Below are 222,258 nucleotides of genomic sequence, written 5' to 3'. Positions count from 1 at the left end.
TTTCGCCTGGGTGACAGAGCGAGACACCATCTCAAAGAGTAGTGGCTATCAACCTACACTGTACAGGAGCCCTTGGGAATTACATTTCTAAAAAAGACACATGGTGGACCCTCATGCCCCTCATCAACGAAACAGAACTGGGTACTTTCCCAGATGAGGCCCATGTGCAGCCGTGATTTACCTTGAAACCCCATTCGGCCTTGAAGTTTGGGAGGAAAGAATTCCACTTGTAGCTCCAGGAGAGATTTATGATTAAATTTACGGTGTTTAGCCCAACTCCCTGGCCAAGGAGACTTAAGGAGACACTGGCTGAGGGTTTCCAGAAAATGTTATTCATTCTTCTGCAAAAACTGCAGCCAGGACTACCTCTGGTTAATCCCATCAGTTTGGACGGGTTACCTTTCACTAGCAACATTAAAGGCCCCAAATTAGAAAGCAACACATAGGCATGATGAAGTCAAGAAAAGGGTGGACTTGAATGTTTATTTACAGGATGCTGCAAGATAGGAAATTCCACATAGAAATTAGAAACCTAGCCAAAGGACAAGCTTCATACAGTATGTATGTACAGTTGGAACTGTTCAAGTATAGTTTCAGTGTAAAAAGTGCTACAGTAACAAACCACATTTAAAAAAGAGTTCTTAGTAGAGAAACAATAAGACAAAATACCAAACATAGTACACGACAAATGTATGTCTCAGCTGTATGATCTAAAAGTTAAAGGTCCCAGGAGCCCCATCCTGAACTTGGAAAGTGTAGCCTTCAGAGGTAGTTTCTGGTACAACGTTTTGATCTTCCTCTTCCTGGAAATATATTAAAAAATAAGTATAAAAATGATATAAGTATTCCAAGCAGCAGCCTACCTGAAGTCTGTATTTAATCTCTAGGTCTTGATCTGCATTTTACACCTTTAATCCTGTATGATATTATAGTATTTGACATAGGGGAGGGAGGGTCTCTGAAACTTTGCCAATTCATAAATGCTAGCTACTACAGTAACAGAAACAGGCCGAGATTTTTTTCTTCCCCAACCGTCACTTTTCAATAGGAAAAGACTGTATTAGGCCCAGAGCATGGTGATGGGTTTGGCCTACTTCTCTATCACCTCCTACAATGACACCCGTTAACTTACCCTCAAGATATTCTAAGATTCTCAAGGCTGTTCATTTGAAACTAATCTGGTGGCTTTTAAAATCTCAGTTTAAAAAGATTTTATTACCATCAAGCCAAACTAGAGGGGCAAATAAGTACATTATGTCCTATGCACACTGATATTTTACTATATTTAACAAAGATATGACACTTATTTTTAAAAGGGAAAAAAAGGCTTATGGCCTTGACTTTATGTTTCCAAGTTGTTATTAATATTACCATCCATTACTCACCTCTACAGAGAAATACTTCTCAATTAAGCTTAACGAAGCCTTATACACAGACTCATTTTCATGGTTTTGTAGAGCTTCAATTTTGTCTAAGCCTCCACATTCTTCAATCATTATACTAAGTTTCTCAATTTCACCTAGTTTCTCAGCAGCCTAAAAAAAAAAAAATCCAAGTTTACTGGCATATACTCTGGTTTTATTTTAATGAAGAAAACATCAATAATTTGAATACTGATACGTCAGGCAGAAATAAGCACCTAACAATTCCTTCATCAACCCTATCACAGTTTTATGTCCATTTTATATTTTGTTGACACTCAATGTGATTGGATCTGTACCTGCTTTTAGCACTACTTCAACTGGAGCCAAAGATCTTACAATCAGTAGCTCCCAACCTTTTCTATGTATCAAAATCATGCGGGCAACTTTTAAAACAACACTACATTCCAGTTCAACTGGTCTGCTATGGGAACAGGGGTGTATTGTTTTGTAAAGCATCCTATGTCATCACAAGGTGTAGTCAAGGTGTCTAAGGGCAAAGATGGCCTATGGTGTGCTAAACTAAATGTCCCCAAACAGAATGTGTGTTGGTATTAAGGATTTACTGGACATATGGAATGGTATGTAGGTTAGTTTTCCTTTAAATTTTCAACCTTAAAGAGATACATAAATATCTATAGATGAAAAAAACAGATTTGCTTCAAAATAACTTAGGGGATTAGATGAGGGGAAGAAGAAATACTGGCCACATACTGACAAATTATTTATACACAGTAACAGATACGCTAGCATCCATTATTGAAGGCTCAACTTTTTTTTTTTAAGACAGTTTCACTCTTGCCCAAGCTGGAGTGCAATAACACAAACTTGGCTCACTGCAACTTCCGCTTCCCGGGTTCAAGCGATTCTCCTGCCTCAGCCTTCTGAGTAGCTGGGATTATAGGCGCCCACCACCACACATGGCTAATTCTTGCATTTTTAGCAGAGACAGGGTTTCGCCATGTTGGCCAGGCTGGTCTCGAACTCTTGACCTCAGGTGATCCACCCACCTCGGACTTCCAAAGTGCTGTGATTACAGGCATGAGCCACCGTGCCTGGCCAAGTCATTCAAATTTAATGTCACCAAAAATCGGTATGAAATTGGGAAATTAAATCAACCAAGTAAACAGGTGTGATGAGTCCACATAAGCGCCTGACTCCGATTCAGGTCACACCATCCACTTGTCGTCTCTTTTGTATCTTTTATAATGCCTGCCTCATTTTTAATTAAAGGGGTGGCCACATAAACAGGCTTTCTGATTCTGTGGCTTACTAGTGAGTAAACTTACAGCTGCCCTCCCAAGTCTAAATAGTAAACTGATTATTATCAAGTCCAAATTCAAACAAAGCCACCTTGATAGGACTTACCTGAAAGATATTTGAAATGGCATCCAGGATAACCAGAATAATCTTGGTATCTTTTGCAGATAACAGGTTCATCAACGGTTCTATTATGCCACAGTGAACAAGGTACACAATCTGTTCAACTGTTCCACCACTGGTATAGTTGGTCACGGCCCACACAGCCTCCTTTTGTGTCTTAAAATCTGCCTATTAAACATAAGGACATGGTTTTATTTCAGAACAGTTGCACAAATAAGATTCCAAGAGTAGTTTTTCACAAAAACAATGACTGAAAGTACCAAGGTTCTATCCAACCTTAAGTAAAAGGGGTTACTGGGTACTGTTCAGCAAAGGACTCCTAGTAGAACCCAAGATTCTTGCACATGAAGAAGCTTATCAAGCACAGCTTTCTATAAATACTAAAAATGACTTGATTAAATCCTAAGACTTCGTTACCTTAGAGAGAACACTGACAAGGAATGGGACTAATCCATGATTCACAACTTGCTGTATCTGGTCCTGGCGGCCGGCTGTGATGTTTGACATTGTCCACGTAGCTTCCTTCTGAATGTTAGTTTTGGGGTTGGTGAGCAGGCTGGGAAAGACGGCGAGTGCTCCTGCATCAATCACAACCTGAGTCTGTTCATCTGTACCAGTGACAATATTCCCTATGGCTCTTAGGGCAGGAGTCTGAAAAAAAAAAAATATGTTGATGCTGGTTATTTTTTCCCCAGCACTTTAGAAATTCTATACCCTAAAAGTTTTAACAAGAGGCCCACCATGGCCTGAAATAGGCAATATTTCAATATTACTATCAACTGATTATGCTTTTTTTTTTTTTGAGAGACTGGAGTATAATGGCACGATTTCAGGTCACTGCAGCCTCTGCCTCCCAGATTCAAGCAATTCTCCTGCCTTAGCCTCCCGAGTAGTTGAGATTACAGACACGTGCCACCATGTCCAGATAATTTCTTTGTATTTTTAGTAGAGATGGGCTTTCACCATGTTGGCCAGGCTGGTCTCGAACTCCTGACCTCAGGTGATCCACCCGCCTTGGTCTCCCAAAGTGCTGGGATTATACAGGTGTGAGCCACCACTACCACGCCCAGCCCTGATCATGCTTCTTATACTTATGTCCTAATCTACAAGTAAATAACTTACCACAATTGGCAATTCAGAAGCTCCTAGAAGCTTCACAAGTTGGGGCACAACTCCTGTTTTCACGACCATGCCAATTCGTTCATTTGGACCATCAGTAAGGTAGGAAATAGCCCAGCAGGTATCTGCTAATACTTCTGGATCATCATGATGCAGGAGCCGAACTAAGGTAGGAAGAATCTGCTCAACAGCATCTCTCGGGGGTGCAGGATTCTTGTTGCGGCAAAGATTAGAAAGTGTCCAGGTAAGATTACGTAAGTAGCCACACTGGGGGAAAAAAAATAGGCAATGAGAGGTTCTGTCTTTTGAGAAGATGGGGGAAATTAGAATGAAGAAGTGAGTAACTTTACTCATGTTAGTAACTTACTGCTAAAGATGACATATCAGGAACTGCAAGGAGAGCCAACAGTGGGTCAACTGCACCGTACTTAATAACCAAGTCTCGGAACACTGAGCCATCACCTGAAAAAAAAAGGCAAGATTAATTTTTTTTTTTTTTTGAGACGGAGTTTCTCTCTGTCGCCCAGGCTGGAGTGCAGTGGCGCGATCTCGGCTCACTGCAAGCTCCGCCTCCTGGGTTCAAGCCATTCTCCTGCCTCAGCCTCCCGAGTAGCTGGGACTACACGCGCCCGCCACCACGCCCGGCTAATTTTTTGTATTTTTAGTAGAGGCGGGGTTTCACTGTGTTAGCCAGGATGGTCTCGATCTCCTGACCTCATGATCCACCCGCCTCTGCCTCCCAAAGTGCTGGGATTACAGGCGTGAGCCACCGTGCCCGGCCGAGGCAAGATTAATTTTATTACCTTGTCCAACACCATCAATTTTCAGTGACTGAATGCACCAGCAAAAACTCCCAAACTTACTTAGATGCCCCTCTGCTGCCTTTGTAAAGATGACACTTTCATTCCTAATAAGGGCTTGAAAGCAAGCTCAAAACTTGACAAAGTCGCTATTACTTATAACAAGGCCTTTCTTCCAACTAATTACGCTTAGATACATTCAGTCAAAAGAACTTCAAGTCCAAGTACCTGCAATGTTTCCTAGAGCCCAGACAGCTTGTTCACTGATGTGAGCATGGGGAGATGCCAACAGAGAAATGAATGCTGGGATGGCACCTCCATCTACCACAGCCTTGGTTTGTTCTGATGTCCCAGAAGCAATGTTAGTGAGTGCCCAAGCAGATTCAAACTGAATGGGACTACAATCAGTTCTGCCCAAGAAGGACACAAATTTCGGAATCAAACCAGCCCGGATTATGTTGTCTATGGGGGGCTGTTTTTCTCTGGAAAGTAGTTTCCTAAAGGGGAACAAAAAGAGAAATAAAAGTTGACAGTGATTAACAAAAGGAGTTTGTGTAAAAACCAATATAAAATGCAATTCAAGAGTTTAGAACTTCAGACAACCTTTTAAGTAAATCACTAAATGCTGAGACATTCTGGAACCTAAGAGAAGCTGAACAGATTACTTGTATGGTGCTATGTATGCGGTATAATTAACTACCATTTTTCCAGAAATTAATGTAGATTACCCTCCTTTCCATCCCTGCAGAAATCTACTCCAGATCTTGTCACTTTTTAAAAAAACTTCACATTCTGACAGGGTTATACTCTCACTGAATTTGTTCTGATAGTTGTGGTTAAGCACATTTTGTTTTTTTGAAATAGGATCTCACTCCACTCAGGCTAGAGTGCAGTGCCACGATCACAGCTCACTGCAGCCTCGACCTCCTGGGCTCAAGTGATCCTCCCACCTCAGCCTCCTTAGTAGCTGGGACGACAAGTGCGCACCGCCACACCCAGGTGATTTTATTTATTTATTTTTTGAGACAGAGTCTTGCTCTGTCGCCATGCTGGAATGCAGTGGCAAGATCTCAGCTCACTGCAACCTCCGCCTCCTGGGTTCAAGTGATTATTGTGCCTGAGCCTCCCAAACACCTGAGATTACAGGCATGTGCCACCACACCCAGCTAATAATTTCTTTTGTAGAAACTGGGTCTCACCATGTTGCCCAGGCTGGTCTCAAACTCCTGGGCTCAAGTAACCGACCCCTTGGCCTCCCAAAGTGCTGGGATTACAGGCATGAGCCACAGCTCCCAGTCTAGAACTTTTTAATAATTTACCATTGAAATTTTTCTTCTGCACACTGTCAAGCTATAGAACTTATTAATCCTTTCTATTATATCATAAATATCCACGTATAGTGGGAGGTAAAGGTCAAATTATACTTATCTCCTAAATGGATCTATCATTCTAAATGCATGTCTCAATCCCACTTACTATTTATTTCCTCCTTCCCCTGCCAGTGACTTGAAACATTACTTTGGTAAAAACTTTATGGGCAGGTGCAATGGCACACACCTGTGATCCCAGCACTTCAGGAGGCTGAGGTCAGAGGACTGCTTGAACCCAGGCATTCCAGGCCAGCCTGGGCAAAATAGCAAGGCCTCCCCTCTCAAAAAAATAAATAAAAAATACTATTTGGCTTATGGCTGGCTGGCCTAATCTTTCCTTGTACTATCTGTCTGTCCCTTCCTGCCCCACCGCCCAAAAAAAAATCTAAAAACACGAATTTCTTAGGCTACCCATGCTATCGCAGACAAGACTTACCTGGCAGCTTGAGTAGCTTGGAGCTGATTTTCCACATTGCTGCTATTTATGCCTTTGACAATGTCATCAACAGACCAATTTACAGTGCCCTAGAAGAAAAGTGAAAGTTTGCACATTATCATTAAGATTAAATACAAACAATAAAATCCACACTTACTTGTGAAGGCAAGTGTCAACATCGTTAGCCTTATAGCCAGCTACTAAATATTTAGCCCTACATTTAATTTTGCCTGTTAAATATTCATTATTTTATACGTAGAACAGTTTGCAAACTTGTTGTCATGACTCACTGGAGTCTCAAGTTGTGGAGTATCCAAGTGTTTTGTCGCTAAAAAAGGCAGCTTTGAACAATTTTAAAAAATGAATGAGAAGGACAGGCATGGTGGCTCACACCTGTAAGCCTAGCACTTTGGGAGGCTCAGGAGGGAGGATGGCTTGAGCTCAGGTGAGACCAGCCTGAGCAACACAGTGAGACCTCCCAAAAAAAAAAAAAAAAAAAAAAAATTATCCAGGCATGGTGGTGTTTGCCTGTCGCCATACAAGACCTTGTCTCAAAAATCAAGAATCAGAGCAGACTGAAGATTATTTCTACGTTAGTCTCAATCACTTGCATTCAGATATACTTTGAGGGAGAAAGACATGAAGTCACAGGCAACATTCTGAGGATTTTCTTTTCTTTTTTTGAGACGGAGTTTCACTCAATCCCCAGGCTGGAGTGCAGTGGCATGATCTTGGCTCACCACCACCTCCGCCTCCTGGGTTCAAGCGATTCTCCTGCCTCAGCCTCCCAAGTACCTGAGATTATAGGCATGCGCCACCATGCCTGGCTAATTTTTTTTTTGTATTTTTAGTAGAGACGGGGTTTCTCCATGTTGGTCAGGCTGGTCTCGAACTGCCAACCTCAGGTGATCCACCTGCCTCAGCCTCCCAAAGTGCTGGAATTACAGGCATGAGCTACCATGCCCGACTTTTTTTTTTTGGAGACAGAGTTTTGCTCTTCTTGCCCAGGCTGGAGTGCAATGGCGTGATCTCGGCTCACCACCGCCTCCACCTCCCGGGTTCAAGCGATTCTCCTGCCACAGCCTCCTGAGTAGCTGGGATTACAGGCATGCGCCACGATGCCCAGCTAATTTTGTATTTTTAGTAGAGATGGAGTTTCTCCATGTTGGTCAGGCTGGTCTCAAACTCCCGACCTCAGGTGATCCACCCGCCTCGGCCTCCCAAAGTAATGGGATTACAGGTGTGAGCCACCACACCCGGCCGAGGATTTTCATATCTAATTTTATAATCTACATATTTCCACGGTTAAGTGTTGCTGCAAATATAAATGGTTTATGTTTGGAGGGACGAAGTGGCTCACGCCTATAATCCCAGCACTTTGGGAGGCTGAGGCGGGTGGATCACCTGAGGTCAGGAGTTCGAGACCAGACTGGGAAACACGGTGAGTCCCCATGTCTACTAAAAATGCAAAAATTAGCTAGACATCGTGGTGATCCCCTGTGATCCCAGCTACTTGGGAGGCTGAGGCAGGAGAGTCACTTGAACCCAGGAGACGGAGGCTACAGTCAGCCAAGATCGTACCACTGCACTCCAGCCTGGGCAACAAACCAAGGTTTTGTCTCAAAACAAAAAAAAAGGAAGCATATTGTGAGAAAAACATGTAGGAAAGGGCCCAGATGAAAGATAAATTTGAAAATCTAAGTTAAGTCTACTTTATGGAAGGCCTTCATAGAGTAGGGATTTCTTAGAGACAGGGTCTCACTGTCACCCAGCATGGGGTGCAGTGGTGCAATCACAGCTCACTGCAGCCTCAAAATCCCGGGCTCAAGTGATTCTTCTGTCTCAGCCCCCTGAATACCTAGGACTAAAGGCCGGCGCCACCACACCCAGCTAACTTTACTTTTTATAGAGACGAGGTCTTCCTATGTTGCCTAGGCTGGGCTCAAACTCCTGGCCTCCAGTGATCCTCCCATTTCAGCTTCCCAAAGTGTTGGAATTACAGGCATGAACCACCATGCCCAGCTGGAGTATGGATTTATTTTTATTTTTATTTTTTTCCTTGAGACGGAGTTTCACTCTTGTTGCCCAGGCTGGAGTGCAATGGCATGATCTTGGCTCACTGCAACCTCCACCTCCCAGGTTCAAGCAATTTGGAGTATGGATTTTAAGGAGCGAAAACACAGGTCTAAAGCAGTACTTTAGGAACATTTTCAGGAAAATAGTATATGGCATAAAGAAGGATATGATAAATTAGGAGGCTACTGTAAATATTTCAGAAGGAAAGTCCTGAACAAAGCTGGTGACAAATACAAAAACATAGAGAATACCAAAAAAGGCAGAAATAAACCAAAAACGGGAAGGGCCTGGTGGCTCACGCTTGTAATCCCAGCACTTTTGGAGGCCAAGGCAGGCATATCACGAGGTCATGAGTTCAAGACTAGCCTGGCCAACATGGTGAAACCCCGCCTCTACTAAAAATACAAAAACAGGCCGGGCAGTGGCTCACACCTGTAATCCCAGCACTTTGGGAGGCTGAGGCGGGTGGATCACGAGGTCAGGAGATCGAGACCATCCTGGCTAACATGTTGAAACACCGTCTCTACTAAAAATACAAAAAATTAGCCGGACAGGGTGCGGGCGCCTGTAGTCCCAGCTACTTAGGAGGCTGAGGCAGGAGAATGGCGTGAACCCGGGAGATGGAGCTTGCAGTGAGCGGAGATCGCACCACTGCACGCTAGCCTGGGCGACAGAGCAAAACTCTGTCTCAAAGAAACAAAAACAAAAAAATACAAAAACTAGCCAAGCGTGGTGATGCGCACCCATAATCCCAGCTACTCAGGAGGCTGTGGCAGGAGAATTGCTTGAACCCATGAGGCAGAGGTTGCAGTGAGCCGATTGTGCTGCTGCACTCCAGCCTGAGCAACAGAGCAAGACCATCTCGGGGGGAAAAAAAAAAAAAGAAGAAATAAACCAGAAACTGGCTGGCTCTGGACACGCTGGTCAGGCCAAGGTACCCAGCTAGTAGCTAGAAATGCAGGGAAGTCTGAAGGAAGGTCAGAGCTAAAGGAAGATCCTAAATCAGCTTCAGTGGATTATAGAAGGTAGGAAAGAAGACAATTACTAATTGCAAACAGAGAAAAAGATGTTCACAGATAGTTAAAACCGTAAGACTAGAAATGTTAAGTTTACTTGAATTTCTAAGAAAAGTCCCTACTGATTTTCTGGATTTCACGTAACTCATAAACTAAAATACATTTTTTACCTGGTTGTTGCGGTTTTCCTGCAGCGGAGAAGTAGCATCATCAGGAAATGAGCTTACATTTCTCCTCTTCAGCATCTGGTCATCCTTCTTAGCTTTCCTCAGCTCCACATTGACCTCTATTCTGCGACGCCTCATTTCCTTGATAAAAGATAACATGCCGTTTCACCTATCATACCAGTTTTTGTTGCTAAGTGAGGGCATTTTTTTTTTAAATCCCTCAGTTTTCACCCCTTTCCAAATGTCTTCCCATTTAAATACCACCACAGGAAAGCAACAGAAGGTACTCACTGTACTGTCTTTTCCCTTGTTCTTGAATCTGTGAAGACGGGCAGCTGGTGTATTAGCATTCTCGTTGGTGGACATGGTTATGAGACAAAGGGAGAAAGCTAAAAGATGGGGGAAGAGAAAAATATTTCCTTTATCGTTTTCCTTTGTCAATAATAGTACCAAATAAGAACTGAATTATCAAGCATCTACTGAATCCACACCTGTATACTAGAGGGGGGATCATCATGTTTTCGGCACTATGAAATAGCTTTACCCAAAGGGGAAGTGTCCCCCTTCCCTCTAAAGGGCTGAGACTTCCTGGAGAGGGCTCTCCATCAGAAATAGAATGCAAGCTATATAAATTGAAACTTCCTAGTAGCCATATTTTTAAAAAGGAGAAAAGAAACAAGTGAAACTAATTTTAATAATGTATTTTACTTAACCCAACATATCCAAATAGTATTTCAACGTGTTATCAATATATAAAATAACTGACATCTTTTACATTCTTTTTCCATACTCCATCTTTGAAATCTTTTGTGTACTTTAAGCTTACAGCGTATTTCAATTTGGACTAGCCACATGTGTCCACCGTTTCTGACAGCCTAGTTCGATACTCCAGAGTCCCTAATAGTTAATTCAAGACAAAGTAGGGGAACCAAGTCAACTTACAGCTAAAAATTATGTGCCAGGGCAATAAATTCAGATCCTCAGGAGGCTCTCCCTATTTTACTGTCTTTACTTGACCAAAATAGGTGCAGACTCGAAAATTAAATAAAAATTTGCTTCATCATTACATTATGGTCAACATTAAAAATGCAGTGCCGCATCTCGCATATTTGATTTGCATTTCCAGAGACTAGAAGTGAATGCGCTTAATTAGGATGACATCAGCTGTGCGTCATTCAGAAGATGACAAAAGTCAAAGCCCTCCTTACAATTTGCTATCTTTGCTTTCATTACGCTCGCCTACGACTTGGTGGCAGAGCCACCCCGGGGCCTAGGTGTCAGAGACGGTGCTCCCAACTGCCACCCCCAGCCCCTGCCCCCAGGCCGGGGAAGATGCAACGAGAAAGGAGGAGGCGAGGCCAGGGCCGCCACAAGTCCTCCCGGGACATTCGCCCTCAAGCCTGGCTCGCTCCGATTCTCCCGGCCGCGACGCGTTAAGGCCTCCGCTGCCGTTTGCAGAGCGTCGGCGCCCTAAACCCGCAGACCCCGCGAAACTCAGCCGCCTGGTCAATGAACGTCGCCCCCGAGGCCTAGTCAACGCGGGAGGCAGAGCCAGGCTCGGCGTGGACCCGGGGCCTCCCTCCCCCAACCCAAAAGGCGAACGCCGCCCACGGGCAAGCCGTTAGCGCTCGGGCCGGGCCGCCGCCTGAGTCTGTACCTGCGAAGCGGGCCTGGGCTTCCACGGGAGGCGATGCGGGGGGAATCAGCGGCTGTGGGGCGACTGCGTTCGAAGCGTCCACCTCGACTCAGCTCAAAGACCGTGTGGCTCGTGCAGCCGGCCGGCGCGATTTAAATTTCCCGGTGACTCCGCATTCCGATTGGCTGGTTCAAGCCTAAGCTGTGTGCCCATTGGTGGATTTGAAAAACACGTTGGGAGGGGAGGGAGTCATAGGGCTTGGGGGCGAGTGGGAGGGGGGAAAGAAAAAAAAAAAAAAGAGGATGGCATCGCGAGATGAGGGAGCGGCCGGGCGGTGAGGGAGCGGCCGGGCGGTGAGGGAGCGGCCGGGCGGTCCCTGAGCGCCTGGCGGGGCGGAGCGGGAGGACTCCAGATCCCGTCAAGCAGCGCGAAGGGGCGGTTCCCTGGGCCGTTCGTGTTTCCATAGGGTTGAAGCGTGCATGGTCCTTGGGCGTTTTCCTGGGCGACAGCCTTAAACAAATACCACAAAATGATTCTCAAAGTCATTATTTTAAAAAACTTTGTTGTTGATCTTCATGAAAATAAAAAAATTCTAATTAGTAAATAAGTAATCTTTATAGAAAAACATATTGCTTTGCATTTTTTTCCTATTATGACACCCAAAGTACTCGGCGGGGGTTTCTGGCTACTACGGGAGGGAAGATTTGTGTTATATTTTTTAGTTTAGTTTTTTTTTTAATTGCGTCATAAAAGACTGTATAGAAGCCGTAAATATGGTAACAAAAGGTTTCTTATGCCTGTTTCTCCAAAAACTCAAGTTTTTTATTTTTAAATAATTTCAAATGCAGCAGAATTGCAAATCCTTATCCAGATTTGCCAAATCTTAACATTTTGCCACATTTGCTATTGCTTTCTCTATACATATATATGTATACATATGCACGCGTGTACATATGTGTGATTTTAATATGTTACTTTTTGAAACATTTAAGAGTAAGTTTCAGAATCATGTCCTTTTTCCTCTGTTTCACGGTGTCTCTCCTAAGAAAAGACATTCTCTTATATAACCACACTGCAATCATCAAATTCAGAAAAACTGAAATTTCATGCTGTTGTTTAGTATGTAGTGTGTGTTCAAGTTTTTTCAATTGTTATAGTAACATTCTATGCTCATTACACATTTCTGAATTTTGCATTTTTTGCCATATGCTCAAACGAACAAACAAAACAAAGATGGTCAACAGAGCATCAGGATTCTGGGCCATTTTTGTTTCTGCAATTTTTTTGTGTTCTAAAAGACTACATTTTAGAAAAGTTTTCATGGTTTATTTCTTATTATAAATAAATTCAAACAGCAACTTTGTCCATTCTTGCAGGCATTAATGCCAGCCTCATTCATCGTATAGCAGCCAGAGTTCATAAAGGGTTGGACCTACTCTTAATCAGCATAATCCCATCCCCCTAAATGCAAGAATGTGGAAGGAATTCACCCCTAAACCAATCACTGTGGGGCATTCTCTCAGCTACTGAGAATGGTTCAGGGGCAGGCACATGACCTAAATTCATCCAGTTGGACAGCCTCTGCCTTTTATTTACTGGTTGGAGGTAGGAAAGCAGCCTCTGTTCTTCTGAACTAAGGGATGTGAGTCCTAGAAATCTGAATAAGAAAACTGTAGGGAAACCTTGAGAGGTCTGACCTGCTCTATCTCTGAAGGTTTGCAGTTAGGAGATCCGATACACATTTCTTTTGTATTGTCAAGTTGAGTTTCTTCTCTTTTTTTTTTCTTTTTTTTCTTTTCTTTGAGACAGGGTCTAGCTCTGTCGCCCAGGCTGGAGTGGAGTGGCACGATCTCAGCTCACTGCGACCTCTGCCTCCTGGGCTGAAGCCATCCTCCCACCTCAGCCTCCCAAATAGCTGGGACTATAGGTACACATCACCACGTCCAGCTAATTTTTGCATTTTTTGTAAAGACAGGGTTTCACTATTTTGCCCAAGCTGGTCTCGAAGTCCTGAGCTCAAGCAATCCACCCACCTCAGCCTCCCAAAGTGCTGGAATTATAGGCCTGAGCCACCATACCAAGCCAAGTTGAGTTTCTTTTGCTTGAAAATACTGACTACTATGTGCCCAGAAGTGTTCTGAGTGTTTACCATATATTAATACACTTGATCTTCACAACTGTGAGGTAGTACTGTTATTTGCTCTATTTCACAAAAGAGAGCACTGAATCACAAGTGTTTATGTAACTTGTACCAGGGTCACACAGCCAGTAAATGGCAAAGACAGGATTCAGCCATAAGCAGTCTGGTTCCAGGATCTGTGTTCTGAACCACTATTCTGTACTTGCACCTAAAAACAACCTGAAACAGAAGTATAATGCCCAAAATTGCCTTTGAAAGATACGATATAGTCGGGCACAGTGGCTCACACCTGTAATCCTAGCACTTTGGGAGGCCGAGGTGGGCAGACCACCTGAGGTCAGGAGTTCAAGACCAGCCTGGCCAACACAGGGAAACCCTGTCTCTACTAAAACATACAAAAAGTTAGCTGGGCGTGGTGGCAAGCACCTGTAACCCCAGCTACTTGGGAGGCTGAGGCAGGAGAATTGCTTGAATCTGGGAGGCAGAGGTTGCAGTGAGCCGAGATCACACCATTGCACTCCAGCCTGGACAACAAGAGCGAAACTCCATTTCAAAAAAAAAAAGACTAGCCCGTCCAACATGGCAAAACCCTGTCTCTACTAAAAATATAAAAAATTAGGCAGGTGTGGTGATACACACCTGTGGTCCCAGCTACTCAGGAGGCTAAGATACAAGCATCACTTACACCTGGGAGGTAGAGGTTGCAGTAAGCTGAGATGGTGCCACTGCACTACAGCCCAGGCAACAATGCAAGACGCCATCTCAAAAAAAAACAAAAAGTCCTATCATTTATGACCAAGTTTTAGCTGATGTATTAGTCCACTAGCATAGTCCGCTTAGGTTACCATAACAAAGTACTACAGGCTGGGAGGCTTAGATAACAAACATTTATTTTTCTCACATTTCTGGATCACAAAATCTGAAATAAGGGTGCCAGAGTGGTCAGTTTCCAGAAAGGGCCCCCCTCTTTGGCGTCCAGATGACCATTGCCTAATTGTGTGCTAGCATGATCTCTTCATTTTAGCACAGAGAAGGGAGAGTGAAAGCTCTCTGGTGTCTCTTTTTTTTTTTTTTTTTTAGATGGAGTCTCACCCTGTCACTCAGGCTGGAGTGCAATGGCGCGATCTCAGCTCACTACAACCTCCGCTTCCTGGTTTCCAGTGATTCTCCTGCCTCAGCCTCCCAAGTAACTGGGATTACAAGTGCATGCCACCACACCCGGCTCATTTTTGTATTTTTAGTAGAGACGGGGTTTCACCATGTTGGCCAGGCTGGTCTTGAACTCCTGACCTCGTGATCCGCCCATCTCAGCCTCCCAAAGTGCTTGGATTACAGGCGTGAGCCACTGCACCCAGCCTGATGGCTCTTTTTATAAGGACACTAATCTCATCATGAGGGCCCCACCCTCATGAATTCATCTCAACCTCCCAGAGGCCCCATTTCCAAATACTATCATACTGGGAGTTAGGTTTTCAACATATGAATTTTTGAGGGGGATGCAAACATTCAGTTCTTAATATCCATTCATCAGCCTGGGCAACATAGCGAGATGCCCTCCTCCAAACCATCTATACAAAAATTAAAAAAAAAAAAAAAATTAGCAGAGGCTGGGAGCAGTGGCTAACGCCTGTAATCCCAACACTTTGGGAGGCCAAGGCAGGTGGATCACTTGAGGTCAGGAGTTCGAGACCAGCCCAGCCAACATGGTAAAACCCTGTCTCTACTGAAAATACAAAAATTAGCCAAGCGCGTGCCTATAGTCCCAGCTACTCAGGAGGCTGAGGCACAAGAATCACTCGAACGCAGGGGCAGAGGTTGCAGTGAGCTGAGATTGTGCCACTGCACTCCACCTTGAGCAACAGAGTGACACTCTGTCTAAAAAAATAAATAAGTAAAAATAAAAAATTAGCCAAGCATGGTGGTGTATGCCTGTAGTCCCTGCTACTCGAGAGGCTGAGGTGGGAGGATGGCTTGAGCCTGGGAGGTGGAGGCTGCATTGAGCCGAGATTGCACCACTGCATTCTAGCCTGGGTGGCAGAGTGAGATGCTGTCTCAAAAAAAAAAAAAAAAAAATCCATTCAGATTATCTTCCTTCAAAATATGAATGTTGAGTTAAAACATGCAAAGAAAGAAAGAAAGGGGCCTGGAGCTGAGCTGGCTGAAAGACATAGGACCACCAGCTACTGAGGCTGAGGCCCTTCAGTTACTGTCTTTCTAGGCCGTCTTGTAAACTCATGTTTCAGTTCTGTGAACTATACAACATCCCTCAAACACACCACTTTCTCACTTTTGTCTTCTTTTTGAGACAGGGTCTTGCTCTGTCATCCAGGCTGGAGTGCAGTGGCACGATCAGAGCTCCCTGCAGCCTCAACCTCCTGGGCTGAAGTGATTCTCGTACATCGGCCTCCCAAGTAGCTGAGACTACAAGCATATGCTACCACGTCCAGCTAATTTTTGTTTTTTTTGTAGAGATGGGATTTTGCCATGTTGCCCAAGCTGGTCTAGAACTCCTGGGCTCAAGAGATCTGCCCACCCCAGCCTCCCAAAGTGCTGAGATTACAGGTGTGAGCCACCGTGCTCAGCCAAATACAGCCCTTTCTGATTTGAGTGTGGCAGCAATCCCTAATTCTCCACCAAAACTCATGTTTCACCTTCCATTTGGTCTACTTGTTGCTGGTAGATGGGTGGATGGGTGCCTAGCCAGTGACTCTACTTTTCAGTTTCCTTGGATCCAGGTGAGGCCATAAGTCTAGTTCAAGTGAAAGTAATGTATTTGTCTAATGGGTTAGCGCTTACAAAATGGTGTCTCTCTCTCTCTCTCCTTTCCCTGGCTTGAAGCAGACAAGCCTGGCCACACTGGGAGCCCTATGAGGAAGGTGTTAGAGCTGCAACACGGAAGGAACCTGGGTCCCTGTGTCAGCCGAAGAGTCTCCAAACCCATCCTAGGTTTACTTGCCTGTTCCTGAGTCTGCGGGTGGGACGGATGTTCCCAGCTGCTGGCAGAACCCCCACGCTGGCTTTCTTACCCTCTGCGTCAGGGCTACTGTGGCAGGCTTGCCTAAATGAAAGCCATTGGTGCTCCCTTCCCCACAAAAACAGTAACTCAGAAGCAAAACTGCATCCTTGGGGAAACTGCAGAGATTAGTGCCACATATGGAGGCTCTTCAGTAAGGAACTATCCTCGTTTTGAGAAAGAGCTCTTGATCACCTACTGAACTCCAAATAAAAATGTAACCTGCCAGGTGGGGTGGCTCATGCCTGTAATCCCAGTACTTTGGGAGGCCGAGATGGGTGGATTGCTTGAGCCCAAGAGTTCGAGACCAGCCTGGGGAACATGGCAAAACCCCATCTCTACAAAACATAGCTGGGTGTGGTGGCATGCACCTGTAGTCCCAGCTACTCAAGAGGCTGAGACGGGACGATCGCTTGAACCCAGGAGGTGGAGGTTGCAGTGAGCAGAGATCATACCACCACACTCCAGCCTAGGTGACAGAACAAGACCCTGTCTCAAAAAAAAAAAAAAAAAAAATTAACCAGGCTTGGTGTGTAGCCAGCCCTGGTGGCACGTGTCTGTAGTCCCAGACACTCAGGAGGCTAAAGTGGGAGAATCACCTGAGCCCAGGAGGTTGAGGCTGCAGTGAACCATGTGATCATGCCACTGCGCCATAGCCTGGGTAACAGATCAAGACCCTGTCTCAAAAACAAATAAAATAAAACCAATGTAATATGAGCTACTCATGACGAATTGGGGGTTATCTGATCCCATGAAGTTGGGTGGGCACAGCAGCACTCCATAACGAAGTAGAAGTGGGATGGGAGGGACCTGGACCAAAAGGACCCAGAAGGTAGAAGAAAACTGCATGAACAAGTGACTTATGTTCCCAGCTGCTGACTCCTGCCAGCGGATTACATCTGTGGCCTCATGGGACAATCAATGACCACCAAGATGAAGGTCAAGCTAGGTGCTCTGCATACTATGTTGACATTAGCTGAAGTGGATTGCTCCTGACCGATGGCCTCACATGTAGGCAACCTAATATAGTTCGGCTATTTGTTTCCTCCAAATCTCATGTTGAAATTTGACTCCCAGTATTGGAGGTGGGGCCTAGTGGGAGGCGTTTGGGTCATGAGAACAGATCTCTTAGTAATGGCTGGTGCCCTCCCCATGGTAACAAGGGAGTTCTGACTGTCAGTTACTGTGAGATCTGACTCTTTTTCTTTCTTTTTCTTTTTCTTTCTTTCTTTTTTTTTTTTTTTGAGATGGAGTCTCGCTCTGTCGCCCAGGCTGGAGTGCAGTGGCGCCATCTCCGCTCAATGCAAGCTCTGCCTCCTGAGTTTACGCCATTCTCCTGCTTCAGCCTCCCGAGTAGCTGGGACTACAGGCGCCCGCCACCACGCCCGGCTAATTTTTTTTTGTATTTTTAGTAGAGATGGGATTTCACCGTGTTAGCCAGGATGGTCTTGATCTCCTGACCTCGTGATCCACCCGCCTCCGCCTCCCAAAGTGCTGGGATTACAGGCGTGAGCCACCGCGCCCGGCCCTTTCTTTTTCTTTTTAAAATGGAGACGGGGTCTCACTATGTTGCCCAGGCTAGTCTCATACTCTTGGGCTCAAGCAATCTCCCCACCTCGGCCTCCCAGAGTGCTCACAGGTGTGAGCCACTGTGCCTGGCTGAAGTCTGATTGTTAAAAAGAGCCTGGGCCGGGAATAGTGACTCATGCCTGTAACCCCAACACTTTGGGAGGCCAAGGTGGGTGGATCACTTGAGGTCAGGAGTTAGAGACCAGCCTGGCCAACGCGGTGAAACCCCGCCTCTACTAAAAACACAAAAATTAGCTGGGAATGGTGGCGTATGATTGTAATCCCAGCTACTCAGGAGGCTGAGGCAGAAGAATCACTTGAACCTGGGAGGAAGAGGTTGCAGTGAGCCAAGATCGTGCCACTGCACTCTAGCCTGGGTGACAGAGTGAGACTCCATCTCGAAGCTTCCTGAAGCCCTCACCAGAAACAGATACTGGCATCATACTTCTTGTACAGCCTACAGAACCATGAGCCACTAAACCTCCCCTTTTTAAAAAAATATAAATTACCTAGCCTCAGGTATTCCTTTATAACAATACAAAATGGACTAACACACAGCTCTAAAGGAAAGTAAGTAGTCAAACTCCCTAGTGGGTAGAACCTTGAAGCATGCAGCTGGTACACATTTTTCTGAAAGAGCAGATATCCTGAGGTGAGATCCACACTGATTCCCAAACAGTGAAAACCAGTTTAGCTGGCTGGTTGGTATAAGGGTCATTAATTTTGTTTATGTTGCCCAGCAGATATGCACACTTCTATTAAAAGAGTAATTCCTAACTTTCCTGCAGGAACCAGCGCTCACCCCCACCAGTCCATGTGGTTGGATGAGGTTGACTCCCTACCCTGGATGGACTCTAACTGGCATAAGCCAAGGAGGAAACCCTTCCCCTAGGTCACAGGTATGGTTTCATGGAGAGCATATAACTCAATAGGGACCGGTAAGAATCAGGCCTGGGACTTTGACTAATAGGGGTGAGATGTACTTCCTCTACACTTGGAATTATGATAATGGATGTAAAGTCTGGAGCTGTTGTAAATATTTTACCACTGTAAGGAAAGAGCCTGGAGCCTGTCTGAAAATAGAGTGACAATAGAACAAAGCAGAACAGGTTCAAGAGAGACACCAGATTCTGATTTATTTTATTGTATTTATTTATTTATTTATTTATTTATTTATTTTTGAGACAGAGTCTCACTCTGTTGCTCAGGCTGGAGTGCAGTGGTGCGATCTCGGCTCACTACAAGATCTGCCTCCCGGGTTCATGCCATTCTCCTGCCTCAGCCTCCCGAGTAGTTGGGATTACGGGCACCCGCCACCACACCCGACTAATTTTTTTTTTTTTTTTTTTTTTTGTATTTTTAGTAGAGATGGGGTTTCACTATGTTAGCCAGGATGGTCTTGATCTCCTGACCTCGTGATCCGCCCGCCTCGGCCTCCCTGATTTCTTTTAAACCCCTAATCAAGACACATCTGAAAGGCAGACCTATCTCTGGACTTTTTTTTTTTTTTTTGAGACAGAGTTTTACTCCGTCTCCCCAGGCTGGAGTGCAGTGGCGTGATCTTGCAACCGCCATTTCCTGGGTTCAAGCGATTTTCCTGCCTCAGCCTCCCTAGTAGCTGGGATTACAGGTGCATGCCACTCCGTCTGGCTAATTTTTGTATTTTTTTGTAGAGACAGGGTTTCACTGGGCTGGTCCTAAACTCCTGACCTCAGGTGATCCGCCCGCCTCGGGCTCCCAAAGTGCTGGTATTACAGGCGTGAGCCACCGTGCCTGGCCCAGCCTTCTTTTTTATCATTGAATAATGTTCCATTGTATGTTTGTATACCAAGGTAGGAGGATCGCTTGAGCCCAGGAGTTTCGAGACTAGCCTGGGCAAAATGACAAGATGCCATCTCTACAAAAAATAAAAAATATATTAGCTGGGCATGATGGTGCATTCCTGTACACAGCTACCTGGGAGATTGAGGCAGAGGATCACTGGAGCCCAGGAGTTTGAGGTTAGCAGTGATCACGCCACTGCACTCCAGTCTGGGCAACAAAGCAAGATCCTGTCTCAAAAAAAAAAGGAAAGAAAAGAAAAAAAATCTGAAAAAGAAATTCCATTATATGGATGTACCACAGTTTGTTTATCCATTCACCTATGGAAGCACATCTTGGTTGGTTCAAATTTTGGCAACTACGAATACAGCTGCTATAAACAGTTGTGTTCAGGTGGAGGTTTTTGTGTAGACATACGTTTTCAACTCACTTGGATAAATACCATGGATTGCGATTGCTGGATGGTATGGTAAGACTATGTTTACCTTTGTAAGAAACTGCCAAACTATCTTTTGAAGTTGCTGTACCATTTTGCATTCCCACTAGCAATGAATGAGAGTTCCTCTTGTTCCATATCCTCACCAGAATTTGGTGTTGTCAGTGTTTTGCATTTTAGCCATTACAATAGATGTGTAGCGGTATCTCATTATTTTGATTTGCAATTCCATAATTTCACTGTGAGGTGAGTTTCTTGGTTGGAGCAGTGTTGTCTGTCTGGGAATCCATGACAGCATAAAAGACTTGCAAAGTGAAAGGAGGGGCCGGGCGCGGTGGCTCATGTCTGTAATCCCAGCACTTTGGGAGGCCGAGGTGGGCGGATCATGAGATCAGGAGTTCGAGACCAGGCTGGTCAACATCGTGGCCCCATTTCTACTAAAGATACAAAAATTTAGCTGGGCGTAGTGGCACGCGACTGTAATCCCAGCTACTCGGGAGGCTGGGGGAGGAGAATCGCTTGAACCTGGAAGGCTCAGGTTGCAGTGAGCCGAGATCATGCCACTGTACGCCAGCCTGGGCGACAGGGCAAGACTCCGTCTCAAAAAAAAAAGAAAGTGAATGGATGGTGGTGCTGGCAGCAGAGTGACACATTGGAAAGTAAATATGGCCCAATCCAGATAAAATGTCTCTTCCTCCTGATCTATTATGGAAAGGGTCCAATGTTATTGTCATGATCACCAGGTAATTGAATGGTCCCTTCAGGGTGTGAAGCCAACATCAGGGCTGGTTGGGCCCCCAACAGAAATAGTAGCCAGACCAGACTCAGTAGTAGGAAGTGAATGATACTGAGCGTATGCATAGCCTCTGTCTCTGCTGCCTTGGCCATGTGGTTCATGATCCCATTAAGCAAGCACTAGCCTGGCAGGGGAAGGAGGATGATGGACATCTACAGAGCAGGCCATCATGGCCACCTGAATATTAATAGCCTATTCCACAGTGGAGGCCTTTGGGTGAACATCCATATAACTCAAATCCACACCTTCTAAGTTCATTCCAAAAGATCCATACATCTACCCCTTCTCCAAACCACCTTTGTTGTCAATCCTATCTTCCTCTCACAAATTCCTGAGTGTATTGTTTATGACTCTTTTGGTTGCAAGAGGCAGAAGACCCAATCCTAAGTTGGCTTATGAGTAAAGGAATTTGCCACCTCAAATAAGAAGGCTGGGTGCAGTGGCTCATGCATGTAATCCCCGCATTTTGGTAGGTTGAGGTAGGAGGATCACTTGAAGCCAGGGGTTTGTGTAACCAACAGAGGGAGACCCCCTTTTTCTAAAAAAAAAAAAAAAAATTAATTATCCAGGTGTGGTGGTGTGCACCTGTAGTATCAGGTACTTGGGATGCTGCGGCAGGACAATTGCTTGAACCCAGGAGTTTGGGGCTGCAGTGAGCTATGATTGAGCCACTGCACTCCAGCCTGGGTGACTGAGCAAGACCCTGTCTCTAAAAAAAATAATAATAATAACAAAAGTCCAGACCGGGCGCGGGGATCGTGCCTGTCATCCCAGCGCTTTGGGAGGCCAAAGCCGGTGGATCACCTAAGGTCAGGAGTTCGAGACCAGCCTGGCCAACTCCAGTAGAGATGGCAAAACTCTGTCTCTACTAAAAATACAAAAATTAGCTAGCCATGATGTGATTCAGGAGAATCACTTGAACTTGGGAAGCAGAAGTTGCAGTGAGCTGAGATTGAGCCACTGCACTCCTGCCTGGGTAATAGAGCAAGACTGTCTCAAAAAAAAAAAAAAAGAAAGAAAAGAAAAGAAGGCTGGGCATGGTGGCTCATGCCTAGAATCCCAGCAGTCTGGGAGGCTGAGGTGGGCAGATTGCTTGAGTCCAGGAGTTTGAGACCAGCCTGGGCAACATGGTGAAACCTGGTTTCTACAAAAAATATAAAAATTAGCCAGGCATGGTGGTGCACGCCTGTCATCCCAGCTACTTGGGAGGCTGAGGCGGAAGGATCATTTGAGCCTAGGAGTTGGAAGCTGCAGTAAGACGTGATTGCATCACTGCACTCCAGCCTGGGCAACAGAGTGAGAACCAGTCTCAAAAAAACAAGCAGACCGGGCATGGTGGCTCACACCTGTAATCCCAGCACTTTGGGAGGCCGAGGCAGATAGATCACTTGAGGTCAGGAGTTTGAGTTTGAGACCAGCCTGGCCAAAACAGTGAAACCCCGTCTCTACTGAAAATACAAAATATAGGCTGGGTGTGGTGGCTCACACCTGTAATCCCAGCACTTTGGGAGGCCGAGGTGGGTGGATCACCTGAGGTCAGGAGTTTGAGACCAGCCTGGCCAACATGGAGAAACCCCATCTCTACTAAAAATACAAAAATTAGCCAGGTGTGGTGGCATGTGCCTGTAATCCCAGCTACTCCAGAGGTTGAGGCAGGAGAATTGCTTGAACCCAGGAGTGGAGGTTGCAGTGAGCCGAGCTCATAGCCACTGCACTCCAGCTTGGGTGACAGAGTGAGACTCCATCTCAAAAAAAAAAAAAAAAAAAAAAAAAATTCAGCCAGGCATGGTGGCACACACCTATAGTCCCTGCTACTTGGGAGTCTGAGGCAGGAGACAGAATTGCTTGAACCCAGAAGGTGGAGGTTGCAGTGAGCCGAGATCGTGCCACTGCACTCCAGTCTGGACAACACAGCAAGACTCCATCTCAAAAACAAACTTACAAAGAAACAAACAAGCAAGCAAAAATTGAGCTATCAATCCATGAGAAAAACATGCAGAAACCTTAAATGCATATTGCCAAATGAAGGAAGCCAGTCTGAAAAGGCCACACATTGTATGATTCCAACTACAGTAAATGACATTCTAGAAAAGATAAAACTATGGAGACAAAAAAGATTAGTGGTTGGGGCCAGGTGCGGTGGCTCACACCTGTAATACTAGCGCTTTGGGAGACCGAGGCGGGCGGATCACGAGGTCAGGAGTTCGAGACCAGCCTGGCCAATATGGTAAAACCCCGTCTCTACTAAAAAATACAAAAATTAGCCGGCCATGGTGGCTTGTGCCTGTAGTCCCAGCTACTTGGGAGGCTGAGGCAGGAGAATCGCTTGAACCTGGAAGGCGGAGGTTGCAGAGAGCCGAGATCGCGCCACTGCACTCTAGCAAGGGTGACAGAACGAGACTCCATTTCAAAAAAAAAAAAAAAAAAAACGATTAGTGGTTGGAAAGGGTTTCAGGGGAGGAAGGGGAGAATGAATAGGTGGAATAAGGCATTTTAAAGGCAGTGAAACTATTCTGTGTGATACTGTAACTGTGGATATATGACATTATACCTTTGTCAAAAGCCATAGAATGCACAATACAAAGAGTGAACCCTGCAAGTGTCAACTATGGACTTTAATAATAATGTATATTAAATATTATTATTAATATTAATTATTATATTGTTAATGAAGTTAATTATAATGTATCAGTATTAGTTTATCAATTGTAACAAATATACCATACTAATACAAGCTGTTAATAACGGGAAATTGGTGAGGGAAAGTGAAGGAATATACAGGTACCCTCTGTACTTTCCACTCAATATTTCTGCAAACCTAAAACTGATAAAAAATAATAAAGTCAATTAATTAAGAAAATATGCTGCAATGTGAAAACTAGAGCATATCACCAAACTTTCTGTATTCTGTTACATTAAAATCCATTAGTCTGGCCGTGCGGTGGTGGCTCATTAGTCTGTACTCCACTTGGATGCATATTTTACCTTTACCCATGCAGGAATATCGAACATTATGCACTGGTCATTTGAAACACGTTACACTAAGAGGTATGCAGATCTTCCAAGTGTTGACACATTGAATTGTACAACACCAAAACATTGCACTCATTAAACAGAAATGTCTTTAAGTATTTGAAAGCTATCAAGCTTACAGTGGTGAATACAAGGTTTCAAGCTTTTAAATGTTCCCTTGACGGTTTTTTTGTTTTTTTGTTTTTTGTTTTTTTGAGACGGAGTCTCGCTCTGTCGCCAGGCTGGAGTGCACTGGCGCCATCTAGGCTCATTACAACCCCCGCCTCCCAGGTTCAAGCGGTTCTCCTGCCTCAGCCTCCCGAATAGCTGGGACTACAGGCGCGTGCCACCACGCCCAGCTAATTTTCGTGTTTTTAGTAGAGATGGGGTTTCAACATGTTGGCCAGGATGGTCTTGATCTCTTGACCTCGTGATCTGCCCTCCTCGGCCTCCCAAAGTGCTGGGATTACAGGCCTGAGCCACCGCACCCGGCCTTCCCTTGAAAATGTAGGTTATTTCATTAGCCACAAACAGTGCATATTGTTTTCCTTGAAGCGACATGCTCACTTTGTTCATTTTCTAAAAAATATCTGCAAAATGCCCAACTCTGAATAATCTAGTTTGTCGGTCAGTTGTTCCTTCAATGAAAATTCGGTACGACTGAAAAGCAGCTAGTTCGGAGTGCAACTCCAACATCCCACAAGTGCTTTACTCAAGCAAAAACCATTGTATTTTGGTATGCGTAGAGGTGATTTATTCGTACTTCCCATTGTCAAAGAAAATATTAAAAAGCTGTGCACTCAAGCGTTGAAACTTAATACACTTAATTATTCTTACAGCGTCACCAAGGATATGCTTCAGTAAACCTGGCTTTTTCCCTCTGCCAGTGCACGAAGGTAAAGAATATGACTGTTATTAGTTTAGTTCAAATGCCTTAAATTTGCTGTTTCACCCGCTATTGCTTCTGCACCATCGGTGCAAATGTCAACGCAATAAATAACCTGTTTTCATGAAAAGCATTTCCTGAATGCCTCAGAGTTCACAGGCCAAGGATAACAAAAGAGTTAAGTGACACATCACACGCAGACTAAATTAGAAAGATATGCACCAAAATGTTAATACATTTTGTAGGAGTGGTTAACTCCGACTTACAGAATTTCGATTTTCTTTTTTTTTTCCCCCTAGACAGAGTCTTGCTCTATCGCCCAGAGTGGAGTGCAGTAGTGCAATCCCGCTTCGCTGCAACCTCTGCCTCCCAGGTTCAAGCGATTCTCCTGCCTCAGCCTCCCCAGTACCTGGGATTACAGGCACGCGCCACCACGGCCCGCTAATTTTTGTATTCTTGGTAGAGACGGGGTTTCACCATGTTGGCCGGGCTGGTCTCGAACTCTTGACCTCATAATCCGCCCGCCTCGGCTTCCCAAAGTGCTGGGATTACAGGCGTGAGTCACCGCGCACGGCCCCCCCTTTTTTTTTTTTTTGAAAGAGTCTTGCTCTATCACCCAGGCTGCAGTGCAATGGCGAGATCTCGGCTCACTGCAGCCTCCGCCTCCCCGGTTCAAGCGATTCTCCTGCCTCACCCTCCGAAGCAGCTGGGACTACAGGCGCTCGCCACCACGCCCCGGTAATTTTTGCATTTTTAGTAGAGATTAGGTTTCACCTTTTGGGCCAGGCTGGTCTCGAACTTCTGACCTAAAGGGAACCGCCCGTTTGGGCATCTCAAAATGCTGGGATTACAGGCGTGAGCCACCGAGCCCGGCCCAATTTCGATTTTCTTTACCTGGCTTATTTTTTTTTTTTTTTTTTTTTTTTGAGACCTTCTTGCTCTGTCGCCCAGGCTGGAGTGCAGTGGCACAATCTCGGTTTACAGCAACCTCCGCCTCCCAGGTTCAAGCGATTCTCCTGCCTCAGTTTCCCTGGTAGCTGGAATTACAGGCGCACGCCACCAAACGCCTGGCTAATTTTTTTGTATTTTTGGTAGAGACAGGGTTTCACCACGTTGGCCAGGCTGGTCTCCAACTCCTGACCTCAAGTGATCCGCCAGCCTCAGCCTCCCAAAGTGCTGGGATTACAGGCAGGAGCCACCACGCCCGGCCGGCTTAGCCATATTTTAAACAGACTTGTGAAGAACAAGTGTTACGTGTCTAAGAAAACGAAATTGTGTATTTGTAAAAATCACAAATGCAGCATCTTTACATGCAACAAGCATACAGATAGTGTGCATGGCACCAGAAAGTCTCCAAGTCTTTACTCAAAACTTAACTTCAGGATGTTGGTTGAGGGAAGGGGGAAGCCAAACCCGTACTATTTTGCACTTAGGGACTTTGTTATGTTCATTTTCCCTTTACTCCAGAGGGAAAGAAGAGTCAGGGGGAGGAAAACGGCTGAAGGTGAATGGCCGTAGGGACAGAGGTCAGATTTGAAGTTCTCGTGGGGTGGAAAAGCCTGTTCACCCAGGAGCCCAACAGTTCCCAGCACATAACAGGTTATCACATTAATCTCTGCTGAATAAACGCGGGAAAGAAAGAGAAGACAGGGACAAGAAGGTTGGCGGGACAGGGAAGCTACGGGAGGATTTCGCGATCTGCAGTGGCTCCCAACGCCGCCTGCCCTGCAGAGGGTCCCGGGGAACTTTGTAAAATGAAGACGCCCAGGTCCGCCCAAGTCAACTGAACTAGAATGGGATGGGGCAGGCACTGGAACCTTGTTTAAAATTCCCCAGGTGAGCCCAATGGACAACTGGAGTTAAGAACGCTTGAAGAACCCGACAGGAAGGATAGCACCCAAACCCGGCGGGGTGGATGCCATGCAGTTACCGGGCAGGAGAGCTCGGAGGGTCACGCGCAGGCCCTCCGGGGCCCTTGCGGCCGCTCCGGGCCCATGGCGCAGCGCGCGGGAAGTCCAGGCGGCCGACAGGGACGCAGAAAAGCGCAGGCGCGCGCCGCCGCCGCTGGGGGCGGCTGCCAAATCACTTGCCTCTCGGCGCGAGACCGCGATGCGCGGGGGCGGGAGCGTGATGATGGCATCGCGTAAGGAGAGGGTGTGAGAAGCTGGATCCTGTGGTGACCCAGTGGCCTAATGGATAAGGCATCAGCCTCCGGAGCTGGGGATTGTGGGTTCGAGTCCCATCTGGGTCGCGTGAGATTAGTTTTGGTGGAAGAGAGGGCGATCATTGGACAGTTGATTGAGAGATGGTTCTTGGCAGCTATCGTCATCACAAATAAAGAGGTGCTTTTGAGAGTTTTAAAAACACTGTCAGCGAATGAGTACTAAAATACGGTCAGACCTAGTGTTCGGTAGCACAGTAGGGTAATTATAGCTAGCGGTAATTTACTGTATATTTCAAAGTAGCTAGAAGAAAATATTTGAAATGCTCCTAACACAAAGAAATGATCAGTGTTTGAGGTGACAGCTATCCCAGTTACCCTGATTTGATCATTACACATTATACGAATGTAACACAATATCACTTGTTATTCGGGGTGGGGTGGCTCACGCCTGTAATTCCAGCTCTTTAGGAGGCCAAGGCGAGAGAATCACTTGAGTCCGGGAGTTTGAGACCAGCCTGGGCGACATAAGGAGACGACACCACCCCCAACCCCAACCTCCCCAGAAAAAAATTTTTAAATTAGCAGTAAGTTATAATATGATTGGGCCACTGCACTCCAGCCTGGGTAACGGAGCGAGACCCTGTCTCAAAAAACAAAAACAAAAAAATTCAAAATCAATATGAAGTATCAATCTTTAAAAAGAATTTAAAAACCAGGCCATGGCTCATTCCTGTAATCCCAGCACTTCGGGAGGCCGAGGCGTCACCTGAGGTCAGGAGTTCGAGAACAGACTGACCAACTGTTGAAATACTAAATAGAAAAAATTAGCCGGGCGTGGTGGCGCATGCCTGTAGTCCCAGCTACTTGGGAGGCTGAGGCAGGAGAATCGCTTGAACCCGCAAGATGGAGGTTGCAGTGAGCCAAGATTGCGCCATTGCACTCAAGCCTGGGCAACAAGAGCAAAACTCTGTCTCAAAAAGAAAAAAAAAAAAAATTAAAAAACCAAAATGGCCAGGCACGGTGGCTCACGCCTGTAATCCCAGCACTTTCGGAGGCCGAGGCAAAAAACACTGTCATTGAGAGCTTGCAAGTGAACACGAAATCTGCCCCCATAAAAGAAATATTTACTTAAAAAAAAAAATTCTTGGCTGGGCACGGTGGCTCACACCTGTAATCCCAGCACTCTGGAAGGCCGAGGCAGGCGGATCACCCGAGGTCAGAAGTTCAAGACCAGCCTGGCCATGGTGAAACCCCGTCTTTACTAAAAACACAAAAAATTAGCCAGGCGTGGTGGTGCGCGCCTGTAATCCCAGCTACTCGGGAGGCTGAGGCAAGAGAATCCCTTGAACCGGCGAGGCGGAGGTTGCAGTGAGCCGAGATCACGCCATTGCGCTCCAGCCTGGGCAACAAGAACGAAACTCCGTCTCAAAAAAAAAATTCTTTTAGGCCGGCCGCGATGGCTCACAACTGCAATCCCAGCCCTTTGGGAGGCCAAGGCGGGCGGATCACCTGAGGTCAGGAGTTCAAGACCAACCTGGCCAACATGGTGAAATCCTGTCTCTACTAAAAATACAAAAATTAGCCGGGCGTGGTGGCGCATGCCTCTAATCCTAGCAACTCTGGAAGCTGAGGCAGGAGAATCGCTTGAACCCAGAAGCTGGAAGTTGCAGTGAGCCGAGAGCTGAGATGGTGCCATTGCACTCTAGCCTGGGTGAGAGAGCCAGACTCCCTCTTAAAAAAATAATAATAATAAAAATAAAAATTTTAAAAAGTGTTTTTCCCCAGCATTATTGAGATATAATTGACAAATAAAAATTGCACACATTGAGGAAGCATTTATTCTTGCTTAACTTATACTGATTTTTAAAAGAAAAAGACCTTAGCAAACACAAACTGGCGACTAGACATGTGGCATCATCTCTTTTTCTGTCTACTTTTTTGTGTGTGTGTGAGACGGAGTCTCGATATTGTAGCCCAGGCTGCAGTGCAATGGCGCGATCTTGGCTCACTGCAACCTCTGTCCCACAGGTTCAAGCGATTCTGCTGCCTCAGCCTTCTGAGTTCTGTCTACTTTTTCAAGCTAAGATTAGCAATGGGCAGCCACACTTACAAAACTTTCTACCTATTGTTATCCCAAGGGATGTGTGAGCAGGTCCAACTGTGCTGGCCTCAGATTTCCAGGACGGTACCAAGGAAAGTTTACAGCAGAGTAACTGTGGAGTTACCCCATACAACTATGATAAACATAATTTATTGCTGCTGTCTTCAAAATATTATGAACAACAAATTGTAATTAGAACAGTTCGTGTGTTTGTGCATATGTGTGTGTGAGAGAGATCTGCAAATTAGTGAAATAAAAACACACACACAATAATCAGAGTTTAAGCTTTTCAGACCAGTTCAGTTGACTAGCTTGAAAATTTTATTTATTTATGTATTTTTGAGACAGAGTCTTGCTCTTTTGCCTAGGATGGAGTGCAGTGCCATGATGGGGGCTCACTTCAACTCCACCTCCCAGGTTCAAGCGATTCTCATGCCTCAGCCTCCAGAGTAGCCTGAATTACAGGAGTGCGCCACGACGCCTGGCTAATTTTTATATTTTTAGTGGAGATGGGGTTTCACCATGTTGCCCAGGCTGGTCTTGCACTCCTGACGTCAGGTGATCCATCCGCCTCAATCTACCAAAGTGCTGAGATTACAGGCATGACCCACTGCACCTGGCCTAGCCTGGAAAGTTTAAACTCTTCTTGCACACTTGTACAAAAGGAACATCCACTGAGTTCACCACTACTCTTTAAAAACAACTAAACACTAAATGCAGTTTGGTATCCTGGGTTGAAGTCTGAAACAGAAAAGGATATTAGTGGAAAAAAATCAGTGGACTCAAATACTGTACAGTGTGGAATTTCATTACTAGTAATGTACCAGTGTTGATTTCTTAGTTTTGACAAATATACATAGTGACGTAAGATGTTAACATTAGGGTTAAGGGATACACCAGAACCCTGCCCTACATTTGCAGCTTTTCTGTAAATCTGAATTTATTCCAAAATAAAAAGTGTATTAAAAGAAAACCCAACTACTAATAACCAGTGGAGAATTTTAACGGACACCTTTGTCCCTTAAGATTAGAAATTAGGCCAGGCGCGGTGGCTCACGCCTGTAATCCCAGCACTTTGAGAGGCCAAGGCGAGCGGATCACGAGGTCAAGAGATCGAGACCGAGCACTTAGTGCTGAATGTTTAAACCAGAAAGCATTAATAAATACAGAAGACCAAGAATAATTTCTAGTTCAATTTCTGGTAGGTATCTCAGAGTTGAATATTGGTGGCCACATTAGGTCCTTGGATGCAGTAGGTATTCAAAAAATCTGAACTGAGGCCAGGTGAAGTGGCTCATGCCTGTAATTCCAACACTTGGGGAAGCCGAGGCGAGAGGATCACTTGAGCCCAGGAGTTCAAGACCAGCCTGGGAAACACGGTGAAATCCCCATCTCAACAACAAAATTAAAAAAAAAAATTAGCCTGGTGTGCAGTAGCACACACCTGTGGTCCCAGCTACTCAGGATGCTGAGGTCAGAGGATCCCTTTAGCCCAGGAGATTCAGGCTGCAGTGAGCTGTGTTCATGCCACTGCACTCCAGCCTGAGTAACAGAGCGAGACGCTATCTCAAAACAAACAAAACGGCCAGATGCAGTAGCTCACGCCTGTAATCCCAGCACTTTGGGAGGTCGAGGCAGGCAGATCACAAGGTAAGGAGTTCGAGACCAGCCTGGTCAATATGGTGAAAGCCCGTGTCTAATAATAATACAAAAATTAGCCGGGCATAGTGGCACGGTCCTGTAGTCCCAGCTACTCAGGAGACTGAGGCAAAAGAATCGCTTGAACCCGGGAGGCGAAGATTACAGTGAGCAGAGATTGCGCCACTGCACTCCAGCCTGGGCAACAGAGTGAGACTCTGTCTCAAAAAAACAAACAAACAAACAAAAAAAACTAAACTGCATGGTCTCCTGTCCCCCACCTGCAGGCAGCGTCTGGAAATTACAGACAGTGACAATGTATCCTTGGTCCCCCAAATGCACAGATATTGGAATGTGCAGCCCCCAAGGCTGGGCACAACAAACTCATCCTGGGTTCTCTGCCCTTTGAGCTTCTGACAGCGGCTCAGTCCTCCACAGTGCTCATCTGCCTCTCCCACCTCCTTCCCCTCCTTTAGCCTCCTTGTGAGCCCAGCTCCTTCTCTCTGGAAGATGTTTCTAGCCTCACTCACCATAGTCCATTGAGCTGGAGTCAGCAAACAGTGATTGGGTGCCTTTACTTTGTCCCTCTGCTGGCTCTTGCCTCTGAGTCCAAAAACATTCTGCAAGGCTGGGCGTAGTGGCTCAAGCCTGTAATCCCAGCGTTTTGTGAGGCCGAGGTGGGCAGATCACCTGAGGTCAGGAGTTCAAGACCAGCCTGGCCAACATGGTGAAACCTGTCTCTACTAAAAATACAAAAAGTAGCCAGGTGTGGTCACACATGCCTGTAATCCCAGACACTCAGGAGGCTGAGGCAGGAGAATCGCTTGAACCCATGAGGCAGAGGTTTCAGTGAGCTGAGATCGCACCATTGCACTCCAGCCTGGGTGACAGAGCAAGATTCCAACACAAAAAAACAAAAACATTCTGCAGGTTGCAGGTTCTCCACCCATTCCAAGCTCAGCCCCAGGCCTATGGCGCTTCTCACAAGTCCTGTTTGCCCTCTCTCCGAGCAGTCAGGCTGCATCATGAGTGTTGTCTACGTGTCCAGAGTCTCCTCTTCACTTGCTGTCCTCCCTCCACTGCCACCTGACACACTCCTCCCCAGCAGTGGCCTCTTCATAGACAAATTTAAGGAACACCTTTCAGTCCTTGTCTTGTTTAACTTGGCCCTGACATTTGAAACTCCTAACGAATCTTTCTTCTGGAAACACACTTTTTCTAGGCTTCCAGGAAATCTTTTTCTTGGTTCTCCAGACAACTCCTTAGACTCCTTGACCAATTCCCTCTTGTTGCCAATGATGGAAACAAACCAGCCCTACCTAAACAAAGCACATTATAACTCACTGGAAAGATAGAGGGGAGGGGGTGCCCACTAAACCACTAAAGAGACAGGAGGTGGGGAGCTGTAGGACCAGGTTTGGGAACCTGCAAGAATCAAGACCAGAGCCCCTGAAATAGCAAGAAGCTGGAAGCACAGCAAATGTCAGAGCCAGATGGCCGTCACTGTAGTCAGCGCCTCTGATTGTTTGTTTGTTTGTTTGTTTGTTTGTTTGTTTGAGATGGACTCTTGCTCTGTTGCCCAGGCTGGAGTGCAGTGGCAGGATCTCAGCTCACTGCAACCTCCACCTCCTGGGTTCAAGCAATTCTCCTGCCTCAGCCTCCTAAGTAACTGAGACTACAGGCTCTCGCCATCATGCCCAACTAATTTTTTATATTTTTAGTAGAGACGGGGTTTTACCATGTTGGTCAGGCTGGTCTCGAACTCCTGACTTCAGCTGATCCACTTACCTTGGCCTCCCAAAGTGCTGGGATTACAGGTGTGAGCCACCATGCCTGGCCAATTTTTGTATTTTTAGTAGAGATGGGGTTTCACCATGTTGGCCAGGCTGGTCTGAAACTCCTGACCTCAAATGACCCACCCATCTCAGCCTCCCAAAGTGCTGGGATTATAGGCATGAGCCACCATGCCTGGCCACGTCTGATGGTTTTCATCATCCTCGGGCCACTTGCTCCTGAGTCAAGGTTCCAGACAAAATCTTACAATTAGTCCAGCTTTGGCCAGGCTCAGTGTGTTGGTTAATACTGAGTGTCAACTTGATTGGATTGAAGGATACAAAGTGTTGATCCTGGGTGTGTCTGTGAGGGTGTTGCCAAAGGAGATTAGCATTTGAGTCAGTGGGCTGGGAAAGGCAGACCCACCCTTAACCTGAGTGGACACAAGCTAATTAGCTGCCAGCAGAGCTAGAATATAAACAAGCAGAAATATGTGAAAAGAGAGACTAGCCTAGTCTCCCAGCCGACTTTCTCCCATGCTGGATGCTTCCTGCCCTCGAATATCTGACTCCAAGTTCTTCAGTTTTGGAACTTGGACTGGCTCTCCTTGCTCCTCAGCCTGCAGACCGCCTTTTGTAGGACCTTGTGATCATGTGAGTTAATACTTAATAAACTCCTATAATACTTAATATACTTAATACTTAATAAACTCCTATATATAGTTCTGTCCCTCTAGAGAAACCTAACACACTCAGTGACTCACACCTGTAATCCCAGTACTTTGGGAGGTTCAGGAAGGAGAATGCCTTGAGCCCCAGAGTCTCCATCTCCTTCTCCCTCTCCTTCCCCCTCCCTCTCCCCTTCCTCTTCTTCCTCTTCCTCTTCTTGTTTGAGACAAGATCATTGCCAAGGCTGCAGTATAGTGGCACAATTGTAGTGGCACTGCTTCTCAACCTCCTGAGCGAGGATCACACCACCACACTCCTGCCTGGGTGACAGAGCAAGACCCTGTCTCTGAAAACAAACAATAAACAAACAAAAAACTCTGCTGTGATAGAGGTGAATTGTCTGTTTTATCCTGATAATTCTGCTTCCTTTATTCCCGTGGTTCTCAACTGGGCCAATTTTGCTCCCCAAGTAACATTTGGCAGTATCTGGAGATTTGCAATTGTCACAGTGGAACTGGAAGGGGTTGCTATTAACATCTAGTGGGCAGAGGTCGGGGATGCTGCTTAACATCTTAAACCACACAGGACAGTCCCCCACAAAAAAATGATGATCCAGGCCGAGCGTGGTGGCTCACGCCTGTAATCCCAGCACTCTGGGAGGCCGAGGTGGGTGGATCACCTGAGATCAGGAGTTCAAGACCAGCCTGAGCAACATGATGAAACCCCGTCTCTACTAAAAATACAAAAAGTAGCCAGGTGTGGTGGTGGGTGCCTGTAATCCCAGCTACTTGGGAGGCTGAGGCAGGAGGATCGCTTGAACCCAGGAGGCAGAAGTTGCAGTGAGCCGAGATCATGTCATTGCACTCTAACCTAGGTGACAGAGCAAGACAATGTCTCAGAAAAAAAAAAGATGATCCAGCCCAAAATGTCAACTGTGTCAAGGGGAAGAAACTGCCGTAAAGGCTTGGCAAACAGGGATGGTATGATGAATTATTGATAGGCCACATTAAAATATTTAGGGCCACATTGATTGTCCCTGTTTTAACGATTTCTTCTTTCTCCCCATGCACTTTCAGGGGCAAAGTAAGGACATAAGTCAAAGGTGGTTCCAAATAGACATCTGGGAATCTTAGGGTGTAATATGGCCCTCGTGGAGGCCCTTGCTGAGTTTAGGGCCTGATTCTGGAACCCTAGCATTGCCAAGAGAGGCAGGCTGCCAGGTGAGAAGACAAATAATGGGAGAGCCCAAATATGTTGGAATTCATTTGATAGTATCTAAGCTGGGGCGATTTTCCCCACTAGCATTACATGACTATGGATCCAGTTATTTGGAGAAATCCATTTCCTCCACAGGGAATATACATTACATTAGAACCAAAGATGGAATCCTTAGGAAATGGAATCATTTGGCAAAATTCAGTGGTCCGAAATGTTTGCATAAAATTCTCTTTTTTATTTTAATTGAGCCAGATAAATAAAGTATCAGGTGTTTGCTAGGGTCACCATTCATTGATTGGGTTGACTTTTTTTTTTCCCAGACACGGTCTTGCTCTGTTGCCCACACTGGAGTGCAGTGGCATGATCTCAGTTCACTGCAACCTCCACCTCCTGGGCTTACCTCCCATCTCAGCCTCTCAAGTAGCTGGTACTACAGGTGTGCGCCACCATGCCCAGCTAATTTTTGTATTTTTTTGTAGAGATGGAATTTCATCATGTTTCCCAGGCTGGTTTTGAACTCCTGAGCTCAAACGATCCGCGCGCCTCGGCCTCCCAAAGTGCTGGGATTACAGGCATGAGCCAACGATGCCTGCCCCTTAACACAGTATTTGAAATTGTAATACTATAATGCTTTTAACATTTGCCAGGTTCCAGCATTAAAATGACAGTGAAGATGCAATTTTTTTTTTCTACTCTTCTAGGAAATCCCACAAAAGCAACAAGGGGGATGAGAATCAGAATCACAAAGACCACTTCAGTGAAACTGGGGGATATCAGAAACTTCAAATAAAAGGAGAAAAAGGCTACAAAAACAGTGAAGAGGCTGGGCGCGGTGGCTCAACGCCTGTAATCCCAGCACTTTGGGAGGCCGACGCGGGCGGATTGCTTGAGGTCAGGAGTTCGAGACCAGCCTGGCCCACATTGTGAACCCTGTTTCTCCTAAAAATACAAAAATTATCCGGGCATGGTGGCGGGTGCCTGTAATCCCAGCTACTTGGGAGGCTAAGGCAGGAGAATCGCTTGAACCTCGGAGGCGGAGGTTGCAGTGAGCAGATTGAGCTACTGCACTTCAGCTTGGGCGACAGAGCGAGACTCCGTCTCAAAACAAACAAACAAACAAACAAAACAACAACAACAACAACAAAACACCAATCCCTACCTCTGTTGGTGAGGATTGGAAGGGAGATGCGCGTGGCCACAGATCTTAGGGGTGACCAGCAGAGGGCGCTGCTCCAAGGTGAAGGTCGCGCCCTGAGAGGCCATCCTTTTTTGTAGTGACCAGACTGGGGTGTGCGGACAGTGCCTGTCACAGCGACAGACCCGTGTTCTGGGTGTGGATTTTCCTCCCTTGCCTGCGGGGCTTCTGCTAGCACTGCCGTTCCTAGACTTAGACAATGTTAGAATGAGTCCAGGAAGCGAGGAGAGGAGGTGGGAGTGGCTCCTCCCACTGTGGCCCCTAAGAATTCACATGAAGAATTTTTGTTTTCCTTGCCAGGGACCCGGGACTGAGTGGGTCCAGAGGTCCTAGTGCCAAAAGAAGGAATGTGTAGATCAGGAAACATTATTGTGGTTTTATTCAACTGGAAGCCGAGGCTGGCCATTTATTTTATTGTTTGTTTGTTTATTTATTTATTTAGAGACAGAATCTCACTCTGTTTCCCAGGCTGGAATGCAATGGTGCAATCATGGCTCACTGCAGCCTCAACCTCCGAGGCTTAAGTGATCCTCCTACCTTAGCCTCCTGAGTAGCTGGGACTACAGGCACATGCCACCATGCCTTTTTTTTTTTTTTAGACAGAGTCTTGCTCTGTCACCCAGGCTGGAGTACAGTGGTATGATCATGGCTCACTGCAACCTCTGCCTCCGGGTTCAAGCGATTCTCCTGCCTCAGCCTCCCGAGTAGCTGGGATTACAGGCACGCTCCACTACACCCAGCTAATTTTTGTATTTTTAGTAGAGACAGGGTTTCACCGTGTCAGCCAGGCTGTTCTTATGATCCTGACCTCAGGTGATCCGCCCACCTTGGCGTCTCAAAGTGCGGGGATTACAGGTGTGAGCCATCGTGCCCAGCCCTGTCCAGCTAATTTTTAAACTATGGGCAAGTATGTTGCCCAAGGCTGCTTTGGAACTTCTGGGCTCAACTGATTGTCTTTCCTCGGCCTCCCAATGTGCTTGGATTAGAAGCATGAGCCACCTTGCCCAGCCGAGGCTGTCCATTTAAAGTTCCTCATGCTGCTGAATCAATAAGGAGAGAAGGCGGCCACTATTATGGGCTAAGTGTTTGCATCCCTCCGAAATTCTTAAGTTGAAGCCCTAACCCCGGCGTGATGGTATTAGAAGGTGGGGCCTGGCCAGGCACAGTGGTTCACGCCTTTAATCCCAGCACTTTGGGAGGCCGAGGTGGGTGGATCATGAGGTCAGGAGTTCAAGACCAGCCTGGCCAACATGGTGAAACCCCATCTCTACTAAAAATACAAAAGCTAGCTGGGTGTGGTGACGTGTACCTGTAATCCCAGCTACTTGGGAGCCAGAGGCAGGAGAATTGCTTGAACCCAGGAGGGGGAGGTTGCAGTGAGCCAAGACTGCACCACTACACTCCAGCCTGGCAACAGAGCAACACTCCATCTCAAAAAAAAAAAAAAAAAAGAAGAAGAAGAAGAAGGTGGGGCCTTTGGGAAGTAATTAAGCTTAGAGGAGATCATGCAGACAGTGCTCCACGATGGGATGAGTGTCTTTATAAGAAGAGACCAGATGACTGGGCACAGTGGCTCATGCCTGTAATCTCAGTACATTGGGAGGCCAAGGCGGGTGAATCACTTGAAGACAGACGTTTGAGACCAGCTGGGGCTACGTGGTGAAACACCGTCTCTACTAAAAATACAAAAATTAGCTGGGCATGGTGGCACACATCTCTAATCCCAGCTATTTGGGAAGGTGAGGCAGGAGAATGGCTTGAACCCAGCAGATAGAGGTTGCAGTGAGCCCAGATCAAGCCATTGCACTCCAGCCTCCAGCCTTGACAGGCAGAGCATCTGAGATTCTCCATCTCAAAAAAAAAAAAAAAAAGAAGAAGATGCTAGAGAGCCTTTCTTCTCTTTGTCCACCAAGTGAGGAAAGAAGGCAGCCGTCTTCAAACTAGGAAAAGAGCCCTCACCAGCACCCAATCATGCTATCAACCTGATATTGGACTTCCTAGCCACCAGAACTGTGAGAAATCATTATCTGTTGTTTAAGCCACCCAGTATGTGGTATTTTGTAATAGCAGCCTGAGCTGACTAAAACCATCACTGAATTAGCCTCTGTATATATGATTAGCAAGAGGAAAATGGCTCTGTTACTTAAAAGAGGAAGGAGGCTATGTCTGGAAACCAAAAATTCACTGGGGACACATCTTAGCAGGCTCTTGACCCTAAGACCTGGTTAATGGAAAAGTAGAGCAACCCAGTAAAAACAAGACCACCAAGAAGTCAGGTCTTATGGGAATAAAGTATTGGGTGTCCCTGTGAGGCATCCTTCAAAAGGGGACTGGAAGAAGTGGTGGAAGAAGGCAGCTATGATTATCGGCTGGGTGTGGTGGTTTACGCCTGTAATCCCAGCACTTTGGGAGGGTGAGGCGAGTGGATCACCTGAGGTTAGGAGTTCGAGACCAGCCTGACTAACATGGTGAAACCCTGTCTCTACTAAAAATACAAAAATTAGCCAAGCATGGTGGTGCATGCTTATAGTCCCAGTTACTCTGGAGGCTAAGGCAGCAGAATCGCTCAAACCTGGGAGGTGGAGGTTGCAGTGAGCCGAGATCACGCCACTGCACCCCAGCCTGAGCAACAGAGCAAGACTCTGTCTCAAAAAAGGAAAAAAAAAAAAAAAAGAAAGCAGATATAATTATCGACTTAGACTTCATGGCCATTTGTAGAAGGAGGCTTCTAACAGCTATGTTTTATGTTAATTGGCTCTTTTCTTTTTTCCTTCAACCTTATTATTATTATTATTATTATTATTATTATTATTATTATTATTTTTTCTGAGACAAGAGTTTCGCTCTGTCGCCCAGGCTGGAGTGCAGTGGCGCCATCTCGGCTCACTGCAAGCTCTGCCTCCCGGGTTCACGTCATTCTCCTGCCTCAGCCTCCTGAGTAGCTGGGACTACAGGCGCCCGCCACCAAGCCCAGCTAATTTTTTGTATTTTTAGTAGAGACGGGGTTTCATCGTGTTAGCCAGGATGGTCTCGATCTCCTGACCTCGTGATCTGCCCGCCTCGGCCTCCCAAAGTGCTGGGATTACAGGTGTGAGCCACCGCGCCTGGCCTCTTTCAACCTTATATTAAGAGCACTGGCAGAAGCTATCGGTTTTTGTATCATGTAATTACTAGCTGTATAACCTTGGCCAAATTACTGAACCTTACTGTGCCCCAGTTACTCATCTGTAAAACAGGGTAATAGAAGTCTCAAGCTTGTAATTATGTTGTTATAAAGATTTAATACTAGGCCAGGTATGGTGGATCACGCCTGTAATCCCAGCACTTTAGGAGCCCGAGGCCGGTGGATCACCTGAGGTCAGGAGTTCAAGACCAGCCTGGCCAACATGGTAAAACCCTGTCTTTACTAAAAATACAAAAAATTAGCCAGGTGTGGTGGCATGGGATTGTAATCCCAGTTACTCAGGAGGCTGAGGCAGGAGAATCACTTGAAACTGGGAGGTGGAGGATGCAGTGAGCTGAGATTGTGCCACTGCACTCCAGCCTGGGCAACAGAGCGAGACTCCATCTCAAAAAAAAAAAAAAAAGACTTAACATTTTGAACAAAAGAAAAACATGATAATAAAAATAAGATTAAAAAAAGCCTTTAACACTTGGGCCAGGCATGGTGGCTCATGCCTGTAATGCCAGCACTTTGGGAGGCTGAAGAGGGAGGATTACTTGAGCCCAGGAATTCCAGACCAGCCTGGGCAACATAGCAAGACTTTGTTTCTCCTTTAAAAAAAAAAAAAAAAGTCAGGTGTGGTGGTACACACTTGTGATCCCAGCTATTTGGGAGGCTGAGATGGGAGGATCCCATGAGCCTGGGAGGTTGAGGCTGCAATAAGCCATGATCATACCACTGCACTCCAGCCTGGGCGACACAGTGAGACCCATCTCAAAAAAAAAATTATTCCCAACACTTAGCAGCTTAAAACAAAAAATATTTATTATTATTATTATTTGAGATGAAGTCTCACTCTTGTCCCCCAGGCTGGAGTGCAAATGGTGCAATCTCGGCTCACTGCAACCTCCACCTCCCAGGTTCAAGTGATTCTTCTGCCTCAGCCTCCCAAGTAGCTGGGATTACAGGCACCTGCCACCACGCCTGGCTAATTTTTGTATTTTTAGTAGAGATGGGGTTTCACCATGCTGTCCAGGCTGGTCTTCAACCCTTGACCTCAGGCGATCTGCCCGCCTTGGCTTCCCAAAGTGCTGGGATTACAGGCAGGAGCCATCACGCCCGGCCAAAAACCATTTATTATATCACACTTTCTGTGGGCCAGGAATCTGGGAGGGACTTAGCTGGGTGGTTCTGCTCAGGTCTCTCGGGATGTTTCAGTCAAGCAGTGGCCTGGAGCTGCACTCTTATCTGAAGACTCAACTGGCAGGAAATATGTATGCAAGGTCACTCATTGGTCGTTGGCAGGCTGCAGTTTCTTACTGAATGTTGGCTGAAGACATCACTGGCTTGCTACATGGACGTCTCCATAGACTGCTTGAATGTCCTCCCCACATAGCCAGAGTGAATGAGCTAAAAGAGAGACAGCAAGAACACACACACCCCAGATAAGAGTTCAGTCTTTCTAAGTCATATGAAAAAGATACTTGGACATGCATGTTTATAGCAGCACAATTCACAATTGCAAAAATGTGGAACCAGCCCAAATGCCCATCAATCAATGAGTGGATAAAGAAACCGCGGTGTGTGTGTGTGTGTGTGTATATATATATATATATACACAATGGAATACTATTCAGCCATAAAAAGAAATGAATTAATGGCATTTGCAGCAACCTGGATGGGATTGGAGTCTTATCATTCCAAGTGAAGTAAGTCAGGAATGGAAAACCAAACATCCTACGTTCTCACTCATAAGTGGGAGCTAAGCTATGAGGATGCAAAGGCATAAGAATGACACAATGGAATTTGGGGACTCAGAGGGAAAGTGTGGGAAGGGGTTGACAGATAAAAGGCTATTAATTAGGTGCAGTGTATACTGCTCGGGTGATGGGTGCACCACAATTTCACAAATCACCACTAAAGAACTGACTCATGTAACCAAACACCAGCTGTTCTTCAATAACCTATGGAAATAAAAAATTTAAAAAAAAAAGAGTTCAGTCTTTCTGTAATCTAATCTTGGAAGTGTATATTATCCTATCCTATCAGTCTTCCAGACCAACCCTGCTACAGGGTAGGTGGGGACTATATGGGATGTGAATACCAAAAAGTGGGCACACTGGGGGCTGGCTACTTGGAGGATGGTTACTACAAACTATATTTGTAATTTTTTTTTTCTCGAGATGGAGTCTTGCTCTGTCGCCCAGGCTGGAGTGCAATGGCGTGATCTCGGCTCACTGCGACCTCCACCTCCTGGGTTCAAGTGATTCTCCTGCCTCAGCCTCCCTAATAGCTGGGATTACGGGCGCGCACCACCACACCCAGCTAATTTTTTGTATTTTTAGTAGAGATAAGGTTTCACCATGTTGACCAGGCCTGACCTCGCTCATGATCCGCTCGCCCTGGCCTCCCAAAGTGCTGGAATTACAGGCATGAGCCACTGTGCCCGGCCTTATTTATTTATTTATTTATTTAGAGACAGAGTTTCCTGCCGGGCGTGGTGGCTCACGCCTGTAATCCCAGCACTTTGGGAGGCCAAGGTGGGCCGATCACCTGAGGTCGGGAGTTCGAGACCAGCCTGACCAACATGGAGAAACCCCGTCTTTCCTAAAAATACAAAATTATCCGGGCGTGGTGGCACGCGCCTGTAATCCCATCTACTATGGAGGCTGAGGCAGGAGAATCACTTGAACCCAGGAGGCAGAGGTTGGGGTGAGTGAAGATCGTGCCATTGCACTCCAGCTTGGGTGACAAGAGGGAAACTCCGTCTCAAAACAACAACAACAACAAAAGATAGAGACAGAGTTTCCCTCTTGTTGCCCAGGCTGGAGTGCAATGGTGCGATCTCAGCTCACCACAATCTCTGCCTCCTGGGTTCAAGCGATTCTCCTGCCTCAGCCTCCCAAGCAGCTGGGATTATAGGCATGCGCCAGCATGCCTGGCTAATTTTGTATTTTTAGTAGAGACGGGGTTTCTCCATGTTGGTCAGGCTGGTCTACAACTCCTGACCTCAAGTGATCCCCCTGCCTTGGCCTCCCAAAGCGCTGGGATTACAGGCCTGAGCCACCACGCCCGACTATATTTGTAATTTTTTAACCACTGGAAAAAAAAAAAAAAGAAACAAGTATGGGAAAATACTAAGATCTGATAAAACTGGGTTATATTTGTGCAGCTGTTGATTACACTATTCTCTATAACTTTGAATGTTTTATAATAAAAATAAAAATATTTTATCCTTAAAAATGTGCAGAGCATACCTCACATAATGTTGACAAATAATCCTAGAGACAATTTTTTTTTTTTTTTTGAGACAGGGTCTCACTCTGTTGCCCTGGCTGGAGTGCAGTGGCACCATCTCAGCTCACTGCAACCTCTGTCTCCCAAGTTCAAGCAATTCTCCTGCCTCAGCCTCCTGAGCAGCTGGGACTACAGGCGAGCACCATGATGTCCGGCTAATTTTTGTATTTTCAGTAGAGACAGAGTTTCATCATGTTGCCCAGCTGGTCTCAAACTCCTGGCCGCAAGCGATCCACCCACCTTGGCCTCCCAAAGTGCTAGGATTACAGGCGTGAGCCACAGTGCCGGGCCAAATACATACATACATACATACATATATATATATATATATATTTTTTTTTTTTTTTTTTTTTTTTTTTTGAGACAGAGTCTTGCTCTGTTGCCCAGGCTGGAGTGCAGTAGTGCAATTTCGGCTCACTGCAGCCTCTGCCTCGTGGGCTCAAGTAATTTTCATGCCTCAGCACCCGGAGTAGCTAGGACTACAGGTGCCCACCATCAGGCCCGGCTGATTTTTGTATTTTGAGTAGAGACGGATTTCACCATGTTGGCCAGGCTGGTCTCAAACTCCTGACCTCAGGTGATCCACCTGCCTCGGCCTCTCAAAGTGCTGGAATTACCGGTGTGAGCCACTGTACCTGGCCAAGACAATTTTAAGAAACAGGCACTCTCGGCTGGGCGCGGTGGCTCACGCCTGTAATCCCATCACTTTAGGAGGCTGAGGAGGGCGGATCACAAGGTCAAGAGATCAAGACCATTTTGGCCAACATGGTGAAACCCCATCTCTACTAAAAATACAAAAAATTGGCTGGGTGTGGTGGCTTGCACTTGTAGTCCTAGCTACTTGGGCAGCTAACGCAAGAGAATCGCTTGAACCCAGGAGGCAGAGGTTGCAGTGAGCCGAGATCATGCCATTGCACTCCAGCCTGGGTGACAGAGTGAGGCTCCATCTCAAAAAAAAAAAAAAAAAAAAACAAGGAGAAATAGTCCTTGTAAAGAAGGAAATTATAAGAAGGCAATAGACTGAAATGAACAAACAACAGGATGAACAAAAAAGGAAGCTGACTATTAATTCCTGAGCTTTCAACCCCTTACTGGGGCCAGGTGCAGTGGCTTACTCCCTTAATCCCTGGGCTTTGGGAGGCCCAGATGGGCAGATAGCTTGAGCCCAGGAGTTTGAGACCAGCCTGGGCAACAGGGTGAAATCCCATCTCTATTAATAAAGAAAAAAAAAAAGCAGGGGCGGAGGGAGGGGAGGGGAGAAAGGAAAGAAGATCCTTATTGGAAAGAGCAAAAGGCAGAACTGATGCTCCTGAAAATGAAATCAGCAACAAATGTACAAATTCCGGAATGTCTCCTAGAATAACGAGGAAAACCGAGTGTGGTAGGTTATGCCTATAATCCCAGCACTTTGGGAGGCCAAGGAGGTTGGATAGCTTGAGCCCAGGAGTTGGAGACCAGCCTGGCCAACATGATGAAACCCCATGTCTACAAAAAATACAAAAATTAGCTGGGTGTGGTGGTGCGTGCCTGTAGTCCCAGCTACTCTGGAGGCGAAGGTAGGAGAATCACCTGAGCCCCGGGAGGTCAAGGCCACAGTGAGCCTTGATCGAGTTTTGCCACTGTACTCCAGCCTAAGCAACAGTGAGACCCTGTCTCAATAAATAAATAAATAAATAAATAAATAAATAAATAAATAAATAAACAAGCAAATAAATAATAGTAGAGATAGAAGATAAAATGGAAGGCCGAAAGTAGAATATCAACACTGATAACATAACAAGAAAATAGGAATATTTGTCAGATTCCTAAGGCAAAAACAACAGCCCAGGAGTGCGGATAAAAATAACTCTATATAGGCCGGGCGCGGTGGCTCACGCCTGTAATCCCAGCACTTTGGGAGGCCGAGGGGGGTGGATCACGAGGTCAGGAGATCGAGACCATCCTGGCTAACACGGTGAAACCCTGTCTCTACTATAAAAAAAATACAAAAAAATTAGCCGGGCGTGGTGGCAGGTGCCTGTAGTCCCAGCTACGCGGGAGGCTGAGGCAGGAGAATGGCGTGAACCCAAGAGGCAGAGCTGGCAGTGAGCCGAGATCGTGCCACTGCACTCCAGCCTGGGGGACAGAGCGAGACTCCATCTCAAAAAAAAAAAAAAAAAATAGCTCTATATAATCGGTGTAAAATCAAATTTTTAGTTACTTGAAAGTGAAATATTTGAAATGCTCTCTAAAAATGAGGAATATTAATAAAACAAAGATGATGGCTATGATTAGTATTATTAACAAAGCTTAGAAAGCTTTTATTAAGGCCGGGCGCAGTGGCTCACAGCTGTAATCCCAACACTTTGGGAGGCCGGGGCGGGCGGATCACGAGGTCAGGAGATTGAGAACATCCTGGCTAACACAGTAAAACCCCGTCGCTACTAAAAATACAAAAAAATTAGCCAGGCGTGGTGGCGGGCACCTGTAGTCCTAGCTACTCAGGAGGCTGAGGCGGGAGAATGGCGTGAACCTGGGAGGTGGAGCTTGCAGTGAGCTGAGATCGTGCCACTGCACTCCAGCCTGGGCAACAGAGCAAAACTCTGTCTAAAAGAAAAAAAAAGAAAAGAAAAAAGAAACCTCTTATTAATGCATGGCTGGGCGTGGTGGCTCACACCTGTGATCCCAGCACTTTGGGAGACCGAGGCAGGCGGATCACCTAAGGTTGGGAGTTCAAGACCAGGCTGACCAACATGGAGAAACCCCATCTCTACTAAAAATACAAAATTAGCTGGGCGTGGTGGCTGTCTGCAGTCCCAGCTACTAGGGAGGCTGAGGCAGGAGAATTGCTGGAACCTAGGAGGTGGAGGTTGTGGTAAGCCGAGATCGCGCCATTGCACTCCAGCCTGAGCAACAAGAGCGAAACTCCGTCTAAAAAAAAAAAGAGCTCTTATTAATGCAATAAAAAAGCTAAATGAATATTTGAGCTGGGCGCAGTGGCTCATGCCTGTAATCCCAGCACTTTGGTAGGCCAAGGCAGGTGGATCACGAGGTCAGGAGTTCGAGACCAGCCTGGCCAATATGGGGAAACCCCCATCTCTACAAAAAATACAAAAAATTAGCCAGGCGTGGTGGCGTGAACCTGTAGTCCCAGCTACTCTGGAGGCTGAGGCAGAAGAACCCCTTGAACCCAGGAGACAGAGGTTGCAGCTAGCTGAGATCGCGTCATTGCACTCCAGCCTGGGCGACAGAACGAAACTCCGTCTCAAAAAAAAAAAAAAAAAAACAAAAACAAAAAACAGGCTGGCGCGGTGGCTCACGCCTGTAATCCCAGCACTTTGGTAGGCCGAGGCAGGTGGATCACAAGATCAGGAGAGCGAGACCATCCTGGCTAACACGGTGAAACCCCGTCTCTTCCAAAAATACAAAAAATTAGCCTGGCGTGGTGGCGGGCGCCTGTAGTCCCAGCTACTCTGGAGGCTGAGGCAGGAGAATGGCATGAACCTGGGAGGCCCAGCTTGCGGTGAGCTGAGACCGCGCCACTGCACTCCAGCCTGGGCGACAGAGCAAGACTCTATCTCAAAAAAAAAAAAAAAAAAAAAAAAGTTCAGGCGCGGTGGCTCACGCCTGTGATCCCAGCACTTTGGGAGGCCGAGGCGGGCAGATCACGAGGTCAGGACATCAAGACCATCCTGGCTAACACGGTGAAACCCCGTCTCTACTAAAAAAATACAAAATAAATTAGGCGGGCGTGGTGGCGGGCGCCTGTAGTCCCAGCTACTCGGGAGGCTGAGGCAGGAGAATGGCGTGAACCCGGGAGGCGGAGCTTGCAGTGAACCGAGATCGCGCCACTGCACTCCAGCCTGAGCGACAGAGCGAGACTCCGTCTCAAAAAAAAAAAAAAGAAAAAGAGCTTAGTAGTTTTTCTAGACACCTACTAAAACCAGTCCGAAAATACAAAAGAAAAAATATGCTATCCACATTACATCAAAAATATAAAATACCCAGGAATTAAATCTAAGAAGAAATGTTTAGAGCTTAGACGAAGAAAATGATAATACCCTAGCCGGGCACGGTGGCTCACGCCTGTAATCCCAGCATTTTGGGAGGCCAAGGCGGGGGGATCACTTTAGGCCAGGAATTTGAGAGCAGCCTGTCCAACATGTCGAAACCGGGTCTCTACTAAAAATATACAAATTAGCCAGGCATGCTGGTGCGTGCCTATGATCCCAGCTACTCAGGAGGCTGAGACAGGAGAGTCGATTGAACCTGGGAGGTGGAGGTTGCAGTGAGCCGAGGTTGCAGTGAGCCAAGGTTGCAGTGAGCCAAGATCGCACTACTGTACTCCAGCCTGGGCTACAGAGCCAGACTCCATCTCAAAAAAATTAAAAAAATAAAAAAATATACTGTCTATGTTAAAGATGATAGCTCAGATTTCAGATTTAGGAAGGGATGGATTTATCTGTCAATTGGATTAGACAACTTTCTGTTACTCAAGAAAAAATTAAAATTAGATTCTTACATCAGACTACAATACCAAAATAAATTCCAGATGGAATCAAGATTTAACTATAAGCATTATAAAAATATAGGGAGATTTTATATATATATATATGTGTGTGTGTGTGTATATATATATATATATAAAATTTTGATTTCAAGAAAGTCTTTCTCGGCCGGGTGCAGTGGCTCACACCTGTAATCCCAGCACTTTGGGAGGCTAAGTAGGGTGGATCACAAGGTCAGGAGTTCAAGATCAGCCTGGCCAACATGGTGAAATCCCGTCTCTACTAAAAATACAAAATTAGCCGGGTGTGGTGGAGCATGCCTGTAATCCCAGCTACTGGGGAGGCTGAGGCAGGAGAATTGCTTGAACCCAGGAGGCGGAGGTTGCAGTCAGCCAAGATGACGCCATTGCATCCAGCCTGGGCAACAAGAGCGAAAATCCGCCTCAAAAAAAAAAAATTTTGATGGATTTTATGATACATAATTTTAAAGTTCTATGGCAAAAATCACTAAAAGGTTTTAACAAACAAAATTTTGACAGGAAATATTTGGAACATATATAGACAAACCATATGAACAGGCAATTAACAAAAGAAGAAATGCAAATGGCCAATAAATCTATGAAAAAAATGTAAAATTTCACCTGCCATTAAAGAAATGTGCATTAAAACGAAGAGAATTTTTTTTTTTTTTTTTTTTTTTTTCTGAGACGGAGTCTCGCTCTGTCACCCAGGCTGGAGTGCAGTGGCATGATCTCGGCTCACTGCAACCTCTGCCTCCCGGGTTCAAGTGAGTCTCCTGCCTCAGCCTCTTGAATAGCTGGGATTACAGGTGCATACCACCACACCCAACTAATTTTTGTATTTTCAGTAAGAGATGGGGTTTCACCATGTTGGCCAGGCTGGTCTTGGACTCCTGACCTCAAATGATCTGCCTTCCTCAGCCTCCCAAACTGTTGGGATTACAGGCGTGAGCCACTGCACCTGGCCCCCACCCCCATCTCTATTAAAATAAGAGAAAAGAAACATAAAATAACCAACCAACAAAATAATAATACAACTCATTGTAAGTAAAATGCTATCCTGAGTTCTGTGAGTCACTCTAGAGAATTCAAATTCTCTAGAATTACCACCTCAGCTGGCTATTTTATTTTTATTTTTATTTTTATTTTGTAGAGACAGTTTCACCATGTTGCCCAGGCTGGTCTTGAATTCCTAAACTCAAGTGATCCGCCCGCCTCAACCTTCCAAAGTGCCAGGATTACATGTGTGAGCCACTGCGCCTGGACTTCAAATTCTTTATTATACAACACAGAGTAGATGCTCAATAAATATCTGCTAAGCAGAAACACACCTCAAAATACCAGAAATTATCAAGGAAGGGAATGCCAGTTGGTCTCTTGGGTTCTTCCTCCTGACAGGTATACACACCTATTGCAGAGACAAACACTTAGGCTGTGAGAAACCAATACTGTTAAACATTCCAATCAGGTGACAAACTCCCCAGGCTCTGGTTTATATTACCAAGCACCCGGAGGATAACTTGGCTTCCTCTGTGGCTTGTTTATAGAAAGAGAATGCTACCCAGGCTGACATGAGTTTGCATTTCTGATTTGATTTCTCATTGTAAATTAATAAACTGGCATTCTGGCTACATAGATCAGTCTCTTTGAACTCTTTGTACCTTCCACCATTAGTGTGGTTTCTTTTTTCTTCTTCTTCTTTTTTTTTTGAGACGAAGTCTCGCTCTTGTCCCCTAGGCTGGAGTGCGATGGTGCGATCTCGGCTCACTGCAACCTCCGCCTCCCGGGCTCAAGCGATTCTCCTGCCTCAGCCTTCCAAGTAGCTGGGATTACAGGCACCTGCCACCATGCCTGGCTATTTTTGTATTTTTAGTAGAGACAGGGTTTCACCATGTTGGTGAGGCTGGTCTCAAACTCCTGACCTCAGGTGATCCGCCCACCTCGGCCTCCCAAAGGGCTGAGATTACAGGCGTGAGCCACCGCGCCTGGCCCATTAGTGTGATTTCTAAGGCTCAAGGCAGACACTGTCCAAGACCCAGGACTGGACTCTGGCAAGTTCTTCCAGCTGGTGCCACCCCAGGAGCCTCTGGGAGCCCCTGGGAGCCATCCAGCCTGCTCCCTGCCTCTGCATTTCAGGGTGTGGGTTTCAGGGCATTCACAACATTCCTGCAACAGAAGAGTTTCGGGAACACCCCCAATAGGTTCTGGGTGATTTGAATGTAATGGTAAGAAGGTATGTCAGAGATGTGGTTGTAACTGAGAAATCTTAAGCCTAGTGAATTTTATTCCACTTGACTTAAAGAAAGAGCACGTGAAAGAAGGGGATCTGAGGACATCTATAAACAGGGCCCCGAGGGCATGAATTTACTAGTGTTTATCTGGTCTTGTCTAGGGTCTGGAGACCCTGACTCTGGTGTACCCAAGCTTTGCAGGGGCTGTAGAGGTTTACTCTTTTGGATGGAGAATATAATTCACTCCTCTAACACCGGAATGAGGGAAGATTAGCTCATCTCCTTAGCTGCAATTTGATTTAATGCTCAACAGGCAAATTTCTTTTCTTTTTTTTCTTTTTTCTTTCTTTCTTTCTTTTTTTTTTGAGACGGAGTCCTGTGCTGTTGCCCAGGCTGGAGTGTAGTGGCGCAGTCTTGGCTCACTGCAACTTCTGCCTCCTGGGTTCAAGCGATTCTCCTCCCTCAGCCTCCCAAGTAGCTGGGATTACAGGTGCCTGCCACCATGCCTGGCTAATTTTTGTATTTTTAGTAGATATGGGGTTTTACTATGTTGGCCAGGCTGGTCTCGAACTCCTGACCTCGTGATCTGCCCACCTTGGCCTCCCAAAGTGTTGGGATTACAGGTTGAGCCACCGCACCCAGCCAGCAAATTTATCTTCTTTGATTTAATGCTCAACAGGCAAACTTCTTTCCTCCTCCTCCTCCTCTTCCTCCTCTCCTTCTTTTTTTTTTTTTTTTTTTTGAGACAGAGTCTCACTCTGTCACCCAGGCTGGAGGGCAGGGCAGTGGCGCCACACTGCAAGCTCCGCCTCCCAGGTTCACGCCAGTCTCCTGCCTCAGCCTCCCGAGTAGCTGGGACTACAGGCGCCCGCCACCACGCCCGGCTAATTTTTTGTATTTTCAGTAGAGACGGGGTTTCACTGTGTCAGCCAGGATGGTCTGGATCTCCTGGCCTCGTGATCGACCCACCTCGGCCTCCCAAAGTGCTGGGATTACAGGCGTGAGCCACCACACCCGGCCCTGCTCTCCTCCTTCTTCTTCTTCCTTCTCCTCCTCCTCCTCTTTTTTTTTTCTTTTTGAGACCAAAGTCTCACTCTATCACCCAGGCTGGAGTGCAATGGCATAGTCTCGGCTCACTGCAACCTTTGCCTCCCAGGTTCAAGCGATTCTCCTGCCTCAGCCTCCTGAGTAGCTGGGACTACAGGCGTGTGCCACCACACCCTGCTAACTTTTTTGTAATTTTAGTAGAGACAGGGTTGCACTATTTTGGCCAGGCTGGTCTTGAACTCCTGACCTCGTGATCCGCCTGCCTTGGCCTCCCAAAATGCTGGGATTACAGGGGTGAGCCACTGTGCCTGGCTCCTCCTCTTTCTTTCTTTTCTTTCTTCTTCTTCTTTTTTTTTTTTTTTTTTTTTTTTTTTTTTTTTGAGACAGGGCCTCTCTCTGTCACTCAGGCTGGACTGCAGTGGCACAATCTCGGCTCACTGCAACCTCCACCTCCTAGGCTCAAGTGATCCTCTCACCTCAGCCTCCCAAGTGGCTGGGACCACAGATGCGAGCCACCATGCCTGGCTAATTTTTGTATTTTTTGTAGAGACAGGTTCTCTCCATGTTGCTCAGGCTGGTCTTGAACTCCTGAGCTCAAGAGATCCTCCTGTCTCGGGCTCCCAAAGTACTGGGATTACAGGCATGAAACACCCTGCCTGGCCTCAACAGGCAACATTCTGATTAATAATTAGACCTCTGGGCCCGGCGTGGTGGCTCACGCTGTAATCCCAGCACTTTGGGAGGCCAAGGTGGGTGGATCACTTGAGGTCAGGAGTTTGAGACCAGCCTGGCCAACACGGTGAAATCCCGTCTCTGCTAAAAATACAAAAATTAGCCTCGCATGGTGGCGTATGCCTGTAATCCCAGCTACTTGAGAGGCTGAGGCACGAGAATCGCTTTAGTCCGGGAGGCAGAGGTTACAATGAGCTGTGATATATAATGAAACAGTTTTACTAAACTTAGGAAGCAGTGACTTGGTTTCTCTAGAAATTGCCTAACACACACATTCCAGGATACATTCTCTGTCATCTGGAATCTCCCTTCCACAAACCCACGCTGTCTTAAGCACTATTTTCCTATTTGTTGTTGACCTAATCTAGAAAAAAGCTCCCGTCACTCGTTCTCCCCCACCCAGTCCCTCAGTCCCGAAACACGCTTATTCTCTGCACTTGTCACCCCACCCTTTGCTGCCCCCACCCCAGCGCGCAAACGCACACAGGTTTAAAGTTTAGGCTGTGATGCTCTCCTCGCCCGCAGATCACAGGACAGACATTCCCGGGGACAACTTTGCAAGGCCATGTGCTCGTCCCCCTTAGGAAGGAAGAGGGAGAAATCCCTGCGGCTCGGTTTTGTTCCAATGGTCTGCTCAGCGAGTGATTCCCGTTTCCCCAAAGGCTGCCCCTCATTAGCATGAACGGGGGTGGGGGTGTGGAGAAGGGGTTGGGGGAGAGAAAGCAAGCAAAAGACCAGGCTCACTTTTAGAGCCTGGGAACCCTGTCTGCAAAAATGACAGCTAGAGCTTTCTGGCTCCTCTGTTTGATCGTCGGATCATCCCCCGAAGCACCGGTGGCGGAGAGAAAAAGTAAGATCGGTGTAGTGCGGAGCCCTGGGAGCGGAGCGGGATCTGGGGGGGGGGAAGCTGGGAAGGAGGCTCAGTGAAACGTGGGACGAGGAGGGGGGTCAGAGCTCGCAAGAGAGGACACCCCGGGTCTGCGTTCGTCTTATAAAGGAGCAAAGTGTGTCCCCAAGGTTTCGTGTCTCTTGGCCGCCTTTTCGGAAAGAAGCCAATTTAGCTACTGAAATGATCCCGAGCAAGCCGGGCAGGCTGGGGAAAACTTTGCATGTTAAGTAGTTGCTCCATCACAGAGGAGGGAAAGTGTCAAAAGGGGTCGTGGCGCGCCTTTCGGGAGCCGTGCCCGGGCCGGGCTCGCAGGACGCCGCGGGGTCCGCCCCCCTCGACTGGGTGAGCAGGGGCTGCGGGGGGCGCTGTGGAGGGCTGGGGGGAAGCGGGGCCGAAATCCGGCAGCCCCGGGCACTTTGCTCTCCCCGCAGCCCCAGCGCACAACCTTGGGACACCTGAGCCGGGGTTTAACTAACACGCACACACTCTTATACTTCATGCACGAAATGAAATTAAGTTACTCAGCCCGTGAAGAAATGAGGGGTTCTCTGGGGGATCGTGTTTTTGTTTTGCTTTTATTTGGATGTTCTGTCGGCTTCGCTATCTCTGGGAAAAACAGTTTCCGTACCTCACAGGGCAATTTACTCTGGGTTATTTTTCCACATGGAAATTGAATGACTTCAGTGGCATTTAACCCAAATATCAGACAATCTTTCCCATGACAACAGATGGTGATATCAATGGGGAAGCAGTTGTGAGGTCAACAGTTGACAGTCAGGAATTGGATATCCACCAGAACTTTATTCAGCTGTGCATGGCACAACCGTTTAACAACATAATGAGTCAGAATCAACCTCTTTGCAAAAACATGAACTCTAACCAGCTATTATTGCTGGGTGAAAGCTGATTTTAAAGCAGATTATCGATTTGGCAAGACTGATCAACTTTAAATGAAGTGTTGCCAGAGCTGCAAATGGGCAGATCCATCTCTTTAATGCAAGGGGAGAGAAAAATAAAGGCTAGTTCTTGACTGTTTGGAGGGCACTGGGACCCAGGCAAGCAAGGAGGTGAAATTGTGTAACTGGTATGGAAAGGTGCCCAGCTCCCAAGCTGGCTGAGGTTTACTCACCAACCTGTCTGCAGAACTAGGGAAAATCACTAATAATTTTAAAAATTTGTTTTCATGCCATACCATTTTAGGAGTCTTTCCTCCATCATCTAATGGGGAAAAAAATGTAAGCGATGTGTGCTTTTATACTTAACCAGGGGCCTCTCTGCCTCCCAGCCAAGCTTTTAAAACCTTCCTTAGCTGTGGTTTACCAGTAAGTGGTGTCCAAGAAGCCAGATAAAAATCCACTTACAAATGCTGGATTCTGCAGAGACCGGGATGACAGTGTAAACATGGATGGGAAAACCAAATAGTTCTGTTGTCAGGGGCGCTTAAACAATTAGGAGAACCTGTAATATGAGACCTTTCCCCCTGGGGTTTGCTCTTGGTACTTTCTCAAAAACCGTAAATAGCAAAGAGGCGGATGTTTATATGTTTTATATATATATATATATATATATATATATATATATACACACACACACACACACGCACACATACACACATATACGTATATATTAAAGGAAGGGCAAAAAAGTTTATCTAACCAGTGTTGTAAGACATGTTTAGTCTTAGAGTAAATAGGGGGTTGTAATTTTAAAAGCTATAATCTTAGAGGGCAAGACCCTCGTATCCTTCTTCCTTTGGGGCCTGGGAAGCGCGTGCCCCGCTTGGCCGCGACGCTGCGTCCGGGTTCTCCCTGCTTCACTTCCAGGCCTCCGGGCCTCCCTCCCATCTCTCCTCTTGCAGGTGCCTGCGAAGCCTCCCTTGTCCTCTATCTCCTCTCCCCCTCCCAGAGCCCTTCTTCTGCAGCGCCCCTGCCCCACTAGCGGCCTCCTCCCCTCCTGGCTTCCCTTCCCCTCTCGGCCTCCCGTCTCAGCCTCCCCTACCCTCTTCTTCCTTCTCGGCTTCTTCGGCTTTCCCCGACGGCCTCCCCTCACTGCTTCTCCTCCCCCACCGCCTTCCCGCCTCTCCTCTTCTCTCCCCACAGCCTCGCCGCCGCACAGCAGAAAGCCGGACTCCCGCGGCTGCCCGAGCGCGGAGGAGACACCGGGGCCCCGCGCGCAGCCGCTCCTTGAGGCCCCGCAGCGGCCGCGCGCGGCCGAGGCCGCTCCCGCCGCCCGCGCCTGGCCTGACCCGCGCCGCCGGAAGCCCCCCGCGCCGGCCGACAACCAGGCCAGCTTCCGGGAGGCCGCACGCGCGCCCGCTGGCCCGCCGGGCCCGCGCCTGGCGCAAGCCGAGAACCGCGCGTCGCCGCGCCGCGAGCCCGCGTCGGAGGACGCCCCGCGACGCGCGCGCTCACGGGCCCTGCGCTTCCCCGCCGCCCGGCCGCCCGCGCTCGCCACCGAGGGCTCCGCCGGCCACGCCCACCCCAACCGGCCGCGCGCCGCCGCGCTGGCCCCGGGACCCGCGCCCGCGCCCGCGCCGCCGCCGCGCTTCAGCCTCAGCTTCGGCCTCAGCCCGCCGCAGAGGGACGCGGAGCCCGGCGCTGAGCCCTGCGCGCGCGCCTGCCTGTCCGATCTGGACGAACGCGAGGCGTTCTGCGAGAGCGAATTCGGTGAGCCCGGCCGCCGCGCCGCCGCCCCGCGAGCCTTTCCGAGCCCCGGAGAAGCCCGCCCGCGAGATCCCAGGGCGCCTGACCCGTGCGGGCCGTTTCGCGGTTGCTAAAAACCACCTCCTGGGGGACTGGGAGAGGAACTCGGGGTAATGCTCTTCTCCAAACTGTTTTTCGGAAGCAGCGGTGAACGGGATCGTGCACGATGTGGACGTGCTGGGCGCGGGCATCCGGCTGGTGACCCTGCTGGTGGATCGGGACGGGCTGTACAAGATGAACCGCCTGTACCTCACCCCCGACGGCTTCTTCTTCCGAGTCCACATGTTAGCCCTGGACTCCTCCAGCTGCAATAAGCCGTGTCCAGAGTTTAAACCTGGTATTGAAACTGACCTGAATGACGCTGCATATGTACTTTATACCACCGTTTGTAACGTGGGTGCCACAGCCCGCGCTGTAGGTCGCCCAGCCTTTTTTTGGGAGCGATGGGGGACAATGACATGAATGGGATTTAGACGACAGGTATTATTTCGGCCACTCTGTGATTTAAGCCCTGTCAGCCCCCACCCTCAAGGGTGAGAACAGCAAGGGTTGGCACAAAGCGGGCTGTCAATAAATAGATGTTGACAAATGGGGTGGACGACCAAACACCATTGCCAGAAGGGACTGTACAGAACTGAGTTTAGAAAAGCTGCTTTTTTGGGTGTGTATGTGGGGTTGGTAGCGGGGAATACCCACTCCCACATCTTTCTAGACATGTGCTCTGGGAAATCCTGATAGATTGTGATAAGGACCTTTGTTCTGTAATGTGGTCTGGTTACATACAGCTTTTTTTTTTTTTTTTTGAGATTGAGTCTTGCCCTGTCGCCCAGGCTGGAGTGCAGTGGTTCGATCTCGGCTCACTGCAACCTCCACCTGCCGGGTTCAAGCGATTATCCTGCCTCAGCCTCCCAAGGAGCTGGGGTTACAGGCATGCGCCACCACGCCCTGCCAATTTTTGTATTTTTAGTAGAGACGGGGTTTCACCATGTTGGCCAGGCTGGTCTCAAACTCCTGACCTCAAGTGAGCTGCCCACCTCGGCCTCCCAAAGTGCTGGGATTAAAGGCGTGAGCCACCACACCGGCCGGGTTGGTTATCTTCTAAGGGTCGCTAGGCTGTTTCCACCAGATGCCTGTAGACTCAATATCAGTTTCAACTTGTGCAGCAAGATAATAGATTGCAGCTTAGGCGTTTCTTAAAGGCCTTACATTTTCTGTTTCATGGCATTTAAAAGACACTATGAATTAATGTTCTGGTTATTTTGTCCAGGCAGCAGGTATATTGTGATGGGCCACATCTACCATAAGAGACGGCAGCTCCCTACAGCTCTGCTCCAGGTCCTGAGAGGCCGCCTCCGTCCAGGGGATGGACTGCTAAGGAGCAGCAGCAGCTATGTGAAAAGGTTTAATCGAAAAAGGGAAGGGCAGATTCAAGGTGCAATTCATACCCAATGCATTTGAAACAACCATCCTGGCATTTCTGGACCGCAAGAGACTTGGACGTCGGCAACAAGACATGAAAGGTCTACCTTCATGTAATGGGTCCTCCTTCAGAAGAGAGCCCTCAGCTACTCTATGAATGACTTGCATAGTTGCAACTGTAATCTCGAAGGTGTCACTTTGTTATTTACAAGATGCTTCTTAAATGGGCTGCTCCTGAGCTCAGTGTCAAGGTGATTCAACTGTAGTGCCAGACAATGATTTACACAGCTCAGATAATTGACCTGTCCAGTTAACAGATCACTGCTTCATAAGTTTTTAAATTATTTTAATTTAATATTCTTTAGTAGAAATAGTCCACAAAAACATTTTCTTGAATTTAAATATACAACTTTTATATCATGTATCAAACCAGATTTTATATTCAAACGATCACATTTTAAATTCTGTACATAACAGTAAGCGCACTAGTCAAAAGACACTTATGTTTGAAATGTCATTTAGATCAAACACAAGGGTCAAAGCCCAGGACAAGTATTAAAGTTTTATACTTAAAGAGTACTAAAGGGCCAGTGTGCAGATGGGTGGATTAAAAAAATAAATAAAATAAAAAATAGTACTAAAGGGCTTCAGGCAAAAGTGTTCCTGATGTACCAAAAAGTAAGATATAGTTTATTTTCATGCCTCCCTGCTCCTAATAATGTATGTTTTGTGCTGAACTGGCAGCTATCCCAATGTGAAATGTATTTTGGATGTATCTGGTGTCATTTTTCTATTAAGACCAAGTATAATGTTTGTTTGTAAAGCAATAAATCTTGCCTTGAAATCAGATCTTGGATGCACCTGTTTGTTTTTGTTTTAGCCTTACTGAGCCCTAAAGGTTTGAGAGAAAGGCTTTCTCAAATTCATTCCCCAAACCTTAGAACCAATATTCACCAATGACAGCTCACAAGCAAGTGAATTTCAAACATTTTTCAGTTGGTTTTAAAAAGGTTTAATTGGCCGGGTGTGGTGGCTCATGCTGGTAATCCCAGCACTTTGGGAGGCCGAGGCCGGCGGATCACCTGAGGGTGGGAGTTCGAGACCAGCCTGACCAACATGGAGAAACACCATATCTACTAAAAATATAAAATTAGCCGGGCGTGGTGGTGGGTGCCTGTAGTCCCAGCTACTTGGGAGGCTGAGACAGGAGAATCGCTTGAACCCGGGAGGTGGAGGTTGCAGTGAGCCGAGATCACACCACTGCATGCCAGCCTGGGCAACAAAAGCGAAACTCCATCTCAAAAAACAAACAACAACAACAAAAAAATGGTTTAATCACTAGCTAAATTAAATATTGATTTTATACTTGAGTCCACAAAAGAGAGTATTTTTTTGGAAGATCAGGCTGTACTTTAGTTTATATGAAGCATGGTGAACAGAGACACCACTAATGTATAGATGAAGATGACTGCCTAAAGACAGAAAGGAATCTTCACTGGAGAGAGAACAGCCTATTTGGCCTCACAGTGATGCACTCAGGAAGCTCAGAATGTGTCCTGACACTGTCCATGGCACACAGTAGTAGCACTGTGCACCTAAAGGACATCCAGGATGGGACGCTAGGGAATCACAGGAGCCAAGAAGCAATAGCCCAACATTACAATATCTGATACTATTATTTGTTCCAATTATGGGGCATACAGGTAATAAAGGGTTGAGAGGTTCTGAGTGTTCTATGGTAAAGCACTACTGAGGGATTTTTCAAGTATTTTTCAAAAATGAGTTTTGTCCAAACTTATAAATTTTACTAGAATCGCTTTTTGGGAGTCAGCAGCATTATTACATGAACTATTGGTGATAGAGTACATAGCTAATGAAGACCTCCTGAGTTAGTTTTCTTTAAGATAAAAAACTAACTCAGGCATAACTCAGGCCAGTCAAATCAAAGTTGAATTTTTAAATGTCTAAAGGCTAGGCCAGGTGCAGTGGCTCACTCCTGTAATCCCAGCACTTTGGGAGACCGAGGTGGGTGGATCTCAAGGTCAGGAGTTCGAGACCAGCCTGGACAACATGGTGAAACCACATCTCTACTAAAAATAGAAAAATTAGCTGGGCATGGTGGCGGATGCCTGTAATCCCAGCTCCTCGGGAGGCTGAGGCAGGAACATCGCTTGAATCCGGGAGGCAGAGGTAGCAGTGAGTCGCGATTGTGCCATTGCACTCCAGCCTGGGAAACAGAGCAAGACTTCATCTCAAAAACAAACAAACAAACAAAGGCTAAGTGGTTATCTCGAATAATGTGGTGGAGACAACTACAAGATGACCAAATAGATAAATTATTGGTTGGATGCTCAGATGTTAAAACAAAGAGAAAAGTTATAAATAGTTCTGGAATATTTTTTCGAGACGGAGTCTTGCTCTGTCACCCAGGCTGAAGTGCAGTGGTGTGTGATCTCAGCTCAATGCAACCTTCACCTCCCAGGTTTAAGAGATTCTTCTGCCTCAGACTCCTTAGTAGCTGGGGATTACAGGTGCCCAGCACCATGCCTGGCTAACTTTTGTATTTTTAGTAGAGACAGCATTTCACCATGGTGGCCAGGCTGGTCTTGAACTACTGACCTCAAGTGATCCAACCCCCTCGGCCTGCGTGTGTTGGAATTACAGGCGTGAACCACTGCGCTGGGCTGATTTTTAAAATTTTAGTCTGTATCCTGCTGAAATAACTCTAGTTTAAAAAAGGTCCAGGTGTAATGGCTCATGCCTGTAATCCCAGCACTTTGGGAGGCCGAGGCAGATCACTTGAGGCCAGAAGTTTGAGTCCAGACTGGGCAACATAGCAAGACCTCATCGCTACAAATAATAAAAAAAATTAGCCAGGCGTGCTAGCGTGTGCCTTTGGTCCCAGCTACTTGGGAGGCTGAAGTAGGAGGATGGCTTGTGCCCAGGAGGTCAAGGCTGCTGTGAGCTGTGCCACTGCACTCCAGCCTGGGCAACAGAGCGAGTCCCAGTTTCCAAAAAAAAAAAAAAAGAAAGAAAGAAAAAGGAAAAAAATAACTTTTACATAATCCTGAAGCTTAAGTTTAGGGTTTGACTTAGATTGGTTTGATAATAGTCCGTTTCTGGGTAATTTTGGAAACAAAAAAAGTGCCAGAGCTGTGATACCTGTGATACTTGGAGGTCACATAGTTAACTTGCACACCTTGGCAAACACATGCAGGCCAGATTCTTAGAAACTTCCTGGCTAAACATTAAGGTCTTCATTCAAAACCAGGTCTGTGTCGGGCGCGGTGGCTCACGCCTGTAATCCCAGCACTTTGGGAGGCCGAGGCGGGCAGATCACGAGGTCAGGAGATCGAGACCATCCTGGCCAACATGGTGAAACCCCGTCTCTACTAAAAACACAAAAAATTAGCCAGGCGTGGTGGCGGGCACCTGTAGTCCCAGCTACTCGGGAGGCTGAGGCAGGAGAATGTCATGAACCTGGGAGGCGGAGCTTGCAGCTTGCAGTGAGCCAAGATCTCGCCACTGCGCTCCAGCCTGGGTGACCACGCCCGGCCAATTTTTTTGTATTTTTAGTAGAGACGGGGTTTCACTGTGTTAGCCAAGATGGTCTCGATCTCCTGACCTTGTGATCCGCCCACCTCGGCCTCCCAAAGTGTTGGGATTACATGCGTGAGCCACCGTGCCCGGCCTCAATGCCCGGCTAACTTTTGTCCTTTTTTTTTTTTGAGATGGAATCTCACTCTGTCACCCAGGCTGGAGTACAGTGGCGTGATCCCGGCTCACTGCAACCTCTGCCTCGCAGGTTCAAGCGATTCTCCTGCCTCAGCCTACCGAGTAGATGGGATTACAGGCGCCCACCACCACGCCCGGTTAATTTTTGTATTTTTAGTAGAGATGGGGTTTCACCATGTTGGCCAGGCTGGTCTAGAACTCCTGATCTCAAGTGATTCACCTGCCTCGGCCTCCCAAAGTGTTAGGATTACAGTTGTGAGCCACCATGCCTGGCCTTTTGTACTTTTAGTAGAGACGGGGTTTGGCCGTGTTGCCCAGGTTGGTCTTGAGCTTGTGGCCCCAAGTGAATCACTCACTTCAGCCTCCCAAAGTGCTGGGATTACAGGCATTAACCACTGCGCCCTGCCAATTTGATGGAAAATTTTAATTAGCAAATGCACTATAGTTTCTTATAATCTAGTCCCATTGATAGATTTTTCTTAGCAAATGGGTTTGTGCCTATGTGCACACATTAATAGTCCCTAAATGGAATACTCTCTTGCCTTCAGTAGTAATTCAATAGCATCCCTCCTTCAAATGAAGCTATTATTTTACAATTCAAGGGGAAAACGTACTTGTTTTTCTTTTTTTCTTTTTCTTTTTTTTTTTTTTTTTTTTTTTTTTTTTGAGACGGAGTCTCGCACTGCGGAGTGCAGTGGCACAATCTCAGCTCACTGCAAGGTCTGCCTCCCGGGTTCACGGCATTCTCCTGCCTCAGCCTCCCGAGTAGCTGGGACTACAGGCGCCCGCCATCACGCCAGGCTAATTTTTTTTGTATGTTTAGTAGAGACGGGGTTTCACCGTGTTAGCCAGGATGGTCTCAATCTCCTGACCTCACGATCCGCCCGCCTCAGCCTCCCGAAGTGCTGGGATTACAGGTGTGAGCCACCGCGCCCAGCCAAGCACTTTTCTTTGGGTAGGAAAACGTCTATAAAACACATACACTGTTTATTTATTTATTTGAGACTGAGTCTTGCTCTTGTCACCCAGGCTGGAGTGCAGTGGCACAATCTTGGCTCCCTGCAACCTCCACCTCCTGGGTTTAAGCGATTCTCCTGCCTCAGCCTCCCAAGTAGCTGGGATTACAGGCACCCACCACCACGCCCGGCTACTTTTTGTATTTTTAGTAGAGACAGGGTTTTGCCACATTGGCCAGGCTGGTCTCGAACTCCCGACCTTGTGATCCACCTACCTTGGCCTCCCAAAGTGCTGGGATTACAGGCGTGAGCCACCACGCCCGACCCATAGCTCTTTACAACTGCCTTGTAAAGAAAGTATCATTTGGCACTGTTAGTATTTCTCTTGAATTTTTTTTTTTTTTTTTTTTTTTTAGACAGAATCTCGCTCTATCGGCCAGGCTGGAGTGCAGTGGCACCATCTTGGCTCACTGCAACCTCCGCCTCCCGGGCTCAAGCAATTTTCCTGCCTCAGCCTCCCGAGTAGTGGGATTACAGGCATGTGCCACCACGGCCTGCTAATTTTTGTATTTTTAGTAGAGACGGGGTTTTCACCATGTTGACCAGGCTGGTCTCGGACTCCTGACCTCAGGTGATCCGCCCGCCTCGGCCTCCCAAAGTGCTGGGATCACAGGCATAAGCCACCGCCCCCGGACAAAATCATTTTTAAGGTTGACCATTCACACATAGAAACAAACTCATAAAAACTGACCCGCCACCTATAATGCATCACCTCAATTTCAGGAAATATTTGAGCAAGCAATAAATAAATTAGATAAAGCAGGACATTAACATTTTAAAAATATAGCTAATTTTAGTTGAAAATATAGCTAATTTCTTAGTTGAATTTGGTTCAAATTGGATCAAGCGGTATGATCTTCTGAGAAAATCTTTTAGTATCTCGCTCCAAGTATCTAGAAATACCTCAGAATGTTTCAAATTATTAAAAATACTTCTCAGCTGGTTCTTACCCCCACCTCCTCAAGTACTTCATTACTTTATCCATGAAATATCACCATTCTCACATTAAGGACAAGAAGTCTGAGACCTATGGTAATAGCTTCAATCATGAAGAGCGAAAGCTGTAATAACCATGTAGCTTTGTCTAAGTGTGCAGAGATCTGAAAGGCCACCAGGTTGGCTCTTTAACATAAAGAAGCAGAGAGTTTGCCTAAAGGAATTAACAGAAATAGGGAAGTAACTTTTATTTGCAGATCCTAGGAAGGTAGATTACAAACAACAGCAAATCTTAGTGTCTCTAAATAACACTCTAGGCCATTTGAAATATAAAAAGGTAATTATTTTACTTCAGAAAATATCTCCAAAAGCTCACTTTTTTTGAGACGGAGTCTCGCTCTGTCACCCAGGCTGGAGTGTAGTGGCACAATCTCAGCTCACTGCAACCTCTGCCTCCCGGGTTCAAGCCGTCCTCCCACCTCAGCCTCCTGAGTAGCTGGAACTACCGGCGTGTGCCTCTTGTCCAGCTAAATTGTTGTATTTTTAGTAGAGACAGGGTTTCACCATGTTGGCCAGGCAGGTCTCTCCAACTCCTGACCTCAAGTGACCCATTGCTTCAGTCTCCCAAAGTGCTGGGATTATAGGCGTGAGCCACCATGCCCAGCCACAATTTTATTTAAACTTCCTGCAGAATTTGGATAGGAGAATAAAAGCTTTACCAATAGGAAAATACTTTTCATGAAATGGTTTCAAGGATTGTGAACTTGGCAGGTAAAGTATAACAGGTACTGAAAATACTTTTAGCCAAGGAAATCTATTGATGCAAATTAAATGTATTTATAAGCCCAAGGCCTGGGGTAGAAACATCCTAAGAGTATCACAAATGTACAGTTTACTGCCTGAATTATTGGAAGCAAAATAGCTGTATTATGTAGATCTTTCTGAATAGCAGAAGCTTGTCAAAGATTTCTGCTTGTCACAGAAAAGCAGCTTTTGGAATTCATTATGTTCTATAAGAATGTATGGTTTTCAGGCCGGGCGTGGTGGCTCATGTCTATAATCCCAGCACTTTGGGAGGCTGAGGCAGGCGGATCACCTGGGATCGGGAGTTCGAGACCAGCCTGACCAACATGGAGAAACCCTGTCTCTACTAAAAATACAAAATTAGCCAGGCGTGGTGGCGCATGCCTGTAATCCCAGTTACTTGGGAGGCTGAGGCAGGAGAATTGCTTGAACCCGGGAGGCAGAGGTTGTGGTGAGCCGAGATGGCATCATTGCACTCCAGACTGGGCAACAAGAGTGAAACTCCATCTCAAAAAAAAAAAAAAAAAAAAAAAAAAAAAGTATGTTTTTCAAAAATTACTTCTGAAGGACTAAAGCTCTGTAGTTGATGAAACTATAAAATGTCTATGTATTTGTATGGTGATAGAAACTATACAACACTTTATACCGTTAAATACACATATGAAATTAACATCTTCCTGGTTTCAGATTTCCATAAAATTTATCCTTTTTGTACAATTTGGCAAGGCTAACAGCTATAGAAAACATATTAACCAACCAACCATTGCTTCATTAGAAACTGCACCAAATCCAATGTCAAAAACATTACTTTATTTTTCTAGGATGAAATGTCCTATTACGTACAAAAGAATTGCTGTTTAGAATTTGCCACAATTTGTTAAAAACATAGCAATCTATTGCCTACAGGTAGGAAAGTTCTTGCTGCAACAAATTTTAAATGATTAAGCCCATATATATTTATATATATATGAATAAATAGTACAGAAATACTGTGACGTGATGAGATGCAGAATAATTTTATAATTCATTAAAATGTAGAATTCTTGCATCAGCACAGTGCATACAATATGTAACATTTTTAAAAAAAGTAAAAGGACAAAATAACCCATATTTAACTACTTCCATCTTAATACTTTAAGCAAAAATTTTTTCATGTTTTCATATTGAGCGATTAGTCTCTTTAGTTTGTAAGCATAAGTTTAAGTGACATCTTTATGTACAAAAAGGAATGGGCTTCATTAGATAAAATTAACCCAGAATAACCTGTACACCTGAGCCTGTAATAAGAAAGAATCGGGAACTGTAGCAACATCTTTCTTTTAAGAAACTGAGGTCTGGGAAAGGTTTTGCATAGCAGGGAAACATTAAAAGGAAAGAAACTTTGAAAAACAATAATTAGATAAATTCCAGAAGTTGGTAGGACAAAGCTAATATGAGTTAGTGCAAAATCTAGTAAAAATTTTTGCAAAGCTGCATAATCCAACTATGGCAGATTTTATAGAAGCTATTACCACAATGCAGTGATACAACGTGTAAGAACACTGAAAGGAAAAACATGCAAAATACATCTTCCTCTGTGGTTTCCATTTTCTCGCTACTGTTTACACTACTTTTCCTTACGTGGAAGAAACAAACAAACCAACAAACAGAAAACAAACCCAATCAACAAATAACACAGAGGATGAGGTCATCTAAAAAATGCCCTTCATAAAATGTAAGTAGCTGTGTGTAATTGGTAATTTGCCTGGTATCACAGAATGTACAGATGAAGGCAATGTGTATCTTGTCGCATTACCGTTCTCGTTAGTATGATCAACTGATGCAACAGGATTAGCACCCCTGAAGATTTTTCTCTGACGTGATGACAATGGACTGGGAATGATAAAACGAGGGGCCTCTGCTGTCCTGGAGAAATCCAGGCACAATTAGACTCTTCTGCCTTTCATGACCTTGCAGGCCTCCCTCCCCACAAAGGCTTACAGATAATCATTAGCGCACATTCAAAGACACCTCTGTCTGTGGGAGAAAAATTATCTCCATTTATTTTGTTTCATATACATCCATAGTTGAATTTTAATACAAAAGAAAAAAATTAGAATCTGACAAATGTTTACAAACAAGATACCTTCAAATAGATTTTACTCATTTTAGCCTGGTGCGGAGTAATTGACAAATTGTACTGTTATATTCAAGGCAACAGAGTCTGTAGTCCAGGACCACTTAGCCCAACCTTTATGCAAGCTTAATTTTAATCTACCATGAACAATAAACTCATTGTTGATTCCCAGTTGTGTGTGTGTGCACATGTGTACATAGCAGCTCCTTTCATAGAAAGAAAAGACATCTAGAGGTCGTCTTGTACTTTTACCTACAGGAATCATGATAAGATACAGATGATTATATGTAACCGGGGCTGGATTTTATAAGAAAAAATAATTAGCTGACAAATGAGGGCAGCAATAAAAAAGCGTCTTTTTTGCAACAATAAATAAATACAGTCAAAAGTTTTCTGTGAGACTCTAAACCAGCTTCTTCACTGAAGAGCAGACGTGGCATTTCCATGGAGTTACACTTGACCCCATAGTATCTTTTTTTCTTGCTTTCTTTTTCTTTTTTTTTTCAATAAACAAAGTTTTCTCGCTTCTGCCACAATAGTAAAACCATTTGATCTTGACAAGATAATGGTGTCGTTGACTTTGCTTTTTTCTTGTCCGTTGGACAAAATTGGCCAAGAATATAATTGGACTGTTATGACCAATAAAAACGAAGTTTAGGTCAAGTCTTGTCAGGATAGCCTGACTAAAAACATCTGGCTCCTTAATTTAAAATAGTTCAGACAACCAGATTCTTGCTGTGTTTTATGTTAGGTTAACACGCTGAACTTTAAGAAGCTGTAGACTGCAGTTTGTTGTTATGAGACCTACAGAATATAGAAAAAAGGGAACAATTAAGCACCCTTCATTTTTGAAAACAATGATGCTTTATGCGGATGCCAAGGTCAGTCAGTCTGGGAGAAGCAGCCATGTTCTTTCATTCACCCTTGGCAAGCGAATAGAAAAGAACGATTAAGAAATTTTTAACCTATAATATTAAAACTTTTCACTGTACACTAAACATAATAGCTCACTGGAAAAAGCCAATATTTAAATATATATATATATATATATTTGTCTAATAAAGATTACAACATTTTCAGCCAACTGGACAAATAGAGGCATTTACAGAAGCATTACCATTGTGGTGAAAGATGTGTGTGTGTGTGTGTGTGTGTGTGTGTTTATTTACATTGATGAGGGGAATATAAAGGGAAAAATTACGCTAAAACAAAAGAAAAAGCAATCTTAAAATCACATTTTTCTATTAAAGTCCAGAAAGTCTCCCTTCTAGTTTCACAGTTTTATTCACAACTTTCATTAGTAAACCAAATTACTGTACAGTTACCAGGACTAAGTCAAAGGACTTTATATGGAAATAGCAGATAAATACAGTATTCCAAGAGTTTACAATTTTTAAATACATTGTTCAACATGGCTGCTAGAGTAAATTTTTTACCACGATACATCTTTAACATTAAAAAATTATATTAACTAATCTGACTTTTTGGGGGGCAATTTTGAATTAGGTAATCACGAGGTACAATAAAACAAAGAGTGACCCCAACATCCAGTTCTGATTCCAGTTAAAAATTCAGACTAAAGATATCACAATCTGTAAGAAAAGAAAGAATATGGATGGTATAAATGATGAATTATAACAAAGTGCAGTAATGAAAACAATGTGCAAACAATGCTGGAGATCATAAAATGGGAAAATATGGCAAAGGAAATTCTGAAAATCCATAAATAAATCAATTTTCAATAACTGGCTAGTTATGTTTCATTCTGCCTTAAATCTGGAAAACAATAGAAATTCCCTAAAAAGGCAACAGCAAGTTGCCCTTATACAACTCTTTACATTGTAATTTTGTTTTGTTTTGTTTTGTTTTGAAACAAGGTCTCACTCTGTAACCCAGTCTGGAGTGCAGTGGCGCAATCACAGCTCACTGCAGCCTCAACCTCCAGGGCTCAGGTGATCCTCCTACCTCAGCCTCCTGGGTAGCTGGGACTACAGGCACATGCCACCATGCCCGGCTAATTTTTTGTATTTTTTGTAGAGATGGGGTTTCCCCATGTTGCCCAGGCTGGTCTCAAACTCCTGGGCTCAAGCGAACTGCCTGCTTTGGCTTCTCAAAGTGTTGGTATCACAGGCACCATTGCACACAGCCTAATTTGTTTATTTAAGCAGAATTGAGCAAACTTCTCAATTCAGCTCCCATGTGCTTTAATGAAAATTATATCAACTTGAGTATATTAAAAAGCTACATAAAATAACCACGTGGCAAGAAGACATCCTAAGTGGCCCCTTCACTGTGCAGGCCCAGCCTAGGCCTCCATCTCTCCTTTACCAATTCCCTTTGTCTTGCCTACAGGCCCCAGGACCTCCAGGCAATTTCCTCTCCTTCATCAGCAGTTGCCAGCAGTCATCCTGTGGGCTCTGCCGGCAAGCTGGCAGCAGGGTAGGATTCACACTCCTTGGCTTCTACCTCACAGTTACCACCAAAGGCCTTCCCAATTTAAAAAAGCAATTTTAGAAACTGAACCAGAGGAATAACCACGATGTACAAATGAAAAAGCATAGAGGGGCTTATAATGAGAAGTTGTGCTCCTCTGTCCTACCTTAACTCCATCTGAAATCCAGGCTCCCTATGATCAATCCCTTTGACTTTTCAGTTCTCTGGGTAGATGTATTTTTCTTTTTGAGATGGAGCCTCAGTGTTGCCCAGGCTGGAGTGCAGTGGCGGGATCTCAGCTCACTGCAACCTCCTCCTCCCAGGTTCAAATGATTCTCCTGCCTCAGCCTCCCCAGTAGCTGGAATTACAGGTGCCTGCCCCCAGGCCCAGCTAATTTTTGTATTTTTAGTAGAGACGAGGTTTTACCATGTTGGCCAGGCTGGTCTTGAACCCCTGACCTCAAGTGATTCACCCACCTCAGCCTCCCACAGTGTTAGGATTACAGGCATAAGCCACCACACCCGGCCTGGGTAGGTTTTTTTTTGTTTGTTTTCAGACGGAGTCTCACTCTTGTTGCCCAGGCTAGAGTGTAGTGGTGTGATCTGCAACCTCCGCCTCCAAGGTTCAAGTGATTCTCCTGTCTCAGCCTCCCGAGTAGCTGAGACTTATAAGCGTGCACCACCACACCTAGCTAATTTTTTTATTTTAGTGTAGACGGGGTTTCACGATGTTGGCCAGGCTGGTCTTGAACTCCTGACCTTAGGTGATCCGCCCGCCTCGGGCTTCCAAAGGGCTGGGATTACAGGCATGAGCCACTGCGCCCGGCCAGGGTAATTTCTTATACTGCTATTTCTTGTTTTATCAAATTTTGTTTAAGCCCTGCTATGGCAAGGAGAACCAAGCTCACTTAACCATTTCCCAACCTCCCTTTTTTGAGTCCAAGTTTTATTTCCCTATAATTTAAAAATTATATCATTCTATGCTTTGTCTATAGGGTGATTCTAAAAGTTGAAAATCAATGTCATTATTTTTATTATCTTTGAGACGGAGTTTTGCTCTTGTGGCCCAGGCTGGAGTGCAGTGGCGCGGTCTTGGTGCACTGCAACCTCCGTCTCCCAGGTTCAAGTGATTCTGTCTCAGCCTCCTGAGTAGCTGGGATTACAGGCATGTGCAACCACACCTGGCTAATTTTTGTACTTTTAGTAGAGACAGGGTTTCATCATGTTGGCCAGGCTGGTCTCGACTCCTGATCTCAGATGATCCACGTGCCTTGGCCTTCCAAAGTGTTGGGATTACAGATGTAAACCACCGTGCCCGGCCCAATGTCATTATTTACGTTACTACGAAAATGTAAATATTTTTCTCTGTAGCACCTAGTCCTTTGCTAACAGGGCCTTTTTTTTTTTTTTTTTGAGACACGGTCTTGTGTCTTCCAGGCTGGAGTGCAGTGGCATGAAGATGGCTCACTGCAGTGTCTACCTCATGGGCTCAATCCTCCCACCTCAGCCTCTGAAGCAGCTGGGACCACAGGTGTACATCACCATGCCTGGCTAATTTTTGTGTTTTGTAAAGATGGGGTTTCCTCATGTTGCCCAGGCTGGTCTAGAATTCCTGGGCTCAAGCATCCTCTTGCCTCAGCCTCTCAATGTGTTGGGATTACAGGCATGAGCCACCGTGCCCAGCTAACAGGGTACACTTACACAACTTTCTGTTTTTAGTGGCGTTTCTAATTGCCTTTCATTTTTATCCCTGACATTCTTTGATTTAATCATAGCCTTATGTTTTTCTGTCTTAAACAAATTATCTAATGTATGAGTCATTTTCTTGCTCTACTGAGCCTCTGGGGAGTGCTCCATTCTCCTGCTAGGATTTGGTCTGCTGACATTTTACAGCCTGCTGTATAAATGTCATCTTGGGTCAGAGTAATTCTCATTGCTTTCCTGAACCTCTTGTTTTCTGAACTCAAATAAACAAAAATTTCTGGCCGGGCACGGTGGCTCACATCTGTAATCCCAGCACTTTGGGAGGCTGAGGCAGGCGGATCACGAGGTCTGCAGTTTGAGACCGGCTTGGTCAACATGGTGAAACCCCGTCTCTACTAAAAATACAAAAATCAGCTGGGCATGGTGGTGGCTGCCTGTAATCCCAGCTACTAGGGAGGCTGAGGCAAGAGAATCACTTGAATCCGGGAGGTGGAGCTTGCGGTGAGCCGAGATCGCGCCATTGCACTCCAGCCTGGGCAACAAGAGTGAAACTCCGTCTCAAAAAAAAAAAAAGATACTTTTTTTTTTTTGAGATGGAATCTCCCTCTGTCGCCCAAGCTGGAGTGCAGTGGCGCCTTCTCGGCTCACAGCAAGCTCCGCCTCCCGGATTCAAGTGATTCTCTTGCCTCAGCCTCCCTAGTAGCTGGGATTACAGGCATGTGCCACCACGCCCGGCTAATTTTTTTGTATTTTTAGTAGAGACGGGGTTTCACCGTGTTAGCCAGGATGGTCTCCATCTCCTGACCTCGTGATCCGCCCGCCTCGGCCTCCCAAAGTGCTGGGATTACAGGAAGATACATTATTAAAAGGAAAAAATTTGTTTCCTTATTTTTGACAGCACACTTTTTTTTTTTCTTCTGAGATGGAGTCTCACTCTGACACCAAGGCTGGAATGCAGTGGCGCAATCTCAGCTCACTGCAGCCTGTGCCTCCCGGGTTCAAGCGATTCTCATGCCTCAGCCTCCTGTGTAGCTGAGACTACAGGCGTGCACCATTATGCCTGCCTAATTTTTGTATTTTAAGGAGAGATGGGGTTTTGCCATGTTGGTCAGGATGGTCTTGAACTGCTGACCTCAAGTGATCCACCCACCTTGGCCTCCCAAAGTTCTGGGATTACAGGCGTGAGCCACCATACCTGGCCAATAGCACACACTTTTAAAAAATACCTGCCAAGAAAGGATGCCCTGAGTCCTCACATGACTGAAAATATATTTATTCTGCCTCTAAACTTGACTGGCTGCACAGACTTCTAGGCTGACAATCATTTTTTCTTAAACTTTTAGATTTATTCTTCCATAATCTTCTAGCACTAAATGTCACAGCAGAAAAATCTGACACCAATCTAATTCTTGTTTTATAGATTGTCGGTTTTATCTAAGAGTTTCTTTTATTCGTAGCATTTGGAAATTTTATAGCGATGTATGTAGGGGTGAGTCTTTTTCCATTTGTCTACCTGGTTTATGATGTTTATCAACTGTCCCCCTTGCTCCACCCACCCCTCATAGAGTGCAGGGGCCTTAATTTATTCATTGCTAAATTCCCAGTATCAGGCACACATCAGGTTCTCAAAAGTCATTTGCTGAGTGAAGGACTTTATTCTGCTAGAATTTAAAGTCCTGTGACAATCATCAGCTCAGGAAATTTTTCTTCATTTCTTGTTTTTTTTTTTTTTTTTTTTTTTTTTTGAGACAGGGTCTCACTCTGTCACTCAGGTTGGAGAGCAGTAGTGTAATCACAGCTCACGGCAGCCTTGAACTCCTGGGCACAAGTGATCGTCCTGTCACAGCCTCCTGAGTAGCTAGGACTACAGGTGCATGCCACTATGCCTGGTTAATTTTTTAAATTTTTGTAGAGACATGGTCTCATTATGTTGACAAGGCTGGGATGTTCCCCCCACCTCCTGTGAAAGTCTCATTGTCACCCAGGCTGGAATGCAGTGGTGTGACCTTGGCTCACTGCAACCTCCGCCTCCCAAGTTCAAGTGATTCTTGTGCCTCAGCCTCCCAAGTAGCTGAGATTACATGCGTGCGTCACCACACCTGGCTAATTTTTGTATTTTTGGTAGAGACGGGGTTTCCCCATGTTGGCCAGTCTGGGCTCGAACTCCTGACCTCAGGTGATCTGCCTGCCTTGGCCTCCCAAAGTGTTGGGATTACAGGCGTGAGCCACTATGCCCGGCCACTTCTTGAATTTTCAAAAAAAGACTTTAAGTAGATCAACAACAAACCCAGCAATTTGTCCACTTCTCCTTGGCAGTAGATCATAACCCTGGAGTCTTGATTTTTTTATTTTTTTTAAAGATATTTAAGGTTAAATTTACCATAAACTGCACTGGTTGAATCGTTAGACAGAATAGTATAAAGAGTGTGAAGAGTTGAATTAATTCAGAATACCGAACCCATCTACTCACCTGCTAGCTTTGAAGCCTTTCAATTTCTGTACAAAGAATGATTCGAGAACTTCTGCACACTGGTAAAATGGGGAGTCACTTGGATTGTAGTAACGACAGTTATCAAAAATTTTGGTCATATCTGCCACAAATTCCGTCAGCTTTTCATAATATCGTCTTTGTACTCTTTCTTCCATGGTGGCAAGGTCTTAAAAACACAAAATGTAAAACATTTTCAGAGCTTTAAGGTTTTTCCAATGTGAATATTCTCCGAAGTTCTAACAAGTATATATGTTTACTGTGCAAGCAGTCCTGGAGTCAGGCTGGTTCACCCTGGAGGTTATTTTGCAATTCATGAAGAACAAAAGAGTACTTTTCCAATTTTGTTTCTGATTGAGGTTCTAAAATATAAATCCGGGTTGCTGTTAAGGTTCTTTTACTTTCAGGTAACTGCACAGAACCGTTCTTCATTCAAATGGTTTGAGATCAAGGAAACACACCGACATGCTCTATGCATATCTAAGTATAATACATTTTTACGTGCAAACCATTTAGTGTATGTATAAAGATGGGAATCCAGAATTAAGAACAAAATCTCTGTACTAGTGGCTTTATGATCCTGGTATTAGACTTTAATAACATCATTTTGCTTTATTTTTATTGTTACCTTATATTTGTGACAAAGTGATACTGTCTTACCATTCGTGACTGCAATGGTAAGTGTCCACTTAAATGTAAGGGAAAAATATCAGCTGATACGAATATTAGTATGTAATAGTACAGGCAATATGCAGAAAGGAGAAAATCATTATGGTGATAGATGGGTGTGATATTGTGAAATATATATTTGGTTTTTGTCCCCATTTCCTGACACTTAGCTCCTAACACGGTTGGAATCTCCGGAGTGATAAGAGTTTCTTTTATATGTTAATGACTGGTGGTTGGAATTCCCTAGATAGCTTCAGGATTGGGGCTGGTCACCGGAAAGACCTAGTCAGGATTAGAGGGTTGGGACTTTTAGTCCCATCCCCCAACCTCCGGAAGGGGAGAGGGGCTGAAGGTTAAGCTGATCACCAATGGCCAATGATGTAATCACTCATGCCTAAGTAATGAAGCTTTCCTAAAAACCCAAAAGGACCGGGTTCGGAGAGCTTCCTGATACAGCTGAACATGTGGAGGCAACTGTCAGGTGGTGTGCCCAGAGAGGGCATGGAGACTCCACGCCCCTCCCCACAGCGTTGCCCCGTGCATCTTCTCCACCTGGTGTTCATCGGAATCCTTTGCAGTGTCCTTGAGAAACCGGTAAGCCTAAGTAGGTGTTTCCCTGAGTTCTGTGAGCTGCTCCTGCAAATTACTGAACCTTAGGAGAGGTTTGTGGGAACCCTGATTTATAGCCAGATGGTCAGACGTGCAGGTAAAACCACCTGGGGCTGGCGACCGGCATCTGAAGAGGGGGTAATCTTGGGGACTGAGTCCCCAACCTGTGGGATCTGACCCTATCTTCAGGTAGATAGTGTCAGAATTGAATTGAATTGAATTAGAAGACACTCAGTTGGGGTCTGAGGCTGGATTGGTTGTTCATGGGGAGAAATCCCCACCCACTTCTTGGTGACCAGAGGCCGCCAAACAGAATTCTCCCATGTTGACCTTAGCGTGAGAGCACAGGAAAACAAGTTTTTTTTTTTTTTTTTTTGCTGTAGAGCAGGCAACTGCTTTGGAATGTACTGACTGAAATAAATCTATCTGAAACAACATTGATCCTAGGAGAACGACGTGTTTGAAATAAAATTCTGTATACAATTTGACATAAATATCTGAGAGAGTGAAAGGCCAGTAATCTCCAATCAATCTAGAGTAGACAGACAACACATTTCAAACTAAAGGTTAGTGAATATTTTAGAATTTGAAAGTGATTTGAAAGTTCAACCAATAAATAAAAGTACTAGAATACCTAAGAAATATCTGAAAAGTAATGAGAGATAATCTTATCTGTCAGACATTAAAAAATATTCTAAAGCTGTGGTAATGAAAAGTGTGGCAGCATGCAGAACAACACAAACACTAACGCAGACAAGTTCAAAACAGGAACAGATTTAACTGCATCTAGTATAAGAATTTCACATATATTAAGGGTGTCCCTTCAAGTCAGTAGGGAAAGGAGTTCATTCATAAATGAGGTTGCGGCCGGGGTGGCTCACGTCTGTAATCCTAGCAGTTTGGGAGGCCGAGGTGGGCGTATCATCCAAGGTCATGAGTTCCGAGACCACCCTGGCCAACACAGCGAAACCCTGTCTCTACTAAAAATGCAAAAATAAGCCAGGCATGGTGGCACATGCCTTTAATCCCAGCTACTAGGGAGGCTGAGGGGAGAATCCCTTGAACCCAGGAGGTGGAGGCTGCAGTGAGCCAAGATCGCACCACTGCACTCACCACTGCTTGTGCAACAGAGCCAGACAATGTCTCAAAAAACAAAAACAAAAAAAGGGTTTGGAGCAACTGCCTACAAATCTGGAACAAAAAATACTCTCTCATTATATGCCAAGATAATTGTGGGTTTATTAAAATGATTAAAATGGCAAATTTTGTTATATATATATTTTATTTTATTTTTCTTGAGACAGTCTCGCTCTGTCGCCCAGGCTGGAGTGCAGTGGCGGGATCTTAGCTCACTGCAAGCTCCACCTCCCGGGTTCAGGCCATTCTCCTGCCTCAGCCTCTGGAGTAGCTGGGACTACAGGCATCTGCCACCATGCCTTGCTAATTTTTTGTATTTTTAGTAGAGACGGGGTTTCACCGTGTTAGCCAGGATGGTCTCGATCTCCTGACCTCGTGATCCTCCTGCCTCGGCCTCCCAAAGTGCTGGGATTACAGGCGTGAGCCACCGTGCCTGGCCATATATATATATATTTTAGTACACACACAGACACACAAACACACTACTCTTTGAAAGCTCCAGTTTATGCAGTTAAAGAAAAAAATGTGTAAATGTGAAGAACTGTGAAAACACACAGAGCTTGATTCCAAGACTTGGCACATCCATGCTGTAGGTTCATGTAAGGTGTTCAGGAAAGAGCGCACACATCACACTAGGACATTCTTGGTTCATACTTATATTATGTTCTGGTTACTTACTGCTTGACTAATTTTCATTTTAATAAAGTATGTGAATAATGCTTGGACATTGTATGGTTCCAAGTTAATTAGGTATCCCTTAAGGTCCTAGGAGAACACATAGGTGAGTATATATTATGGAGGAGGAAAAAGACTCCAAGCATGACACCAAAGGCTGAATTTATAATGATTAATAGATATGACTCCAAAAAATGTTAAAAACTACCATATGCCAAAAAAACTATAAAACTTTTACTTGTCTTTAGTATATAAATAGCCCTTAAATAGCCAGACGCAGTGGCTCACATCTGTAATCCCAGCACTTTGGGAGGCAGAGGTGGACGGATTACCTGGGGTCAAGAGTTCGAGACCAGCCTGGTCAACCAACATGGTGAAACCCCGTCTCTACTAAAAATACAGAAATTAGCTGGGTAGGTATGGTGGTGGGCGCCTGTAATCCCAGCTACTTGGGAGGCTGAGGTGGAAGAATCGGTTGAACCCGGGTGGCAGAGGTTGCAGTGATTCAAGATCACGACACTGCACTCCAGCCTGGGTGACAGAGTGAGATTCCTTCTCAAAAAAAATAAAATAATAAAATAAAAGCCCTAAATAATACTGATAACAATACAAATATCTCGAGAGAAAAATAGAAGAAATATGTGAATAGGAAACTCTTACATAAAAACACTTTCTTTGCCAAATTAGCAGAAATTAAAAATGGTAACACTGGCCTATTAACAGAGGTTAACTATAGGGGACACTATAGGAGTAGTGGTAAATATTACATTTTACATCTCTGTAACATCTGCATTTGTACACCATAAAACACACTACTTTTGAAATAAATATTCTCAAAGACAAAAAATATACCCCTCAAAAGAGTGATAATACTCAGTGTTTTCCAGTAGTGCAGACAGAATGCTATAGATATACACTATTAGTGGAAGCTGGTTCAATTTGCTAACGTGTAATTTTTTTCTTTTCTTTTTTTTTTTTTTTTTTGAGATGGAGTCTCACTCTATTGCCCAGGCTGAAGTGCAGTGGCATGATCTCGGATCACTGCAACGCAACGATCTTGGCTCACTGCAACCTCCGCCTCTTGGGTTCAAGCAATTCTCCTGACTCAGCTTCCTGAGTAGCTGGGATTACAGGCACACACCACCATGCCTGACTAATTTTGGTATTTTTAGTAGAGACGGGGTTTCACCATGTTGGCCAGGCTGGTCTTGAACTCTTGAACTCGTGATCCGCCTGCCTCAGCCTCCCAAAGGGCTGAGATTACAGGCATGAGCCACCGTGCCCGGCCCTAAAGTGTAATTTAAAAATAATTTTTTTTTTTTTTTTTTTTTTTAAAGACAGCGTCTCACTTTGTAGCCCATGCTGAAGTGTGGAGGTGTCACAGTGATGAGCCACCTTGCCTGGCCTGGACATTGTTTTATAAAAAAAAAAAAGCCTAAAATGGGCCAGGTGCGGTGGCTCACGCCTATAATCCCAGCACTTTGGGAGGGCAAGGCAGGTGGATCCCTTGAGGTCAGGAGTTCGAGATCAGCCTGGCCAACATGGTGAAACCCTGATTCTACCAAAAATACAAAAATTAGCTGGGTGTGGTGGCGCATGCCTGCAATCCCAGATACTCAGAAGGCTGAGGCAGGAGAATCGCTTGAACCCGGGAGGCTGAGGTTGCAGTGAGCCGAGATAGCGCCACTGCACTCCAGCCTGGGCAGTCCATCTCAAAAAACAAACAAACAAAAAAAGTATACTACATCCCTGCTACTCAGAAGGCTGAGGTGGGAGAATCAGCTGTGCCTGGGAGGACGAGGATGCAGTCAGCTGGTGATGGCGCCACTGCACTCCAGCCTGGGCAGAACAACAACAGCAAAGCCTAAAATGTACTTAGACCCTTTCACCTGGAGACTGTTTTCTTAGAACAAACAAGTACAGGCAGATGTATAAACAAAGATGTCCAGTGGCATGTTGTTTATACTAGCAAAAACTACACACAATAAAAAAATCTATTGATGGGGGCTGTTAATTTTAATTTCATATAATTTAAAATGATGTAGGTCTATAACAGCTGATGTGAAAAAGTATTAAGTTTACAAAATACATTAGCAAACATAATTCATTTAAACCTATTTCTATTTAAGAATATAAAAGTTGCTGATTTTGTTGGTTCCCTTATATCCTCAAAGAAAATTACTATTTTCAATTTAGTCTATATTGTTCCAGACATTTTTTATGCATTTCTAAACACATTTAGGTACTCTTAGAAAATAAATGTTTACTGCTTAAAATCTGGGTACTGCTCTGTAACTTTCACTTCTTTTCCCAACAATACGTTTTAGAGATCTATATTACTATCTTTATGTACCTACTTAGGAGATATAGGAGATTATGTTTAACTTAGTATGTATGTATATATGTATTTTATTATTATGTTTCTGGGACAAGGTCTTGCTTGTTGCCTAGGCTGGAGTACAGTAGTGCGATTATGGCTCGCTGCAGCCTCCACCTCCCAGCTGAAGTGATCCTCCTGCCTCAGTCTCTCGGGCTGGGACCACAGGCATGAGGCACCATGCCTGGCTAAATTTTTTTTTTTTTTTTTGAGATGGAGTTCCACTCTTGCTGCCCAGGCTGGAGTGCAATGGCGTGATCTCAGCTCACCGCAACCTCCACCTCCCAGGTTCAAGCAATTCTCCTGTCTCAGCCTCCTAAGTAGCTGGGATTACAGGCATGTGCCACCACGCCTGGCTACTTTTGCATTTTTAGTAGAGACAGGGTTTCGCCATGTTGGTCAGGCTGGTCTTGAACTCCCAACCTCAGGTGATCTGCCTGCCTCGGCCTCCCAAAGTGCTATGATTACAGGCGTGAGCCACTGCGCCCAGCCATTTTTTGTTTTTATTTATTTATTTGACACGGAGTTTCACTCTTGTTCCACAGGCTGGAGTGCAATGGTGCAATCTTGGCTTACCACAACCTCTGCCTCCTGGGTTCAAGCGATTCTCCTGCCTCAGCCTCCTGAGCATTTTTTGTTTTTTTGTAAAGACAGGATCTCACTATGTTGCCCAGGCTGGTATTAAAATCCTGGGCTCAAGCTATCCACCTGCCTTGGCCAAAGTGCTGGGTGAACCACCATTTGGGGCTTATCTTGGTATTAAAAAAAACAAAAACAAACAGGAAAACCAGGTCTTCAAGAAAATAATTTTGGTTAAATAAGCTAAGGTATATTCAAGTAATGGACCATAAAAACCCATTAAAATTATGGGTTTTCGAAGAAGATTTACATAGGAAAATGTATTCACTGTATGATATGAATTTTAACACCCATGCATACAAGAACACACCAAAAGTAATGGCTATCTCTTTTTTTTTTTTTTTTTTTTGAGACAGAGTTTTTCTCTGTTGCCCAGGCTGGAGTGCAGTGGCACGATCTTGTCTCACAGCAACCTCTGCCTCTCAGGTTCAAGTGATTTTTGTGCCTCAGCCTCCTTAGTAGCTGGGTACAGGCACCCGCCACCACACCCAGCTAATTTTTGTATTTTTTTTTTTGTAGTAGAGATGAGGTTTCACCATGTTGGTCAGGCTGGTCTTGAACTCCTGATCTCAAGCAATCTGCCTGCCTCAGCCTCCCAAAGTGCTGGGATTATAGGCATGAGCCACTGCGCCTGGCCTTGGCTGATTCAAAAAAATTTTTTTTGGAGAGACAGGGTTTTGCCATGTTGTCCAGGCTGGTCTTGAACTCCTGGGCTCAAGCCATCTGCTTGTCTCGGCCTGTGAAAGTGCTGGGGTTACAGGCATGAGCCACTGTGCCTGGCCTATCTTCTTTATTTATTTTATTTTTTATTTTTTTGAGATGGAGTTTCGCTTTTGTTACCCAGGCTGGAGTGCAATGGCGCGATCTCGGCTCAATGCAACCTCTGCCTTCCAGGTTCAAGCAATTCTCCGCCTCAGCCTCCTGAGCAGCTAGGATTACAGGCATGTGCCACCACGCCGGGCTAATTTTGTATAGTATTTATTTTCTAAATTTTCTTTCTTTCTTTTTTTTTTTTTGAGACGTGTCTCGCTCTGTCAGCCAGGCTGGAGTGCAGTGGCACAATCTTGGCTCACTGCAAGCTCCGCCTCCCGGGTTCACGTCATTCTCCTGCCTCAGCCTCCTGAGTAGCTGGGACTACAGGTGCCCGCCACCACACCCGGCTAATTTTTTGTATTTTTAGTAGAGACGGGCTAACACGGGGTTTCACCGTGTTAGCCAGGATGGTCTCGATCTCCTGACCTCGTGATCCACCCACCTCGGCCTCCCAAAGTGCTGGTATAAAAGGCGTAAGCCATCCCACCTGACCTTATTTTATGAATTTTCTACCATTAACTTGTATTTATTACTTCTATTACCAGCATAATTAACTTATTATTTTAGTAAACATCCCAGGTACTTTCTCAAAGGCGACTACCCAAATTTGAAATATGTACAATGATTAACTCCTTCCATTTTCAACATCAGGAGAACAGAGGTAATAACTACTTCATTACATTTATTTTTCAGAGATAGTTTTCATTTATTTCCACTTCATGTTTCCCCCTCTTTCATGCTGCCATGAAACACAAACTCTTCTCATTAAAAAAAATGCTTAGCTGGCTTTTGGAACATAATTCTTTCATTAGTGGTAAGTGATCCTTTGGAAGGTTTTAGCTATGTTTTAATTTTTCTAATTTCTTTTGCAGATAAATTATTTTTTAGTAAAATCATTTGTAGCCATTCGTGTTGATACGATTACTCGTGGCTCCTATTACCATTTTTTTTTCTGGGAAATGAGGGTATTCTCTCTAGTTCATAAAATTTACTCTCCTTCAGAAAAAGAAGAAGAAGTAAATGGAGAAGGATGAGAGGATCAAAGAGACCCCAACCCATTCATTAATTTCACTCATTCTTTTATAAGGCTGCATAATACTCCACTCAGACACCATTTGATATAGCTACTCCTCTATTGATGGCTACTTATTTCATTTCCAATCTTTTTTTTTTTTTTTTTTTGACGGAGTCTCGCTCTGTCGTCCAGGCTGGAATGCAGTGGCGTGATCTCAGCTCACTGCAACCTCTGCCTCCCGGGTTCAAGTGATTCTTGTGCCTCAGCCTCCTTAGCAGCTGGGATTACAAATGCCTGCCACCACAACTGGCTAATTTTTCTATTTTTGTAGAGACGTATTTCGCCATGTTGGCCAGGCTGGTCTCGAACTCCTGACCTCAGGTGATCCATCCACCTTGGCCTCCGGAAGTGCTGGGATTCCAGCGTGAGCCACCCCGCCATTTCCAATGTTTTTGTAATTATAAACACTGCCACAATGAACATACTTGTGCACATGTAAATCCTAAGAAATGAAACTGCCGGGTTCAAGAATATGCACAATTGGCCGGGTGTGGTGGCTCACACTTGTAATCCCAGCACTTTGGGGAGGCCGAGGGGGGGCGGATCACAAGGTCAGGAGATTGAGACCATCCTGGCCAACATGGTGAAACCCTGTCTCTACAAAAAATATAAAAATTAGCCGGGTATGGTGGTGCATGCCTGTAGTCCCAGCTACTCGGGAGGCTGAGGCAGGAGAATTGCTTGAACCTGGGAGGCGGAGGTTGTAGTGATGTGAGATCGCGCTAGTACACTCCAGCCTGGCGACAGAGCAAGACATCGTCTCATTAAAAAAAGAAAAAAAAAAGTATGCACAATTAAACTTTATTTTATTTATTTATTTATTAGTTTATTTATTTTTTGAGACAGTCTCATTTTCTTGCCAGGTTAGAGTGCAGTGGCGCGATCTCTGTTCACTGCAACCTCCGCCTCCCTGGTTCAAGCGATTCTCCTGCCTCAGCCTCCTGAGTAGCTGGGAATACAGGCATGCACCACCATGCCCAGCTAATTTTTGTATTTTTAGTAGAGATGGGGTTTCACCATGTTGGCCAGGATAGTCTCGATCTCCTGACCTCATGATCCGCCTGTCTCGGCCTCCCAAAGTGCTGGGATTACAGGCATGAGCCACCGCACCCAGCCACAATTAAACTTTGATACTAACAATTTACCCTCCAAAGTGACCATACCAATTTATACCCCCACCAGCCTTGCTAAAAATATTCTAAGATATTAATTTTATGGATAATAAAACATCCACTGAGACTTCTGAAAAACTTCATATTCAACTCATGTACTTACCCATAGGTTCCTTAATAACACCATAATAATCTGGTGCATCATTAGGGTCTACTGGTTCAAGGAAAGGCCAGGCCATCTTATGGGCCTATAATGAAAAAGTAGCATCATTATTGTCAGTGAAAACACTAATTCCATTTAAGTTTCCCGGTTGAGTTACTACATCAATGAACCCAAAAGTGAGTTTTAAATTTGATACATGAAATATTTTATATTAAGTGATTTCTGCTCTAGTAATAGTTACCTAAGATGAGCTTCCTCTACAATAATGGTACTCAAAGGCTGGTCAGAAGACTTTGTGTTGGGAATGGAGCACAAGCTTAGAAGTCACAAAATCAGTATTCTGGGCCCTACATGATGAGCTGTCACTGAGTGATGCTGGCATTGCGATCGCTTCTGTCAACAGGTGGGATGGGTTCGAAGTGTGGAATCATTACCACAGCTGGTTAATGATGAGGTAGCAGAGACGTGATGTTAAATAACATTCAAGCACACATTGAGACTATGATTCTCTTTTTAGTTACTTCAATTCTTGTGATTATGATAACGACAGGAGAAAGTTTCAATCCAGTGCACTATATCCTTTTATTTCCCCCCACTTTTTTGAGACAGGGTCTCGCTCTGTCATTCAGGCTGGAGTCGAGTGGCGTGATCATAGCTCACTGTAATCTCCTGTGCTCAAGTGATCCTCTCACCTCAGCCTCCCAAGTAGCTGGGATTACAAGTGCGTGCCAACATGTGCAGCTCATTTTTTTTTAATGTTTTGTAGAGGTGGGGGTCTCACTTTGTTGCCCAGGTTGGTCTCTAACTCTTCAACTCAAGTGATCCTCCTGCCCTGGCCTCCCAAAGTGTTGGGATTATAGATGTGAGCAACCACACTGGCTTTCTATGTCTTCAGTACATCTGTATCACTTGATAATCCTGCAAACCATCCCTATCCTGTTATTCTTTTTGTTCTGAGATGGAGTCTCACACTGTCACCTGGGCTAGAGTGCCGTGGCTCAATCTTGGCTCACTGCAACCTCTGCCTCCTGGGTTCAAGAGATTCTCCTGCCTCAGCCTCCTTAGTAGCTGGGATTACAGGTGTGCACCACCGCACCTGGCTGATTTTTTAAAAATTTTTTTGTAGAGATGGGGTCTCACTTTGCTGCCCAGGTTGGTCTCTAACTCATCGACTCAAGTGATCCTCCTGCCTTGGCCTCCCACAGTGCTGGGATTATAGGTGTGAGCAACCACACTGGCTTTCTATGTCTTCAATATATCTCTATCACTTGCTAATCCTGCAAACCATCTCGATCCTGTTTTTCTTTTTTTTCTGAGACAGAGTCTCACACTGTCACCTGGGCTAGAGTGCCGTGGCTCGATCTTGGCTCACTGCAACCTCCGCCTCCCGGGTTCAAGCTATTCTCCTACCTCAGCCTCCCTAGTAGCTGGGATTACTGGTGCGCCCCACCGCACCTGGCTAACTTTTTGTATTTTTAGTAGAGAGATGCGGTTTCATCCTTTTGGCCAGTCTGGTCTCGAACTCCTGACCTTGTGATCCGCCCGCCTCAGCCTCCCCAAGTGCTGGGATTACAGGTGTTAGCCACCACGCCCAGTCCCCTTTTTGTTTTTCATAAGGAAAAGAATAACTATAATCTTTTTTTTTTTTTTTTTTGAGATGGAGTCTCACATTCTCGCCCAGGTTGGAGTGCAGTGGCGCCATCTCGGCTCACTGCAAGCTCTGCCTCCCGGGTTCATGCCATTCTCCTGCCTCAACCTCCGGAGTAGCTAGGACTACAGGCGCCCGCCACCACGCCCAGCTAATTTTTTGTATTTTTAGTAGAGACGGGGTTTCACCGTGTTAGCCAGGATGGTCTGATCTCCTGACCTTGTGATCCGCCCACCTTGGCCTCCCAAAGTGCTGGGATTACAGGCATGAGCCACCATGCCCGGCCAAGAATAACTATAATCTAATCATACTGCTTCTCAATCCATGGGGGTGAGAGGAAGTCTCCTTAAAAATAAAATGTATAAAGAAGTGAGTCATGTTAACACTCTTGTGAGTGTGAGATAAGCTGACGTGATGTGGGGATATGGTAAAGCTCATGGCACTGGTACGGAAGGACTGCAGTTTGTTAGGCACTTCACTAGACTAGCTGGGAGTCAGTAAATAATCATTCTGAGATTGGAAACTTGAAATCCTAGAAATGCTTCCAAAATTATGCTGGCTGATTTCATTTTGAAATGCTGCACACAGAGGGGTCTCACCTGTAAGGAACGGAGCACCCTCTTCAACCCCTCATAATCCTTCTCTGTTAGTGGCGTGAGCACTGTCATGGCATCCTCTGTTGACTGGCACTGTGGACAGACATACTCATCAATGAGCTCTGCCTCACTTTGCAAGATGCCAACGCAGCGCCCATGGTACCAATTCTGACACCGATCACAGCCAATATAAAATCTGCAAGATCCGAAATGGAAATGTGAGTTCAAAACAGATGGGATGATGTTACTTATAATAATGCATGCACCTGAAAATTTGCTAAACCCTGGGATATAAAATAGTTTTAGTATTATGGTTTTAATACTTTCAAGATTGACATTCCAGTTCATTAATTTAGTATTTTTGATGTTAAGAACAAGCAGTAAAAAAATTTATAAGAACACTGTGTAATACTGGAGAACCAATTTAAAGATAAATATGAAACATTCAATTGATTTTAAAGCTGAAAACAAAGCCAAAAATCTTTCAACTAGTACTGTACCATATGGGTGTTCAAAATCCTATAAGCTAATAACAGAGTCTCAGAGCTTGTACCCAAATTAGTGTTTTTCTAACCTACAATAAAGCACCATTTCAAACACTGATAAAGTCCAAACAAGTCAGGCTATTTTAATCTCATTAATTTCTATGTTACATATTGAAGAATCAAATCTACCATTAAACCACATTTTCCCCAATGTGTCTCAAACATTCACTATGAAGCAAGATAAATTTTGAAGGGTAGGTAAAAAGGGAAAAAGAGAAAAATGAAAAGGAATTTGTAATGTAAGTGTATAATAAATGTAGAAAAAAAATCTGCTTTTTATTTTAAAATAAATAAGTAACCAGTCAGAGCAATTTGGCTTCCTAAATTATTAAATATGATGCTCTTATCAGAACTCACTGTGACTCATCATAAGGTGTTCTGCAGATACAGTACAATTCCTCACTGCTGCCCTCTTGTGCCCGTTTACAATCATTACAGATGTACACATCCATTTTCTTAGCCTCCTTTTCTGTGATGCCAACACATTCTCCATGATACCAGTTAGTACAAAGATCACAGCCAATATAGAACCTAAAAGTATTCACAATGAAAATGACAATGTAATTGTCATTTTGAGCTGCATGGTACTTAAATCTGTCTTCCCTGCCTTGATTCACTTTTTTACAGTGTAACTTCCTGCAATGAGTCAGCTAAACATTTCTGAATCCAACCATTCTACCCCTGGCAAACTCCAGTATCTGATGCTCTATCACATGTGGAAACATAAAGTCACTCACATCAGTTTCAACAAGTACACTGCTTAGTGAAATATGGGTCTTTAAAAACATACTGGAATTTGAAAAAAGAAACAACACATTGATGGTAATGTCTTCCTCTGAATGAATGTGTGTAAAACTGTAACAGGCACAAAAACCAAAGCCAAAGAATCAAAGACTTACATCTGTCAAACCTATTCCACAGAAGCCATTTCAATATCAGGGCTATTTCTTAGATAGGTTTGAAAATGTATCTCACAATTTAAATTTGAAAACAAAGCAAAGCGCAAACACCAAGTAGAAGTTACACTACAAGGAACATGCAGGTCAGCCAGGTGTAGAAGATAAATGGTCAAAATATGATATGAAGAAGAAAACTAAGAAAGTACATAGAGCAATTCAATCTCTACCAGGTTTTCTGAATAAACATTGGAATTTAATCGAATTAAAAATAACCTCTCATAATGGAATATGGCACGGGCCAGTTTTCCTGTTAAAATAATGTTTGTGACAATGTGGGCAGTGGCCTGGCTAACTAACGGGCAGGGAACGTGGAAGGAGATGCTTCAGTTCAACACCGGGGACAAGGTGTGGAGAATGATGCAAGGATAGTTATCCAAAGCCTGTGAGGGTCTACACTGCTTGGCAAGGGGGAGCTGTGTAAATGTGTGATTGTGGAGAGCAGAGTGGCCTCTGTAACAAAAGACCTAATGACAAAAGGAAAAGTAAATGTAACAAACGCTTACACAGTGTGTCTATAAGTGTTGATAGGCACTGTGTAGGAACACCATGTCAAAGTCATAGTGAGAATTACCATGAATCACAGGGAACCAGACTGGCCTTGCTGATACCATTGGCACTCCTAGCTCTACCAAGGCATTTCTTGGTAGATTCACCTAGAGGAATGGAAGTCGTCCTCAAGCTTCAAATTGACCTGCTTCATGAATGTGAAGGAATAATATATGGTTATGTAGTTTATCCTGTTACCACTAACTTTTTTCTTTTTTTCTTTTGTCTCGCTGTATAGCCCAGGCTGCAGAGCAGGGGCAGGATCACGGCCCCCTGCAGCCTGGACCTCCCAGGCTCATGTGATCCTCCCACCTCAGCCTCCCGAGTAGCTGGGGCTATAGGCATGCGCCACCAGGCCCGGCTTTTTTTCTTTTTTTCTTTTTTTGACAGAGCTTTGCTCTGTCTCCCAGGCTGGAGTACAGTGGCATGATCTCGGCTCACTGCAACCTCAGTCTCCCGGGTTCAAGCGATTCTCCTGACTCGGCCTCCCGAGTAGCTGGGATTACAGGTGTGTGCCACCACATCTGGCTAATTTTTGCATTTTTAGTAGAGACGGGGTTTTGCCATGTTGGCCAGGCTGATCTCGAACTCCTCACCTCAGCTGATCCATCCACCTCGGCCTCCCAAAGTGTTGGGATTACAGGCATTAGCCACCACGCCTGGCCAATTTTTTGTACAGACGGGGTCTCCCTATGTTGCCCAGACTGGTCTCAAACACCTGGGCTCAAGTGATCCTCCCACTTCGGCCTCCCAAAGTGCTGAGATTACAGGTATGAGCCACGGTGCCCAGCACTTTTTTCTTTTGAACTATGACTCTCACATGATTTTCACTGCCACAGGTGGGGGTCCTCTGAGATAGTTTGTGTGTTATCTCCACAGGGTGATAGGCTGTGTTCTGGAAGGATGTTCAGGACTTGAATTTCAGTTTTCAGTCACTCTCACTGGATTCCCAAACCAGCCTAGTTTGGGACAAGAGATTACGAAACACTCCTTAGAAACACTAACTCATCTCAACTATAATAGGGAGTGAATGAACCTGGTATACTAAAGTATTAATAATGACAAAATGAAAAATATAAAATAACACAAAATAATGAGGCAATCTCGATGGAATGGGCACATGTATCTGTGTGCCTCATTTTATGCAATGTAGGTATTTCAAAGAAGTTGTGTGTGAAATCAATTTCTGTGATCTGAATACTCTAAACAGGCCAAAGAAGCCTTGTTATTTAAAGAAATTCTGTAAACAAATCTTTTTAACTGAAAAAGTAAGGAAACTCCTGTTTCAGAAATCATTTAGTATATTTTGCTTAAAGTGAGGCACACTTGTATTAAACTAAAGTAAAAAAAAATCAGTGAATCACGTTCTACTGTTTACATTATGTATAATTTCCAATGAGATAAGATAATAAAAAGTGAAGATGCCTAAATTGATTTCTGTTTAATTCAGCACACAGCTCAATCTGCCAACAAAGAGTTTTCATTTGGCATTTGCAAACAGATTATCATTTAGATAGCACCACCAAAGCAGCTTCAATGTTGCAATTTGAACATCATTAAAGGGACCACAATTTTATTTTAGGAATCAATTAGGTATCCACTTAAGGTAGGCATTGAGCATTCCTAATTCTAATTAATTGATTCTAAATGATCAGTTTTTAAAGCACAATCAGACTTTTTGGTCCTGTAAAAAGTATGGTGGTTAACTGTGGCTTTAAAAAGCTGGACTACATTTTAATGTTCAAAGTAGAAGTTAAATATTTTGTAAAATGATAGTAATGACCAAAAAAATGAAACTACATTTACGGTTTAGTGCCTCTATAATCTTGTTTATATCACCAAATACAAGTCACAACTGTCAAAAACAGCTTCCAGCTGCCAAACTGTTGGACGTTATGCTTGAGGAATGGGGGAAAGGAACACTTTTTGTATTTTTCTGGCTTTTGTCTCTGATAAGAAAGTGGAAACTTTGACAAAAATATGAGTTGCAGTATTTTAATACAAAAAAACAACTGCTTAAAATAAAACAATTAAGAAACCGAACCACTCAAATTCAAAACCTCTGACCATTCATGTTCAAATGGTTTCCAGGATTTCATGTATTCGCAGGGCTTTGAACAGATCCCAGAAAGGATGGCTCTCCATTTTGGGCAACAGTAATACACCTCCTTCTCCAGACATCAATTACTCACTGATTTGGAGTTAATTCAGAGGGAAGAAGAGAAAGCAAAGGAGCAACAGAAAGCTTGTTTTTGACAGAAAAGAATATAACAAAGGACAATCACAAACACGTGAAATAGCAAATTTTACTTTACTAGCGTCAATGGTAAGAATATCACATGCAAGACCATGGATGAAACATTACTCTTAAATTTAATATTTTCATGTATATCACTCCCAAAATATTCATTTTCTTCAAAATCCAATTTAATAGCTAAACTTTCAAGACAAAAAACTAGAGCTCAAAAAGATCTACTCACTTAGATTCATCATAAGGCGTTTTACAGATACAGTAAAGCTTTGTGTCCTTCTTAGTTTCCTTTGAGGTAGTAGAGATCATTTTCTTTTTCTTGGACTTTGAGCTGGAGTCTTTTTCCTCTTCCCGCTTCCTCTTCTGGGAAGCAGCAGGTAAGGTGGGCGTGGACAGAAGGCCTGTGTGTTGCACAGCAGGTGGAGGGGGAGGTGAAGGTGGAGGGGCTGGAGGGGCTGGTGTCACTGGGGGGCAGGGTGCAGCCACTGCTGTGGCCTGAGCCACCTGCATCAGGTCTTTTTCTTTCTTAATTTTCAGGTCTCTCTTCAGCTCTTCCTGTTGTCAATTAAAGACAATACAAGACTATCATTAGAGTCATGTAAATGTGTGATCTGGCCAGAAGATGGTACACTACCCACTCTTGTCAAAGTAGCTCCACAGTTCAGCCTAACGTGAGAGTTTTAGTTAGTTGCAAACAAGAGTTTTCTTATATCTTAAACCCAACTAAGACAACTAGAAACAAAATGAAGACTATGTAAGAACAACTAGAAAGCTGCTAGTTATCTTCAAAGGAGAGCTGACTGAAAGATGAGCCAAGTGGCTAGGAAGAGCGTCCCTCCCGGCTTGCCCCTGTCCCATCTGGGCTCTTTCTGTGGTTGCTCAGAAGGTGATTTCAAGCATCCTCTCTCACTGGCTGCTTTCTTCTAGTTGCTCTTGCTCTCTGTCCTTACAGTGAGACTGGACACGAACTGGCCTTGAGACTCAAAATGTGGTCTGACCAGCATAAAGCAGAAAAGAGGCAGATTTGCCTTATTTATTATGATGCTCCTATGTCTAGAATTTCAGACTGCAGGGAGAGTAGTGCAACATAATGCACTATTTTCTTTTTTTAAAAGATAACTTTCTTTTCATATATATATTTTTTGAGATGCAGTTTCGCTCTTGTCAATGGTGCAATCTCAGCTCACTGCAACTTATGTCTCCTGGGTTCAGGCGATTCTCCTGCCTCAGCCTCCCAAGTAGCTGGGATTACAGGCATGCAACACCACACCCAGCTAATTTTTTTGTATTTTTAGTAGAAACGGGGTTTCGCCATGTTGGCCAGGCTGGTCTCAAACTCCTGACCTCAGGTGATCCACCCGCCTCGGCCTCCCAAAGTGCTTTGTTGCCCAGGCTGGAGTGCAGTGGCACAATCTCAGCTCACTCCAACCTCTCCACCTCCTGGGTTCAAGTGATTCTCCTGCCTCAGCCTCCCAACTAGCTAGGATTACAGGCACCCGCCACCACACCCAGCTAATTTTTTGTATTTTTAGTAGGGACAGAGTTTCATTATGTTGGCTAGGCTGGTGTTGAACTCCTGACCTCAGGCAATCCACCCACCTTAGACTTCCAAAGTCCTGGGATTACAGGTGTGAGCCACACTGCCTGGCCCCTTTTCATATATTTTTTAAAAAGTTTTAATGAGCAGTGAGGACAACCAGAGGTCACTTTCATCGCCATCTTGGTTTTGGCCGGCTTCTTTACTGTACTCTGTTTTTTCTTTTTGAGAGTGGGTCTCACTCTGTCACCCAGGCTAGAGTGCAGTGGCACAGTCTGGGCTCACTGTACCCTTCACCTCCCAGGCTCAAGTGATCCTCCCACCTCAGCCTCCCAAGTACCTAGCTAGGACCACAGGCACGTGCCACCAAACTCAGCTAATTTTTGTATTTTTGGTAGAGATGGGGTTTCACCACGTTGGCCAGGCTGGTCTCGAACTCCTGACCTCAAGTGACCCGCCTCGGCCTTCCAAAGTGTTGGGATTACAGGCGTGAGCCTCTGTGTCTGGCCAACATACTACTTCCTCAATATGCATTTACCATACTTTTTAAGCACACCTCTTCTGCTATCTAGTGGGACAACTTACTCTTGGAAATGATCAAAGCAAACCTTATTACCCTAGGAACAAACCCATTGTGATTGGCATCCACAAACAAACTTGGTGTAAAGAAATCATAGCTATGACCAAGAGTATTTCTTATGTGGAGACAGTGTCTCACTTTGTCACCCTGCCTGGACTGCAGTGACATAAACACGGCTTGCTGTAGCCTTGACCTGCCAGGCTCAAGTGATCCTCCCACCTCAACCCCTTCAAGGAGCTACAGGTGCTCACTACCATGCCCAGCTAATTTTTTTGAGGAGATGGAGTCTTGCTGTGTTGTCCAGGTAACTGAACTCCTAAGCTCAAGTGATCTGCCTGCCTGGGCCTCCCTAAGTGCTGGGATGACAGGTATGAGCCACTTACACCCGGCCATAAGAATATTTCTTAAAATCTGACTTAAAATTTTTTTAAAAAATACTTTTAGAGACAGGGTTTCACCATGTAGGCTAGGCTGGTCTTCAATTCCTACCCTCAGGTGATCCGCCCACCTTGGCCTCCCAAAGTGCTTGGATTACAGGTGTGAGCCACTTTGGCCAAAATCCGACACATTTATAAATTTCTACAATAATTTAAAGTACCAAAAATATTCCCAAAACACTTCATCATGATTTATAGTCTCTCAGGAAAATAAATTAGCCCACGTTTCCTTTTTTTTTTTTATTTTTTTATTTTTTTGAGACGGAGTTTCACTCTTGTTGCCCAGGCTGGAGTGCAATGGCGTGATCTCGGCTCACAGCAACCTCTGCCTCCTGGGTTCAAGTGATTCACCTGCCTCAGCCTCCTGAGTAGCTGGGATTACAGGCATGCGCCACCACGCCCGGCTAATTTTTGTATTTTTAGTAGAGACGGGGTTTCTCCATGTTGGTCAGGCTGGTCTCGAACTCCGGACCTCAGGTGATCCACCCGCCTCAGCCTCCCAAAGTGCTGGGATTACAGGCGTGAGCCACCGTGCCGGGCACGTTTCCTTTAAAGAGCTTTTTTCTGGTTTATTTTTTGAGACGGAGTCTCGCTCTATCTCCCAGGCTGGAGTGCAGCGGTGCGATCTCAGCTCACTGCAAGCTCCGCCTCCTGGGTTCATGCCATTCTCCTGCCTCAGCTTACTGAGTAGCTGGGGCTACATGCGCCCGCCACCACACTCGGCTAATTTTTTTGTATTTTTAGTAGAGATGGGGTTTCACCATGTTAGCCAGGATGGTTTTGATCTCCTGACCTCGTGATCTGCCTGCCTCGGCCTCCCAAAGTGCTGTGATTACAGGCGTAAGCCACTGTGCCTGACCGTTTTTTTTTTTTTTGTTTTTGTTTTTTAAGTAGAACTGAATTAATTTTATTTTTCCTTCTTTAAAAAAAATTGGTTCAGGACAGTGGCTCACACCTGTAATCCCAGCACTCTGGGAGGCTGAAGCTGGAAGATCGCTTGAGTCCAGGAGGTCAAGACGAGCCTGGCCAACGTGGCGAAACACCATCTCTACTAAAAATACAAAAATCAGCCAGGTGTGGTGGCACATGCCTATACAGCCAGCTACTTGGAAGGCTGAGGTGGGAGGCTCCCTTAAGCCTGGGAGGTCAAGACTTCAGTGAGCTATGATGGCACCACTGTGCTCCAACATAGGTGACAAAGTGAGACCCTGTCTTTACAGGCGTGTATCATAACACCCAGAGAATTCTTTTTTGTAGAAACAGGGTTTTGCCATGTTGCCCAGGCTGGTCTCAAAATCCTCGCCTCAACTGATCCACCCGCCTCAGCCTTCTAGAGTGCTTGGATTACAGGCCATGAGCCACAGCTCTCCTGGCCTATAAATGATAATTTAAGTGAATCTCTGAAGCTACGGTTTTTTGTTTCGAGATGGAGTCTCATTCCGTCATGCAGTGGTGTCATCTCGGCTCACTGCAACCTCTGCCTTCAGGATTCAAGTGATTCTCCTCCCTCAGCCTCCCAAGTAGCTGGGATTACATGCGCCCGCCACCATGTCTGGCTAATTTTTGCATTTTTAGTAGAGAAAGGATTTCGCCCTGTTAGCCAGGCTGGTCTCAAACTCCTGAGCTCAAGTGGTCCTCCAGCCTTAGCCTCCCAAAGTGCTGCGATTACAGGCATGAGCCACCGTGCCCGGCCTCTGAAGCTACAGTTTTAAGATTCTAAAGCAGAGACTTCATGTAGATGTCTATGAAAAGCCAAAAACAAAAAACTCACAGGAAAACCTGATTCCCCCTGCCAAAATTTCAAGGATTTGCCTAAAGATAAGGTCCATTTGTACCTGAAATAGAGTTTGCTGTGCCCCTTTTTTGCAGGGTCACCCATCCCTATGCACCAATTACACTAGTAACAATAATTACATGAGTACCTCAGGAAGCTTTTTTTTTTTTTTGAGACAGAGTCTGGCTCTGTCGCCCAGGCTGGAGTGCAGTGGCGCTATCTCGGCTCACTGCAAGCTCTGCCTCCCAGGTTCATGCCATTCTCTTGCCTCAGCCTCCCGAGTAGCGCCCACCACCATGCCTGGCTAATTTTTGTATTTTTTTTAGTAGTGACTGGGTTTCACCATGTTAGCCAGGATAGTCTCAATCTCCTGACCTCGTGATCCGCCCGCCTCGGCCTCCCAAAGTGCTAGGATTACAGGCATGAGACACCGTACCCAGCCAAAGCTTTTAAACATATCACAAATATTTTACTAAATAAACCTGAATGGCCCTGGTTTAATGAATCTGTTTCTGTCTATAGAGTATCTGGTCTTACAAAGTCAAAAGAGAAGTCAGGTGACAAATTATTCAACAGCCCTTCTCTATTTATAGAGAGAGACTGAACTTCTTCCTAGGTTAGAAAGAAAACCTTGAGTTTCATCTCCTAGTTCATATGTTTATAACATCATGGGACGGATTTTGGGAAAACCAAGATTGTATAGTGGGCACACACTTTGATCTTCCCTCTCCCTTCAAAAACATACAAATGAGAATAAAATATAAAAAAGAGAAACTGAGAAGAAATAGTCACGCTTAAATAAGTTACAACAATCTCAATGGAATAGAGACACAAAACTGTGAGCAGGACTAAAACTGCAGGCCTGCTAGGCTCCAGATTCAGAAGGAAGAAGAGGTGGCCGAACACTAACATTAGGGTTTCTGGGGGGTAAGGGAGACTAACATGCTGTGTGTGAGGCAGTGATAAGAGCCGGCTCCCTGTTGGAAGTTAAGGGTTGACTGGGCTCCACTGGGCTTTGGGAGAGAAAACAAAAACAAAACTCCTCTCACTCAAAATAAGCTTGCAAAACTTAAATGTTTGAAAAGGAAAACATGTAATATGAAAAAAAGACAACCAGGGCCGAGTACGGTGGCTCATGCCTGTAATCCCAGCACTTTGGGAGGTCGAGGCAAGAGGATCACTCGCTTGAGCCCAGGATTCTGAGACCAACCTGGGCAACATGGCAAAAACTTGTCTCTACAAAAAAACGACAACAACAATAACAACAAAAAACACCCCAAAATTAGCCAGACAGGGTGGCATGGCATTCGCTCGTAGTCCCAGCTGCTTGGGAGGCTGAGGCGGAAGGACTGACTGATCTGGGTAGGTGGAAGCTGTGGTGTGCTGTGATTGCACCGCTGCACTCCCGCCTGGGCAACAGAACAAGGCCCTGCTTCTCAAAAAAAAAAAAAAAAAAAAAAGAAAGAAAAGAAAAGAAAAAGAAAAAAGATAAAAAAGCCAATAAAATCAATGGTCTAATCTGAATTCACTCCAAATGAAATTATACAGCCGGGCACAGTGGCTCACAGCTGTAATCCCAGCACTTTGGGAGGCTGAGGTGGGTGGATAACCTGAGGTCAGGAGTTCGAGACCAGCCTGGCAAACATGATGAAATCCCATCTCTCCGAATAATACACAAAAAAATTAGCTGGGCATGGTGGTGCACGCCTGTAATCCCAGCTACTCGGGAGGCTGAGGCAGGAGAATTGCTTCAACCTGGGAGGTGGAGATTGCAGTGAGCCGAGATCGTGCTATTGCACTCCAGCCTGGGCAATAAGAGCAAAACTCTTTCTCCAAAAAAAAAAAAAAAAAAAAATTATAGAACAATTTGACGGGCCGGGCATGGTGGCTCACGCCTGTAATCCTAGCACTTTGGGAGGCTGCAGTGGGTGGATCACCTGAGGTCAGGGGTTTGAAATCAGGCTGGCCAACATGGCAAAACCCTATCTCTTCAAAAAACAAAAAAACAAAAATTAGCCGAGTGCAGTGGTGGGCACCTGTAATCCCAGCTACTTGGGAGGCTGAGGCAGGAGAATCGCTTGAAACTGGGAGGAGGAGGCTGCAGGAGCCGAGATCGCGCCATTGCAGTCCAGCCTGGGTGACACAGTAAGACTCCGTCTCAAAAAAAAAAAAAAAAAAAAAAAAAGGCCAGGCGCGGTGGCTCACGCCTGTAATCCCAACGCTTTGGGAGGCCAAAGTGGGTGGACCACAAGGTCAGGAGATCGAGACCATCCTGGCTAACATGGTGAAACCCCGTCTCTACTAAAAATACAAAAAACTAGCCAGGCGTTGCAGCCTGCGCCTGTAGTCCCAGCTACTCGGGAAGCTGAGGCAGGAGACTGGCGTGAACCCGGGGAGACGGAGCTTGCAGTGAGCCGAGATCGTGCCACTGCACTCCAGCCTGGGCGACAGAGCAAGACTCTATCTCAAAAAAAAAAAAGAAAAAAAAAGTAAAGAATAATTTGACAAAAACTTTATTGATATATTCAAAGATGTAATGAAGGTATAAGCTTTATTAAAAACAAATTATTTTATCAAAAAGACTAGCACAGGGGGAAAGAGGAGGAACAAGAAGGTGGCACACGGGATTGTTAGGGCAGTGTAACTATTATGAATGATACTGTGATGATGAATACGTTACATTAGGGATTTGCCAAGCCCACAGATCACGAGGAGTGAACCTTAATGTAAACTATGGACTTTCGTTAATAATAATAATAATCACTATTGGCTCATTAATTCTAACAAATGTGCCATGCTAACATTAATAGGGGAAATTGTGTGTGGGTGGGGGAGGAATAATATGGGAACTGTACGTTCTGCACATAAAACTGCTCTAAAAAATTAAGCGTATTGGCTGGGCGTGGTGGCTCACACCTGGAATCCCAGCACTTTGGGAGGCCGAGGAGGGAGGATCACTTGAGGTCAGGAGTTCAAGACCAGCTTGGCTAACATGGTGAAACCCCATCTCTACTGAAAATAGAAAAAAAGCTGGGCGTGGTAGCAGGTGTCTGTAATCCCAGATGCTCAGGAGGCTGAGGCAGGAGAATTGCTTGAACCCAGCAGGCAGAGGTTGCAGTGAACGGAGATGGCCCTACACGCTCCAGCCTGAACAACAGAGCAAGACTCCATTTCCAAAAAAAAAAAAAAAAAATAAGCCCATTAAAAAAAAGAGGCAGAAATAAGAACAGGCAGATCTAAGGAAGCAATCACATATCTTATAAAAAGAAAATTAAAATTTATTTTTAAAATATGCCAGTTTCAAATATACATATTTGAAACTTTAGCAGAGACGGGGATTCACCATGTTGGACAGGCTGGTCTCAAACTCAAAGCAAATTACCTTAGCAATAATTTTTTTTTTTTTTTTTTTTTTTGAGACAGAGTCTCATTCTGTCGCCCAGGCTGGAATGCAGTGGCATGATCTCGGGTCACTGCAACCTCCACCTTCTGGGTTCAAGTGATTCTCCTGCCTGATCCTCCTGAGTAGCTGGAACTACAGTTGTGCACCACCATGCCCAGCTAATTTTTGTATTTTTGTAGAGATGGGGTTTCGCCGTGTCAGCCAGGCTGGTCTCGAACTCCTGGCCTCATGTGATTTACCTGCCTTGGCCTCCCAAGGTGCTGGGATTACAGGCATGAACCACTGCACCTGGCTCCTCCTTTCTCAAAGTATAACTTTTCTTCCTCGTTAGATTGTTTCTGTATAAAACAGGTTTATATATGAATACATACATTAAAGTAATATATACAAGATATATTCTAAAGTTGTTTAAAAATGATTGTCTTTGGGGGTTAGATTTAGAGATCATTTTCATTTGTTGGCTTTGAAGGGCAACTGACCAACTTTTTTATACATAAAGGATATAAACTACAACTATTTTCCCACTCTGTATAGAATGTGGAACGGAAACAGTGTGTGGCACACCTTAAATGATGCTAAACTTCTACAGTGTGTAAACTGGCTTGTTCAAGAGGCCAAAGTGCTTCTGTTGAGAAACACTGATGACCAATCTCCTCTTTGTGGTCCTGTGATACTGTGAAATATATATTTGATCTTCCTCCCTGTTTCCCAGCATACAATTCCTAAAACCCTCAGAATCTGCAAAATAAGATTTTTTTTTAATGCTAACGATTGACTGATGGCTGGAGGCTCCTAGAGAGCCTCAGGATTGGGGCTGATTCTCAGGGCTTTCAGCGCCACCTCCCAACCTCTGAGAAAAAGAGAGAGAGAGAGGCTGAAGGTTAAGCTGACCACCAACAGCCAATGATGTAATCATTAATGACTATGTAATGAAGCTTCCATAAAAACCCAAATTGAGGCTGGGCACAGTGGCTCATGCCTGTAATCCCAGGACTTTGGGAGACTAAGGCGGGTGGATTACTTGAGGCCAGGAGTTCGAGACCAGCCTGACCAACATGGTGAAACACCCTCTCTACTAAAATACAAAAAATTAGCCAGGCATGGTGGCACATGCCTGTAATCTCAGCAACTCGGGAGGCTGAGGAAGAAGAATCACTTAAACCTGGGAGGCAGGTTCAATGTTTATCTTGTAACTGACTACGTTACTGAATTTTTTTTTTTTTTATTGAGACCTAGTCTCACTCTGTCACCCAGGCTGGAGCGCAGTGGCATGATCTTAGTTCATTGCAACCTCTGCTCTAGGGTTCAAGCGATTCTCCTGCCTCAGCCTCCCAAGTAGCTGGGACTACAGGCACCCGCCAGCATGCCTGACTAATTTTTTTGTATTTTTAGTAGAGATGGGGTTTCACCATCTTGATCAGGATGGTCTCGAACTCCTGACCTCAAATGATCCGCTCGCCTCAGCCTCCCAAAGTGCTGGGATTACAGGTGTGGGCCACCGTGCCCAGCCTTGAATTATAAATTGTAATAATTATTTTCTTGGGGTTTTGATGTAATAATCATATCACACATAAAAACAATGTCTTCTTTCCTCAATTTTTTGTCTTTGTTTCTTTTGCTTGGCTTAACATATTTGCCAGAACTTCCAGAAATGCTAAATAATAACGTTGATTGTTGGCATCACTGGGGTTTCTGGTTTCTGACTTTAACTGGAAGATCTCTAATGTTTCACAGATAGGTAGTATTATTAGTCTGGTTAATATTATCTTACTATTTCTCACCTTCTTTTTTTGGCGGTGGGGGCAGGGAGACAGTCTCACTCTGTCGCCCAGGTTGGAGGGCAATGGCATGATTTCGCATCACTGCAACCTTCACCTGAGCTCAAGTGATCTGCCCGCCTCAGCCTCTCCAAAGTGCTGGGATTACAGGCATGAGCCACTGTGCCTGGTCTATTTCTCACCTTCTTAAAATGTTTAAGATATGTTATGAAATTTTTTTTTTTTTTTTTTTTTTTGAGACAGTCTCATTCTGTTGCCCAGGTTGGAGTGCAGTGGTGCGATCTTGGCTCACTGCAACCTGTACCTTCCTGGTTCAAGCAATTCTCCCCACCTCAGACTCCTAACTAGCTGGGATTACAGGCACCTGCCACCATGCCCGGCTAATTTTTGTTTTTAGTAGAGACGGAGTTTCACCACGTTAGCCAGGCTGGTCTTGAACTGACCTCAGGTGATCCACCTGCCTCGGCCACCCAAAGTGCTGGGATTACAGGCGTGAGACACTGTGTCCGGCCTTGAAATGCTTGAGATAACCTACTTCTCTTTTAAAAAGCTGTGTAATTATGTGTAAATTATATATATACATGTGTGTATATATATGTATATATGTATGTCTGCGTGTATATATATGTCTGTGTGTGTGTGTATATATATGTACGTATGTGTATATATATGTGTGTGTGTGTATATATATATATATAAATAGATGTCTACTTTTTTTTTTTTTGAGACAGAGTCTCACTCTGTTGTCCAGGCTAGAGTGTAGTGGTGTGATCTCAGCTCACTGCAACCTCTGCCTCCCAGGTTCAAACGATTATCCTGCCTCAGCATCCCAAGTAGCTGGGATTACAGGTGCCTGCCACCACGCCCAGCTAATTTTTGTATTTTTAGTAGAGACAGGGTTTCACCATGTTGGTCTGGCTGGTCTCGAACTCCTGACCTCGTGATCCACCCGCCTTGGCTTCCCAAAGTGCTGGGATTACAGGTGTGAGCCACCACACCCGGCCCTACTTTTTTTTTTTTTTTTTTTTGAGACAGAGTCTCACTCTGTTCCCCAGGCTGGAGTGCAGTGGTGCGATCAAGGCTCACTGCAACCTCTGCCTTCCGGGTTCAAGTGATCATCCTGCCTTAGCCTCTCAAGTAGCTGGGACTACAGGCGTATGCCACCATGTTTGGCTAATTTTGTGTATTTTGTAGAGACAGGGTTTTGCCATGTTGCCTAGGCTGATCTTGAACTCCTGGGCTCAAACAATCTGCCTACCTTGGCTTCCCAAAGTGTTGGGATTACGGGCATGAACCACCACAGCCAGCCTACTTTCATTTTTTAATAAATTCCTCTAGAAAGCAGGTTAGCAATACCTACAGAATCGTTTACAAGTCAAGGAAGAAATTTTTTGTTTGTTTGTTTTGTTTATGAGACAAGGTTTTGCTCTGTTGCCCAGGCTGCAGTGCAGTGGTGCCATCAGGGCTGACTGCAGCTTCAACCTGCCAGGCTCAAGTGATCCTCCTGCCTCAGCCTCTCGAGTACCTGGGCTGTGTGCCACCACATCTGGCTAACTTTTTCATTTTGTGTAGGGATGAGGTCTCGCCATGTTGGCCAGGATGGTCTCGAACTTCTGGGCTCAAGTGATCTGCCTGTCTTGGCCTCCCCAGCTGCTGGAAGTATAGGAGTGAGCCACCTCATCCTGGTGCAATTTGTCTTATTTAATGGACTCATGTTACTTTTCATTCTTTCAACGTTACTTCACTGTCTCTGTACCTTTCTCATGAAGCTCTGCTCCTAATTACTTTTGGCTAGACTATGTCATAGACATGAAAAGCTCTTCTCAGAGTTTTTCAACAATTCAATCAACAAGTTCACCTCTCAGAGTTGCTAGTCTGGAGAATACAATATAACTACACATTTAGTTATAAAAGCTCTGACTTGTTTTGCAAGACACACGCTGCACTGCTTTTTACTCTATGTACACAAATGTAAGTTCTAGAAAACATACTGAAATTTTAAGCTTTATTAAAAAGGCAAGGGAAAAAAGCAGAACCTCAGATGTTAAACACTGGACACAGAAGAAAAGGACGTGCCCTCTTACCTGCACTTCAATTTGCAGATCCTTGTCCAGGAGTGCTCTCTTCTTCAGGATCTCGGCTCTGAGCTGCTCTTTGTGCTTGAAGAGCAGAGCTGACAGCTTAGTGGCATTCTGCTTGCTACGTTTCTGCTCCACACTCTCTTCACGCTTCCGTTTTTTTGCTGCCTGTTTTTCTTCTTTATCTATCTTATCCAAAATATACTTCATCACCTGGTTACAGACAATCATTCTAGAGAAAAATACACAACCTATGTAATGCTGGGCGTTTCATTTTGAAAGGCTTAAGACATGATTCTTCTATGCCTCTACAGATGAGACAAAAACTTTCTGTGACTGGAAAACGTCAAGAGTGGTTTAAACCAGTTATGAGCAACTATTAGTGCCAAGTGTTCTCATTTAATGAACTTCAATCAAGATAAACAAGTATAAACTCAGAACTCTGTGCGTGTGCACGATAAAGAGAAGAGACGGACAGACAACAAGACCCTGCGTCTCCCCTACCTTTGATTCTCTTCTCTTTCAGCTGGAGTCATGCTCTTTTTCTGTTTTAAATGTTCTATTACAGCATTATGCTTCATCACCACCTTCAGGACAGAATAAATCCAAAAGCGCATATTTTATAATCACCACAGGTTAGTACACAGATAACAACAGTAGAAATTTGAGCACATATGTGTTTTTTTTAAAGAAACTGTAAGAATTTTATATCGTAACATAAATAAAATTAGCAGCTACCAGATGGCCTGGGTGCTTACCACCTGCTGGGTACCGTGCTAGGCTAAGCACTTGACATTACCTCGTTTATTCCTTACAACAACACTGAACCATAGCAATAATTTTATAAACAAGATACTGAGACATAAAGAAATTAACCACCTTGTTTGAGAAACAGTAAGTAATACAGCTGAAATTTTAACCTGGCTATCCTTCTCCAAAGGCCATATTTTTAACATTATGCTTTCTTCCCAGGAATGAATTTTAAAGAGCTGTCCCTCGTCTCCCCTATACAAAGATTAGCGGATAGACAGACAGTGTAGTAATTCTCAGTTTATAGATACACAGTAAAGCTGGGTAATAATACATTTAAATATAATATATATGACCATCATTTTCATAAGAATACTACATCTTTAAAATAACTTCGCTGTTTAAAAAGTGCTTCTACATTTATGACCTCATTTAATCATTGCAATAATCTCATGTGGCTGGAAAGAGAAGGGTTTTAAGAGGCTATAGCTAAGGAGGGATAAGTGAGTTTCATGGACTGTGAATGGGAGACCTAGGAACTGAATGAAGGTCTCACAACTTGGTAACACTTAAAATCCACATTCAAACTCCTGCCTAGTGCTGAGCGAAGCAAGCTATAGGTAGATGAAAAGATGGTTTCTGCCAGTAATGTTATCAGATGTTCTATGTATGACTTCACTTTAGTAGACTAATTCTAACTCATCTAAATTGCTTTATTTCACTAATGTGCCATTGCAAGATGTTGCTGGATGATGCCACTTTTTACTTAAGCTATGAAATAATACGTTTTCAAAAACTTTTTTACAAAGGTGTGGCTAGAAATGCAAATGAGTTTAATCTATCTATAATTTGCATAATCTACATGCAAACTAAGGAATGACAACTTTGAATAACTTTAAAGGAATTGCTATAATGTCTGAAGTGGCTTTAAAACTTAAACCCTCAAGTTTTATATTAAAGATTAAAGCTCATAACTCCATTCTTCCCATCTTAGTCCTCCCAAAATACAGGTCATTCCTAATAAGCACTGACTACATATTATATGTATCTAACGAAGTGTTCCACACCACAGTAGTCATTCAGTATTTTTTTTTGGTCAATTCAGTGTTTCTTCTAAATTTAAACATTAGTGACTTTGTCTCATTTAGGAAACCTAACACAACCAAACACTAATTCTACCGCACAGCACAATAATTCAAGCTACTGAACATGCTGCTTTTACTTAATAACTTTACCTGTTTCTGAATGATTTCACTTTGATTAGAAGCTTGGAGGGTGTGTTCACGCTTAATTTCTATCTGTTGCTGTTTCTTCTTTTGCTGCTGATCCCTGAGTTGCTGAACCCTTTGCAACTGCTCTTGCACACTGGCTGCCTGCACTGTAACCACATTCTGAATCTGGTGAGTCTGCACAGCACTGCTTTGCTGAATTTGGATAGGTAACTGGAGTTTGATTTGCTGGGGCACACCACTTTGCTGAGCCTGTATCTGAGCCACAACCTGTGACTGGATCTGAGAGAGAACCTGGACTTGTTGTTGCAGCTGAGGCACAGCAATGACTTGGGGCTGTGGCTGCTGTATTTGTAGCTGAGGACGGGATGGGGATGAAACAGTAACTTGATTTAAAGTTTGTCCTGATGAAAGAGTTTGAGTTGAAGACTGTACCTGGGGTTGTGACTGTGGCTGGCCTTGGGAAGGTATCTGAAGAGATGTATGTGGTTGAATTGGAATCGGTTGTGAGGTTGTAGTCTGAACCTGGGATTGTTGTCCAGGAGACAGTTGGGATGGAGTTGATGGACGTATTCGAGTCTGTGATGGACTTTGGACACGAACAGGAGACTGTCCTTGGACATTACTTTGAGGCTGAGACTGTGCTGCAACTTGGGGCTTGGATGACTGTGCGTGGGTGGGTTGTGCTTCAGAAGGGACATGGGATGAAACGGTTGTTTGGGTCTGAACTTCAGGCTGAGTCTGAACTTCAGGCTGAGCTGGGGACTGGGGCTGGGTTTGGGGCTGGGGCTGAGCTGAAGGCTGAGCAGTCTGTGGCTGGGCTTCTGCTGGACCCACACTTGATGACTGAGCTGGTGGCAGGGTTTTGTCTTGATGTACCTGCATCTGGGGTGACAGTTTACTCTGCCTTTGTTCACCTGTACCTGTAAAAAGGAAGGATGAACCATTTCTATTACTCTGGAACATAAAACTGTGGTTAAAGAAGAATCTGAAGGAAATCTTCTGAAGTTGAGAATTCTGGCCAGGCGCGGTGGCTCACGCCTGTGCACTTTGGGACATTGAGGTGGGAGGATCGTTTGAGCAACATAGTGAGACCCCGTCTCTACACAAAAACAAAAAAAATAAAAAATTATCTGAGCATAGTGGAGCATGCCTATGGTCCAAGCTACCCGGGAGGCTGAGGTGGGAGGATTGCTTGCATCCAGGAGGTCAAGGCTGCAGTAAGCAGTAATGGTGCTACTTCACTTCAGCCTGGGCGACAGAGCAAGACCCTGTCTCGAAAAAATAAATAAAGTAAATAAAGTTGAGAATTTTGTATTTTGGTACAGAAGGTCTATGCCTTTGAAATGCTCCATTTGGACATGCTTAGGGCAGGACGCTCTGAAACTGGGGAGCCTGGGCCCTGCTTCTTGGCTGTCCCCTGTACACTCTCCTAACTCTAGAGGGCTGGTTTCCAAAGTAAGTTGCAGCCTCTGGAAATCAGCTGGGTCATCTGGCCCAGGCTAACTGTCACGCCTCACTTTTCTCCCATGATGTGGTGGTAGTTAGTTACAATGACTTGCAGCAGAAGGTCAACAAAGTGGTTCTGGACCCACTCTCAATCTCAGGTCATGAACTGGATTTACCCACCCTCCCTGAGATCACCTCCATGACTGAATCAGCACCTACAAGGCTTAGCAAGGAGTAAGTGTGGGCATAGTTACCAAGATAACCATTATTTTTGCCCCCTTTCTCTCTCTCTCTTTTTTAATAGGAGGGAGAGGGTGGTGGTAACAGGGAGTCTGTAAGAATAGGGTATAAAAGCTTCGAGACATTGTGAGGCTGACTATGTCAACTGTTGAGCTCACTGGCTTGAGGCATATCCTTCCAAAGGTAAATACTGGTTCTCCTGTTGGCCTCTGTTAGCCCAGCCACGTGTAGTAGTAACATCCGACATTTCTGATAAACCCACAGCTCTACCTGCTGCTGTCGTGGAAACAGTGGTGGTGGTGGTGCTGGCTGTGGTGGCTGTTGTTGCCAATGGGGTAAAGAGGAATCGCTGAACAGTACCATTTGGCATTGCAGCTTGCATTAGCTGCTGGCCTGGGCCTGGGAGTACAGTCACCCCTTGAGGTATCAACTGCAACTGTCCAGTAGTTTGACCTTGTCCTTGAATTACTACTGTCAAACCTTGATTGCCACCCTGTGGAAAAAACACAACATGTAAACAGTGTTCAAAGCATCAATCTGTATGTATATCATTTTTATTAAATCATTTTTATGTGTAATTATCTTTTAATATAATGAAAATACATATTTGAATGTCACCAGCAGGAATTTAGATAAGCTAAAGTAAGAATATTTATGTTGCTTAGTAGGAAAAACATCAACAATCCAGAGTTCCAGTTCAAGCTCCCCCAATGGTCAGCCAGTTATCTGTCCACAAGCAACATTGTTCCTCCAGATCCAAGTTTCCCAATCTATAAAATAAAGGTATTGAATAACTAAAGTCCCCACAAAATTCTGATTTTAAATAATCTTATATTCATATTTTACAATTTCAAAAGCATCTTCATAGATACTGCCTCATTTGATTCTCACAATGGACTTGTGACTTTATGGGGTAGGCAGAGAAAATATTCTTCTGATTCCCAACTAAGAAACTCAGGTTAGAAAGGTCACGTACCCTGCCCAACTTAAAGGTGAGATAAAAGAAGGAACCTAGATCTCCTGAATTTTGTCTTTCAATACATGCCAAATGACCTATGGGGTGTGTGTGTGCTAAACTGTAAAAAACTTAGGGTTTTAGATATGTAATGCAAACACCAAGTAAGGAGGATCACTAAGGTCTGAGCAGTTACCAAAAAGGGGTCCAGAAATTTAAAATTCTCTAGGCGCTGTCTCTTCTGTCCAGAACTGTAATTAAACTAGAAACCCTGAATACCAGGAACATGCTGGAGAACTGGAAAGCAAAAGTAAAAACCATCCCCTAAACTCCCAATGACCAAAACTGATGGCGCAAAGTCCATGTACTAAGTAAGCTCCATATACATGTGAATCCCTCAAAACTTATTTACTCTTGCTTTTCTAAAATACATTTTTATGCACAAAATGCACAAAACACCAAGTATAATTTAAAAATTATAAAGTAAACATCTATAAAACCACGACTGTGGTCACCATTGCCAGTGTCCTAGAAGCCCCCATATGACTCACCCAGATTTCAATCCCCTCCCTCTCCCCTAGAGGTAAGCACTATCCTCACTTTGATGATAACACTGTATTTCATAACTACTTCGGTATGTATCTTAGGTATATATAGGGCCACTGAGGTTCACAAACTCAGGAGCAATATTCACGAAGAATACAATGGGAATAGTGCCCCCTCCAGGCAGGCAATGCAGCAGCCCTGTATCCCTACACAAAATAGCTTAGTTTTGCCTATTTCTGAATCTTATACAAATGAAATTATAACATGTATTTTTTTTTGGCAGCTACTTGCTTCTTTAGCTTACCATTATATATTTGTGAGAATCATCTGCATAGTTCTGTGTGGCTGAAGTCTATTCATTTTCATTGCTGTAGGAATATACTACAATTTACTTAGCTAACTGATTTTGACAGACACCTGAGTTGTTCTTAGTTTTTGATTCTTATGAACAATGCTGCTATGAATATTTATGCCATGTATTCTGGTGCTCACATGGCCGACAACTTCTCTAGGGATATACCTAGAAGGTATACTGGGACCTTAGGCATACACAGCTTTGACTTTACCAGACAATGTCCAGGAGGTTTCCAAAATGGCTGAACCAACTGATAGGCCCACCAGCTGTGCATGAGAATTCTTTCTGCTCTATGTCTTTGCTAACTCTTGGTTTTGCTGGACATTTAAATTTGTACCAATCTCTTAAGCATATGGTTTTACTATGTACTTCTCTCATTATTAATAAAGTTCAGCAGTTTTTTGGAATTTGGGACATTTAGATTTCTTCTTTCCTCATAATGTTGGTTTGTCCTTTTTTTTCGTTTTTCTTTTTTTTGAGACGGAGTCTTTTGCCTAGGTTGGAGTGCAGTGGTATATCTTGGCTCGCTGCAACCTCTGCTTCTTGGGTTCAAGCAATTCTCCTGCCTCAGCCTCCCAAGCAGCTGGGATTACAGGCGTACACCACCACGCCCGACTAATTTTTGTATTTTTAGTAGAAACGGGGTTTCCCCATGTTGGCCAGGCTGGTCTGAAACTCCTGACCTCAAGTGATCCACCTGGCTTGGCCTCCCAAAACCTTGGCCTCCCAAAGTGCTGGGATTACAGGTGTGAGCCACCGCACCTTGCCTGTTTGTCTTTTTTCCTATTGATCTATCTGGATTTTTTTCTTTCTTGATTTGTAGTAATTCTTTATATATTCTGGATATATAATAGTCCTTGGTTGGTTCTTTTCTCATTTTCTTCACTCTCTCTATAGTGAGTTTGATGAACAGAGGTTCTTACTCTTATTTTTAAAGTAGTTGAATTTATAAATCTTTTCATTTATGGTTAGCATTTTCTATCTGTTTAGGAAAGCTATGAAGATATTCTTCTATCTTCTAAAGGTATTATAGTTTTACCTTTCACAGTTAGGACTTTCATCCTCCTGGAATTGAGTTTATGTAGAGTGAGGTAATAATGGTCCAATTTCACAGTTTCCTATGTATATTCAATTGTCCTGGCACCATTTACTGAAAAGTCATCTCTTCCTCAATGATCTGCAATGTCACCTTTGTCATATAACAAGTGTCCACATACATGGGGTTCATGTTCTGCACTCTCTACTGTTCTGTTGGTCTATCTGCCTCTCCTTATGTCTGTACCTCACTATATTAATTAGTGAAGTATTATATACTAAGTTTTTTGGTTTTTTTTGAGATGAAGTCTTGCTTTGTCACCCAGGCTGGAGTGCAGTGGTGCAATCTCAGCTCAATACAACCTCCGCCTCCCAGGTTCAAGCAATTCTCCTTCCTCAGCCTCCTGAGTAGCTGTGATTACAAGCGCATGCCACCACGCCCAGCTAATTTGTTTGTACTTTTAGTAGAGATGGAGTTTCACCATGTTGGTCAGGCTGGTCTCGGACTCCTGACCTCAAGCAATCCACCCGCCCTGGCCTCCCAAAGTGCTGGGATTACAGGCGCAAGCCACCAGGCCCAGCCTATACTAAGTTTTGATATCAGGTTATCATATATAGGCCAAATAATCCTGTTCTTCAAAGGTACAGATATTCTTAATACTTTGTACCTCCATATAAACTTTCAGTATCAGCTTGTGAAGTTTCACTAAAAACAAAACCTCTTGGGATTTTGATGGGAGCTGCATTCAATTTATTAATCAATATTAGAAGACTTGCTAACAATATTGAGTCTTGCAAGGAAGCAGCTTAATGTACTCAAATTTTATTTGTCTCATGGAGATTAGCCAACTAATAAAATTTTGGTGTTTAAAAGGGTTATCTGTCTCACTGTTATAGCTCACTGTCTAAAGATTACTCTAGTAGTTGGGGTTTATTATATCCTGTCTAAGAGGTATTTCTGTTTGACTCCAGGAAGTAACCATTTCTTCAAATCAGCACATTTAAAAACGTATCAAAATAAGTTCATGTTTTTAAACTTACGGCAAGAATAAATAAGATCACCTCTAAAGTTAAAATAAAGCTTATGTTACTTACATGGCCCTGTGTTAACTGAGTAAGTTGAGCCATGGTGAGCTTCACTTGTCCTTGTTGGGGGCGAGGGGGTTGTGAGGCTGAAGACTGTATATTTGAAGTGGACGTTGCTGAAGTTAAGCTTTTCTGCCCAGGTGTTGAGGAAACCGTGTTAGGGGCGGAGACTGCAGTGGAGACAGGCTGCCCCCTGATGATTTGAGTCATCACTTGCTGAGGAGCACCTACACAAACAGCAAAACATTATGAATGCTTATACACCCTTGGCATTATTTTGAATTGAAATAATTCAACACCTCACATGAACGTATTCTTTTCCATCTTCAAAAAAACACTGGGATATTCAGAGCCTAAGGATACATTCAGACATATACCCACATCCAAAGGTCCTGCCTGGTTGGCAGTGAGTCTGTTTTCACTGCCAACCGTTATCCAGTCTCTGCTGTCTGTAGGATAATGGAAAAAACCAATTAAAATTCTTCCTATAAATCTAAAACCAAAATGATAATAGGGAAGACAAAAAAGAATGTGTAAAATATGCCATTTATAAGGCTGCCTTTTCTTAGGAATATAATATTAAAAATAAGATGCTAATTTAATAAAAAATTAATTCATATGAATTTTAAACAAAATATAAAGAATCTGGAATATTCTAGGCCAATTGCATTTATAATAAGCTTCTCTTACAGCTATTTGACAGACAGCTTGGGAGAGCCATGAAGGCAAGGACCACTATATCCTCAATACTAGGGCAGAGTGCTCAAATAATGCTTTCTTTTCTTTTTTTTGAGACGGAGTCTCGCTCTGTCGCCCAGGCTGGAGTGTGGTGGCATGATCTTGGCTCACTGCAACCTCTGCCTCCTGGGTTCAAGCGATTCTCCTGCCTGAGCCTCCCGAGTAGCTGGGACTACAGGCATGTCCCACCACACCCGACTAATTTTTTGTATTTAATAGAGACGGGGTTTCACCATGTTAGTCAGGATGGTCTTGATCTCCTGACCTCGTGATCCACCCGCCTTGGCCTCCCAAAGTGCTGGGATTACAGGCATGAGCAACCTCACCTGGCCCAAATAATGCTTTCATAGTCATTGTTCAATAAATGTCTATTGAATGAATGAAGTTGAACTGGAATGGCTCTACAGTTTTCCATAAACCTCTTTTTAGTTTAACTTGCTGAAACTAGAATAGGCAAGTGGAATTTTCCCCCATGTAGAACAGTTGCTAAGAATAATTTTTTGGTAGCTAATTTGACATTTACAGACTCATTACTAACTACTGAATAACATCAAATTTCTCAAGCTTTTAATATTTACTCGCTGCCTTTTTTCCATCTGTGGATACAGATATATTTCTTTGTGTTTCTCTTAATGGCTGAATGATACTTCATATTACTGCACATATGTAAAATGAAACTTATTTGGACATTCAGAATACTTCCCCCACACCTTTTTGTTGTTGTTGTTAAACTAACGCCATGGTAAAATTCCTGCTTATCCATTTTTGGGTGCTTCTGATTATTTCTTTAAAGTAACCCTCCAAAAAATAATACTGGGTGCATAGTAGGAATATAGTACTAAATTGAAGTTTTGAAAGGTTATTCCAATTCACACTACTGCCACCTCTGTGTGCCTATTTCACTGAACCCTGCCAACCCTTGATATCACCAGTAAAGTAAAATATTCAGGCAACTGCAAATAGTATCATGTATCACAGTGCTAAATTTCCTCAATTACCACAGGTTGGCATTAAAAACTGTTTTAAGTCATTGTCCTTCATTTGTGAATTCTCTCTCCACACTGCCCATTTCTTTTCCTACTTATTTAATACATATTTTTAAAGACTATTTTTTTCACTTTGCCATCTATGTTTTTATTTCTAAACTTGCAATTTTAAAAAATGCGGCCAAACAGACTAGTCTTTTTAAAAATTTTGGCTTTAATTATTGCTTGTAAAGTTCTCTTGTATTCTCTCATTAGATATATCCTCCCAAGAATGTTCTTGGTCCTGGTATATGTTGTAACACGGAAGTCTATTTTCCCCCCAAACTATAAGCCAATTATTCTAGTATCATTTACTGATGCAAAATGACACCACTGTCATGCAGCCAATTCCCACATTTAATGCCTCTGTAACTATTTGTGTTGCTTCCTTTGGTATCATGCTAATTTTGGTGACTTTATAATATGCTTTAACAACTGGTAGTACAAGTTTTCCATTATTACTCTTTCTTCTAAATTTTTCTTGGTTACTCTCATTCATTTACTCAAGATGAACTGAAAGACAGCATAACATAGTGTGGCCAAGGTCTTTAATTTGAGAACTCCTATATCCCAGCGCTATGTCCTTGCATTGCAGTTTGAGAAACAATACATGAAAAGTTATCACTTCCAGAGATCACCTGGTACAGATACATTGCCATCATAAGCAGAGACAGATAAAAGGATTGGTACTGATTCATTTTTATAAGCCACCCAGATGATCTCCAATAGGTATATAACAATTTATTTTTAGATCAAAATGGAAATTCAAAAATGTAATAATTTCTGACTGTACTCCGAGGGTCTGTGAAGTCTCGCTCTGTTGCCCAGGCTGAGGGGCGGTCTCAGCTCACTGCAACTTCTGCCTCCTGGGTTCAAGCGATTCTCCTGCCTCAGCCTCCCAAATAGCTGGGATTACAGGCTGTGCCACCATGCCCGGCTATTTTTTGTATTTTAATAGAGATGGGGTTTTGCCACGTTGGCCAGGCTGGTCTTGAACTCCTGACCACAGGTGATCCGCCCGCCTTGGCCTCCCTAAGGGCTGGGATTACAGGCGTGAGCCACTGTACCCGGCCGGATCTCATCTTAGGAAAAGCTAGTGTGGCGTAGGAAGAGGGATAAGTTCCAGTGTGATCTGTGCACACCTGAAGACACAACCCATACCCACCCACCCTCCACCTCTCTGACCATAACTCCTTTGACTCCCACTTCTTGTCCTCCTTGGGTCCCCCTGAGACCCACTGGGTACCCATCCCTTCAATGTAACCAGGTCCACTCCTGCCTCAGGGCCCTTGCATTTGCTGTTTCTTTTTCATAAAAGACTCTTTCCTCAGATATCTGCACAGCTCCACAGCTCTCTCATTTCCTTCCGGTCTTTATCCAAATTTCATCTTGTTAGTGAGTCCCTCTCAGGCCATCCTTCCTAAAATTTCAACCCTCCCTGCAAATCATTCCCAAATCCCAACTCTAAACATTATCGTTCCTCCCCTCAGTTTTTCTAAGTACTTTTCTTTCTTTCTTTTTTTTTTTTTTGGACAAAGTCTGATTCTCCTGCCTCAGCCTCCCGAGTAGCTGGGATTACAGGCACCGACCATGATGCCCAGCTAATTTTTTGTATTTTTAGTAGAGATGGGGTTTCACCATGTTGGCCAGGCTGATCTTGAACTCCTGACCTCAGGCGATCCACCCACCTCAGCCTCCCAAAGTGCTGGTATATTAGGTGTGAGCTATCGTGCCCGGCCAGTACTTTTCATTATTTAACATGATATATGTGTAAAATTCACACATTATTATACAGTATATTTAAATATATGTATAATTAATTTACCTCATTATCATCTACCTTTTCCACTAGACTGTAAGTTTCATGAGGGCATTATTTTGTCTGATTAGTTTATAACCATGGCCATTTGGGCCTGGAACAGCATCTGGCACATAGGTAGTATTGAATAATTGTTGAATGAATAAATGAATATCTGGACTTGGAAATCAGATAAATCTGGTTTGAATCCCAGATTAATAGCTTGGGAAATTACTCAACATTCTGAATTTCAATTTTCTCATCGGTAAAATGGGGATAGTATTAGTACCTGCTTTATATGAAGATTAAATGAATGCTTATGTACAAAACACATACACCCTGGCATAGAGTAAATGATGAATATATGACAGTTGCTATTTTAGAGTATTACTACTAAGAATTAATTCATTTAAGGCAGACTTTCATTTAAGTACATTAAATGAGCACTGCACAGCCAGGCGGCAGGGTTGGGTAGTTCATCATACAAACCCTATCCTCACAGGGGATTCAAGACTCCAGGGAAGAAAAGTGGCAAAACCCTGGAGAAGAGAGTGGTTTGGAAACTACACATTCACTTATGCATGTCAGACAAACACATACTTACAGCTACATAGGGCATTATGCAACAAAAGCTCTGTGTATCCATAGTAATACCAGCATTTACAGTTTCTCTGGCAATTTACCACAACTGTCAGTTTTCTAAGTATATAGAAAACATTCATCACCTATAAATTGCACTTTCTCCTTTATATTAGTTCTCTTTCCTAGTAGCTACCTGTCTCACATAATAGATATTAAATCTTATCAATTGTTCCTGCAGCATTAACTGAAATAATCCATCTTCCTTTCTTTTCTCAGGTAAATGCTACTTAGGCAAGACGATTGCCTTAAAACAAAACAACAACAAAAAAAACCCTGCTATATTTCATATTAGAATTGGTGCTAAATTAGTAAAATGGGAAAGATTTTATCTATCTTTCCCCTTATGCCCTGGAACCATCTTTTATAGTAAGAAAATTATTTCCTACCCATTTCCAAGAACTTTACCTGTAAAACCATGAAGTCTGTAATTCCTTGCTATAGGTAAAATTATGGCAACTTTTCAAATTTCTTCTGTTGATATGTCATTGAGACATTCAATTTATAAGCACAATATTTAATTATGTCTTGCTATTCAAATAGATTTACGTCCTAAGTATGGATAGTAAGACTTCTGAAAGTCTTACTACAAGGATACCTATACAAAATTCTTTTTTTCAGTTTTGAGAGTTTCACTCTGTCGCCCAGTCTGGAGTGCAGTGGCACAATCTTGGCTCACTGCAACCTCTGCCTCTAGGGTTCAAGCAATTCTCCCTGCCTTGACCTCAAGTAGCTGGGATTATAGGCACCTGTCAACATTCCCAGTTAATTTTTGCATTTTTAGTAGAGACAGGGTTTCACCACGTTGGGCAGGCTGGTCTTGAACTCCTGACCTCAGGTGATATACAATTCCTTTTGAGTTAAAAAAGCTCACTTTATTTTTATTGTACTTTTTCATTCCTAATTCTGTGAACAAGCATATTCCTCCCTTTTCCCTAGATTAGACTTGCAAAATAATGGTCTAATTTTTTTGGTCTTTTCTGTTTTGTAATTATTATTACTTGTGCTTTCATTTCCTCCCTCATTTTCTTTCCTTTTTTCTTTTTTTGAGACAGGGTTTCACTCTGTCACCCAGGCTGGAGGTGCAGTGGCAAGATTGTGGCTCACTGCAGCCTTGACCTCTTGGGCCCATGTGATCCTCCTGCCTCAGCCTCCCAAGTGGCTGAAACCACAGGCATGTGCCACCACGCCTGGCTAATTTTTTAGAAATTTTTTGTAGAGATGGGGGTCTCACTACATTGCCCAGGATGTCTAGAACTAATAGGTTCAAGTGATCTGACTGCCTTAGTCTCCCAAAGTGCTGGGATTACAGGTGTGAGCCACCGCATCAGGTCTTGTTTTCTTTCGAAACTTGTTTTATATATGTTTCTAACTTTTGATTAAGAATAGAGGTATTTTTGGTTTGTTTTATTCACTGATTTACTTCAACTGCCTATAGTAGGTGTTCAAATATGTACTGAATAAACTGAATCACCTCTAAGTTTAACTGCGGCTTCAAGGCTTAAGGCTGCTATTTGAGAATTGTTTTGTAATTACATATTTGATGTATCTTTAACTTAAAAGTTACTTAGAATGTACTTACATGCTTTTTTTTTTGAGACAGAGTTTCGCTCTTGTTGTTCAGGCTGGAGTGCGATGGCGCCATCTCGGCTCACCACGACCTCTGCCTCCTGGGTTCAAGCGATTCTCCTGCCTCAGCCTCCCAAGTGGCTGGGACTACAGGCGTGCACCACCACACCCAGCTAATTTTTATATTTTTAGTACAGGCGGGGTTTCACCATGTTGGTTAGGATGGTTTTGATCTCTTGACCTCGTGATCCACCCACCGGCCTCCCAATGTGCTGGGATTACAGGCGTGAGCCACCACACCCAGCTGTACTCACATACTTCTAAGCAAGTTAAGATTATTAGTATAATATCTAATATCTTTTTTTTTTTTTTGAGACAGAGTTTCACTCTTGTTGCCCAGGCTGCAGTGCAGTGGTGCAATCTCGGCTCACTGCAACCCCCACCTCCCAAGGTTGCAGTGATTCTCCTGCCTCAGCCTCCCAAGTAGCTGGGATTACAAGTGCTCACCATCACACCCAGCTGATTTTTGTATTTTTAGTAGAGAAGGGGTTTCACCATGTTGGCCAGGCTGGTCTCGAACTCCTGACCTCAGGTGATCTGTCCATCTTGGCCTCCCAAAGTGCTAGGATTATAGGTGTGAGCCACAGCGCCTGGTCATGTCTTTTATTTCTTAACACATCTTGTTACAGCATAATATAGTATTTTAATATTAATTTCTAGCTTTACTATAAAGAATGTGGCCTATACACATTTTATTGTTTGGAATTTATCAAGGTTTTATCTATGACTCAAGAACTACTTTTCCACCAAAAAGCCTATGAATTATTATTTTTCTTTTTTCTTTTTTTTGAGATGGAGTTTCACTCTTGTTGCCCACGTTGGAGTACACTGGCAGGGTCTCAGCTCACTGCAACCTCCGCCTCCTGAGTTCGAGCAATTCTCTTGCCTCAGCCTCCCAAGGTGCCCACCACCATGCCTGGCTAATTTTTATATTTTTAGTAGAGATGGGGTTTCACCATGTTGGCCAGGCGGGTCTCAAACTCCTGACTTCAGGTGATCTGCCCATCTCGGCCTCCTGGAGTGCTGGGATTACAGGCATGAGCCACTGCGCCTGGGTTAAGCCTACAAGTATTTTAAATGAATGTGTATTTCGGAAGGTACAAAAGTTGATACATAGTTTAATTGTGGCTTACTATGCTCCTATTAATTTCTCCTTGATTTCAAATAGTTTTGCTTTTTACACTTTGACATGTTACTTAATTCATAAAGATTCAAGATTATACCTTAACTGCAATCTTTTTTTCTTTTTTCTTTTCTTTTTTTTTTTTTAAACAGGTCGTGCTCTGTCTCCCAGGCTGGAGTGCAGTAGCATGAGCATACTTCACTGCAGCCTCCAATGTCTGGGCTCAAGCAATCCTCCCATCTCAGCCTACCAAGTAGCTGGGACTACAGGCGTGCTCCAGGACGCCTGGCTAAATTTTTATTTTTTGTAGAGATGGGGTCTCCCTATGTTGCCCAGACTGGTCTCCAACTCCTAGCTTCAAGTGATCCTCTTGCCTCAGCCTCCCAAAGTTTTGGGATTACAGGCTTTAGCTACTGTGCCTGGCCATGATCTTTACCTTTTTTTTTTTTTCCTTCAGACGGAGTCTCACTCTTTTTGCCCAGGCTGGAGTACAGTGGCACAATCTCGGCTCACTGCAACCTCTGCCTCCTGGGTTCAAGCGACTCTCCTGCCTCAGCCTCCCGAGTAGAGTAGCTGGGATTACAGGCGCCCACCTCCACGCCCTGCTAATTTTTGTATTTTTAGTAGAGACAGGGTTTCCCCATGTTGGCCAGGATTGTCTCAAACTCCTGACCTCGGGTGATCTGGCCTGCCTTGGCCTCCCAAAGTGCTGGGATTACAGGCATCAGCAACTGCGCCTGGCTGATCTTTACCTTTAAGCCAATAAAAAAATGACTCTTTTTCATAAATTTTTCCTTTTTATTAAACATTGAATTTTATTCTGCCCAGTATCAGTAGGGCCATCCTCGTCTTTTCTTTCTTTTTATGGCCTTTATTTTGTGTGCCTGTGTCCATCTTTAGTTTTTTTATCTTTTGTAGCTTTTGTAGTAATTTGATTTTAGCTAAATTTCTCATAAATGTATAGGGTTTAAAAAAAAATCTTTAACATCTTCAACTTTTTTTTCTTTTTTGAGACAGGGTCTCACTCTGTTGCCCAAGCTGGAGTGCAGTGGCATGATCTTAGCTCACTGCTACCTCTGCCTCCTGGTTTCAAGCGATTCTTCCACCTCGGCCTCCCCAGTAGCTGGGATTACAGGTGCATGAGGCACCATGCCCAGCTAATTTTTTAATATTTTTAGTAGAGATGGCATTTTGCCATGTTGGCCAGGCTGGTCTTGAACTCCTGGGCTCAAGTGATACTCCTGTCTTGGCCTTCCAAAGTGTTGGGATTACAGGGGAGAAGCACCTAGCCTGGCCAGTCTTCAACTTTTAAAATGGTAGTTTTAATGTATTCTCATTAAAAGTAATAAATGAACATCTGGCACTGCATTTGTAATTTTGTTTTATATGTTTCTTTGCTATCTCCTTGATTTTCTGTCTTTTGCTATACAGACTGTTTTCTTTACTTCAATTATATATTTTATTTATTAGTGATTTCTGTTACATTTTTAATAAACATACTTCAACCTATTTTACTGTCAATGTCAAAACGAAATAATATCAATGAATACAGCTCACAATGGATTAGAAATTTAGTATGCTTTGAAGTATTAATTCAAATTGTATTTCTCGTATGTAGTGCCAAATGCAGAGAATTACATATTTCCTAGACTGGCTGTTGAGATGTAAAATGATAATGCTGGATGGATAAATACCTGGCTGTACCATCACAGGTGTTCGAATAATTGCCTTTCCTAGTGTTGACTGTTGGAGTGGTGTTCTAATCACGGTCATACCAGGGCGAATCTGAGGCCCTGTAATTACCTATAAATGACACAAAGAACAACAATGAATTAAAATGCTTTAAAAAGATTAAAGTATAATGGACTTAGAACACAAGATCTTTAAACATTCTATATTAATAAAAATGTTTACAGGAATGACAGGGGCTCTTGAACATTACATTTTAAATTGTATTAAACATCAGAATAAAGACGGAATTTTGAGGAAAGAAAACTTAATTCAAATGCTATCATATAAAATTCCCTGCCACTGATACCAAAATAGCCTATGGAATAAAAGGAAGGAGCATGTGCCAGCGAGGCTCTGCTCTGTAACTAGTGCTCACAGGAAAATGTGGAGTCCCACTTTCTGTAAGCTCCAGACCATACCTGTAACCCACAGAATATAACAGGAAGATCAGAAACCAAATGTTCTTTCATAGTTTTTTAAAAATTATTTATTTATTTATTTATTTTAAAGACAGGGTCTCACTCTGTTGCCCAAGATGGAATGCAGTGATGCAATCACAGCTCATCGTAGCCTGGCTCACTCTTGGGCTTAAGCAATCCTCCTGCCTCAGCCTCCCAAGAAGCTAGGACTATGGGTGAATGGCACCATGTCCGGCTAATCATTCATTCATTCATTCATTTATTTACTTATTTAGAGACAGTCTTGCTTATTTATTTATTTAGAGACAGAATCTCGCTCTTTCACCCAGGCTGGAGTACAGTGGCACAATCTTGGCTCACTACAACCTCCGCCTCCCGGGTTCAAGCAATTCTCCTGCCTCAGCCTCCCAAGTAGCTGGGATTACAGGCGTGTGCCACCACACCCAGCTAGTTTTTGTATTTTTAGCAGAGACAGGGTTTCACCATATTGACCAGGATGGTTTCGATCTCTTGACCTTGTGATCCGCCCCCCTTGGCTTCCCAAAGTGCTGGGATTACAGGTGTGAGCCACCGCATCCGGCCCAGCTAATCTTTGAACTTTTTTTTTTTTTTGAGACAGAGTCTCACTCTGTCACTTAGACTGCAGTGCAGTGGCACCATCTCAGCTCACTGTGGCCTCTGCCTTGTGGGTTCAAGCAATTCTCATCCCTTACCCTCCCCCAAGCAGCTGGGAATAGCTGGGACTACAGGCACATGCCACCATGCCCAGCTAATTTTTTGTATTTTTAGTAGAGATGGGGTTTTGCCATTTTGTTTAGGTTGTTCTCGAACTCCTGGCCTCAAGTGATCCTCTCGCCTCAGCCTCCCAAAGTGCTGGCATTACAGGCTTGAGCTACTGCCCCTGGTCCTTTCGTAGTTTTAAAAGGGAAACTAGAAAGTATTTTATTTTCAGTTTTATAGTTAGGTTCAGAACATTTTCAAAAATTTAAAACTTTAAACCTTTTTCCACAATGCTAGTCTACAAAACTTTAAGCCTTTTCCATACTAGTAACAAAGAAATTACATATCTGGGCCAGGTGCGGTGGCTCAGGCCTGTAATCCCAGCACTTTGGGAGGCCGAGGCAGGTGGATCACCTGAGGTCAGGAGTTTGAGACCAGCCTGACCAACATGGTAAAACCCCATCTCTACTACAAATACAAAAATTAGCCAGGCATGGTGGTAGGTGCCTGTAATCCCAGCTACTTGAGAAGCTGAGGCAGGAGAATCGCTTGAACCCAGGCGGCGGAGTTTGCAGTGAGCAGAGATCATGCCATTGCATTCCAGCCTGGGGAACAAGATTGAAATTCTGTCTCAAAAAAAGAAATGATGTATCTAATATGTGCATATATCAGCTGATAACAAATTAGTTAACAGTACTGTAGATTACCTTTTAATTTTTTTTTTTTTTTTTGAGACAAGGTCTGGCTCTATTGCCCAGGCTAGAGTGCGGTGGCACAATCTCAGCTCACTGCAACCTTCCCCTCCCAGGCTCAAGCCATCCTCCCACCTCAGCCTCCTGAGGTGCTGGGACTACAGGTAAGCACCACCACGCCTGGCTAATTTCTGTATTTTTTGTAGAGACAGGGTTTTGCCATGTTGCCCAGGCTGGCCCTGTACTCCTGAGCTCAAGTGATCCACCCGCCTTGGCCTCCCAAAGTGTTCGGATTACAGGCGTGAGCCGCCGCGCCTGGCCCAGCATTTTAAATTCGATTTCTTAGCGAGCCTGCACAGCACACTTCCTTGGGTGGTCTAGTGCTGTCCACTGTTTTACATAAAGAAATTTTCTTTATAAAATCCTAGAAAGCAATTATTATTCTTCATAAACCATACTAATGTGTCATTAACTAAATGTTAGACATTAATACTTCATGTATCATTTTCACTTATCAGAAATATAACAGATTTTTTTCCAAATCAGTACTCTGTCACAGATTCAGTAATAGGCAAAGGAAACTGAGTTGGATTAATCTTGGAAGAAGTCATTCTAAAAATAATGTGATGTGCTCAACACATCAAACCAAATAAGTCTGTAAGAATTCTTACTTGTGAATTGCTTGTGGTTCCTCCAGAGCCTGAGGTATTGGGCCTAATTGTGACTGTTGCTGTCCTGGGCTGGAATGAAGTAAAGGTTTGCTGACTGGTACCTGTACTTGATGGAATGATACCCAGGACTTTCTGCTGTACTTGAACAACGCCTTAAAAAAAGATGAAGCCATAATTAAAAACTATCACTTTATTGGAAAGCATTACGTGGTGCTCGGTTGCTGAGGAGAAACTACTGTGGCAGGGTTTTATAGTGGGCTACATAGAATGTGAGATCCGAGGACTGAAATCAGTGAAAAGGAGATGAAAAATAATGGCAACAGTATGATCTGGCAAATGTGAATTAAAACTTCACATTTCCCTTACCTCCTTGTGTTGCTGGCACATTTACAGCGACAATCTTGCTGTTTGCAGGAAGTGGCAGTTTGGTAATTACTTTTCCTGCCATAGTGACTGGATTGCCTGTAATTTGGAACGTCTGACCTGTGCTGGCAATGGTTGTAGCAGATGTGGCAGCTGTGCTGGTGGCTAATGGGGTATAAGACATTTAATAAGCTTTAGATTTAAAATAACCAGCAACGTAGTGACTTCTAGGAAAGGGCACCAATGCATGAAATGTGGCTCATTTTGTATTTTTAATAAAAACATTCCTCTCCACTCAAAGTGAACTATGTAAATGTTGAAAGTGAAATAATGTAAGAGAGGAGTTTGCTAATGTAATATTATGAACATTATTTGTAACAAACCAACCGTTACAGCTTGTTTGCTCAACTGGCTGCAAAAGAAAAACAATCTTCTAAAAAAATGTTTCATTTCAGTAGCTAAAGGGTTGAAAATTCTTTTTCCTGAACCAAAGTAATCTTTTACTTAATGACAGTTCCATACCTGAATTTGACTGGCCTTGCTTAACCCACGTAGCAAAGGTTTGATGAAAGTTCTTGTTTTGTTGGAATGTTACTGTAGCTGGAGATCCAACTTTAGTAGTTAGTACCATTTTGGTTCCAGTTGTAACTGAGCCACTTATGGGGGCCACCATAACCTTCTGTGCTGGAGAGATGGTACTGGTTGTACTGCTTGTTGGGGAAGTAGTGGAAGTTGCAATCACTGTCGGCTTCTGCTGCTCCAGTCGTTTCTAAAAAAGTGAAGGAGAGGAAACATGAATCAAAATAGTTCTAAATAAAAACAATACCATTCTACAAGAAGTCTGTCCACAATTTCTCTCACCTTAAGAAATTCCACTACATTTCTGAAGTATTTTACTTCCAAAAAGAATATATGTCCATATAAATTTACCCATATTTATGGCTGGCTGCGGTGGCTCACACCTGTAATCCTAGCACTCTGGGAGGCTGAGGTGGGTGGATCACTTGAGGTCAGGAGTTCGAGACCAGCCTGGCCAATATGGTGAAACCCCACCTCTACTAAAAATACAAAAATGAGCTGAGCATTCTGGCTCATGCCTGTAATTCTAACTACTCGGGAGGCTGAGGCAGAAGAATTGCTTGAACCCGGGCGGCAGAGGTTGCAGTAAGCTGAGATCATGCCACTGCACTCCAGCCTGGGTGACAGAGTGACTCCATCTCTAAAAAAAAAAAAATTACCTGAATTTAATTTCTTGATGAAGGCCATATATATATTTTTAATTCCTCCAAGGAACCTATCTATGAAGGCAGTATTTTCATGTCTCTATACCACATATATTACATTAAAAGTACTAAGCTGTTCATAGCAGAAATTTTTATAACAAGTTTTTCTGGCTTGTACAAACATCCAAGGTTTCAGACTGAAAACAACAGAGATGTGGGTAAGCTTATTGGAGACAGAAACACCATGCTGCTCAGCAGTGAGATTCAGAGCTGAGAACAAATGGAGCTGTGAAAGGTTTCTGTTTCACTGTAATATTAATTTATCCAACTATAAAAACATGTCAATAGTTAATGACACTATTATTAAAGTTGGCAAACCTGCAATCAAGCAAGCTGAAAATTATAAAATAGTTTTTCTATTATACATTCAAATATTTTTACAGAAAAATACTTTATACTATACAGAGTAGTATAATACGATCTTTAAAACTACAGTTATTAAAGATATTCTGTATATCTTTTATTATAGATTGCTAAACTTTTCTAACAGCTTATCAACAGTGGTGTGATGAGTAACAATATAACCACACACATGTAAAACAACAGGTGAAATTTATTTCAAACCTGGTGGCAGATGCTTTACCTTCATTATCTTATAAGATGAGGAAACGGAGACTAGAGAGGTTGTGTAACTGGCCCAAGGCCACAGAGCTAGTTAAGGGTGATGTTGGGATGTCTGCTAAAATCAAATTCCAATCCTGCACCACTATCTCCTGCCTTTGACATAGGTGAGCCTCCTGCTCACCTATGACATCACGTCCAATTTTTTTAGGACTACTTTTGTACCTATCCTATATACCTGAATATAATATAAAGTACTTTACACAATTTCTCATTCCTCAGAAGAAAAAGGGCTTAGTTTTCAACTCTTAGAGACATCATCTGATTAAATCAGTTAAAAAAAGAAAGAAAAAAAAAAGAGGGAGGCAAAGGTGGGTGTGGTAGTGTTTCTGTAGCTCCAGCTACTCAGGAGGCTGAGGCTGGAGGATCACCTTAAGCCTGGGAATTCAAAGTTGCAATGAGCTATGATCTCACCACTACACTCCAGCCTCAGCAACAGAGCAAGCCCCTATCTCTAAAAAAAAAAGGAGGCAAACAAATAGAACAGATATATTAGTACTTATTTATAGGAGGATATGCCTTCAAAGTTGAAGTGTTAGCTATATTCATAAATAAGCATCTTAAATCAATTTTTTAAAGTAATATACTGGCTGGGTGCGGTGGCTCACGCCTGTAATCCCAGCACTTTGGGAGGCCAAGGCAGGCGGATCACGAGGTCAGGAAATCGAGACCATCCTGGCTAACACAGTGAAACCCCATCTCTACTAAAAATACAAAAAATTAGCCAGGCGTGGTGGCGGGCGCCTATAGTCACAGTTACTCGGGAGGCTGAGGCAGGAGAATGGCGTGAACCCAGGAGGCGGAGCTTGCAGTGAGCCGAGATCGCGCCACTGCACTCCAGCCTGGGTGACAGAGTGAGACTCCATTTCAAAAAAAAAAAAAAAAAAGTAGTATATTAGGGCCAAATGCAGTGGTGCTCGCTATCTCAGCGCTTTGGGAGGCCCTGGTAGGCAGATCGCTTGAGCTCAGGAGTTCAAGACTAGCCTGGGCAATATGGCAAAAGTCCTATCTCTACAAAAAACACAAAAATCAGCCAGACACGGTGGTGCATGCCTGTAGTCCCAGTTACTTGGGAAGCTGAGGTGGGTAGATTGCTTGAGCCCAGGAGATTGAGAATGTGGTGAGCCATGATCGTGCCACTGCACTCCAGCAGCCTGGGCAACAGAGTGAGACCTTGTCTCAAAAAAAAAAGTAATATGTTAGGTTACATTGCAGAGATGAGAAAACACACCCAATAAAATAAAAAACAATACAACTAGCCAGTTGTTATAGATATTTGGGTTTAGTGATTGGTTTCCTGTGACAGACAGCATCATACATAGAATCCAAAAGTGCTATCATCTCAAACTTTGATGTAAGTGAAGATAAGGACCTATAGTAAACTGAAAGATACACAAGAATTTGAAAAAATGTTTTATAAAATGAAAGGGAAAACTAGTTTGAAACAAATAATTTGGTTTCTATGCGATTTTTAAATAGTTATGTATAACTATGTTAATAATACTGTATATAGATATATCTATTCACTTGTATCCTCAATGTTTATATACTGAAGTTGGTAAAAACTCTTATAGTATTTTCTCAATAGGAATAAGTGGTAATCATCTTTTATTCAGGTCCTCAATGTTTAGGCACATATGGCACATTGTATTTTTATTTTTAAAATTTTGCTTTTTTCTTTTATTAGAGACAGGGTCTCCCTATGTTGCCCAGGCTGGTCTCGAACCCCTGGACTCAAGGGATCCTCCTGCCTTGGACTTCCAAAATGCTGGGACTACAGGCATGAGCCACTGTGCCTGGCCATGGCACATTATTTATAGTATGAAAACACTAAGAACCCATCAGTAGCTTTATAATAATCAATTACAACAAACTCTTATGGAGTTTTAGCATACTTTGCTTTTTCATAGACTACAGAAATTTTCCAGATTGGCAATTCACAAGAAAAAATTATTTTCAGAAATTACTTATGCAACTCTAAAGATAATAAATAATAGAAATCTTATTTCAGATGTCCTCCAAATATGTATACTTTTTACAAAACCACAGCTTGGTGTACCCACAGAGCTGTTTTCAAATAATGACAATAAGATAGACGTGAGATACACTTTAAAAAAAAAAAAAAAAAAAAAAACCTGGATGGGTGCAATGGCTCACACCTAAAATCCCAGAACTTTGGGAGGCTGAGGCAGGTGGATCGCTTGAGTCCAGGAGTTTAAGACCAGCCTGGGGAACACGGCGAAGCCCTATCACTACAAAAAATACAAATATTAGCTGGGCATGGTGGTGTGTGCCTGTAGTCTCAACTACTAGGGAGGCTGAGGACCGCTTGAACCAGGGAGGTCGAGGCTCGGTGAGCTGTGATCTACTCCAGCCTGGGTGATAGTAAGACACTGTCTCAAAAAAATAAACACCAAAACCCACAAGAATGTATCATTACTGTGCATGGGTGTGCATGAATTTGGCTAAAAAATGTATGTATGTTGTCAAGTGGGACCAGCACCAACTCCCCCTGCTGATGGGAAGTCAAGTGCTTTTGTTTTGAAAGAGCCTCCATTTGGGCCTTGATGTCCTCTGCCTTCTTCTGTTCACTAACCTTAGCCTGTTGCTCAACTGCTTGTGCCTTTTCTTTCTCCACTCTGCAGGAAAAAAAGGAGAAACTTATCAGAAACTAGCCTATTAGGCATCTGGCATCTAATAAAAGTGAAATCTGGTTGATTTTCACATCATACAAAGGTATGATATCTCAATTTAAAAATAAAACATTTGGCTGTGCGAAGTGGCTCATGCCTGTAATCCCAGCACTGTGGGAGGCCAAGGCAGGCAGATCACTTGAGGTCAAGAGTTCAAGACCAGCCTGGCCAACATGGTGAAACCCTGTCTCTACTAAAAATACAAAAGTTAGTCGGAGCTGGGCACAGTGCCTCAGGCCGGGTGCGGTGGCTCATGCCTATAATCCCATCATTTTGGGAGGCCGAGGCAGGTGGATGGCTTGAGATCAGGAGTTCGACCCATCTCTACTAAAAATACAAAAAAATTAGCCAGGCATGGTGGTGGCCACCTGCCTGAGGCAGGAGAACTGCTTGAACCTGGGAGGTGGAGTTTGCAGTGAGCCGAGATTGTGCCACTGCACTCCAGCCTGGATGACAGAGCGAGACTCCGTCTTAAAAAAAAACAGCCAGGCGTGGTGGCACATGCCTGTAATCCCAGCTACTTGGCAGGCTGAGGCAGGAGAATTGCTTGAATCTGGGAGGTTGCAGTAAGCCAAGATCGTGCCGCTGCACTCCAGCCTGGGGGACAGAGTGAAACTGTCTCAAAAATAAAATAAAATAAAAAATAAAGATAAAACATTTATGGTCATTAGAAATCGACAAATGGACAACACATTAAAAATAAGAGAGAGAGCCGGGCGCGGTGGCTCACACTTGTAATCCCAGCACTTTGGGAGGCTGAGGCAGGTGGATTACCCAAGGTCAGGAGTTTGAGACCAGCCTGACCAACATGGTGAAACCCCGTCTCTACTAAAAATACAAAAATCAGCCGGGCATGGTGGCACACCCCCGTAATCCCAGCTACTCAGGAGGCTGAGGCAGAATTGCTTGAGCCCAGGAGGCAGAGGTTGCAGTGAGCCGAGATCATGCCACTGCACTCCAGCCTAGCTGACAGAGCGAGACTCTGTTTCCAAAAAAAAAAAAAAGAGAGAGAGAGAGGACCTTACTAAACTATTTACAGCTAGCACTTAAAATCAAAGGTGGAGTAAAGTCAAGCTAGGACTTTACTGCACTGAATAAATGATTAAAGTGTTCTTTTACCCCAGGCAGGGTAGCTCATGCCTGTAATCCCAGCACTTTGGGAGGCCAAGTTGGGTGGATTGCTTGAGCCCAGGAGTTCAAGATCAGCCTGAACAACATAGCAAAACCCCATCTCTGTACAAAAAATACAAGCATTAGCTGGGTGTGGTGGCATGCACCTGTAGTCCTAGGTACCGGGGAGGCTGAGGTGGGAGGATCACTCGAGCCTGGGAGGCAGAGGTTGCAGTGAGCCAAGATTGTGCCACTGCACTCCAGCCTGGGTGACAGAGCAAGATCCTGTCTCAAAAAAAAAAAAAGTAATTTCTTGATTCTGAAGTGATAAAATCTTCAAATAGCTGACCAGGTATTAACGATTTCCTTACCTCTCAGCAAATGCCCTAATCTCCCACAATTCCAGTTCTTCTTCTGCTACCCAGGTTTCAATAATAACAGGGCCAGTTTGCTTGGGCGTTTCTGGTCTCTTTGGCCGCAGTGCACTTGATCGAAGGCCTTTCCTCTGAGGTGTAGGTGTTTCTTTGGAAAGGAAATCAGAATATTTTAAGCAATACTGCTTCTAAAATTAAAGTACTTCTGGCATCTTCTATCATGAAAAAGTGGTTGGCAAACTTCTTCTTAAATAGACAGATGGTCTCTGCTGCAGCTACTCAGCTGTGCCTTTGTATCATGAAAGCAGCCAAAGATAATACATAAGTGAGTAAATGTGGCTGTGTTCCAATCAAATTTCATTTATAAAAGCAGGGTAGGCCAAGGCTCATGGGCTATGGTTTGCTGACCCCCAAAATACAAGGCTTATGAGCCTTTATACAACCTGTTTCTTCCACCTGGAGCACTATTCCAAGCCTCCACCGCTCATCTGACTAATGTCAATTCATCCTCCAGACCCCAACATGAATTCAACTTCCTACAAAAGCCTAGCATGTTCTTCTCACACTTGGGTGTACAATATGTGTTTCCCTATCACCGCACAGAGAAGGGGGATTTGAGAGTTACCAATATAAAGGGGAGATGTGAAACCTAAGAATAGATAAAATCTCCTCATAAAAAGATTTAAAAAATAAAAAGTAGGGAGGGACAAGCATTGAACCTTCCCATATATTCAATCACAAGGAAGCAGCAGAAGGAAACAGAAATGAAAGCAGGACCTGAATTGTACAAAGGGATACAAGCCAAAGAGAAGTGATTTTAGGGGACTGCAGTGGTTTGCATCAAAGGCTGTGGGGTCAAGGAGACTGAAGGCCGGCCAGGTACATCTCCCATCTGTGTCTCTGCCCATCAACAGAGCTGTTTCTGTGCCAGGACGACCTTGTGATTTTGTTTTTTTTTTGGAGACAGAGTCTTGCTCTGTTGCCCAGGCTGGAGTACAGTGGTGTGATCTCGGCTCACTGCAACACCCCCATCCTGGGTTTACCAATTCTCGTGCCTCAGCCTCCCGAGTAGCTGGGACTATAGGTGTGTAATACCATGTCCCGCTAATTTCTGTATTTTTAGAAGAGACAGGGTTTCAACATGTTGGCCAGGCTGGTCTTGAACTCCTGACCTCAAATGACCCACCCGCCTTGGCCTCCCAAAGCGCTGGAATTACAGGCGTGAGCCACCGCACCTGGCCGCTGTTTTAAGTAAGCTAAAATTTATCATCTACTAGGAACAGGTATTACTTCATTGGTACTCTTTTCAAAAAGGTTATTCTCCAAGAAGAACTCCCAAGTTAATTTAATCAAGTTTCAAAAATTAATTGTATACATTTGGGGAGAACTAACTTTTATAAAAACACTATGTTTCTATCTAAGGACATTATCTTTTTATTTATTTATTTATTTATTTACTTGGAAATGGAGTCTCACTCTGTTGCCCATGCTAGAATGCAGTGGCACAATCTTGGCTCACTGCAACTTCTGCCCCCTGGGTATAAGTGATTCTCCCGCCTCACCCTCCCAAGTAGCTCCCGCCTCACCCTCCCAAGTAGCTGGGACTACACGTGTGTACCACCACACCTGGCTAATTTTTTGTATTTTTAGTAGAGATGGGGTTTTGCTATGTTGGCCAGGCTGGTCTCAAACTCCTGATCTCAAGTGATCTGCCCGCCTCGGCCTCCCAAAGTGCTGGGACCAGGCTTGAGCCACATGCCTGGCCTGTATTTCTTTTCTCTCTTTTTCTTTTTTTTTTTGACACGGATTCTCAATCTGTTACCCAGACTGGAGTGCAGTGGTGTGATCTCAGCTTACTGCAACCTCCACTTCCCAGGCTCAAGCAATTCTCGGGCCTCAGCCTCCTGAGTAGCTGGGATTACAGGCATGCACATTACCAATATTTTTGTAATTTTTGTATGTTTTGTAGGGATAGGGTTTCACTACATTGTCTAGGCTGGGCTCGAACTCCTGGACTCAAGTAATCCACCTGTCTTGGCCTCCCAATGTCCTGGAATTACAGGTGTGAGCCACTGTACCTGGCCTTTTATATATTTCTTACTAGGTTTTTTCCTAAATATTTTTATTGTTTATATAAAATAAAATGGAATTTATATATTTTCAATCTGGATACTACAATGAACTCCTATTAGTGCTAATACTTTTAATTCTCATGAATTTTCTAAGTAGACATTCATAATTATCTATAAATTAGTGTTAATCTTCTTTTCCAATATTACTCTCTTAGCTTACTGCAACACATATAACACTGATATTATAATACTATAAGCTTTACTTTGCTTCCTTGAGATTAGGGGCCAAATATCATTCTTCTATGTATTTGCCACCCAGTGCCTATTGTATTGGTGCTCTATAAACATTTTTTGAGTAACTCTTTATGCCTCTTGGATTATCTCTAGCTTGAGCACTGAAGTATTTCACAGTAGTTTTAATCCTTAAGAAACCTTTATTGACCCACTTACATATCAGACTCGGTACTAGCTGCCATGACTTCAATAAACCAGACAGACGAGATGGCTGCTCTCCAGGAGCTGCTGGTCTGGGGTCAATCAATGTCTCACATCTTAATTACAAGAGGTATTATTATAGCCCTTTGCTGTGCTTAGAACAAGGCTTATAGGCATCGATGTGTGTCTACCAGAATCTTGATATGTTTATTACTTTAATATCATTTTCAAAATTTGGTAGTTGTAAAATATGTCTTTTTTAAAAGGTGAACAGAGAAGAAAAAATTATATCAAATTTCAATTCATAAAATACATGGTTAACAGGTTAATCATGAAAGAACAGAATTCTATTTCTTACCTTTTGGTGTTTCTGGAACTCCAATGGGACAAATGATTTTCCTGATACAATATTCAGATCGAATGCCATAAGGACCAACATCTCTCCTCTTAATTATTTCTGTTGTTGTGATTTCAGTTTCGGATGTTTCTATGGTGATTTAATTCAATAGTATTAATAACCAACTGAAATACTCAGAGACTAAAAAGGTACATCTGGTGCTTTCAGAAAGAGACACACGTGGAATAAACTTTTGGAAACACCTGACTTAATTAACAGGATCACTAACATCTAGCAGGATCACTGCTAGACTGCAACAACACTGAGCTTCTTCCTCGCTGCAAATTCCTAAACGAAACAAAATGCTGCTGGGTATAGCTGAGCTCCTGGTGGCAATACTCAATCAAAATAATAAAAAGCCTAGGACAGAAGCAGCAAGCACAGGCCTCCAGAACTCTTAGTTTAAATTTTTAATTAAACAATAATAAATATCTTTTTAAAAATGTAGACTGGTTCACACATAAGTGACTCACTTTATAATCTGAACCTTCCCTTCTGGCCCCTGGGATTTTATAGCATGTGCCAAACTTCAACAAAGCTGTATGTGAAAAAAAATTTTTTTTTAAGAGACAGGGTTTTGCTCTGTTATCCAGACTGGAAGACATCAGTGGACCACAGTCACTGCAACCTTGAACTCCTGGCTCAAGCAATCCTCCTGGCCCCAGCCTCCCAAGTGGCAGGGACTACAAACACAAGGCCTAGTTGATTTTTTTCTTTTTAAATTAGAGTTTTGAAGAGACAAGGTCTCATTATGTTGTCCAGGCTGGTCACAAACTCCTGGCCTCAAGTGATCCTCCTGTCTTGGCCTCCCAAAGTGCTAGGATTACAGGTGAGAGCCACCACACATGGCCAAAACTGTATTTTTAAAAAACAAGCATTATATTTTATTATTTTTATTATTATTATTATTATTTTGAGACAGAGTCTCACTCTGTCGCACTGGCTAGAGTGCAGTGGCACAATCTCAGCTCACTGTAAGCTCCGCCTCCCGGGTTCACGCCATTCTCCTGCCTCAGCCTCCCGAGTAGCTGGGACTACAGGGGCCAACCACCACGCCCAGGTAATTTTTTGTATTTTTAGTAGAGACGGGGTTTCACCATGTTAGCCAGGATGGTCAGGATCTCCTGACCTCGTGATCCACCTGCCTCAGCCTCCCAAAGTGCTGGGATTACAGGCATGAGCGCCCGCGCCTGGCCTGTGATTTTAGCTTTTAAACTTAAATTAGAAAATACCTCCCTTCCCCCTTACCTGTCCGTGTAGTCCCTCCTCCTGGAGGAGCCTTGGCTGCCATGTCATCCCATCTCAAACTTGCCCACAGTAACCGTAACATCAGGCTCACTCCAGCTAAGGACTTTACTGTCTGAAGTCTATACCTGAAAGGAAAACCAAAGAAATCCATATATATCTATATGTATATACATACACATACACATTCATATTCACTCTACTAAACTGAAGGGCTGTGTTTCTTGTCCTCATTAGGACTCCAGTACTTATAATATGGTTTTGTAAGACTTTGGTATTATATGTCCTTTAAAAGAAAAACTTCTTCGTTCATAGGCATAACACGCACCTAACATTTTTTTTAAAAAGGGGCTATATTCATTTTAAATGCCATATAAGTTTATAAAATGAGAATGTTTCATTGTAAGGTTGATAAGGCAAAAATTCATGAAGACTTTATAAAGTTAACCTAATTCCAAAATACCTGTTAGGAAAATTTTGGGGACCAAATATAGAGAAATAGATAATTGTTATTAAATGTGATAAAGGAGTTTTGAAGGAAAAATCCTAACTTTTGCAAAAACAAGAAACCTGAAAATGTTTAAATTTTCTAAAAGAATAAAATAAGGTCAGATGCGGTGGCTCACGCCTGTAATCCCAGCACTGTGGGAGGCCGAGGTGGGCAGATCACCTGAGGTCAGGAGTTCAACACCAGCCTGACCAATATGGCAAAACCCCATCTCTATTAAAAATACAAAACTTAGGGCCGGGCATGGTGGCTCATGCCTGTAATCCCAGCACTTTGGGAGGCCGAGGTGGGCGGATCACAAGGTCAGGAGATCGAGACCACGGTGAAACCCCATCTCTACTAAAAATACAAAAAATTAGCCAGGCGCGGTGGTGGGTGCCTGTAGTCCCAGCTACTCGGGAGCCTGAGGCAGAAGAATGGCGTGAACCTGGGAGGTGTAGCTTTCAGTGAGCCAAGATCCGGCCATTGCATTCCAGCCCGGGCGACAGAGCGAGACTCCATCTCAAAAACAAAACAAAACAAAAAATACAAAACTTAGCTGGGCATGGTGGTGCATGCCTGTAATCCGAGCTACTTGGGAGGCTAAGGCAGGAGAATCAATTGAACCCAGGAGGCAGAGGCTGCAGTGAGCCAAGATCATGCCATTGCACTCTAGCCTGGGCGACAAGAGTGAAACTCCGTCTCTAAATTAATTAATTAATTAAACCAAAAACATCTTACAAATCTAGTAAGACCTTTCCAAACGGACAAAAACATTCTGCATCCAAATGGTGGTTATTCAAAACATGAACAACTGGATGATGAATAAAGTTAATACTAATGAAACTTTAACAGCATTAGTGTAGTTTTCAAATTCTACAATGAATAGTAAAATATTAGAAAAAGGACAATATCAGCTGGGCGCAGTGGCTCACACCTGTAATCCCAGCACTTTGGGAGGCCAAGGTGGGGGGATCACGAGGTCAGGAGTTTGAGACCAGCCTGGCCAACATAGTGAAACCCCATCTCTACTAAAACTAAGCTGGGTATGGTGGCGGGCGCCTGTAATCCCAGCTAGTTGGGAGGCTGAGGCAGGAGAATAGCTCGAACCCGGAGAGCAGAGGTTGCAGTGAGCCGAGATCGCTCCACTGCACTCCACCTTGGGCGGCAGTGTGAGACTCTATCTCAAAAAAATAAATAAATAAATAAAAAGAAAGGAAAAGGACAATACCATATTAGTTACTTATCAACAGACAAATCTCTCTGTGTTCATGTTTGTTTCTAAACATTGTGTGTGGAAGTACTAAACGTTTTACACATTCTTAAAAAATACTAAAAACGTATTTCAAAATAAATTTACTTAACTGCATTAAATATCATGTCCTAAAATGGAATTCACTATATATCTTTGTGTAACTGAATACTTTGTTGACATTTTTACTCTACTTAAATGAACTTAGTGGTTGATTATGGTGTAGACAAAGGCTATAAAATAAAAATAATTTCCTCCTCTAACAGAGGTGGAAGGTAAATCTCAAACAACTCTGTATGTAAAAGGCAATGCTTTCTTTTTTTTTTTTTTTTTTTTTGAGACAGAGTATTGCTCTGTCACCCAGGCTGGAGTGCAGTGGAGCGATCTTGGCTCACTGAAACCTTCGCCTCCCAGGTTCAAGCAATTCTTCTGCCTCAGCCTCCCGAGTAGCCGGGATTACAGGCGCCCGCCCAAACATCCAGCTAATTTTTGTATATTATTATTATTTTTTTTTTGAGACGGAGTTTTGCTCTTGTCGCCCAGGCTGGAGTGCAATGGTGCGATCTCGGCTCACTGCAACCTCCGCCTCCCGGGTTCAAGTGATTCTCCTGCCTCAGTCTCCTGAGTAGCTGGGATTACAGGCGCCCGCCACCACGCCCGGCTCATTTTTGTATATTTAGTAAAGACGGGGTTTCACCACGTTGGCCAGGCTGGTCTCAAACTCCTGACCTCAGGTGATCCACCTGCCTCGGCCTCCCAAAGTGCTGGGAGGCGTGAGCCCACCTGAAAGACAATGCTTTCTATTGACAGCATTCAGTTGGAAAAATGAACACTGTGAAAGAGAAAGCTCTAGCCAAAAAGTTGCTGCAGCTTCTTAACTTCCCATATCCACTTGTGACACCATTACTTTCTCCACTGTGTTATCGCACTATGAATCCTCTGACCTGGACAGAGCAGGTCAAGGGGAAATCAGAGGGGAAATGTTAACTAGTGCAGGGATGTCCCAAGAGGGGGAAAGTGTCTGTCACTTTCAGACCATACCCCATAGTAATTCCTAGAGATCTTTAGTGTCATAGGAGAAAGCAAATAAATATTTATTTGCAAGGAAAAGTTCGTCCTCATTCTCTGTGGTCAAACAATGACTTTAAAGTATCCTTATTTTAAAATGGAAATAACACCAGGGAGGAACACACCACATGCATGGTAAGTCTGCTCATTCAAGCATTCATTCAAAAAATACTTGAGCATCTTCTATGTGTTAGACTATGTGAAAGGAGCTGGGGACACAGAGGTAAACTAGAATCTGTCTGTGTTCTCAAGGAGCTGTAAGAGAGGAAAGGACAAGGGAGAGACATCTGAGTTGGCTCGGGAATGAGGATCAGAGCTTTGCTGGAGTCTCAAAGGACAAGTTAAGAGTATGGGGGTTGCTGATCAAAGGCAAGGGGCACACATATGCTAAAGAGAACAGTGTGCAGGAGTACACATTTCTTCCCAGAAACCACGTTCAGTGTTTTATGACTGGAGGAAAGGGGTGTAGAGGTACAGAAAGAGATGAAGGTGCATGAGAGAAAAAGGCAGAAGCCAGAATGCGCTGTACCAAAATAAAAGATTAAAGAAGAGCATTAAAGGGTATGTATATTAAGTCCTCTGAGATTTATCCAGTACTGGATGGGTTGTAAAGGGAAGTACTTTCCATGAATGTGATCTACAGGCGACAAATGCTTTCCCCGCTCCTTGCTGCAGTAGTTACCAAGTCCCTTAGCTCAGTCAGACTATTCACAGGATAGAGGGGCATTTTAGGAGAATCTTTCTGGCAGCACTGTGGAGGACAACTATCAGTTCAATGTGAAAATGAAGCACAGAATCAGGGCCTGGGAGGATGGGCATAAGGGAATGGATGGTGTGGAGGGAAAAAGAGGCCCTATTGAGTGTATGAGACAAGTTTTCCAATATTGCTCAGCCTTAACATTAATAACAAAGATCATACATGCATCTTTGGCATTCTTAACTCCTAACCATCAGATGTATTCTATTCTAGTGTTAGTATAAAAATGCATTTCACGTGCATGGCTTTTTATAGCAATATGCTTTTTAAAAATGCATTCTAAAGTCATGATCAATTTACATATTTACCCATGCCTCCATTAGACAGAAAGGATTATGCTTCTCTCAAATATGTTTTGGCAAATTGAGACGTTAGCATACATTTGAAGGCTGTATCAGTTTAAAATGAATGTTTAACGGAAGGTATTTCCTCCCATTAAAAAATGTGAAATCAAGTAATATAAGCTGTACCATAGTGCATACTAAGACATGAAATTCAGCTCCAGAAATTCAGCTATGCAGAACAGGGCCCCGAGCAACACTTGATTGGGACCAGTGCCTAACTCTCCTGGAGAGTTCAGAGAAGAGTGCTTCCCAGTTGAGCCTACCCTCCATTTTAGAATACAAAGAGCAGAAAGGTCGGCCTCCACAACTGCCAGGTCACTTTAATTAAAGTATTTGTACATAGTAACTTTTCCAGTGGGAAAGAAGTTACCTGCAGGACAGTCAAGGATACATTTTGGGACCGCTCTCAATGAAGAAAGCAGAAAAGTGCAGAGTAATCCTATAAATCCATGAATTGTAATGAAGAGTTCCTTGATTCCCTGCAGGATTCTGCAAATCCTTCATTGCAGGCCCTGCAGAGAAATTGTACTTTTCAGCTGTCTCTATTGAATGTGTAATGGAGTGATGATATTTTATTTCAAATCAAAAGATGAGTTATAAAAAACTTGGTCAAACAAACTATGACTGGTTGTATTAATAAATGAATTCCTTTATAGAGAGTACTTACATTTTTTTTCTAGCTGATTGTAATTAATATAAAGGAAACCAAAAAAAGTGTGATTTTTAAAGAAATTGGAAAAATATTAAAAGACACACAAAAACGAAGCCTAAGGGGAAATGAAAACGGCTCAGTAACTTGCTGAAATAATTTGGGGGTCCTAGCAAAATCTAACTGCAACTATGACTGATTCTGATTTCTAAAGATGTTCCCAGAACTCTCATGTTTTCAGTGTTTATGTTCCATCCTTCTCAATTACAGGGGTGAAAAGATAAAGACAAGGACATGAAAAAGGAGAAAGCAAGGACACATAAGTGAAATGTGATATAGCAAATAAAGTACTAGACTGGGATTTAGGAAAACCGGGCACTATTCCTGTGTCTCTGTAGCCACAGGCAAATTACTGTACATTTACAAAAGATAAGAGTTTCTAAGGTGCCTTCCCAACATAAAACTATATGATTTTACAACTACCAACACTATCTATTTAGGACGCATCCCCTAAACCTAAAGTGCCCAGAAAATTTTAAATTAGGACTATTTCTGGGTTTAAAAAAATTTCTAAGGAATCTTAGAGACTACCTATTCATACATAAATAACAGAACTCCAAAACAAATGTTTATCATGCAACTAAGCTACATTAGGAAGATTTTCACATTATGATAAGCTTTATGAAATTTACAGGCGTGTTTATGTCTTATTTTTTATGAATTACCTAATAAAAATAAAATACAAACATTCCAGAAAGTTGGTGATCATCTTGTTCCCAGAGCAGTAACTCAGAAAATCAGACCACAAAGACAATCACATCTGACATGTTCCTTTTGTCTTATGAAAGTTAAAACTGAATTTCATTTTTAAAATAGTCCCTTAAATTTTAAGACTTTAAACATTTTTCCCTACAAAAACTTTAGTACATACCAGTTGGCCAATTTTGAAGCTTTCTGTATCCTGTTTCCATTACTATCTTTGGCCATTAATATGTTTCCTGTCTTATCTCTATTATCTCATTTTTAAAAAATGAGATATTCTTGTGAGATAATTCTTTTTAAAATTTTCTCCCTCCCCCAAATACATTTTAAAGTACATACCTCCAAGTGATGCCAAAGGTCGGTCTAGGAGAAGGATATGGCCATATATCCAAAGCAGGTTTTGCATTGTAATTAAAATAAGGGACCTCTCGGATTCCTCCTTTTCGGGCCAACTTTTTTAAGTCATCATTAGGCAAAACAAAAATGCTCTTCTTGCTGCTCTTGGTAACAAATTTTCTATAGGATGGCAGAGCTGTACCTGAACGAGTCTTCTTTGGTCTTGAAAATTTCATCAGTTTCACTTTGTCTCGTGTGGAATACTCTTTGCTCACAGTCATAGATGTAACCAGTGTGCCTCCCGTGGTGGTCAGGGAGTCTGTCACTGTCGTGGTGACCACGGTTTTGCTCTGCTCCTTTACAGAGATGATGTCCACACTGCTGCCTGTGGAAGGTGTGGAAAGCTTGGTCACCGTTGTAGTGGTGGTTGTGACAGTGGATTTTGCACAATTTTCTGTGGAAGAAACCACAGTTTGCTTATCGCCTTTTTCTACCTTGATCACAGTTTTTGATTCTGTGGCCACTGTGGAGGTCATCGTGGTGACTTCTGTGATGACGGTTTTTCTTTTAGATTCTCCATTGACATTTTCATTTTTGTTGATGGGCAGACCATTTTCATCAATAAACTCATTACTGAGATTAGATTCTTCAGAAGTAATAGGTGATGAAGTAACTTTCTTAACTTCTGAGGTTTCTATTTCCATATCTTCTACCTGATTAACTGAATTGCTTTCTAGACAAGATGCTGAAGGTGTGGTCGTCTGTGTACTGTCAGACTCTTTGGTTGATGGCAGGGTCTCAAGGCTATCTCGGTAGTTACCTTCAGCATCTGAAGAACTCAGCAAATGCGATTTTGTTTCGGAGCTGTTTCTTTCATTAAAATCTTCCATGATGACATCACCATTAATGAATGGCCTTATAGCAGATTCTTTAACAGTCAATGATTTAATATCATTCTCAGGGATTATTTTATTTATATTATTAACCTTTGGTTCAACATTACCACTTACTACTTTACTCTCAGAAATTTCTTTCAAGCATTCACCTTTCAAATATATTTTGGGTTTATTATCTTTTCCATTTATTTGAAATGTACTTGTTCTCTGTCCTTTCTTTTCAGACTCTCGATTTTCATTATTCTTTTTGTCAGTGGTATTTTTTAGCTTTATTTGATCACTACATTTATTAACTGGTCTCTCCTCTAATTTCTTCTGCTGACTTGGTTTTTTACCATTTGCTTCAGTTACCTTGACCAGCAGCCTGTCCTCACAGTTTCCAGTGGACTTATCAGAAACCAATTCACACTTTAATGGCTCCAAGCCTTCAATATCTTGTTCTTGAGTTCTGAACTGTTCAGAAATACTTTCATTGCTATTCTGAACAATCATATCTTCTTCACTGCTATCCTGAATAGACACGGTATCAGAACTATTTTCCAAAGTGCTATTAGATTCAGAGTCACATCCCAGTTTTCCTTCAAAGTCCATTGCTTTTGACAGAGGTGTGGCATCTCTGTCATTGGTACTTTTAGGCACTGATGAATGTAAAGCACTCTTGGAAGAAGAAACAATGGTGTCACTTTCCTCCTGTATGAGCGGTTTTTTGTTCTTACAGATCAAAGTACCAATATCATCTGCACTGGCTAGTTTAGAGTCTTCGATGAAAAAATCATTTCCTTTTGTTTTACTCTTACTGGGTTCCTGGCCTCTACTGGCAAGGTCAGAGACTTTTTCTTCTATGTCATTTTCAATGGAATTTTGTTTCGGACATTTTGTTTCTGGGCTCCGAATGGAGACATCATCTAACACTCGATCTTTTGGATAAAGTTTGTTTGTGGTATGACTAGGATCACTCATTCTAAGAACTGAGGAATCACTTTCTGAACATCCCTGAATCAAGTCCTCAGGTTGATCATTATTTGCATTCGGGCTCTGTTCTTGTCTCATCGAGTCACTCTGACACCCTTCTTTTGCTTTTGTTATTACTGGTGATTCAGAGAGATTTTTTGAAGAATTTGTAGAAGTCTTTCCTATACCCTTAATTCCACCCTCCAACTTGATTTTTTCGAGTCGCTGTTTTTCTTCCAGTGTAAACTGTTTAATTCTCCTTTCAAGAAGTCCATCTAGTTTGGATGATTTTGTTTTCTTTTTGTAACTAGTCCTTAGATGAAAACCCTCACTAACATTGACCACATCTACTTGAGAACTCTCCTGACAATTTACATGTGACTCTGTTTTCATGTCATCGTCTACTTCCATTGGTTCTTCCTTGCAGGGTTTATCACTGTCAGAATCTAAGAGCTCCTTCACATCTGTGAAACAAAGACATTTATATAAATGTAATTTTTACTCTGAAAGGAGGAATTTATAATTTTTTTTTTTTTTTTGAGATGGAGTCTCACTCTGTTGCCCAGGCTGGAGTGCAGTGGCATGATCTCAGTTCACTGCAACCTCCGCCTCCTGGGTTCAAGCAATTCTCATGCTTCAGCCTCCCAAGTAGCTGGGATTATAGGCATGTGCCACCATGCCTGGCTAATTTTTGAATTTTCAGTAGAGACAGGGTTTCGCAATGTTGGCCAGGCTGGTCTTGAACTCCTGACCTCAGGTGATCCGTCCACCTCAGCCTCCCAAAGTGCTGAGATTACAGGCATGAGCCACCACGCCCAGCCAAAAATATTTTTTTAAAGTATCTCTAGCCACATGCATTATCTAGCTTATCTAGTTTTTTTAAAAAAATGACTTCTTACAAAAGACAATGTAGTTCCTCAAAAGGTTAAACAGAGTTACCATATGATCCAGTAATTCCAATCCTAGGTATATCGCCAAGAGAAGTGAAAACGCATGGCCACAAAAAACTTCTGCATGAATGTTCATAGCAGCATTATTCATATAGCCAAAAGAGGAAACAGCCCAATGTCCATCAACTGATGAATGGATAACAAAATGTGGCATATCCATACAGAGTATTATTCAGAAACAAAAAGAAAGTACTGATAAATGCTACAACATGGATGAACCTTAAAACCATGCTAAGTGGATGAAGCCAGCCACAAAGGACCACATATTGTCTGATTCCATTTCTATGGACTGTCCAAAATAGGCAAATCCAGAGAGACAGAAAGTAGACCACTAAGCTGGTGGCACTTTCGGGAGGGGTTGGGAAGTAACTGCTAATGGGTATGAATGAGGCTTCTTTTCAAGGTTATGAAAATGTTCTAAGATTGATGTAATAATGGTTGAACTTTGTGAATATACGAAAAGCCACTGAATTTACACTTTAATTGGGTGAATTGTATGGGATATCAATTATGTTTTGATAAAGCTGTTATCAAGAAAACACAACGCAGTACCTTTCCTGTGGTGGGACCCTGATCCAGTGCATTCTTATCACCCCCAGGCTGCCCTCCACAGCTGACTCTCCTTACCTTGGTCCTTCTTCTCAGTAATCTTTGAGATATCCATTTCATTTTGGTCTGCTCCTTTTGCAGCATCTGAACCTTTTACCTCATCTTTTTCAGAATCAGGCTCTATTTTTATTTTTTTTGGACTTCGTGAACATTTTCTTTTATCTGACTCATCCATATTTTCATCCAAATTATTTTTGGCTAAAAAGAACCATGTATACGATAATTTATGTTATTTCCAGAGTATTAGCACTTTAATATGTCAAGTTTAGTGAAAATAAACAAGTAATTTCCAGCAAGTTATGTTTCATTTTTTCATTAAAAAAAAAAAAAAGGACAAAGGTCTTATTGAGTATAAGGTACCATATAATCCCATATGCCTGGCTGACCTAAAACATAGAAGGAATGCCTGAACTTCAGACATTTCAGAAAACTTTGTGAACATTTTTGGTAAAATATGATTTAGGAAATTTGTTTTAAAACACTGCAGGATAAAAAAAAAGGGGGGGGACCTGGTGCGGTGGCTCATGCCACTGCACTCCAGCCTGGGTGACAGAGTGAGGCTCTGTGTCCAAAAATTAAAACAAAACAAAACAAAACTGTGATTCAGTAACATAGTCAGCTACAAGATAAACATTAATACTGTAGGCTGGTGCGGTGGCTCATGCCTGTAATCCCAGCACTTTGAGGGGCCGAGGTGGGTGCATCACCTGAGGTCAGGAGTTTGAGACCAGCCTGGCTAACATGGTGAAACCCCATCTCTACTAAAAATACAAAAATTATCTGGGTGTGGTGGTGCACACCTGTGATCTCAGCTACTCAGGAGGCTGAGGCAGGAGAATTGCTTGAACCCAGGAGGTGGAGGTTGCAGTGAGCTGAGGTCACGCCACTGCACTCCAGCCTGGGCGACAGAGTGAGACTCCATTTCCAAAAAAAAAAAAAAAAAAAAGTTGTCAGTGACAACTGAAACTAGAGTGATAAAATTTGGATGGGTGTAGTGGCTTATGCCTGTAATCCCAGCACTTTGGGATGCCAAGGTGGGCGGATCACTTGAGGACAAGGAGTTCAAGACCAGCCTAGCCAACATGGTGAAACCCCGCCTCTATTAAAAATACAAAAATTAGCCAGGCATGGTGGCGCGCAACTGTGATCCCTACTCAGGAAGCTGAGGCAGGAGAATCGCTGGAACCTGGGAGTTGGAGGTTGCAGTGAACTGAGATCGTACCACTGCACTCCAGCCTGGGTGACAGAGTGAGACTCCATCTCAAAAAAAAAAAAAAAAAAAAAAGTGGTCAGTGACAACTGAAACAAATGTGATAAAATTTGGGTGAGTGTGGTGGCTCATGCCTGTAATCCCAGCACTTTGGGAGGCTGAGGCAGGCAGATCACTTGAGACCAGGAGTTCAACACCAGCCCAACAAGGTGAAACCCCATCTCTACTAAAAATACAAAAATTAGCCAGTCATGGTGGTACGAGTCTGTAGTCCCAGCTACTTGGGAGACTGAAGCAGGAGAAATGCTTCAACCTGGGAGGCAGAGTTTGCAGCGAGCTGAGATGGTGCCACTGCACTCCAGCCTGGCTGACAGAGCAAGACTCTGTCACACACATAAAAAAAAAAATGAAAGAAAACTCGTGTATGAAGGATTATCACAATCTGTTTGATCATTCCAGAAAGCCCATATCAGTGGTTTCTAACATACTTTGTGTCACAGAACCCTATTAGAAATGGATAAATGCTATGATCCTCTACCAAGGAAAAAAGTATGTATATAAACTTTTGTAATCTATTTCAATAGTTCTTGGACTCCTTGAAGTTTATATAACAGAATAAAAGACTGAAAAAAAGGATCAAAGGCAATCTGTGGCCTTGTTTACTGCTTACAGTAAAAAGGTATCTCTAAGACAACCAGGGCAAGTGGAATATGGACTGAGAATCAGATGATTAATTTGTTAATTATAGTTAATTTGTTGAGTGTGATAATGACATGATGGTTATGGAAAAATGTCTACGTAGAGATACATATTGAACTTCTGGTGAAACATGATTTCTGGGATTTATTTTAAAACACTGCAGGATTAAAAAAAGTGGTCAGTGACAACTAAACAAAGAGTGATAAAATTTGGCTGGGAGCAGTGACTCACACCTGTAATCCCAGCACTTTGGGAGGCCGAGGCAGGCAGATCACTTGAAGTCAGGAGTTCGAGATCAGCCTGGCCAACGTGGCAAAATCCCGTCTCTATTAAAAATACAAAAATTAGCTCGGCGTGGTGGCGGGCACTTGTAATCCCAGCTATTTGGGAGGCTGAGGCAAGAGAATTGATTGAACCCGGGAGGTGGAGGTTGCAGTGAGCTGAGACCATGCCACTGCACTCTAGCCTGGGTGACAGAGCAAAACTCCATCTCAAAAAAAAAAAAAAAAAAAAAGTGATAAACTTTGATAATTGTTGAAGCTGAATGAGTTCATTATTCTTTATATTTGTGTAGTTTTAAATTTCCCATAATAATTACAAAAAAAAAAATATCAAGCCTCCCAAAACAGAACTACTGTCTAGATGAATATTCTTGGGCCTTAAAGGCTTTTTTTTTTTTTTTTTGGAGACAGTGTCTTGCTCTGTCACCCAGGCTGGAGCACAGTGGGTTCATCTCAGCTCACTGCAGCCTTGAACTCCTGGGCTCAAACGATCCTCCCTCATCAGCCTCCTGAGTAACTGGGAATACAGGTGTGTACCAATATGTCTGGCTAATTTTTGCATTTTTTGTAGAGATGGGGGTTTGCCAAGTTGCCCAGGCTGTTTCTTGAACTCCTGGGCTCAACTGATCCTCCCCTGCCTTGGCATCCCATCACAGGTGTGAGCCACGGCACCTGGACTTAAAGGCATTTTCCTATTCTTTACCTTCTTCACTTGAACCTAAATATCCCAAGGACCTAGCAAGGTATATCCATTTTTTATTTAAATGAATGATTTCTTCCAGAAAGGTCTGGCTGAAGGGAAGAGAGTGCAAAGAAATCATAATTCTGTCGCGAGCAAGATACTGGTGTGAGAAAATAGATATAAAAAATATATCTATTTTTAATTTAAATGAATGATTTCTTCCAGAAAGGTCTGGCTGAAGAAAGGGAAGAGAGTGCAAAGAAACCGTAATCCTGTCAAGAGCAGGATAGTGGTGAGGTAAGAGAAGAATCACAGAAAAGGGCTTGGGTCCTGCCAGCGTTCTATCACTCTGTGCATATGTGGTCTTCATTATGTCACCTGGCACCCTCGTGAAATAATCGGCTTATTGAACTTGAGTTTAAAAACACATGATCTTTTAAAAGAGCAGTTCATCTCTATAGAGTTCAGTGATTCTAAATACTAAAGCTCATTAGCCAGTTGTAAAAACTCAATTAATAGCTTATTTATAGGCCAGGCGCAGTGGTCACACCTGTAATCCCAGCACTTTGGGAGGCCGAGGCGGGCAGATCACAAAGTCAAGAGATTGAGACCATCCTGGCCAACATAGTGAAACCCTGTCTCTATAAAAAATACAAAAATTAGCTGGGCATGGTGGTGTGCACTTGTAGTCCCAGCTACTCGGGAGGCTGAGGCAGGAGAACTGCTTGAACCCAGGAGGCGGAGGTTGCAGTGAGCCCAGATACGCCACTGCACTCCAGCCTGGTGACAGAGCAAGAGTCCATTTCAAAAAAACAAAAACAACCCCTCCCCCCAAAAAAAACCTCATTTATTTATTTTTTTAAATTATACTTTAGTTCTAGGGTACGTGCGCACAACGTGCAGGTTTGTGATATATGTATACATGTGCCATGCTGGTGTGCTGCACCCATTAACTCTACATTTACATTAGCTATATCTCCTAATGCTATCCCCCAACCTCCCCCCACCCCACGACAGGCCCCGGTGTGTGATGTTCCCCATCCTGTGTCCAAATGTTCTCACTGAAAAAACCTCATTTATGTGACAGTGTTTTGGAAGCCTCTATCACTTTCTTTCTGGTTTTCTCTTACTTGCAACAATGCTAAGGTTACTAGATACATGACTCCTCAGTGAATTAGTACTGAATTAAGATTTTTTTTTTTTAAGAGATTGAGTCTGGTTCTGTCATCCAGGCTCGAGTGCAACAGCACAATTATAGCTCACTGCAGCCTCAAACTCCTGGCCTCAAGCAATCCTCCTGCCTCAGACCCCCAAGTAGCTGGGACCACAGCCATGTGGCACTACACCTGGCTAACTTTTAAAACGTTTTTGTAGAGATGGGGTCTTGCTATGTTGCCCAGGCTGGCCTTGAACTCCTGGCCTCAAGTGATCCTCCTGCCTCAGCCTCCCAAAGCACTGGGATTATAGGTGTAAGCCACTGTGGCTGGCCTGAATTTTTTTTTTTTTTGAGACAGAGTCTTGCTCTGTCACCTAGGCTGGAGTGCAGTGGTGCAATCTTGGTTCACTGCAACCTCTGCCTCCTGGGTTTAAGCCATTCTCCTGCCTTAGCCTCCTCAGTAGCTGGGATCACAGGCGTGTGCCAGCACACCCAGCAAATTTTGTATTTTTAGTAGAGACAGGGTTTCACCATGTTAGCCAGGTAGTCTAGAACTCCTGACCTCAAGTAATCCACCTGCCTCGGCCTCCCAAAGTGCTGGGATTACAGGTGTGAACCACCGCGCCTGGCTGCCTGGCCTAAATTTAAGATTTTGAAAAATGATAATCAGGCGGCTGAGGCGTCTTCTAAAAAACAAGTTCCATTCTACAATCTTACGGAAATCTGAGACATCAAATTCCTGTGAATAAAGGTAATTTTTAAAGTTTTAGGGTTTTAGTAAACTAAACTAGTAACTCTGCAGTACGAATAAAAATTTCAGAAAAATGTTTTTATCTAAAATAGTCAATATACTACAAATTTATAAGAAATATAAAGCAGAAACGATTATGCAGGACATGTAATTTTAATTACTTACTTCCTTCTAACGACTTTCTGTAATTCACATTAGTATTGCCTGGCAATTTAGGAACAAACCTATAAACATGAGTTTTACTAATCCAGCTCCAACCACCATATCCTGTCACTCTGTACTCTTCACCTTTTTGTTTCCAAACCTGGTGTAAATGAAAACATTTTGATTAAACAATAAGAATAACAATGCTTATAAACCACATGTGGTTTTATGCATTTTTACCAAACAAGTTTCAAAGTCAGGCAAATGAAATTTACTAATCATCCCCAGGTTTTTCCAAGTGGGGACAAAAAAAATTTACTAATCAATTTAGTTTTCACTGGGAATCAAAGATTAATGAACTAATACTCCTTTTTAGCATGTAAAATATAACACAATTTTACAGTTTTATAACAATTTCAACAAATTGGCCTTGTAAGCCTCCAATATTCTAAGATAAACCGATGCTTTGTAAATTTGCCAGGAAGATGTACTTTATCCCTAACATATCAATTAAAAGACTATGTCAAAAGTAGGCCAGGAGCAGTGGCTCATGCCTGTAATTCCAGCACTTTGGGAGGCCAAGTCAGGAGGATCACCTGAGGTCAGGAGTTCAAGACTCACCTGGCTAACATGGTGAAACCCCATCTCTACTAAAATACAAAAATTAGCCAGGCGTGGTGGTGCACGCCTATAATCCCAGCTACTTGGGAGGCTGAGGCAGGAGAATCGTTTGAACCCAGGAGGCGGAGGCTGTAGTGAGCCACGATTGTGCCACTGCACTCCAATCTGGGCAACAGAGCGAGACTCTGTCTCAAAATAAATAAATAAATAAATAAAATACAAAGACTATGTCAAAAATAAAATTAGTAAGTATTCAAAGTTTCAGAATAAAAGTCTCAGAAATGGCTAACACTATTTTAAAGGGTTGTTGTAAAAATTACCTGATGCTTAACTGGAAATGTGTATTTTACCCATGTCGCTTGCTGCATCGTTTCTTCTTCTTCCTGTTTCTTCTCTTTTTTTTTGACTTTCTCCTTTTCTTCTCTTTCAATTGATGTCATCCGGTGTAACCTAAGAATTCATGCATAGAAAGACAATGTTAACTTGGAAAAATAAACAGAAAAGATAAAAATGCAATACTGAAAAATTAGGAAAACAAAGCAGACTGTTATAATCCTACAAACCAGACAACCCCAACTGAGAAAACTTAGTTGTAGTTGTACAATTCCTTAACAAGAAAAGATAAAAGAGTACAAAAAGGCAAAAACAAGAAATATTATCCTTTCCATGCCTCCCAATAAGAAATAATTATGATTTATTTCTAAAACATTTCATGTATATATGGTATATACCAACATTTATGTATCTCTTTACATAGTCCATTACATATTCACACATATGTACTTTTTAGTGCACATACAACCACAGTTTTTAATCAATGGATAATTACACTAGAAGATCTTTCCTTATCAAAATACACAGATTTTTTAAGGAATTAAAAAACATTCCATTGCATGGATATGCCATAATTTATTAAACCAGGTCACTGTTAAAGAATACTTTGTTTCCAGAGTTTTTTCCTTCCAAAAAACAAAGACCAAAGAATACAAAAACATTTATTTTATCAACCAGTATTTCTGATTCTCACAAGCACTGCGGATTTTAAAGCACTCACAGATCTACTAACAGAAATCAGGTTTCTTACATCCGCAGAGAAAGGGGCCCATGGGGCCCCAACTTTCGAGAGAGAAAGAGAGGAAGGATGAGGAAGGTCGGCCCATATTGACCTAAATCATGAGACACAGGCATCGGCCACAACTCCTTCTCAGGCAGGAAAGGAAATCACTGCACCTACCAGTAAAGACTGTGGTGAGGCTCTACATTTAGGGGATTAGACTAGATTTTTATGAATCAGAATATTTCTCAGAGAGACACGAAGCAAAACCTACAAAGAAAGGAGCTCTTGTCTCTAAGAGCGCTAGTGGCAGAACAACTGCTTTTATCACACCCTAACCAGATGCAGCCAATTTCTCATGCACAGCTCTGCAGAAAGAATAGAGACCTTTTGTTAACTTGGGGTAGTGATGCCGAAAAGATGTGGGAGGGGATTTCAGTCTTTTTATCTCCTTTACCCCCACCAAAAACTCCCCATCACTCTCCCTGCTTCTTCTCTCCCTCCCAACTTTTACGACGGCTTTGTGTCCCTGTGATTGCAGGTTCCCAGAATATAGTCTCCCCCAGGCTGACAGCTCATGCCTATTAACTGCACTCAACTGGTGTAGCAAACATTCTCCATAGGCTCTTCGTAGTCTCTCATAAGCTGATGGGAGGAGGGGAAAGGGAGCAGATCCTCACTGGGAGCTAATGTACTCAAATTCCATCCCTCTGCCAACACGCTTGGAACTAAGGAGAAGGACTAGCTCTGTAGGCACAATACGGTGGATAACCTGACAGTCTCAGGCTACAGGAGTAAGGCGGGGTGACTATGCCAGGAGGACTGTGTAGGATTTCTCATGGAGATTTTGAGGGCTTGGCTTCTATACACCTCTGAAAGGCCAGGTCCAGCATGGCAACTGGGCCATTTTCACTGAGAGAGGCCAGGAATGGAGCACTGTCTGAAGGACTTCAGCGCAGTGACACCCTAGGAGCTCAAAGCTGGGCAGGGTGCTCAGTTGTGTTCTTGGTGTCCATGAGGCAAAGAGGTCCCTTTTATCACCAAATACAAAGGCTTCTCTTTGTGGAGGAAGCAAGGCCAGTTAGGCAGTCTTATGGCTAATCTCTGATGCTACCTATCCCAGAGTAGCATGCTGGTGGGTGTGCCAGTGGCAGATTTTCTTTCTACTTCTCCTTGGCCAACGAAGTCCAACCAAGAGAATGAACTGAACTTCAACTCCACTGGTGCTCAGGGTTTTGTGGTGTTTTGCTATCACAGCCATAGCTGTAACAATATTTTATGTCTTTCTTGGTAAACCTGGGGAGTACCCCGCTGTATCCTCCAGTGGTGGGATGGCTGGGTCCAAAAGTTCTTGCACTGAAAATGCTGACGGATATAGGGTCAAACTGCTCTTCAGAACAGTGCAATCATAAAGCCACCCTGCGTTCCTATACCTTCACTCATGCTGAGTTAGTATTGAACTTCTAAACTGTTAGTCAAACTCAGAGGTAAAAAATACTATCCCATTGTTTTTAATTATGAGAGAAGTAATCATTTTTTATGTCTACTGGCCTTTCATATTTATTTTTCTGCAAAATGCCTATTCAAATCCTTTGTCTTGTTTGTATTAGACTATTAGTAGTTTTCATTTATAAAAGGTCTTTGTCAATCAAGAAAATTTTCCATTTGTGGTACAAATATTTTTCCTCGGTTTGTCATCTGTCTTTTGACTTTGATTACAATAACATTTTTCCACTCAGAATTTTAAATATATGTATCCACTTTTTTCCTCTATGGCATCTGGATTTTTTATCTGTTTAAAAAGAAAGTATCACAACAAAAACATAAATTAATTCATGCTTTCTTACTGACGTTTTCTTTCGTTTTTAGGGTTCTGGGTTTGTTTTTTTTTTTAACAATTCTTCATCAATCTAAATGTTTTTTGCTAAGGCAGAGACCTAAGTGATATTTTCCCAAACATGCTTTCCCTTTGTGATGTGCAATGCTACTACAGCTAAATCCCCATGCTTAGGTCTATTTTTGGATTCTGTATTTTATCTACTGATTTGCTTCTTCTGTAGAACAAATTATTGAAGCTTCAAAATGTGCTTTAATATCTAGTACCTTTTTCACTAACATCTATTTTTTCCCCTTTTGGCTATTCTTACACAATAACTTTTTTTTTCTTTTCTTTTTTTTTAAAGACAGGTTGTCACTCTGTTGCCCAGGATGCAGTACAGTGGTGCAATCATAGCTCACTGCAGCCTCAAACTCCTGGGCTCAAGCAATCCTCCTCCAACTTCTGGGCTCAGTCTCCCAAGCAGCTGGCATTACAGGCAAGCAAGACCATGCCTGGCCAATTTTAATTTTTTTGTAGAGACAGAGTCTTGCTATGTTGCCCAGGATGGTCTCAAACTTCTCACTTCAGGTGATCCTCCCTCAACCTCTCAAAGTGTTGGGATTACAGGCATGAGCTACTGTGCGCAGTATTCTTGCACATTAACTTTTCTAGATCAAATATTAGTATCGTTTTGGTCAAACCTCCCCTGCTCCAGGATGGAAAATCTTATTCCCAAAGTATCCTTCATGTCTTTAGTTAAGCTTTAAAGATTGCTTAGCTTTTTAATTAATTAATTCATTAATTATTATTTTTGGTAGAGACAGGGTCTCCCTATGTTGCCCAGGCTGGTCTTGAACTCCTGGGCTCAAGCAATCCTCCCGCTTCACCTCCCAAAGTGCTGGGATTACAGGCATGTGCCACCACACCTGGCCTAACGATTGCTTTACACAGGCCTTGAATATTTCTTGTTACATTTGGCTGAACGCGGTGGCTCACGCCTGTAATCCCAGCACTGTGGGAGGCCATTGAGGGTGGATCACTTGAGCACAGGAGTTCGAGACCAGCCTGGCCAACACGACAAAACCCCATCTCTACTAAAAATACGAAAATTAGCCGGGCATTGTGGCACTTGTCTGTAATCCCAGCTACTCAGCAGGCTGAGGCAGGAGAATTGCTTGAAACCAGGAGGCGGAGGTTGCAGTGAGCCGAGATGGCGCCACTGCCCTCTAGCCTGGGCGACACAGCAAGACTCTGTCTCAAAACACACAGACACACACATGCACACACACACAATTATTCCTAGGTGTTGGAGGTTTTTGTTGTTGTTGTTCCTGGAATCTTCTGCTTCATTAAAATTTTCAAAAATATGTAAAATGCAACCAGGTTAAGAAACAGAACTTTATCTACAACCAATACATCAGATGCTTGTGTGTCCAACTCCCTGGCAATCAATACTTTTGTGCTAAACATTCCCTTGTTTTTCCTTATACTTTTAGAACCTATGTGTGTGCATCCCAAACTGTATAAAGTTTGCCTTTTGAAAACTCAGCATAGGCCGGGCGCGGTGGCTCATGCTTGTAATCCCAGCACTTTGGGAAGCCGAGGTGGGCAGATCATGAGGTTGGGAGTTGGAGACCAGCCTGGCCAACACAGTGAAACCCCATCTCTACTAAAAATACAAAAATTAGCTGGTCGTGGTGGCACACGCCTATAATACCAGCTATTCAGGAGGCTGAGGCAGGAGAATCACTCGAACCCGGGAGGTGGAGGTTGCAGTGAGCTGAGATTGCACCACTGCATTCCAGCCTGAGCAACAGACAAGATTCTGTCTCAAAAAAAAAAAAAAAAGAAAGAAAACTCAGCATCAAGTATAAAACCACCTGCATAGAGCAGTATTGTTACTATCAAAGAAGGTTCCCAGGAAAATATAAACTTGTCTCTGGGTCACAGTCTGGCTTCAGCTTTCAGGAAAGTTTACAGACCTCTTTTGGTGAAATCAGTGGGTGAGATCATGAGCAAACCCTGGAAGATACAGGGCTCACCACAATCAAGGTATCTGGCGTGACTGCAGCATAAAACAGGTCTACTACAGCCAAGCATCCAAAGCGGCTGGCTCTGTACTTCCTGCTTTTGGATCTTTTGAGGACTGTTTTCCCCCACTGACTTGGGATCGATTTGGCCTTTGTGGGTAGGCTGCCATTTGTCTACCTGCATTATTGCTTCAGCAATTTTATAGGTGGTGTATTTTCTGTTGTTCCCCTTGTCCCTGTGGGTCTGTAATTTTACAAAAGTTTGGCCACAGTTTTGGTGGAGTTCAGCGTGGAACAAAATTGTATGTGTTAATTAATTAGATCAACTGCATATAATAATTGTGTCTATATCTTGACAATATTTATAAGTTTTGTTTCTCTTGGCAAACTGCATTTCCTGGTACTTTTAGAATTTTTTTTTTTTTTTTTTTTTTTTTTTGACACAGGGTATCACTCTGTTGCCCGTGCTGGAGTGCAGTGGTGCAATTATGGCTCACTGCAGCCTCCAGCTCCTGGCCTCAAGTGATTCTCCTGATGTGGTTGCCCAAAGTGCTGGGATTACAGGTGGGAGAGCCACCTCACCTGGCCAATAGTGGGTATCTTTTTTGTTCCACCTGAATGTTATTGGGAATGCTTCAAGGGTTTCACCAAAAGGCATAATAATTTGGTTTGCAATACATCTTCAAAAAAAAAAAAAAAGACTTCATATACTCGTATTTATCTAAGAGTTTAAAAAAAGAATGAATAAATAGGCCAGGTGCAGCGGCTCACACCTGTAATCCCAGCACTTTGGGAGGCCAAGGTGGGAGGATAACTTGAGGTCAGAGATTCAAGATCAGTCTGAGTAACATAGGGAGACCCCATCTCTACGAAAAAATTAAAAATGTAAAATAATTAAAAATAAAAAAACCCAATAAATTATAATGAACTTAGACAAAATACCTTCTTGGCATCTAATGAGATGATCAAAAGGTTTCCTTTCTTCAACTTTTTTCTTTTTAAGACAGCATCTTGCTCTGTTGCTCAGGATGGAGTGCACTGGTGCGATCTCAGCTCATTGCAACCTCTGCCTCCCAGGTTCAAGTGATTCTCCTGCCTCAGCCTCCTAGTAGCTGGGACTAAAGGCCTGCAACACCATGCCTGGCTAATTTTTAGTAGAGATGGGGTTTCACCACATTGGCCATGCTGGTCTTAAACTCCTGGGCTCAAGTGATCAACTCGCCTTGGCCTTCCAAAGTGCTGGGATTACAAGTGTGAGCCACTGCGTCCAGCCTTTCTTTGACTTCTTAAAATAGTATGATATTAGTAATCTCCTAGTATTGGAGATTGGTGTCTAAGGTGAGGCCAATTCAGCCATGGTTTCTTATTCTTTAAATTTACTCCTGGATATATCGGCATACCAATATTTTCAGATTTCTTATAGATACACCTATTTGCTATTAATTATTAATAAATATTAATAAAGAAGACAGGGCCATAATTTTCTATTTGTCTATTTCTATTTATCAAGTTTCCTAACAGTTTCACACTAACAGAAACAATAATTATAAATTTTCCTTTTTCTATTCTGGTAGAAAAGTTTAAATAGAACTATCTGGTTCTCGAAATTTAAGAAATACCTTATGAAATCATCTGGTCCTGCGATCACCTTAATGACAGGTGCAGTGATAACCAGAAATCCTTTTCCTGCCTAAGAGTGTGGCTTCTGCCCTACTAAGGACTGAGATCATTGTGGCATCCTCCCCAACCCTTCCCCCCACCCAAAAGGAGCTCGGTGGGTCCCTTTCTGTGGCAGTGGGGATGGAAGGTGGGGCACGATGAGTTGGGGACTTTTATTCCACCATCTTGGTCCACTCTTTCTAGGTGGACCCCTTTCTTTGTGGATGTAGGAAACCTGAATACTGTGTTAGTGACCCTGTGAAGGCTTTAAAATTCCAAGTTCTAATAAAAGAGAATCAGAAATATTGGTTAGTATGTCTCTTTCTTTACTCTTTTTTTTTTTTTTTTTTTTTTTTTTTTTTTTTTGAGACAGAGTTTCACTCTAGTTGCCTAGGCTGGAGTGCAATGGCATGATCTCGGCTCACTGCAACCTCCGCCTCCCGGGTTCAAGCGATTCTCATGCCTCAGCCTCCGGAGTAGCTGGGATTACAGGCATGTGCCACCACGCCTGGTTAATTTCGTTTTTTTGGTTTTTTGGGTTTTTTTTTTTTAAGTAGAGAAAGGGTTTCTCCATGTTCGTCAGGCTGGTCTCGAATTCCCGACCTCAGGTGACTGCCCACCTTGGCCTCCCGAAGTGCTGGGATTACAGGCATGAGCCACCATGCCCGGCCTCTTTTTTTATTCTTGATATTGGTTATTTGTGCTGTATTATTCCCCCCCCCCCTTGATAATCTTATCAGAGACTTATAAAACATAATGGGATCTAAGGTATATTTGTTTTCTATTTCATCATATTTGCTCATCTTTAATATTTTCTTTCTTTAGGGTGGTTCCTTGAGATGTACCCCTAGCTAATTAATTTGCAGTTTTTCTTTTCTAATATAAGCACTAAAAGCTAGCAACTTCTCCTAGGAAGTCTTTAATTGCATCTGACAAATTTCAATGTATGTAGTACTTTCATGAACATCCAGATCAAAATGTCTTCTAGTTTTATGATTTATAGTTGAGTATTTATTTATTTAGAAGTGTATTTCTTACCTTTCAAGCATATAGCCCTTGCCTTTAAAATTTTACAAACGTCTATATCCCTAAACAATACTGTAACATTGTATTATCACACATGCTTTTAAAATCTACACAAATGTATGTAGTATATACATTTATCCTGATGTATTTTTAGTGATGGAACTGTTTTTTCTTTTTAAAAATTTTTATTTTAGATTCAAGGGGTATATGTGCACTGGGGGGAACAGTTTCTAGTTACTCATTACCTGTATAGTAAACACCGTACCCAATAGGTAATTTTTACAACCCTTGTGCCCCTCCCACCCTCTCCAAATGTTTTCATTCTATTGTAAACTTATGAGATTCAATCTCGACACTTGTTGCTCTAGTGTGTTTTTCACTGCTATGTAACAGTCCATCATGAAATAACACAATTTAAACATGCCCAATATTGGCTGGGTACAGTCACTCATGCCTGTAATCCCAGAACTTTGGGAGGCCAAGGCGGGCGGATCACAAGGTCAGGAGATCGACACCATCCTGGCTAACATGGTGAAACCCCATCTCTACTAAAAATACAAAAAATTAGCTGGGCATAGTGGTGGGTGCCTATAGTCCCAGTTACTCGGGAGGCTGAGGCAGGAGAATGGCGTGAACCCGGGAGGCGGAGCTGCAGTGAACCGAGATCACGCCACTGCACTCCAGCCTGGGTGACAGGGCGAGACTCCGTCTCAAAAAAAAAAAGCCTGATTATGAGTACTTAGGAATTGTTTCCAAATTTCACCATTATGAAATAATATTATAAGGAACACCCTGCTATAATGTCTTCTCATGTACACAGGGTAAAAGTCTCTCTACTGTATTAGGAAGGAGTCGAATTGCATTTTTAACTTTGTTTTTGTCAAACCATTCTCTAAAATGGTTATAGCAACCATTGTACTAATTGCACTCTTATCAGAAATGTATCACAACTGTAATCCCAGCACTCCGGTAGGCTGAGGCAGGCAGATTGCTTGAGCCCACAGTTCAAGAACAGCCTGGGCAACATAATGAGACCCCGTGTCTATAAAAAATACAAAAATTAGCCAGGCATAGTGGAATGCGTCTGTAGTCCCAACTACTCAGGAGGCTGAGGTAAGAGGATAACCTTAGCCCAGGGAGGTCAAGGCTGCAGTGAGCTGTGATGGCGCCACTGTACTCCAGCCTGGGTGACAGTGAGATCCTGTGTCAAAAAAAAAAATATATATATATATATATGTATGTGGTGGAAACACCAAAGAAAACTGGGAGCCATACCTTTAGCAAATGAAAACCATTTAGTAGGCATAAATTTACTTTTCTCAAAAACATATATTACGTTTTTTTTTTTTTTTTTGAGATGAAGTCTTGCTCTGTCACCCAGGCTGGAGTGCAGTGGTGCAATCTCGGTTCACTGTAACCTCCGCCTCCTGAGTTAAAGTGATTCTCCTGCCTCAGCCTCCCGAGTACCTGGGACTACAGGCATGTGCCACCACACCCAGCTAATTTTTGTGTTTTTAGTACCTCGGTCTCCCTAGGTGCTGGGATTACAGAGGTTGAGCCCATGTGCCTGGCTTGTATTTATATTTTAAAAACTATAGGGCTATGCCTTTGGAGTGGACTCTGTAGAAAAGATTGGGGCAGAGAAGATAAAATGGTTCTTACTTTTTGCTTTATGCCCTTAAATATTCTATTATTTACCATAACCTTAGTTTTGTAATAATAACTTTTTAAAGACTAAAGTTACAAAGCAAGTCTATCAGGGCTAAAAAGTAGATTCAAGTCACAAAATTTTCTTTCTTTTTAATCATCTGTTGAAGTTGCACAGCCCTGGGTCTACTCAGGAGCTATATGATCTTTGGTTGGACAATGAACTTTAAAAAAGGATGTAAATCAGATTCCTAGCATAGTGCCTACAAGATTCCAGAATACTAAAAAATGTGAGTGCTCTTTCTAGTCAATAAAAATGCTATTTACTTTAGAAAATATTTTAAATTTTCATATACCAGATCTCTTTTGATCTTCATCACAATCCTGTATGGCAAATAAGAACTAATATTCATGGTGGGTGCGGTGGCTCACACCTGTAATCCCGGCACTTTGGGAGGCCGAGGAGGGCAGATCACAAGGTCAGGAGTTCAAGACCAGCCTAGCCAACACAGTGAAACCATGTCTCTACTAAAAATACAAATAATTAGCTGGGCACAGTGGCGGGTGCCTGTAATCCTAGCTACTTGGGAGGCTGAAACAAGAGAATCGCTTGAATATGGGAGGCAGAGGTTACAGCAAGCCGAGACTACACCACTGCATGCCAGCCTGGGCAACAGTGCAAGACTCTGTCTCAAAAAAAAAAAGAAAGAACTAATAATATTCATTCATGTTTACAACTTATATAGGAAGAAAATGAGGCCAAAAGTAAAGTCTTCAATATGGCCTCTTAAATATATTAACTTTCATTATTAATAGGCTAGTATTTCAAAAGGGAGTCCAATATTCATCATTTACAAGGCTCAGAATTCATTTACCTGGTATGTCCTAAAGATTCTCGCCATATTGGTAGCATCACAACTGGTTTAACTGCACACTCCAAAATGGCTAAAGCCAATGCAAATTCTCTGGGTTTGCTACACATCTGAACTGCCTTGATCCAATTTGCCCTGTATTTCAGAAGAAAGGAGAGAAATTATTTCACTAGGTTGACCTTAAATTAAAAGCACAATAGTTGTAACTTTGGCCTCCATCTGATTCCAGGTATAAAGACGATGACTCCTAAAAATCCTCCAAATAGTTAGTGGTGTTGGTTCAGTAAGTTAGAAGTACACTCATGCCTCTAATGTCCTGTCTGCTGACCACATTGACTTCATTCAACTCATTGGTAATGACGTTTTCAAGTGCACAACTACAACAATCATTTTATAAACATGTAGTATATTTACAGCAATAAATTAACCTTAGTTTCCTTTACCTATGTGATGCCCAGTTGGGATGAAGAAAGGATGAAGGGATGTTGTTTTCTAATTGGGTGATAGTCAGTCTCAGAGTAGATATGGTAAGAACTTTGGACCCATGGACAGAACCGTTCCATTTGAACTCTCCTGCTGGAGTCAGACAGAACTTATGTGCAAGATGCCTTCTCTTATCATGGTCTTCTCTGTGCTGGTGCTTATTCAAAGCAAATGAATTGGTGGAGTATTGATTGTGGTAGACGCGATACTTCCCTTCTTGACCCAATTTAAAATAATTGTTGATATTTCCTTTCATGATCACTTCCTTTTTGGTGCTCAACCGTGAAATTTCTCCTTGAGAGTTAACTACCAGTACCTGACCAAAAAAATAAAAAGACTGCATTATTTATGTCAATCAAAGATGTAAATTTCATCTAATCAACTGTCTTTCAATAATTAAAATTAATCATTCAAAGTAAGTTAAGATAAATCTTATGATAGAACTTTTGAAGTCTAAAAGCTAAGTTAAAAGTAAAGCTAATTGTTTACAATTAAACAACCAAGATATGCCTGCAGAAAGAAAACTAACACATATTAAGTACCTATTACATGTCAGATACTATTATTCACTGCTTTCATGTATTAATACTTCAAATATACCCATGAAACCATACATATAAATTACTCACCTACCATTTTTTTCAAGTTTATAACATATACTTAAGGGAAAAAGAAGGGCATCGCATGTACTATCCCCCAAAAAATATATTCCTAAAAACATCCTTTCGGGTCCTTTTATCATTCCAGCTACAGTGTAAGACCCCATGGATACTTCAAAATAGTATTTTCAAACAGTTGATCCCAACTCTTAGTGGACTACGAGATAAACAGTGGCCTTATTTAGCTTTTTTAAAAAATAAAATGTAATGCAATAGGCTAGCACAGAAAATATCACAGTGCTTCCCACATCATAAAGTAAAATAGTATTTCAGAAAGCTTTTGAATATGTGTACTGGGCTGCTATGAAAAAATGTGTATGTGACTGAGGGTCAGAGTCAAAAAGAAGTATGAAAGCCACTGCTTTTAAGCAATTGCTGCAATGTTGAGAATGTCCTTTATTCTTGCATATCTACCCTGCAAATAATTCCCGAATATGGGAGACAAAGTTGGGACCATGTCCTGTCACCATGGCTAGCTGAAGCACAGAGATACCGAGTCCTAGCTCTGATCCCATTGTTCATGATCAGAGCTGGGATGCCATGCTGTCCTATCCACAGTACTCTGCTATCAGTGGGTAAGCCTCATCCTCTAATTAGCTGCAGGTTCACCTGAAGTGATCATAGCTAGAACTGAGCAGTGAATCATCTACAGTTCTTTAATAAACCATAAAACCCAAAATAGCCTACTCATATGTGTAAAGAAGGCTTTAATTCTTTAGAATTATATGTAGAATAAAACTGATCATGTAGTAAGAAAGTGTATCAGCCATTTATAGCATTTTTATGCCTTGACTGAAATTTGGGTACGCAACTATGCTTATAAAGCCTAATACTTTCAATCTTGTTAACTACTACAGTTTCGGAAACAGAGAAAATATAATTCAAAAATAGGTCTACAAATTTCTACAAATTTCCAGCCCCTATTTTTAAGGTTTGGTAATTAAAATTATCTCACATTCCACAGATTTTTGTTTTAAACAGAAAGAACACACCTCTTTGCCCTCCTTAAATAATTTATTTGCTTCATGTGCAGCGGCTGCCACCTGCTGGCTCTTCAGCTGACTAAGTTTGCTATCTGGATTCCGCAATCTGGTGATGATTCGAGTTGAGCCAGATGCTCCTTTTCCAGCTCCAGGAGATTCACTTAGCTCCCCGTTGGACTTCTCCGATTTGAAATCACCTACTGTCAAATGAATAGGCCACAAAGCAATTGCTGACAATAAGTAAATAATTATAACCACCTTATTTCACCAAAACTCGTATCTGGTGTATGTGTAAGATCCACAAAGTAAACAGATAAAAAAAGGCCCTTGAATGGCAAAGCAAGTATCATTATTCCTTAAGTTTTTTACTTAAAAGAAAATATGTTGTAACTTTACTGTGAGTCATCTATTATTCCACAAAAAATTCAAACATGCTGGGTTATCTGTTTAAAAACTCATCTGTTTGAAAACAGGAAGAGCTGCTACAAACTTACAAATAACAAACATAATAATAACTCAAAAAGCAAACTAACAAAGTGTTGCCTTATATATTCAATATGGATTTCTGTATAAAAAGGTTTAAGTTTTTGAAAGATTTCCACTGAAATTCTGTTTAAATACCAAATAGTTTTGAGCTTATAAACATAAATGTCATGAATTTTCCACTAGGGAATTTAGATAATTATCTGTGTAGGCTTATCAATATAAAACAATCAACTAAATTAGTTTTTTATAACCTAATAAAGACCTCTCAACATTTTCCTAGTAAATTTTTAAGGACACACTAAACTCCACAGGAGTAAATTTCTGCTTTACATACTGATCAATCTCATTTTGGCTGAATTTTTTTTTTCTTTTTTTTGAGACAGGGTCTCATTCTGTTGCTCAGGCTGGAGTGCAGTGGCACAATCTCAGTTCACCTCAGCCTCAACCCCCAGGCTCAGGTGATTCTCCCATCTCAGCCTTCCAAGTAGCTGGAACCACAGGCATGCACCACCACACCTGACTAATTTTTTGTATTTTCTGCAGAGATGGGGTTTCGCCATATTGCCCAGGCTGGAAAAATCTGTATACATTCTAAAACTACTGCATCACTGTTAAATTTCCATTGACCAGATAGTTGAATAAGCTCTGATTTTTCCTTTTTAATTTAAAGCTTTAAAAAAATGAAGACACTGTGGCACTGGCAAATGAAAAGACAGATAATTTACTATATGATATATAATAAAGATGGCATTTTAAGTAAATAGAGAAAAACTAGGATTGGGAAAACTGGCTATGCATTTTGGGGAAAATAATTAAGACAATTTTGTAAACATCTGTTAATTTTGCCTGTTCCATACCCCTTCTTTCCTTTGGGGAGATACTTCCCTCACCACCGCCCTCCCACACTTTAATCATATGATTCTGCCAGGGCTGCAAATCAAGTATGTTGCCCCTTTGGAGCGAGCAGCAGGACCCAGCGTGGCCAGACAAAGCACACCATTAGCTGGTCACAGTGACTGTCCCAGGACTGGCTCTTTGGCTCAATCCTCTCAGCATCCTTTTCCAGTTTTTAAAATCCAGAGATGGAGAAGGGGTCTTTGCTTTTTGTACTAATGAGCAGGAAGGGTGTAAATCAGAAGTTGGCCACTTTTATTCTCACAACATGGAGAAAACCGTTGATAACAGCAAACAATAAGCCCATCACAGAGAAGAAATAAACAGAAAAATATGAAACGGCAAAATCAGAAGTAGCCTCGATAACCTCATTTGGCTCCCTAGATCCAACAATGCACCTGAGGCTGTCACCAACACTGGACTTCTCAATAGTGTATGTCAATAAAATTCCCTTTTTAAGCAAGTTTGATGTATTTCTATCAAAACCAGTAAATTCTAAATAATCTGGTAGAATATTTTAAGATTTTGACTCCAAAATATCACACTACTACAGTTTTGGAAATAAAGAAAATACAATTCAAAAGTAGGTCTAGAAATTTCTACAAATTTCCAGCCCCGATTTTTAAGGTATGGTAATTAAAATTATCTCACATTCCACAGATTTTTGTTTTAAACAGAAAGAACACACCTCTTTGCCCTCCTTAAATAATAAGTCAAAATGGAGAGAGGGTGCTGAGCATCTTGCCACCCCAGGCTGGAAAGCAAGTCACTTTGGATGTGTGGTAGCAAAGCAGTTGGTCAGACTATTAATTTTCTCTTGGGTCTCAGATCATGGAGGTTTTTTTTTTTTTTTTTTTTTTGAGATGGAGTTTCGCTCTTGTCGCCCAGGCTGGAGTGCAGTGGTGCGATCTCGGCTCACTGCAACCTCTGCCTCCTGGGTTCAAGCGATTCTCCTGCCTCAGCCTCCCAAGTAGCTGGGATTACAGGCGCCCGCCACCATGCCCAGCTAATTTTTGTATTTTTAGTAGAGACGGGGTTTCACCATGTTGGTCAGGCTGGTCTTGAACCCCTGACCTCCGGTGATCCACCCATCTCAGCCTCCCAAAGTGCTGGGATTACAGGCGTGAGCCACTGCGCCTGGCCTTCAGATCATGGAGTTTTATGCCAAGATGTTGAACTATGGTGGTTAGTTCTTGGGACCATCTATAAAGTCCTGTAATAGATACTTTTTAGACATCATTTGGTCTGGGTCAGATTTCCCGAAAGGAGAAAGAGAATGACACAGTGCTTTTAAAAAGCTTCCTAATTCAGAGCCAACGATCCAATACTGCTCAGAGTCAATCCTTTATCACTTGCTAAATTTAGTGCAAATAAGGGAAAGGAGGAGAAAATTACCACAGGGGTAAGACTTAAAGGAATGGAGAAAAAGAACTAAACTGAGGGTAGAGGTCTTTACTGAACACCCTCTGCCCAAAGGCCATATTCCTCCTATTATAAAGCAGTGGATCCTTGTGATGCAGCCTGGCAGCAGGCTACAGATCTACATCAGCCTCTGCAGCTCATTGTTTAATGATACCAGCAGGCAGAAGCCTACACAAACTCTTCACCTGAGGGCTAGGACTACTGGCCTACTAAACAGATAAACTGAGGAAGTGGAGGGTGTTCACCTTCATGGATCCTAAAGCAAGTTACTGGGCATTAAGTACTAGGTGGGAACCTAGGAATCTACAAGTGAGTGCTACTGTCAGAAAAAACCCCAAACCTGCCAAATAGGGTTATATGATTGTTTAATCCTATAGAAGTCCCCAGCAACCCAACCCCAGTAACAGACAGCAGGAACTAGGCAGGTAAAACAGAATGGCCTCCAGAAGGGGAATCTTCTTATATGTTTCTCACCTCTCAAACACAGCCATTCTTCCAGAAAAACAATGGCATCCAGATTTATTAAAGAACACCCTCTACTATGTTTATGAGTGTCATAGGCAGTTAAATTCATAATGTGGCTCATGGATTGTGAGATCAAGATAAGCCACCTCGAGATCTACTGGAATTTTTTTTTTTTTTTTTTTTTGAGACGGAGTCTCGTTCTGTCACCCAGACTGGAGTGCAGTGGCACGATCTCGGCTCACTGCAACCTCTGCCTCCTGGGTTCAAGCAATTCTCCTGCCTCAGCCTCCCGAGTAGCTGGGATTACAGGCACACACCACCATGCCCGGCTAATATTTTTTGTATTTTTAGTAGAGACAGGGTTTCACTATGTTGGCCAGACTGGTCTCGAACTCCTGACCTTGTGATCCGCCCGCCTTGGCCTCCCAAAGTGCTGGGATTACAGGCGTGAGCCACCGAGCCCGGCCCAGATCTACTGAAATTAATATACACACAGAGAAATACTAGATTTAGGTCTAGATACAATTACAGGATGTAACTGTGGGAAAGAGGTTTTTGAAAAAGTTTTAAGTTGTGGGTGAAATCTTTGCATTATATTAGGCAGAACCATTTTTGAATTGTATGTATGAGAACAAATGTGAGTACACACACGTGCTGAGCTACCAAAGGATGGAAGTGTAGATATTTACTATGCTATAATACTTGCAGCGTCCCTCTTTCCTTAGAAAACCATTCCTACCCAACTTTTGCTGGAGGCATCAATCGTAGTACCTTGCCTGCCCTGGCCATAGGGTTAGAAACAATATGATCCAAGATAAGCCACTCAAATTCCTTCCTCAAGGGCTTTTGATTTGGAGCAGAAGTAGGGGCCTTGCCTTTGGGTCATAGACCTTGGAAACATATAAATACAAATTGCTGCTGCCATCTTCCCTGCCACATGGGAATAGCCTGTCTGTACTGGGAGAGAATGAGGTTAACACACATAAATATATGTAGACCTAAAAGGTGAGAGAGAGAGGAAAACAAAGAGTTTGATACCTGAGGGTCCAGTTATACCTGATGATGGCTCGGACTTCCCAACTACATGAGCTAATTAAATTCCCTCTTCACTTAAGCTAGTTTAAGTTGGTTTGGTCACTTGCAATTGAAAAAGTCCTAATTAAAACAGATTTCCAACTCATATCAAATGAAAATTATTACTTTAGATAGGTTGAAAACAAAGTTATAGAAGTATTATAAAGAATTACTATAAAACATATATATATTCTTGGGATGGGGATAACCCTCCTCAATAAAACACAAAATCCAGAGAAACTCTAAAGAAAAAGATTGATAAATTTAAGTAAATAAAAATGTAAAAATGTCTGTATGACAACAAAGAGCTAAAAGTAGGCAATTACTATGCAAATATACGTAAAATTGAAGATTAATAGCCATAATACATAAAGCATTCCTAAAATTCATTAAAGAAAAATAACAAAACTCATTAGGAAAAAGTGAGAAAAAGATATGAATAAGCAATTCACAGGAAGTTCAACAAATACATGTAAGAAACTTAACCACATGAGTAAGAATATGTAAATTTGTATACGAAATACTTTTCACCATTGGCAAAAATGTTAAGAGGAATGATGTTGTTGAATTTAAGTGAGAGAATAAGGAAACAGAAATGTATGAAAGTTACTGGTATAAATCTCTTTTGATATACAATTAAGCAGTAGCCATCACTGTTTTTTAAATGTAGCTACCATTTGACCAGCAAGTCCACTTACTGTTTCTATACTGCCAGAAATACCTGCACAAGTACACAAAGATATACGTTAAGGATGTTCAAAAGCACCACTATTTGTAATAATGAAAAACTGTTAACAACATAAATGTCCATTAATAGAGAAATAGTAGATGAATTATGGTTCATCCATACTCTGGAGTACCATGCAGCAGTTTAAAAAAAAAATGAATTCAATTCATAACACAAAAAGATTCTCTCCATGTATCACTGAGTAAAAAAAGCAGGATGCAGAACAATACATGCAGAATGATCCTGTTTATATTTCAAAAACCCCCAAAACTAAAAAATCACCCAAAGCTCTCCAAAACCTTTGTAAACATACATACATAAATGTAACTGCAGAAAGATCTAAAATGTTACACACCAAACTGTTGATGCATGGTGGTTACCTTTGGGGAGGGGAGTATGAAGAGGATCTTTCTTCCCTGCTCTGTGTGCTTTTGTAGATTTTTAAAACAAAAACATTGAGTGCAAGCGCTGTGTTTAAAAAAAAAATGAAAAATAAAGGAAAAGAACATCTAAATTCCACCCCCCACCAAACTTTCATTTAAAAAATTAAAAACTAAAAAACAAAAACAAAAGCAAAAAACCACACACACACAAAAAAAAAAAAAAGAAAAAAAAGAAAAAACTTCCCTTTAATGGAATGGATGAAGTATATTCTTACCTATCTCTTCCTGAATAGAGACAGGTGTATGAGATTCTCTTTCTCCATTTTCAGGATCATCAGCTGCCTTAGCAGATTCACTCTGGGAAGAATTTAGTTCACTGCTGCTGTTACTGTTTTCCAGATTAGGCTGGATGGAGGTAGTGGTAGCACTAGTGTTACTGCTCTCACATGTCTTGTTAGGTTCTTCTAGAAAAATAGAATATCTGATTTTTAAATTGGAAATCACATGAAAAATGACGAATTGTCAGAAAAGACAATTGTTTTAGGATTTCATTACGAAGCTGTATTTTTAAAAGAAAATCTGTTCATGTATCAGTAATGCAATGTATAAAAGAAAGTGGTAGGCAACACCTTATTTTTTTAAGTCTTCCAGGCTATTAACTCATTGACTTTTTTCGGGGGGGTGAGAACCCAACTCTAACTCACTGACTCGTATCACCTTAGTCTCCAGTACAAGGCAGACAATTTTTCGGATACCCCAGAGCTGGAGAATAACCAAGTGATATGACTATCTCTCAAAACTTACAGTGCGCCAGATATTGCAGAGGTAGTTTGCTGAGATAATATTCAAAATCTGAAGCTTATAGTCTTACTTTTCAAAAGTACTCAAATAGTATTAGAAACAGAATTAAGCAGGATTATTTAACTCTATGGTCTTCTGCCTGAATACTATGCCCAAATTAACTGAAAGGTAATGCCTAAATGCGATTGTTAACTTCTTCTTTTTAAGATGGAGTCTCACTCTGTTGCGCAGGCTGGAGTGCAGTGGCACAATCTCGGCTGACTGTAGCCTCCACCTCCCAGGTTCAAGAGATTCTCCCGCCTCAGCCTCCTGAGTAGCTGGGACTACAGGTGCACGCCACCATACCTGGATAATTCTTTTATATTTTTGGTAGAGATAGGGTTTCACCATGTTGGCCAGGCTGGGCTCGAACTCCTGACCTCAGGTGATCCACCCACCTTGGCCTCCCAAAGTGGCTGGGATTACAGGCGTGAGCCACTGTGCCCAGCTGTGATTGTTAACTTCTGAGGACAATTTAATAGTATCACTAAGAGTATAGTTCTTAAAAGCATATAAAAATTACCACTACCATGAACAGAAAGCCTGTCTTTCCATGGTAGTTCAGAAATTAAAAGTCTCCCTCTGCCTTTGTTTTTGCCACTGACAAGATACTCTTCAAATCACCTAAAAATTGGTTGATAGTCTATCGCAGTAACTATCTTTAATGTATAATTTTGGGTTTCAGGAAAAAAACCTGACAACCTGATAAAATATGGGAAAATATGTGAACAGTCATAAAAGAAAAGAAAATGGCCTTTAGGCATATGGAAATACGCCCAATTCAAACTATGAGAAATGTAAAATAAAACTATATGAAGAAACTACTCTGTTATCAACTGGCAAAAATCCAAGTCTCACAATACACGAAGGGAAAATTACACATGCATTTACTTAACATAGCAATCCTGTGTCTAGAAATCTAGCCCAAAATACACTAAAAAAAAAAACTAAATTACTTATCTATAGAGCTAGCTATTCATTGGAGTATTTAAAATGGCAAAAGACCCAGAAACATAGAAAATGTCTATGAAGGCTGGGAGCAGTGGCTCACACCTGTAATCCCAGCAATTTGGGAGGTTGAGGCAGGCAGATCACTTGAGGTCAGGGGTTCGAGACCAGCCTGGGCAACACGGTGAAACTCTATCACTACGAAAAATACAAAAATTAGCCAGGCATAGTAGTGCATGCCTCTAGTCCTACGTACTTGAGGGGCTGAGGCAGGAAGATCATTTGAACCCAAGAGCCAGAGGCTGCAGTGAGCCGTGATTGCGCCATTGCACTCTAGCCTGGGTAACAAAGTGAGAACTTGTCAGAAAGAAAAAAAAAGGGAGGGGCCAGGTGTAGTGGCTCATGCCTGTAATCCCAACATTTTGGAAGGCTGAGGTGGGCGGATCACCTGAGGTCACCTGAGGTCAGGCATTCGAGAGCAGCCTGGCCAACATGGTGAAACCCTGTCTCTACTAAAAATGCAAAAATTAGCCAGGTGTGGTGGTGCACGCCTGTAATCCCAGCTACTTGGGAGGCTGAGGTTGCAGTGAGCTGAGATTGCGCCACTGCACTACAGCCTGAGTGACAGCACGAGATTGTTTCAAAAAAAAAAAAAAAGAAAGAAAATGCCCATCAATAGGGCATTGGTTGAATAAAAGCTGGTATACACAATGAAATACCATGCATTGTAGCAAGAACTGAGGATAATCACTATGTTCACACATAAAATGATCTCCAAGATTAAATGTTAAAAGCAAGGTGTAGAACAATACTTATAATATGCTTACTTTTGTGTGAGAAGAGGAGGAAATACAAATTTATAAACAGATTTTACTTTTATTTATAAAAAACAAAACGAGCCGGGCGCGGTGGTTCACGCCTGTAATCGCAGTACTTTGGGAGGCCAAGGCAGGTGGAACATGAGCTCAGGAGTTCAAGACCAGCCTGGCCAACATGGTGAAACCCCGTCTCTACTAAAAATACAAAAATTAGCTGGGCACGGCCACAGGCGCCTGTAATCCCAGCTACCTGGGAGGCTGAGGCAGAAGAACTGCTTGAACCCAGGGGGGCGGAGGTTGCTGTGAGCCAAGACCGTGCCACTGCACTCCAGCCTGGGCAACAGAGTGATACTCTGTCTCAAAAAACACACACAAACAAAACAAAACAAACAAGCAACATTCAAGAATAACCAAAAACCAATAAAAATGGCTACTTAGAAAAGAAAGACATGGTTACCTAGAGAGAGAAGGAATGAAAGTCAAAATTCTCTGAATATCTCCAGTTACATAGTTTTGAATTTATAATAATGTAAATGCTCTACATTTTCAAAAAATTAAAAGTTATTATAGAAATACAATCCCTAAAAATTAAACTGAAACAAATGAATTGTGTATCAAGTTGTGCATAACTACACAAAGGATTATTATTATTATTATTATTTTAGATGGAGTCTCGCTCTGTCGCCCAGGCTGAAGTGCAGTGGCGTGATCTCAGCTCACTGCAACCTCTGCCTCCTGGGTTCAAGCGATTCTCCTGCCTCAGCCTCCTGAGCAGCTGAGACTACAGGCGCCCATCATCACGCCCGGCTAATTTTGTTTGTATTTTTAGTAGAGACAGGGTTTCACTATATTGGCCAGGCTGGTCTCGAACTCCTGATCTGTGATCCACCCACCTCGGCCTCCCAAAGCGCTGGGATTATAGGCGTGAGCCACCAAGCCCAGCCCTTTTTTCTTTTCTTTTCTTTTTTTTTTTAAGACAACGTCTGGCTCTATCACCCAGGCTGGAGTGCAGTGGCGTGGCGTGATCTCAGTTGACTGAAACTTCTACCTCTTAGGCTCAAGCCATCTTCCCACCTCAGCCTCCTGAGTAGCTAGGACTACAGGCAAGCACCACCACACCCAGCTAATTTTTATAGAAAAGGAATTTTGCCATGTTGGGCAGGCTGGTCTTGAACTTGTGAGCTCAAGCAATCTGCCCATCTTGGCCTCCCAAAGTGCTGGGATTACAGGCGTCAGCCACCACGCCCAGCCCAGGGGATTATTTTAAGTGACTTTGGAATATGATATTTTGTCTGTACATCCTTACTAGAAATGTAGTATAATGAGAAATAAAGAGCAGCAAAAAGTCGTAAATGCCATTCAGTAGTCTTAGTGTGAACAATAATACTGGTATTATGAAAATACTACTATTTAAAATAAATCACTTCCTCTTATTATTAATGCACATTAGGATAGGAATACCCTGTATTGGGATAAAGCAAACATATAGCTGAATTACTGTTGCTGGAACTGAGGCTTTCAGTGTAAGGGAACAGATATACAAATGTAAACAAAGAAACTAAGTATGCTATCTGCAATCTGAATCTGAAATGTCAATGTAAACTGATGATCTTTTTCTTTTCAAAAATATGTCTTTCATAACACTACCCACCAAAAAAGCATAGGGACAGTGAGAGCCCAACAGCAAAAAGTATCCCTGAGTCTAGACTGTGGTCTCTAAATATCATTTCCCATTAAAAGGAACCAGGACTTCTTGGAGGAAAAAAAAATGATTCCAAGTCGAGATAGGTACTGTGTAACATAAGCCTCAAACATTTTATTCTGCTAAAAAGCAAGAAGTCCGGCCAGCACGGTAGCTCACGCCTGTAATTCTAGCACTTTGGGAGGCTGAAGTGGGCGGATCACCTGAGGTCAGGAGTTCGAGACCAGCCTGGCCAACATGGCGAAATCCTGTCTCTACTAAAAATACAAAAATTAGCTGGGTGTGGTTGTGGGCGCCTGTAATCCCAGCTACTCAGGAGGCGGAGGTTGCAGTGAGCTGAGATTGTGCCACTGCACTCCAGCCTGGGTGACAGAGCAAGACCCTGTCTCAAAAAAAAAAACAAAAACAAAAACAAAAATCCCCAAAACTCCATATTACAGTCTCCAAATAAATAACTGATTCTGGGCCAGGTGGGTGGCTCACGCCTGCAATCTCAGCACTTTGGGAGGCCGAGGTGGGCAGATCACAAGGTCAGAAGTTCAAGACCAGCCTGGCCAACATGTGAAACCCCATCTCTACTATAAATACAAAAATTAGCCAGATGTGGTGGCACGCGTCTATAGTCCTGGCTACTCGGGAGGCTAAGGCAGGAGAATCGCTTGAACCTGGGAGGCGGAGGTTGCAGTAAGCCATAAGATCGCACCACTACACTCCAGCCTGGGTGACAGAGCGAGACTCCATCTCTCAAAAAAACAAAAAACAAAAAACAAAAAACCTTGATTATGGAAAGATTATTAATGAGTGAGAGGTTAACAGAGAATCTTGCAATCTCACCACCTAAACTCGTTGATCAATCTAGGCATCTCTGAAGGTACAAAAACCATATACCATGAGCCTTTTGATGGGATACAATATCAATTAGCCAGCACATTCTTTATAAAGTATTCTTGCCAAAGACAGTTGAAACTGAATAGGTATTAAGAGATTAACTTTTTAACTTTTAAAAGTGATATGTAGCAATCTTTCCCCAAATATTGCCCAACTTTTTCAGTTTAATCTTTAATCTGAGCCACACAAAATGTTTCTGATCACTGATCATACTCAATATAATGGGTATCATGAAATCTGCCCAATTTTCTTATGTTCTCACTCCCATCATTTTTTATACTACAATTTTGTCATTTTCTCCTTCACATAATAACTTCTACCAAATTATATGAAAATGACAGTATTCTGACAAGATTTTATTTCAAAGTAAAGCCTGAAATATATATATGTAATATATATACGTGTGTGTGTGTGTGTATATATATATATATGTAATATACATACACCCTCTTCAATTGTTCATGGAACATTTATCAACATTAATTAAATGTTGGGCCACAAAACAAGCGTCAATAAAATTTAAAAGACATAAATCATGCATAGAATGTTCTCTGATAGAGGGTTAAACTAGAAATCAACTAGGAAAAAAAAAAAGATAATTAGCCTATAGTCTCAGCTACTTAGGAAGCTGAGGTGGGATAATCACTTGAGCTCAGGAGTTCCAGGCTACAGAGAGTTATGGCCACTTTACGGCAATCCAGCCTGGGTAACAGAGCAAGACCCTGTCTTACACACACACAAAAAACCAAAAACCCAAAACCAAAAACAAAAACCTACAAATGTTTGAATATTAAGCAATATACTTCATCACACACCATATTAAAACAGAAATTAGACAATATTTTAAACTAAATGATAAAGGGAACATGACCTATTACAGTTTGTGGTTGTGTTCTGGTCACGCATTTAAAAATAAAATAAGTTTGTGGGATGTAGCTATAGCAGGACATAGAGGAAAGCTGATAGCCTTGATAGTAGACGTCATAAAAAAACAAAACTAAACTACAAACCATCAAAGCAACCATCTTCAGAAGCTAGGAAAGAAAATCCATAAAAGTACAAAGAAAATAAAAGGAAGGACAAAATACTAAGACCAGAAATTAATTTGGAGAAAAACATACAATAAAGAAGGTCAACAAAGACAAAGTTGTGTTTTTTTAAAAAACAGACTAATGGAATTGCTAACAGCCTCACAACACGATTAACGGGGGCAGGTAACGAATTTCCAGATTGGAAAAATAGAGCGAGTATAGACCCTATATATATAAAAAAGATACGATGTTATTATGCTAATAAATTGTAAAAATTTGCCAAAATGAGCAGATTCCTTTTAAAAAGGCGATTAAAGAAAATGAACCTAAGAAAACAACAGAAAATATGAATAGCCCACTGCTGTAGTTTGGATAGTTTAGATGTTTGTCCTGCCAAAAATCTCATGTTGAAATTTGATCCCAATGTTGGAGGTGGGGCCTAATGGGAGGTGTTTGGATTCTGGGGACGGATCCCTCAAGAGCAGATTAATGCTCTCGGGTTGGGTGTTGGGGGTGAGTGAGTTCTCACACTATTAGTTCCCACTAGAGCTGACTGTTAGAAAAAGAGCCTGTCATCTGCCACCCCCGCCTCCCCTATTTGCTCTCTCACAATGAGGTATCAATATACACTGGCTCCCCTTTCCCCTTCCGTCATTAGTGGAAGGCCCTCGCCAGATGCAGATGTCAGTACCATGCTTCTTGTACAGTCTGCAAAACCACATAGCCAAAGAAATCTCTTTTTTTAAATAAATTACCAGCCTTAGATACTCCTTTACAGCAACACAAATGGACTAAGATATCCATTATCTACTAAAGAAGTGAATGAAATCTATAATAACTTTCTCACAATGAAAACTCCAGAACCAAATCACTCCAGCAAACATTTAAGAAATAACACCAGCCCTAGCCAGGCGCGGTGGCTCACGCCTCTAATCCCAGCACTTTGGGAGGCTGAGGCGGGTGGATCACGAGGTCAGGAGTTCAAGACCAGCCTGGCCAACATGGTGAAACCCCGTCTCTACTAAAAATACAAAAATTAGCCAGGCGTGGTGGTGGGCACCTGTAATCCCAGCTATTTGGGAGGCTGAGGCAGGAGAATCGCTTGAAACAGGAAGGCAGAGGTTGTGGTGAGCCGAGATCGCACCACTGTACTCCAGCCTGGGCGAAAGACTGAAACTCCATCTCAAAAAGAAGAAGAAAAAAAAAAGAAATAATTAACAACAGCCCCACAAAAACTCTTCTAGTACCAACTCATGATATGCGGCCAAAATATTCTTGATACTAAAGAGTGACATTATCAGAGAAGAAAAATGCAAGCCAATTTTACTCATGAAAGTAAATGCAAAAATCCTAAACAAAATATTAATAAACTGGATGCTATAATATATAACAAGGAAAATACATCACAACAAGTTATATTTACCCCAGGAACATGAGATTAGGTTAACATTCAAAATTCAGTGTAGATACTTCTGCTTCTAGTCAAGGTAAAGTGGAAGAACCAGATTTACCCTCTCCCATGAAACAACTACAAAGCAAAAAACAGAACATTTATAGAAAATGAACAAAGGAGCAGACAGGTACCTCCCAAAAGAGGATATCTAAACGACTGACACACACACACACACACGAACACATAAAGACGCTCAACATCCTTAGTCACGAGGGAGCTAGCAAGTGCAAAGAACAGTAAAATATCCCTACATGCCCACTAGCATGTCCCCTCAGTCCTCCAAAAAGACAAAGAGTGATGCTGATGATACCCAGTGTTAGCAAGGATGCAGAGGAGCTAGAACTCTCATACACTGTTGAACTGAATACTTCTACAACCCCTGTGGAAAACTGTTTAGCAGTACCTACCAAAGATGAGCATAAACCAGCTCCATGACCTAGAAAATCCACAACTAGGCTTATACCTCCAGAAATGCACATATATGTGCACAAGAAACATGTAAAATATTCATAATAGTATTATTCATAATGGTCCCAAACCAAAAATCATTAAAATAACCACCAAAATGTAACAAGAATCATGACATATCTATATAATGGAATATCATACTGCAATAAAAAAGAATAAGCTGCTACTACTAGCAACATCTGGATGGCTCTCATTGATGTTTTGTTGAGGTGGGAAAAAAGCTATCAGGCATCAAAGAGTATATACTGTATGGTTCCAGTAATTTTTTTTAAAAAGGCAAACCAATCAGTGGTGATAGAAGTCAGAATAGTTAGTACCTTTGTTGGGCTAGGTGTAGTGGTAGCTAAAAGGGGGCACGATATGGTAACACAGATGTGTTAACTTCGTAAACATCCATCAAGTTATTCACTTAATATTTATAAACTTTACTGCAGGTTATATTTCAATTTTTTAAAGTTGCTGGGTGCAGTAGCTCATGTCTGTAATCCCAGCACTTTTGAGAGGCTGAGGCGGGAGGATGGCTTGAGCCCAGGAGTTCGAGACTGGCCTGGGCAACACAGTGAGACCTTGTCTCTACTTACTTGTTTACTAAATAAATAAATAAATAAATAAATAAATAAATAAATAAATAAGCTGGGCATGGTGGTGCACACCTGTAGTCTCAGCTACTTGGAAGGCTGAGGTGGGAGGATCACTTGACCCTGGGAGGTCAAGCCTGCAGTGAGCCATGATCACGTCACTGTACTCTAGCCTGGGTGAAAGAGTGAGACTCTCTCTCAAAAAAAAAAAACTTTACCAAAAATATCTTAACATCCAAAATGCTTTCCAATCTGACAGTTATCTTTTGTCGATAAGTTTTAATCATTAAATTAGGTGCCTAAATACATTCTGAAAGTTTAGAAAAGAAAACCAAGTAAGATGTCTTCTATCACGGCTATTGTTCTTAGTCTGCCTTTAACAATTCTCCCACCCCAATTCTTCTAACAAGGCATCTCATCCACTGACCATAGGTAGTAAACAGTGGTAACAGAGTTTGGTCCAGGGACATCACAAAGTGTCTAGCACATAGCCAGGCACATTGTAGGGCACTCAATAAATAGCTGTTGAATAAATAACTGCATAGAGAGCCACAGAAACAGAAGGAAGCAGGTGAAGGTCAGAACTCTATTAAGTCCGTCTACTGCCCACTAGAATGTAAGTCACCAAGGGCCCAGACCTTATCTATTTTGGTCACTGATACATCTCCGTTAGTATATTCTGAAGTCAGGGACCTATTAAAATGTTTATCTACTTTACAAAAGTACCAAACTCCTCTTTAAAATCTGGTATGATATATTTAATAAAGTCTTTTAAAATGCTTTTCATGTTTGATCATTGTTTTGTTTTTTACTCTACTCAAGAAGAGAACTATGAGTTATTAAATGGGAAGGTTTTGAATTTGTAGGTACAGCATCTTCAGTTGTCCAACACTCTCACCCTGCTAATGACCCAAATTCCCCTCTGATGCCGGCCACTGACAGTTGCTATATTTGCTCCCATTCTAGTTTCCTTGAAACTTCTTGCTTATGTTTTCATATAAATATATTTTCTTTTTCTTTTTTTACTTTTTTAAGATGAAGTCTTGCTCTGTCGCCCAGGCTGGAGTGCAGTGGTACGATCTCAGCTCACTGCAACCTCTACCTCGTGGGTTCAAGTGATCCTCCTGCCTCAGCCACCCAAGTAGCTGGGATTACAGGTGCATGATATCATGTCCAGCTAATTTTTGCATTTTCAGTAGACACGGGGTTTCAACATGTTGGTCAGGCTGGTCTCGAACTCCTGACCTCAGGTGATCTGCCCGCCTAGGCCTCCCAAAGTGCTGGGATTACAGGCATGAACCACCACACCTGGCCCTGTTCTTGATCTTAATGATCAATCTCTCATCAGTATAAAATAAGGTGGACTTAACTGCTGATTGCTGTGGTTCTTCTGGAGCTTACACTTACATCCCTATGTGTAGCGCCCTGTTAAACTGGTGTTTTCAGCAACACAGCTCACTGTTGACCAGTACTCAAATGGAAGTCATCCCCATAAGAACTGCAGGTTGTCAAAATCCTTCATGTTATGCAACAGGACACTCTTGGTGTGCTATAACTTACTTGGAGTATAACTTTAATTTTAAAAACTGAAAATGTGAATTACTGGTCAACTTACATTTTTATGTCAAAATACATCTGACAACAATGTTCTGTGATAATGATTTTCTACCATAATACTACGGTTTGAAATGCTATAAATATTACACGAGCACATGCAAACATAAAATTAATTTGTTAGTATCTACAGAACTGGAAAGGTCAGATCATTCAACATTGAGCCATTAGTACATAAGTAATTAAAACCAAAATATCTGCCACTATGGTCTGGTGATAAAATATAAAAATAAATCTATTAAACAAAAACAGCTAAATGAAGTTTAAGAAGCATGAAAATTATGATGAGTTTCAAGCACTAACTGCGAGGACATTTACCAAACTCCAAATGTTAGGTGACAATTTAGCAAATGGGGATGGCACTGTAAGCAAGCAGCATGAATGAACACATAGTTTAAGGTTTTAGGTGACATTCGGCTTTTACTACAAAAGGGAAGGATTCCCCCCATTACAGAGGCATTGATACGCTGCCCTCTGTACCTGGCACATCCTGGGGGAGCTCAGATGCCACCTTCTTCTCTGCCATGTTGCTGCTATCGGGGGTTTCTGAGAGACACCCCACAGGGCTCCTCCCTTCAGAGGGACTAGTCTCTTCTGAAGATGCATTTGTTGTGTTGTCGCCAAGATTTGCTGACACAGAGTTACCTTTATCCCCAACTTCTGTTGGCTCTACAGCAAAATGCACAACAAAACTTGAAAGATATTCTTTAAAATTGCTTCAGGGCAAATGGCCACATTCAGTCAACTACTAAATAATCACCAAAAAACCTGCTTCCATTGAATGGCCATTTTAAAGCAAGTAGATTCTGGGATATTGCTGCAATAGGTAATTCAGAGAGTATTTAAGAATATTTAATAATATATTAAGAATGCTTAAGTAATTAATATAAAAATGAACATTTTATCACATACAAAAGTGTATACTCTGGTATAATATTAAAGAATAGTACTTTTTCATAGGGAAATGGCAACTTAATGGGAAGTATAAATAGAGACATGAATATAACAGTATAGCAAATTCACTAATACATAAAACTCATTACAATTGTTACACACGTTACAAGAGGGGACGGTATCCTGATCTCTTTAGAAATATTAAATTAGGTAGCTGCTTGCAATATTTCACTTTCATTTTGTAAGTAAAACTGGAGATTTCATAAATAACACTAATGAAATATTCTTTTTAATCAAGTAATTTTTTTACCCTCAGATTTTCCTTGCTCAGGGTCATCATCTGGTGTTTTGTCGTCACTGTCTTTTTCAAGGGACTGGTCTTCAAATTCTTCTCTGTTTTTCTCAGCATCTTTAGAGTCATTCTCAGTCTCATTCTTGTCTTTTTCTGTTTCTTCTGGGCTTTTAACATTATCAATGTCTCCCTTTTTGGCTCTTATGGATTCCAAAATTTCTTCTATAATGTGTAAAACAAACAAACAAATTATTCCTATATATAACCAAATAGAACAGTACCACAAATGTCACTTACGAGTTTCAATACAAGCTATTAAAGAGGAAAAATTAAGTATTTTTAAAGCATTAGACCTATGAAATAAAAATCAAGATTACAAACAAAATTGTGTTTACAGAATTCAATCAATTTGGTGTACCTTCACCTCTAGATAATACATGCTAATTATGGGCTCTACTTTTTAAAAAAAGTAAAATGAGCCTATCTTTTTAAAATATAGCCTTGATATAGATATCTGTCACGGATATCTGTGACAGATGACAAAAACTGCAAGCTGACATAGACCCACAGTCTGGGCAGCACACTGCAGTGATCAAAACCTAGAAACCCAAAACCCACTGCAAATCTGACTTGGATTAGCTGTGTGACTCTGGGCAAGCTACCTAACCTCTTCAGGCCATCATTTCCTCAACTGTAAAAAGAGAAAACAGAAGCCCTTTTGGAAACAACTTTCTTTCTGAAGTCCCTTAATTGTTCTGAAAGTCACTAAGTCTCTAAGTACACTTACCCTCTTTCAACTTAGACAGAGTGATACTATGGCATGTTATAGACCACGGGATACAGAAGGACCACAGTGTACAGAACACGCGGTATATCAGTATGCACTCATGGATATTAATTATATTCTTTGGGTTATCATGCAATACTATCACTTTTAATTTTGTTGCACAAATTGTTTCAGCTTTGGCCACTGGGGACTTTTTCCGAGTCCAGTGTCCTTTTGACACATATCCATCCATCCATCCATCCATCCATCCATCCAGCATTTTCTTACTTTCCACTATTACAAGATGCTCCGGGCTCACCTTGTATTTTCCCTGCCCCAGCCCTACAATCCACCATCTCTCCAAGGAGCCTTTGTTCTTTTTTGAAGAACAAATTGGAGAATGATGTTAGAAGTCACAATCTAAGTGGTTGGTGTGTTTGTTACTATTGGGGTGTTACTATTCTAGAGTCTCTCAGCCAACAGAGCTAAAAAATGTAGTCATAAATATATACATCTATATTATTTCTGTATTTATTTGTGTGGGTACATATGTATATGAGTGAATGCCTATGTGTCTGTATAGGGTTCATTTACCAATGCCCACTTGCTTATCTGTAACTTCTCTGACAGTGAGAAATCTGGCTCACATTATCTATAACATATCTAGTTATTTGTTCATTCCTAGTACACACAGTAAAATAGTTTCGGAATTGCTAAACTGTTTCCTCATAAAAATAAATTTATCAACTAGAGTACACTATTTGTGAATAAGAAGAAACACGGTTTTTCTTTTTCTTTTTTTTTTTTTTGAGATGGAGTTTTGCTCTTGTCACCCAGGCAGGAGTGTAATGGCGCAATCCTGGCTCACTGCAACCTCTGCCTCCCAGGTTCAAGCAATTCTCCTGCCCCAGCCTCCCAAGTAGCTGGGATTACAGGCGCCTGCCACCACACCCGGCTAATTTTTGTATTTTTAGTAGAGACGGGGTTTCACCACGTTGGCCCGGCTGGTCTTGAACTCCGGACCTCAGGTGATCCGCCCACCTCAGCCTCACAAAGTGTTGGGATTACAGGCGTGAGCCATGGCACCGGGCCAGAAGAAACACTTAATACCATGTATATCCACAGTACTCCTCTTGGATTTTTGGGTTTGTGTTTCCTTTTTTATAAATTTATTTTTTACTTTTTTAGAGACAGAGTCTCACTCTTGCTCAGGAGTACACTGGTGTGATCACAGCTCACTGTAACCTTGAACTCCTAGACTCAAGTGATCCTCCCACCTCAGCCTCCCGAGTAGATGGAACTATAGGTATGTGTCACCACGCCTGGCTAATTTTTTAATCCTTTTTAAAATAGAGATGGAGTCTCACTATGTTGCCCAGACTGGTCTTGAACTCCCCCGTGCCTTGGCCTACCAAAGCACTGGGATTACAGGCGTTGGCAGTGCCCAGCCCTTAATTCCTATATTTTAAAGAACACTTTATTTGGAAAAAGAAAATGTAGTTACCGATTATCTGTTTTTCTTAGAGGCACAGATTTCCTTTTTTCTTTCTTTCTTTTTTTTTGAGACAGAATCTCACTCTGTTGCCCAGGCTGGAGTGCAGTGGCGTGATCTCGACTCACTGCAACCTCTGCCTCCTGGGTTCAAGCGATTCTCCCACCTCAGCCTCCCAAGTAGCTGAGACTATAGGCGCGTACCACCACACCTGGCTAATTTTTATATTTTTAGTAAAGATGGGGTTTCACTATGTTGGCCATGCTGGTCTCAAACTCCTGACCTCAGGTGATCCACCTGTCTCAAAGTGCTAGGATTACAGGTGTGAGCCACCACGCCCGGCCATTTTCAAACATAACTACATCCTATAGCTTGTCTTAACCAAATCATTGTACATCCTCCCTACTTTCCCAGTGCCACTTAATGAAAATAAAACCAAAAAAATTGTTTTAATTGCCTACTAAGTTTAGACCATTTAAATTGGTTGAAAAGCACAGGTTGCATGACCATAGTTCTCTGACTTTCTATAAAGATTCTAATTTCAAATAGTCTATACTGTTAAACACACATATACATACATACATTCATACAAGTTTTAGGTTCAAAAAACTATGGCAATCATAGCCATAAGAAAAACAGACCAAAAACAGGGCTGGGCGCAGTGGCTCACGCCTGTAATCCCAGCACTTCGGGAGGCCGAGGCAGGTGAATCCCTTGAGGCTAGAAGTTTGAGACCAGCCTGACCAACATGGTGAAACCCCGTCTCTACCTAAAATACAAAAATTAGCCAGGTGTGGTGGCACACGCCTGTAATCCCAGCTACCTGGGAGGCTGAGACATGATAATTGCTTGAACCTAGGAGACAGAGGTTGCAGTGAGCCGAGATCATGCCACTGCACTCCAGCCTGGGTGACAGAGCGAGACTCTGTCTCAAAAAAACAAAAACAAAACAAACAACAACAATAAAAAGAAAAAGAGACCCAAAATGTTCAGCAGAGAGAAAAACATTAAAGGATGAAAGAAAATTACATTGTATCTGATCTATACTAAATATGCATATTCTATCAACAAGTATATTCTATACTTTGCATGAACATTTCAAAACTAAACAAAGTATTAACCTACCAGGTTTTAGAAGCCATCTCTACTCAGAAAAAATTCTTCTAAAAATAAACTTCCCTCAAATAAGCAAAATAAAGCATTTCATAATTACCATACAGGCATAGGATAAAGCAAATATAGTAAGCTGTATATTTAGTTACAAATATAAAGTACAGATCTATACAATGAATATATGAGTATTTACTGTATAATTTTTTTTTTTTTTTTTGGAGACAAAGTCTCACTCTGTTGCCCAGGCTGGAGGGCAGTGGCACGATCTCGGCTCACTGCAACCTCTGCCTCTGGGTTCAAGTAATTCTCCTGCCTCAGCTTCCCGAGTAGCTAGGATTGCAGGCGTGCACCACCAAGCCCAGCTAATTTTTGTATTTTTAGTAAAGACGAGGTTTTGCCATGTTGATCAGGCTGGTAACTGTATAATTCTTTCAACTTTTGTGTATATTTGAAATTTTTAATAAAATATTGAGGAAAAATGGAGAAGAAAAATTTAACTATCAAAAATAGAATTAAACTCTCCTAAAGTAGACACATGTGTGTGCAGATAAAAACCAGAGAGTTATACATTAGAAATGAAGCATTTTCTTTGAGAGGTTAACATCAAGTCAAAGTCATCAGGACAGGCTACAATTCTGAAATTCCTGTTATGCTGTAAATTATTCTTGGCTATTATCAGAACCCCAGTAGTTTCCATTGTTTTCATCTCATAAAACCCCAAGTTAAAGAACATGATTAGATATTATTTTGGGTATTTACCTGGACTGGGTGGTCCTAAACTGACTATCACAGCCAAGATTTTAGTTACCAGAGAGAACAAATAAAGGTAACAGTGGTGAACTGGTGTTTTAATCGGGAATTCTTCTATTTGAATGCTCAATTCATTACCAATACACTCCTTAAAAAGCTGCTGAGAGGATTAAAGAATTGTAAAACACCTAGTTGAGCACCTGGCCCACAGTAGGCACCCAAAAATGTCAGTGTCCCCTTCTCTTCCCCAACAATTTTCAATTCTTGTGAATCCCTCCTCCTACAGTACCAGGTTGATGTTGTACCTTAGCCGGAAAAAAAAAAAAAAAAGGAAAGAAAGAAAAAAATATTTATGTCATTTTTGGGGTCCAGATCTCACCATTAAATCCAAGGTACAACTCACCTTATTTCCATGTACTCCATGTAGTACTAAGAGGATAACTGCAGGTTGCAAGGCAATCTCACAGCACACAAACTTTAGTCATCTAACTTTCTAAGAACATATTGTGGCCTAAAGCTCAATGTTCTCTTTGTTGTTCCCCATTACTACAAAAGGTTTTACTAATATTTTTTTTTTTTTTTTTTTGAGACGGAGTCTCGCTCTGTCACCCAGGCTGGAGTGCACTGGCTCACTCGGCTCACTGCAAGCTCTGCCTCCTGGGTTCACGCCATTCTCTTGCCTCAGGCTGCCGAGTAGCTGGGACTACAGGTGCCTGCCACCACGCCTGGCTAATTTTTTTTTTTTGTATTTTTAGTAGAGACGGGGTTTCACCATGTTAGCCAGGATGGTCTCGATCTCCTGACCTCGTGATCTGCCCGCCTCAGCCTCCCAAAATGCTGGGATTACAGGCGTGAGCCACTGCGCCCTGCCGGTTTAACTAATTTTTAAAAGTACATTACATGCTGAATCATACTGAACTATATAACATGCTCATTATAGGAAATGCAAAAAATATGAGAAGGAAACCAACTACAATTCTACTATGCTAATTGGTTATTTTTTAATGATAAAACCTGATCCAGTTGGTTATTTAGAGGAAGAAGAATTTAAGTATCTCACACAGTTTTTGCATGGTACTTTACTTAATTCTCCAATACGCAGTGTTCTATCACATGATAATTCATAATGAAATTTATCAATTCCCCTATATTAACATTTTTAGGTTTTTACATTCCCCCAAATCACACCACTTAACACTTGATTGCCCATTCCTGTTTTGACTTTGTTCTTTATTTAATTATGATTATACTGTATACATAATCTAACACACAGAAAATATTTTTTTGTTTTTTCTATTTTTTATTCTGAAAAATACTTTAATTCAATGTACTTTATAAAATCCTATCTCACATTGCCTTTTAGAGGACTAAAGATGGTTCTCTGTTGTTGTACTAAAACACAGGAGAGCAAAAAGGGATTTGTCTATTTTAATGCCATGATTCATAAAAGGAAATTAAGGGGGGAAGTAAGCTGGCTGAAATTAATAAAATTTCCTATGATTTGATCTATATGGGGGGAGAGTAAGACGGAGATTGTGTTACTGCAATTACTTATCCCCCAAAGACTTCTGAACACTAAAACTTTTCTAATAAAAAAATTACACATTTTTCTAAACAGATCTAATAGAGAAATACTTCCAACTACCAGATATGAATAAATATAATTCATGGTAACTAAGAATGCTTTTTTCTGAAGACAAAGTATATTTGTGCCCAACAGTATTTATATGTGAGAGCCTATCATTCTCCAAAAATACGCATGAATTCACAGGAATATTGATGTAGAATATGTGAGAACAAGCTTGGATACAGCTATCTGGGTATCTTTATTAAATATAAACATTCTATTTTTAAGCAAATGGAGAATGGGGAAAATTAATAGGATTATATGTATAGCAGATAATGTATGCAGAAGAGCAGAACTCAGAACCAGGCACTTAAAAGTGTACTTTCAGAGTCTTACCTAATAATTTTATCTAAGCTAAAACTTAAAAGGCACTACAGTCAGCCCTCTGTGGCCAAAGGTTCTGCATCCTTGGATTCAACCACCCTCAAATTGAAAATACAATATTCTCAGGATGCAGAACCCTTGGATATGGAATGCCAACTTTTCATATCAGCAGGTTCCACAGGGCTGACTGCAGGACTTGGGCATCCATGGATTTTGCTATCTGCAGAGGGCTCTGGAAGCAATCCCTGAGAATACTGAGAGATGGCTACATTAGAAAACACAGGTGGTATTTATTAAACATGCACAGAATACATCTGGCAGGACAAAAAAACATACAGCAATAATGATTGCCTCCGGAGAAAGGAAGGTCAGATTGGAGATTTTGAAGGAGAGAGATTCATTTTTCACAGCATACCCTTTATACTATTTAAACTTTTGAGATATGTATGTATTTATAACTTAAAAAAATAAAGAGTTGAGTAACAAAATAAATAAGGTGACATTGAATTATAACCTAATAAATATCCAATTACATTATAACCCAGTAAGTATAAAATATCCATGAATGTATACTCATAGAAATAAATGCCTGAAAAAATAAACAAATCTCCTGTGCAGAAAAATTCCAAATAATTTATGTAGATATTGCCCCTTCAAGAAGGTAGAACACAACTCCTCACCCGCTAAGTGTGGCTGTTTATAGTGACTTGCTTCCAGAAAGTACAGTATTGGGGGTTTGAGGGGTTGGGGGAGGATGTGGAGAAACCTGACAAACACTGCCTCACCCAGGGACCAAGGTTAACATCATCAGTGGTAAGTCACGAGGACACCATGCACTCTTGATAAGAAGATGAGAATTGCACTTCACTTCTGTGGTCTTCCTCCCCAAAATGCATAAACCTAGGCTAACCATGAGAAAAACCCATAATGAGGGCTTTCTACAAAATACCTAACCACTACTCCTCCCAACTGTCAAGGCCATCAAAAACAAGGAAAGTCTGAGAAACCGACAACCCAGAGGAAAACATGATGACTAAATATCAAGTGGTACAGGATCATGAGGCAGAAAAAGGACATCAGGTAAAAACTAAGGAAATTGGAATGAAGTATGGACTTGAGTTAGTAACGGTGTATCAATACTGGTCCATTAGTTGTAACAAATATCTCACACTAAGATCTAAGACTTTAATAACAGGGGCAACCAAGTGCAGGATATATGGAAACCCTCTACTATCTTTGCAACTTTTGTATAAATCTAAAAATACTCTAAAATTTAAAGTTTTATTTTTTTAAAAAGGCAAAAAGTTCAAAAAGAATATTATTTCTTAAAATTAAAAACTGGAACGCCAAAAAAGTTTAATAAGATACTTGAATTAAAGAAACAAACTAACATTTTGGGGAATATCAGTAATGACCCAAGGCAGAAATAAAACACTAAAATGTATAGCATCCCTAATTTATGGTGGAATGAACAAGGTTCTCTTGGGAAAATGAAATATGGAGAACTAAAGTAAAATATACACACAGTCATGCACTGCACAATGTTTCGGTCCACCAGGAACCACATACGTGATGGTGATCACATAAGATTATACGTATTACCTTTTTAAATGTTTAGATATAGTTAGATACACAAATACCTGCCATTGTGCTACAACTGCTTATGGGATTCAGTACAGTCACATGACGTACAGGTTTGCAGCCTAGCAGCAACAGGCTATGCCGTATAACCTAGGTGTATGGTTTGTGTAAGTGTACTCTATGATGTTCATACAATGATGACATTGTCAAATGACACATTTTTCAGAATGTATCCCCATCATTAAGCAATGCATGACTGTACTTGAAAATTTTAATCTATTTTCAAATTTTGCAGTGATTTCATACCAACGGTTTAGCTCAGACTTAACAAAAATAAAATGAGAAAATGCCCCTCTCACCATTAGCTGCCGCCAGAAAGGATTTGTTACTGCCCCGAGCCTTATTGGTCAGGTCTTCAGTTATGTCCATGTGTCGGTGGATTTCTTCACGCATTTCTTCTAGAATTTTGCAGAGTTCTGCTTCCCAATAATCTTTGTCTAGACAGTCAATTAATTCTGCAAGTTGGATCTTTGTGCTGTAATACCAAATTTTCTTTTCATTTTCATTTTCTGTATCTTCTTCTCTGTTTAAAAATGGGGGGAAATACTTTATATGTTAGACATAATGCCACTTATCTGACAGTTCATCTACCCAGTGAAAACTTAAAACAAAGCTTATGCACTAAAGCTCAATATAGGCGCTCACAAGAAAACTCTGCAGGTCTCACTCAAACTTGATTTACTCTGAGAAATGATATCTAAAAAACATGACACAAAGAAAAATAACCTCAAAATTCAGAACCACATGAGAGTACTTTGTGGAAGCCAGTTTCAGCTACATCTCAACCAACTTTAAGATCATCAATGTAACAATATGATGAGAAGAATGTATTTAGAATTATTTTAGAATAAAATAAATTTATTTTAGAGACAGGGTCTCACTCTGTCGCCCGGGCTAGAGTGCAGTGGCACCATCGTGGTTCACTGCGTACTCAGACTCCTAGGCTCAAGCAATTCTCCTGCCTCAGCCTCCCAAGTAATTAGGACTACAGACATGTGCCACAATACCCAGCTAACTTTATAATATAGTTTAGAAATATTTCTAACAAAATGGTGTAAATGCTTTGCTAAGTTCTGGTTTTTGAAGGAGTTATCTCAAATAATATCTCATCCCTCTTCTTTACTTCTGGACAATCGAAGCCCAAAGTGGAGAGAAGAGGAGCTTCCTCTCCTGCCTAAAACTCTCCTAAGGTTCCATTCACTTTTAATGGAGTTAAAGACTTCAACAGAGATGGTCACTAACTTAAAACAAACAGGCAAATTAATGTCTAGGACTAGACATAGAGGAACACATATAATGGTATTTCTGTCCCCACTCAAAAGGAATTCAAGAGTATGTGTGAGGCACTCGATGAGAGTGAGCCTGATTTTCCTGTTTACTCAATGGCAAACTGAGGGAACTGAAAGAACTGGGCTTTAGGAGAGATCTGGCTTTAAATACACTCATTTGCTTGTAAGATATGTGGACATGGACAAGACACAACCTCTCTGAGTCTCTAAGCCATTCTATTTACCTCACTTGTAAAATGAAGATATAATAAAACCTGCCTGCAGGCCACTGTAAGACTTAAAGGTATAATGATAAGGCATCTACCACAGTGCCTGGGCACACCAGTGATCAATAAATGTTAAATATTATTACTAAGGTAATAAATGAATAAAAATTTAGCAGCATTCCAGGAATAAGTCATTCAGTAATTCTGAAGAAAGAAGGCCTATATTAAATCACAGATAAATAAAAGGATATGGGTGGAGTACCCTTAATCCGAAAATCTGAAATCCAAAATGCTCCAAGATCCAAAAGTTTTTGAGTGCCAACATGACGTTCAAAGGAAATGCTCATTGGAGCGTTTCAGATTTTCAGATTAGGAATGATCAACTGGCTGGGCACAGTGGCTCACACCTGTAATCCCAGCACTTTGGGAGGCTGAGGTGGGCGGATCACAAGGTCAGGAGATCGAGACCATCCCGGTTAACACGGTGAAACCTGGTCTCTACTAAAAATACAAAAAAAATTAGCCGGGCATGGTGGCAGGCGCCTGTAGTCTCAGCTACTCGGGAGGCTGAGGCAGGAGAATGGTGTGAACCTGGGAGGTGGAGCCTAGAGTGAGCCGAGTTCACGCCAGTTCACTCTGGCCTGGGCGACAGAGCGAGACTCTGTCTCAAAAACAAACAAAAAAATAAATAAATAAGGAATGATCAACTGGTAAGTATAATGCAAATATTCCAAAGCCCATAATACTTCTGATCCACAGCATTTTAGATAAGGGATACTCAACCTATACAGTATTCACCGACCTAACATTTTTCTTCTTGAAGCCACAGAAAGATAAATTCATTAAAGCATAAAGCAGCAAAACAGTGAATACCTGCTAATCCATTCAAAGAAAAGTTGGGGGTTTTTTTGGTCTGTTTTGTTTTGTTTAACTTTTTTCTTTTCCTTTTTTTTTTTTTTTTTTTTTGTGACGGAGTCTCACTCTGTTGCCCAGGCTGGAGTGCAGTGGCACAATCTTGGCTCACCACAACCTCCATCTCCTGGGTTCAAGCGATTCTCCTGCCTCAGCCTCCTAAGTAGCTGGGACTACAGGCGCATGCCACCATGCCCGGCTAATTTTTGTATTTTTAGTAGAGACGGGGTTTCACTATGTTGGCCAGGCTGGTCTCAAACTCCTGACCTCACGATCCACCTGCCTCGCCCTCCCAAAGTGCTGGGATTAGAAGCGTGAGCCACCGTGGCCAGGCTTTTTTTTTTTTTTTTTTTTTTTTTGAGACAGTCTCGCTCTGTCATCCAGGCTGGAGTGCAGTGGCGCAATCTTGGCTCACTGCAACCTCTGCCTCCTGGGTTCAAGCACTTCTCATGCCTCAGCCTCTGAAGAAGCTGGGATTTACAGGCACACACCACCACGCCCAGCTAATTTTTGTATTTTTAGTAGAGACAGGGTTTCGCCATGTTGGCCAGGCTAGTCTTGAACGTCTGGCCTCAAGCAATCCGCCCGCCTCAGCCTCCCAAAGTGCTGGGATTACAGGCAGGAGCCACCGCACCAGGCTGAAAAGTTGTTTTTTTATACTTAGTTACTTGGCCTATATACAGTTTATATAATCAAAATTATTTGTCCTCATTGTAAAAGTGACAACAGCTTTCCACATAAATATACATTATGTATGTATATTTGGTTTTGGAGTTATAATGTGGTTCTGTAGAAGCTCTGGTTCTTACAAGGCCTACCATGTTCCTCAGGCTCACCCAAACTGGCCAGGCTTCCTTGAAGTTACCACTGGGCACACATTCTCAAGGACTCATAGGGTGGCAAAGAGAAGACAGACTGGCAAGAAAAGGTTTGCTAAAAATATAATTAAGAGCAAACATACATATTATATGTCTACATTTTAAAGCTTCTTTGACTTTTACCTAGGCTAGCTAAGTAGAAGGTTAATGATTCACAGTAAGTTTCAACTTTCGTTTCTAAACAAACCCATAGAAATGAAGAGTAAAGAACACTAGTGAAATGAGTTGAATAATGTCCCCAAAGTTCATGTCCACCTGCAACCTCAGGATGTGATCTTATTTGGAAATAGGGTCTTTGCAGATGTAAAGTTAAGGATCTTGAGATAAAAATCATCCTGGATTTAGGGTGGCCCCTAAGTCAAATGACTGGTATCCTTAGAAAAGGAGAGGACCCAAGGTGACACATAGAAAAGAAGGTAATGGGCCGGGCGTGGTGGCTCACGCCTGTAATTCTAGAACTTTGAGAGGCCAAGGCGGGCAGATCACAAGGTCAGGAGATGGAGACCATCCTGGCCAACATGGTGAAACCCCATCTCTACTAAAAATACAAAAAATTGGCCAGGAATGGTGGCATGTGCCTGTAGTCCCAGCTACTTGGGAGGCTGAGGCAGGAGAATCACTTGAACCTGGGAGGTGGAGGTTGCAGTGAGCCGAGATTGTGCCACTGCACTCCAGCCTGGGCAACAGAGACTCCGTGTCTCAAAAAAAAGAAAAGAAAAAGAAAAGAAGGTAGCATAGAGGCAGAAACTGGAGTGATGTGTCTGTTTGTAAACCAAGAAATGCTAAGGACTGCCAGAAGCTAGGAGACAGGCATGGAACAGATTCTCTTTGAAAGTCTCCAGAAAAACCAACCCTGCTGACCCATGATTTCAGACTTCTGGCCTCCAGGACTGTGAGACAATAAATTCATATTTTTTCAAGCCACCCCATTTGTGGTACTTTGTTATGGTGGCCGTAGAAAACTCCCAACTTTTGGTACGGGAAGTGGGGTGCTGCTGCTAACATACTCAAAAATGTGAAAGTGGTTTTGGAATTGGGTAATGGGAAGAGGCTGAAGAACTGTTAGGTGCTTGATAGAAAAAACCTAAGCTGCCTTGAAAAGATAGTGACAGGGAGATTGGAATTATGCTGCCAGCAAGCCAAGGACACTTGGGGTGCTGGAAGCTAGAAAAGGCCAAAAAAAAAAAAAGCAAGGATTTTTTCCTAGAGCCTGCAGAGGGAGCATGGCCCTGCTGACACCTTTGAGTTTAGACTTCTATTCTCCAAAACTGTTAAATAATCAATTTCTACTGTTTTAAACTACCCAGTTTTATAGTACTTTTTTTTGGTATAGTACTTTGTTATAGCAGCTGCAGGAAACTGATAAAACTAGCAATTCAGCAATTAAAGACAAAAGCTAGGTCCTAAGCTCTTGGTCAAGCAGCCCAAGTAGTGCTTAGGAGCACACATTCTGGAGCCAGAATGCCTAGGTTCAAATCCCGATCCCACCACTTTGTAGTTGTGTGATCTTGGATAAATTACTTAAAACTCTCTATGCCTCAGTCTCTCCATCTGAAAAATAGGGTGACGGTACATATCCTGGAAGATGCTGTTGTTAGAATTAAATTAATTAAAATCTATAAAGTGTTTAGAGTAGTACCAGCACTTCATGGGTATCATATACATAGTTGTCATCATTTTCCTCACCTTATGAAGTGTATAATATTTACCTTAAAACAAGTAACTGGGCCGGGCGCGATGGCTCACGCCTGTAATCCCAGCACTTTCGGAGGCCGAGGCAGGTGGATTACCTGAGGTCGGGAGTCCAAGACCAGACTGGCCAACATGGTGAAACCCCATCTCTACTAAAAATACAAAAATTAGCCGGGTGTGGTGGCAGGCACCTGTAATCCCAGCTACTTGGGAGGCTGAGGCAGAAGAATCACTTGAACCTGGGAGGCGGAGGTTGCAGTGAACCAAGGTTGTGCCACTGCACTCCAGCCTGGGCGACAGAGTGAGACTTGTATCAAAAAATAAAACAAAACAAAAAAACTATTGGTAGGATGGGTGTTTTAAAAAGTAGTATTTCACGATGCAAGAGAAAAAGGGGTTCAGGGAAAGAAAGGGGTGCAGGCAAAGAAATCCCTAGGAAGTAGCATAAATAGGCTGAGACCTCAAGAATGAGCTAGTTAGCCAACAGGTTTTTTTAGGTGCTTTGGTTTGCTTTTTATTTATGTTGTCTTAAGTGTTAGAAAGCAAGATAATTAAATGTACAAAGTTAGGGATCTGTGCTAAAGAATCTGAAGTTTTGGTTAAGAGCAAATGGAAGTAATTGTAATCAAAAGGTTTTTCAACTTAGGGAAAAGGAGACTTGATCAAAATTGCTGTTTTAAAAATCATCCAGCTATGGCTGGGCATGGTGGCTCACATCTGTAATCCCAGCACATTTGGAGGCTGAGGTGGGCTGATCACCTGAGGTCAGGAGTTCAATATCAGCCTGGCCAACATGGTGAAACCCTGTCTCTACTAAAAATACAAAATTAGCCAGGTGTGGTGGCGGCCGCCTGTAATCCCACCCACTCGGGAGGCTAAGGTACAAGAATCGCTTCAATCCAAGAGGCAGGGGGTTGCAGTGAGCTGAGACTGGGCCACTGCACTCCAGCCTGAGTGAGACTCCATCTCAAAAAAAAAAAAAAAAAAAGAAAGAAAGAAAATCTTGGAAGGTTGGGGTAGGGGGTTACACTACTTTAGGGGTGACTGACTAGTCTAATGAAGATGACACTGGCTTGTATCATGGAGGGACAGTGGGAATGGAGAGAAACTGATTCAATATTTATTTTAAAGGCATAGCAAACAATAAAGGAAAAAGTTTATTCTCATATTTCTAGCTTGAGCAGCTGGTGGGACAGTAATCCCATTTACTAAGATGAGAACACTGGATGAAGAGTAGGTAATGGGGGGAAATGATGAGTTTGGTTTTAAACACGTTTGAGGTGCCTGCCTTGTGGACATGTCCAGGAGTCTGCTGGACATACAGAACTGAACGTGGACAGAAGGAATTCAGGCACGGGAAGTCAGTAAGTTAATATGTGGTTTGTACCTAGAATGGGGAGTAGAAAGCTGTATAGATTTAAAAGCATAGTTTAGTTCATTCGGAAAATGAATACAGATTTTTAAAATGCTGTTTAAAGGCGTGTGGTGGTCCACGCCTGTTGTAATCCTAGCGCTTTGGGAGGCCAAGGCTGGAGGATCACTTGAGCCCAGGAGTTCGAGACCAGCCTGGCAACATAGTCAGACTCTGTCTCTGCAAAAAAATGAAATATAATGCTGTGTTCACGTAATTATATTTAGAATGGAGAGTGACAGAAAAACATGCTAATCTAATCTGGTAATTTCTATTTTAGTAGGTCCTAATTTCAGAGCAAAGGATTGACAGGATAAAAGCAATAGTTAAGAAAGATTGGCCCACTTACATAATGAATGAAAACTGGCCTCTGAGTTATATGCTAAATATGTCTTGGCTTCTCAGATGGACTATAAATTCATGTATAAGAACCTTTTTTTATTATAAGCTTCACTAATCTATACAAATAACATATTTTTAAGCACTTATTAAATAAAAGCAATAACAGAAAACTTAATTTCTATAAATTGCTAACATTACAATTAAAACCTCTGCATACTATAAACTGCGTGAAAATTCTACATGGCTTTAAAACTATCATGAGGAGTCCACATATAATCTACCAAAAAGGTCCAGTTAAACTGAAATTATTTTAATCTCATTTTCATAAAAGATGTAAAATCTTTCAGATTTGTCAAAATTGTTGACACATATCACTATGTTTAAAGTTTCCTACTTGATTTTACATAGAAAAATATTCAAGATATCACAGCATGGAAAAAGATAATCCTATTTGCCTGAAATCATCTTTAAAATCTGTGCAGTTTATTATGCATCAAAAAAGGCAATTTGAATGACGACCATAGCTTTTAAAGCAAATAAACTTAAATGAACAGTTTTATTGACAAACATAAGTATTTTACTGTTCCACTAAGAAAAATAAAATATTTGATTTCCTCGACAATGTATCAAAAAATCACCCACAGGTACTTAAAAAGTCATCTGAGTCACGTGATTTCAAAGGTCTGCATTTATGTAATTATCGAATAGTATATATTTTGCTTCCCTGAATGCTGTTTCGTAGACTGATACTGATGTATTAGGAAACAGAACTTTTCTGAAATTGCCACTTAGTTTAGATTTTCTAAAAACGCCTTTATTTCAAATCTTTAAAGATTTCATAAATACTCACTGCAGATATAACAGAAACCATTACAGTATCTTTCTCCCCAAGTTATAAGCATTGGTTTTAACAGCTAAAACAATGCAAGTTGCAGATTTCTCAAGAAGGTTTGAAAACTAGACTACAGTATAAAATAAGGTATTGAAAATATTCTTATAAAACACATTCTGAAAAAAATTCCAGGTTCTACCTCCTAAGAGCCACAGGGTCTTGGGCAAATCAAGGGCAAATTATTTAACCTCTTTGAGATTTAGTCTCTTTATCTATAAGAAGCAGACAAAAATAGTGCCTCCAAGGCAGGGCATGGTGGCTCAGGCCTGTAACCCTATGATTTTGGGAGGCTGAAGTGAAAGGATTGCCTGAACCCAGGAGTTTGAGACCAGCCTGGCCAACACAGTGAGACCTCTTCAAAATAAAAAATAAAAAAATTAGCTGGGCACGGTGGCACATGCCTGTAGTCCCAGCTCCTAGGGGGGCTGAGGTGAGAGGATGGCCTGAGCCTAGGAGACTGACGCTGCAGTGAGCCATGATCATGCCACTGCACTCTAGCCTGGGCGACAGTGAGACCCTGTCTCCAAAAGTAATTAATTAATTAAAAATAAAATAATAATTAAAAAATATAGTACCTGCATTATTGGGCTGTTGGGAGGATTAATTTTAAAATACATAAAATGCTTAGGACACTGTGAGGCACACATGAAGTGCTCAATAAATGTTGCTCTTGGCTGTTACTAACTTATCACAACTACTTCTTTTTACAGGTCTCTGAAACTAAGACCTATACCACTGATTACTGTGTAATGAGCCTTAAAGATGTCAAGGTGTTTCTGTATGTGGACAAGACACCTTTGGTCTGTATCTGGCCAAAAAGGGCAGCACAGGGAAAGAAAGAGGCAGTGAGAGTGAATATCCAAAGGGTAAGGACAAGCAGCACAGGAAGGAAGGCACAGGAATGGGAGAATTGGAGCATGGACTAAATTTCACTTACTTCCTAATTTGTTCCCAGCCATCCTGATGACTATGAGCTCCTTTCAGGAGGGCACTTGAGATTGCGTGAACGTGACCTGCTAACTGCTGAATGTCTATACAGAGTACAAGCACCGGGCTCCCTGACAGGCAGCATCGCTGAATTTCCACTTACAATGACAACACAGCAGTAAACTTTTTTTTTTTTTTGGAGACAGATAGAGTCTCACTCCATCACCCAGGCTGGAGTACAGTGGCGCCATCTCGGCTCATTGCAACCTCCGCCTCCTAGGTTCAAGCGATTCCTGTGCCTCAGCTTCCTGAGAGCAGTAAACTTTAAACTTTAAAAATGTGGTTACAGTTATTTCACCATTTGAAATGACCTTGCTGACAAAGGTTTCTGTGTTACCACCTCAACAGCAAAATGTCAAAACAAAGACAAAAACAAAAAATGGCACAATGAATACCATGACCAGATGTTTGGGAGGTAAGGGAGCAAGAAAAGAAAAAAGTTACACATATTTTACACATATTTCTTAAAATATCTGATCCAAACCAAAAGACACAGAATATACATTTAAAACCTTAAGTATTGTTTCTCACAGCAGTTTCTGGGTTAAGGTGACAGATTTCATTTTGTTCCCTCCTGAAACCTTCTTAAAACCATGCTAAAGAAATATTGTTAGCCGGGCACAGTGGCTCACGCCTGTAATCCCAGCACTTTGGGAGGCTGAGGTGGGCGGATCACAAGGTCAGGAGTTCGAGACCAGCCTGACCAATATGGTGAAACCCCATCTCTACTATAAATACAAAAATTAGCTGGGTGTGGTGGCGCATGCCTGTAGTCCCAGCTACTTGGGAGGCTGAGGCAGGAGAATCGCTTGAACCCGGGAGATGGAGGCTGCAGTGAGCCGAGGATCGCACCACTGTACTCTAGCCGGGGCAACAGAGTGAGACGCTGTCTCAAAAAAAAAAAAAAAAAAAAAGAAAGAAAGAAATATTGTTAGTCTAGACGCAGTGGCTCACGCCTATAATCCCAGCACTTTGAGAGGCTGAGGAGGGCAGATGGCTCGAGCTCACAAGTTCGAGATCAGCCTGAGTAACATGGTGAAACCCTGTCTCTACAAAAAATGCAAAAATTAGCCGGGCATGGTAGCACACACCTGTAGTCCCAGCTACTTGGTGGGCTGAAGCAGGAGGACTGCTTGAGCCCAGGAGGTCGAGGCTGCAGTTAGCCGAGATAGTGTCACTGCACTCCAGAGCCTGGGTGACAAAGGGAGATCTTGTCTTCAAAAAAAAATTTTAAAATCTGCTGGCCAGGCACGGTGGCTCACACCTGTAATCCCAGCACTTTGGGAGGCCGAGGCAGACAGATCACAAGGTCAGGAGATCAAGACCATCCTGGCTAACACGGTGAAACCCCGTCTCTACTAAAAATACAAAAAATTAACCGGGCACGGTGGCGGGCACCTGTAGTCCCAGCTACTCGGAGGCTGAGGCAGGAGAATGGTGTGAACCCGGGAGGCGGAGCTTGCAGTAAGCCGAGATCACGCCATTGCACTCCAGCCTGGGCGACAGAGCAAGACTCTGTCTCAAAAAAAAAAAAAAAAAAAAATTGTTAAAGACGAACTCATAAGGATAAAGTAGGGGAGACATGGTAACAACAAAAAAAAATTTTTAAGTAGATGAACAAGTGATTACTGCTTCAGCAGACCCAAGAAAGTCTGATCTCAAACTAAAAAGGAAGATGAAGTTGAGAACACAATCCTCAAAACGCAATGATAACAAGGAGGGGTGTCTCTAGAATAGGGAACTGGCTGGAGCAGATTCCTAAACCACCATTCTCCCCTTCAAGCTGCCAAAGGTCTAGTCTCTAGAGGAGGTAAACTGAGGTTCCCTGGACTGGCAGAAACCACGCTCAGTTGTGAACAAAGGTACTGTACAAAAAACTGAGGATTTAAGTGACAATACACATAGTAAATGCTGTGTGCACAATAAATGAAGCTTTCTTCCACCACTCAGCCACCAGAATACCACCAGCAAGACCTTCATGCTTCAAGCAGGACACAGGAAAAGGCCCTTCCATGCCACTGCTCCTCTAGAGCTTACTCTCGAGGACAGACCTCAAGATACTGACAAGAGGGATTTCCCCCAATAAAAGAGACAATGAAAATCATCCAATGGTTAAGTCAAAATTGATAAGGCCCACCCACTTGCTCAGAGCTTCCAACTGGCTACATAGTACCACAATGTTAATGAGGAGCAGAAAATTAAGAATTAATAAACATCTGAATATGAAATAGAAAAACCAAAACAAAGAATAGGAAAAAGCAACTTAGAAGAAACAGACCATGCACAGAGGAGAGAAAAAAACCTGTCATTAATAGCCTCAGAAAGGTAAGAGAAAATACTATATCCAAGACACAGAAACAGGATTTTACTATTTTTTTTAAAGGAAGATTCTAAAAACAAAAGAGCTCTTAGATAATAAAAAATATGGTAGCAGAAAGGAAAAACTGGATAGTAGGGTTGGACGACCAAGATAAGGAAATCTTTAAAAACTGAACATATACACATACCCCAAAGAGAAAAAGAGACAAAGAGGAAAACTGGAGAGAAATGATAAGAAAGTCAGAAGACCAAAATAGGAAGTCCAACGTTCAATAAAATCATAGCTCAAGATAAATACAAGAGGGAAAAGAGGAAGTTGTCAAGAGAAGTTCTCAGAATCAAAGAACATAATTGCCAGATTGAAAATGCCCACCAAAAATACCTCGTGGATGAAAGCAGCCCACACAAGGGCGTATCACTGTAAAACTGCAGAACACCATAGACAGCGAAGGCTCTATAAGCTTCCAGCCACAAAGAATCAAGAATCGGTGTGGATTCAGACCTCTCAACAGCACATTGATAAAGTTTCTACTCTCCTTTCCATGCCCTGCTCTGACATTCATTTCATCCTACCAGATTTTTTCATTTGACCTAATTCTAAGAACTGGAAGAGGGCTTTGAAGACTTCAGAAGCTGAAGACACAAAGTAGCCCATCCCTCTGACCATATATCTACAGGATGTCAGATACTCCGTCCATACTATAACCCTGCCTGATGCCCTGACTGAGGTAAACCCTGAGACTGTCTCCTGACCTCGCCCACAGGCTTCCCAGAAGAGCTTCTCGAAACCCTCGGGAACACTGAGGCCAGACTATGACCCTCAGTCTGTTGGGATCATCTTCTCCTGGGGGATTCCAACCAATAATGGCAGAACTGACCTTTCCTTAGACAACTAGGTATTTTCTTGCTGTTCCATTTTACATACAGATATGGTAAAACCAAAAAAGAAGTAAAACAACCCTAACACCAAAGTTAAGGGTGGAAGAGCTGAGCTAGGCTATAGGGGAACATAACCAAAAACAGGCCCACAGTGGCATTCCACCTAGAAACTTTTTATTTATTTATTTTTTTTGAGACAGAATCTGTCTCTGTCACCCAGGCTGGAATGCAGTGGTGTGATCTCACCTCACTGCAGCCCCTGCCTCCCAGGTTCAAACAATTCTCCTGTCTCAGCCTCCTGAGTAGCTGGGATTACAGGTGTGCGCCACCACACTTGGCTAAGTTTTGTATTTTCAGTAGAGGTGGGGTTTCACCATATTGGCCAGGCTGGTCTCGAACTCTCGACCTCAGGTGATCCACCCACCTTCGCCTCCCAAAGTGCTGGGATTACAGGCGTGAGCTGCTGTGCCCAGTCCCAACTAGAAACATTCTATTTCCTAGCCTAGGCATCAAAAAGCAATGGAATTTTGCTTCTTTCATATATGTTTCCTTTACCTTCTTAAAAGCTATTTTAATGCACATATTCCTTCAATTAAGAAATTATTTAACTGTATAACTATTAAGTTACAAAGGTTTATACCACATCAACAGCATAGCTCTGCTACATCAATCACGAAGGAAACTGGTTTAATTTTAAATGCATACAAAAAATTAAGACCAGATTTACTTACATTATGAGTCTTCGGTTCAAGAACCAGTATTTCCTCCGACTTCTATCATATCCAATAGGTTCATGTCGAATATATGGTTTATTTTTTTGGATTTCAGCAACACAGTCAGTCACACCAGGCACCTTGTGTGCTACACAGACTTCACACTGCCACTCGTCCTCTGGCACCTCCTCAAGAGGTGGCTTCACACATTCCAAATGGTATACTGCTGAACATGTCTCACAGCAAAGCAAATCCCCAAGTTTGTGACAAACCCTACAATGGTCATCATACTGTATCACCCCTTCAGACATCAATTCCTCTCGAGCAATATTTGTTGTAAGAAACTGATCGACTAAAAACTGTAGAACTTTGATCTTGTTCTCTACTGGTCCATATGGGTAGTCCTCTGCCTCTTGGTAAGGAAGAACGTGATGGTACTCCTTATCACTCTCACAGTACACCCGCAGCACCTCTGGCCACGTCATCCCATCTATGAAATACAGTGTGGAATTAACGCTATCTTTCAGATCAGCAGGTCCAAAGGTAGTATTGGAAGTGTCTTCTTCACGCAGAACTGCTTTCAAAAGCACAACGTGCATCTCTGCCATGAGTGTGCACTGCTCTTGGCTCACCAGAGCTGCACAAAAGTCCTCAAAGCGAAAAGGAGATAATCTCAAAACAGTGCCAAAGTTCCGCAGTACCTCGTAAATGGCAATGACATTCATTATATGCTCATTAGGCACCATTAAATCCTCAGAGGACTTGGGAAATTCAAGGGGCGGGATGTCTTTTTCTTCCAATATAGGAGAACGAGGCCGATGTACTCTTGGTTTTCGCCTACCTGTAAATAAAGACGTGACATCATTACAAATCAATACATTACATCATTTCTACAAATTTCCTATTTGAACATATACCCCCCTAAAATATATAAGTACATTTCTTTAATAATTGTCAAGTTAAAATAATACGAAGAAGCAATGATTCAGCTCTAATTTTTAAGTCTATAGAAAATCTAGATGCAAAGTTTTCCCATTAGATTATAAACCAGAAGTAAAAAAATTATAAATTATAATCAGTTCTCAATTACCTAGAGAGATTAACAGGCTCACAGGTAATCATGATTAAAAAATAACAGTGTCAGAACAAGGATCTCTAAGGAAATAATAATAATAATAAATAACTGCATTTGTGAATGATTTGACAAGAATATAAATGAGAAAAAACATTTACACATAAGATACACAGCACAAAGTAGGGGCAATAGATCTCACACTGTCAGCTGCAATACAGAAATGCCTGTCAACAACCAGACACGAAGTTCCCAGTGCAGATCTTTTTTTTTGTCAGAAGTACCTCCTAAGTGGTTCCACAGTGAAGCATGGGCTCAAGGTGAAGACAGAAAGGAAGGAAGTGCAGAGGAGGAGAAAAGAGAAGAATTCCAATGCTGGGGGAAAAGAAAAGTGGCTTACCTAGGAAACAGACAACAGACTACATTTCTTAACAGTCAGTTAAACAACTTTTTAGATACCTGTTCCCCAATTATGAGATGTGATGTCCAGATATACATATGTAAGTATATAAATGTATCAATATAAATAATTGAGAGTTTTGTTTTTAACAAACGTATCTATCTCATTTAATCACCTACAGCCGTCGCCTAGGCTGGAGTACAGTGGCGTGACCTCGGCTCACTGCGACCTCCGCCTCTCAAGTTCAAGTGAGTCTCCTGCCTCAGCCTCCTGAGTAGCTGGGACTACAGGCAGGCGCCACCACCCCCAGCTAATTTTTGTATTTTTTAGTAGAGATGGGGTTTCACCATATTGGCTAGGCTGGTCTCGAACTCCTGACCTCAGGTGGTCCACCCACCTCGGCCTGCCAAAGTGCTAGGATTATAGGTGTGAGCCACCGCACCTGGCCCATTCTGATCTATTTTTGGGAGAGTATAAATTGGTTGGATTTTTAGAAGGTAATTTGGCAAACATCTATCTGAATGTATGTCCCTTTGACCCTGTAATTCCACCTCCTGGAATTTATCCTGTAGTCACACATTCATTTAAGTACAAAATATTTAATTCAATATAGTTTACAAAAGCTGAAATTTTTATGTGGGTTTTCTTTTTAATCTAAATATACATAAATAGTCAAATGAATTATGATGCATCTACAGAATGGAATCAAATTCAGTAGTGGTAAAATTCCTATGTGTTAAAATGAAACAATCTTTAAGATACAGTGTTAAGCAGAAGGAATGAACAGCTACAGAACAATGAATAGAATGTCATTTGAATAAATAAACTAAAAATAAAAAGAGGAGGGCAAGGGGATAGTGATAAAGTATATATATATATCTAAGAGGTCATATAAGAATCTTTTTATAGTACTTGCTTCTGGGGAGAGTTGGGGGACAGGAAAAGAAGACTAATTTCTTTTTACTTTTTTATACTTTAAAAAATAATTCATACATGTATTTTCGTTATAAAATTTTAAAAGAAAAAATTGGACGGGTATCTATAAAAATATAAAAATATTAATACTCAAATCAATAAAATGATGCTGCCACTAATGACTACTCATAGTCTTGTATAAATACAAAGTCATTATACTAAATTCAAAGATTCAAGTTTATAGAATTGAACATAGACTACAGTGTTTAAAGAGAGAACGACATTAAATTAAACCACTTAAGCCCCTCAACTGTCAATCATTAGTATTAGCAAGTCAAGTCATTTCACTTCTTCACAGAAGTGTATTTAGAATATGCCACTGAGCATTACACTCATTATCATTTTCAACACTAATCTGGTCTCTCTCTACCAGGTGAATTATATTAATTTTCCTGCATTAAAAAAAAAAAGGACCCCAATCTCACTAGTTAGCAAGGAAAGGCAAAGTAAAACCACAATGAGATAACTGTTCTCATACTCCTCAATGGAAAAAAATTTAACAGTTTAACCAAACAAACTATTGGGAAGGATGCAAAACAATGGAAACACCAGTATACCACCACTGGGACTGTAAACTGGTATCACAACTTCAGAGAGAAATTCAGGATTGTCAAGTTTAAGGTTCTGCTTATAACTGAACAGCCTGCACACCTGTTTGCCCACAACCAAAGTAAGAAATATATTTTACATCTTATCCAGTACACATACCCCTGAAAACAAAAGCTCTATAAAACACTATTCTCACTACATGCCTTATACTAATATCTTCTCTCCTACCAACATTTTCTATTCTATTCTCTTTCTACTTTTAAAACATGCCGCTTGCAGCTCACAATTAGAAAAACACTTCTCTAGAGAAACTATCCTTATGCATACGCATGTGGAGGAAAAGTTAAATATTAAATCTGAACTCAATTGAACGTGCACACAAACAATGGTCACCAAGTCTTGGAAAAGGTTGTGTGAGCCCCTTGAGGCGTTCATCCAGCACTGTTTCAGAGAAATCTCTATTTCAGTCTATTCCTATATGGTGGTTATTAAAAAAAAAAAAAAAGCAGAAAATCGCAAAAACAAGTTGACCTTTTTGTGTTCCTTGAGCCCAGTCACGAAGGCCCCTCGTGACTGGACCTCATGCCAAACAACTCGTTACAAAAAGAGCTAGGGTCCCAGACTCTGCCGAAGCTTCATGAGACCTCTCCTTGTCTGTGCACAGATAAGTGGCCGACTCTGGAGCCCAGGCTGTTGCTTCCCAGTCTGGTGATGAATCCTCCATAGTATGGTGAGTGTAAATATATATACCTCTTTTCCCTTCTCCTCTTTCCATTACAATTTGCTTATTGTATCAATTTGCTTATTATATCATTTGTTTATTATATCTGCATTGCCATTTACATGGGATAAAGCTTGTTTACCCTTAAAGATATTGTGTGTGTGTCTTTTCTTCTCCCCTAGCATGTTTCCCACACAGAACAATGCAGAGCATTTAATATGTTTATAAAAGCAAAGAAACAATCAACCAAGCTGAAAACAACCAAAATGTCCATCAACAGGAAAACAGTCAAATTGTGGCTTATTCGTTGGATAGAATTCTGTAGATCAATTTTGAGTAATTTAGGGCTATGCATATCAACATGGATCAATCTTAAAAACAAAAACACAGGGCCAGGTACAGTGGCTCATGCCCGTAATCCTAGCACTTTGGGAGTCCAAGGTGGGCAGATCACGAGGTCAGGAGTTCCGGACTAGCCTGGCCAATATGGTGAAACCCCATCTCTAAGAAAAATACAAAAATTAGCTGGGCATGGTGGCACACACCTGTACTCCCAGCTACTTGGGAGGCTGAGGCAGAAGAATCGCTTGAACCCAGGAGACGGAGGTTGCAGTGAGCCGAGATCATGCTACTGCCAGCCTAGGCAACAGAGCGAGACTCTGTCTCAAAAAACAAACAAACAAAAACACCATGAAGCAAAAGAAAAGTTAAGTTTTACAATATAAAACCATGGAAATACAGTTTATATACTACTTACGGATGAATACATACATGAACTAGTAGTTAATATCACCACTAGAATATAATCTCCTTAACGACAGGGATTTTTTAAGTTTGCCAATGTTAAGTAGTGGCTAGCATATAATAAGCTATTAAATAAACATTTATTACAAGAATTAGTAGTTTTGAAAGTGCTAGCCCATGCACTTACACAAGAAAATGATATCCTTGCATTATCTGACAACATTAGAAATGTGTTTTGATTTCTACGTAAGTAAATACAGGACTACAGTGAGAAGCCTTAAAACAGTGGTTCTCAAACTTCAGAGCGCATATGTCACTGATTCAATAGGCCTAGAATAGAGTCTGAGAACCTGAATTTTTTTTTTCCTGAGATGGAGTCTTGCTCTGTTGCCCAGGCTGGAGTGCAGTGGCACGATCTCAGCTCACTGCAAAGTCTGTCACCCAGGTTCAAGTGATTCTCCTGCCTCAGCCTCCCGAGCAGCTGGGATTACAGGTGCCCACCACCACGCCCGGCTAATTTTTTTTGTATTTTTAGTATAGAAGGGGTTTCCCCACGTTGGCCAGGCTGGTCTCAAACCCCTCACCTCAAGTCATCCACCCGCCTTAGCCTCCCAAAGTTATGGGATTACAGGTGTGAGCCACCACGCCCAGCTGAGAACTTGCATTTCTAACAATTCCCAGGTTGTGCTGTTCTGGCGAACCATACTCTGAGAAACACCTCCCTATAACCTGATAGGTTATTTTCCCTAAGATTCAGATGAGTAAAAATTAATACACATTAGATGAAATTCCAGAAGTTACCTTCAAACCTTGCTATTCATTGAATGTCATGAAAATACTGGAAAAACAAACAAAAAATAAAAAACAAAAAACTTGCTACTCGACAAGTGACTGGCATTATCATGTTTGAGAGAAATTCAGAATCTCAGGCCCAAGCCCAGGCCTACTAAATTAGGATCTGCAGTTTCTCACGATCTTCAGGTGATTTATATGGTCATTGAAGTTTGAAAAGCTGCCCTGAAATGGAGGTGCAGCAAAAATCATCTGGTAAATTGTTAAAAGTAATCTCAAATGCAACCCAAATTCACAGAACCCCAGGTGAAGCTCACTAATCTATATTTTTATCCTTCTCCCCAAATAATTCTGATGTGCGGCAAGTTTGAAAACCACTACTTTAAAGAAAATGGATACTCCCCTTACCAAGCAGAAAGGGTTTTGGAAACTCATGCAAGGGAAGCAAAAAGATGCCTCAGGAGGCATGATTACAACAGGATTGATGCAAAGGGAAGCTGAAGCTTAACCAAAGACATTAATATACGCCCACAAAAGAAACTGCTAAGGAAGTCAAGTGGTCTGCATGAATTCTGAAGAAAAATGGAGAATCAAAGAACAAAATTTGTCAATGAATTTCCAGCACAGTCTAGGTTAAGGGAGTGAATTTCCTGACTGAATGGCAAACTCTGGACCACCCGATAGCTTATTACCTCGACGGAGGAATTATGTTACAACGTATAGGTATTCTAATTAGAATGACCTGGCAGTTATTGAGGCAAAATTTTCTGCTCCTTTGTATTCTGTAACACAAAAGGGATCTACATGGATGTTCTCTTCTCTGAACTGTTCGGATGAACTGGTCAACAGCACTCATCATGCCTTGGTTTTTAAATACGCATTGTAGTCATAATCTGTTAATTAATTTCTCATATTTTTAATTAAAAAAAAAGTTTGCCTATATATTTTAGACAGAAATTGCCTTACTTTGCTGAAATTCTGAGAAACCCTAGACAGTTTTCAAGGCCGGGCTCAAATGTCACCTCTACTACCCTTTGCTGTGCCTCCAGGTGCTGTGCTTCTGACACTTTGTACGGTCCTCCATGACAGCGTGAGCACAATTATATTACAGGCAATTACTCATGCCCCCTGGCTCATTTGTTGACTCCTTTAGAGGACAGATCATGTTTTAGTTATTGTAGCAACTAAAAAAATATTTGTTCAACCAATGACACCCATAAACAAAACTACCTGCCGAGGGCAGAGATGCAGGGGTAAAGTCATGCCAAGATCAAATCCCAGAAACCACTGTCGATTTTTTAGAGTTGACCCCTACATTTATTGTACTAATTCAAAAAAAAAAAAAAGAATTTACAGTGTTTTCAGACTTCTAGACCTCAAAAGGCAACTCTCTATATAATGTGTGTTTCTAGAAGGAAAAAATGTAACATTGTCCCCTTATTTCTAATTGGTATCTGAGAGAAAGTGGCCTCACTCGGTATTGGTATAGAGAAGGGGGAAGTTCATTTCCAGCCGAAGTTAATACTCCAGAACTAATAAAATCTAATTATTTAATCTACTGTTACATATATATAAACCATGAATGGCACATCAAGAAGAAATAACCTGTGATGCATTGAAATCTTTTAAAAATTATGAAACTTAGTTGTCAAATGTAACAAGGATTCACCTTTTCATGTGGAATAGTGTCCCAATCTAGCATTAACATTATTACTGAACAAGGTTATGCTCTTCCAGTACATTCCATTTGCCCCCAATCCCTATCCTCTGTGTCAGTAATAATATAAAAATCAGCAGCTAGCTTTTATAGAGTGCTTTCTTTTTTCTTTTCTTTTTTTTTTTTGAGACGGAGTCTGGCTCTGTCGCCCAGGCTGGAGTGCAGTGGTGCAATCTAGGCTCACTGCAAGCTCTGCCTCCTGGGTTCAAGCCATTCTCCCGCCTCACTCCCAAACAACTGGGATTACAGGTGCCCACCACCACACCCGGATAATTTTTTTTTTTTTTTTTTAGACGGAGTCTCACCCTGTCACCCACGCTGGAGTGCAGTGGCGTGACCTCTGCTCACTGCAAGCTCTGCCTCCCCGGTTCACGCTATTCTTCTGCCTCAGCCTCCCGAGTAGCTGGAATTACAGGCATGTGCCACCATGCCCGGCTAATTTATTATTTTTAGTAGAGACGGGGTTTCACCATGTTGGCCAGGCTGGTCTCGAACTCCTCACCTCAGGTGATCCACCCACCTCGGCTTCCCAAAGTGCTGGGATTACAGGTGTGAGCTAACACGCCTGGCCTATAGAGTGCTTTCTATTTGCCAGACATTGTGCTAAGTAAGCATTTTAAAGTGCATTATCTTATTTTTATCCTCAGATCAACTCCATAAAATAGATACCATTATTACTTCCTTTCAAAGATGTTTATAGAGAGGCTAAATGACTTGTCCAAGGTCACAGCCAGTACCACTAAGAGTTACAACCAACACAGGTCCCAAATAAAACAAAAAAACAACAACAAACCCACAAGTCCAGCTGGGCTTGGTGGCTCATGCCTGTAATTCCAGCACTTTGGGAGGCCAAGGCGGGTGGATCACTTGAGGTCCGGAGTTTAGGACCAGCCTGGCCAACATGGCGAAACCCTGTCTCTACTAAAATAACAAAAATTAGCTGGGTGTGGTGACGTGTGCCTGTAATCCCAGCTACTCCAGAAGCTGAGGCACTAGAATTGCTTGAACCCAAAGGGCAGAGGTTGCAGTGAGCCCAGACTGTACCACTGCACTCCACCCTAGGCGACAGGGACCCTGTCTCCAAACAAACAAACAAACCCACACAAGTCCTAAGCTATGGTCTTTACTACTATATTAGACTTTCTCCCATATTGTTAAAAACCACCTGACTTGACCTCTCAGTGAAAGGGAATTTGAGAAATAACAAGTGCCTATTGTGCAGGTGGGAGAAATGACAGATAAAGGAGACAAATCAGTGAAGTGACAATGTTACAAAGTATGAGACCTGAACAAAAATTTCAGTTGCTTACTTAATAGCCATGTGTCTCGTGGCTACCATATAGGACAGTACACATACAGAATATTTCCATCATCACAAAAATTTCTATTGGACAGCACTGGTCTAGAGATACATCTAGGGACTACCACACAATAAGTGAAGTTCAAATAACCCACTGGGTTGTCAACACAAAGCTAAAATACATTCAGTATCCTCTATGCTGCCCAGGCTGCTCTAAAACTGCTGGGCCCAAGTGATCCTCCTACCTCAACCTCCCAAAGTGTGGGAATTACAGGTGTGAGCCACCATGCCCAGCCTATATTTTTAAAACTTTTCTGAATGTTTGGACTATTTTATAATTATTTTAATGGGATAACTTCTTTTATATTTGAAAGATTTATTTACAGAAGATTGCCACTAAATACAATGGTTCATCAACCACTAGTGAATGTTATCCTATATTCAAGAAAAAATTTTGCTTCAGTAGCAAAACAGGATAAAGAAAAATTTTGGCTTCGAAAAAGTTTAAGAACTCATTTAATGTCTTTTAGCCTTTGAAAGATAAAAATAGCTTTCATATACCTCCTTAGTTTTTTCCCCAAGTAAGTATGGCTCTAGGATAGTTTGGTAAACATTCCTAAAATGTGGCTCAAAAACTGTAACATAAAGATCCCCTGTTTTTCTTTTTTATTATATACATTTATATAGATACATAGTTATAAATATATATAAAATAAAATATATATTTTTTTTGAGACAGAATCTTGCTGTCGCTCAGGCTAGAGTGCAGTGGTGCTATCATAGCTCACTGCAGCCTCACCTCCTGGGCTCAAGAGATCCTCCCACCTCAGCCTCCTGAGTAGCTGGGACAAAAGACATGCACCACCATGCCCAACTGATTTTTAAATTTTCTGTCGAGATGGGGTCTCCCTACATTGCCCAGGCTGGTCTTGAACTCCTGGGCTCACACAATCCTCCCACCTCGGGCCTCCCCAAGTGCTAGGATTACAAGCGTGAACCACCATGCCTGCCCTCTTGTTTTTCACAATGAATAATAAAAGAACTCGAGCCCACTCTTCAGTAAGACTCCAAAGGGAGAGAGGAAGAAAGGGAGATGTCTTCAAATGCCAGATAATTAACAAAGAAATGATAGAAATAGAGAAGTCACCATTTGCAATCAGCGGTGTAACTGATTCAAGCAAGAACCATCAACAGATCCTAAAACTACTGGGTGAAAGGTTGTTGGGCAATAGGATATTCTCAAAGAATCACCTTACAGATAAATACTACTTTCAAAGGTGAAAGATACCTTTACAGGGATAATTCTAGCACATGTCACCTTTACCAAGTGACCAAACTTATCAATAATGGAACAAATTGATGGTGCACCTCCTGATGAGATGTGCTGAGGAGGAGACATGCACTTATACAGCATTCCTATCACAAGTATACTAAACTCAATCTATGCATGTAAAAAACAATCAGGCTGGGCGCAGTGGCTCATGCCTGTAATCCCAGCACTTTGGGAGGCTGAGGCGGACGGATTACTTGAGGTTGGAAGTTCGTGACCAGCCTGACCAACATGAAGAAACGCTGTCTCTACTAAAAATACAAAATTAGCCAGGCGTGGTGGCACATGCCTATAATCCCAGCTCCTAGGGAGGCTGAGGCAAGAGAATTGCTTGAACCTGGGAGGCAGAGGTTGCGGTGAGCCGAGATCATGCCATTGCACTCCAGCCTGGGCAACAAGAGTGAAACTCCGTCTCAAAAAAAATAAATAAATAAATCAGATAAATCCAAATGGTGAGACATACTGTAAGGCAACAGACTGGACGCAGTGGTTCACCCCTGCAATCCTAGTACTTTGGGAGGCCGAGACAGGCAGATTGCCTGAGCTCAGGAGTTTGAGCCCAGCCTGGGCAACATGGTGAAACTCTGTCTCTAGTAAAAATACAAAAAAAAAAAAAAGAAAAAAAAAATTAGCCGGGCGTGGTGGCTCACGCCTGTAATCCCAGCACTTTGGGAGGCCAAGGCGGGCGGATCACGAGGTCAGGAGATGGAGACCATACTGGCTAACACGGTGAAACCCCATCTCTACTACAAATACGAAAAATTAGCCAGGCGTGGTGGCGGGCGCCTGTAGTCCCAGCTACTCGGGAGGCTGAGGCAGGAGAATGGCGTGAACCTAGGAGACAGAGCTTGCAGTGAGCCAAGATTGCGCCACTGCACTCCAGCCTGGGCAACAGAGCTAGACTCCGTCTCAAAAAAAAAAAAAAAATTCACCAGACATGGTGGTGCATGCCTGTAGTCCCAGCTAGCTACTCTGGAGGCTGAGGCACGAGACTCACTTGAACCTGGGAGGCGGAGGTTGCAGTAAGCTGAGATCATGCCACTGCACTCCGGCCTGGGTGACAGAGTGAGACTCCATCTTAAAAAAAAAAAAAAAAAAAAAAAGGCAGGAGCCGGGCACGGTGGCTCACACCTGTAATCCCAGCACTTTGGGAGGCTGAGGTGGGTGGATCACCTGAGGTCAGGAGTTTGAGACCAGCCTGACCAACATGGTGAAACCCCATCTCTACTAATAATAATAAATTAGCCGGCCATGGTGGCACATGCCTGTAATCTCAGCTACTCGGGAGGCTGAGGCAGGAGAATCACTTGAACCCAGGAGGCGGAGGTTGCAGTGAGCCACAATTGCGCCACTGCATTCCAGCCTGGGCAACAAGAGCGAAACTCCATCTCAAAAAAAAAAAAAAAAAAAAAGACAACTGCTCCAGACAATTTAAAAATTTCATTATCACAAAAGACCACCCTCACACCCAAAGGTGATAGAACTGCTCTATAGTAAAGGTACTACAGAGACATTAACTAAGCTTTTCTGTATATATATCTAGATATATACAGATATTTATACATATATATCTAGATATATATCTTCTGTATATATATCTAGATATATACAGATATTTATACTATATATATATCTAGATATATATCTACATACATTCAAAGTCTCACGTAAGGCCGGGTACGCCTATAATCCCAGCACTTTGAGAGGCTGAGGAGGGCAGATCACTTGAGGTCAGGAGCTCAAGACCAGTGTGATCAAAATGGTGAAACCCCATCTCTACTAAAAATACAAAAATTAGCCGACATCACACCACTGCACTCCAGCCTGGGCAATAAAGCTAGACTCAATCTCATGTAGATATATATCTATATGTATCTATGTCTACATATCTATATGTATCTATCTATATATGTAGATATATATTTATATGTATGTAGATATAGGTATATATCTACATACATCTACATATATATAGATATATGTATCTATATATATATCTACATACATTGAAAGTCTCACCAGTGTTATAACTTTTGCTTTAAACCACTATACATATTTTAAAGAGCTTAAGAAACAACTTTGTGTTTTTACATTTTCCCAGATACCATTTCTGTTGCTCTTTATCTCTGAAGTTCTAGTATTTCCTTTGGCCTAAAGACCTTCTTTTATATTTATTTTACAGCAGAACTTTTGGCAACACATTCTCTTAGATTTTCTTCATCTGAAATGTCTTTTTTTTTTTTTTTTTTGACCTTAATTGTTGAAGGGTATTTTTGCTGGATACAGAATTCTGGATTGACATTTCTCTCAGTACTTTAAAGATGTTCTGCAGTTACATGAATTATTGAAAGGCTTAAAGTTGGGGACAGGCTCTATCACATATATGTTTTATAGAGACATGTTTTATATTTTCATTGTGGACCACAGCCTTTGTCATCACAAAATCTTTGTCTCATTTGTGAGTTTCTAAATTTTGCTTTGAACCTAAACTTTTATAACTCCTTTCTTTTTATTTCCTACAATGTGGAGTTTATCTGGGACAGCACAGAAAGTTGGAAATACATAACTGGAGTTTAGAAGAGAGGTCTAAGAAGAAAAGTGGATCTAGAAGTCATTGATATTATGGTGGTAACTCAGACAACTGATAATTAGGGGAAAGTTGGGGAAACTAAATGCTGAGGACTATCACATGTAAGAGGGATGTCTGAAGGAGGAGTAACTGGTCAAGGAAATTGAGTCATGAGTTGCAACAGGAAATTTAAGAAGGATGTAGTGGCCAAAGGTATCATGCATGCATTGTATATGTATGTAGATATATATCTGTCAATGTATGTAGACATATGTCTATGTATATATACAATGTATGCATATAGATATAATATACACTGAAAGTGTATGTAGATACATATCCGTATGTATCTACATATATTGAAAGTGTATAAAGATATATACACATATGTACAATTATAACATAAGGGAGGGGCGCTAGAATAAAGAAACCTGTATGGTTGCAATACTTTTACGTTTTATTTTACATTTTATTTAGAGGTAAAATGCTAAATCTAAGTAGATAGTTTAGGTATATATTTTGTAATTCCTACAGCAAAAACATAGCACAGATATAACCAAAAGCCAATTAATAAAACACTAAAAAATATTCAATTAATCCAAAAGTAGGCAGAAAAAAGAAACAGAAGAAACCCCCCAAAAAAGAGATAATCAGAAAACAAATAATAAAATAGGAAACCTAAATCCAATCATTATCAATCATATTAAATGTAAATGGTCCAAAACACATTAATTAAAAGAGGCTGTCAGATTAAATTTAAAAGAAAAACAAACAAGAAACCATTTCAAATTATAATGATATGGCCAGGTATGGTGGCTCACGCCTGTAATCTCATTTTGGGAGGGTGAGGTGGGTGGACTGCTTGAGCCCAGGAATTCAAGACCAGCCTAGGCAACATGGCAAAACCCCATCTTTATTTTCACAAATTAAACAATAGATGAATATCATGATATATAGATTAAAAGCAAAAGGGTAGAAAAAGATATGTCATTCTATCACTAGTCAAAAAAAGTATTATATTACTGCTAATTTAAAATACTAATTTTATATTAGTATTAAATAGTGGTATTTTTTATTTATTTATTTGAGACAGATTTTCGCTCTTGTTGCCTAGGCTGGAGTGCAATGGCGCAATCTCGACTCACTGCAACCTCCGCCTCCTGGGTTCAAGCCATTCTCCTGCCTCAGCCTCCCGAGTAGCTGGGATTACAGGCATGTGCCACCATGACCGGCTAATTTTTTGTATTTTTAGTAGAGACGGGGTTTCGCCATATTGGTCAGGCTAGTCTCAAACTCCCAACCTCAGGTGATCCGCCTGCCTTGGCCTCCCGAAGTGCTGGGATTACAGGCATGAGCCACCATGCCTGGCCTTACTATCTGACCTTTTACCAAAAAAGTCTGGCAAGCTCTGGATTAGGCAGAGTTGTTAGACGAACCCCAGATGTGTAAAAGAAAAAAAGTGGTAAATTAGACTTTATCAAAATTTAAAACTTATGCTCTGGGAAAAAGACACTGTTAAGAGAATGAAACGCAAGGCACTGACAGGGAGAAAATATATGTACATCACACATCCTAACAAAGCACTTATATCCAAAATATATAAAGAACTCTTACTACTCAATAATAAGAAATTGGCTGGGCATGGTGGCTCATGCCTGTAATTCCAGCACTTTGGGAGGCCGAGACAGGCAGATTGCTTGAGCTCAGGAGTTCAAGACCAGCCTGGGCAACATAGTGAAACCCCATCTCTACTAAAAATACAAAAATTAGCCAGGCGTAGTGGCATGTGCCTGTGGTCCCAACTACTTCGGAGGCTGAAATGGGAGGATCACCTTGAGCCTTGGGTAGGTGGGGAATGACGGGCTCCAGTGAGCCAAGATCGTGCCACTGCACTCCAGCATGGGTGAAAGAAGGAAACTCTGTCTAAAAAAATAGAAAGGAGGAGGAGGAAGAGGAGAAGGAGAGGAGGAAGAGGAGAAGGAGAGGAGGAAAAGGGGGAAGGGGGGAGGAGGGGAAGGAGGAGGCGGAGGAGCAGCAGCAGCAACAACAACAACAAGAGGAGCAGCAGCAACCCAATTAAACATCTTAAATAAAGATTTCGGTATCTTGGCCAGGCATGGCAGCTCATGCCTGTAATCTCAGCACCTTGAGAGGCCAAGGCAGGTGGATTGCTTGAGCCCAGGAGTTTGAAATCAGTCTGGGCAACATAATGAAACCCTATCTCTACAAATAAAAATAAAAAATTAGCCAACTGTGGAGGTGCGCACTTGAAATCCCAGCTACTGGGGAAGCTGAGAGGTGGGAGGATGGCTTGAGGCTAGGAAGTGGAAGCTGCATTGAGTGGTGACTGTGCCACTGCTCTCCAGCCTGGGCAACAGAGCAAGACCCTATCTAAAAAAAAAAAAATTCAGTATTTTTCCATAAAAAATGGTATACAGATGGCAAATAAAAAGATGCACATAAAAGGAGGCTCAGAACCATTTGTCATTAGGGAAAAGCAAATTAAAACCAGAAGGAGATATCACTATATACCTATTAAGGTGTCTTTAAAAAAAAAAACTGACAATATCAAGTACTAGGGAGGATACAGGGCAACTGGAACTCTTCATACACTTGCAGGTAAGAATGCAAAATGGTACAGCTACTTTGGAAAACAGTTTTGGCAGTTTCTCATAAACATACAACCCAGAAATCATACTCCTAGGTATTTACTCAAGAAAAACAAGTATTGTGTTCATACAAAACCATTATGGAAACGTTTAGGACAGCTTTATTCATAGTTGCCGAAAACCAGAGATAACTGAAATATCCAACTATTGAACGGATAAATGCACTGTGATACACTCATATAAGGGACTGCTACTCAGCAATAAAGAAACTACTGATACACACAACAACATAGATGAATCTCAAATACATTATGCACTGTACATATATAAACTATTTAAAAATTAAAATACCTTTTTAAAAGTCAAACAGTACATGAAAAAATAGGATCAAGAGAGGTTTGCTGCAGGAATGTAAGGGTGGATCAATATTATAAGATCTAATATAATTCTATGAATATACACCACTGTAATTAATATGTAGCTTGCAGGAGAAAAACTATATGATCATCTTAAAAGATGCTAAGATGACATGTGACAAAATACAATAGCCATAGCTGATTTTTTTAAAAAAAAAAAAAAAACTTAAACAGGAAAAAAAAGAGAACCAGGTGAATACATTCAACACATTGAAGGTCTCAAACCCACAGTTAACCATGAAATATTCGCATCAGTTCCATTAAATTCGGAAAGCATACTAAGATGCCTATCGTTATAACTAACATTTAACATTGCTTTGGAGGTGGTACACAATGCAATTTGTTTCTTTGTTTTCTTTTTTTTTTATTACCCAGGTTCCCATCAATGGTAGAGGGCAATGTAATTTGAAGAGAAAAAGGAGATACAAATATAAGAAAATCAGATGTGTACATATGATTCATTTTTGCAGATGACACAACTTTATTCCTAGAGTAAAATTATTCCAATCAAAGCAAAAGCTACAAGAAACAATTAGAAAAAAGAATAGGTGGCTAAATACAAAATTAATTTTTAAAATTCATTAGTTTTCAACTAGAAGCCCCAGCAGAGCAGGTATTTTTATACACAAAGATAAAATCAGATTTCATGGCATAAGTGAAAATATTTAGCAAATGAATTATACTTCTTCCAATTTTGTAAAAAGTATGTATGCACACATGTGCTGGGTGTGGTGGCTCACGCCTGTAATCCCAACAGTTTGGAAAGCCAAGGAGGAAGGACTGACTGAGCTCAGGAGTTCAACACCAGCCTGGGCTGGTGAAACCTCGTCTCTACTAAAAAAATATAAAAAATTAGCCACGCATGGCAGCGAGCGCCTGTAGTCCCAGCTACTCTGGAGGCTGAGGCAAGAGAATCACCTGAACCTAAGAGGTGGAGGTTGCAGTGAGCCAAGATTGTGCCACTGCACTCCAGCTTGGGCGACAGAGCAATACTCCAGCTCAAAAAAAAAAGTATGTACATACACATGTTTACACAAAGATGGTTACCTAATGAGAGGAACCAAAATATTAATGTTCTGGGTTTTCTAAATGTTCTACGTTACTTTCCTGATAAAGAGAAGAAGCAAAAATAAAATTTAAAGGTTTTACTAGATTTTCAGAAGCATTATTTGTAAAACTCAAAGCCTTTTTCCTAAACTAATTATCGAAATCACAGACTAATGAATGTTAAGAGCTCAAAAATGGGGTGAATAAACTATGGCCAGCCACAGCCTGTTTTTGTAAATAAAGTTTTATTAGAAAGCAGCCATGCTCATTTGTTTACTTATTGTCTATGGCTGCTTTCCTGCTATGAGGGCAGAGCTGAGCAGCTGTGACAGAGCCAGATGGCCTGCAAAACCTGAAATATCTACTAACTGGTAACCTAAGAACAAGTTTGCCAGTCCCCTGACCATTAGATCATCTAGTCCATCCTATACTGTACAGGTGAGTAAACTGAGGTCCACACAAGAATGACTTCTCTATGGTCCAAACTCAAGTTAAGTAAGAAGCAATGAAGAACTCCATTTCCATGGGACTTTCCACCACTTGGCCAGGAAACTCTCAAAACAGACATCCTGCCGTTTGGGAGGTAAAACTCAGGGTCTCATATCACATCGCAAGTGAGTGTATTTGCCAATAAATTGATGAGAAGAGGACTCTGGGCCTAGTCAGTATCCAAGAACACCTGCTAAAGGTCTGAGTAAACCTTAGTAGATTCCAGAAAAAGTTAATTTAAAACCACATAGGCTGGGCACGGTGGCTCACGCCTGTAATCCCAGCACTTTGGGAGGCCAAGGTGGGCAGACTGCCTGAGGTCAGCAGTTCCAGATGAGTCTGGCCAACATGGTGAAACCCCGTCTCTACTAAAAATACAAAAAAATTAGCCAGGCGTGGTGGCGTCCGCCTTTAATCACAGCTACTCAGGAGGCTGAGGCAGGGGAACTGCTTGGACCAGGGAGGTGGAGGTTGCAGTGAGCCGAGATCATGCCACTGCACCCCAGCCTGGGCGACAGAGCAAGACTCCGTCTCAAAAAAAAAACCAAAACACATAAGCACAGACTAGGGAAGGTTTAAAAACAGATGTTGAGAGTATAATCTGGTCCAGACTTTTAAATGGTACACACTATAATGCAACAATCCAATCCCAGTCCTAGGAATCTACCCTACAGAAACACCAGCTTAAGTGACTAAAGATACATCTCTAGCACATTCAGGACAGCACTGTCTGTAAACGCAAAAAGAGCCTGAATTCTCAATAGGACTAGTTTTTTTAAGGCAAATCAATATTATCAGCAAATGCAGTTATGTATTAATAAAAAGGGGGGCACTTCATGTCTTTACCTTACAGAGGGTCCTAACCTGAGCATGTAAATTTGTGACCCTTGCCATAAACAATCTCCACTGTTAGGTTTCTTCCGAGACACAGAGAAGGTTCACAACTCATGCTATTAAAGCAATTAAGGAAAACCAATATACCTGGAAGAAGGTAATCTTCCAAGTTTACAGAGGATCAGAAATCCAATGCATTTCACCTGGATAATTCAGACTCAAAAGTTCAAATATGTATCTGAAATTACAGTAAAACCACCTTAAAACATTTTACTCTTTGCACAGCACTTTGAAAGCACAGTACAGTCATAAGGTGGAGAAATGAGGAACTTACTGAATAAGACTTTAAGAAGTGTGTGAAATAATTTTGCTGTCTGCAAAAACAGAAAACTGCACTTTCTTTCTGCCTACTTGTTCTCTTGATTACTGTGAGAAGAGTGTTGAAGTCTACGATATTGTTAAGGATTTGTCTGTTTCTCCTTGGAGTTTTATCAGTCCTCATGTATTTTGAGGCTCTGTGAATAAGTTCATAAACCTTTAGAAAGGATTGTTTTAGGATGAGCTAAGATGTCATTCACTATTTTAAATGTTGGACCATCTCTTGAGACAAGTATCTATGCAAGAATTAGAACAGGACAAGAGAAATTCCACACAGATTAATACATGCATTTCTGAAATACTTCTTAACTTCCATAAATAGAATATACTATATACTACACACAGACCTCAAAAGAGGCACTATGAACATACTGAAATCGAGCAAGAAGCCATATTTCTAGTAAAATATATAAACTGCACCTACTGAACATTGCCATTTGGTATGAATCACATGGCCATGCCGTTTCCCAAGTGTGTGAATTACAGAACATATCCATGAGTAGAAAGAAGTCTAAGTATAACTTTCTTAGCAAATCTCAGGGGGTTCCATAGATAAATAATTTGGCCAGTGACTCCTAAGACGTTTTATACAGGAGAACCCAGACACACTAGGACATACTAACATCTCACAATTCAGTTTGCATATCAGGTTTTACACTTTTATAACACTGAAATTCTCTGAATTATCAAATTTAATTTCTCAACCAAAAGTCTCTGAATCCTAATCCTTCCTTCTCTTCTGGCCTATATATATAACTTTTAGCTTAATTTTACCAGGACTGGGCCAGGCATGGTGGCTCACGCCTGTAATCCCAGCACTTTGGGAGGCTGAGGTGGGCAGATCACGAGGTCAGGAAATCAAGACCATCCTGGCTACCATGGTGAAACCCCATCTCTACTAAAATTACAAAAAATTAGCCGGGCATAGTGGCAGGTGCCTGTAGTCCCAGCTACTTGGGAGGCTGAGGCAGGAGAATGGCGTAAACCCGGGAGGCAGAGCTCGCAGTGAGCCGAAATCGCGCCACCGCACTCCAGCCTGGGCGACAGAGCGAGACTCCGTCTCAAAAAAAAAAAAAAAAAAAAAAAAAAAATTACCAGGACTGTGGCAGATTTTCTAACCACATGTTAACTTCCTCTTCACCCTACCACCAAGAACAACAAACAATGGAAAGTCATCTCACACATGACCCCAAATCTTATTGCAGAAATGCAATACCATCACATACACAAATAATGCTGGGCCCAGAGTCTCCACAAAGGAGGACTTCACTCAGCCAGAGTGCTGGGGCTACCCAAGCTGTGCAGGATTTAGGGCAAATAAAAGGCTAGAGAAAAAGAGATGTTAGGTAAATTCCCCCTGGTCTAACAGAGGCAGACTGACTACAATGAGTCCAGGAGAACTTTCTGCAATGATATCAAATGCCCCAAATGCTCTACATTTGTGTGGTGCAATACATGTGGCTATAGAGCGCTTGAAATGAACATATAACAGCTAGTGCCACAGGAGAAACTAACTTTTCATTTTACTTAAATTTTTTTTTTAAGAGATGGGTTCTCACTCTGTCACCCAGGCTGGAGTGTGGTGGCATGGTCCATAGCTGACTAGGGCCTCAAACTCCTGGGCTCAAGCAATCCTCCCACCTCAGCCTCCCAATTAGGTAGGACTACAGGCATGCCAACCTCTGCCAAACTATTTTAATTCTTTTGTAAAGACAGTGTCTTACTATGTTGCTCAGGCTAGTCTTCAACTGCTGCCTTAAGTGATCTTCCCACCTCAGCCTCCCAAAGTACTGGGACTACAGGTATGAGCCACCACACTTGGCCTACCTAGTTTTAATTAATTTAACTCTCCACATGTGGCTAGTGGCTACCATACTGGACAGTATAGAGCATGAAAAGAATCCACAGGCTTTCTTTGACTCATCATTCAGTTCCACAATTACTTGTGCTGCCTACTGCATTCAAGAGATTGAACCAGGCACTACAGAGACTGAATGAGACTGTCCCTGCCCAAAGTAGGTTGTAATTAAAGAAGGGCCAGATATTAAAAGCCCATTTCAGTTCCATGTCTTAACAGATAAAGATATAGATAAAGGGGTTAAATAATTAAGAGGATAAAATAATCCTTCCTAAATGTTTATGGACTTTAGGAAGGAGCCTCAAAATACATGAATATAAAGCCTCAAAATACATGAAGATTGCTAGAACTTCAAGGAGAAACAGACAAATCCTTCACAATAGCTGCAGACTTCAAGACTTCTCTCAGTAATCAACAGAACAAGCAGAAAGTCAGACAGATCTTAGTAACATTATCAACACTTGACCTAATTGACATTTATGCAATACTCCACTCAACAAGAGCAGAATACAAAATTCTTTTCAAGTACATATGGAACATTCACTTAGACTGACAAAATTTTGGGGTGCAAAACAAACCTCTAAAAATGTTTATAAAATTAAAGTCATACAAAGTATACTCTCTGAATAAAATGAAATTAAATTAGAAATCAGTAACAGAAGGATACCTAAAAAATTCCCAAATATTTGGAAACTAAAACAATTAATGCACATGGTCCTGGAGGTTACACGGGTGGGAAACACAGGAACTTAGCCCCACCTGGCAGTAAAGGGAATGGTGATCAGAGAAGGCAGGCTGGAGAAGGTGATGGATGGATGACTAGGAGTTAGGTGTGTGAGAACTACAAAGAAATCAGTATTACTAGATCCATTCGAGATGAAGAGAAGAAATGAGTGAATAAGGAAAAGAGAAATAAGGGAGATTCAAAAGTCAGTTCATCCTTGAATCCTTTTCTCCCACTCACCACATCCCAGCCTAACCAATCTATCACTAAGGATTCATTCTAACTCCTGAATTACTTTCTTCCAGGCACGGTGGCTCACACCTGTAATCCCAGCACTTTGGGAGGCCAAGGCGGGTGGATCACTTGAGGTCAGACGTTCAAGACAAGCAAGGCCAACATGGTGAAACCCTCTTCTAGTAAAAATACAAAAATTAGCCAGGCATGGTGGCACACACCTGTAGTCCCAGCTACTCAGGAGGCTGAGACAGGAGAATCACTTGAACCCAGAAGGCAGAGGTTGCAGTGAGCCAAGATCATGCCACTGCACTCCAGCCTGGGCGACAAGAGACTCTGTCTCAAAAAAAAGAAAAAGAAAGAAATTAAAACTGAATTTGCAATAATCCAGCAAATAATCCTAGTTATATACCCAAGAGAAATGAAAACATACGTATAGATAAAAACATGTACACGAATGTGCTCAGCAGCATTATTCCTAATGGCCAAAAAGTGGAAACAGTTCAGATGTCCATGAACTTAAGAAATGGATAAGCAAAACATGGTCTCTGGACACAGAGATGTGTGCCTGTAATCCTAGCTACTCTGGAGGCTGGAAGGCTGAGGCAGGAAGATTGCCTGAGCCCAGGAGTTTGAGGTCAGCCTGGGCAACACTGCAAGACCCTGTCTCCATAAAAAAAAAAAAGGCGGTATAGCCATACAATGAAGTGTTATTCAAACATAGTACTGATACATGTTAAGATATGCATAACGCTTGAAAACATTAGGCTAAATGACGCAAGACATATATTATATGATTCCACTTTATAAGAAATGTCCATAAGAGGCAAATCAGGCGGGGCGCAGTGGCTCACGCCTATAATCCCAGCACTTTGGGAGGCTGAGGCGAGTGGATTACAAGATCAGGAGTTCGAGACCGGCCTGGCCAACATAGTAAAACCCTGTCTCTACTAAAAAAAAAAAAATACAAAAAATTAGCCAGGCACAGTGGCAGGTGCCTGTAATCCCAGCTACTTGGGAGGCTGAGGCAGGAGAATCGCTTAAACCCGGGAGGTGGAGGTTGCAGTGAGCTGAGATCCCGCCACTCCACTCCAGCCCAGGTGACAGAGCGAGACTCTGCCTCAAAAAAAAAAAAAAAAAAAAGAGGCAAATCAACAGAGAATCAAAGCAGATTAGTGGCTGCCAGGGATGAGCAGGAGGGAGGTGAAGAACAGGGAGTGATGCTAAAGGTACGGGCTTCTTTTGCAGGGGTATAAAAACAAGCTGGAATTAGGTAGTGTTAATGGTTGCACAACTCTGTCAATATACTAAAAAAACCACTAAATTATATACTTTACAAGGGTACATTTTACAGTATATAAATTATATCTCCATAAAGCTGTTACCTTTTAAAAACTGAATTTTCATAAATATTGCTTGAAAATCATTCAGCAATTCAGAAGATGTCCAATAAATGTTAGCTATTACTGTCACTATTTTTAAAATGTGACAATCACAAAATAGTATTTGAATATAACTTACTATCTGGAAAAACATAAAAATTTTAGATATATACCAGCAGACAAAACAATTAAAACATTACAATTATATTTACGTGCATTTTAATTATTTCTATACGGTCACCTTCGATCTTTTAAAGTGCATTTTAATGTATAAGTGTTTTTTTTTTTTTAATTAAGAAACATGCTGCCTCCTGAGGCTTATCATTTTAAAAAACCAAAAGCATGAAAAAAATTAGAGGCCGGGTACGGCAGCTCACCCCTGTAATCCCAGCACTTTGGGAGGCTGAGGCAGGCGGATCACAAGGTCAGGAGTTTGAGACCAGCCTGGCCAATATGGTGAAACCCTGTCTCTACTAAAAATACAAAAATTAGATGGGCGTGGTGGCAGGCGCCTGTAGTCCCCTACTCGGGAGGCTGAGGCAGGAGAATCGCTTGAACCCAGGAGGTGGAGGCTGCAGTGAACCGAGATTATGCCACTGCACTCCAGCCTGGGTGACAGAGTGAGACTCTGTCTCATAAATAAATAAATAAAATTAGAATAATCAGTGTCAGCATTAAGCTAGTGCTGAGATCATAACCACCGTAAGCAGGCACTCAAAGAGAAGGAAGACCAAGGTGCAAAACAGGACTCAGGGAAGATCTCCCAGGAAGAGGGATTCCAGCCTGGCTAAGGAGCAGGAAGGGAAAAGGGCATCAGCTAGGATTTGCTCCTGTGTCACCCAGAATACTACTTGCCCACCATGACTACCAGTCTCTCACCCCCATGTCTCCACCATTAAGGGTCTTTAGTCAAAGGGAAGACACAGGGTCTTGAGGAAAGAGGAAAGGAGGACCTAACAGAAGAGACCAGAGTTCCTGGTCTTAACATCCCCAGTCCTGTGATACGCATGTTTCAATACAAACTTCCAAACACGCCGGTGGGTGAGCAGAATAGAAAAGCACGAACTGTGTGCAAGACTATTTATTAATGCATACCTAGGACACACCTCTCTACTACTCACAAATCATATTGCCCAACTTTTTCATAGCCCTTTTGGCTCTCATTTTGTTTAATTCTCATGTTTAACCTCTCGAGGTGCTGATAACTGAAAACAGATGTCATTAATTTCCCTTATAATCTTGACCTCCCCATTGTTACTGAAAGTGCTACCATTCTTAGGGAGGCATATGTAATGCATTCCTCTCTCTATACATCTGTGTGTCAAGGCCTGAAGAACTCTAAAGTGCCTCCTGGACTGATATCTTCCATCCAGGGCTACAAAACCCACCAGCTATCTCGTCCTTGTCAATCCATCCTGCAGAAGAGAATCTAAGCTATACTTCGTGGCATCCCTCTGAAATCATACCCCACTCTTTCGAGATCTTCCGATCATCCCAATACCCAAAATTAAACAGATTTGAAAGAGAGAGAGCTTCAGGCCATTTCCCCAGTAATTCTCTCAATTTGGGAGAAACAGCTGCACCAGTGGTTCAACAGCATCTCTGTGATTTGATATGGTTCTGTTTCATGTTTGTGCATGGTGCTGCTGGGAATACAACATAACTCCTCTGGGTGCTCAGGAGTGAAAAAGGGCTGAGGATCACGATCCAGCCCAATCCCTATTCTACAGAAAAGGGGGAAAGTACAGTTGCTATAGCCTGATCCTCTAGGTACTGCCCAACACAGCATACAAAGGAGCTTTGGTTTATTTCCTATTCACACACTCAGGCTCTTGCTAAACCGAGTTACTTGAGACTGCCCACACTTTACTATCAGTGCCTGCTGCTCCCTCCCGCTCCCGCTCCCTCTCCCTCTCTCCCTCCCTCCCTCAATCTGCCTTTCCTTACTCTCCACATGCCCATCCAGGAAGTGTATGCCCACATCAATCCCCTTAAATGGGGTATATTATCTCGCCCTCCTTAAAATGCCCACTGCACTGCGTACCTCGCATGCAGCAATCAGAAATTATACTGAAAAGATATTGACACTGATAGGAATAATATTGTCAAACCAGTGACAAATTCTGCTTGAATTTGAATCTATGGTTCATTCATGGCATCTCTGCCACTGATCTCCAATGTCACAATCCTTAGAGGACATAAATCACTAACTCTCCCAGGGTAACACCAGGGTTTTTGTTTCATGAAGTTATCAGAGGTTCCAAGTTTTAAAATTCCAGGTAAGTATTCTCAGAAGTCTCACACAAGACTGAGACTGCAACACAAGAACCATTCTGTTTTAAATATAATTTCTTAAAATTAGCAAATGCTTAATTTCAAAGTGCTGTCAGAACCTTACCAAATGCCTATTGAAAACACTTCCTATACAATCCTTCTCAGTATATTGGCAATGTCATAAAACCTATAGGCTGAAGTAAGTCTAAATTTAAAAAGTAAAAATGAATTAAAGCATTATTCAGCGATATGCCTTTAGCTTAAGCAAAACTAGGTGATTTCAATTTTATACTAAAAAGTTGCCATCCTTACATTTTTTCCATAAAAGGAAAACAATCTTCAATGAATAAACTTTTCATGACTTTAGTAATGTCAACTAATGTCTTTGCATTGTTACATTACCTACAAAATACTGAGTTATTTCTTGTATTAGGAGTGAGCTATTTCTTATGTTAGGAATGTCACGTCAGTACTTAAACCAACCCTGTAAACTATAAAAATTAATCAAATTACTCTAAATTACCAATAAGGTAAATTCCTCTTTCAGCCTTCACAGTACAACAGGATTCAAACTCATCAATCATACTTCTTTATGTGTTATTCAGATATCTTAAACCAGTTCTAAAACTTTTTTTCTTCTATCTACACATTTACCTGACAGCCTTCCTCCAGGAAGTACAGACTGAAAAACCAATGAAACTGGTACTTAGCCTAATCAACTCACTGTCATGCATTGTTACTCATTCCAGGCAAGTGGGCATGTTCTAAAAGTTTAGAACTCAAAATGTCACATCCGGGGGGTGGGGGGCAAGGGGAGGGAACTTAGAGGGCCGGTCGGTAAGTGCAGCAAGCCACCATGGCACACGTATACCTATGCAACAAACCTGCACGTTCTGCACATGTATCCCGTTTTTTTTTTTTAGAAGAGATAAGGAAAAAAAAAAGTCACATCTATTTTACCATAATCTTAAAAAATAATGTGTTGCAAAAGGTAAAGCATCCAAATTAACATCACAGCCAATAAAGGAAAATGCCTGGCAAGCAATATGAAATAGCAACTCAAAAACAAAGTAACTCTTGCAATGAAAAACGTTCACAGAAAAAAAAAGAAAAACATTCACTGATCAAATTGTCCATCAAAAACCAATTAGAAAAAACAACAACAAAAAACAAAAACAAAAAACAATTAGACCAATTTTTAGTTTCCTAAATCCAAAGTATTTAGAGGTTATGACACCCACTGTAGAGTTATCAAAACTTCATCTATTACAAGTTCTTATCTACTAACAATAATTTATCCAACCAATCTTTGATGAGCACCTGCTATGTGCAAAACTCTGTTACAGGAGCTGCAGGGGGAATAAGCTCAATACTTATCTCTAAGGAGTTAATAATTTCATATAAGGATAAGACAAGTAGACACATGGTAGGCTACAAGTGTCATTAAGAAAAACAAAATGTCAGACCAGGCACGGTAGCTCATGCCTGTAATCCCAGCACTTTGGGAGGCTGAGGCAGGTGGATCAACTGAGGTCGGGAGTTCAAGACCAGCCTGACCAACACGGAGAAACCCCGTCATTACTAAAAATACAAAATTAGCTGGGCGTGGTGCTGCATGCCTTTAATCCCAGCTACTCAGGAGGCTGAGGCAGGAGAATTGCTTGAATCCAGGAGGTGGAGGTTGCAGTGAGCCAAGATTGTGCCATTGCACTCCAGCCTGGGCAGCAAGGGCAAAACTCCTTCTCAAAAAAAGAAAAACAAAACGTCACAAAAGTATCAGAAGTAAACACATTTTTCTTAAAGGACACCTAACTACAAATTGTAATTTAAGTCAGCATATGCACACCCATCAATCTTAAATATTATTTGCTATGCCTTCGAATAGGACTTAAAGTTAGCTGAACTGTCCTGCCAAAATGTCTCAGCTCTTTTTAACCAGAAAAAACTTCCTCCAGGGGTGTATGCAATTCAGTCTCCGTGTTTCAATTACCGGCTCTGGGTGCAAAGAAGACCAACATGTGATTTCTTAAGGTAAAAATTATTACTATAAAAGACGTACTAGGCTGGGCGCGGTGGCTCACACCTGTAGTCCCAGCATTTTGGGAGGCCGAGGTGGGCGGATCACGAGGTCAAGAGTTCGAGACCAGCCTGGCCAACATGGTGAAACCCCATCTCTACTAAAAATACAAAAATTAGCCGGGTGTGCTGGTGGGCACCTGTAATCCCAGCTGCTCAGGAGGCTGAGGCAGGAGAATCGCTTGAGTCTGGAAGACGGAGGTTGCAGTGAGCCGTGATCAGGACACTGCACTCCAGCCCAGACGACAGAGCAAGACTCCCTCTCAAAAAAAAAAAAAAAAAAAAAGTACTAAAATTAAGTTGGCAAGGATTTACATGTAGTCCTTTCTACATATAAGACATAAATACCTGACACTTGATTCATTCCCTTCATTCACCAGACAGCCTGCCCCGGACAAGACTGGCAACGATTCTGACCACTGGGCAAAAGAAATTACCTTTTTTCAGTTATGTTAGGACAACCTATGTGGGTTCACATTTGGCTTAATACTACTCCTACTTCTCCAATAAGTATTTAAGCATTTATTAAAATCAAACTTTTCAAGTTAACCACTTCTACTACCCTAGTCTTTCTGAGAAAGACATGACACGCCTTACTTCAACGAAAAAAAGGTCTTTTTTCCTCACAAATATTTTCTCATAAACTTTATTTTTTAAAGGCTTTTAAAACCAGATTCTAATTTAATTAATCTAGATTTGCAAAATTATAAAGGAAAAGTCTTGCCGGTTGTTGCTTTGGTTATGTTAATTTCACAATTTAGTAAACTGTGACTACGTACAAAGCAGCCTTTTGCGGGGGGCCGGGGGTGTTTAACCAAATGCATCTCGACACCAGCCTAGAGAAACTTTCTGTGAGAAAACAGAAGAGGGGTTACCATGGAGAAATTCATTACGGATTTCGGGAGGGCTTTTTCCTCAGAAATAGAGTGAAAAGAAAAAGTCGTTGTGTAATAAATCTGATACTGATGCTGTGTGACTTAGAAGTTGTTCCAAAAGTTCATCTTCGGCAATTATGTCTAGATGATCAACTACATATCTTCTGCAACAGGTGACACGAAACTGCATTTCCCAAGCAAGGCAAAGCGATCAGACGCGCGTTCCTGTAGTTTTGTACTTTTATTTTTGATTTAACCAAAATAATTCTGAATCGGATGAATAACCAAATTTGGTTGGGTCTTGTTTGGCTTTCTGCGTTGCTTTTTAATCAGCCATTTAACAGCAACTGTTGCACGGGCCCATTAGCACTCGAAGAATAAAAACAAACACACAGGACCAGATAAGGTTCCCCTACTAACCCAAATGATCCGTTTCCTTAACACAATTTTAAAACCACAGCTAGGGGTGTGAAAACGCATTTTTTTGTGCGTGTTTGTGTACCACAATCTGTCCAAATCCTTAATTCCCTTTTAAGGAACAGATGTATAATAAAAATCCGAAAGAAACCACATTAGAAATGCAAAGAGGTTTGCAAAACAAGAGGCTTCTTTCATTCCAGAAAACCACACCAAAACAAGGGGAGAAAAATGAATGCAATGGATATGTGTTTGCCAAAGTTTCAATCCTGCCCGGTGGAGACACTGCACTGGCACAAATTTTGAAGAGGAAAAAGAGGGGGTTGGGGGGGGGAGAGAGCGCGAGCGAGTGTGGCCTGCAAACTGCAACAATGCAATCTCCATTTTGAACAATGCGCCTCTTTCCTCTTGTAAATCTAGTTTTTTGCCACTTGATGTGCCGTCGCATTTCCCCTCTGTTTGGGGGGGAGGCGGGGTTGGGGGGAGATCGGAGCAGGATGCACAGCACACGAGTGAGCAAGGGGGGAGGGCAGAGGAGGTGGGGAAGGAGTCTGCAGCAACTGGGCTGGGTGGGTACCTGGAGTGCTGCTGTAGGTACTATGGCTCCTGAAGCTGCTTTCCGTGCAGTAACTGGCGTCGTCGTCGTCGTCTTCCATCTCCTCCGGATAATCGGAGTCATCGTCGTCCTCTTCCATCTCATCCTCCTCGTCGTCCTCAGAATCCTGGGTCTCCTCGGCGTCGCCGTCCTCCTCCTCCTCCTCCTCGGAGACCATGTCCTCCTCTTCCTCCTCCTCCTCGCTCTCGTGGTCATCGTACACCACTTTGTTGACGGCCCTCCGGGCCGCGGTGGTCCGGGCCAGGTGGCCGCCGCCGCCCCCGCCCCCCGTCCTGCCGCCCCCGCCTCCTCGCCCCCCCCGGCCCGGGGCGCTGGCGCTGGGGGGGGCCGGCGGCGGCGGCGGCGGCTTCCTCCGGCTACTGCTGCCCCCCCTGGGCGAGCTCAGCCGCGTCTTGGGCGCCACCTCAGCCTGGGCGGCGGCCCACCTGCCCCGGCTGCTGCCGCGGTGCCGCGAGCGGAGCCCCCCGATGGGTCCGGACGTGGGCGGCGGCGGCGGTGGCGGCGGGGCCGGGGCGCAGCGCTCCGCAGCGGGAGCCGCGGGCTGCTTGGGCGGCCTGCCCCGCCGGCCCCTCATGTCGGAGCCGAGGCGGGGGGAGAAGGAAAGCGAAGGGGGAGGGGCGGGCGCAGGGGGGGCGGTGGGGAGCGCCGGGGCCGGGTGGGGAGGCCCGCGGGGCCGGGCGGGAGGGGCCCGGCCGACGGAAGCGGGTGGAGGGAGAAGGCTCAATCCGAATTGCTGGGGCCCCACTCCGGATCGCCTTCAGCCGCCATCTTGTTTCTTCCCTCTCGCTCGGTGACTGGGGGAATCGACAGCGGCCGCAGGCCCAGAGCGCGGTCACGTGAGCTGCGCCGCCGACGAGCCTGGGACGGAGCGAAGCGGCGCGGCGGCCGCTAGGGGGAGCGCGGGAGCGTCGAGTCGGGGGCGGGGAGCCCTGGGCGCCTGGGCTCGGCACAGCGCGGTGCGGCTGGACTCCGGGCGCGGGTGGCGCGGCAAAACTCCGGGCGCGGGTGGCGCGGCAAAACTCCGGGCGCAGGTGGCGCGGCTGAGAGGGGCGCGCAGCTCGCGAAATGCCCGGCGTCAAAGGCCTTCGGAGACCAAAGTCTCCGCGGACCCCTGGCTGGAGCCCAAAGCCGGCCGGACCTCCTCCCCGCGTCTCCCCTTTCGCTGCTCGGAGAGGAAGGCAAGGGAGCTCCCAAATATCATTCCCTTCCCGCCCCTTATGGAAACTGATGCTGAAAGAGCCAGCGAGAGAAAGAAAAAAAAAAGTCGCGGAGAGGGGCGGCCCAAGCGACCGAGGGCACCGGGCAGCGCCAGCGACAGAGGGAAATTAGTCGAGGGGACAGAGAGACAAGCCCCATGAACTTAGGAAACTCTGAAGCATGGAGCTGGAGTCCAGAAAATGACTCCAATGACAACTGCTCCGGATCTGTGCCAGGAGCCACGCCCCGGGCTGCCACGCCCGGAGGGAGGGGCGCCCTAAGACCTGTAGCGTGGAATCCGCACTGGGAAAGCCTCAGTAAACTCCAGAACGCAACTCCCGCCACCTTCCCAGTGCCCCAGCTAGGACTTCGATCACCTCAGCAAGAACTTACCTCTCCTTTGTAGTGGAAAAGAGGGAATCCTGCCTAAAACCTACTTCACGGTGTTAAATGTTTGTATTATCGGGAAATAACCTTAATTTATTGACCTGACAAGTCACTAGGTTTCAGCTTAGACCAAAGGACGAATCATGATGACATTTCAGGCACCCTCAAACCTTATCACAGCGACTCAACCCTGAGTGGTTGAGGTCAGCTCTTCAGATAAGAGAAAGGTGTTATAAACATATGAATATTTATTGAGAGAAGTGACAACCGAAAAGTAATTTAAAGAAAAATAGTTGGCCGGGCGTGGTAGCTCACACCTGCAATCCCAGTCC

The 222,258-nt window shown here is 42.6% G+C and overlaps 3 protein-coding genes and 1 non-coding gene across 26 annotated transcripts; 2 read left to right on the top strand and 2 right to left on the bottom strand.

Annotated features, from left to right (window-relative positions):
* Window positions 1–452: 452 nt before the first annotated feature.
* Window positions 453–36,058, bottom strand: KPNA2 (karyopherin subunit alpha 2). Of its 2 annotated transcripts, none has more exons than XM_055101706.2 (12): window positions 35,819–36,058; window positions 11,446–11,934; window positions 10,080–10,177; window positions 9,792–9,929; window positions 6,530–6,618; window positions 4,952–5,220; window positions 4,291–4,385; window positions 3,927–4,190; window positions 3,222–3,455; window positions 2,790–2,972; window positions 1,386–1,535; window positions 453–803 (listed from the first exon to the last, which is right to left on the bottom strand). In XM_055101706.2, exons 3-12 carry the CDS (start codon window positions 10,152–10,154, stop codon window positions 711–713), a joined length of 1,590 nt encoding a protein of 529 aa, XP_054957681.1. In that variant the 5' UTR covers window positions 10,155–10,177; window positions 11,446–11,934; window positions 35,819–36,058; the 3' UTR covers window positions 453–710. The 2 variants fall into 2 exon arrangements, with proteins under 2 accessions (XP_054957681.1, XP_054957680.1); XM_055101705.2 differs by lacking the exon at window positions 35,819–36,058 and adding an exon at window positions 27,028–27,212.
* Window positions 27,276–27,348, top strand: TRNAR-CCG (transfer RNA arginine (anticodon CCG)). Its single transcript has one exon. It is a non-coding gene; the product is annotated as a tRNA-Arg (tRNA).
* A 15,275-nt stretch (window positions 36,059–51,333) lies between the features above and the next one.
* On the top strand, window positions 51,334–56,690 carry C19H17orf58 (chromosome 19 C17orf58 homolog). The gene is made up of 4 exons (XM_003812364.5): window positions 51,334–51,681; window positions 53,820–54,386; window positions 54,568–54,759; window positions 55,690–56,690. The coding sequence occupies exons 1-4, from the start codon at window positions 51,606–51,608 to the stop codon at window positions 55,878–55,880; spliced, it is 1,026 nt and encodes a 341-aa protein (XP_003812412.2). The 5' UTR covers window positions 51,334–51,605; the 3' UTR covers window positions 55,881–56,690.
* A 7,657-nt stretch (window positions 56,691–64,347) lies between these two features.
* Window positions 64,348–221,138, bottom strand: BPTF (bromodomain PHD finger transcription factor). 22 transcript variants are annotated; one of them, XM_055101692.2, is made up of 32 exons: window positions 220,304–221,138; window positions 191,963–192,785; window positions 179,724–179,947; window positions 171,730–171,933; window positions 171,006–171,194; window positions 160,461–160,649; window positions 154,744–154,934; window positions 153,053–153,408; window positions 152,613–152,744; window positions 142,823–142,952; window positions 141,903–142,041; window positions 136,977–137,156; window positions 133,556–135,863; window positions 127,901–128,025; window positions 126,614–126,742; window positions 123,746–123,896; window positions 122,168–122,210; window positions 118,190–118,436; window positions 117,671–117,832; window positions 117,305–117,456; window positions 114,766–114,874; window positions 106,129–106,346; window positions 102,413–102,635; window positions 100,460–101,376; window positions 98,979–99,061; window positions 98,481–98,706; window positions 87,117–87,442; window positions 83,489–83,662; window positions 82,590–82,782; window positions 80,343–80,427; window positions 71,056–71,242; window positions 64,348–65,252 (listed from the first exon to the last, which is right to left on the bottom strand). In XM_055101692.2, exons 1-32 carry the CDS (start codon window positions 220,914–220,916, stop codon window positions 65,216–65,218), a joined length of 9,465 nt encoding a protein of 3,154 aa, XP_054957667.2. In that variant the 5' UTR covers window positions 220,917–221,138; the 3' UTR covers window positions 64,348–65,215. The 22 variants fall into 22 exon arrangements, with proteins under 22 accessions (XP_054957667.2, XP_054957675.2, XP_057156273.2 ...); XM_055101700.2 differs by having other exon boundaries at window positions 100,889–101,376; window positions 220,304–221,106; XM_057300290.2 differs by having other exon boundaries at window positions 154,744–154,931; window positions 220,304–221,106.
* Window positions 221,139–222,258: the final 1,120 nt, after the last annotated feature.

Source organism: Pan paniscus, chromosome 19 (genome assembly GCF_029289425.2).
Source record: "Pan paniscus chromosome 19, NHGRI_mPanPan1-v2.0_pri, whole genome shotgun sequence".
NCBI classification, from domain to species: domain Eukaryota; kingdom Metazoa; phylum Chordata; class Mammalia; order Primates; family Hominidae; genus Pan; species Pan paniscus.
Note: the sequence above shows the minus strand (reverse complement) of the source record. Positions and strands in the feature narration are given on the sequence as shown.

Bases quoted from the DNA above. Each gene is read 5' to 3' on its own strand.
- KPNA2 (XM_055101706.2), bottom strand. From the start codon at position 10,154: ATGTCCACCAACGAGAATGCTAATACACCAGCTGCCCGTCTTCACAGA. The intron at 2,973-3,221 runs GTAACGAAGTCT...TATGTTTAATAG, and splicing joins TTGTCAGTGTTCTCTCTAAG to GCAGATTTTAAGACACAAAA. The intron at 804-1,385 runs GTGAGTAATGGA...ATATATTTCCAG, and splicing joins AGAAGTATTTCTCTGTAGAG to GAAGAGGAAGATCAAAACGT.
- C19H17orf58 (XM_003812364.5), top strand. From the start codon at position 51,606: ATGACAGCTAGAGCTTTCTGGCTCCTCTGTTTGATCGTCGGATCATCC. The intron at 51,682-53,819 runs GTAAGATCGGTG...CTCTCCCCACAG, and splicing joins ACCGGTGGCGGAGAGAAAAA to CCTCGCCGCCGCACAGCAGA. The intron at 54,760-55,689 runs GTATTGAAACTG...TATTTTGTCCAG, and splicing joins GTGTCCAGAGTTTAAACCTG to GCAGCAGGTATATTGTGATG.
- BPTF (XM_055101692.2), bottom strand. From the start codon at position 220,916: ATGAGGGGCCGGCGGGGCAGGCCGCCCAAGCAGCCCGCGGCTCCCGCT. The intron at 152,745-153,052 runs GTAAAGGAAACT...TCTGAAATACAG, and splicing joins CCCAACTGGGCATCACATAG to GGCAAATTGGATCAAGGCAG. The intron at 80,428-82,589 runs GTGAGACCCCTC...TTTTCATTATAG, and splicing joins GGGTGCTCCGTTCCTTACAG to GCCCATAAGATGGCCTGGCC.